The sequence below is a fragment of the Leptonotus elevatus genome, chromosome 2, assembly GCF_054856555.1.
Source record: "Leptonotus elevatus isolate MCC_2025b chromosome 2, RoL_Lele_1.0, whole genome shotgun sequence".
Taxonomy (NCBI): domain Eukaryota; kingdom Metazoa; phylum Chordata; class Actinopteri; order Syngnathiformes; family Syngnathidae; genus Leptonotus; species Leptonotus elevatus.
Window position 1 is genome coordinate 27,725,638 of NC_141240.1, and position 254,661 is coordinate 27,980,298.

Below are 254,661 nucleotides of genomic sequence, written 5' to 3' on the forward strand. Positions count from 1 at the left end.
ATTTCTTGTTTTATAAGTGCTCAATGTGGCCACCACTGACAATATCAAGCCGATATGAGAAATCCTCACAAATGCGCCTCAGGGTGTGATTGCAGCTCGATATTTTGCTGCAAATGCTGGAACATCAACTTTGTCTATATGCCCCACTAGAAAAAGTCAAACCCAGTGAGGTATAATAATCTGGCCGGACAAACGCAGGTAGCCAGGTCTGTAGTAGCCTGGCAAGCCACGCTCACTTTCTTGAAAAAGAAAGTAGGTCTGGACAGGCGTCCACAGACCGCGATTCGGCACCAGCCGAAAACAGTCAATCAAATTTGTCTAATTTCGTGAACATCACTCTTCATTCTTCAAGTTTTTCTCCGCAACAACGACATAAGTCATTCACTACTGTCTCTCTTCGGCTAGAAGCCATGTTGGATCTTTACTCCGTCTTCGCAAAAAAAAACAAAAAAAAACTCTTTGGTTCATTCCACTGTATGTTAGCTCAGGTTTGCCCCGCCTCAGAAATGAGACTGACCAGACTCACTTTCCGGCAAAGCCGCGAGTGAGTCTGGACTTCCAGTCTAGGTCTGTAGCACCTCTCCTACCAATTGAACGACACCGTTAAGAATATGAAACTGCAGCTGTTGAATCCAAAAGTTATTTTTGCAAAAATTGTACAAAATTATAATTATTTGTTTCCGGATTCTTCTTTGTTGTCCAAATGGGTGTTTTCTCTGAGGAAACTGGCAAGTTGATATAGCCATGATGTCACTTCCGTGATTAGTGGCTGACATGGACGTATTTCCATTTGATCCAAAACATTGCCGTAAATGTGCAATAAATCGATATACAGGTGTACCTTTCAGATTGTGGGCACTTTTCCCAGCCAAACTAATTACATAATTACTACCAATCAACCCATGTATGGGGAAAAAAAGTTTTGAAATCCAAACAAATTGGCAAGAGTCCTGAAACAGACTGTAATCAACTTTGGAGGTTCCACTGCACTCTAATTTGATCACCACTTAAAATAAATTCTAAGCACAACTTGGGAGCCCTAAGTGCACCATCTTAAATTTATATGGAGAAGTCATTTGGTGCCTGGGAACAGGTCACATGGGTTAAACTGCACTGTAAATAATTTAGGATTCCATTAACATTTAAATGTGACATTGATTTGACTTCAGCAAAGTTGTGGAGGAAAAGAAGATACGGTTGTATCGATCAGATATAGTGTATTTACTGGTCTTTTTAAGGAAGGGGGTTTGGTAGGTGGGGGTGAGGGGGGTTGGGTGTTCCATGGTAGGCTACAAAGAGGTAAAACACGATCTCCCATATGTGGGCATGAGGATGCTTAAAATCCTTAAGGCTTGTCAGCAACTCAACAGAAATAACCTTTCCAAAGGCCACAGGCAGAGTAACACTAAGTCAAACAGAGTCTATATATGAGTGTGCATGTTTTCAGCAGCTCTGCGGGTCATCACCTACAAACAACCATAACTTTGTAGGCCAGTTCACCTCAGCGCCATATAAGGATCTGTTTGCAGAGACAAGGACCTTTCCATAGGACACGCCTGCCACTTGCATTGAGGTCATCGCATTCACGAGACCTTTGTGGTTCTCATTGTGCACTTACACGAGAACTAGCTCTCAACACTGATGGTCACATTAAGAAGGAAATAATGAAACCTGTAAGGTCAAATGCTACGGAAGGTAGTATAATTCTGAACACATTGGAGATCGAACTGCGGCCCACAATGTATTGTTTTCAACCAACGGCAATAATAATGTGTCAATATCAGCTCTACAAAAAAAAAGCATGCCACTGCCTATTCTGTGATACGATTTAGACCGATCATCTAACAGTTATTTAACTCGTACATTTATCTCGCACAAAGTGATCAAACAGTAAAAAAATAAAAATAAGGCTTTTGGGGCTTGATGATGTGGTGAGTCATCCACCATCTGTTATATTGCTTTCCATTGGGAGGCCAGTCTGACACTTTTTTTTCTTGCACTGACATTTCATCAAAAGCAGATCAGTTTCTTCATTTCTGAGTTATGAAAAATGTTTGTCCAACAGAATCAAAATGATGACTGTGTCGTAGATAACGTTGGGAATTGAGAATTTTATGGGGGAAAAATTACTGGAGATCCTGCAATATGAGACGACTGTGTTACAAAATTAAGCCCACCCGCTCTCTCCGTAATGTTTTTAATTAGTTCCTGTGACTGACTGCTCATTTGCCACCTGATTATCGCCAAACATAGTTTGTTGAAATGTCCTTATGTTCTTTGGTTTTATTGCTGTACCTGCAAAGTTTTGAGACGTTGGATTGCAATATGATAAATACAAAAGCAGCATTTGAGGGTTGCCAAGGGGAAAAAGCTGCATTAATCTAAGACAGAAGAATAGTAGACAGAGATTTAAGGTGTTACTTGTTGCTCGTAATGAAGTATAAATGGTCACATCAATGGCCATATAGCTAGTATAAATATGTAATGAAGATGGGTTAAATACGGCATTTAACATGCAGAAAACCTGTTAGTACACATATGTATGCACAAATATATTACACTTTATATTAAATATTGATTACAAATATGCAACATTTATTCATTATTCCACAGAGCCTCGGAGTATCTTCTTCAATGGGGAATTGTTATATTAAAAATTGAACGGTATTAAAAGTGATGTGAAACGTTGTTTCCGGTAGCAAAGCTGAATAAATCTGTTGCTGCAGAGTCGTGGAAAGGATGTGAACGATTGTCCAAGATGAAGAGATGTTTACTGAGTGATCTGTGCACCCTCACTGATTCAGACGTCTCCATCTTCAGTCCCATGTTGTCACCGGCTTTCTTGATGAGTTTATTGATCCTTTTTTTTTTTATCCCTGGCACTGATGCTGCTTCTCCAGCAGACAAAAGCAAAATAGATGGCACTTGCTAACACAGACTGGTCGAATGTCGCCAACATCTTGCTGCACACAATGAAGGGTCTGAGCTTCCTCGATTCTCAATCATTTCAAGTTTTTAAAAATGTTTTTTCAAGGATTTTAACCTCTAACATTACTAACATTTATAATGAATATCTTTTTTAAGAGACTCAGGGTAGAGCCCGACCGAATTATTAATCAAGCTGATTATAGTGTATTACAGATAAATCAACATTGTCAATATGTAACAAGTGTCAAACACTAACTTAGCTGAGATAAAGTAACTATAGTTCCAGTGGTTTGACTCAACTCATGTTACTGACAAATCAGAAACACTAATATTAGACAACAGAACATGAACCTTGTAAAAAATAAAGTATGTTGTGTGTCTGTGAACAAATAGTAATACAATACCAACTACTTTTATGAACAGTGTGACCACATCTTTTCTGGACATTTATGTCTCTCATGACTCCCATTTCCAACATTGATAAAAGATTACTATACAGCACTTCACTTCCTTAAATAATGCCATGAAGGATTTACCGGGGCTCATCAATTCTTCATTAAAATAATAGAAGGGTGAAAGGGGTCCAACTAATGTTATTTTGTTGTGGTTTTATATGTCACATGTTTCAAAAGCACCTACATTCTCACTTAAACTCTAGTGTACTCGCTTGTCTTAAGTTAACTAGTTGTACATGTTTTGATTATTTCAAATTTTGCTTAGAAGTTGAATCCTTCTTTGTCTTCAACCATGTTTTACTCTCTGTTTGTATGTGTTGCTTTTTTATAATTACCGTAACATCTGTGCTAATTTCCGTCAGCCCGTCTATGATGTTTCACATCAGCATTACACATTACAATAGTGGGCTTTTGTTACATGAGTGAACACTTTGGTGTTTAAATACACAATATTTAATCTATTTTAATCATTTGTCACATTGACAGTAAAATTCACAATATTTGTAGAATTTGAAGATGTGTAAATAAATCAAGTCCATTTTTCTCAGAATAATTCAAATTGATTCATAAATGTTCTGATCTACCAATCAATGATGTCTTGGCGGCATGAAGCAATGTTGTCGTGGTCACAGTTTGCCGGCCATTTTCACAATAACTAGTTCGAATCATATATGGTCCTGAGGGCCAGAAGGAAGGGAACGAGGGAGCAATATTTGGCCCCGGTCCCAGTTGCCCATTCCCACACCTGTAATGGCTTGCACAATAATCATGCCCGTGGCCCCAGTTCCAACAGAGGCGCTCGACCACAGATGGCGCTGACAGGTTCCAGTAATTATATTTGACTCTGCACTAATATCTTGTCGGGGTGTCATAGAGGGCCAAGCGGAGACGTCCTATCTCGCTGAGCACCTGAGCAGCCGAGCTTATTACGGCGCCGAAGACACAGTGTGCAGGAATACCTTCAGCACAGAGAAAAAAAGTGGGTCCCCAGCGGGGGCCGACAGTTGTCATTCCCCATCAACTTGCTCTGTGTTAATGCCATATAAAGCTCCATTTCCGGCAGAACCTGCCGAGGACCTGGGGAGTGGCAATCATCAGTGAGGTCTTCCAATCGGACAGATAGGGTTAATTTACTCTAACCTGAAGGGTGTGCCACGTTCCCTGTTGTCATTTATACAGGAGGCTCCTGGAGCATATGACTACTTCTTGCGGAGGTAAGCTATATTAGAAAATGGACTTCAGGCGTCCCAGTAACCGGGCTTGTCACGCTAACCCAATCGGCGTGTAGATGGCATTAAAGTAATGCCAAGTTTGCGACTGCAATTCTATAAAAGATTTATTATCTTCCCTGTATTAGATAAATCACTGACATTTGGGATTAATGGCTTTGCGGGATGGCCCCGAGCTTTGTTGCTTATCTCAAAGAACAAGATACTTTTACAGCATTTAAAAGAGAAGGGCTTGTGAACTCCTGTTGCGTGGAGCTATAAAATGTCATGACTTCTTCACGTTTAATCCATCAAAACGACTTGACCACTGTTGCTTATCGGAATACTCGTATAGTAATGCTGAACATGCATACAATTGCAGTGTCGTGTGCCGTGACACTTTCAGGATTAGAAAAGTAACAAAGCCAAGGTATGCTCACATGTAAATCATTTTTAATATAGCGGTGAAGATAAAGCAAAACCTCTTTCGTGCCCTTTATGAACTCATCTTTCCGCATTGTTTTATGCATTTGTTAAAAAAATAAAATGATGTGCTTTGCAGTTTTCTCCCCAGAGCTAAAAATAGTGGCATCGAGAGCAGATTCAGCAAATAAAGCAGAAATGTTCCATGCGCCCTGCTGAGAGAATAGCAGCCTCTGAATTTGATTTGTCAATTCATGTAATGCAGTCACTCAGTCAGCAAGCAAGTACAAGAAACAAATAATGCAAATGATGGCTGGCCTGATGTATTCAGTAGCTAGCACCACAATGTGAAAACAGGCAAACGGAATCTTTCAGCATTCCTGTTGTTTTCTTGATCCGCTTTCAACCATGTATTAATATGATATCTGGTGAAATTCGTGTCTCCTTAACATTTGTATCTACTTCATCATAAATCATGTATGATTTATTGAATGCACTAGTGCGCACGGCTTCAGATTCCAAACCACAACTTTTGAAGGCATATGGTGTTATTACTGTAATTATTGCATTATTTTTATAATTTAAATAGTTCATCACTCCTTTTACTTCCTTATCGCATTAATTTTGATTGGCTTTATTATTGCACCAAAGCATCAATGTTTATGTTTCACACATTCTTGGCAAAACAATGTGATTCTGATTGTAATTGGGAGCTACGTGGTTGGTTTTGCATTTCAATGTGAATAAGTTCAGCTCGCAGCTGTGTCTTTGTTGGACTTATTTAGTTTTCAGTGGTGAAGAGAATTACCGATATACTTGGAATAAATATTTAATTGTGACGCACATCTCTTCTGCTTAATATATCATCTCATATTAGTGTTTTGGTATAATATCAACCAAATTACGGTACAATGGAAACCGAATGCCCCTGAGGTTGTACAATTCAGAATTCAAACATAGTTTTGGTGGGGTGCGGGGGTAACACATAATGTGCAATGTTTTTTCAAATGAATCCTGGAACAGATTGTGTTCCGATATAACAGTACGGCCATGTAACAATTTGGAACCGGAAAACACAGATTGATTGATTGATTATGTATTTATTTATTTTGTAGCGGCACATCCATACATCCCAATTGGGAAAATGTGTCAACTATGGAGGTAAATATGGTGCAAAACTAACTTGTGCAAAAAATTTGTACCTGTAGAAAAAAGTCTAAATTTGTATCTGTAAAAGTCGTGATTTGTATCTGTAAAAAAAATGTGTGCCTGTAAAAAAAAAATTGTATCTGTAAAACAAATTTGTATCTGTAAAAACTAGTTTGTATGCTTTGCAAACAGTTAAAATAAAAGGGTCTTACACTTTTAAACATACACATTTGCTTTCAACACTGAAGCCAAATAAAAATAATGCAAATGGGAATGTTTATAAACAATGTCTGTGTCTATCAGTATTACCACTATTTCTGATCTTAAGATGTGACAAAATCTTTGTTTTTTTTCTGGCTAACAAGATAAAGCTAAACATTTAACTGATTACGTATAATGTCAGTGGCTGTGTTTTGATAATGACACAGCTAGGAAGCTATGATTATTTTTTATTGTATGAATATGCTGACCCAATCATTCTATTCGCACAGATGCCAGCATGCAGTCAATCAAAGCTACTTCTTGATCAATCGCTAGACGGCAGCACATGGTGTGACATCAAACCTGCTTCAAAGTGGCTGTGAAGTCCAACAAATGAGAATCCTTGATACACTGGTTACGGTTCTGAGATAATTTCACTGCAAACATCTTTGGGAAAGTGAAGAAATTATGCTTTCTAAATGTCTTCCGATTTTGAGTTTGAAATGTTGCAGGAGTACAATTTAATCCATATTGAGAGTTATTTGAAATAGTCAGATCAAATAACAACATGTATCATTCAATAAACAAGATTGTGCATCATTTGAAATGTTTTATTTGATGTCCAGAAGAGCCGTTTCTGCATCCATCCAAGACGAGAACAGTATTCTTCTCACAAACAGAACAAAAGTTATTGATGGAGCTGTATGAGGAATTCAAGACTCACCAAAAAAGGCAATACTGCTGCTATCACTAAGACGAGGGAAATATGATTGGCAAAAAGAAAAAGAAAAAAGCAGAACGACTAAATATATAAGTTATAATTGTTTCATGTTAGATGTGTATTTCACATTAATCGTGTTATTAATTATTGATTTAATGTAAAGCACCTCGAATTGACCTACATATTCATTCTTCACTGTTACATCTCAACAGTAGCCAAAAGCGATCATGGCAGCAAGTCGGCAAGTAGCCTATAACAATATATATATAAAAAATAAGACTAAATAGGTGTTGAGCTGTAAATATATGTTGCCCATTATTGTAGCCACCAGAAAAAAAGACTGACCACTGCCACAGGTAGATCTGCAAAATAATTTTCCATAATCCAGTTTGATGGAATACCCCCAGGTGTCATCTCCTGTCTCTTGGCTGCTTTCTGATGGAGTGGGTCATCCTTTTCACTGATGCTTCAGCAGTGTCTCCAGCAGTTGTCTCCACCTTTTGAGCAAGATTTTGAAATTTATGAGATTCTCATTTAATTAAAAATAAATAAACTAACATTTGACCTAGTTACTTTTGTTAAAGTAGCTGTGTGACAGTGACACTGCTCACATCTTAGTGATACAGATAGACTGGCATTTCAAAAGCAGAATAGCCAATATTTAAATAAGAGTAATGTTACATTGGAAAATGTAACTCAAGTAGAAATTAAAAGCGCAGAAAAAAATACTTGCACAAATATTTGAGTACTGTGAGTGATGAGTAAACTAAGAGTGTAAGAGCAAAAATACTGACATTTGTCAATAAATTATAATATTTGAAATAAAATGATTAAATACAGAGGATAAAGGGTTGAGGTTGAAATACCTGTAGCGGCTTAAAGATCCACTCACAGTAAAAACATTTTGTTTTCATTTTATTATGATAGTAAGAGTACAGATGCTTGAATATAATGTTAGTCAAATACAAGTAGCTGAGTACTGTCCACTTTTTTTTTACAGGTACAAGAATTTGATCGTATGTTTACACTGGTAGGCTTCAAATCTTGAAATACAAATCGTGACTTCAATGTGTTCAGTTTTCGTGACAACAACATGAGATGAGCTAGCTACCTAGCACCGGATTACGAGCTATGTTCGTACAATAAATCTTACCTTCATACTAAAACTTCTTTCTTTCTGCCCACTTGGAGTGCTCTGCATGTCAACCAACGTTTAAGCTGTTCCACGCGGTGTTCGTATATTGAACCATGTTGAAATGTTCACGCCTGGGACGTCCTCTTCTTCCAAAATGACGCGTAAACTAGTGTGGCTACTCTGTTTGGAATTGCGGACTTATGGGCGTCATTTGAGTTCAACCCACGGTCGTTCGCTCAACCAATGAGGTTGAGCTTTAGCCCGCCCAAATCCTCCAGAGCCCGCCCTCTTCTTCTACGAGTACAAGTCACGGCACTCTACAAGTACAAATCAGTTTTGCACCTTTTGTAGCGAGATAAATGGGGCAAAACTCACGTCACTGGACAGCAGCAGAAAAACCACTTGTGACTCCTAGTGGCGACTTCTTTGACTACAAGTTGTCATTTCTACAGGTACAAATCACAACTTTTACAGATACAAATTTATACAGGTACAAAAAAAATTTTGTACAGGTACAAATCATGACTTTTACAGGTACAAATTTGTTTTTACAGATACAAATTTGTTTTACACATACACATTTTTTTTTTACAGGTACAGATTTATTTTACAGATACAATTTTTTTTTTTACAGGCACACATTTTTTTTACAGATACAAATCACGACTTTTACAGATACAAATTTAGACTTTTTTCTACAGGTACAAATTTTTTGCACAAGTTAGTTTTGCACCAAATTTACCTCCATAGTCAACACCCCCCGTCGTTGATGAATGTTTGCTAGTCCATGAAAAATCTGAATTGCCATGAAATGGGACCAGGTAAAAAAAAAAAAGAAAACGCTTGGGGACTTTTGCACTATAATATACAACATTAGGCTGTATTTCACCTTTCATCTAAAATCACGCTTAGAAGGCATAGGATAGCTTCAGCTCAGCTGTGACAATAATAAGGACTAGCAGTTTTTTTTGGATAGATGGATATAAACAGTTTTACTGTACAGAAATGAAGGATATTTATTTTCATTTTGAAATAGCCATCCTCGTCCTCGTCGATTCAACAGAAGTATTGCTTTATCATAGGACAATTATATTATAAAAGTGGGGAAATGACTGATGGAGAATCGTGGTAGGTGAATGCTGAAAAGCAAAAAGGAAAATGTAAGCATATCTGCACATACTGTATGTTGAAGTTGTGAATGTTGCTTGACTTGTTTGAAAAGTTCTACTCAGCAACTCTGTCAAGTTTTATTTTCCTCATAAAGTGTATTTGGTCCGGCTCATCATCACATCGGAGCACAGCAGACTCAAGCCAACTGCTGATCTCTGCTGGAGCTTTATTGGCTGAAGTACAGTCAGAATTGTCTTGTTTACAGCTTGGGAACCAACATTAAGAACCATCCCTGGCATTGCCCCTGCCAGCCCTACAAGACTCACTGAATAGGAATAACTTTGCATAGCATGACTGTATGAATCACAAGGCAGTGAATATTAGTTCTCAATACATATTCACGTGGACAACCATGTGATGGATGAAAGGCAGCTTTGAAGCTGTGATGTACAATAAAGTCACAGTGACAGCAAGTGGGAGGAGGTTAGCGAAGGGATGCTAATGATGTGGTCATAAGTATACTGTATAATGGGCACTCGGATATGATTAGGGTGGTGATATGATGGGGGATGTCAGTGCCCGGCTTAATGACTAATGCAGTGCGATGGAATTGGAAGAGACAGTGGTGTCAGGCTGAAGTGGAATAATGCCTGCAGCCTCTTTAGTCGCACACATAAGGAACTGTCACAGCAAGTTGCCTCACAAGCACAAATTGTCGCAGCAGCAATTAGCCTATGACAAAAAATTTTTTACACTAAACCGAAACTGAGACTTGAGTCAAATAATTTTCTGGCATGTGGGAAAAGAGAAAAACAAGCATTTACGTAGCACATCACTGTTGTCGTGTCAGATGCGGTGCAAAAACAATCAACAGACTAACTCAACCACAAGTGGTTTGGTGTGCTGCAGAACTAATCTTAAAAGCAGGTAACCACATTATGTACAATACCCAGAGGAAATCTACACGTCGCTCTGCAATTTATTTACTCAAAGGACAAAGATGTCTTACACAAAAAGACAATATAGTATATGAAACCTGAAAAGGGACATATTGTGGAAAATTTACTTTTAAATTGCTTGTATACAGAAAGTTGGGTCTGTGGGATGCCTGCTCACCCATCAAGTGTAAAATAAATCATTTTTTGTTGAGCACTTTAGCCACAATTCACATTCACACATGGTTTTAGTGAGACAATGGACAATATAAGTTATCCAAAATTGACACCCTACTGAAAATGTAACGCCAGGCAAAGGTCAGGTAAAGTTTAGCTCCATATGAATGGCCATGGACAGTGCCTTGGTTCCACTTGATTGCCGCTTGGCCTTTCAGCAAAGCGCCGTTTGCCTCAATCATAACTCTCTGCATACATAAAAAGCAGAATCCGAATCCTCGCGGGAAGCCAGTATTGTTTATGACCACAATATAGATTTTATAAAGCTCCAAGGAAAAAGAGAATTGCACCTTAAATTACGAAGATGCCTCTGTGAGTCGTCACCAGAGAGTTATTCGGGCCCGGGGCTCGAGCAGCTCTGTGGTTGCGGATTGAGGGTTAGGGAGGGACACATGGGAGTCGAAGGATCCAGAATGGCCCTGAGCAGAGAGGGCCATTCATTGAGTATGCTCGGAATTATAGTGTTACCCAATCCAATAAAATATGGCAAAGAATTTTTCCAACCTAAGTCAGTTAAGGTCAAACTGAATATACTGTATTTGTAAATGCAAGATGATGATCAAACCAAATGCCTTTGGAATACAGTCAAAAATGGGCAGAATGGACAAAATTAGGCCAAGCTCTAGACAAAATGTCAAACAAAAACAAAACTACATAGTGGAAACGCTAAGGTCAAACACAAATACATTTTACAGTCATATTTCCCATTAGACAGAGTGTTTTATTTAAATGCATCCATTTTTAAGGTCAAACTACTATCAGCTTGCTGGCAAGGTTAATCCCCAGCTACAGAAGCTGGCTCTTGGGACGTGTCACCTCTCTGACAGGGAAGGAGCCGAAACGGGTGTGTGAGGTCTAGTAGTTCTGACTAGATAGACTCAAATCCACACACAACTTAGGCTTCGGTACCAGTCCTATCGAGAGGGGTTGGACTCTCTTCCACACAGGAGTTGCTTACGGTGAGAGAGACCGAGCAGGTGTGGATATACTTATTGACCCCTCCCGGGGCAGTGCCTGTACATTGGGATTCACCCCCATGCATAACAGAGTAGGATCCCTCTGCTTTCTGGGGAAGCAGGTCCTGACTGCTGTGTGCCAATGCACCAAACAACAGTTCAGAGTCCCCACCCTTTTTGGAGTCTTTGGAGTGTACATTTAACACTGTATTGTGGGCTTGGGGCACTATTGACATTGGAGAGTTATGTGGAGAATATGTCAAAGACCTCTCCAATTCCACTAACGATCCATTTCTATTAGGAAACAGAATGTGGTATCTCTGAGGCAGGTTTTCTGTTTCTGAGGTCGAGGTCATCGAGGTGGTTAAAAAGCTCCTCAGTGGTAAGGCCCCAGGGGTGGATGACATTCACGCAGAGTTGCTAAAGACTCTGGATTTTATGGTTCTGTCCTGGTTGATAAGTCTCTACAACATCACATGGACATCAGTTACAGTGACCGGGGTAGTGGTCACCCTTTTTTGCAGAAAAGGGATCGGTGGGTGTGTTCCAAATACATGGGGATCCCACACCTACTTGGTAAGGTCTATTCAGGGGTGCTAGAGAGGCAGGCTCATCCATAAGTGTACTTTTGAGAAACTGTATCAACTGGATACAGGTTGTGTCATGGTCATTCATGTATTTTGTTGGCCAGTTTCAATGAACCACGTTTACTTTAATAGCCTTCAAAGTTTGTTGCTAGTCAGTGTGCACTAATGGCTTAATTCATTTTATGACACTGACTAATTGTGACTAATGACCAGAAAAGCAGGTGATGCATTATAAACCTTTAACTTTGATGTATTATAAACTTTTAACTTTAAGTTTTAGGACCTACTGTATATGCAGCATGACTTTCCTGTCATGGGTTTTAATCTATTTTCTCATGAACCCTTTGTTGCAGTACTTGACCTGCAAGCTTTCCAACACCAAGTCTCAAAGACAAAGTCATGTGTCAGCTAGCATCAGTGAAGCAAAACAGGGTAGAAGTGTTGCTCGTTGATGCGATGTGGCTGCGTGGCGTGACTCCTGTGGCCGCAGAGCCGGACGCCGGCGGCTCACTGCGCCCCCCTGGCTGGGTAATAAATCACTGGCACGACAGCCATAGTGACCTTTACATTATGGCGCACACCCACGCAACGCATGTACTGTACGTGCACACAATGCACTATGTTTCACAAGCGTTAATGTTGTGGTTGTGAAAAGGTTACTTTATTGATTTAGGCAGCCTCATAATAACTTGCATTTTAATATAAAAGATGTGGCCTGTCAATTACGAAGAAAGAAAAGAAAAGCCTACGCTCGACGTCTTTAAAGTAGCAATATATGGTTGGTGTCAAGATTAATATCATACTCAAAACAAATCAATAAGCCAAAGCATCACATTCCTCAAGACGGCACATCTAATCAGAACTATCAATCCTTCGTGTCTTGCCCGCCTCCTAGTCATTACCAGCCCGCAAAGCCCAAGCCCATTAGCGGCGACGCTGCGTAGCTAGCGGCGTGCAACACCTTGAACGTAAGCGTGGACAGACACCTTCTGCGAAAAAGGGACGAATGACTGGCGAGCGCATGGAGCGTCATCATGCTAATGGGCCGTGGTAAATGGAGCAGCTCTGGGCAGTGAGGGCTGAGTGGTCTGCTCCGTGATCCAGAGGCGTACCCATTTCACGGTGTCTACTCGGGACCTGGCCACACTCACTCACAGTGATGGAGAGCTCCATGCAGTGTCCACATTTAAAGGGTTGGGGGAGGGATGGGAGGTTAGTATGAGGTGCCATCATGGTAGCCGTCTGTAAGCATTAACTTTCAGGGGTCTTGATCCAGCATCATATCACACTCATTTGTGGAACGGCCACCGGCTCTTAGCAACAGATTAAGGACGTGCCAGTACCACAGCAACAAAGGGAATTAAGATCCATCTGCATGCCAATCATGAAAATGGATCCTGGTTGCCAGAATGTGCAGGCGGGAAATCAGCATTTTCTTTGTGTTAGAACAAATTTCACAGTGCCACACTACTGACCTTGACTTGTCAAACAACATGATTCATTTTAACATAAACCTCACAGGTCAATAGATGAAAAAAATGCTGTTAAAAATGATAAGTGTTTGGTTGTAGACAATCCCAATGTATTCCACCAAGCATCAATCAAGTCACCGTTTTGCTATTCTTAGTTAATGTTATAAAGGATGCCAAGCTTTCAGAAGCAGCATGACGCAGCCGATGTCTGCTCTCCCTTGAGGAACATTATCCAATTTGCAGAAAATATAAGGCAGAAGGGTGGGCACTTTGAAGGTTACATTTACCATATCAACTAATTGAAACAATACAGTTTATTATTTAAAAAAAAGTCATTTTTTAATTCATATTCAACACAATTGAGTTAGCCTGTTGGCTCATTTATTTAACACAGTTCCCGAGGGCAGTGTTGTGGTAACCAATCGTCATATGCATCACAGACGGCTTAAAATATGTAGCCGCGGCACATCGAGAGCAAGGAGCCATCTTGTGGAGGGCCCCCTGGTGTTCAGCCGCCGCCGCCGCCGCCACCGCCACCGCCGCCGCCGCCGCCGCCGCCGCCGCCACCCCATGAGTTTAGCCAAGCCAAGACAGCCGCTGCCGCAATGATTGTTCATAGGCTTAAAGATCAACTTCAAAATAAAAGATTAACAGTGGATCGCCTACGATCCGCGGATTGTTTCGTGGGGGGGGGACAACAACAATGGTCACCGTGGACACCATTCAGACATGTCAAGGAAGCTGAAACATACTCAACGTAACACACCGCTTACGCTCAGGCTAACTTCAAAATAAAGTTTGTTTACATTGATGGCAATGCAAATAGCCTTAGTAGACATTTACTTTAAAAGTGGCCCACGTCGTGACATGATGGCTAGCTTGACTTCCCTTTTAGACGTTCGTAGTTTTGATTTACATTAAAGTTGCGACCAACATCAACACAACGCTATCCAAACTCATATTCAATCGCTAATTTAGGACGCTAAGAAACCGCTATTTAATTTTCACCGCCATTGCATGATACAGCCGAAGTCTCTGACGTAAAAGGCTACTGGCTAGCATGCAGCTAGCTGTTAGCATTACCTACGGCTGAATTATTTTTCAATATTCTGGACCAAAGCTACTTTGTAATTCACTCTCCATGTTTAAAGGAAGGGAATGTGCCTTAATTTACATTTTGGGGTATTTTCATTATTTTAACTCTTTGACTGCCAGACGTTTTCAGAAAAGGGATGCCGTCAGTGCCAGCCGATTTAAGGATTTTGACTGATCTTTCAAGGTCCACAGAAAATGTTCTGTTTGGACTATGGAAACACACGTACTACCAAATGAAAGATTGGACTTTCATCTTTCATCAGAAAAAAAAAGTTTGTTTCTACCTTATTCCGTTCTTTAGTAATCAACAATAGCAAAAGACGTTTATTTACATTCAACAGTGTAACAATTTGACAACAATTTGGCAAACTATTTACAAATGTGTGCAACTGTGGTGCTATTTACAAATATGTGGATGTTTCAATGACAGTTTTTTTGTAACACTCTCCTGCGTGCAAGAAGACGCAACAGCATTTGCACAACAGATTGCCTCTTCGCGTGCTCCACTTTCTTGCAGGCCGTTTTTTCCGGGGAATAGCAAGTATATACTGCAGTGTGTGTTGCCATCAAGTCTAATATCAGGATCATGCTACGGTTTCGTTACGTCTCGCTTCCTCGTGTCCTTCAGTTGCTACACCGGGTTGTAAGAGATGTTTTGATCCATTTTATCCACTCCATTCATGGTGGCATCGTAGTCCAGAAACAGTGTCTTCTCCGTGATCAGACTGTACCCGCTCCTCCGATGAATATGCATTGGACTCAGGGTACTCTTCATTGTCCGACAAAATGTCCGCATGTGAAAGCTCCGGCGTTAGCAGCGGTAGCCGCGCTTAGCCGGTGAGGCTTACTACGTGATCATAACAGTCGCGTCAAGGCTTCCAACTTTGGCGTCAAGCTCGGAGTCATCATCATCATCATCATCAATCTGCATTGGTCGATGCCAACTCTCCATCGCCCGATCGAATGTCCGATTGTGTAGAAGTACCCGGTCGGCTATTGTGCGCGTTTTGCGGCCTTAGCAGCGGTAGCCGCGCTAGCCGCGCTTAGCCGGTGAGGCTTACTACGTGATCATAACAGTCGCGTCAAGGCTTCCAACTTTGGCGTCAAGCTCGGAGTCATCATCATCGTCGACATCAATGCGCTTTTTAGTATTGATTGATGCTTTCCGTCTTTGAAAAAAATGCTCAAGCGTGAGCTGCTTGCAACCGGTTGATTGGTCAGCCATTGTGGGCTTCATCAGCCATGTCTCCTCAACACTCTAGCTCCGCCTCACGTCTTCTACTGACGCCCACGGTGGGCGGCCCATCCAACCTTGTGCAAAGAGAGTCATCGCTGCCCTCTAGGGGCCAAAACGAGTCTTTTACTAATCAGATCTGCCTGATACTTTCAGCACAGCTGCCCAAGGCTTTCCTGCACCCGTTTTCAAAAAAAAACAAAAAAAACATAGGGGACGTCTTTTAACGTCCTCGGCGCCCTTCCCTAGGTTTATGCTAAACGTTTTATAACGTTTATGGCGGTCAAAGAGTTAAAAAAAAAAAAAAGGGCGTCAAAATTTTCAACATCCTCATTGTCTACAAACATATTTCTTAACAGTATGTCACTGTCGACTGGTTACACTGATTCGAATTCCTCCCGTGTCGTCGTCAATCGCATCATTTATTTCATAACTACCGCGATTCTGCGTCAACCATAAAAGCTTGAATAATAATAAATAATAATAACAATAATAATGCATTCGATTTATATAGCGCTTTTTGGACACTCAAAGACACTTCACAATGGCTGTATTATTCATGCGCTCACACATTCACACTCACACTTAAATAGCCACAGCTGCTCTGGGGCAGGCTGACGAAAGCATGGCTGCCAGTGTGCGCCTACGGCCTCTCCGACCACCACCAAATATTCGCACCTTCCATACACCAGTGTGAGTGGCACTGGAGGCAATGTGTGTGGAATTTATTTAAATATATATATATTTTTTTTTAATTTTGCTGATCCGGAAAACGATCCGATCCGTGGCTCAAAACCATGATCCGGTCCGAACTGTGACTATTGTGATCCGTTGCACCACTACTATACATAGGAATCAGTGACTTATTTGGGCTTTTATTTCGAAGTTGGCTCTCGGAGGCAATCGTGGCGGCTTGCCTGACCGCAATCAGGCTGACTGTACTGCAATAATATTAGTACGCAAACAGGCATTGATTCTTGTTGAATCTTGCTCGCACATGAATGCTCTCACTATTAATGCGCACCAGCGCACCACTTATGTGCACCCCTGATTATGAAGCCCTTTCAACTCAAATAAGCTAAATGCCTTGGTCATCTTTAACACAAGTCACAACAAGAAAGACAGAAGTTTCAAAAGTAAATGACTAAAAGCTAAGTCATACGATGGCATTAGTGAATCAATGCTGGTTCTGCCAGTCAAAAAATGATTCACCATGTTGCTGCACGATGCTGTTTTAGCCTCACTCAAACCCTCCTACAAGAACAAAAACAAAACAAAAAAAATGAAGTGACACGTCGCCCATAGCAGCGCCTCTGACGATCCAAACAATCTCTGGACACTAACTGAAGCTGACGAGTGCACAAAGATGATCAGGCCTCAACGGGAAGGACAAGCCCTCCTAGTGCTGCATTGCTTCTGCCTTTCAACACAATTCGACTGTTTGGCTGAAATATTGTTTTGAACCAGCGTCAGATGTCATTCAAAATTAACCGGCTTCTTGTCTGTATGTCGGTTGACATTCTTGTCATGTATCAAAGTTAGCAAGTTGACTATTGCTACCTGGCAAAGCACTGACAATGGGTAAAATGTCTGTCAAAAATCCACAGGGTTGTTGTTACGTCACAAAGAAACCGTCCACAAAGCAGGTCGGTGAGAAGTGAGTCTGGTATGAGTGAATATTGAAAAGACCAATGCCAGTATTTATGGGAGGAGTAATCACTGATGTGATGACACACAGCAAGCAACTCTACTTGAAAAGGGAAAAAGCAGCAAGCCTAAGATGGCAGGTAAAACAACATAGCTCAAACACCTGCTCCACGAGGTGATCGTAGGATAATAAATGAGCATTTTGCTTCAAAACCTAATGCTTCAAAAATATACTTCTTAAGTCACAAAACAACTCCGATTGCAGTATAACCTGTGAGAGAGCGATCATACACCATTACTTTTTACATTATTTGCGAGCCTGAGGGACTGTGAGCCAATCAATTTAGGACACAAACAATTAACGCAGCACAGGGGGGTAGGCTGGAATGTGAACCCTGCCACTGACAAATTGTGTTGGGACCATGCATGCGCATTGAAACACTGGATTATTGCACCGTGAAGTGCGTCAATCAATCAATGGGAGGTCAGGGGGCCCCTCGGCAGGCATCCATCACACTAGAGGCACACGAAAAGAAGAAAAAGGCTGAGTGAGCCGCGGACATTTCTCTCAGGTTTGCTTTTAAAACTGATGTACACTGTTGCAGCACACACACAGTATATCAAGACGTTATTATTCAATTTTCTGTAGGCTAAGTTTGATTACTTTTCCCACCAGCTGGGCTTCATTTGTGGTCAGTGAATTGTAACATACAAACATATCGCCTCATTCGGTTTCTTGCACAGCGCTATTGTGTTTTAGATATAAACCATTAGCAAGAAAGTCGTCTGCTTACCAGTCACATCAACTAAGCATCTGTTGCTATTTGTCGATAGGAGATACAACATTCCGTATGCTCACACGAAAGCAATATTTATTACCTTGGTAAGCAATTTACAAATGTCATTGAGAGTGATTTATACAGGGTTCTTTTTGGATCATACGTTCCATTTATCATATTGTCATCAGAAAAAAAAACGGATTAGGATATTAACAAATTTGTGAATGAACAAGGGGAGAGGTTGAACTAAGAAATAGAAATAGTTTGCTGACCAAGCTCATAAAACAGGTGAGCCATGATTGGTCGTTAACTATTTCCTCAGCACAGGTGATGCCATCTTCAGTCGACAGCAAGTGGAAAATTTTGTTTTTAAAGGTATTAATTGTACATGAAAAAATCATAACGTTATCAAATTAACTCTGACAACATATTAACTTTTAACTGTTGAAAATGGCTCAAAGAGTCAAGTCTGGGAATGACTGTTATTGTTCGATTCAAAAGATATCAGAAACTAGGCAAAAATGTTGATCACTTTCCTGAAAGATGATCTCCATAAATGTCTTGATTTGTGTGAAACACAAAGATAATATAGAAAGAAAGAAAATATTCACATTTGGTGGCAAAACAGTTGATGTGGAGTTAAAAAATATATATGCTAAAAAAGGGTTGAAAACATTTTCTCTTCCTTTTCATTTTGTGTGCAGTAATCTCACATTTTTTTTGTGCATTCAGTGTTGCCATGGTACATTTAGTTATCTGGCAACATTTGCTTTACAGTCATTGTATTCTAACTCAATGGAGGCTGTGCAATTTCCACTAATGCATTTTCTCTTTATGAAAATAGTTCAGTAAATTCATTGGAGAGCGGGAGCGTTCTGAATGCGTTGTTGAGATATTTCATTTTTATTACTGCGCTACAGAAAGTGCTTAATTGTTCATTGTCTCATTATACACAGAAAAGAAATCAATAGGATCACACAGTAATTTAGGGCACGTCAAGATTTTCGTAAGGGTGTTTGTCAATGAAAAGAAAAACAGCTCAAGCGAATACATCCACCAACATTTACGAAGTCCAAGAAGTCCGTGAATTTCTTTGTGGTCGCAATGCAAATGTTACATGCACACAGAATGCCAATTAGTGACCATGAAACAAGTATACTGCGTGTATAAATTACCAAATGATGGAATTAATATCGTTCTCATTAACAACTTGAACATTTGAATCATGTGCTCCTCCGCTAGAAATGCGTAGAAGTGTCCTGTTCTCATGAGTAGCCAACAATCAACCTCCAACCTCAACGTGCACCTTACAGTTTCTAGGGAAGGAGCTCTCGCTTTTACACAATTGTCCGGTATGAAGCTGCAGCTACTTCATGGCCACGGACAACTACTTGTACTTACACTGACTTTTTCACTGTCACTAAGTGGGACATGTACCCACATTGAATGTGCAGAAATCAGGCCAGTGGACCACAAAACTAACTAACTTTTTTTGTTTTAATGAGGAGTGCAGTGGCCCCGAACCTGGAAGTTTAGGGGCACACGTAGAAGTTTTAGGGGCACTGTAAATTGATTTGCAAATTAAATATGCATCGCACTCATTTTCACTATGTTACTGAGAAATGGACTGAAGTGTGAAGCAGAAAATTGTCAGACTAGTACTGTATATATATATTTTTTTAAATCAGCAAATTAACTGTTTGCACTAGCCCGAGCAGATGAAAATTTTAGTTGCACCAACACAAATTATTAACTTAAAATTAAATTTCATTATTTAATTAGCGGCAGTCTGGAGAGCTATTCTTTTTCATTCCAATGTGAATTGAAAAAAAATATTTTAAGTGCAAAAAAAATTGTTTGAAACCTTTATTTGTACAAACATTTTGGGATAATAAGCAATATTAGTTGCATCCAGTAATCCCCTACTATTAGCAGGATTGGGGCCGAGCCCTGCCCTGAATAGTGAAAAACGCATACAAAATGTCCTATATGAATAGCTTAAAATGTAAATATAACACAAACTACCCCATATGGTTGAATATCATTTCAAATTCATCTTAAAAAATTTCCCTTAAAAAAAATTGTTTCCACTTGATTTTGAAAAAAAACGCAATGCAACAATCATTTCAATAAACAGCCATACTATGATGATCAACTTGATCAATTCCACCGCTGCTTCCTCATACCATCTTGTGAATGTTTGTGTTCGCTGCCTTATGTTCAAATCCAGTTATTAAACATATGTTTCATTGCCAGAATGAGTTCAAAATGAGTGGAGTACGGAGGAAGGGCTGTTAATAAATGAGCTCCTTGTTTACAAAACAGAAACAATGCAAAACTAATCAAATGTGACTCATATGTTTACTTGTATTATTCCTCCACTATACAGCAGAGTGGTCAAACTACAGTACAATGCCGCAGATCTTGCAGTAGCACAGCTGAATAGAATAAATAATTCAGCATTCTTGTGCAAGACCCGGTAATAAAGGTGACGTCTTTATGTTCCGTGTCTAAGTGAGATGGATGATGTTTAAACTAGTGAAGGCTGAAGTGAATATGACTTTACCAGAAAACTTCATCAATCTACTCCAGGAGCTCGCATAATGATGACTCTTGTTGATTAATTTAATATGAATTCAGTCTATTCCCACTTGACTTTCTATGATAGTGACTACAAACATATGGCTTTATCTAATCTCTGCAAATTCTTACACGCAAGGTTAATTAGCTTCCACTTCCTTGTGCTCAAATCCAATATATATCTTAATATCTCAAGGTGTACCGTACCATCAATTTGTCTTCTGGATTTGCAAGCATTTTGTGTTTAAATGAATGATGAATAAAAGCAGTTAATTAAAATAATCCATCATATTGATTTTGGGGGGTTTTGTTTCATTTTCACAGAACTTTCCACAAATTAAAGCCTGTATCCACTCAGGGGGCAAACATTCGTTGACGCTAGTAAATGTTGATTTCATGTCAGAGTTCGTTTAAGTTCATAAACGTTGGCTAAACGTTTGCCTAGAGTTTTCTTTGGTCTTTTTTGTTGCAAAAGAAAAACCCTTAAGACTTCAAGCAAATGTTTCGCGAACACTGAGCTAACCTTGAACGAACCCCGATGAACTGTGACGGAAGCGCGCATTCAACTACCTTCGCCAACACTTGCCAATGTCACCCCTTAAGAAAACTTCTCACTCTAAAGTTCCTATTTCTTTCTGTTTTGTTTTCTTGCACGTTACACACATTTCATTGCATTTCTCCATCAAAATCAGAATTTTGTCACAGTATAGAATAAAGTGAAAAAGAGCCAAAATGCTTTCATTGGACAAAAAAATATGTTGAAAAAAATTTACTAATCATTTAATATGGATTTATCATTATGATTATTATTTTTTGCATCTTTTTTAATCCACAAGCTGTGTTATTTATATTATTTTATACTGCAGATAGACATACTGTATAGATTATTAAAATAATAATAATAATAATAATAATAATAAAAACAAAGCAGAGCCAGAATTCAAACCAAAAATCTAAGAAATCTGAGATGTGCACTCATTCATGATATACTCAACATATAGAATAGCATATCATGCAGTCGTGGCTATCCCAGTGTAAGAACAGAACTTGCAGAGAAGAACAAGTAGCATCACTCGATCAACATTTTTATAAAAAAGCCGAAATCAAAACAATTTCCCACAAAGCAAGAATTTGGTTCACACGGTGCATTGTGATCCAACCAGCCAGGACTGGTGAATTAGAATGAGAAATCATTCTAAATTCTAGTCAGATGTGTGCAAATAAACCTTGAGCGACTACATGAGATTTAATTCAGTCAGGAACTATGGAAGTCTACAAAGACAAATTTACAGAAAGAAGGTACTTTTCATTTGAAATAGCCCGCAGCAAACTCCTTTGCGAGCGACAAGTGAAGTCTAGCCCCAGGGACAAAATGTCAGAGCCTTGACTTGCTCCATTAGTAGAAGCCTCATTTGATGCCGACAAATGCATGAAAAAGGCTCAGGCAGCATTTTAAAAGCGTAGCGAGCTGACCTTTGGCTGATCGCTGAAGCCAGACAGGTTGGCAATGTCCATCTCTTGCAAGCCGTAACATTTGAAAAGTGATCCGATGGTGCCAGAAACAAATTAGTTTAGGCCGATCAACCCTCAGCACAGAGACGTCTTGACTAATAACTAATCAAAAATAAAACCTGAATTTAATCCATTGGGGGGGGGGGGGGGGGTGATTCGAGATGTGTTATCTTGTTTCAGACCAAAGTGGACAGCAGCATGACAATAATATCCTCCTGAATATTATCTCTCGGGTGGAATACTGAACCAGACACTTATTAACTTAACTTTGAATTAAAGTTGAAAAGAAAACGAATAGTGCATGGGAGATAAAATAGTTTTTTCATCCTATGTGACAGCATGTTAATGTTAAGCACAATGTGGCTGTTAGAGTATATCGATGTTAGTCTAATGGGAACAGCGGACTAAAACTAGAAACATAATCATATTTCCGCATCTAAATATTTTGTGTTTTATTACATTGTAATTTATTTCCAAAAAGTTGAACTACAGCCTGATCAATTCAATTATACAGAGCGCAGCATTTTGCATTCTTACTGAAATAATGTAGGACTAAAAGATAAAGGACTGCAAGAATCACATGCTAGTCAACGTACAAGCTCATAATCATGAATAATTTGAATTAATTGAATTCCTTTTCAAATGAGAAGCAGTAAACTGACAAACAATACAGCACAACAACCCTCGCCAGCTGTGCTGCATTGCCGGTGCTGCCACGCCGTCCACCCAGTCACAGCTCCACGTCAGAACAATACCTTTGTGTCCGTCAGCGGGATATGGCAGTTAATCACAAAAGTCACAATCCCATAACATTCTGGAAGGCGACACGGGCAGGTGTTCGCTTTGGGTGCCATTGCAGGCGCCAAATGCTGGTTAGCTCGCCCGGCGCTGTCATTAGCTTTCAGCCAAGGAGACAGCTTGCCTGATCTGGGCATATTGGTTATCGCCTCACCACACAACAAACGCCACAACTGCCACACTCTAAAGTAGCATCATGCAACTTCAAATTTGAATAACGATATGGTAAATCGAGCGAGCTACTGCACAGCATAAATGGAAGCCTCGGTGGAAATCAAAGAAATGAATGTGACTAAACAAACCACACCAAGGGTGACAATAAAAAGTGCATTTCTTTAAAGTTACAGTGTGAAGGATTTAGTGCCATTTAGTGGTGAAATAGTAATTCATTAATTTTAAAAACCCACTACTAATTGCAATATAACGCAAAACGATATGTTCGATTACACCAATGTACATTATTTTGATATATCGAATAATTGCTAATATTACATACGTCGCATCGCGCCTTACTGGATACGGATACTCGAAATACTGGTGGTGAAGTGTGGTCTCTCTGAGGCAGCGGTGTGCGTGCTTCAGAATCCTTGCATTCTATTAGTTTACCACTAGATGGCAATACATACTACACTCTGTCCCACATATATTACTGAATATCGATCCAATAATCACGAGGGAATTGACCTCCTGAAAATTTGAACAAACTTAGTTTCTATATTTAAAATCTTGTGAGGTTTTTTATATGTAATATTAAAAATTCTTAAGCTGGTGAATTTTGTGTGTTTTCAAAATCATCAAAAATAGGGATGGACGGATACCCAGCCTTATGTTACGGCATTGGTACTCATGATGTGCGGCTAATATCAGTATTGGCAGCCTTCTCGTGGCCATTTTATGATCAGATCTAGAAATGATAAATTAGAAGAATAAAATCTTGCGAATAGATTTAGCTATATTAGGATATACAGGTCTTTCATTTGTCATTGTTTTTTTGGGGCAAATATGTATCAAAAGCACTAGTGGTATTGACACTTGGTATCGGTATTGGTGACTGAGTTGAGCACTCATACGAGTATCGGTCTTAAAAAGGAAGTGGAGCATGTGTAATCAAAACGGCAAAATTAGGCATAATTTTCCTTGCATGTTGAACTTTCTGTTTCTGAAGTGATGTTGCCTGACACGGGTTAGCTGACGGGTTCGGAGGTCTGTACAGGTTACGATCAACACATCACAGACGGCTTGGCACGACAACTCCCTGTCATCCTGTGGCATGTGTTCACGATTAAGGCTTATTTGCAAGATCAGTGCAAAAAATAAAAAAAATGAAGGCCAGTACAGCCCACAGGAAGATCAATTGTACCTTAAAGCGAACCCCTTCCATCTTCAGATGCCACCATGTGAGGGAGGGTGGGCATCCAGCAGGCCATCTGTCGGCGTGTCAGTAGCCATGCGTCAGCACTAAGGAGGCACAATCTGTTCGATGTTACCTGCCAAAAGAAAAGCACCAATAAACATCTGGATGTGTATTTGGATAGTAAATCTAAGACCGCCAGCTCGAGAATGTGGATTTGAGCACAGCACAACAGGAAAGTGCATAATCGGTCTCACACTTTCACCTGGACATGACAGATGCAAGAAGCCTCCCCGAATACAAACATATGGAATGTCAGATTTGTCATTTCCGCTATGAGTTTTCTTTCCCCCAGGCGTTTAGCTGAATGCGATGATGAGTTCCTTTATTACAGGGCAGAGATTCACTTGTGAGGCAAGACAGATGAATACTGAATAGAAAGCAATACACCGAGACTTTGCTGGTCGACTTGAGACGGTACGTTTGGTTGGCTGAAAGTGGCTTACGACAAATCCAGGTGTACCCGACCTCTCGTACCCTAAGTCAGATGGCATCCAGCTCACCCGTGTTCCTAATGAAGATAAGTCATTTTGAAAATGGACGGAGAGATGGATGGATGTCCCGTGGGTCGGTTACTCAATTTGCCAGATAATGCAAAAACACCAAAATTGCGGCATAAAAAAAAGTGCATAAATTTGGAGATGCTAGATGTGACTGACTTATGTTTGCTCTCTTTAATCAGAAGAAAGTCAAAGAGACGTAAGGCACATTAAAAAGTGTGAAATTCCCGCAACAAAATTCTAATGAAAAGTACCGCATTTGCTCTGTAATGACAATTTTGACAAGTTAGTTTTCCCTTCAATTTTAAAATGGCCTCCTTCAATATGTCACAACTCTCTAGGTTATTAGGTGACTGACTCTCTGGACTTTTAACTTTTGTTTGAAAAGTTGCCTTCAGGGTCCTCACAAGGACAACTGGCTTCATGCACCACCTGTCAATAATGTTAACGAGGGCCCGCAGCACCACACTGGCGCGGCCCACTCCAGCGCCGGAGGGCTCGCTGGCAGGATAAGATGCATCTCCCACATGGTGTCCGACTCGCAAGCGCTTGCAGCAGCGCTCGGCCTGCACACAGCTGCAGCAGGCCACACACACACAGCAAAGCAATGACTTGAAAATGGATGCTATTGTTAATCTAAACAAAAATTAGGGATGGGGCTCTCCTGGACTTCAATAAAGCTCGGTGTGAATGGGCCACCAAGCCAATTGTTGTTCAGAACCTCTAAAGTAAAACATTACCCAGTTCATACAATTAGTAATGAAAAATATGATATATAGAGCAAACTGATAACTGCACCTACTAGAAAAAAAATAAACTTTGCTCACACGTAGAGTAAGCTATAAAGTAGGCTATATAGTAACGCAAGAGTGTATTGAGAAGAAATCTAAAGATTACAACAGCTAAAAATTTTAAGCATGTGAGCATTGTTGGATGTTATAGTTGCATGTTACCTTTTTTTTTCTTCACTTTTACATATGACTTTTGATTTGCGTCATATTTGATACAGCCGGTCATAAATTCGTACATTTATAACTGTCAAAAATATTATGATACTCAAACATATTAGTACTTCCAAAAATCAGAAAGAAGATTTCGCACTGTTAATAAGTATAGGTGTCTCTCCTTTCTCAATTGGGGTGATCTTGCAAGGTCGCTGGAAAAAGCCATCCGCTGGGTGATACTGCCATCTAATGGATTATCTGTGCAATGTATGTGTCAGATCATATACGTCAGGGTTTTAATGGGGAAAAATATATTATACTCATGAAATAGAGGGCTCAAAATGTCTTGTATTATTTTGATATATAGTAGTTTTTTTTTCAAATGGCCGCAAAATATGTTAACAAAGTATGTTAGCATTAAGCTAGGTGAATTGTGTCACGCTAATGACAATGGCGATGATGATGTTGAAAGCACTTTGAATGGATATTTACGGTGACAAATAAACAGTTTGAAGAAAAAAACTGTCCAGTATCTGCCTAATGCTACCTGTACATCACTTTGAGAAGATTTGGAAAATACTCTTTTAAAACTAGCATCTCACACTAGCTCACATCTAAAGACAAGTTATATAGTGTTTAGTCTTAGCCTAAAATGAGGCTGCCATAGGTTAAATCTAAAAGGGGAAACGTCATGCCAAATTTCAACAAAAATGTCTGGAGGAAAATAAGCATCTTCTATTACTTACTTAGTAGTTTTATGATGACAACATTTTATTATAACACCGCTATTTCATGCAGCTCTGGTCATTTATTTACAGTCCCTTCTTCAACAAATTTTGCATCGTAAAGAGATCAAATTGTTTGTAAAACTTGGAGGGTTTTCATTGAAATGGAGGGTTGTTCACTTGCACACTCCAAAACCTTAAACAAAAGTGGTATAAATGTTTGTTGTGGACGCGGACCTCCCGTCACATGAGAGCTCATCAGTTTTAATGGATATGTGCACCATAATCACGGCGGCAGCCCACTCATGGGGCACGGGGCTTATTACTCTGGTAAAACATTAATGAGCCTCCAGTAAAAATGTCTCTTGGGGCCTCCCAAGAGAGGTGGGAGCCCACAAATCTTCACTCTGCTGAGGGTGTCCTCTGCAACAACTCCTAAAGACTAAATGGACCAAAGACTTCTGTGATGCTAGTTTTAGAGAGATACATTATTTTTAGAAAGGGATTTGATACATTTATTCCAACGTAAAAAGCATCTATGGTGCTATTGGGCAGACGTCCTCATTTGAAAGGTAAGAGGTCCAGTTCACAAACACATCTTCAGCTGAGCATTATTACTCTGTCCCAAATATTTTGTCATAATCTAATCAGTTTTAATGGATATGTGCACCATAATCACGGCGGCAGCCCACTCATGGGGCACGGGGCTTATTACTCTGGTAAAACATTAATGAGCCTCCAGTAAAAATGTTGTCATCATAAAACTACTAAGTAAGTAATAGAAGATGCTTATTATTACCAATTGATAGCCAAATTACATTTTAAAAAAGAGATGCAATTCTTTAGTATTTTAGTATTACATCCGAACTTTAACAAATGTGATGTCATTTACATTTGTGGTTAAAAACCATTGTCACGGCACTGCTAACAATCCATTAGCACTAAGGTGCCCGTGTCATAAAACCGCGAGGTGATCCAGACGATCATTTGAGAAGAAAGAATGCTGTCTGATGGAGGGATAAATATTTGTAAATGAAAAATTTGGAGGTGTTGGCGATAAAACCGTTTTAACCGTAAAGACAAAAGGATGGGTAAAGTCAGCACTACTTACACCGGGTGAGATGCTTGATCTTAATCTCCCATTATGGTAAATGACACAAAAGTATAATGCTTGTTTACAAAATTGTGTCTCCATGTGCAGGATGCCATCAACACATCATTAAGGCACAGACGACTTCATGATGACGCTGCTAACAGACTGTGACATAAAGGCAGCCATGTTAATAGGACTAGCCGCTTGAAAAACTCATTCAAAGTAGCATCACTCAAGTTTATATATTCAGTAGCTTTTAAACTACTTGTTAATTTAAGTCTAATTAATATTGGGCCGTGTCACGATTGACTTGCAGTTTGAAGCGAAGCCAAAAATGTTAGTAGGATGTTTACTTTTTCTGTGCTGAAGTGCAATCACCTCAGAAACTGCGGACTGGCTGGATGTGGTGTGTGAGCTGTACTTTTACCAGGCCTGACCTATAATAAAGTGGCAAGACATTATGAGTCAACCTTGAGAACGGCACCTTTTAACCGAGCCAACGCAAGCATATGGGACAATTTATCCGCAGTAGGGTCTGAAAATGTATTGTATATACAGCTCAATTAAAAGTCACACAAACTTCTTTTCAAGGATTTACTCCGTTTTTTTGGGGTTTTTTTTTGCTTTTCCTTTCTTTTGTGAATACCAGAAATGGCAAAGAGGAAATGTGGGATTTGTAAAGAATCATAGAAGCTGGGAATCTAACTTAGTGTAAAAGAGGACGGTAGTACACGTATAGTATCTCTGCCCTCACTGCTCAGTACAACATGGCAATAATACCTCAATAATAAAAAGCATGAACATGGGAAAAGCTATTTAAGGTGTTTTCTTTTACGCACACTGATGTTTTTTCCATTTTAAAATGGCCAGTGCCACACGTCATTATTTCAGTTGTGACTGTTATAAATATTGAAGTGTCACTTGAAAAAAAATGCCTGAACAGGTTGTAAAGGTTTTATGATGGATAGCGTTTACAGCTTTTCCCTGGAACAGATTATTTCTTTTATTTGACCTTAGAGCTTTCACACAAAACAATGCAACGTTCAACGTGTTATTCAAGGTTCACAAATTAGTTTGAAATGAAAATTCTCATTGTTTGCTCATTGTTTACTTTCTGGCTTGATATGATGGCTGATGTAGCAAAAAGATTGCACTGATTTGTGCCATTTTCACTGAGCTACATTCTACATCAACAATCGTTTGTGTTCACATGTAATGTTTCCCCGTTCACAATTTAAAGAGATGCGCAGCATTTACTGTGCATATTTGCATGCTTTATTGTAAAATAACGCTAAAACCTGTGAGCCGTGTCAATTTAATTGGGACGTTTAAGCTCAACGTGATGAACACAACGGCTTAGTGAAACTATAGACTTGATGACAGACGGAAGTCATAACAAGCATTATATAAAAGCTTTCTAAGTTTAGCATCATGGCATCGTCGCCTTTATTAAGATGATTTAGTTAATCCATTCTGCTTCTATCCACGACAACCGTGACACTATTGCCACGTCGCGTACTGACAGTTGGAAACGCCAATGTCACGCTACTGGCATGTTTTCAACAGCCATCAAAAAACTAATTGCATTTCAGTAATAAAACATATTCCCTCATACAACAACTATGATGTTGATAAACATCTTGCACCTTGCACAACTTTTGTGATCTGTGGTTCAGTAAACCAATGTATGGCGAGGGGTATGTTACAGATCATTACCAGCAATAAGTTCAGATCACCAAACAGAAAGTCCATACTAATTACAAAATATTTTTTTATGTATTATGCTACATTGACATCAAAACCGAAAAGAAGATCTGGAACGATTTTTTTGGAACGATTGCCGCTCATTCATGCATTCGCGCACACAGGAGAGGAGGAGGCGTGTCCCTTTTGGTGAACAACAACTGTAGAGCACTTTAACGAGTCAACAAAAAGAGAGCACCGCCATTTACTTCTACTTCTTTCCTGGGACTATACAGCTGGGGCACTATTTTCTCTAGCAGAGAGAGCTTTTTGAGGTACGCGATAGCACTTCCGCTTTTTTAGTGGCAATCGGCCGGTCGGCAGTTGCGCTAAGTAACTTTGGCATGCATGATAAACACTGCTGCTACCTCGGTACAGTTCAACAGCAAGTAAATACACTTACCAGCACTTGTATGCTGCGTCCTTGATTACGATTCGGTCCTGGTTGGTCAACAGGCAGGACGCTGTGCGTGACATAGCCAGTACTCGAAGCCGATTGGCTACCGTGAGGCGAAATGGTGTGAATGCAGCTTTAGGCTTCCTACATGGTTTAAACACATTTGAATTTATTAAAACACACTTCTTCTTATTACACTTATATTAATAAATATATAACAGTGACTTGTGACATAGAAGGGGAACATTGGAGTTCCATTTTAACCTGTGCATTTTAACCTCCAACAAAAGAAATATAATGCTGCTTTACATAAGTTTGTTTTTTAAACAAATCACAACCTCAAAAGCAGTGGTTCTTAACATGGGTTCAATCGAACCTCGGGCGTTCGGTGAGTCGGTCTCAGGGGAGGTCAAGACACACACCCAACTCTTTAAAGAAAAGAAAAAGAAAAAAAAGAGAAAAAAAAAAAGACACACACCCAACTCAAATGATGATCTGTGCTGCAGGGAATTTGGTGCACTGTTGTGATGTGACTCCTTCATGTCAAGCAAAAATAAAATAAAATGGTCAGACGAATATGTGCAATATGAATTCAGATGTATAACGGAACATATGGTGTTCCACAGGGTTCAATTCTGGGGCCTGTGCTGTTTTCATTTTATCTGCTGCCCCTGGGTTCCATCTCAAGAAAACAGCGGTGGTTGTTTTAAAGTGCTCTATAAATATAAAGGTGAGTGATATGAATCATTTTCCCAACGGCATGATTTGCCAAGCCAATGAATTCAAGTTAAAAAGAGCAAAATTCAATGAAATGGCTGCTCTCCCTGTTGTATGTGTTTACCACTACACACTTGAATTTGAAAAACAAAAAAAAACATATTTTATTTGAATTTATTGAATGTGCATCATCAGAAACTGGTGGGGTTCAACACCTCCAACAAGATTAAGAACCACTGCTCTAAAGATATAAACAAACACATAACTTTTTGGAAACACTTTTCTGAATATAGAAAACATTGTTTTTTATATTGTGCTTAAATTGTGCCATTTTAAATTCAACCAAGTCTAAAATAGCCATGTCAACAATAATAATAAAAGAAGAAGAACATTCAGAGGCGCAAGCATCCAAGAACTGAACACCCTTATCAAGGAGATTTGTTGCACAATATTTAAAGTGCTGTGTTGTGGGAAAATGTTTGGCCTCATGTGGCGTTCACAGACACGAAGACGAGGCCTCACAGGGCGGTGGGTATTAGCACACTATTTATAAGACTCCTCTTTAATTTCTAGCAGACGGATGTCGTCCCTGATGTGCCTTTTCAGCGGCGGGGAGTCTCGACTTCATGCTAAAGGCCGAGTCGCTCCCAGCAAGACTTCTCGCTTTCCACTGTGTCAGTGTGCAAAAGCCTCTGTGCTTCCTGTCAAACTGTACAAGGTGGAAAAAGTGAATTGATTCACAGCAATTTTCAATGTTCTGAATCCTGAGCATCCCGTGTGTGGAGGGCTTTCCACACGGATACGTGGGACCATCATTATTCCTCGCCGCATGCACTTCCCCTCTGAGCCATCCCTTGATCAATCTGCAATCATGTTATTATTGCCGAGCTATACTTCCAACAATGAAAGTGAGATTGAAGCGCTGCCGACTTTGGAGAATGAAAGCCTAATGGGTAGCTGTAAGAAGCTGCCACAGACACATTAATTAGACCTTTGCCGCTAGATTTCAAGCCTCTCCTCGCCATCTCACTTCTCTGCAACAATACTTATTATCCCTTTAGAGAGCCAACCACTGATATTCTCTGCATGAACAATTAGCTGAAGATTTGAATGCTGCTAACGTTTTTTTTTTTTCTTCTTCTTCTTCTCCACCGCACAGTGATTAATGGAAATCCTGAGAGGTTGCGATTGGGGCGGGTGCGACTCTCAGTAGGAGATCATCAGTCAGGACATTTGCATGGATAGTTTAGTCGCACTACCGCAAAACTGAGACAATAAATCATGGTACTTGTATGTTCTCAATAAATATGCACAGGAAGGGAATCAATTGATCAAATATGGTATTATGATATAGTATCATATAGTATACTAGTATCAGCCCTACTACCACGTCCTTTGTTAAAAAGTGACTTGACCTATTAAGATGTTTTCTATTGTAACCCGGTGGGTAGTAGGTGATGTCAAGTCGGTGCTGGATTTCACTTTCCTGTCTTTTCTATGATCCTTCCTCGGGTCTCCTGACAACCTCACGACTCTAGCTGGATTCTGAAGTATTCGGTTTAGGTGAACGGTATGTGTTTTTTAATAGGTTTTAGGTGAAGTAATGAATACACACTCACACGCACGCACACATGCACACACACATACTCACGCACATCCAAAATAAAAATAAAATACATTTTAAAAAAGAGAGAGAGAGAGAGAAATGATGATGACATGGAGAATCGGTAAAATTACCGAATGAACAATACTGAGCTCTCTCAAAAGAAAAAGAAAAAATAAGAAAAAAATATATGTTTTCTATTGAAGTAGCTTTTGATGTTGAACTCCTAATGCTGCCAAATCAACAAATAAAGAGAGTATTTGCAATTCTTTACAAGCTATAAATTATCTCCAAACTGTGTTTGTGTGTAATAATTTGTCAGTGCTTTAATACTGTTACCATTGAGAGGATTGTTTAATAACATTTGAAATAACATTTGACAACTTTAAAATTATGGAGTGTTATTTTGCATTAGGAAAATCTGAGTCAAATTACATTTGCCTAAAAATTTGGAAAGCGGTGTAGTTGGGTTAAGTTCTTCTGCGCTCCATTCATGAGCGTCAAGAACGAGAGGCTCTTTAGTGTGGCACGGGAGAACCGGAGCAGCCTGACCGTGCCGCATTTTTGAAAAGTTCCTTAAGTTCCTTTTAAAAAAAAAAAAAGGAAAAACGAAAAAAAAGAATCTGCACATCATCATTAAGTTTTCTCCTCTTGTTATTTGAGTGACATGTTTTTGACAGCTGTGGAGTCTTAAGTTTGAGCAGTTGGACAATGGACATTATTGGGATTTTGTGTGTGTGTGCGTGTGTGTGTGCCTTCATTGTTTTCACCATGTACTAATGGTTTAAAAAAACATTTTAAATAAATAACAGAAATAAATTATATATATATATATATATTTGTTTTCCTTTCGTTTATTGAGGTTATTTTTAGGATCTTTTAATTTGTCTTTTATATTTATTGTAATTGTAATATATGAAACTGTTGGCTAGAGGTTTAAAAATTAATCAATTAATAGCTAACTAATCGATTATTAAGCTAACCATTGACTATTTTAATACTTGAGTAATTGTTTAGACTTTAGAGCCATTGTAGAACTTAAAATTGACCAAATTGTCTGATTTCAGCCTTTCATATAAAAATGATTCTATGATTTCTGCAGCCCTTTAATGAAAAAAGAATTTGCAATTGTCTCATGTTTACCGGAAGTTTTTTTTTTTTTAATGACTTAAAAATACCCCAAAAAAAAAATTGTTGGTAATATACAGTGATCAGGAAAAATGGTTTGTAATGCACTGTAATGATAAATACAATTCTATAAGTTTACATACCTCTAGGTTATGAAACGGGCACAACTGGAATTAATGGGTTTGTTTTTCACTTTACAGTACAGTATTGTCGTCTCCGAGTAATATCACTTTTTATGCCTTTTCTAACTTTCCAAATTACAAAATGTGCTTATATTGTATTGGATTGATATTTGTATCGGTCAATACTCAAGGCTGCAACACCTGTATCATATTGGAAGTGAAAAAGTTGTATCGGGACACAGATATTATAAATTCGAAAATGTTCGACAAATGCTTATCTTTTTTATGTTTTACTTCAACTCAAAAGAAAAGAACATTGTGAGATTTTAATTTCGTTAATGTGAAAAAAAGTTGTGCTATAACACAAAAACAGGCGCAAAACTGATTCATGATTTTGGCTGGACGGTAGGGATGTAATGATATCTAAACATCACGATACGATATTATCATGATATGAAGCTCACGATACGATAATTATCACAATATTGTGGGGAGGTTGGCGATATTGAAAAAAGGTCACAATAATGTAAAAAATATATGCTAAAAATAAAATAAAATAAAAAAATGCACAATATTGTGCTTTGTACATAACAGCAATGCATATAAACTGCATACAATCTCTAATAACACTTAATATTGAGGCACGTACTTGTTAATACACGCGCAAATTGAGTTCCTCCACATTTTCACAAGTGTCTTATGTTCCCCTTCATCTGATCATTAGCGTGGATTTTAAACATAGAAGGGCCAAAACATGCCTTGTGAAAATTTAGCTGCACTAAACTAGCCACCAGAGGGTGCTAGAACTGCACAAATGGAAATCAACCTGACTTTTTTAACAGATGTGCTGCTTTTAATATTGTGACATAACGACGGCGACATTGTGGCAGTTTTAATATTGCGATATCACGATATTGCCGTTATCGTTACATCCCCACTAGACAGTAATAAACTATATTCTATTCTAATTTTCTATTATCAGTATGACAAACACTTTTCCCCCCAACATAGCTGCTCTATAATCATGTGGATCTTTCTGTCAAGATTTCCTGTTAGGAGGCACACTGTCATCTTTGTTAATTACTGCTATTCTTCAGTTATTTTATTTAAGACCCAATATGTGTCACCTTTCCGTCTTGTGTGTGAGTAAACATTTAATGAGATTCAGCCAGTCTGGCCGTGGGCAATAAAATAGCAAACTGGCAATATGGCTCCCTGCCAGAGTGGACCAGAAACATCTGTTCACATTATTAATGAATCAATTATATGTCACACATGTGCCAAGCCCGTGGGCCTATACCATTGGAGGCGAGCGAGATATAGGGTAAGGGACTGCAGAGTCGGAATATGCAAAGCTCCCCATGAGGTCACATGGCCTGCAGCCACTGCCGAGCATCAGCCATGACTCATACACAACCTGTCAGGACGTCATGTCAGTCAGTCAGTGGGTCCGTAAACACAATAATCGAGTGGCGGTGGAGTAATAAGGTGAAGGGGTTGTACAAAAGCACAAAGGGACATTACAAAATTACATCAGAATTGGCCAGAATTTTAACAAATTTTACATTTAACCATAACAAAAAGACTGTTTATTCCCTTATTACCATGACTTATTATCACCCTCTAATTTAGCAAAAAAGTTTGGTTTTAATATTTAATTGGTTGGATTATGTAACCCAAGAGTTTAGTAATGAGCATCAGTCAAGATATGTTAGCTTGATGATATTGCTTGAACTGGCAACAAAGTAAGAAGGGGCAAATTGTTTGAAGAGCAAGGACCCTATTTTTATGCCCACGTCACATGCGTGGCCAACTGCATCATCCGAAAGTGCAGATTATCTTGGGGTTCCATGATGATCTTGCGAAACGTACGCGCCAATCTCTGTTTAATTTAAATGGATTAATGAGAGGAGCCGCTTCGATTGGCCAGGAGTCAGCTGCATTCCCTCCCACAATGGCGCACAACAGAGCAAAGGCCCTCTTCTATCTGCGTTGGTCTAGCAACATACCAAAAGAAAGAAAACTCCACCCATGCACACAGTGACACTACCATAACCCTTTCTAATATTTAAGGGTATATTATAAGGCATATTTTTTTCTAATTACTATATTTGGATGAATTCCAAATAGGTTGATATTTGAATATGGATCATGTGCCAAAATATAAAGTGGAAGTGCGGAGATGTGTCATTAGAAGATGCCAAAATTAGCAAAACACAAACTTTGGTCAATAACTTTGGTTATTCCCTTGCTAGACTTTGAGGCAATTTATATGATGTTGTCATGTTCTAAAAACTTCCCATTTCCTGCGTTTGCAGCTGCAGACATAATTGATCAACATTTACACACAAAAAAAGGAACCAACCAATTGCTAGCAGATCAATTTAAAAACCACCCCAAATTGTAAAACACTTTGTCACGGAAGGAGAGCAAATCAAATGAATACGATTCAGGTTATTTAAGAAGCTTTTACCTCAGCCGAGATTTGGATCGCTCAGCGCTTTTTGACAAAAGAACTGTCCGTTTCTATTAAAAATGAGTGACCCTCCTCTGCCATGCAAAGTCCCGCACAGACCTACATTTCTGTGGATGCGCTTAGCTGTGCTTTAGGCAAAATGACAACTTGCTTTTTGACCAGACTTCATGTTTTTTTTTTCCACCGTTTTTGTCCAGACACAAGAGGGAAAATTACTTCCACTTCAGTAGCCATTTGTTGCCCTTCCAGTGATGTGTGACCCTGTTTTATTTGATTTCATTTGTTCACTTTCATCACCGTTTTTCCCTTTGATTCACAGGAATGGCGGCAAAGACAAGTTTGACATCTATTTGGAATGGCATAGAGAAAAGTGCTGTTATCAGAAGAGTTGTGGAGGCATTCCTAAAAGGATGGCAAGCGGGGATTGAGGGAATATAAATTTTTGAATCTGTATGTATAGTGTTATCCTGTAAACCTCCCCTAAATCACCCTCAGCAGACTTTTTCATTTTTGCTTTTAGCCTTTTAATTGATAGGACAGCTGAAGAATTGACAGGAAATGGGAAGAGAGAGGGAATGACCGCACAGTCCAGGAATCGAACCGAGGTCACCTGCTCTTAGAACAAGCCTCTACACATGAAGAGCACACTGAGCTAGCCATCCTCAGCCTCAGCAGACTTAAGATACTGAACCCCCAGTTGCTCCCGATGCTGCATCCTCAGCAGTTGAATGAGGAGTCTGTGTTAAAGCACTTAGAATACCATGCAGGTAGAAAAGCGCTAAACAAGTGAAAGCCCATTTACCCTCTAACACTTGACATGCAAGTAGACTAAGGTCATATCAGAACATACACAGGTAGTCTGAAAAACTGATATTTTCTTTTGGCCTTTTGTTGACATGTAAATGGAGGTTTGGGCTGCCAAATAGAAAACTTTTGTAACACTTTTTGCAAGTCACATTTCAGGATTTACAAAAGGATAGGGAAACTGTGTAGGGTCCTCAAACACATCTCCCCTGAATTCTATTTCAATATGGAAATTGCAAGGGAGGGTGAAGGAAGAGACCTTTATTTATGTGGGTTTTATTATTATTATTATTGTTATTATCATTGTTATTTTTGTCTTGCCCCGTTTAAATAAAAATACTGTTCATAACCACATAAACCTGGACATCTATAAAAATAGATTTGTTTCAATATGGTAACAATTGGGCCTTGGCAGAGCCCTACTGAGTGACATTCTAATTACAGTCATTTCTGGACTACAAGCCGCTACTTTTTTCACTTGCATTCAACCCTGCGGCTAATACAAAGGTGTGGCTTATCCATCAGATCACAAGGGGGTGCATTATAAAGGAAGCGCAAGCGCGTCATGCAGCGCAAAACAAACCAAGTGAGCCCAAATACAGTAGGAGAGACAGAACGCGAGCGAGGCAATTTGTGCCCTCATTATGGAAAATAAAGTAATGGGAATCCGGTGCGGGAACACCTGCGGCTTACAGTCGGGTGCGGCTTATATGTGTAACAAACTCGAGTTTCCCCAAATTTAGCTAGCGCGGCTTAGAGTCAGGTGCACCTTGTAGTCCAGAAATTACTGTACAGTATATCGTACAGCATTGACTAAAACACATAATTGTGTCCTGTGACTTTTGCACAGTATTGTATGTACAGTATATACAATACACTATTCAACATCAATAGTGAATTTATGTGCTAATACGATACAATACGATATACTTTTATTATTATTATTATTATTTATTATTATTTTATACTTTAATAATTAAGGGTGCACCAATCATTTGGTCAGGATCCGTATTGGGGCCAATGTCCTTAATTTTGGGGGATTCGCGATCAAACTGAATATAAAACAAAATCAAGGACACATCTGTCGAGGAAGGACACATCTGTACTTGCTCCTGCACTCGCTCGTGACTTCTAAATATTTTGTTGACATTGGGATTTTTAACTACATTTATGCAATATGCCTCGCGGAAAAAGAGCTGACGAAATTGAGGAGATAAAATCTTCTCTTCAAAGAAATGGTCACCGAAATACTTGAAATGAAAAAGGGCATCGAGCCACTTCTGTAGGAAATTCAGCAGTTGAAGAAAGAGACACAAGAAAAAGATCACCGCATTGTTGCCTTGGAACAAAAACTGGATGATTTGGAACAGAATCTTCGAATCAACGATGTGATAGTTACAGGTATCCGGATTAAACCGCGCCGCGGTCCTCCGGCAAGAGCTGACCAAGCATCAGCGAATGAGACTGTGGAACAGCAAGTAACAACTCGACTCAGAGATTTGGGATTAATTGTGGATCCAGCGCGCATTCAGATGTGCTTTTCGCTTCCAACTGGGAGGACATGAGCACCGGCAGTTCTGATCAGGTTTGTTGACAGGAAGAAAAAGATAGCTCTTTTAAGAGATAACTACAAGCTTAAAGGTGAACATGTCTACGTCAATGAAAATCTCACAAAACGAAATGCTGACATTGCTGGAAGGGCGCGACAATTGAGAAAGAATGGATTTATCGAGAACACATGGACTAAAGACTGTCGGATCTTCATTCAATCAAAAGAAGAGGAAAATACGGATCGTGAAAAGAGTGGAAGAATTGGCGGAGTTTGAGAGGCAATAACTGCAATCATTAACTCACATCAATAAATTGTGGATTATGTTTTACCCAAATGAAATTATTGTAACATATTACTAATTAACCCAAACTGGAATATAGCATATGATTACTTGCTGACACTGCAAAGGTTAACTCTTGTTTATACACCTGCACTGATAACATGTATTGCAGTTCCTGTCAGAATGTAAACATTGTCTGGCTCTATTTCTGTTTGGACATTTGATGCAACTGTTGTGATAAGGTTGTATTGTGACTGCAATGTATCTGCTGTAAATATTTACAATGGGTTGGTAAACATGGTTCCAGGATGGAGCCGGCGGGGCCTACTCAGCTGGTGGGTGGCCTTGGTGGGCTCTAAGGAGTGTCAAGATTAAGCATCAACTGGATGCTGGCAACAGTGGTGGGCCGGTGGCTGAGCTGACCAGAATGGAGTGAACAGGAATGCTGTGGACGCAATGGGCAGAATGCAAGCCGATCTACTCTTCTGGAAGCCACAACATTTATGAAAGCTGATCCAAGGTCAGCGAAGACGCTACTGGTGAATGAGCATTCGCTCGCCTTGGCTGCTCGCCTAGTTGGGTGGGCCTGTTGGTGGCGTCCGGGAACCGATTTACCAATTCCAAATGATCGGTACTAACTGCAACTTACACACGGACATTACTCAAGATAAACTGAGCGGGGAGTGTGCAGACTTAAGTCTGGGATTTATAACGATATGAATCAATGACCATCATAATCAATGTATATGACTGATAAGTATAGTAAGAATCGATGGGGACGGGTTACTAATAAGCCATGGCTTTTACCCGTCAGCCCTTCTATCGGATGTCAATGTTGCAAATTATATTATGTGATCGATGTAACCTATAATAATGTGTCAGAACGGAAAAAATGAATTAAACAAACAACAAACAAACAAAATCGATTTCATCCCCCTCTGTAGAGGTAAAAAAAGTTGTCAACTGTCCTCTTCTGATGAAATGAGGAATAGGCTTTTCATTTTTATTTGCGAGAACTATTTTATGTGCACTTTAAACAACCCAATTACTTCAAGTATTGTTCAATATTTTACAATAAAACAAGATTGGAACATTGAAAAGAAAATCCGTATCGGACAGTCAGGTTTTTTAAAGGTCGGGGATCGGTGCACCTTATTAATAATTGTAGTAGCCTACATAAAGCATATGCTCATATAAATAAGCTAACAGAGGGACTGTATTTCTCCTGTTATTAATAAGTAAGAAAACTATCCAAGCATTGACTACAGTGTAAATATATATAGAAGAAAAGCGGCACCAAGTAATCAGTCTCTGTGTCATTGTGATTAAAAGCTGATAGAGTGTGTGCGAGTGCATGTGTGCACATGTGCTTTGTGTAAAGGGCAGGAGAGCTTGCATGCTTCGCTGACCCACCAGCCAATAAGCACTAGGCAATAATGAGTAATTTAAGTCAGCTGATTGGTTCTGTCAGTGACCTTCACACTCAGGCTGAACATGGAGCAATTAGTGGGCGTCTCATCACCAAAGGAAATGTGGATTAGATGTGGAAGGGGTGCAAATGAGTCACAAGAGACAAGAGTCAAATACAATGACTTGTACAAAATCAGCATCTGCTTTGAAGATATGTGTCACATTTGTACTCTGGACCACTGGTTACTCTTTTTAAATTGCAGCTTGTTTATCTTAAAATTGACATTTTAAGTTCTTCAGGTAAAAGTACATGTGCTTCTCATTGTGTCTACAATATACAACAACACACCCATTTTCAAATGTCATGCTTTTGTAATGAAAAAAAAAAGTAAAAAAAAAAAAAATATATATATATATATATAGGCACCCACACTTTTTCCACCTTTATCGTGAAACATTTGCCTTTGGCTTCTTTGAAATGTTTACATTGTCCCACTATTAAAAAATAAAATAAAAAAGTAGTATGGGGGGATACTTTTGTCTCAATGTTGGGAGGTCTTGAAGATAACTCGCAGCTTGAACCGTTTACATCCACCGACTCTATTAACCTTTGCAAAGAAGGTGCAAAAAGTTATAAAATGTCTACTCACCCCTGTTCAAATGCCAGATTACTGTGAAGAAAAAAAAGGGGCCAATAGAAATTATTTCAAAACTTTGCAACTCAATTGATCTTTCTGAGATGGTAAGAAACACACACGGAGACACACACTGTCTAATAACTGGGATGTTTTTGTGTTCAGAATAAATCACAATAAAAATAAAACTCGTGTTAAATAGGAGTCAGCACACAGTACACACCATTTAAGTGCCACACTCCTCACTCTTCCCTAAATACTTAAAAACCTCACTCTTCCACTTGGGTTCCTCCCATTCACACACAGATACTCCGTCTTGCTACGGCTAACCTTCATTCCCCTCCATTCCAGGGCAAACCTCCACGCCTCTAGCTTTTCCTCCACCTGTACCCTGCTCACTACAGATCATAATGTCATCTGCAAACATCATAGTCCATGGAGATTCCTGTCTAAACTCGTCTGTCATCCTGTCCATTACCATAGCAAACAAGAAGGGGCTCAGAGCTGATCCCTGATGTAGTCCCACCTCCACTTTGAACTCCTCCGTCACACCTACAGCACACCTCACCACTGTCTTGCAGTCCTCATACATGTCCTGCACCACTTGAACATACTTCTCTGCCACTCCAGACTTCCTCATACAAAACCCCAGTTCCTCTCTGGGCACCCTGTCATAATCTTTCTTCAGATCTACAAACACACAATGCAGCTCCTTCTGACCTTCTCTGTACTTCTCGATCAACATCCTCACAGCAAATACTGCATCTGTGGTATTCTTTTTTGGCATGAAACCATACTACTGCTCACAAATGTTCACCTCTGCCCTAAGTCTAGCTTCAACTACTCTTTCCCATAGCTTCATTGTGTGGCTCATCAGCTTTATTCCTCTGTAGTCATTTGTTTGCATTAACTGACCACATGTGATTGCAATATATGTGAACTTGTAGTTGGGAAACATGTCAAAACTGACATGTTGACTGCAAGAAGGTGGAACCGAAAATAAAGAATAAAAAGAAAAGAACACTGGTGGCAAACAAACTTAAACAAAAATATTGAAAACACCACTACTACACCAAATTGCTTCAGAGATAGCATGTCCACTAACAAGCTCAATTTATATACATTTTGCACAGTGAAATGAAACTTGCATTCATTTTTAATAACAACAATCCGTTTTGGAGCAATATGAAAATAACTAATTGAACCTACCCTCTTTTCCATTGCCAAAATCAATGCCTCATGTCTTGGTGAGGTTTCATTTGCAGAACCGGACACCAAATATGTATAGCCGTAGTGGACAATGCAAGTGACAGTATTTACTCATGTTTTACATATAGTTGCTGTCTGGTAGAATCCACTCACCTCCAAAAAGACAAATGAAAAAAAAAATCTTGCTTGCAGACGCCACTTTATTTAAGTTGGTATTAAACTGTACCTTACACTGTATTGCTAACATATTCCATTGCACACTTAGATCAACACAACAGGACCACAAAATTATGTTTAATCACAAGTTTAATACACTAAAAATAGCTAATTAATTATGCTGTCATCGATTAAAAATAAAGTAGTAGAATACGGCACCACCAGCTGCCAGCCATACTCATTACCGTACATATACTGTAAGCTTCATTCACAAGCGCCTGATTGTACAAACAGCCTTAAACATGCATCCATCCATCTCTGCACCGCTGAGAAAGCAAAAGCTTGTTACATCATCTTCCCAAACTATTTTTCAAAACCATGAGCAATACGATGCATACATATAGTACATATATATAAATATATATGTATAGCTCAGTAAAGCTGTGCATTAGGTGGGAATGAATCTGCACACACTTATTACACCGCAGGGCTTTCTTCCACTGAACAAGGAAAATGTGCAATTTTTTTCTCAGACATTTTGAGTGTTCAGGAGCGTTTAAGAGTAAAGTCAATTTTATTTAATCACAAAAGAGTCTCGCAGAGCTTGAGAAATATCAGCCACTGACCTAAATTCCCCAACCGAGCAAGGAAAGAACAACTCCAAAACCCCATAAGGGGGAAGGAGAAGAAACCTTGAGAAGGGACCACAGATGTGGAAATCATCCTTCCTGGATGACCAGTCTGTAAAGGATGCTGAGTGGACAACATTTAACATGATGTAGTTTTCAAAGCGTTTATATATTTGTTCTTAAGCTAATTGCACCACTTTAAATTGGTTAATATTGCAGTAAAAATGACAGACCAAGTGGGGACCGACACACATACTAATGGGCTCGTCATCGCCTCTGACGTCAGCAGACTCATGATTTTCGGCGTACCTTAGTTTAATGTCCAGAACTCTAAAATAAATGACAATATTCGGACCATTAGAAGGGTTTTTGTTAGAGAAAAGTGTTTTGTTTTTTTGTCACTGATGGAGAGGGGCACGTGACCCTCTACGGCTCCCAACTAAGACCATGTTGATCCAACTGTACCAGATGGGAGTGACTTTTCTGCCCGCTGGCCTCTGCCGATCCCGTCACCCGCCGCTACAGGGGTCGAGCAGTGGTGGGGGCAGTCAACCCAAAAGATACTGAGAGATGAGCCGTCAGAGAGGGGGGCTCAAACCTCTGATACCCCGCCCATGCACCTAATATAATGCAAATGTGGAGGTATCTCGCATTGCTGGGGGCATCAACATCTCTAGTTCCACACTAACTGTGCAAAGGTCATCTGATAAAATCATGTTTTTACCGAGCAGTATGTCTCATTTCAGTTTGCACCGAGTGGCCTGGGACAGTTTGCTTGTTTAGTGTCAAACAAGAAACATAGCTGTTTGTAGCTCGTTCATTATATAATTGATTCCAAATGATTGGAATGAACAGTTAATAAACGTGACATAAAAAAACAACAGGGATTATGATGGAGTGATGAAATAGTTGTGTCTTGTTTCTGAATAATGTCAGTACAGAGCATGCATTTATCCGCGTCCGCGTTGATTACCTCGTTGGTATGTCAACGTCACTCGCTGCTATGATGTCATGATATTTATGTCAACAACATAGCTCCACAACCCATGCTGGAAACGCAAGCCTGGTTAGGATTTACTTGTCCAAACCATTCCATGGCAATCCCAATTTCACTGGACTGCTTTGTCAAAACGTGAAATGAGGCATTACCAACCCTTTGCCAAGGTTGAATCGGTCGCCCCTTCTTGGGTATGGATTTAAATATCTTCTCATGCACCAGCACTTGACAGATTCTAAAGTAAAAGCATGCTCATTTGTGATGAAAATGTGCCAGAGGCCATTTCAGCTTCGAGCCAAATAACAATTTGCTACCATGCAGTCGTTTTTCTTGTACACAAAATATGAACAAATGAATCAGACGTAATGCTATAAACCGGGTGTTTGTGACCGGTCCACATTAATTCGGTCTACGAGGTTCCTCAGTGGCAAGCTCATTACAGTACTGTTCATAATTTACAACTGTTGATTTTCTAATGGCTTCTTAAAAGACTTTTACAGAAAGCAATTTTTTATGGCCCATTTGTTTAAGAGAATGGAGTGCCAGCTATAAAATAAGAGCCAAACCACAATGGATGAACTGAAAGGCCAATTCAGTCTTCTCATCCCGACAAACACATATCTCGCAAACTCAAGAGTCCATCGTCCTTTATCCCGAAGTGAAATTATATCAACTGACAGGGCCTTATCCTCAGATATACGCAGGCCCATAGGCACGGCACAATTTTAACCTAGCTTCAGGGGCAAAAGTAGATAGGGTTTTAAATATAATTCTGTGAGTAACTTCAAGCAAAGATTTCAACTGATATAAGATAGCAGAGGAAGATCAAATCAAAGGTCAAGTCACAACTTAAGTCACACTTCAAGGTCTAAAATCTCTATCACATCTTATGTTTGAGTGTTACTATCCACAAGTTGAAATATATAAGGTTCAAGTCCCCTTCGGTGACAGTGTGACTGAATGGAAAGGGTTGTTTGTCCTTTTTTGTCCCTGAACAGAATAAGCAGTCCACAAAATGGATGGATGGATGGATGGATGGATTGGATAAAACCAACCACCCAATTAACAAAAGGGGTCCAACTCGTGTAAACAGCTAATCTTAAGACATTAGTGTAATTGCTCAACTTTTTCTTTGTTTGTGGTTTGATCTGGAGTGTTCAAAATGTAATAATTAATAATTGTGTTTAAAGCGTCGACATGTCAATTAATCTCTGCAATGTGCACATGTGGCATGTAGGCGTATGATTAAATTCCTGCTTCCCATCTACTCAGGTTTTCGACACCGAAGTTCAATCAGTCATTCTCACGGATCTCTGCGGTTGTCGCCAGGAGGCTGGAAAAATTGCGCACAGGAAAAAATAAGAAATGTGCACAAGTCAGCAGTGCCCACAAAGTCCCATATGTTACACTGAAGCGGAAGAAAACAAGCAATTACAGGTAGCCAACACAAATGTCCTTTTTCACACGGCAGTTTGTCAAAACAAGTCCCATTGTGGAAGCACAGCTGCATGTATTCGAATTTATGAAAATGCTTTCAGAAGTCATTAATAATCAAGCTGTTTTCCCTCAAATTTCCATGGCCGGCTAACTAAGAAGCAATGACGAGTGTTGCGTAAGATGCAAAACTGATCACGAAAATCCTAGAAGCACAAACATCTTCAACATATAACACTAAAAGCTCTATGTATTATTCTAATATTTCATGTTTCTAATCTTTACTGATAAATCTTTTGACTGCCAGCTCACAAAAGCTCGAGTTCAAACGACTGAGAGATTGAGTGCATCTTCGGTGAGGAGGTTCACAGGTCAGTTTTTCTTTAGAGACTTCCCATCCACCTCGTGACCTAACATTATTATTTTCATCTTCTCACAAGCTGCAAAGAGACTGCGGATGAATCCAAATCAGCGTGTCAGATGGCAGAGCTGGAATTGGATTGGAACGATGCGCAGGCGGGGGTCCTCATTCTCTCGCCTTGAGGAGATGATCAATTAGAGAGGCTGATTGAGTCTGGAGCCATCTTTCCATTCAATTCCACTTTAATTGGATCTCGAGCCTCTAATTGACTTCCTAATTTTTCAATTAGCAACCAACATTAGAGATTTTTCTTTTTTCTTTTGAAAGACCATAACGCATTAAGAGTTGCTTATCAGTATGACTGTGAGGAGACACAACAAAAACATGTAGAATCCTTTGCCAAATGTGTGATAGCGTAATTAGCAGTCTAACAGCACCATGCCATTTATTACATTCCCATGTAAGTCACTGGCCATGCAGTTAGTATTAGCCGCAAAAAGAACTCTTGAATGTGTCTGGTGAATGACGAGAGCACGGCGTGGGGGAGGGGGACTCTCCCGACCGCATGTCGTTTCTTTAGGAACGCTACGAGGCTTAACTTGCTTTCTTTATAGGCGCCATTCTACATCACTACGCACGGAATGCGTTGCCACGTAAATAAGAATGGCGGCGTACATCCAAATAAAGTTACTACAAAATGGAAACTGGAAATTATTTTTGAAAAATCATAGTTATGTTAGTAACAACCAAATAAATAATATAGAACAAACTTGTCATGACAGTCGGGTTTCCTTTTAACAGTCAAGATGTTTCCAATCTTATCATCTGAAGTTATTTCCACTCTATATCTGATTGGTATTTTCCCAGAAATTATCTTGATAAACAATAATGTTGATTGGGGGTTTAAGAGCAATTACGCACAAAAAAAGGAAATAATACACAACACAGGAAAATCGTGTTGTATGAGATCACGATTTTGATCCCAAAACGACGTTCCGCCCTAAGTGATTCCAACTAACATTTTCAATAAGCAGTATCTTGTAATTATCTTAATTTGACTGCTGGCCACACTTGGTGGTCCCTGCTGAGCACATGATATTTGATGAAGTGGAACCAGAGGGGTCAATGGGTGATCAGAGAGTGGAAGTTCGGGGTCCACAGTATCAGGGGGTGGTCACATGAGGGTCAGAATAAAGTAACCAGCCCCCAAAGGGCACTTGGCTATTGTGCCATTAATTGGATTACTGAACTTTGAAAGGGTTCAAGTAGTGGTGAGATTATTTTTCTTTTTTTTTTAAGTCTTTGCTGAGTCGTCGAGCTGCACTCAAGGACACAAAAAGGGATAGAGGGGAGAAATTATGCTAATATATAGGGCAGAATTTGAGCTGGGCTACATGAGTCATAGGAAAAGGAAGTAGATAAAACCCTCATTAGCGTGTTTGCGTTTGGCCAAGAAGTGTTTGGATAGGACTTAACCCCTCGGGGATAGAAGCGGTACGCAGCAGACTCAGGTAGTTCATCTCCTTGGGGAGATTCTAAAATAACAGTGCAATTGGATGGTTTTGAATGAATGAAATTCCAATATTATAATAATAATTAATATATATAATAAATAATTATCTCATAGTAACCATTAGGCCAGGACTGAAATCCCCGTGGGTAATATGTCCTCACACTGGAAATGAAAGACATTTCCCTTGGGATAGCTAAATTCTCATAGACAATAGATAGAATTCTAGAGATGCCACCATGATTTATCATCAGTTCAACCAAAACCAAGAAAACTTACAGGTGACTTGCAACACAATGCACGAGCTCACACTAGTGGCTTTGTTTGTACTCTGTCCCACCAACTGTTCCCACCTTTTCAGCATTGTTCCATATAAACAACATACATCAAAATTCTGCTCTTGATGGATATGACCAGCCATCAAAACTATTGACTGATGGAAGAATGAAGCATTGTTTATCCTCCAGGGTTGGAGGTAAGTTCAAAATACTTTGCAATTGTACTTAAAGTGCTACTCACACTGGTGTATGGAAGGTGTGAATGTTTGGTGGTGGTCGGGGGGGCCGTAGGCGCACACTGGCATGTGATAGCATGAATAATGTACCCATTCCATTGTAAAGCGTCTTTGAGTGTCTAGAAAAGCGCTATACATATAAATCCGATGCATTATTGTTATTATTATTATTATTAAACAGATTTTTCAGGCACCTGTACTTGACTAAAGTATTTATTTCTCAGATGATTTTTTTTTTACTTTTACTCTCTATGTTTCAACACACTATCTGTACTTTCTACTCCTTACTATGTTCAAATATATATATATATTTCAACCTATGCAGTTGACAACATGACGAAAAAGATGTAAGAGAGATGTACAGTTAACAAATGTTGAGATAGTGTTGATTGATTTAAAGCTCTTGGGAACTTTTAAGGCGGAATAAACATCAAGCAGTGAAATGGAGAAACATGAGCACACAAAGCAGTAATGAGGATGATGCTGATTCAGAGAAGCAAAACATTCCTCATCCGCGCCCTTGTATAAGTGAATTGCTTGATGTTTGCTCAAAGATTGATTGGTGGCTAATGTGTTGTTTTGTGCCAGCTTAAGAACCATCAACTTCAGCCAGAGCTAACATGTCATCCATATACTTGTAGTTATTTGTATGACTCTACTTTCTTCTTTGCCACTTACCTTCATCCCTTATCTTTGTAGTTATTTTACAATACGCAGGGCGACATTGTACGGATGCAGGATGTAGCAATAATTGGGTCGCCGTAATGTTGAACGAATAAGTTAGACGGTACTAAGGGGAGTTGTAATTCCCTCAGTAACCTCGAGGGGCACCACGTTTATTTTTGCTTTGGTTTAGGAGCAAATAATAACCAAAAATCCTATATCAAATGTTGCCGCGCGGGCATGAGGCTATATGAGTATTAAAATATCAATGGCATCTGACTCCCTGAAAAAAAAAAAGGTTTAAGACGTTTACGTGTCAAAATTATGCTGTCATTTTTGACTGTTTTGTGCAGCACGTCATCGCTAACGTGGTGATCGAGCACGGGACAACACGGCCCTGTATTGTGGACTTATTTCCTGGCCTATATTGTGCTATAAAATGCCTATGGCGTCATCAAGTATTGACATAATTTGGATAGCACTCCCGCATTTCAGGAAGCTATTCTTCCTTCAGAAAGAAACGGGGGGGGGGGGGTGTATGTGCGCAACCAGTCCGTTATGGCGGCATTATGAATGAAAAGCATGACTGAATAGATTGTCACCACGAATCTCGCAGGGTTTAATTATTATTATTATTATTATTATTATTATTAATTGTTCACATCGTGATGTCTCGATAAACATTACATCACTTTATGTAAAAAAACAAAAAACACGACTGATTGTCCACAACATTTATGAGTACATGTTTGGAAATAGAACGAAACTCGCAATATTTTGGATGATATTCAAAAGTGTTATGCATTATTATTATTATTATTATTATTATTATTATATGAATGTGCTGCAGCGCTTCTGTCTTAAATATTATCAAAAATATTGCGAGTTTCGCTCTAATATTTTTAGCCTATGATTACCATATGTCTACACATGTAGCCTATGCCCCCATAACACATGGACCGGTGGTTGGCTGTGTCAGTCACTTCTGCAATTACATGTCTTTTTTGTCTTTCTTTCTTGATGAAAGAATATGAAACCGCGGATGGAGTGATATCTAAATTATGGCAATGCTTGACGACGCCATACTAATTTTTATAGCACAAAAATTAGACCAGGAAATAAGTCAAAAATGAACAGGGCTGTGTTGCTTGCACGCAAACGCGTCACAGCAAAGAGTGACTGGACAAAAATGTCAAATAATTACATCTTCTAATAAAAAGAAAACAAAAATAATAATTTTAATCTGTTGTGTGGGTCAATTTATCTCAAATTTTAGGTTAATTTGAGCATTGTCTCAAATGTCGCTTTTACATCGTAAACACGTCGTAGATAAGTGACGTCAAAGTGGTTGACAATTGCCAACAATTATCAGCAGATTTCTTTGTTATCTGGTTTATCTGTTTGACGTCAAATTGGTCGATAATTGCCGATAATTATCGGCCACCGATATTATCATGCATCCCTAAAACATTGAGCTATGTGTTCCCAGTAATCATAATCACTATATGTTTAAACGGCATGTTTTTGTCAGAAAAAATAAACATGTAAAAATGTATGACAAATGGATACTGTCGGTATTGTTTGTTTCTCTCAGCTTTTTAACAATAGGTAGCATTATAAAATAGCATTAATAGACAATGTCATCAAATCATTGCATTACTATTTAACATAGAAATCATCATTTATAACCCGACTAGTTTAGTGAAAATCACGTGTCAATTCAAGATTGAGCAATTTATTCTTTCAAAGCAACGCATTTCGGTTCTTTTCCTGACCAGGCAGTGAGTTTTCACTTGACTTCAACAGTAAAAAGGTGGTGTGGCCTAACGCAAAATTGTGTGTTTTGAAGGACATTGGAGATGCTCTGTCAAAACATGGCATTCTATAACAGGTATTCGTTGACTGTTCAACAGTACACACGAGAACACCGACTACATCGTTATGTTTAAAAAGTTACAATGGCCCTGGAGTCGTCTTACGAGCTTGTCATCGTATAATTGGACATGTTAGCACACTCTTATAAATCTCTGTCTGCCACAAAATCACCCGCAGTATTGTGAACATGTGAGCATTAGAATTGCATCAATCAGCAACTGAAGTGGTGGTCTGATCTGATGCATTATTTTTGCAATACACAATGTGAATGTCCATCTCTTTTGCGAGATAGAGAAAGCAGCAGTGACCTAAAGCTGTTTAAAAAAATTTTTTAAAAAGAGTATCCATATATTTTACAAGGGCACTTCCTCTCTTCAACTGAGAGACAAGCAGAAACTATAAGTGCATAATCCCTTTAGCTGAAGTAATAAAATACTGAATTGTGTTGCATGAATTTAGTTGAGCACTTCGAAAATAAATTCCCAAGCAAAACATATTACAAAGCAGACCATTTTATCAAATACTTTCCAGGATTGAGCAACCTTCAGGGGCCAATATAAAGGCTGCTTCGTTTAGAGGGAGATATTGTGCAACATTATTCATAGGCAATAATTATATCGGAGCGCTGCAAGATGACAGAAATATTGGGAGGAGTGATGGTGATGTGTCCCAGTCATATCCTTCTCTGAAAACATATTCCCACTTGGTCTAGTTAGAGCCGGGACAATTGCAGTGAAATTGTTACCTCATTGCAAATAACAGTAATAAGGGGGTGAGGATGAATAACTGTAGTGGCACTAAAACTTCTAACTGTAAACAAAGCCATATATTACGGTAATGCTACCCGAGTGCCTCACACCCACACAAGATGCCCAAATTGAGGCTGTTCCAAGACGGGTGCTGCATCTCTCTTTAAAGCAGCTATCAAACTTTAAATTTGTAGTAATGCAGTGCACAGGGGCATCTCCCGACCCGTTGCAAAATGATCGGATTCATTTCTGACTCGATTTTTCCCAACTTTGTCTGCACAAATCATGTAAGGGAGGATGTTGTTGCTTAATGCATGGCATTCTCTTTCCTCGGGTTTTGGGGTACAGATCAAAGCACAAGCTGCCAGTGAAGCACATTGTTTTTTTTGTGTTAGCATTGCTTTTAGCATTAGCATTCCAAGTCCAAAAACAGCTGAAAGATTTTAAGAAGAGATTGAATTACAATTTTCCGGCGGACATTGCGATTACGATTCAATTCACAATTTTCTTCATGTCATGTTTCAGTTCAATGTAGTGTAAGTTTTTTTTTTTAATAGTTCAATAACACAAGACCTGCTTGTTATCATATAGATATGCAAGTATGTTATGGAATGTCAAAAAATATGTATTTTTTAAACCCAAATTGTTTTAAATGTAAGGCTGAATGTACTGGTCCTTTGATTTATAGTCGGGTGCGACTTGGACCGGGACCCAAAATCCCCATACCCTACTTGTGTTGACATTTGTTGCATTACCGCCGGTGGCCAGAAGGTGATGCATCTCCAAGGACACACCTTTACTGCACTGCAACCCCTACCTTGGAGGAGACCAGTCTAACAAGGTGGCAAACACGTGCAGCAAGCCTTGCACTACGGAAACCATGGTGCAGGTGCAGTGTCTATGAAAATGTTTGCCCTGGTCCACTCTAAGATGTAGCGTTCTTTCTTTTTCTCTAGCTCACTGTCCTGTGTTAAAGGTACCGGAATGTGACGTGCAAATCATTCATCACACATTTTCCAGCTTCATATGTTATGACTGTGCATTCTTCTGTCTGAAAGGTACAGCTATACTATTACACTTGTGATACGCCAATTCAGTGGAAAGGCAGTGTGAAACCAGTGAAAGGTTACTGAGGGGTTACTAGAGTTCATTGTTGAAAAGCTCAAACCTTGCTGTAAGCCATCTGGCCTTCCGACAGACTTTAGGGAAGCTGCAGGTGCCACAATTCACTTATATGAAGTTCAGAACTGTTGTTCTGCTATGACACTGGCTCCTACTTGGATTAATGCAGAAGAAGAGAAATCATCTGCCTGGAGTGAATCAGACTCATCTTTCTGTCATCCTCAGCTCAGCCCTCCTGCTTGCAAAGTAGGAGGGAGGCGGCACGTGTCTACATGTGTGTGTATGTGTGTTGAAATTAAAGAACAACAAATATTAATGAGGTGCTACACTGAGAAATAATGATGTGTGCACTCCCTGATAGCATCTGTATTTTCTTAATGGCATGCGCAATTACGTGGGCTTCCATTAATATCACAGGCGGGACCTGTCATCGTTAAGGGGCCTCACTTCAATCACTGTGTGCCTCTGTAAGTACATAGAAAAGAAATATACGTGCATGAAATATAACTGCAGTGCTTGTCTATTAAGCCGCATAAACAGCTACTGGTTTGGGGGAGAAGCAATGGATCATAATAGGTGTTTGTCATCGTGAAAATGAAAACTATCCAAACACGGTGAAATATTATAAAATATCTGGGGGGCATAAAAGCCCAGCGCAGGGCATCAATAAAAGTCTTTCTGGGATGAGGAGTTAAGAGATGTGGTATAATAAGCCACGGCTTCAACCCGACAGCCCTTTTTCTTTTTAGATGTAACATGTCCGAAAGGAAAAATAAAAGAGGAAGAAAAAAAAGTACACCTAAATGCACTCTACTCATGTTCTAATGACACTGGTTTAACACAAGCTTGAAATTGATTCATTAACTTTTTCGACCAATATTTAACCTGTGTGACTGTGAAACAAATTGGATACAGGACAGTGCAGGTGAAATGTCTACATTCCTGTTGCTTCTTGTAAATGTGGTATCACACTGAGCGGCAAATGCAGCGAATTATTATTTATTTTTTTATTATAATTTTTTTTTATAAATGAGCTCAGTATTGTTCATTCGGTAATGTCATCATCATTGCTCTTCTTTCTTCTTTTTTTTTATGTGTGTGCGTGTGTGCGTGCGTGTGGGGGTGCGTGCGTGCGAGTGTGTGTGTGTATTCGTTAGTTCACCAAAAACCTATTAAAAAAAATCCCATACCGTTCACCTAAACCGAACACTGCCGTCAGGAAACCCGAGGAAGGACCAAAGAAAAGAAAGGAAAGTGAAATCCAGCACCGACCAGACACCACCCACCGGGCCACCAACCAGAGTCCTTCACCAACCCCAGAAACATCTCAATTCCAACAAATCAGGGAGACCTCAAGAGACCAAAGGAGAGACTGAGGAAAGGAAGGAAGGACAGACGAAGCAGAGTGAGATCCACAGACACCAGAATTTTAGTTTTTCGTCAGGGTTTCATTAAAGGTCGCAAAAGGCTACAAAGACGTTTATTTCTTGGTAACAAGAAAACCTGTTGACAAACGTCTTGCAAATGTCTTTACAACCTTTTGCAACCTTTCACGAACCCTGACAGAAAAACAACATCCGTTACATTCGCAAGCATTCTCACTCGGTGAGATACCACCTTAAGAGAATCAGATTCATTAATTGGTTATTAAAGATTTTCCTGATGTACTTGTACAGTACTGCTTTTCAATTGTTATTGTTATGTATTTTATTTCAGTTATAATTGTACTGGTTAAGCCAGTTTTTCCCTTGAAAATAGCTGTTTAATTGGTTAGAATTATGAGGGGGGGGGGGGGGGTCCTTGAAAAAATGTCTCCACTGTAAGAGGTCCCTGGGCCCAAAAAGTTTGAAATCCCCGTAAGGTCAAATACTGTACCAATGGCTAGAAACAAAGCAGCGTGAGGTTTCTACAAGGAACATCTTGAAGGAATAGTGTTAATAATGCATAGCTAGCTAGTAAACAAGAGAACAAATCTGCTCTTTGTAACCCAACGTGAAGCAACAGCATCCAGTCGTTGATGTTGTGGCTCATCCTGCTCTTTTGTGAAACACCATACCTCCTTGTGATCTGCTTCTGTTCTTTCAAAAGATTTCTTTGATGGCCGCATTTAGTTGCATATTCAGCAACGCTCTAAGCTGTTTGACTTTATACAGTTGTGCTTGAAAGTTAACATACCCTCAAGGTATGTCAAATTATGAGCACAAGTGTAAATGTACAAAAGCTAAACGTCGCTTAATGACATAAAAATACTACGCTACTCATGTCAACTTTAACCTTGAAAATATCAAAACAATTGCCACCGTATTTCGGATTTGACGGGGGCGTTAAGCCTTTTTCTCACCATACAGTGAGCTCATAAGTTTACATACCCCTTGGTTATGTAACCTTACAAGCACAACTGTATATCTTCAAACAATAATCAAAACACTTGACCATCACACTTGATCACTGCTGAGCGATGTGTTAATCACAAATATGTGTCTAAGTTAGCTGCTAGCGAGGAAAGCTAAGCTCACTTGAAAGGCTTCAAAGTAGCCAGAGGTGAGTCATACACATGCATAAAATAAGTTAAATAAAAGCCAAACAAAATTTTAAAGTCTGCCGTGCATAAATTCAATACATTATTTTCTATTGATATAATCGATTGTTTACCTTTCAATGCAGTTTTGAACTGAAATATTATTTCCGAAAGGCAAACTTGCCACACAAAGTTGGATTTTGTTGGATCATAGGAATAGAAATCGTACATCCGTGTAGTGAATGAATGGTCACGCCCTATTCGTTTTTTTACAGCAATGCAAAATCAGGGTTTTAGGTGAAAGTATGTAAACACAAACTAAGATAAATAATGGATACGAATTATTATAATGTTCTTAATTCAACATAATAGTTAAGATTGTTAAAACACACACACACACACAATCAAGTCAATTCGAGGGTGAGTAGCACTGTGACAGTAAGGAACATTGAATGGCACTTAAAACATTGTCTGTTTATTAAGGTATAGCTGGGCCCATTCATTTATTATAATTGCTTTAAAATTAGAACAAGTTAGAGGTTAGTGAGTGTCCCAAAACAGGCTGTGTTCGACTTTACTCTGCTTGCTCAATATTTGCACAGACAAGCATATGGATCCCATGCGAAGTAAAAGGATAAGGCAATCAGTAAGAATCAGTCTCTCATGTCTGCTAAGGTTGTTCAATATTAGATTATAAATAAAATAATCCCTGGTCAATATTTGAGAAAGTTGAGCGCTTCAGATGGTAGAAATCCTCTTATCAAGTAGAACAATATTAACACAGGACTGAGAATAAATATTAGCAAACAAAGAGGTGGCGAGCAAAGATAAATATAGTTGTGTAGGAGGATGAAGACTGAAGAAATACAGAACAGAGCACATTTCCAAGAGTTGTTGTCAGTACAAATGGTTTCATGATGATAAGCAATAATAGAAAGAGGTTTGTCCACTAGTAGAAAGAAATGAACCTTACTGAGCTACATGGCCTAAATTAATTCAATTATTTTAATCAGATTGCACTTATCGTCAAGACAGTAGGGAATCTTTGGAATGAGATAAGTGCATTTTGTACGCTGCTGTAGTCAGCCAAAGTGCCGCTTCACCATTCGAGTGTGTGCTCGTTATGAGCGCCCAGACGCAACCACATCCCTCAACCACCATCTTAATTAGCTTCAACTCTCCGGTGAGGACACCAACTGAATAAATCTCAAGGACAATATGCAGGATTAATGCATTGATTTACCAAGATCGACTGGCAGCCAATCACATTCTGCTAAATCTTTATCTTGCAAATGCATCTTTGCATCCTCTTTGGCCGCTGAGTTTGAAATTATCCCAATTCTTAAGTCCTGGCTTCATCTACAAACTACACCATTAAACTAAATATTGGATTAACCCTCGTGTAAAAACTAAGATGGTCCTCATATAAAAAGAAAAAATGCATGGTTGACTATGTACTGTATCACGATCCCATTGGTCATTCTCCAGCTGTTTATACAGTATATAATTTACAGTTTACTCCCAAACATTGTTTTCCACCAAGTGGTACAGCTCCTCTTGGTTCGTCAATGTGAAGTTTGGACCCGTAAACCACAATGATCATGACACAGTATATGTGTAGCGTGGTGCAGAATACAGTTAGTCGCTACACATTTAATTTAAAAAATAACAAAACAATCAATAAACATAAGCATCCATCAAAATACATTATTCTAGCAACCTTCTCTTACCTGTAAAACACAAAACATAATGCATTTAATGCACAGCGTTCACATACACGGCTGTCTCCACACTGCGTGTGGCTCTTCTTCGCTTTAGAATGCGACGCTCCCCTCTAGGGCATGTACACAAAATAGCGAACACTGCCCTCGGCTGGTCGGTGTTAGTAATTGCAATTGTTTTTTGGTTTTTTTATAGAATACCAAATTTTTCTTCTACTATTAAGCATTCACATAAGATGAGCACTCTCAGAACATGGGCTGCACTATAAATTAATATAAAATACCTGTGGGAACAAAAAATCTAAATACAATACTTTTGAATATAGCTGTGTACCAAATATGCAAGAAACATACTTTCAACATGTGTTCCTACCATTCTGTTTGTCTTTATTACACTGAAGTAATGTCTAGCTTCACCATTTGTATTATTATTTTTTTTTATAAATGAGCTTTTCCTTTATTTTCTTCTTTTTTTTTTTTACAATATCAAGAATTTTCATACAATATGGAGTGCTTTTTTTAATGTGCATATAACGACTGCCCCTTACTTGCAAAGCCTGTATTGGGGAAATTCCAGTCGCAACGCAGCAGACACGTCCACGTCAAAATTTAGCAGTAATAAATTAAATAATAATGCATATGTTTGTGGAGACAACTTGACCCCAATTTCAAAAATGTGCAGAATTTCACAAGTTACTTCATGTTTAAGATTAACCTGGCAATAACCAGATTGATATTGTGACTCACTCAAGGGAGTTCTCCACAATAGCAATCTGGGACCGCTCCACGTTGATTTGCCCGGGAAAGGTGAGACATTCTGTAAAATTCTTTGAGCTGATTAGACAATGCGGCATTGTGTACGTTTGTTTTGACCAATCACGGCCACGGATGAAAATGTTGTCTTCGTTCTTGACGAAGGAGGGCGGGGGAAAGCACGAACATCTTTACCAGCTAAAAATGCACAAAGCGGCTCTCTCAACATTCAACAAGGAAACGGTGAGTAATTCTCCAAGAACAGAATTAATTGCAGCGTCCATTAGTCCATGTTGGGTTTATATTTGACGTTGTATTTTGACTTCATAAAGACTGCATAAAAGACTGTATGTGGCCTGCAGACCCTACTTTACTCAGATGTGCTGTACGTCTGTAAGTTTAAATGCATGAGGTTGGTGGTCCGGGTAAAAAATTTGCACCAAACAACCACCTCTGGTGCTCATTTGAGAACCACACCAAAAATGTTATGTGTACCACATGGTTGTTGTTTATACTCTATCTTCTAGCACTCTAGAAATACAGCTGAGTTGTGAGTAATGGTGCATGTTTTTTTTTTTTTTATAACTGTGACCGCAAGGAACCACCATGGTTCCATGGACTGGGTTTTGACTAAGCTGACAATCATCAATGGACAACCACAAATATTTCAGAATGTGTTAATACACCAATCCTCCCACTGGCTGTGACGATGGTAAAACACCCGTTGGGAGTAAATTAAATAAAGAGCTTTTAAAAAAGAAGTAATTTAATACTCCTTCCAGTTTGTTCCTCACTCACTCCTGTTGCTCGGTGTGGAGGAACATCAGAGTGATGTCGTTTTTTTTTTCTCCCCTGTACGCAGGAAACAGACATGGGCATGATGGAAATTGCCTCCTTCACAGACCCCTGTGAAGAAGAGCATTTTCATATTTCCATGCCTTTATCACTTCCTTTGAAAAGGAGTGGAAGGAGGGGGGTGAGGGGGGTATTTGCAATTCCTGCGTGGCCCGCCGTATTTCATTGCGTTTACCGCGGCGGTTACAGCAGATCAATGGAACAAGACAAGAAAGACGGTGCTTGGCAGTGCAGCGTTTTACCTCAGAGCGAGGTGACAGTTGGGAAGGCCAACGGGACACCAGGCATGCAGGTAGGGGGGTTTACTCACTCCACAAAGTCAGTTATTATCTACACCAACCCGCTCCACTTGATTATTTTTCGCTTTGATTTTGTGTTGGTCACAATCAACAGGGGCACGATTGCACACTGATTTTATCCCCCCCACACACACACACATACTTTTCTCTGAAGTGAGACATGTGAAGTTGCCTTACAACCATGCCTAAGCTTTGATATGTGACAGAAGTTATCACTGTCACTCAGACAATCTTTAGGGGTCATGCAACATGGGAGTGGTTATGTATTATTAATGTCCTCGGCTCGTACTATGCATACATAAAATAAAGAAGGCTTGCGGCAACCTCCTTACTAGAAACAAGTTTATTCATGTATTCTATTAACATATTTACTTTGAATCTGAAATGACCCAGCATGATTAAAAAAGGTATCTTGATCTGTTTAGGCCATTAGTTGTATACCTGGTCCCTCATCCTAAACAACTAAATGAGTATCGTATACTGTACAGACGTATTGTACAAATACAAATAAAATCATTTATACACACTCAAGCATAGACCAGTGGTTCTCAAACATTGTGCCTTTAACATAATGGTCACATTTAAATTACAGTTAGTCTCTGATGACCAATCTTCATTCTTGAACTGCCACACTATTCTTGGTAAAATTGGACAATTGTAGAATTCTTACAAACTGATCACTCGCCGAGTTCACCCAGATAATGATTTAATTTTAAGGTAACTATTATTTCTATTTTTGATGTTTAACATCAAATTTTTCTACACCAGTTCACCGGGAGCTTTTGAGTTGACTTGTACTTTAATGGTAATTTCTAATAAGCTGGACTGTTGTGATGTTTTCCTGATTTGTTTTTATTATTATTTGATCCTATATAATCTTCGCTCTTTCGCCATTTGAACGAATTTCTTTGCTATCTTTGTCATTCTTATCTCGTCCCCCACCCAGACTAGTCAGCCAATGAGAAGCTAGAGCCATTTCATCGGTCACTGTCATATGAACGATCCCATAGAGTATTTAGGCTTATTAGCAATTGTCAACGAGCCCGAATCATCTTGCCAAAGAAAACCTATCTAGACCAATAACAAGAGCCCAAATCTTTTAGTGGGAGAGCTACTGTAACAATATTGTGATCATTCTGGTATATTTTCTCTGCTTTAAGCTCACTCAATAAGGGAACTGTCCAATGTGCTGGAATGAAGTAAGAACGGGCTGACAATGTAAAAGAGGTAGTTAGCAACCTAGGCGAATCTCTCACGACGTTGACTTAATTGGCTTCTGTCCCCTTGTAAGACCACGTTACAGTGGATGAGGGAAACGAGAAACCATAACCCTTTAAAGGGAGAGCCAGCTCACGTACGCGGATTTGCCATTATGTACCGGTATGGTTTTTTTCTACCTAATTATGCTTTTTTTGGGCCTCGTGTGACTTATAATGCGGAGCAATTTATAGTCCGGAAAATACAGTACACAGCTCTGAGTAGTAATAGTAGTAGTACTAGTATCATACATATCATCATTATTATCATTGAGTGTAGTAGTAGCATGCCTTTTATACATTTCCTTTGATCATGCACCTCTCGCCCAAAGTTAGCTGGGATAGGCTCTAGGTCACCAGCAAAATGAAAGTATTTCTAAAGTAGTCTGAGCAAGAGAAACGACAGACTATTAACTAGTGACACTGACTGCTACAGTACGCGAGTCAAATACAACTCGATTGAAAAAAGCCAAATAATGGACATAAAGCCATGACATCACCATTTAGGGGATGAACATGGTCGGTAAACATGAAATGACTAATAAATTACTTTTCACTCCACTCAAAGTAGATGATACAAACTCTCCTGTAGCTAGTCGGGGGGTGGTATGAGAAAGATGAACGCTTTATAGCGGCTGTATAGCAAGAAATCAAATTAGTGCACTCTGATCCTGAAACAAGGATGGCTAAGGACCCAGCGGCAACAGAGATAATTCCTCAATAATAACTAAGCGTCTGCCACCTCTGTGAGATCATTTAAACCACATATAATAATAACAGTGCATTCATTACCTCTGCCAAGGGGGTTATGTTAGCATTTGTTTGTTTATTTGTTGCTTAACGGGATTACATAAAAAGTCCTTCAGCAACTTCCATAAAACTTTGCAAAAGGAAACAATAACATCTTATATGTCTTATGTCTCTTTGTTTTTGTTTTTTTTTTTTTTTTTTTTTCTTTTAAGAGCTCAGTATTGTTCATTCGGAAATGTCATCATCATTGCTCTTTTTTTTTTTTTTTTTTTTTTTTTTTTTAAATATATATATATATATATATACACATATATACATACATATATACATATATACATACACACATACATACATTTTTTTTTGTGTGGGTGAGTATGTGTGTGTGCGTGCGTGCGTGCGTGTGTTTGTTAGCTCACCAGAAAACCTATTAGAAAAAAAAAATATCTCATACCGTTCACCTAAATCGAACACCAGGAGACCCGAGGGGACCGAAGAAAACCAAGGAAGGTGAAATCCAGCACCGACCAGACACCCCCCACCAGAACTCCTCTCCAGCCCAAGAAACATCCAGACCCCAACAAATCCAAAAAACATAAAATCAGGGAGGCCTCAAGAGACCAACGGAGAGACCGAGAAAAGGAAGGAAGGACAGACGAAGCCGCGCCCGCCCCACCCCCCGCCGTGTGGAAGGACGGAACACCGGGGGCAGAAGGGGGAGATGGGGGAGATGGGGGCACCGGAGGGCGGCCGACACCCCCGAACCCCAGGCCCAGCGGGGGAAGGCCCCGGTCGTCACCCCAGCGTTCTTTGTGAAAATTAACCCCTGTTACTGAGTCCGCCAGCTCGCGGACTGGCGAACTCTACCCCTAAACCGTGAATGTGACCCCACCCAGTGTATATACAAGTGTGTGTGTGTGGTGCATTAAAATTAGGAGCAGGTGAACCGGAGCCGATGGAAATGATATTCCCACGCTCCGATCCACCCGCCACCCAAGCATGTTGCTGAGTGTATGTGGTGCATTAAAAAAAAATAGATAGGGTGGGGGGGGGGGGGGGGCGCGGGTGGCGACACGGACAGGGGACCGCAGCACTGCTCTATACTGCGGCCCCCAACCGATGGCACCCCCACAAGCCCCCCCCCCACCCACAAGTTGTGTGGTGTATTAAAATTGGAGGGGAGTTGTAGGGTGAAGACGGTGTTTCCACCCTACCCCACCCCCCAAAGTGTGTTATGTGCCCTATATGTCTATAAAAGTGTATTGTGCAAACCTAGTGTAGTGAGTTAAGAGGTGTGACCAGCGGGGCCCCCCCCAACCGGGCGGGGGCAGGAGGCGCACCGGCCCACCAAGCCCCCACCCACCCCACCAGGACCCCGGCGGGCATATGGGACCCGTCCGGCGGGGCGATAGGGCTCGCCCCCCGGATACTGGGTCCCGCCCGAGGTGTCAGGACGCCCACCGGAGCGGGGCGGGCACGACACCAAACCCCAGCCACCCCCGCCGGCCCCCATAGCACCGAGACCCGGGCCATGGATGGAGCCCCCGGCCCAGGGGAGGGGAAGGAAGGCGTACCGGGGAAGGGGAAGGGAGGAGGGAAGGGGACGACAAGAAGGGCAGGGGGCAGCGGCAGGGACGCAAGGAGAGGGGGAGAGGAGGAGGAAGGGCGATGAGGGAGAGGGGACAGGGAGGCGGAGGACGGGCGGGGAGAGGCGAGGAGGGAGAGGCAGCAAGGGGGAGGAAGGGGGAGGGGAGAGGGAACCACCGGGCACCCCGGCGGCCCACAGGCCCCGAACCGCGTCGCCGGGCCCAGAGCGACGGACCGCGCCGGAACGGCGCCGCCCCCGACACCAGGGAAAGCCCCGCAACGCAGCACCCCCCAAGAGACCCAGGGAACGGCCAAGACGCAGCCGCCACCCAGCAGCCAACAGAGGGGCAGACCCGCCCACTCCCCGTCAGGGGGGACAGCACCCACAGAATTAACCCACTGGCATGCCGTGAATCCGAATATCAACCCCTGGTGCCCATCGGAGGTGAATCCGCTCGATCCCGCTGGCAGCAGCCGGGTTCCTGACTATGGAAACACAACCATTAGTTACAAATTGCCTAATACAGAAACATCAATGCCAGTTATAACGCTGCTGTGGCTCTCGCTAACAGGCAGAATTAAAATCCAAGTTTAGGTTAAAAAATTCTATATACGTAGACCATGTTTCTTTAAATTTTGACATTTGGTTTTTATTTGAGGCAGATATTTTTTCCATTAAAATATGATTTATGAGGAGGTTAGACCATTGGTCGATATTCAAAGTTTGTTTATTTTTCCAGTTAACAAGAATTGTTTTTTTTGCGATAGTAAGGGCTACAAGTATAGATTGAAATTGTTTATGTGGTAAGTCAATTGTTGTTAAGTCACCTAGCAAACACAAGTTTGGAGAGAACGGTATCCTACAGTCCAAGACAGCGGAAAGTTTTTCTAAGACTTTAGTCCAGAAACACATAACCGGAGTACATAACCATAAAGCATGAAAATAAGTGTCTGTAGTGTTTTGTAAACACTGGAGACAAATGTCGGAGTCTGAGAGTCCCATTTTCTTCATCATATATTGAGTAATGTATGTTCTGTGAATAATTTTATATTGGATAAGTTGTAAATTTGTGTGTTTTGTCATTTTAAAAACATTTTCACAAACTTGAATCCAAAAGACAGATTCCGGAGCTATAGACAAGTCTGTTTCCCATTTTGAGATGGGTAAAGACGTTTTATCAGTATATGAAAGTAACTTATATATTTTTGAGAGTTTTTTTGTTGTTGTCGGAGAAAGCTTGGTAATATCTTTAGCTAAAACAGGCGGTTGGAGCGTACCCTGGAGTGTTGGAATTTGTTTCTTTATCATACTTTTAACTTGCAAATAATGTAAAAAGTTTCCGTTTTTTATTTTATATTTTTGGAGCAAGGATGTATATGATATAAACATATTATCTGAGAAGAGATGGTGGAGATGTGTAATTCCTTTCTGCTCCCACACATTCAAATAAAACGATTGGTTGTTAATTTGAAAGTCGGGGTTATGCCATAGGGGAGAAAGCCCGCTGGGCTCCACTTTGGCTTTTGTCATTTCTAGTGCCTTCCACCAGGCAGTCAGGGTGGCGAAAATCATTGGATTTTTAAAGCAGTTATGGCGCTTAATCGATGTTGTAATAAAGAGTAAATCTAGGAGTCTGAGGTTATTACAATCCTTCTGTTCTAGTTCCAGCCAACAGTTAGTATCTCTATTGGGTTGTGCCCATAAAATAATATATTGTAGCTGGTTGGCTATATAATAGTGCATAAAATTTGGTGCCTCTAGACCTCCTTTGGATTTATTTTTCTGAAGAGTAGATAGACTAATCTTTGCTTCTTTTTTTTTTCCAGTAAAATTTTGTAACGGCTGAGTCCAACAACTGGAACCAGTTAGCCGTAGGTTTGAATGGAATCATTGAGAAAAAATAGTTTATTTTGGGTAAAACTTTCATTTTAATAGTGGCTATTCGTCCTATTAGAGAAATAGGAAGATTATTCCAGCGCTCCAAGTCACTATAAATGCTATCCAGAAGTGGAGTGAAATTTAAATGAACTAAATCAGTTAATTTAGGTGAGATTTTTATGCCTAAGTATTTTAAATTACCTATAGGAAATGAGTAGTATGGGTCCTGGCTTGCAGGGTTCCATGAATTTTCTGTAATAGGTAGAAGTGTTGATTTTGTCCAGTTAATAGAATAGTCTGATAACTGTGAGAATTTAGTTATTAAGTTAAATACTTCCCCTAATGAAATAGCAGGCTTTTCTAAATAAAGTAAAATATCATCGGCATATAGATTAATTTTATGTTCTGTTACCCCAGAGTGAATTCCTTGAATCATTCTTTCCTGGCGTATGGCTAATGCAAGCGGTTCAATAAATATTGCAAATAATAAAGGCGACAGTGGGCATCCCTGTCTTGTGCCTCTCTGTAGAGTAAAACTCTTAGATATAATCCCATTAGTAGTAACAGTAGCTTTAGGAGAATCATATAATACTGACACCCAGTGAATAAATGACTTCCCAAAGCCAAATTTATTTAAAACAGCAAAGAGGGAAGGACCAGTTAACTTTATCAAAAGCTTTTTCTGCATCCAATGATATAATAACTGCCTTTTTATCATGCCGCTGTGACATACTAATAAGGTTAAAGAGCCTTCTAATATTATTAGTAGAGTGACGCTCTTTAATAAAGCCTGTTTGGTCGCTATGAATGATTGTCGGGATTACTGTTTCTAATCTAGATGTAAAAGCCTTAGTGATAATTTTAATATCAGTGTTAATTAGTGAAATCGGACGGTAACTTGATGGAAGGGTGGGGTCTTTTTCTGGCTTTAATAAAAGTTTAATTGCTGCTGTATTCATGTGTGGGCGTATGTGACCATTAGTTTTAATTTCTGTTACTACTCTTAAGAATAGTGGAGCAAGCATTGACCAGAAGTGCTTTAGAAATATAGCCGGATAACCATCCGGGCCGGGTGCTTTGCCATTTGGCATACTATCTAGAGCACTGTACAACTCGTTTATAGTAAGTGGTGCATCTAACATATCTTTATATTCAGTAGTTACCTGAGGTATACTTAAGCTACTGAGGAATGCCTCAATATGCTCTGGGTTAGGTTTATTAGTTTCTGTTTATTATGTCTCTTTGTTAGGGTTATGGGTTGGATTATTGACTATAAAATGAATTAGGAATAGGAAGATGTGGCGCGACTTATATTCACATTGTTTCATGATGTGTCCCTATGGGCTGGTTAGTTGACAGTGGGCAACAGGCACACACAAATGATTTATCTATATTACTGTAACTGCATAGCTGGCCTTCTTTGTCATAAGGAGGTTTCATAGTTCATCTTTGTTCATGTGGGAGCAGCAGGGGTGCATGGCCCTTCCGTCCGGCGGTCTCGAGCAAGCTCCTTCAGAAGCTGGAAGCAGCACGGCCAAAGCTTTTCGGGTGAACCGACGATCGGTAGCAGCCAGGAGTCGACAGGGTCCAGGCTGCGCCACAACGGAGTACATCCATGCGTTCGGGAACGAGAAGGGGACGAAGCTTGTTCGAGCGCCCGTTTTCGCTTCACCAGCTTTTTGACTTTGTTTCTTATTAAATGGGAGGTACCATTGTTGTGAGCGTTTTTTTCCCAAGATACAAGCCATCATTTGGGCGATTTGTTTGACTTAAGATATAAAAGAGTGCACTTCAAAAGGCAACTAACTTCAAAACATCTGGCCAACATAATATCACATTGGTTTCCTTGCAATGGAAGAAAAATACCAGTTGGTGGCAGTAATGTGCCATTAAGCTGGTTTGCCAATAGACCCCACAGAAGAAGCAGAAAATGAAGAACAATACATTTGTTATCGTCAAATAGCTTGTGTCCAAATTCACAAGGCTGGGTCCTCCGAAGGCCGAATTTGTCGACGGCATGACGTCACTCCCGGCGTGACACGACAGGATGCACGGACTTACATATGAATGGATTGTCAATGCTGCTTGTCGGTAGCGCATTGACTGACACTCCATTCATGTGTAAGTCTGTGCGTGTTGTCGAGTTGCGCCGGGAGTGACGTCATGCAGCCGACAAATTCGCCAGCCTTGTAAACTTGGACACAGGCATAGTGTGACCAAGTTTTCATTGTTCTGCAGGTTATGTGGGCACTAGACAGCAAATATTATTACTGTGTTTTCTAATACAAAACTTTAGTGCAATTTTTCTTTGTTGATGGGGGAGTTTTCAGAGGCTGGACCAAATTAATTGCATTTCTGAATTAATCTCATTTTTATTCCTTTCAGTGGGGAAAGATGACTTGAAGTATGATTAATTCAAATTGTGTTACAAAGCCATGCTTTTAATAGTTCTTGCACTGCCTCCCAGAATTGTGTTTAAATACATACATAGGTATGGTTTCATGACCAACCAATGAAAGCAAGCAGGTCAAAATGAAGTGGGTAAATTAACCATTAAACTATAAATTGTGATGATTTGTATGTCAAATGCTTGGATTTTGGATTTGTCAAGTGAAGCCACACGTTTTAATTGGGCTTTCATCTTTTACTCAGGTTAATTCCAGTGAGACGTGCCTCATATTTAAAGAGTCATGATGGGATACTTAGATGTGTATCACATTCTTTCTATCTGAATAAGAAAGGGCTCGCTCTTTTGTCCTTCAAGACAACAGTAATTGCATCTGTTTCCAAAGCACATAAGAGATGAAAAGCAAACCCACAGCACAGAAAACACAAAAACAGCAAAATGACCGTACACACACTTTCATCACAGCAACTATGACGTCAGCCACACCAGTTACATGCATGCATACATTTTGTTATGGAGGTAGTATCACATTATGCCAAGGATGAACACTTGCCTGTCTCAACATGTTGTTAAAATTGGATTTGTGTGTACAAAAAAAACGGTGCCAATTTTGTGTGCACACAATGTGTGTTTGATGGTGTAACCAGACACAGGAAGATAGAGCCATTACCTGATCATATCCGTAAAGCCTTACAGGAGTGTGTGTGGAGTATTGGGATAGAATGCCCTTGGATATGGAAATGGAGACTCCTCCACTCATGTAGTACACCTTTCGCTCTAAGTACAGTCCACTGTCTCATCTGTATTGATCGGCACGAGTGTATCCGTTGTATCCATAACATTGTTAACCTCACGATTCGTGCTACATGACCTCCTCGGTCGGAGAGGGAAGGGGTTCAGGTGGAGTGATGTCTTTTTCACAGGAAAATTGAATTAATCCTTCAAGCGGTCAGAAGGTTAAGATATATGTGCCACTGTGACTAATAAGTAAATATGTATGTAAGAGATGAATACATAAAAAGCTTGTACAGTAAATCATCACAGTGTGAACTTTTGACCCGCAGAATGGAATTGGATTATGTCTGATTGATTTTACAGTTCAGAGGATAATCAAGACAAGACAAGCAATAATGACTATTGGCATCCTGAGAAAGTTAACGAGAAGTCAATAGGAGAGGTGCTTGATGTTTAAACAATGGGGGCCTCTCTGGCGCATGATTTATCCTCACATAATTGCTTTAACATGACAACTAAATGGCTCCTCAAACATATTGTAGACCTCTTTTTTGCTAGGGCTGTAGACCAAAACATCATCTAATTGGATGGCATACCTGTATGTAATTGCACTTAACTCATTCACACCCAGCCATTTTCACTGAAGCAACCCCCTTTGCTCTCGGCACTTTTACTGGATTTTGACTGATTTTGCAAGGCCCACAGAATATTGTGTTCTATTGCTAAGAAAGATTAGAGTCTCTTCTTACATCAGGAAAAAATATATTACTATATGTTCCCGTTTCGCAGCAATTAGCATTAGAATATAGCTAAATTTCAGCATTATTTACAAATAAAACTGTGGGGTTAAACAGCTTTTTGCAACATGGCACTGATTGATCTCTTATACTGTGCCACCACCTGCTGGCCGTTTTTGTAATAACTACCATTGCTTCAACCGTTTTCTTTAATTCAGAGGCTGCATCAAAGCCTTCTAGCATAAAAATAAACATAAAAATGTCTAAATAAGTTTTTGGGACACTGGTAATATGTTTTTGGGAGCAAATGAGTTCATCACAAATACCACCGCCATGCCGCACAATATGACATCAAAGCACTTATGATGATTTTTGTGTATTACTCCTACATGGCTACATGCAGTATAGACAACCGACCATTCACGCTCTCATCGATGGACGATTATGAGTGTTTAATAAACCAAACATGCATGTCTTTGGGAAGTGGGAGGAAGCCATAGTACATGGAGAAAACACACAAGGACATAGAAAATTCCATTTTAAAAACATGTGTTTCACCTTTAGTTTTATTTTTGTAGCGTTCTTGTCTTGCACTCATATCAGGATGCCTCATGTTAAATGCTACTCAACATAAAAATAGAAGAACAAACGCAAGAACAGATGGCGTCAAGAGATTTCTCGTGCAATATGTACTGCAGTAATGTCACACACTGCTGCCAGAACTCTGATAGAACTTAACAGGTGCTTTAAAGCTAAGACGTGTCGACAATAATGACAATACTCCGCGTCATTCCCCAGGGTTTTCTTCATCGCAACTGATGGTAAGTAACACGGCTGCCTATGTTAGAACTTATGAGCGTCTTTTCTTTGGTCCTTCCTCGGGTCTCCTGACGGCCTCACGACTCTGGCTGGATTCTGAAGTGTTCGGCTTAGGTAAACGGTATGGGATTTTTTTAATAGGTTTTAGGTGAACTAATGCATACACACTCACGCACGCACACACGCACATGCAGATACACACCCACATACAAAATAAAAATGTATTAAAAAAATATTAGTAAATAAATAAATAAAAATAATAATTAAAAAAAGAGAGCAATGATGATGACATGTCAAATCGGTAAAATTATCGAATGAACTGAGCTCTCTCTCAAAAAAAAAAAAAGAACTCATGAGCGTTGACAGAAATTCCCTGGTAACACAAAATAAGTGATTTTGGAAAAAGCCTGCTACTATATTGATTTAAAAATGTTTTCATAAAGGGAGGTTTGATCTTCAAGTGACTTTGAAATGATTTGCGATTCCACAGCCATAGCTTCACCTGACAGTAACAAGTCCTTGATGGCAAACAAATCTCTGACAAGTCCCTTTTCCTTGGCCAGCCTCTTTTTTTTCTTATAGATAGTCTTAAGACTTTAATCCGGATCCCGTGACAGACTCATCCAGTCAATAGGGTAAAGAGAAGCTCATGTCAGGGATGTGTGTGCTTTTCCAAAGGCAGTCTCCAGAGCACATGCTCCGCATCTCAAATCGGGGCTCACTGCAGATGAAGAGTATTGAAAGATGGATCGATGATTTTTAATAAGTCTCCCTCACGTCTTTCAGTTCTGTAGAACTTTATCTCCATGGATTTCAACCAGAGGGAGGAAAGAGCTCTGAGATTTGTTTATAATTCATGAAATCGACTGCAATTAAAAGATATGTTAAATCGTTTTTATACTTGAAGATTGTGACTGTACTGAACTGAAATCACACTCCGTCTTTGTAACGTAGGCACAGTATCCACTAACATGTCTGACTGATAATGGATCACCAGCACCACCTGCGCCGGACTGTGCAGCTATTTGCAACAATTTGCATACTCTTTATCACAAGTGGCAATTGTGTTTTAGGCATCCTCCACTTTCACTACACATCCGGAATGTGGTGGGGGGGGGGGTGCTTTGGCTGAATTCAATTGCCTGCTATCTGGTTTGACTTAATGGGTGATTAGATTGTTTTGGAATGGATGCAGACGAGCAAAACATGTAAATCACCGTTAACCAGTTTTTTTTTATATCTTATTAGACAACTGCATTCCAGAAGATTCACAGTTTCAATTATCAGCCTAAAAATAAATAATGTGACACAATGTGAATAAGAAAACTTCATAAATCGGATACGGTCAATTTAACTCACAGCCCTCCAGTTGTAACAATGAAAAGAGAGAAACTAAGTTCATCACGCATGGACATACTGTATGTGGCAGCCATGTTGTCAGGGACATTAGCTTAACATCACTACAGCTCAAAAGGAACGTATCTACCTATTCATATTTGTGGTTGTTTAATGGAGCGAGCTCTTACTTTTGTTTCAATTTTGTCAAGCCCTAATGTATGGCCTTGAATCATAACAGGTGAAAAAGGAAGCACGCTAACATCAGATTTTATGAACGTGATTAAATGCATGCCATTACTATAAGCATTACCAAGCATCAGCAAAGTTGGAATAAACTTAAAAAAAGAAATTAAATAAATTACTTGTTTTTACTATTACCAGTCTGCCGTGAGACTAGGAGGTTGCGAGTTTAACCTGTCCCGTGTGTCCCAGGTTGCAGTTTTCCACCGCCTCTCCACCTTCATCCACAAGGCATAAATCCGGATTTATTCTAGACTAGACTTATTCTGTTATACTCGTGGGCCACTCTAATGGGTGTTTTTAGGCCAACAAAAAACTACTTCAATTTAACGGAGAATCGGCTCAAACAAATGGTCTCTCCTCCGATTAGCCTGTTAAAATAACGTTGCACAGTACAGTGAAAATCCGCAATTTAAATAAACTCGCCATGCCTTGCCTCACGTCTTCTAAAAGTAGAGAATATTCACAATCATAAAGTAAACTTAGCAAATGTTGAAGGAAGGCCCCCTGAAAAGCTTGCAAACCAAGCAAGCCCTCTCTTGCAAACAACATGCAGATTACCTGCTTGTCGACCTGTTCCTAATTATTATTCATGTTTACAAACTTGCGTCTCACGGGACGGGCTGCTCGACCAGCCGCATATGAGATGAGCAAACAGAGGAGGTGCCGGCACACAAGAGTGGACATGAATTTATTCATGGCGAAAAAGCGTCTCCACTCTTCCTCCCCAGAGAGGAGACATTTATGAAGACATTCCATCAAAAATCATTACGATTGCATTAACATTCCGAGCAGACGCTACCTGCGTCATAATGTTGCCTGCCCAAGCCTCCGCCCACCCATGACCACCGCTTCCATCCTCGATACGATGGATGGAACAGAGCGAGGTGAGGGTGGGTGCAGTCTGTTTTCCCTCGGGATGCGCTGAGAGGTACTTTGCTGCCGCCGCTGGGAAAATCGTTTGAAAATTGCAAAGCAGTAAAAACATGTACCGATGTGACTTCTGACCCCTGCTCATTGGAGCATATTGGACTGAAAATGAGGAAAAATCACCGGTTATCTTTTTTTGAACAGTGAGAAATGATCCCTGGAAGTTTGAGGATTATAGTCAGTTAATCGACACTGATGAGACTTAAGAAAACAGTTAGACTTACAAACAAATCCAAAACAAAATATACTGATTTGACCCTTGTCCTCAGCTACCTTGATCATCATGTGATTTAAAACCAGCACAAGATCGGGCTTATGATGAAATCATTTGAGCACAGAAAAGAAACCTTTATCGATGCTGCAAATTATAGTCTGCATGATTGCATTGTTCATTGTTTTGCAAGGATAACAAAAAGTTGGTTATCCAAAAGTTTAAATGGATAAAAAGATGAGCAAATCCTAACCACAAATGTCAAGAAACAAGCTTCACAGGCAATCTTCAGTTTTCTGTGGGCTGATGCTTATGCTTCTGCAACACATTTTTTCAAGAGATTATCATTAAAGACATCTTTCTTTGTGTTGCTTTTGATTGTTACGCCTCAGGTGCCTTTGAGTGTGTTCAGCCAAATAAACTTAGACAATGTCGGTGGCTCCAAGAGTGACGGCAGCCTTGCGCGCTGTCAGATTTGTCAGCGGCATCAAAACATGTAGCGTGGTCCACAATTACGGTTCGCTGTCACCGCATGATGAGGCGTTAAAACAACAGAACGAGTTGACAGGTTGGCGCTTACACCGCTACTATATTGTCTACATGACATACATGATGCCTGCTTTTCGCCTCCCACGTCTCGCCGCACACCAGCCTCACATCCTGATTGCAAAAATGTGCCAAACTTGTATCGATGGATTACGCTTGTTTTTTGTTGTTGTTTCGGGGGTTTAGTTGATGCAATCTGCAACATCGATGCAGATTGTTGTTTACAGCACATGGATGGGTGTGGTATGACTTCACCCGAAAAGACCCATTACAAACATGTGCCATGACATTTGCCCCAGCTACTGCAAATCTAACCTTAGTGTCAGATTGCATTGAGTTAACTTAAGCTTTGTGATCCATAATGGGTCAGCTATTTTATACTAACAAAGCCTTAACTTAACAACTTTTTTTTACATCGGTTATTATTTACCATGTAGCCCCCAAAAAAATGCACCCCACCCCACCCCCCAAAACGTTATATGTTAATAGCAAACACTTTGTCATTGACACAAAAGTAACATTATGAAAATGGCAAATGAGCAACCAATTTCTTAATTTGAATGTCTAGCATTGGCTTTGATTTAGGGTGACCAGATTTTCAAAATAAAAACCCGGGAGACTACCACTTAGCTGAAAATCAAATTTAATTGCTCATCAATCTTCGTCAACGTAGAGGGTAAATAGTGGGTGGGAATTCTTTTCATCGACCGGTGGAGGGGAATGGGGAGGGTATTACTTTAGCTCATGCTAAATGCTATCTTGGCTGGCAGTTCAACAGTGCTAAACAATCAGTGCACGAACCATTATCCAACCTTTTTTGCTCAGTCCCGACAGCTAAGTTGGCTGTGCCGTTTACTTCGCATCGGTCCTGCATTGTAATGAGAAATATGCCGCCAGAAAACTAGCTCAGCTTGCGTTGAACAAACTATATTCTTAAATGTCACGTTTAAAAATGCACTTCCATTTGTGAGTGGAAAAACCGAGTGTCATTTTTATGTCAAGCAGGTTGTCAGTACCTATTGTAACTATTAAAGTAACTTGTAATCTAATTTAGTTACTTTTAAAATCAAATCATCCATACAGTAATTAACTTACATTTTAAAGCAAATAATCAGTAAAGTAACTAAGTTACTTTTTCAAGGTAACACAAACACAAAGAAGAAAAAAGGCCGGCTTTGTGCCAAGTGTCTCGAAAGGCGACCGAGCGTTCTAAGCAAGTTAAGTTTATTTATATAGCCCTTAATCACAAAAGAGTCTCAAAAGAGCAGTTTAGTGGATGTGCTGGTTGATTGTACGGCACACATTGAAGGGGAAAACTCGAAGTTTGGAGTTTGGGTTTCTAATAATGTTGTGATAACACTCCTTTTGTGACACACAGTCTAATATGAGCTATTTGCTGCTCTAGTCTCCCAGCTCGACACGTCGGAGGCAAATTACTTTTGTTTGTGCTTCCCTATTCTCATTAGCTAAATGTCTGAGTAATGCGCTAATGAAACATAAAAGATCACTCTGACTACACCAACTCATCAAAGTAATTGCTCTCCATTAAGTCAATCTCTACAGGGCTACAAGCCTTGCTGTTACAACGCCTGACCACCCTCTGCCTTCCCTCCAGTGTGCAGTTGACATCGTCGAGTTGGGGCATCACCAACGGGTTGCTGAGTGCAGCTCAACCCTCATCTTGCGGGTGAAGCATGCGTCTACGAAATAATGCGGTGCCCTGAAAACAAATAGGCACTCATTTCCAGCCGAAATGCGACAAGGATGTACCGCAGGGAAAATAATCAATTCCACCTGACCTTCCAACTTAATCACCATTTGCTTGGCTGCCACTCTGTTGAGACCTGCAGCACGCTGACATGGTGACATGACGCAGGCCTGTGGGAGGAAGCCTTGTGATGCATGATGATAGCCACTTAGTGTTATATTTGAAATGGAACTTATAAAAGAAATACAAGAAAAAAATATGGGACGGCAATTGAAAGCTATGTTGACATTTAGTGGATCTACTTGTGCCTCAAAATTCAAATGTCCTAATTACAATAGTATTAGAAATATAATTCCTTTTTTTTTCTTTCTTTTTTTTTATGACTTTCAATATTACTACAAAAAAAGCTTCAACAAATGGTATAAAAAGGTATTTTGACAATAAAATGACATTTAACAAAGCACTTCCTGCGCAGTTAAAGTAACTATTTCCCTTATTTCCAATGAGAAGATTTGGTATGAAATTTGAGCAAATATGTGGTCGACCCGCATCCTGACATGGACCGATTTCAGCATCATGCACAATATAACTTTTCATGTACAAACAATATGTATGTACATTCTGAATATAACAGCAATATTAGCACATTTTTCACAAGATCACATTTTTTAATTGAGTTTTTACAATTTTAGCCATCTTCAGCTCTGGAATTCCCTCCCAGAGACTCTGAGGGCCCCACAAATTGTGGAGGCCTTTAAAAAAAGACCTAAAGACACACTTATTTCAAAAAGCCTTCTAAAACTTTGTAAGATTTCTATTTTGTTGATGGCGGCATGGTGATTGCTAACTTGCACTTTTTTTTTACGTGTACTTCTTTTTTTTAGCACTTTGTGATTTCTCTTGAAATGTAAAGTGCATCACAAATTAATTTATTATTATTATTGCATCGATATCTTTGAAAATGAAGAGACTTTTTCTACATATTAATCACTTAAATTAAAAGTTGATAATTGATAGAGCATAAATCTATGTATGGGAATGGGCTATAAAATATAATAAGATGGCCAGCAGTTGGTAAAATGCAAAATCAGATTATAAATTGTTGGACCCTAAACAATAGTGTTGTCTGCAGTAAAATAAAGTGATGGTGCATGTTTCAAATTAAATTCAAGCTAATATGTTGCCTTCCAAACATGATATTGACCACTTGGTCCCACTAGACTGTGTGTTTACTCTGGTAAAAGCATCTTCATTCAGCACGGTAGTGGCAGCTGAGGTAATAAGCCGGTGTTTTTGCACACAGCAAGTCTTTGTTTGCACCGGTGCGCAGAGCCATCAGTGTCCCTTGAGAATGAGGAGGAGAAAATTGGAGAAAACAATGTGATAGCTGCCTCTTTATCTCTTTTGTTATTAGGCAGGAAATGAGTCTTCTCCTTTCCATAGCAACATGCGTTTTACCGCTGACAGTCACTCCTACCTGAGTCCGAGCCTATCCAGGTGCTCTCACTGGAGGACACAGAATATTCTCCCACTCTGTTGACTGATAAGCAGATGGACCACCTGAGACCAAAACACACAAGCAACGAGCTGCACTGCAGAAGGTCAGCAGAAGAGGAGGCTGGGTAGCACTCAGCCTGCTTAGAAAATGACAGAATACTGTATGGTCCACAGACCACTAATGTTTATTCATTTGGCTTTATAAAGTTGAGAAAGGATAATAATAATAAAAAAAAATCCATTGCTACTTTTTTCCCAATCATATAGAATTGATAATAAGTAAAGCTTACATTGTGGTGTAATGACTCCATAGGCCTACATTCCCAATCTAAACTTTTGAAACCCTTGCTCATGTTCTTGAATGGAAAAGCGTCTCCAAAGTGTGTGTACCTCTGTCTGGTATTGTGATGAACGCTTGAGCCTACCACCAACACTGCATTTTAATGTTGGTCATGGTAGGCTATTTGGAAAAAAGTCTTGAGAACCACTGCACTGTAGATTAGTCACAAAAGACGCCACACAGAATCATGAAGTGTTTTTTTATGTTTAACTCACACACACATCCTTTTAATTTAACTCCTTCAATTTTCGTGAGGTCTCGACACATTGCAATTGTGAGCAGTAATGAAGACATTCAAACTCAATTTTGCTTTTTATACTCAAATCTGTGTCGGCACTGAGAAGTCAGGAGTTAATCAAGCACACCATTAATAGTACACAATCATAATGAATGAATCTGTTCAGGAATGCAATTACCTTTAATTTTAAATCTTTATCAAAACTCTGCACACAAAGTCCTTTATTTTGTTGTTTTTTTGGTAAAAGGGTATGTTTGGAAATTAATTAACTAATTTGTTCCCCAAAACATATAAATACGTTCTATTTTAAAAGTCCCAAAGACGCTGCTAGAGATGCTAGAGCTTTGATGCAGGCTCTCAACTGCAAAGAACTGTTGAAGAAATTGTAGTTATTAAACAAACGGCCAGCAGGTGGCAGCAGAACATAGGAAATGAACCAGGACCATGTTGAAAAAAAACCTCAATTACTCCGAATTCTAAATAGATTTGTGAATAATGATGAAACTGAGCTATATTCTAATGCTAATTGCTGCAAAACGGAAACAGATAGAAATATACTTTTTTCCTGATGAAAGAAGAGACTTTAATCTTTCTTTTGGTAGATTTCATGTTTTCTAGCAATAGAACACAATATTCTGTGGACCTTGCAAAATCGGTCAAAATCCAGTAAAACAGCCAGGAGTGAAGGGGATTGTTTTACTGAAAATGGCTGTGAGTGAATGAGTTCATGCTAATCATAGTTAGATTTTAGCGTTAAATATATTACCTGGCTTAAAGAATATTGGTGTGTTAACCAGGACATTATTAATGCTGTTAATTAGTGGCACGTGTGACATGAACCTCAAAGTGGTTTGTTAAGGACAGCATATTTGTGTCAAATAAAAAAAGAATAAAAGTTTTTAGTTTTTTTTTTTAAAATATAATACAGGGATACCAAATTTTTACTGTCAGGTAAAAACCTCTTATGTCCAAATGTAGTCAAGTTCAAGTTCAAGTTCAGTAGACTGACATAATGTTGGCAAAATGACCGTGTCTAAGTGTGAATTAACTATGGTATTTTAGGAATAAGTGATTTTCAGATGGACTGGAATTTACGAGACTGCTTTTAAAATTAGTATTCTGACTGGAATTATTTTCTGCCACTTCAACTATTTAGCTTGGAATTAGGGTGTCATTGTGATAGAGAGGCTATTTTTGATATTTTTAGCAAAATGTAAATGCATTGTTAATTCATCGTTGATTTAATGATCAAAGACGTTTTCTTGATTGCCCATTCCGAGAGACTAATAAGAAGACAGTGGAGTTGGTCAAACGTGACACGGGAAATGGAGGCGCTGATTGCCTCAGGAGTTTTGGCCCTGTGGCTTCCCAAGCACATCTCACAGATCAATATTTGCAGGATGTATTGGCTTGAGTAAATACTGCAGTCCACGCACGCCACTCATTCCAGCTGGGAATGACAATCTTCCGCCGGCAGCACAGTACGTGTGCCAGTAATGACGCGGCACAGAGGCAGGCAGCTGGTAATAAAGATTGTCTTTCTGCAGAGATGCTCGAGATACACTCACCCTTAATTTATTCCCTAAGGTGCAATGAGTGATTTTGTCTGTTCTCACCCTCATATTAAACATTGCGCCCCATAAAGCTCTCAATAATCATTTGCTGCAACCCAGGACACAATGATTTCCCAGGACACATAAAAGTGCAATAACGTCAACTCAGAAATAATATTGCCAGCATTTTTTTTCTTTCTGTTTCCCATAGCCAGAAAACCTAGCACAGTGCGTCTCTTCCTTGCTCTCAATGTCAGAAGAGAGTTCGACAAGCCATCTGTAACTTTCAAGAATCACAGAAATTTATTTTTCCTTCACTTATCAAAAATGTCAATGTCTGACTTAAAAAATGTTGCTTTAAAAATAGTTTTTGGAAAAGATCATATTAGCCATCTTACTGCTACCAATAGTAATGACAATATTTTTATTTCCACCAATTACAGGATGAATGAGACAAATTTGAAATTTTCTTGAAAACTTAGTGGGTGGTGGCCAGTTTACTTGGGTGACCCGCCCAAGTATTAACATGGTGTGGGAAACACTGACATATGAATCCTACCTACATGTGCCATCTTTGGTCATTCAACTGTAATTCCTCTTCTAACGCTACATTCACACCAACAGCGGGGGAGGCGTTCTGGAACGCTTCCTCCGCTAGCGTTTCATGGAGTTTTTTGGAACGCATTCCGCTAATTCGAGCATTCGCGCATACCGGAGAGGAGAAGACGTGTCACATGTCACTACTGTAGAGCCCTTTAGCGAGTCAACCAAAGAGAGCACCGCCAAGTAGTTCTACTTCTTTCCTGACGCTCTACAGCCGGGGCACTATTTTCTCCAGCAGTGCGTTTACTTCCGCTTAATGCGGCGGCTGGTGGTAGCGCTAAATAGCTTTAGATAATGCATGCTAAACACTATTGCTACCTCGGTACAGTTCAACAGCAAGTAAATATACTTACCAGCACTCAGTATGCTACTTCCTTCTTCACCATTCGGTCCCGACAGGACGATGTGTGTGACATAGCCCGTACTCGAAGCCGATTGGCTGCCGCGAGGCGAAACTCGAAGAAAGTTCAAATTTTGGGGCAAAAAGGCGAAAGTGCGGAATTTCTCCAAACGCATCATCGCCTCGCCCCACGCCCTTTCGCACCGTTCCGTGCAAAGCACATTGACTACAATGCAATTGCGCCGCCAGAAACGCCTCCCCCGGTGTTGGTGTGAATGTAGCATTAGATTTACAGCGTTAGACTTACAAGGGCAAATGCAGGTACGGCAAAGGCTATCCTGCTAACTTTACTTGGCTTACTTACATGAGAAAAAATTGTCCCCATTCGCCCCAAAAAACAACAAGTGGTTTCAACCAGCGCATTGACATTGAATATGCCGTAGTTCAATGCCGTCAAAAACCGGTGCTCGAGAGCGGGAGTCCTGTATGTTTTCGAGGTTTCCCTTGACCAACACAGCTGATTCAAATGATCAACTAATCAACAAGCTCTGCAGGAACCTGATAATGATCATTGAATTAGGTATGTTGGTCTTATCTTTCCTCAATTTTAATCTATTTGTTTGGAAAAACACTTCATTGTACAATAAAAGAAACCACCACAGGTGTGACATTTTAATTACATTTTGAAACATTTTGATGTTTTATTGTGTTCCCCCCATTATCCATGTGCTTCTCTCCCTTCCTCAGCAGATGGTGCAAAAGCTTGTTTTCTGTGTGTGTGTGTGTGTGTGTGTGTGCGTGCGTGCGTGCGTGTGTCTGCTGACCATGTGGGGAAGCCAGCAAAGTTTTACAATGCATGTCAGGGTCATACAACATTTCTGTGGCCCTGCCGGAACTGCTACTGGCGCTGTATATTCACAAGGCTCGAAATGAGCAGTTTTAGAGTGAATTTGCATTTTGCGCCTCATTAAAACACAATACTGAGAATCAACTGCCAAGACCGTCCCAAAAGCGTTGCTGAGCTGCTTGCACGCGTTTCTCACAACTTGAGAGGTACTGTACACTGGAGGTTTATGACATCAACAGCAAATATAGGAGTGTAGTACTACATGTATACACACATACACGTATACACCCGGTCGAGGGAAGATCGATGCTACTTATGCCGCACCAGCTAGCTAGCAACGCTTTGTTTCGGCTGGCTATTGATAAGAGTTCATTTTAAGCTTCTTCTATTTGTCTTCAAATCTCTAAATGGTCTTGCCCCACCTTACCTTTCTGAGCTCTCCTCCACTCGTACGCACCTGCCTGGTGGCTCAGGTCAGAGCATCAGACACGTACCAAGAACTAATTGTAGGCTCAAATAGCCTTGAGCCGAGTTCAGTTAAGACCATCCCTGGACTCACGGCTGCAGTGCCCTTGAGCAAGACATCGACATCCCGAACTGTTCCCCAGATGCTTAAGCAGCCCCCTGCTCCAGTGGGTGCAACTAAAACAGTGTGTGTTCACTGTGATACACCACCAATTGTGTACGTGACAACAACAAAAAAGATGCTTTCCACTTTTTTGTTTTTCATGTCATTTTCATTTTACAGTAAACTGGCCCAACACAGCCAAAAAGTGGCCTTGGGCCACTTTTAATGTAGAACCCTGCATGTCCTGTGTCACAAGCCTCAGTTTACAATACTACAGGTGGAATTAACCTACACTGCTCAACTTTCATCTTTATGGCCATCAAGTCTACAGCTCATACTGCAACTGACGATGGTCTTAAAGCTTAACTAATCCATAAACGTTTATACATTGTGTAAAATAACAAGAGGCCCTATCGCCGACACTGGGGTGAAACGTTGAGACACCACATAATAAAGAGTCAAGCAAGCACTGCTATCAAAGCTCAAACGCTGTTCTGACAAACGTGGTGACTGACTCGGGTTTCACAGGCAGTAAGGTCTAGTGATTTAAATCAGCACTGATCACAGAGGAGTAGTAAAGGGAGCTCATGTTGCCATGCATGCTTCCAACGTGATGGCATCCTAAATGTATTAGGTGACAACCAGTAATCTGATCTCAAGAAAAATACCTGAAATGACCACAAAGATCTCATCGTAGCCAAACGTGCCTGCGCCCTAACAAAATGTTGTGCGTCTTACCTACACAGATGGGCACCTACAGAACACGTGCCGTCTGTGTGGAACTGTGGATCCAGCTCCGCATCCCAAAAATGACATGTTGTTTTTCTTTAGACTAATGATTTCCACTGCAAGAAACTTACTTGGTCCTAAAATTATTAATTTACTCCAAAAAAACATTCTTGGCTCATTTAGGAGAACTACCAATAGTTGATAGGCAGAACTCTTCCACTAGATGGCATAAGGTACATAATTAACCTGTGTATCCACCTGTTGCTATTCATATAACAGAATGAGTCATGAGAGAGACACACAAATTTGTGGGTAAATTGAGAAGTGATTATTATTATTTCGATATGAATTGCTAGCATCTTCCAAGTTTCCCCGTGCACCTTGGCCTGCCTCACATGCGTAAACAGCCCGCTGGACAAAGCGGACAGAGGAATGTGCCCAAAATTCCCCGGCACGGCAGCCGGCCATTGTCCCGGGGCGAGAAGGCTGTCTCTCTGAAAGTGTGCGCACGCATCACTCGGAAAGAACCAGAGATCTCACACTTAATATGTAGCCGCCACTGACTGTGTTAACGTTTTTCATTTTGCCAGTATACACCACTAACAATGATGTTGAACATGTATCTTAGTTTTAATCACAATTTCATCATTTCTTGAAAGATCAAATACCCGCAGTGTAAGACTCGGTCAGCATTTCACGAATCTGTAGTTGCAAAGCCCCCTTGAAAGACTTGTATGGACATTTTTCAAATCAAATATTACCCGGTAGTGAATATTGTGCTCAATTCATTCATAATCCTGCGTATTCTGTATTCTTTAGCCTGCAGTCAGCATGTTGTGGTAGGGATATCAAAATCGCACTTGTGTTTCAGTGTGTACAGCACATATGTATATATGTATTGTATATCCTGGAATGATGAGTCGTCGTTGCAGTTGAATGACATGTCGCCAAAGTTCTTGCGTGACCGTGTGTGAACCACCATCATTTTGACAACAACAATGGTGGAAAACTAGAGATGGTCAAATGAAGACCAAACCGCAAAGATTGCCAGCCTTCCTGAACCACATTGTTTCAAAATAGTGCTTCGGAGCTTGTATTGTTTTTCTAAAATCCTGTGACCGATTAAGTTCGAACCGTCATACGTCACAATACGTATTTACGGATCAAAATGGTTTGGTGGCTGTCATTGGTTTGACAGGTTGATTTGGTACTAACCTATTAGCAACACACAAAGTCCTTGAAACGATAACAATATTATAAGAGTTCTTGAATTAAAACCTTTGTTTCAAAGTCTATCAAAACTGCATTTGGGCATCACATATTAGGGGGTGTGTACAAAAATAGTCGTTTATATTTTAAAAGCTGAATTTCTGATACAGCTCAGCCTCTGTCACCCTCACACTCTCCCATACGCTCCTTATCCGATTGTTCAAGTGTACCCACGTAGTGGCCAGTGAGTTTGTTTATTTATCTTAGCTTGCTTAATGATGGTCCATCAGCTATATATGTTATTTTCTCAGTTAAAATTGTATGTTTGAATAAAACATTATATTTGTATTGTATTGTATGTATTCTGATGACTTTCATCATCTCCAATCACCACTCCTAAATTGCCTTCAGGGCATTTTGCACAGATGTTAACAGACAACCTAAGACATGCGCCATCTTGTCAGCATTCCGCAAGCCCACAGAAACACTCCTTGAAAATTCCTCCTTGACAATCACACAAGCAGGATATTGGGGTGGGGGTTAATTAACCAAAGGTCTTGAAAAGCTCAAATGAGTGTAAGATGAATATACTGCAGGCTAAAATCCTGATTCGTGAATAAAAAGCTAGCTACAACATGCCACGAGTCGGAACAAATGTGACTTCGTATCGAAGATTGAAGCATTTTAATCACATCCCAAACCAAGTTGTCTGTTCTTATTCACATTTAAAGCAGAAAGTATGCACTCTTGCACCAACAGGTTAAATCCACGCTGTCAGCCTATACATCCTCATTGCCCTCACTGCATCTCCCTGGTGCAGCCCATGTAGAAGAATGGAGTTTTGATGTCAATACATCATTTCCCAGATGTGTCCATTCAACCTTTGCGACCAAATAATATGTCAAATCTGTGGCAGCACCTCGAATTTACCAGTTAGTAATTCATTTTGCTCTTCATGTACTCTTCCCATAAGGAAAGGATGTGCAATCACCAAGACCAGATTGCCGTCTTCATTTCGCGCTAATGACTAAGAAAAAAGGAAATGTGGAATCAATGATGTTCAGTCAATGTTTATCTACAGCAGTGGTGATGTTCCGACAACAAATTAAAACTTGGAATGCATTAGGGCTGCACGATATTGGAAAAAAGTGGCACTGTGGTTTGTTTGTTTTTAAACCCTTCAATATTGCAATATGACAAAATACAAGATGTCATACTTGGTATTTGGCACTCCATTTATATTATGTACTTGTGATGTACAAAAAGCACACATTTCTGATTTATTGTTTGGACAGTTTAAGAATAGTTTCATTCAAAAATGAACTAAGGTAATGAGTCACTTGAGTGTGATTTAGTGTGTGTGTGTGTGTGTGTGTGTGTGTGCGTGCGTGCGTGCGTGCGTGCGTGCGTGAAGTCGACCTGTATTTTAATGCACTATTGTGCTGAGCAGGTAATCATCCTGCCATAATTCAAGTTAAAATAATTAATTTTATTTTCCATTTTTAATATAGTAGATACCGTATTGCCGTTAGCACATTCCTAACATTATTAGTTTTTCATTAAACTGTTACATGTTTCAACATAACATGCTTTTGTGAGGGATATGGGCAACAACAAATCTTGGTATTTTTTCAAAAAACTCACGATAGTTTGACGATATTCCACAAAAAAATATTGTAAATCTGCAGTTGTTTGACAGAACAATAATGAATAGACAGTGTTTCTGGACAACATCTCTTTTTTATTTTTTTTTAAGTTGCTTTATATCTCTTCTGCAAAATATGGCACAATAATATTTACGGAAATATTTAACAATGAAAAAATTCAAATTGTGTCCAAGTTACACAGGATGTTTTCATTAGTTGATGTGAATATTTATCTCACTTAAATGTCACCTAATATTACGTAATGGCAGATATCATCACATCACAGCAATCTATCATGCACCTCTAAATTACATAGTGGTTGACAACCACATAGTGTCCCAATTGACATCTTTAGAACTTTCTCAATGTATGACTGTCTCGCAGAGATATAATTGATTGATTGATTGTATGATTCAGGGGTCAGTGTCACTGTTTAACCATCTTCAATTCTCCAGGATTACTTCACCAAGCCAGTTAAACAAACATACAGATATAGAATGCTATTGAACACAAACAGCCATGGTAGGTACCGGTAAGTGAAATGTAAAATGTGTATGTCAGCATTCTTACAATTGCATTTTTATTACTTACAAATTATTTGCAAAAACTACCTTGTGATTTCCGATTCTCCACGAGACTTTGAACAAGGGTGGGGGGCAAGGGCCTTCCGATGAACCTTGAATATTTTGTGAAAATTTTCTTGAATAACAATAACAGGAAAGGCCGCAGGGCTGTTGTTGCTTTTGTGCTTGTATCACTTCTACATCACATTGTAGCAGAATCGCATTGCTTTTATACACAACAATTTAAACTAAAACACCCAATTGATTACATGCATTTGGAGTACAGTGGTCACCCGCATATTCGCGATTCGGTTTTTGCAGATTAGCATACAGTATTTGCAGATTTATTTATGTATTTATTTTCCCAACCTATTCCCCGTAATTCACAGAGTATTTTATTAGAGTTTGCAGGTTCCGGTGACTGTCGTGACTGGTGATCATCAACACAGAAACATCAAAAAGGCAAAGGAAGAACATAAGTATTTTATTAGATTGTTTGCATGTAAGCTTGTCCCTTATCCGTGCAATGGGCAACAATGATTCAGGGGTCACATTTTGATTACATTTAATCAAGGTCAGGTTATTAAAAGAGCAAAAGTGCACTCCTGTTTTTTGTATGTTGGCAGGCAGGGCAACGTTTATTTAATTTTGACAGAATCACAACATGTACAAAAACATGCTCGCACGTACCAACATCACCACATAACGCTCGTCGTAATCACTGTTTGTGAAAGGTTCCAGCTCTGCAATTGACCCCAGTGCTTTGTGTCGGTTCTTTTGTCTGACCAGGTTAACTAATGGGCTCGCTAATCAGAGGGGGCTAGCTGCATTTGGCACACCCTTTTCAATAAATGAGCCACCTCTTAACTTCACTCTTTGCCTCTGCAGACACCGATGCCTGTGCACTGTGATTCCCAGTAAACCTGCACTAATCAGCATCTCCAACAAGCTGGAATGTGGCCAGTTTCTATAGAGGAAGACGCTTAGTGGAGAAGGAAGCTCAGGTTTTGAGAAGCAGACAAGTCCAGACTCGTTCATTGAGGTTGCAGTGCACCTTCACAAAGAGGAGGAAGTGTTGGAAGTGTGTAGTATTGGTGCAGGTCCTTTAGAATGGTCCATTTGTAAAGCAAATTCAAGCAAATGATAATAGAAGGCTGACCATTTTCCACACCGGGATAGACTTCAGTTGTGCTCTACAAAGAATAAATGGTGCGCAGATGGATATGTTGTTATTCTGTTAGTTAAATCAAACTCCATGACATGTTCACTTGTAAGTTTCTTTTAACCCTCCCTTCACCATTTATTAAAGCTGCTCATAAAATGTAGAAGTCTTGTTTGAAAAGTCTAACCGAGACTAAGCCAGTTATAATAGCAAGCAACTGAAAGTGAACGCTAACGAAAACAGTACGGTCAAACTGACTCACAACTTGACTGCTTACACCGAATGAGCGGGTCGCTGCTTATGTCCAGGAATCACTAAACTGCATTTCAAGCTAGAGCACATTTTCAAAACAAAAAATAAAGGTGAAGACATTTCAGCAATCTGCGGGCAGCAAAGCAACATGGCTCTCTTATTTGTTATGCCAAAAATTCTGAGAGAAAGGGTGCCTTTACCAAATTCTGACTTGTGAGGTTTCGGTGACGTCAGCCATATACTGAAAATAACATTTGACACGGCCCGCATCACTATTTTACTTTTTTCGTAAAACGGGGGTATGAAAAGTATGAGTGTCAATATATGTATATACTGTATATATGTATGTATATATGTGTCGATGTATGCTGTAGAAGCCAATAACATATAGCCAATAACTCTTTGGCTCCTATCACAGGTGATGAGCCCATGGGAAAATTATTCAGTTACGTATTTTAAGTTATTTTGTAGTTCATTACATGATCTGTTTTAGGGTTCATGTTCTCAAAATAAGTTTAAAAAATTAAGACCAGATTATATCGACATATCGAATAAAGATGACATTTTTCAAGGATAGTGCTCTACATGCAATATGTAAGTAATTGTCTGTGTTTGTAAATGGAACTTAATTGGTGTGAAGAAATGAAGGCATGAATGGGCATAGTATTTCCATGCATTTTCATAGTTACATACACAAATATATATATATATAAATATATATATATATATAAAAAGTTAAATAAAATGCTATTTGTATATTATTACATTATGGGATTGGTAACTACATTTGCAAAGATGTGTGTGTGTGTGTGTGTGTGTGTGTGTGTGTGTGTGTGTGTGTGTGTGTGTGTGTGTGTGTGTGTGTGTGTGTGTGTGTGTGTGTGTGTGTGTGTGTGTGTGTGTGTGTGTGTGTGTGTGTGTGTGTGTGTGTGTGTGTGTGTGTGCGTGCGGCGACATATATCTACAATATGTTTTCAAGAATAGTGCGTTCTTGGGCACTTAAACATAGAGGAGAATAATATTGTTTTTATCTGCATTCGTACCTCATCACTTCATAGAGCACATGATAACAAGCAAAGCAAAGAATGGAGATACAGGAAATTTAAATTAACTCATATCCAGTACTGATTAATTTTTGTTTCATACAAAGATAGGGATTCTTGCTAAGACCTAATCACGTTCTATCTTTCGTATTTGTGGAGTGTCCCACGCCTTGGGTATTTTCCGATTGAGGCGCAGACCATTTGTATTCTGGGTGTGTCGCCACAAATCTGTATCCAAATGGATGCTGAAATATTTATGCCTCAAAATGACGATGCTGCTTATTGTCAAATGTGCTTGGGCATAAAAGTGCATTAGCAGCTAGGGTGCATTCCTGCCTGAGCAAGTCGGAACATCAGCCACCATTGAGGTGGTGCGAGGAGGGGAATATCAAGGTAGAGAGAAACACCTCAGGGTGGCTCCAGGCTGCAGAGCCTTAACAAGAGCCTCACACAAAAACATTCAAATTGCTTTAACTGTCACAAGCATCTGAAGCAAATGGTAAAATTTAAAATTTAAAGCATCAACCTGTTATTCAAAGGGAAGTTTAACATGCAATCAATTGGATTTGAAGCCAGGAAGAAGAAAAAGATCTCCATTTGAATTCTACAATAGTTCTTTTGTTTTGTTGTTGATGTTTTATAAGACTTTTTAAAGAAAAGAAAACATTGGCGGTGGTTGGCAAACACACAATAACACTGAAATACTGTTGCTGCCCAATAAAGAGCATGGACCTCCAGTGTGTCTGTATTTTTCTTTGGTGCGATGCTTATCTACATTATTCCTGAGGGGAAGTGGTACCAACTAATATTGCTATTTGTTACAGCGAGTTTTGTGTCACGGAGCGGCTTATTTTAACGTTTTTATTCCCACTTTTCTATACAATCGTAAGCGTTGCATTTGAAAATGCAACACAGGCTTTCCCCCAGCATTTTAGTAGCCTGGTGCCGCACCAGACTTTTTTTGTCCCCCACCTTGCCAGGCAAAGCGTCCCCCCAATGACTAGTAGGCACTGCATGTCCCCAGCCACCGTGTGCTGTGCTAAGGCTCGAAATAAGCCGTTTCGTATTGCAGTTTGCAGGCAAAATTTGCATATTATTGCTCATTAAAACACATTGAATAGCAAAACTGACAATCAACCGCTGAGACGGCCCATAGGCTTGAGTCGCTAGACGCATGCACGTTCAAGTTGAGCAAAACATCAACAGTCGGACTTGGGCTGAGTACTCAAGCAGCCGAACACTCCATGTTGTGGAGTGGCTAACTTGCTTCTCTTACTATGCCACACACAGCGAAGTGAAATAAAAGCAATGTCAAACAATTACATAACGGTCTGTGAGCACCCAGCCAAATAGAAGCTACCGGCGGGAAGAACGGTGAGCATCTGGTGAGTCTTTTGTTTACATTTAGTTTAGCATTTAGCAGCCAAAGTAAGTACTGGACACCAGACTGACTAGCGTTGTTCAAACAGTTTTTTCCTGCCAGATAGGCACTTATCTTCCCCATCCGTCACAACGATTAAGCTACATTCCAATGCTAAGTGCTAAGCTAACCTAACCTGATAGCTGGCACGTTTAACACCGGAAATATTAAGTGACTGAGTGATTGTGTACACTTAGATAGACATCTGGCTGGAATCATGTTAAAGCGTATGTATTTGACAAATTAATAAATGTCTGGATTGTGGAGAGAAAATCTACTAAACTTTTAAACTGAACCGGAAAGTAATTACTGTACGCTGTCAGCCAGATATGACACCAGACGTTAGTTATTTATCTCACCTTTTATTATGAATCACAAACAAGGCTACTGTAGGCCATAGCTGGAGCCGAAATAGAACAGTAGCAGCCTGAGACAAAGAATACGCATACACACGACCGAAGGTCCTCTATCATGTCCGCACTTTCAACTCATCCCCCCTCAGCGAGTCGCTTGATGCATTCAAAGACGCTCGGAATTAGTATCGTTTAACAAAACGGAACATATTGTCTATCAAACAACAACATACATAACCCAAATCGCTGCAGTATATTAGTATAAAATAATTAGAATGTAATAATTTATATTATAATATTATGTCATGTTTTTTTGTTTGTTTTTACAATAGGGCCCTGAATATAGATTTTGACGCTTGAGGTCTGCACAATAAATGTTCTCAGAGTTACATTAATGTAGATCTTATTTTGTTTTAGCACATTTAGTTTTGGTTCTAGACAAGAAAATACAGTTTGTTGCTTTAAACAACAGGAAATGAAGAAATATTACTTGTTCATTATATAAAAATAAAAAACAATTTTTAATTTGCTATTGTTTTTTTTTGTTTTTTGTTTTTTTAGTAAAACCCTTGCATTACGTGCCAGGAATTATCCGTCCGTCCATTATCCGAACCGCTTTTCCTCACGAGGGTTGCGGGCGTGCTGGAGCCTATCCCAGCTGGCTTCAGGCAGTAGGCGGGGTTAGGGTTAGGGCTAGAGCACAAACAGACGAACAAGCATTCACACTCACAATCACACCTAGGGACAATTCATAGTGTTCAATTACCCTACCATGCAAGGAAACCGAGGTACCCAGGAAAAACCCCACACAGGCATGGGGAGACATGACAACTCCCCCCAGGAAAGCCGAAGCCCGGATTCTAACTCACAACCTCTGCACTGGGAGGCGGACGTGCTAAACAGTGAGCCACCGAGCCGCACATCCCTAGAATTAACCAGTTGCAACCCTCCCCCAAAAAATCCTCTACAAAATTAGAAATGTGCTCCTCAAATTATGCCATTTATTCGCAAAACTTCTCCGCAAAGAAAAAATAATAATTCCGAGCCTTGAACGCACTGACTTCCCCTGTCAATGAAAGACGAGTAATAATTGCTGTATGTTGGTAGGTCCTCACCGACACACACTCATTAGTCATCTATCTATCTATTTTTTTTTTTTCACTTTCAAGTATAAACAAATCTAAGGTTGGTCAACATCTTAGGATGGGCTGTGTACACTTAAAAAGGGTCCACTGACATCGCTATGGATAAAGAATACTGAAACATAATAACTGAAGACTCAAGGATGGTTCTTTGATTATCAATAAAACCACACAAGGACGACTGAGCTGGAAAGGCGGCACTCTCTTCAGAGAGATCCCATAAGGTGAGGAATGTGTCCTAACTCTTCTCCCATCCCCCATCTCCTCACCACTACCCCCCCCCCCCAATCCAGCTATTGTGAGTAGAAAGAATGCTTTTCAAAAAGTTGTTCCTTTCACAGTGAGGGATGACCCCATTTTTCACATAAGGCTTGGGGGGTGCGTTTGCCTCGAGGAGAGCAATTTCTTTACTGAGAAATGATCCCCCTCTACCTTTTTTTCACTTCTACATACTTATGTTTAGAGGTACTTAGGTGTACTTGCAATTCAACTAACTGTTAGGATACTGTGTGTAATAGATCTTGGATAGATATAAAGTAAAAATTAAAAATAAAAAAAGTCTACAAATGTTAATGTGAGTCGTTTTACAAGAAAAATCTCACCGTTTTTAAGCAATGAAATAAAGTCATAATATTATGATCATAAGTATGTTAATGATCATAATAGTACTCCTTCTGCCGTAAACTGCAAACTGCTGAGGAACTTATTACATTTTAGCATTCACAAAAAATAAAATAAAATTGTCAATGTTTTGGCCCATTAGTATAACCAATTTAAGAAGTGTTGCCATTATACAGTACTGATCAACAACTTTTATTTTTATTTGTTGTAACCAGAATAGGTTTGAAGGTCCTCTGAAGAAGGCAGGATAGAAATGAGCAATTTACAAAAGGGCTTCATGAAATAATAAGCACAGGGCTTTATTATAGATTAATATTACATGGCTCGTCCTATTTCATTTTGACTTTCCTATGAGTTTTCCGGCAAAACCTCTGAAGTGGAAAACGGCTATTGTGAGCTAATGGGAGCACTAAAACAGGAGATGTTATTAGTTCTTAATACTTGTCACTAAACCCACACGGGCATGGCTGGGTGTGGTTGCTTTTTATGGTTGGGGAAAAGTGTGGGTGGCCCCTGGGTGCTTGCATCCCATTGGTTGGCTCAGATCTCTAAAGCACAGTATACCTGAGTCAGGTAGAGAAAAAGACTGATCGTGCTTTGTTGTCACTTGCATTTGCAATGACTCAGAAAGACCGGTTTGAGGGTTTGCTTCATTTTGGCACATTTGTAAGGGGAGCAGAAAAAGTAAGTATTGCTTTTACAACTAGAAAGTAGCTAAATGTTTCATTGTAACTATGCCTTTGATTTCTTATTTTTTTACTTCTTTAGGATAAACATTCATGCACATTTTTGCTTCAAAGTCAAATTCGGATGCACCGAAAGGCTTCAGGTGAGGGGCTGTGCCTGGTGTCTGGTTGCAAACACTAAATGGGCTCTGACCTGGAGCCAGAGATCCTGGAACCACAGCAAAATGTGGGCCCGGTCTTGCTGAGTTTCATATTTCAAATTTGACAAGATAAGGCTAATATCCAAACTTTTGCTCCACTCACCATCACCACCGCCCGTCGTTTGAGAAACAGCGCCCATCCCTGCAGTCACCACGCCCCAACTGTGGGCTTTCTGGAAGAAGAGGTTTTAAATTAGATTACAAAGTATTTTATTTTAGCATCCACCTCAATAGGTACATTCCATGTGTTCTATCCTTCATTCCACCGGAGTCTGTATCTGTACATAACCAGATTTCAGTGGCGTGAAGTGTACGAGACATGGAGGCTGCACATCGGACCGCCAACTTAAGAAGGTGCTCTTAATTTATTTCTGAACATGTTTTGAGTTGATGTGTTTGGGCTACAAGATGCTTGTCATATGGAATGTCTCCCAATGTCTCTTGTTCTATGTGCTAGCTAAACAAAGTGAAGCAGAATTATGGTGTTACGCTACAAAAACAACGGCTCCTTTGTCTTATAAATAGTAGCTACGCCACCGACGCTCATATTTTCCTTGTATTCAGCCTTCACAATCTCAAATTTAAGGCTGGGCCTGCAGAACCAACCTTTTGCAATTTAGGCAAATGGTGTTTATTAACAATTCAACATGTGCCCTTGCTGCAGCCCTGGCCTGAACAGTGAAGGCATTCAGTTGTGCACCTCTAGGTTGAGGGATGCATCGTGTTGTACTCCGACCTACACAATCCTGCCGTGCTGCTGCGGCAATCTGCTTTGCTGTCAGTGTGTAATAAAAAAAAAAGCATATTTGTGGTTTTGCATTTGAATAAAGCAATATGCTCTCTTTGTGTGAAAAAGGGAGGGGGTAATTGATTAAATTAATTCCGCTACAGTACAGACTTGGCCTCCCTTCATGGAAGAGCCTCATAACAAATTGTATTTATCACACATGCTCACCCTGAAAACTGAATATATAACACTTTGTTGCTACAAGCAGACAAAACCAACAAAGTGCACACATACATAATGTAAATCTTATCAGTGTAATAATGGTTGCATCTATAGCAAGCACTATTCAATTCAATAAAAACCTTCATCAGTTACAACAAGTTTTTCTTTCTTTTCTTCTTGTGTTCTTCATTTGATTAAAGTGCACAGATGAGGGTGGAAATTAAGAAAATAAATGTCCTTGATTGACTATAAGGAAATTATTACTTGATGAAAGTCAAATAAATTAACAACGAAAAACTAAAGTGTATTTAACAATTAAGCTTTAACAGTATATAAGACTATTTACAACATGAATTTCATGCAGCTATATAAGGAATTCAGGTACAGGTACTTACAGTAAATAGTTAAGTGTGATAATTGTTTTTATTATTATTATTAAGTCTAAACAGATAAAACAGATAATTAAAATCCATCCATCCATTTTCTGAAACGCTAATTCCTCACTAAATTTGGGGAAAGGGGGGTGAAATTATTTTTGATACGATGGTTGAACAGAAGAACTGTTGACCATTAGATGCAACAACTTCACAATGAAAAGTACTAATGACTGAGCTGATCATACGTGAATACGTTAAGAATTATTTACGAGCATTAGCATTGTGGTAAATGATTTCCTTATTGAGGATTGCAGTTGACACTCAAGCCATCTCTGAAGCTGACGGCATGTCATTTGAAGCTGACGTCATGTCATTCGGCCCCTCAGCAAACACTTCAAAACACAGCTACGACGCAGCAGGTGAACCAAGTCAAGACGTTTCCTTAATGACGCCAAAATAATGACGACACGGCGGTGATACAACGTAAAGACCATACGTACCCGAATTCACTTAGCGAAAGATGTTAGGAGGACGTCAAACGTCACGTGTCAACCCTTCGCCATAAAGTAGCTTATTAGCTGCAGCGATTTGGCGACACTCTACGGTCGAAAACTTTGCTTTTGTCGCTTAGTCTTGACAGTGTTGGCAATAATAATAATAACAGACTTCAGCTAAATATAGCAAAAGGTTCGGTAACACATGCTATAAATTCGACAGAAGAAGAGTTTCATGGTGAAGAGGAGAAAGTAGTCCAAAAGAGTCGAATGCAGATCTCATGGATGAACAGTGATTGACAGGTGAAAGCAACGTTTTTATCCAATCAAATGGAAGTGCGACTAAAGTTACGCAAAAGTTGTGCCCAATATCTACATTTGATAAGTGTAAAATATTAAGAAATTGGTTATTTTAACAAAATTTTAAGGCCAATAATTAATCGCATAATTTCATAGTCATATTAGAGCTCAAATGATTTAACAAAAACATGAGTTGAATACAGAGCATGTATGTATGTATTTATTTATTTATTTATTTTTACAATAAATCAAATCAATTGAATCAAAATTGAATAATACCGAATTGTTTTTAACTGACCAATTTATGGGGGAAATGCTAAATTAACTCATCTTTATTTATATTGCGCTTTCACAACAGCTGCAGCTCTAACAAAAGCGCTTTACGATAACACATGACATAAAACATGCAAGAATGAATTTTAATAAAAAATGATCATGCAATTTTTTTTATAATTGTATGTAACTAACCAAAAATGTAATTTAAAAAAATTACAATGTTAATTTCACTGATATCTTTATTGTTTTATTTAGGCTACAATAAATAAACATATGATTAAAATTACCCCCAAAATATCATTATACTTAACAACTCAGCTCACAAGTAAACAAATATAGTATCACATGGGCCATAAGTTGGGGTAACTTGCGGTAACTTCATGGGTTCTATGAATTACGACCTCAGTCACTTCACTATCCAAAGATGCTCTAACCTTCTTAATCAAAAATTCTACCACTGCATTTATAGAAATAATGCTAATACACCGTGTTCTTTCATATATGAGGTATATGTTTTATACTAGACGTTTTATTCATTAATTCATTTTTGGTCCTCTTTGGATTCATAGCAACAAAAAATAAATATATAACGTATACATATTAGAATGTCGCCCTACCCAGTTCCCCACAATACCATTTACTTAACCCATAATCCATACAACCAAAGCATTGCAAAGATTAGGTATTGACCTTTTGCATGTGACGTCACAGCCCTCATGGGAACGCCCCCTCCGGGACGCTGGACGACAAAAGAGCCACTTGCCTGTATTGTAATCATTGAATCTCGTACAGCGTAAAGTCCTTTAATCGATTATCTTATAAAATGGTCATATATCTTGCTATGCGGTCGGTTGTACGGACAGAGAAAGGAGTAAACCAAATGTTGCTTTTTATCGCATATCTACTAATGAAGACAAAAGACATCGATTGATAGCAGCAATCAACAGAAAGTGCTGGCAGCCCACAAAATATTCACGGATTTGCAGCGATCATGTTTTGCGAGGTTAGTAGATGTAAATGTTGTAATTAGTAGATAAATGTTCATACATTTTACTAGTAAACGTCCACTCGAACAAAGATTGTAACAGAGGTGTCGCATTGCGTGTTTCAAAATCACATTAATGAGCCAGATAGTTAGCGTCCACTCCAACTGCACGAACACACACCCACCTTAGTTTTAAAATGCACCTTCTTCAAAACTATTAAGTGCATTTGACTGTTTAATAATGGGGGATTTCGTCTTTGTGCTTGGAGTTTTTTACTCTGGAGCCGGAGTCATATTCATGAAATGACTGCATAGCTTGCTACTACGATAGTCATTTGTTCCATGCTAGTAAACATAGTAACATAACATCATCACAGCGTTTCAATATAGAATGGGCTATTTAAAAATAAGTCAGTTAGCATGATAAACAAGTTTTATCTTTTGCATTACGAGGTATATTGTCCCCCAGATGTGAGCGTAGCATCTCGTCCCAGAGACCCAGCCAGCGACAAGCTTTTGAATCAGCCCCGGTGGAAGGAGAACAGACGGCATTGACTACATAATGATATAGGTCGTGCGCTGTGAATTTCGGCGCAGTCAGGGATTTGATTAACTTGGTAAAAACAGCAGGCAGCAGAAGGTAAGGGGCTGTTTTCAAACTAGCGATCTCCACCTTAAGTAAATATCGCGCTCTATGAGTCCCGACTAAATGTGCAACTCCGACTGACAGGCGAACTTCGGTTGAAGGAGTAGATTCTATGGCTCTATGGGCAATAATAACTTTTCATTTGTAAAGTCACTAAGTCGCTCCGGGTCACGTCCACTTCCATTCAACAATCATTTCCTTCCGCCGTCCGTCATAGGGCAGTCACGTGATCACCTGACGTCGGTGCAAATGGTCAATAGACCGATTATCGGAGCCGGTATTTGGCATTTTGAAATATACTGGCATCGGCCGATAAGAGATCAATTTTAAACTGGGTTATTTTGGCAGTGCATCAGAGTCAAATTGCTGGGAACTTCCTGCACTGTTTTTGTTTGAACTGAAAACAAAAATGTGTAAGATTAACATTTTAGTTTTTTATTGTAATTTGGGCAAACTTTATTAACCCTATAGAAAACTTTAGGGAGCTATTTATTAAAGTATTAATTTAATTTACTAAGACAAGCCTGGGACCTCACTGTTATTTTTGTTTGAATTTTAAAACAAATATGTCTATTGTGAAAAAAACCAAAACCAAAAATAAATAAATTGCAAATCTGAAAAGCTTCTGGGCATGGTGGTGCATTGACAGGTTGGGGGGCACGGGTGACCCAAGGCAACTTTTTTTTTGCCGCACTACATTTGTCCTACTAGAATACATTGTAATTGCACATCCACTACAGTAGGTGGCAGTATTAGCTCCTCTGGAGAGGCGTACTTATAACAACTTTAAACGAAAATCATTGAGAAGCACTGACTTAACACGCTTTTAAACAGTGTTGGAATTTATACTATTCCAGGGATAGGCAAGTTCAGTCCTAGAGAGCCGCAGTCCTGCATGTTTTTGGTGTCTCCTGCCTCCAACCCAGGTGTTTCAAATCATCAGCTCATAATTACGTTCTGCGGGAGCCTCTCAGCTGTGTTCGAGGAGGGAGACATCAAAAACATGCAGGACTGCGGCTCTCTAGGACCGAACGGAAAAAAAAACATAAGTCTGTCCTTAGTAAAGAAACATAATAAAATGGAATTACATAAAAATACAAAGAAAATATGATTAAAGAATACTAAAGTAGAACTAATATCAATATTGATTTTACCAAGCCATGTTTTCAATGCATATTTAGCTTACCAGTATTACATTGAGTTAATACAATTAATTTAATAGAGTTGGGTTGACATTTGAGCCCAGGAGAAGAAAAAAAAAAGTACAGATATGTATATTAATTTTGCCATTTTTGATTTCTCAATGAATAATTGTTGAGACAATTTTGTGCTCATGTACTTCATGATTGTTACTGTATGTTTTTTAAATCTCGTGTGTTGGGCAACTTGTTTGTTTGTGGTCGAGATTTTGGGTGCCTTTGAAGTTGTGGGAACTGTGAATCACTGACACTTTTTAAATCATATCCATCACATCTGATCTGATTGTTCTTTCAGCTGCCATGCAAATCTGGACATGTTGTTTATTGCTGCTTTTTGCTCAAAGTTTGGCACTTGAGGAGGAGGAAGAGGAGGACGACGATGACGAGCACGAGGGAGACAAAGGTGAGTGCATGCGAGAAAATGAGCCACTCGCATGCTAATGAGTGGCTTAGAAAAAAATGCTGCATGCTAACTTGCTGAAGTATCGTGCCAATAAGCAGTACATTTGAAATGGTGATAAACTGTATCAATGATCATCTAACAAGTGCACCGTGTTGACTGTTCAGCGGGTGAACACGTTGGTGCCCATCAGCTGGAGCGTCTGGTGGAGCTACTGACGCCTTCAGAGTGCGATGACCTCCTGGTTGCCCTCTCTCAATCTGACAATGTACCCGAAAAGCGTCTTGAAAAACAGCATATTGTCAAGAGACACATCGCTTCACCCGAAGGTCAGCACTCATCCGCTTTGACCATTAATGTGGAGTTTGCGCTTGTTGTGTTTTTTGTGTGTAGTAAGGCTTCCTTTGATGTTCCAAAAACATGGATGTTTGGTTGATGGAATAATATTTATTGCCCCATAGCACTATGGAAAATGGATGGCGGATGTTTCTTCAGAAATATTGCTGTCATCAAACACTAAAATAACAGTTGCTGTTTGTAAAATTAGTTAACCATTTTTCAAGTAAAACATAAAAACAAACCATTCAACGTCAAGATTTTCTAAGTCAAGTTTCACCAAACCTTTTGTAGCCGAGAGCTGCTTCCAGGTTAATTCTGGAATAAGAAATTTGCATCATTTTTTTCTTGTTTCCCTTGTTTTCTTTTTTCTTTTTCCTCTTTTTCCTCTTTTTCTCTTTTTCTTTTTCTTTTTTCTTTGTTTTCTTTTTTCTTGTTTTTGTCTTTTCCGCATTTTCTCCTTTTTGCATGAATTACATTTCAGCATATTATTATTATTATTATATCATCATTATTATTATTATTATTATAGATGTTATTATAAGGGCTGCCCCGCACGCATTGCATGGAGCCATAATGATCAAAACGCCAACTGTGCACCTTAAAGACACTAACAGTGATTCAAGTCGATGAACATGTCATGTTTCGGTTTTGTAGGGTTTAGGTTTTGCTTATTATGGCTGTGTTTGTTGTGTTTATCTGTGTTTCAGTGTTTTGTTGTGTGTTCCTAGTCTCTACCCTTGTCTCGTTATATCTGATTAGGTCCACCAATGTGTTTCTTCCCTTCTCAGTGTGTGTGACCAATCCGTGCCCTCAGCCTATTGTATTGTCTCATTATTGTTGGTGTGTTTAGTCTGTTGTGTTTGTCGATGTCCTGTGCGGCAGTGCGTTTTGTCCTGCCCAGTCTCGGCGACCAGTTTACTCACGTCCCGTCCAGTCACTGTCTCCGCATGCTTCAATAAAGATCCCCATATTGCCCTTCTTTCCTGTCTCGCTGCTGTGTTTCCCTGCATTTGGGTCCACCCTCATCCTCGCACGCCCATTCTTGACAGAACAAAACAATTTCTGCCTCGAAACGTTGACGATTACCCAAGTAACTGATGGAATAATCAATGAGGTTAATCCACTGTCAAAAGATTTGCTCTAGTTGTTATTAAAGGTTAGTCAATTGTAAAAAGATTTGTTATTGACTGCCAAAGTTATTATTAACATTCATTTACGTGAAGACACTGATCATGTTCTTGATATCTCACAATAATTGGAAACAGAAATACCAATATGCTACACTTTATTTATATTACGTGAATCTCTACCATTTCAATTTTCAAATAATCATTTAGCGGTGGCAGTGTTTTTCCTTCCTGGACCTAGATTCTCCACCTCTCACCTATTACAACATTCCTACAAAACCACACTGCCCCATCACTGGTGAACTATTTTGGGGTGATACTCACAAAAGTGTTTTGTTGAGATGTAACAAAACAAAACAAAAATTCCCTATCAGAGTCATTTTTGGGGTTCTTGGTGATTTTATGTTGTTTCGCGACACGAACACTGGGTGGCAGCACTAACCTACAGTGTCAATGGGACCACGTAAGGTACAGCGGAGAAGGGTGGCTCATAATCCAAGTGAATAGAAAAAGAGCAACAAGTGTCCAGCGTTGCTGATTTACGTGTCGTATTTCTGATATTTACAGGATTATGTATATATCTGACAGCGGGCACCCAACTGCGACCCGCTACAAAAGCCTGCGAGCTACATATGTGGAGTCTGTGGACCTGGTGGGCACAAATTGGTGACCCCTGCTCTCATTGTCATCCGCTAACATATTTGTGTAAAAGTGTCAAAAGAATTTAGCTGCAGTTGCTGGACACTGGAATCGTACGGCTTAGAGTTGGCTGATATGATCACACACCTTGTTATGTCCGTCACACGCCATCTTTGTTGTGGCTGGTCCTCATTTTGGAAAAATAGTTGCAAAAAAAGACAAAGAAAAAATAAGACATGGTGCTTGTTGAACTGGGTTCTTGTCTATTATATTACGTTGATGTCTTGTATAATATGTATGATGTCTACTTTTTGGGAAAAAAAACACACAAAAAATCAAAACCCAGATTAGATCTGTTAAAATATGCTGAGATCTTGTGTGACATCAAAATAACGGTGGTTTGAACTCCACTTCAGAAAACCTTAATCAAAATTGAAATTTTTCTTCAGAGGTGCTGTTTCGAAATTCATCCAGTGATCATTATGAATAAGTGTCACATGTTTTTTTTCTTCTACCAGAAAATGAGGCTAAATGCCGTAAGGGGCTGACAGACTGGCTTCAGAAAAACGGCCCAAAGATCTACTACGACCGACTCACTCAGTCCTTGAGGCGCATCAATAGACCAGACATTGCCACTGGTAAGAGTTTAAGTTTACTTAAATTGTCTGGAAAGGATTAATTTATTACAAATATAGCTTTGTTCATTTATTTAAGCCAGCAACGTAATGTGGATCAATGATGGCTGATTATTTCGATTGACTTTTTATTGTCTATCTACTTGTACTGTTGGTCATTCGTTGCCAGGGGAAGGGAGTGCACATGAGTGACATGCACGATTAATATTTATTGACGAGTGGGAGCCCGAAAATTAATCAGCCGTTTGAGAAACTCTTGAAATTCCCGATGGCTTGTCCACTCCTTGTTGTTATCAACCAACCATCTTCAAACTAATTGGTATTGTAAAAATGTTGATTTTATTAAATGATGGTTTTCAAACCAAGTATTGTCTGATAGATACGCAAGATTGCTTTTGAATGACATCTTAACCCCCCAAAATGGATGATAAAATACATAATTCACAGTTAAGCGGATGATTGGCTGCTCGAGGATAGGATCCGAGTCGTAAAATTGTTGCCTTGGGGGCTGCGCATTCTGTTATTCATGAGCGCTTTGCCTCGGTAACATTTCTTAATGTCGTTTTGAATTGCTTTTATGAGGGCCTACTGATGTAATAAGCTTCAAATAAAAAGGTCTGACTTTGTTTGTACAATGCACTGTTGATAACAAACCTCACGAGGGGAAATCACAGCATGTCCCTCGACAAACGCAAATTGGAACAAAGCCTCATCTGGCTGCTCTGCGGTTGTATTTTTACAAGCGCTTCTTTAATCCGGTCGAGAATGCCGTCTTGAAGACTTTAATCAGCGGCATATAATTGCTTCATTATGCTGTGATTGCTTTTAATTGGCGCTTCAAAAGTGGCATATTTTTTGCACGCTGCCAGTTTCCTGGCATGTGTTGTGTGGTCCGGCGTGGCCTAGACGAAGGTGTAAATGATCTGATGGAAGACTCAGTGGAGTTGACACCAGCATCAGAGGAAACCATCTGCTCCTTTCGTCAGTCAAAGGGAGGCGATGACAAGGCGAGGCACGAGGAAGATGGTGGCATCTTTTATGAAAAATGCTGTGTGGATGCAGAACGCACCACTTAGGAAACATCGGCCATTTCTGGTCCAAAGAGATCCTCTCATATTGGCATTCATGCACACTGACCTCGCTTTTGCCAAAACTTGTTACAGTCATGGCAAGAAAACTTCAAACAACATAGCGCTCTATTTTCATAGACAGCACATCTGCGGCAGGGCGCAAATGCCGCTGGGTCCTGACCAGGGCTGGACTGGCTTTTCAATGATTGGCCCACAATTTAGAGCACAGGTGGGCAATCTCGGTCCTCGAGGGCCGGAGTCCTGCAGGTTTTGGAGGTTTCTCACTTCCAACACAAGCTGATTCCAATCAAAAGGATCGTTGTCAGGATTATGCAGAGCTTGCTGATGAGCTGATTATATGTGTTGGAGAACGGAAACATCCAAAACCTGCGGGACTCCGGCCCTCGATGCCCAACTCTGATTTAGAGGGACCTGTCCGTCAATCCATTTTGAATATAGACAGCAAATTGAAACATCATCAGATACATCAGTGGCAGAACTCCCCCATTGGAATGAATGGCGGGCGACCAGGGGTCGAAATCTCCCATTGAAGTGAATGGTGGGCGACCAGGGGTCCAATTCCCCCATTGGACTGAATGGTGGGCAGCGGGCCTAAGTCAAAATGCCAGGGCCGATTTATTTTTTATTTTTTTTGTGGCAGTTCAGCCCTGGTCCTTACTGTCATGCCAGGGCAAGGCTCACTGCGCGTTTGCCAATTTAGGAGACCAATCTCTGCCAAGCTGGGTGTGCCGGTGCATTTGGTCATCTGTGGTGAATGTCAGCTGCATTTCATTCATAATTATCCGAACAGCGGGCATCAATCATGCTGAATCACTAGAAATCAATTGACTGTACATATTATTCTTAATTATGATCTTTTGTTTATTAATCATCTCACTGTCTTGAACACCTATGGAAGGTTGGGGTGGTGGTCTGCGGCACATGAAAATAACTTGAGATGTTTTGGACCCACATGAGGCTGCTTTGCCCATGTCAAACAACATTTCTGCGCTGTGCCATGTTGGCACTCTCAGTGTGAGACTACACCACAATTAAAAGGAATAAGTGTAGCTGCTTGGATTACCCATGATTGAAATCAGCTGTGACTACTCCCTCTCTCAGGTCCGCTGACCTGCTCGCGGCTGTGAAAATACCAACACCGGGTCTAATTCGCTTCTGGCAGGATTTACGCCGTTCACAAAAATAGAACTCTTAAATTACATGAATTACCTTTAGGATGCACGTTTTGCATTTCAATCATGTTTGTTTGTTTGTTTTCCACAGAGCTGGGCAAGAACATCATCCAGGATAAAATTTTAAACCTGAAACGGTACGCTGAAGGCTATCATTACTTTATCAAGTCCTTAAACACAGAAGAGGCCGAACCGGAAACAGACCAAACTAAAAGACAGAAAAGAGGTGAGCGATATTGCATTAATGGAAGTCGGAACACTGCATCGCCAGCAGATGACCATGTTGACTTGAGTGTTGCTTACATTAATCTGCACAAATGCATAAATATTCAGACTTCACCAAATGATCTGACTCCAATCGGATTCCTCAAATACGATTTTTATGGCTGACTGTCCAAGTGTCCAAATCCGATCTGACCCTGTTCAAACTGAGCAACATTATTGACCCATCTGACAGGTTGCTGTAGCAACGATGTCCAACGAAGGCGGCGCCCAGCGCGTGTAGTGCTTGACGTCATGTGACGCTGTTTACCGCTTCGTACTTTCCATTCCTCGCAAGCGCGTTAAGTGGTTTTCTTTTTCTTTGCTTCTTTTTTTTTTAACGACCATATGTCTATGGCTACGGCCGGGCACTAATTCTCTATTTGTCTATCTAACTGTCACTGTATTTCCGGTTGAGCATGAGAGTCATCGATAGGGCAGTGGAGCCGAGTGCCGAGCATGCGAGGAACCAGTCGGGCAGCAAACCCACGAGATATTGACAGCGCGGGCGCATTTGGTTTTTGCACGCGTAGGGTGACGTCACGAATAGTCAAATCCGTTCTGAGTGTTTGAGCTGATCAGACTGAGACGCATCCTGCCCAAATCGTATATTGAACTACCTCCCGCACATGGTTTCAATCGGTCTCACAAAAATCTGATTTCATGTGCTTTGTGACTGTTTAGACTACAAAAGAGCCATGCACTTTCATCTTTCAATTTGGATGGGCTAAAAATCTAATTTGGGCTGGCAGTCTGAACAAGGCCTTATTAAAATTAGGCCAGTTGAATCAAAGGACATTAGCAGGGCAAATGAATCAAGATAGTGACACCTTTTTATTTTTTTTTTTTTATTTTTTTATTTATTTATTTATTTATTTATTTATTTATTTATTTATTTATTTATTTATTTTTTATTATAAACAGCTCAGTATTGTAAAACCTTTTTTTTTAAATGTACAGACAATATACGAGTAAATAGTGCTGGACGATATGGAAAAATTCTACAACATACTATGACTGTTTACGTTTTCTCATTTTATGTTTAAGTGACATTCAACAGATGTGTATCAAATGAGAAATGCATCCATTAGTAGTGCTGCTATATCAAATTATCAAATGCAAACAGAAGAGGCACAGTGACATATTTTTGACAATATTTATTGATCTAAATAAGAGGGAAAAAATAAAATGTTTGGACAGAAATTGATTAAAAAAAATTAAAAAATGATCAGCTCTACTGTGTAATGTAATTTTGAGAACATTTTTTGTGTAGATTTCAAAAGTCAAAATCAAAACTCAGGACTGCATTGTGAAAACAAATAACATTTAGTGATATTAAATGTATTCACTTGACACTAGTATATCCATCCATTTTCTGACTCCTTATCAATATTAATAAGCGTTTAATCCTGCCGGCTGACGTACGTGACGCCGTAACAATCACATCACTTTGTGTTTACAGAAGTGTGTAGCATTAGTTTCTCTCTCCATATAATCATTACATTGCATTCTATTTTCTCGTTCAAAGTTGGACACACTCCACTTTAAAGCGGTTCCGACGAGACTTTTGGGAAAAGTGTCATCAATATCCCAAGCACTTAATGACACATCCGCGATAACATTAGCCGGTTAGCATAGCAATTAGGACAGTCTTTCTCACTTGTTAATCAATCCTCGTAATTACTTCATAAGAATGTCGTTACTTGTAACTTTTATACGCCGCCATGGAGGCTATCATTACTAAATTTAGGAGCGAAAACGCAACGTGTTTATGTGCAGTATTAGCCAGCCCAAGCTTGTTGCTATGCTAGTAGACCCGATCTCGTCTCGACTTGAGTACCCGCTTGTAGGTACGTAATGTAAACATCTCAGCAAAGGGGTTTGGTACAATTCCATTTCCAGCTCTTATTCGTACTGCCTCTCACTGTCTTTCTCTGCTATGTTATGCGTATAACAGCAGAGTAGTATGAAACGATGTGACCAAAAAAAAACGAACAATTATGTTTGAAGAAGCACATTCTTGGTATGTAGGCTGTTTTTTTTTTAACAGAATGAGTCTACCACCTTCCTTCCACTTGTAGGCTCAGTATAGCGTAAAAGCTGCATTAATTAGTTGCACTGTGAACTAAAATTGGTGAATGGAGAACAATGCATCCAAGCATGCACTTTTGGATGTAAAATGGGGACTTTGAAGGTAATCCCCTATTAATAAAAGACAAATGACTGAATGTTTCATTGGTCTCCAAAATGTACTAATTTAAGGCTACAGTCATACTGCAGGTCATGATGTAATTAGGATTTTTTTTTTAAGTTTAAACCTTCTATGTCACAATTTTTTTTTGGGGGGGGGGGCTTAACATATTTTGTCATGTGTGTGTTATTTTTACCAATTATCAGAAATTCTATTGAGGACACGAGATTGACAGGAGTGAGGCTGGAGGAGGTAGAAATGTTACGAAAGATGCCGAGGTTGGATGGGGGGGTCATAATTGTACTGTTGACTCTGCTTGAATGAATCAGATACATGTCAAACGCGGGCAAAAGAAATGTGGATTTGCCTGCAGTGTGAACGTAGCCAATGTGTTTCGATGAGATGCTGGATTAGATTTGGTTGCTGCGGGCAGTTACAAACTCATTACTTGGCCCTTCACTGCAGGATTCCTATTTCCCAGGAATTAAATGATGCAATCATCACCTGTCTATTTCTACAACTCCCCCCGGGAAACAATTTGAGCTTGTTTGTCTTAAGGTGCGCCTCCAAACATCTCACGCATTTGTCCTTAACCAGTCATTATCTTATGTTAGCGTCCGATCTGACTTGGCGTGACCTCGATCTTATTGTGGAGCGGCTTCCTGTCCCTGCGTACTCGAAAAGCCCTTTGGACGTGGCACTCCCTCTTCTGTATGGCATCCTGTTGGGCTTCGGGGGAACGTTGCTGGCTGCCGTCTCCACGTTCTACGCTGTCTTGCGTCTCTCCCGTCGGAGCCAGCAGATACGTCCACCCAATGTTAGTTGTCTCCCCAGTTATGAGTTGATCATTGAAAATTAGTCAAGGCTATTGTTGTGTGACAGGACAAAAATGTAGGTGATATGTACTCAAATACTCAACAAAGCAAATAAAGCAGCTCCAACAGGAATAACGTCATTAGTGAAGCAGTGTTTTTTTCTTTTTCTTCGTACGATGTGTTGCAAGGCTGCAGAGTGTTTGGCTCACCCACGGGCTCACGGGTTGGTGACTTGAGGCTGACAGATGCACTGGAACCAGGCCCTGGCGACAAAGGTTGTTCCGGTGTTACTGTGATGGTGACGCCGGCTTTGTGCCCGTCTGGCATGGAAGAGAACTAATTATGCAGCCGCGGCATCTGCTTTCCGCCAAGCCTGCAGATAGCTACGTGGTCCTTTGAATTGTAAGAGGAAAGAAATTGACACTAGACGTAGAAACTAGATTATGAATTTCATATAAAGAAGTATTGGATTTTATGGACCTTCCCCAAGGCGCGCATTCCTCGACACACTATATTAACTCATTCACTGCCATTGACGATTGTAGACGTCAAAAATTCATGTGAACTATTTCTATTAGTTTAACATTTTTTTCATTTCATTTCATTTTTTATGAAAACCTAGAATTTTTATTGTACATTTATAAGAGATAAAAATGATTGTGCGATTAATTATGATTAAACGCCCCTTATTTTTAATATTTTTTTTAATTAGGCCCGTCAGGGGATTAAAATGTTTAATTGTAATTAATCACATGACTTCACTAGTTAACTCACGATTAATCACAAATGTTATATCTGTTCTAAATTTACAAATGTTCTTGTTAGCAAAAGTGGAAAAAAAATGTTAAACTAATAGAAATAGTTTAAATTAATTTTTGGCGTCTATGGCCGTCAATGGCAGTGAATGAGGTAATTTAAAGTATTATGACCAGACGTATCAAATATGACACAAATCAGAAGTCATATGTGGAAGTTGATTTCCACTCCCCACTCCCCCAAAAAAATGTTTGTTCAAAAGGACCAATAAATACACAATTTCTTGAAAAAAATCTGAATTTTCTGTCATATATTTCATGGTTCAGGCTTTACAGGGTTAATTTTTACTTCCCCTCTTAAATTATTTTTTATTCAGTCCAAAAAATCTTATATTGGAACAGGGGTGTGTAGACTTAGATACGTAATGCATCCTACAGACCATTCCATGAGCAACATACAGTATGTCATGGCAACCTTCGTACATGTGTTCCACAATCCTGTATATCATCCACGAATAAGCCCTATCGCATTTAATGTGTACTGTTGACGGCATTTTGAAGTACAGCACGATTATCAGCGGTATCACTCACAATGTCATGAGCACCGTGGATGGGAAGTGCTATACATCACATTTACCATGGATGTCGAATTCGTCTTGTTTGCCATGGATGACTTGTACGGCAGGTATTTGGAGTACCACATCCATCGTCTGCCAACTGTATTTCATGTGTGCTATGGACGAATGAGACAGTCCTCCAAAAAATATGAACACATGTTTTAGTGTAGCGACCTCTATCGACCATGTTGAATAGCGCAAAAATCCAAAAGCTAAACTCGAACCCGGCCCATCTGGTCAGAAGATGAGTGTTTATCTGACTGAGCTACTTGGCCAGTGATTGTTTTAGTGTTTTGTTCGTGTTTACTACATATTTCGTAGCGGTCTGCAACCTGACTGCCTTTTTCTAACCTCAACCATTAGTGTCCCATGTAAAGACATAACGTGTACTGTACAACCTCACTGAAAGCCTAATAAAGCCAAATTGACATACATGTCAACCCTAAAAAAAGACACTAAAATCATTACCGGCCTGTTAGCTCAGTAAGAGAAAACGCTATTCAACGTGGTCGGTAGGGGTCGCTATACTACAATATGTGACACGGTCGTATTTTGATGCATGGTAAAACAACCAATATGGTCGTTATTGTTGGAGGATTTGTTGGATATGGATGTCTGTCATATGTCTAATGGGCCATTACAAAACAAATAATTACTAAAAATAATAATATTAATAATAATAATAAACAGTCATCCTTGTCACCCAAAAAATATGAGAAAGAAAAACTTGTATTTTTGTGGACACCTGGAGTTGTGATCTAGGGATAAAATCCAAAATATCCAGAGATTGCCAAAAGGCACAGAATTCCTCGCTTCCATTTCCAACATCCTGTCTTTGCGAAGTGGAAATGTCTGCAATGATGGCAACCAAACAAAAAAGGACAGTACATAGACTGGACATAAGTAACACACTTGTTTGATAGGGGCCCATTGACTCAAGATGGAAACAAGCACCAGGCTCTCACTAATTATAGCAACTTGATTGTATTGGAGAGTTGTATTTGTCATAATGCCATGACATCTTTACTACCTGTTGTGGGTTCACCGATGGAGAATAACGAGCTCTATATGCTCCAACGACTGGCTGCCACGCCGTCCTTTCAGATGTCTCAGCAAGGAGTCCGAGTGGCACAAGAGGCGGGCCTTTTGTCCTGCAAAGATGAAGCAGTTGCCGATGTCATGCATGGTCAGAGATCGAACCTGACACTAAATTGACATTTACACTGGCAGGCGGCACGCACGCCTCTCAGTCCCCGTCTATTTGCATGTAAAGCGCTTTTTTAGATTTGCATGCTTATTTGGTTTGGTTATTTAACAGTTGGTGCGGCAGCTGCAACTTATCAAAATGGACTCTGCGGAGGCCGCATCCATCTTTTGTCACTCAAGGAATCTTGTATCTTGATGAAGAATACAGAAAAGCTGCAAGTCCTGGATGTGTACAGACTGAGCGCGCTGCAGCCAAGCCTGAAAGGATGTTTAGTGGAACCGAAGGCTTTATATTTCACACGTCCCTTCTATTTGCATCTTCATCTGCAGGGCCACGGAGGTGCGACAGTCCATGCTCAGCAATCACTCTTCCTTTGCTCAATATATATATGGATCACAGGAAAATAGATCACAACACTTTTAGGACCCCTTTTGCTTTCAAATAGCTTCTGTGGCAGCTTTAAGTTTTGTCTTTTATTATTTCCTTCAGGGTTATAATTAGCATACTTTAATTTCTTAAAGGGCCGCAGTGTCATCTTGTGGTTATGGTTGGTTACTACAGAAAATACAAGTTTAAAGACAACACAATAGATTATATAGAGCGTCTGTGATAATATATGCGGGGGGGGGGGGGGGGGGCTGGGGGGGGGAATAGCCCCAAGGCATAATTTTAGGTTTATTTTCTTATTTTGTGTGTGTGCAGATTTTGAAACATCCACTTTTAATTAAGTCAAAAGCTACGTCAATGTGTTAGATGCCACGGACTTCCGGGTTTCGCACATCAGCGCCGTTTCCCGCCACTGCTGGCCGCGTTCCAACATTCGCACCCCCACCCCTGCGCCCCCCCAACTGTGCGCTCCCGCCCATCGTCTCAGCTCTCTGAAATGAGAGACATAATAATAATAATAATGCATTGGATTTATATAGCGCTTTTCTATCTAATTAGATACTCAGAGACGCTCCACAGTGGTTGCATTGTTCGTGCGCTCACACATTCACACTATGGTGGCGGTAAGCTACTTAAGTAGCCACAGCTGCCCTGGGGCAGGCTGACGGAAGCGTGGCTGCCAGTGTGTGCCTACGGCCCCTCCGACCCCCACCCAACATTCGCACCTCACATACACCAGCGTGAGTAGCACTGGATGCAATGTGTGTGAAGTGCCTTGCCCAAGGACACAACGACACATGACTTGGGGGGGGGAATGGAGATCGAACAGCCGACCTTCTGGTTACTGACCGTCTCTACACCCTGAGCCACAGCCGCCACACAGACACACTACACACTCTCACCCGTCGACGCAAGTAGCGGTACGCGGCCCACACGTCGCAAACAGCAACCGGAAGTCCCGCCTCCTCCGTGGCATATACCCCATAAAGGAGAGACAACAGCTCAAACAACTTGTGATGTTTTCTTCATTGAGTTGACGGGATGATAAAAGCCCACACTAATACTGCAAACAGACTGAAGTCCATTGAACACAATGTATAGCTTCTTCAAAACAAAAATGTATTTTTGTAGACATAAAAGAAATTCCAAACAATGGACAAATCTTACTGACACATGAAAAGATTTGTTTTCCTCAATGACCATGTTTTGTAAACATCCCCAATAAATAACTGAAGAAATAATTAATCTAAAAAATAAATACATAAATACTTCTGATAACGCATTTACGTTTTGTATACTGGACTAAGACAACATAAATCAATACTTGCCAGTGTTATATTGGCGCTCTTAAACAAACCAACATGCTGACACTGCACAATTAAGATTTGTGACCCCGTGGCTTCAAAGTGCTTGCGTACATCACCTCCCACCTCTAAATGTCTGTCCATAAAATGCATGTGCAAAGAATTTAATGCTGCTGCGGCTTTATCAATGTCACACATCTTTATTTAGATTGATGTGCAATTATTTGATGTCCTCATCCCCTCAAGATGAGAAAACAGCCATTCATTTAGTTTCTTGATGGCACTCTGCATTTTAATCTTAACAACAAAATGGTTATAGATATTTCCTGGGCTCGTCATCATGCAAACCACACTGAAACGATAATCCCCCATGACTCAACAAGGAGATAGCCCCTGACATCACACCATTAGTCTCACTAATAGTAGCGAACCACCAGGCGTGTCAGTGAATTGAACACATAAATCTCACGGCTAAAATGACTGAAGGCGACCATGTTAATTAAGCCATTGCATCAATGAATGTGCAAGGGGTGGAAAATATGATGCAGTGAGTCATTTGTGGCATTGTGTATGTACATAGGAGAGGAAATATGTACACTCTCTATAGAGTGCAGACATCAACAAAGGTTAAATTATTTGTGTGATGACGTCAACGATGACTAACCTTAAGATGTATTCTCGTGGTATTTATGAGTTCACAAACTCCCGAGAATCCATCTTGTACCACTCCCATTTATTTCTACCGATACGAACCACTTGTGGTTCGGACCAATCACACAGCGACATTGTATTTGGGGGCGGGATATGCAGCTGTGACGGAAAACAAGAAGCGCCGAAGCCGTGGTAAGAAACAAATATAGTCAAGTGACTTTCACTACAGCGTTACCGTCCCTATATCCTCGTTGTTTCGCGGATTTTTTTAGTGTAATTTTGCATGCACTTATAGTATAGTTGTTGTTTTTAAATTTGTATTTATCAGGGCTTGAAGATTAATTTAATTTCATTAAAGCATTTTTTTTTAAACTCAAGATAACTAATGTGCAGCCAAATTTGCAGTAGTCACTGGCGGGAAGATTAATAAACATGGACTCGATGCTTGTTGAATAACCCAAAAGTAATTTACCCATTTTGCAGAGTCAAATTCAAATAGCATAATAGTTGTACACCTTTGGCGTATAATCTGAGAGCAAAATTCCCTGCTCAAGTTACCTACCTCCGCGGGCCTCGCAAACCAATGCTGCTGGAGTGTGGTGCAAGTGAGCAGAACGAAGTGTGCGTTTAATAATGTTGCTACTTTTCACTGAGCACTCATTGGAGATTGTCATATAAGTAATGAGCGATTTGGGGAGACACAAATTCTAGCTGATGCATGGTCACACGAGCCTTGTAAGCCGTTGTGTAGCCAATTTCCCGCTGAGAAGAAGCGGCAGTGCACAGCAGCAGATGTTGCCAAAATACTTTAAAATGATTCGTTAATAGCCTCATAAATCCACCACCAGCACTCCGGCAAACCCGTTAGCTGGCTGCTCAGCTAAAGCCTTCGTGCCTAAGCTCCCACACGACATAGCTAGAAAAGCACTTCACTAGAGCTGTCAAAATTAATCAATAAGTAATCGATTATCAAATTAATTGACAGCTATTTTAATAATGGAGTAATCGTTTGGAGCCATTTTTTTTATTTCAAATTGTCCAAATCCTCTGATTTGAGAATTGTATTTGATATTTATAAATGATTTGCCAGCTACTTTCTATGTATAACAATTACAACACTGATCCACAGCTCGGCCTTTTTTTTTTATTTATAAAATAAAATCAGTGAACTTGACCATGTGGGCCGAGTTAAATAAAAACACATTCAACTTTGTTTACTTTATTAGTGCGAGACAACATATATGGAAATAATAATGCACTTTTACTTTTGTACTCATTCACAAAAACATTTTAATATATTTTAAAATCATACATCTTCCTGCTCTCATCTTCAGCATAGAGTGACGAATACAAATAGCAGGCAAAACAACAAATACATTGGAAGCCATGTTCGCAAACAATAGCGTCAATATTAAAGTGCATTCAGCATTCATCCAATTCTCTACATGAGAAATGTGAGGGCGCGTCTCCCCCTGGTGGAGCTTAAAAGGAACTTTCACAATGCTGCTCTGGTCACAACACAAAAGAAACAGGAACATGGAAGAATGTTAACAATGGTCACACACAAAACACACACAACACGTATGCATCAAAGTGTATGAAAGATAATCAGGGTCTTGTTTGAATATAAGAAAGGAGCTCAGAGTTTAATAACATTATGTAAAGAATATCAGATATTTGTATAATAATCCAGAACAATAAATATTTGTTATGCTTAAAAACAGAAGGGTTCTTGCAAAGACAATATACTACTTATCTGATTTAGGTTCTGTGTTTAACCTCCACCACCTTCTTGTGTGAGATTACTCAAAATGTGCATGGCTCTTTGCTTTGACATACAGTTGAGCACTGAAAATGTGAGGCGCCACCATTTAGATGAAGCAGAGACAAACGTATGTGTGTCCATGCCAGAACGGTAGTTAACAATGTCACCTTGGAAAGCAAAACTACACACATGCACACCATCTATTTGTGCTTGCATGTCTGATCCAAAAAGATTATTTTGAAAGCCTTTTGTTAGTATATAGGGTAGTTTAAAATGGGAACACGGAAGCGGGGAAAAACAAACAAATAATACAAATATCAAACATTAAATAATTTAGGTGGCCTGGGATGAATCCACAGTCTACCTTCAGCAATTATTTCCCCTGGTTAATGACCAACAAATGTAGCATATTTACACCATACTTAATGATCAGCTTTTGTTTTTTTAAGTGAGCGCATATAGGTCACCAAATGGTTTAAGATACAGCTAACAAGGTATATCCAATATACGTAAAATATCAGATCAGATATTCCCCATTATTGTGGAAAATTTACTGATAAACATGTATGTTTGTCAGCTTTTTTTTAAGAATCTTTGAGGGTTTTTATTTTAAATGCATTTGAATGGGCATCAATTAGACGTGGATTTTCACTTTGCAGGGCAACCCGTGCTTGTGGTGCGCCTCATTGTCATTTTGCTTAACATACTGGCATCATTTTCCATTTTCAGGCAAAACAAAAATAATTTTCTGAAAACAGCACTGTGGAGCAAAGATTTCACTGGATAGATGTTCTGAAGGTTTTGTCAGAGTCGTTTTGTAATACTTGAACATTTCAAGAGGATATATTATGGAAAACTGCTTGCATCCAAATAGTTGGGGCTCTGGGAGGCCTGCCTGTTTGAACTTGTACAGTTCTTTTTCATAGAATGGAGCAATGTATTTATCCGATTAAAAACCAGGTAAGACGGCGATTTAAAAAAATGTAACAGAAAGTAGCTTTGAGGTTGAGACATACACTTGAGAACAAGAAGTGACAGTTACAACATAAATACAATGACATTAGTGCCCCCCCACCCCCCACCCCACCGAGTTCGAAGTCCAAGCGACTATTTCACCTACACAAGTCCTCTTGTTTCCGAAAAGTCTTCAAGGCCCAAGCCGGAGAACCCTCAAAGTCTGTCGCGTCCATCTAAAAATCGCTGAGGATGCTGATGTCTGCGAATTCCTGCCGATATCGATAAGAGTAAAAGACCAAGATGGAGGACCACTTGAGGGTCATAAAGCTCCACACGCTTGACAGATATAGACTCCTTGGATCAGTCAGAGCTGCGACACACAAAGCAAAATATTATTGCTCGGCTTCTTGCCCTTAACGTAAGCCGTGGCGTGGAAAGCGCTTACATTGCTTCTGTGTGATGGCCAGCGTCAAGAAGGTGAAGAAGGCAGCCACAGCAAGGGTACTGAAGAGCAAGCCGACGCAGATGAAGAGCTTGAGGCCTTTGAGCCATGTCCGCCAGTAGTCCTGAAGGTACATGATGTGTGTGACCAAAGCCCAGAGAGCCAGCACACCTGTAAAGCACACAAACAATGCACATTTAATGGTAATACTGGGAAACTGACGTCACATTTAAAAGGTAGATTCTTTTCTGCGATCATTTATGGATTTTTACATGATACAGATGTGTCCGAACCAGGCTTTGCCATTTTAATATTTGTAGTTCTCAGAGAATATATGCCTGTGAGTATATTTGTGCGCTCTTTCTGTAACATCTATGCTAATTTCCTGGTAGGCCGTCTCAAGTGTCTCTCATAGAACCGTTGGTTCGTTAAACAGTTTGGTGTTATAAATAGTGTGTAATTTTCTTCTGTTTAATGTTTTACAGTCATCCTCAAATGGGAGTGACAAACAGAAGCTTTCATGCTCTAGGCTGTCACCCAGTCTTACTTGATTTTTGCCGTTTTTCTAAAAGTCATCTGTATTTCCTTTTGAAGTCCCGTTTCACATTGCATAAACTGCATTGTACTGGTGATTTTTTATTTCCCTATCAAGGGCAGGCCTTTGAACAAAAAATAAAAAAGCTTCCGCCAACCGCTGGAAATTCCAAGTAAACTTCAGTTTTACGATTGCACAAACACTGAATGAGAAAGTATTTTTGAAACTTTAAGATCATTTTAGATGGATTAAATTCAATATATTCTGCATAAACTTTAAAATTCAATGTGCCTGTACCAACAAACCTGCCCAAAAAGCATGATTGTGAGCAAAGTGCAAACCATTATTAACATTATCCTGGCTATTTAAAAAAAATACATATACAATTTCAATACGTATAACCTTTATTATTATTGTACCATTTGTTCTCTTTAGCATGTAGGCTACAGTACTTCCGTGATGGTACATTTTAGAAAGTGGGGTTATAGTTTTGTCTACACTCAGGTCTTGATTCCTTGTTTGATATAAACACAGGAGAAGAAGAAAAGCTAACTGCATTCACGTCTGTCAAATAACATGTTTACGTACCTGACAGGCCTCCCATAGCCGCCGTCCATGGCTGATGATAAACGATATTCCACACCAAAAAAGCCGAAAGTCCAACCAACGCACCAAAACTAGCATAGCCTATGCTGATATAAATCCTTTTGATGGCCATATCGAAGTCGAACGAACCGCCTCGGGCGCGTGTGTTCAAAGAGATAATGCAGTGTTTATTTTTGAAAACACTGTTAAGCCAGCTACATCGGCAACTTACCTTATCACAACATTATATAAATCGATAGCCTAGATGCTAACGACGGGGCTCGTTGAAAAACATTAACACGGCCTTTGGAAAAACAACCGGGGAGAGCAAAATGTTTGTTACGATCAACGAAGACGGCGATCGAATTAAACACCAAGTAAGTGTCTTGGAATTTCGCGAAATAACCTCGAATATGCGCAGAAGGTGAGATAGCAACAACACAGCAGCGACTAGCGAAATGACGTTATTTCCGGTTGCCGCCACAAAGATGACATACTAACAGCAAGAGAAAAATCCTCCCTGTAAGCTTCAGGCGAACTCAACTTTAATTAGTTTTGGCTCATTTATTGAAAAGTTACAGTTCTGCGCAACAATACACAATGCATATATTTCCTAAACTGTTCATCCATGCTTCAAAACTAGATTTCTTAAATTTTACTGTTTAAGGAGTCAGTACCATCAACATTGCAAAAACCATTCTCAATTGCTTTGGCTCATTTGCATTCACTTAGTGTTTTTACCTAAATTACCTGAATGGTTCTTTACAAGTTACCACGGATCACCTGCAAAAGCTCATATCTCTTCCAAAACAGTTTACTCGTGTGTCAAAACTAAATTCCTTTCTCATATAAATAGTAAAGGCCCCCAAAATGCACAGTCCCTTTGTCATAGCATTGCAAGTCAGTTTGCAGGATTAGCAAAACTATGGAAGCATTGTGTTTTGATAGCATAAATAAAAGTTAAGAGAATGCTAGCATGCATCATGTTTCTTCTCAGTACCATCACTATGTAAGTCAGGGGTCACCAATTTATATATTGTGCCCATGGGCACCAGGTCGCCCCAGAAGATCACATGAGTAACCCATGGGCCTGTTATAAAAATAGCATATTGTGCCCATGGGCACCAGGTCGCCCCAGAAGATCACATGAGTAACCCATGGGCCTGTTATAAAAATAGCTCAGTTAGCGGCTACTGAAAATGGAACATTGTGGTTTGCTAGGAATGCTGGAGAAGTGATCATTTGAAAATGTAAACACTTGCCCAGCACTAACCCACCTTGTTAAATCTGTCATTATTTGTGTTTATGACTAGAACATATTTAGTTATATTTCATGCTTTAGTGGAAACACAATTTGACTTGCTGCATGCCCACACACTCACAAGCCTGCAAGACTTTTGCCAATTTGAACCTAACTTCTGCCCCTCTATTGACCGCCTGCCACACTTCCCTTATTTAGGTAGCTCTTTTTGAAATGTATTCCAAAAAATCAGAAGAGTGAATTTTGTGCAACTCAGTGTTTCCCCAAAAGTTGTCCCGTTCTGTATAATGCATATATTTTTTCTTAGCTTGAAATCAAGTTGCATAACAGAAGTCTCTACATGTCGCCACCATGTGAAAGAAAACGCTTCATGCCCCAGAGGCTAACTCTTCATGGCCAATCGGATTGGATGCCGTCTGCAGATACTCTGCTCACAAATCACACAGCCTTGTTTGTCTGTAGAATTATCTTTCTGCCATGTAGGATGGAACGGAGGAGCAGCTGTTAAAAAAACAAGACATGAAAAAAAAAACAAGACAAACATTTTGGAAATCTATGGACGGACTGAAGAATGTCACGAGTCCTCTCACGGTGAGTCACTCGCTCTTTTCATGTCATGCACTGCAGATTTGAGTCTTCATGAGTGTGCCGTTCAAAAAAACTTAATTTGAGTGTACTCAGCCAAGTTTTAGTAAAACAACTCTTGGAATTGACCCTCTTCTCAAGTTAAAATTGAAAAGTTACACCAATTAGGCCTACAATAACTTTAACTCTCCTTTTTAGTTACTTTCATTGGGAACTCAGTTTAATAACACTTTGTATTTGAATTTATTAACATTTTGTGTTGTGTTATTTTAACACCCATGAGGTTAACATTTAAAACACATACACACGTGTTGGCTTTACATTTCTAGTGGGCACATCTCATTGACATTTCCTAGACCCTAACCCTTAACCATTGCAACTGACTGGCTTACCCTAACCCCAACTAAAACCCAATTCAAACATCCAAGTTTTGACCCTCAAAAAGAGGTTTGGACTCATGGGGACCACCAAAATGTCACGTGGTCCCCACAATGATAGTTAAAAACCCAGAAAATGTTCCCCATGGTGTGATTACCCCCCCCCCCCCCCCCGCCCCCCATACACACACACACACACTTGTACTTAAATAATTGTGAGGACATCCATAGACATAATGCATTTCCTAGCCCCTTCACCTAACCCCAACCATTAAAAATTATTGACTACCCCCATTCCTTACCCTAACCTCAACCATAACCCAATTCAAACCTAAACTCTGAAACCAAGTCTTGACCATCAAAAAGAGGTCTAGACTTGTGGGGCCCAGCAAAATGTCCTCAATCTGTTGGTTAAATACGTATTTTGGTCCTCACAATGTAGTATGTACAACCCAAAAATCTTCAGCTTCAGAAACAGTGAACCGTGATTGGCCGTTTCCTGAACTGAGCAACTATGATGTCATTTTCAGACACAGCAAGTGGGAAAATTGCCTCCACAATTGCTATATTAATCAAAATACCGAGTTTACACTAGTCGGGTCGCATAAAATCATTGTAAAGAAAAATGTGGGGTTGACTTCCCCTTCAAAAAAAACCACAAGTACTTCTGGTTATTATAGTACTTTGAAGATTTTTTAACTGTATTCAACAAAAGAATGTTCAATAATGAGCAGCATTTGCACCATATCTAGTCATCACACTCACATTGGGTATCTCCTTTTTGAGTAAACATCTTGAACTACAATTTACAAAAACAATTGGAGGATGTGATAATGCCGTTATATAAATGCATTTTGTTTCTTTCTTTTTTTGTAGACTATTGGTTTATCCTCAGATTACACAAGTGTGTTATGGTCTTATCCTCTTGTCAGCACCTCTTTTGATGCATTTGAATGTCAATATGTGACTTTTTTACTGGAGTCATTATTAGCTGTAAGGTCATACAGTCACAGGCGCACACACACACACACCCACACACACACACACACACACACACACACACACACACACACACACACACACACACACTTCCTTCCTTTCTCCTGACCGGGAGAGGTCAATAGTTTTGTTTAAGGCGAGAGAAGTATAATCCTGAAGATTTTGATGGCTTTAACAAATCTAATGTCTCTACTTAGAGATCTTGACAAATTGTGCCTCAAGACAGACACATTAAAGACAAGTGGACAAAGTACACATTCCATGGGCGTAGATCAGCCGCAGGAAACCCCACTCCCTTCCTCAAAGGATCCAAATTGAAACACGTGTGGATGTAAACAAACACACAGACTTGGACACAAATAGACACTAAATTACATAAGGGGTGGGAATAGATAAGTCATTTTAGTTCTTCCTACACCCTTTTCGAACCGAATCTTGTTTTTTTTTTATGTCATAGCCAAATATATATATATATATATATATATATATATATATATATATATATATATATATATATATATATATATATATATATATATATATATATATATATATATATATATATATATATATATATATATTATGTTGTGCATGTACTATTGTTTTCATATATATGTATGTGTGTATTTCCTTTCTTTTCGAATGAAGTTTGTCAAAAATAATGACCATAAATATCCAACCACGCAGATCACCGTAATGTAGGCTACCGGTAATTAACAATTACAATATGAACTTTTTTTTTTCATGCCTGTATAGCTGGTTGTTTTTAGGCTGGCACAAGACAACGCATTAGCCACGGGACTGTCTTGTTTTTGTCTGCTTTGTAAGTCCTCAACATTTAAGTAGTTCAAGATCCCAACCCCAGTTGACTCTGTGTTGAACACAGTATTGTCATTTGCCGAAGTTGAATTATTTCGGCTAGCCTTGTGCAAAGGAGTACATATTTGTACTTTGAATACAAACCTAATAAAGGTCTTTTTATTTAATTTAGGCTGCTAAGCTGCAAGTTCTGCAATTTCACAGTAGAGGGCAGCAATTGTTTACACGTAAACTGCAAATAGTATAGGCACAGTTAATTGCAACTTCCGATGAAAAATAACTAAAATAATATGATGTCAAATGATTTTATCTCTTCAGTTCTTTTGACCTAATGCCTTGGTGTTCTTTGTGCAACGTAAGGCCTTGAAGCTTTTAAAATGTTCCTTTAGATGTGCAAATTTTGGACATCAAAAACTCAGTGCATGACATCGAGTGCACCTCTTCTCAGCCTGCACGTATGGACTGTATGCACACAGCACTTCCGCATTCGATGCCACCCAACCTTCCGGTGCGGGGAGACTTCAGCGGAGCGAACTGTTGATGATGTCAAACTCTAAGCCTAAATCCTTAACCCACTCGAAAAAAAATAAATAATAATAATAATAATAAAACACGGGCCGCTCCTTGCTTTAATACTATGTAGATTTCCCAGAGCCGCGATTTTGACGGCTCGAGATCTGGTAAGAATAACGTAATTGCTTAAAATTATTTTTTACACTGAAATACAAGCCGTTCGAGTAGCTAGTAAAGCAATTTTGTTACTTTTTATTTTATTTATGGACATTTATGTATTGTAGCTCTTCTCTCGGGAATGCTGGATTAACTGAGATTTAACACAATGTTCCCTCGCCGGCTGCTTCTGTGTTTAAAATAAATTTGTGGTAGCGCACTTGAAATGCTTTTGGTGACACAAAAGGCAGCTTTATGGATCTGCAAAGCTGCAGTCTCAGTTTAATAACCGCAAAGTGCAGACAATCGTGAGAAAAAGTCAACCAAAACTCCTGTGCTTGAGCTTCAACTTTGCCATCACCGCTACCAAAATATTTATCTGACCCGAAGCTGGGACATGATAAGCATGCTGAGTTGCTTCAACAAGCAGCTTCAAGAATAGAAGCATTCCCATTATTTGGGCGGACGTGGTTAGCTCGTCTGCTTGACATTGCTGAGGTTGGGGGTTTGAATCCAGACATGAGGAGTTTTCTTGTTCTCCCTGCAGTGCTTGTGTGGCTTTTCCCTTGGAACTCCGGCTTCCTCTCACATATCCCAAAACATTTTCGGGTTAACAATTACAGTAATTATACAATTCAGAATAAAAATGCGCTTTTTATTCAACTCAACACAACAATGCCATTTTAACATCTATTAACGCATGGCACAGCTGAATGAAACAAAATATAACCCCCTCCCCCCCTCATGAATCCAAAACATATTTATTAGGAAAGGGGTAAGAGCACTTTTCTTACAACTGTAGTGGAGGTATCCTCCTCTGTTGCAAGTTCAGGACACGTGAGGCTGTCTTCATGTCAATATGTCGGTCAGAACACCACTTGAGGCCAGGCTCGGGAAAGATAGTAAATTCAAAGAGTTAGGTAAGTGTGGTTTTCTCTTTTACTCCATTTTTTGAAATAACAATTCCTCCCGTGTGCAAGTTTGTGTACATGTGTGTTTGGTTTCCTAAAACAAAGCAATTTTTTTTTCTAAGAAGTGAAGCCAATCTAATCATTACATTTTTAGGGATGTTCGAGAATACCATTTTCTTTTTCAGCGATAGCAGTACGAGTACTCAACTCTTGAAGAGTCACAGATACCAGACTACCAATACCACTAGTATTTTCGATACATACAATAATTAAAAAAAAACTAATAGATAATTTTAAAGAAAGACTAATGCTGCATTTGAGGATAGTTGGAAGTCGGATTTATCCGAGTTGTTTTTTTCCTAGTTCCGACCTGAAAGTGATGATAGTGATTGTTTTTTTTATTTTGGTCCCCAAAACTCATTTTGACCTCCAGCAAACTTGCCTTCTCGCAATTTTACTTCATTTTTTTTTTTTGAAATCTTACTTTTTCATAAGCATTTCATACAGTTTAGTTGATCACCAAATAACCTATCGTACCGATACCTTGAAATAAGGCCTTATATCAGTACAAGTAGTCCTCTAGTTACGAACATCCGACTTATGAACATTTGCAGATACGAACAAGGGTTGACTGCTCTCTATAAATGCCATATTTCGCTCGTATTCGGCGCACGCACTCTTCATGCACCCAATATTGGCGCTACGCTGTCAGAGGCTCACTTGGAGGATATTCATGAAAAGCACCATTCAGTCATCATCTTTATTACATTATCAATCTGGAACCTCACTCGGCAGATCCGTTCCGGAAAGGAGGGACATTCTGTACAATACTTCGAGCTGATTGAACCATGCGACATCGTGTGCAGGTTTGTTTTGAACAATCATGGCAACGGAAGAAAATGTCGTCTTTGGTCTCGTAGGCACGAACGTCTTTACCAGATAAAAATGCACGAAGCACATCTTGCTGTTCAACATTCAACAATGAACTGGTGAGTAATATTGCGAGAACAGCATCCATTTGTCTGTTAGGTTTGTTTGGTCCCCCCCACCCCGCCATCGGCCTCTTTCGTCCCGCCCTAAAAAACGCCAAAAAAGGTCGGTTGCAAACGTATCAGCTGGAACGGTACAAGATGTATTCTCCTGAGTTTGAACTCACAAATACCGCGAGAATTCAGCTTGTGGCAAGGATGCTTCAGCTTCTAAATCACTTGAATCTGACTACATACGTGCCAATCACATTCATGTGCACTTCACGGACAATCGGAAAACATAATTTCTTGAGAACGTTAGACCCAACAATGCCTTCCTCTTCAGCAGTCTCACATGAACTTAATAACTTCTCCACCATCTATGTACAGTAAGCATGTTTATTTAGTTTTTTATTGCATTTTACTATGAGGAAAAGTGGTTCAAATAATGGATGTATGGATGAACACACAACCAGATGACAAAAATCACATTTTAGCTATAGACAATATTTTTAATAAATAAATAAATTAAAAAGACGTACTGTAATAGAAGAACTCTATAGATAATCCTCACCAGTCTTTTTATTTTATAATTATTATTTTTAAATTGATCAGAGGCCACTGGAGTGTGGGCATAGGCCAAAACTGGCCCGCGGGCCACCCATTGCATATTCCTGGCAAATCAACCTTTTTCTTGCAATTATATTATTCTTGTCATAATAGTACAATCTGACATATTTTTCTTGTAGTATCATGGCTGTCTTAGTTGTAACGTTACTACCATCGTACCGTTTCACATTCCTCGACAAGGAATCCAACCAGAATGATACTAGGACCATCCTGTCCCTCGTCACGTGATACCTGTTGATATCAACATGAAAAAAAACGTCAACCGTCACGCTGCTTGAATCATGAAAACGTAAGTGAGGGAGAGCAGTGGAGGTCACGTGTGTGCCAAAGCGTGCACTCCGTGAGCGCGCGTGCAGGCCACTCCTGTGCAGGATTGTCTCAAAAGTGACGCAGCACGACGACCTCGCCAAAGCACAGCACAGTCGAGTCCGACTCCGGGATGCAGGAGTATATCAACTCCGGGAGCGGTACCAATGTACCATGGTTCCGTTTAGTCTGAATGACGACCCGATGAGGGTGTATGCGCCCTGTACGCAGTTCCCCGATATCCTGGTCGACTGCGGAAGATGCATCTGTTCAGGAGTTACAATTATCAAGTTTACCCGGACCGGGGCTCGGTGGACACGCCGACTATACGCGGCATCAGCTGGGTATGTACATACTTAACACATCTCCTGCACTTGAATGGACGCATTGTTCTTTACTGCACGCGAATTAAAGTGTCAGCTGTATGCAAGTCATCACATAAACTGTCCTTTAATCGAGACTACAGTGTATTCATCTTTTATGCAAAAATAACATTCTTTAACTTTAACCTGGTCCTAGATCATTTTTCCTGCGAGTTTTGATGATGCACTTAAATGTAACTTATTGCATGACAATCTATTAATCGACAATCAACTTCATTAATAATCAGTTCATCGTTAAGAACCACTTTTCAACGTAATTGTCCCCATCATTGGAATTTCAGCCTCACAACAGCAAATATTCTCAGATTGACTGTATTGTCCTCCAGAAAAAAATGTTGTGCTTTGCAATGATTAACATTGGTTGCCTATTTTCTGACATGTAAGGGCTAAACTAATTACTTTCATTATCAATCATTGTTATTGTTGGTGTTTTTTTCGGTGTTTTTTTTCTGCACAGACAATTTGAAATAATGCCTTTTTTAAAGGTCCCTGCTAGCCATCTGTCATTTTGTTGTTTTATGTTTAACATGAAAAAACCCGAAAAGGGACGAAAATAATGCACAGAGGTGGACTTGTGTGGGAAGAAAATAAACAGGAATCATGTTCTATTTGGGGGACAAAGTCGTTGCACTGAGATTGGCCGGCCACAGTTCCACCGACGGCTCACACAGCCAACAGACGGTCACTGTTGTGGCTGATTGCTTGAGTTGCTGATTGCTTGAGTATGAGTTGTGAAACCAGCAAATTCATTACCTCGTATAGTGTGACTGAGACCTAACCAAGACTGCCGATCTGGTGTTTAAGATGCTTCACAAGTTCACAACCATGAAAGAAGTTGGCATGGCAGAATTGATATATTTTTCTCTTCGTGTGACTGTCCTTCGTGGCCCTACTGTCTGTTCCTAGATCTTGACCAATAGATTGACCAGCGTGTTCTTGCTCTTTTATGCCTGCAGGCCTACACACGTTTCCTTGAACTCTTTTCTTTTTTTGTCCTGCCACCCCGGCGATCTGTGCACTTGGCGGCAGCACGCAATGATGGGGCGGGATCTGGTCTTTGAGATTTGTAGTGTGGCCACATCAGAATCGATTTATTACCACGTCGAGTTAACTAGTCTGAGCTCGGCATTACATGCCAGTCAAGTGGCATTGTGGTAATTTCCAACCTAAATTATCTTGCTAGCCTGATACAAGGACATTAAAGACTATATTTAAAAAAAAAAAAAAAAAAAGTGACATGGGACCTGCAATAAAGAGATGGAATATATATATTTTTTAAATCTTTTCAATAATATAATTGCCAGCTCAATCGATTTTTAAAATAATTGTTAGTTGCAGCAGTTTAGATTTTAGCTGATGACATTCCATCGGATTAGAAGACGATCCATGTCTTCAATTTGTTATTGTTGGCAGAGAATGCACAACATTTTTTATAAGAGTGCATACTTACATATTCATGAAACTAGAGATATTTCTGGAAACAGATTTGCGTAGCACTTTGCTGCTGGGTGTATACAGGGAGGCAACCAAAGCAGCAGAGTATTCGATTAAATTCCTGTTATAAATAGAGTATTGTATATTGTTTACCTTCACCACAACTCCCTTTCTTGAAAGAGCCTGTAGAAGTGTGTACAGAAGGAAGAGTGTCATTTCCTGGTCACATGACAACCCAGCATTCAGTTGTCCAACTTGTACTTTTAGACTTCTAGACAATCTCCTTTTCTCCCTTTAGTAACACCTTTTATGTAACAATTTGCTACAAACAGTGTTGATCTGAATAGACGGATGTTGTGTCTCCAAGTTGTCTTACATCATAAATTACATAAGAAAATTCGGAGGCAGTCGTCCCGAGTTGCCCACTGTTCGAAACGGTCCAGTCCAGCCTGAGAAAGCAACATGTGATGTGACAAATAAAAAAGCTGTGAAAAAGACATAAAAAGTTGTAAAAGTCACATTGGTGAACAGTCCAGTCAGTGCAGAATGAGCTCGTAAAAGTAGTCATGTGCTCATGTGAACGTTTCATGTGACATTAATAACTCATTCACTGCCATTGACGGCTATAGACGTCAAAAATTCATTTGAAATATTTCTATTAATTTTCCACTTTTGTTAGAGTATGAAAACCTAAAAATATTATTTATTTATTGTACATTTAGAACAGATATAACATTTGCGATTAATCATGAGTTAATTATTGAAGTCGTGATTAATTACAATTGAAGCGATTTAAAAAAGAAAGAAAAGATAAAAAATTGGGCGTCAGGCGATTACTTTTTTAAAAAATTGTAATTAATCGCATGACTTGACTCGTTAACTCACGATTAATCACAAATGTTATATCTGTTCTAAAAGTACAATAAAAAAAATTCTAGGTTTTCACACGCTTATTAACAAAAGTGGAAAAATATGTTAAACTAATAGAAATAGTTCAAATGAATTTTTGACGTCTATAGCCGTCAATGGCAGTGAATGAGTTTAAAGGAACCGCGACTATAATTAATGACAAGTTTGGTTTACATTATTTATTTGGTTGACTAACACAACTATGAGATTCATTTTTCAAAAATCATTTCCAGTTTAATTCATTTTGTAGAAACCTTATTTGGACGTACGCTGCCATTGTTATTTACGTCACAACACATTCAGTAATAAATGGCGGCTGGCTCTCTGCCGAAAGCAAGGTTAACCTCGTAACGTTCCTAAAGAAACAACATGCGATCAGGAGAGTCACCCTCCCCCACGCCGTGCTCTCGTCATTCACCAGACGCATTCAAGAGTTTTGATCGTCCCTTTAGGAACGCAACAGAGGCTTACCTTGCTTTCTTTATAGATGTTTCACATTGCTTGGCAGAGAGCCAGCCGCCATTCTACGTCACTACCCACTGAATGCGTTGCGACGTACGTCCAAATAAATTTTCTACAAAATTTATTAAACTGGAAATGATTTAGTCATGTTAGTAACAACCAAATAAATAATATAGAGCAAATTTGTCATGACAGTCTTGGTTCCTTTTAAGACACGACTTAACAGCAATGTGAGGACACAAGCAGGCAATGGGCCATTTAAAGACATGTTTGGGGCCCTTATCTTTTGGACAGTGTCTTTCTTGGGTGGAGAGGCGGCTTGTTTGCCATTTGCTCGCTGCGACAAGTCATGCGATGAAATACTTGTGGTAATGCTGTCATTATTGCACAAGTAAATCCTTATTTTCTCTCAATTTGACCCTTTCTGTTATAAGTAAAGGCTAATTAATTCTTGTCTCATGAGTCCATAAAACATTTGTTTCAGAATGTTTTTATTTATCGTATGTAACCTACAAATACCAGTGGCTTTCTTCATTTTTGGGACATTCCAAATGGTATATTGAAGAGCTTGCTGATGAGCTGATCATTTGAATCAGGTGTGTTGGAGAATGGAAACATCCAAAACCTGCAGGACTCTCCATTTTCTCTGCTCTGTGGGAACGACTTACGAGAGTTCAATTGGGAAGCTTCTCTACAACTTCTTCCTCTTTATTTTGCGACATTGATTCCATTAGACGGCAAAACATGGTACTAAATTGGAAGCATTCAACTCTAAATTCGGACTTACAATGGACCACCACTATTCGCGGCGGGTAGTGGCTGAAAATTGAGGGATGGGAGTATCGATACCAAAATAAATAATTTGATCCAGAGTGCTCAAAATGTAAGTAGTGATATTTGCAATTCATTTGTTACATTTTCTTTATCAATGATCTACCAATAGAGGGCAGGGACATGCTACCCTTAAAAACCTCATTCTTCAAAATATTGAAGAAATGTGAAGGAAGGAGATGTTCTGCGCATATGAATATGAATGAAAGAGTGAGAGTGACTGATCAGATTTTGTTGCTGATAGATGTTTTAGTGAGTTTGTAGGTAGTCTGCTTCTTTGCGCGAGTTTTTAAAAGCAGCAGTTTTTCCATTGCTACTCAAGTTTGTCACAAAGATACTTTTTATAGCTTTTGGATACTTGCTGAAGCTCTACATGAGAGATTATGCGGAATGATTGAGATCAGACACGCATGCCATGTGCTATGTGTGAGCATAAAAGACAATTTCATTGATGATGGTGTGTGTGATTGACTGTAAAATTACAACAACGTTGTATTGACTTTTTTTGTTTTGTTTTCTTAAGATCAGGGTGAAGGCCCACATCTCGTAGGCACCGCATGCCACAATTTGAGCTCGCAACCCACCCACCCCCACCCCACCAGCATTAACATTGCATCATCAGAGACAACACTCCAATTTCAGCACTTATGATCGGTCAATAATGTGTAAAAATAACACGCACACATGTGGACTGACCAATAGTATAGATTTGTTGTTGTTTTTTTTAAAAGAAAATTCACTAAATTATGACTTGGGAGATTTTGGCCAGCGGCTTCTTGTATGACATCATTATTACGACGAAGTTTCCTTCCTGCGGCCAATTCCTGTGTACAGCATGCAGGACAAAATACTTAAAATTCCCCATTCTCCTGATTGTGACTGTCCACTGGGTCAAGCCGGTTTTTCCACATTTCCTGGCTGCATATGCCTCACGCACCATTTGATCCAGGTCATAACTAAGAAGACAATGTCCTATACTGTATGTGGTTTATGGCGCCATTAAATGAAAGTGTGCGTTATGTCTTTTCACCACCTCGTCAGACTAAGAAGCTAACAAGTTGAATGTTTTCCAAGCGCAAACAATGAGGAACATTAGTCGGCCGTCCATACTGTCAGGAGACCTTGGCACGACTCATGAGGAAATACTAACGTGTGTATTCAGGAGAGGCGACTTTTTAACAGGTTTTAAGAGTGACTCATCAATCAGTCTGGTGTTGATGTGTACTTGACGTGAAACACGTAGTTAGTCCAGTGCAGTTTTCCAAGTTGAATGATTTTCTTCCTGCTTCCCTTAAGCTTGTTATTTAGATATGCAAACGTTGCTCATCAGTGATAATTTCCCTCTCTTCTAGACTCCACTTCCAGAGACGCTGGACTCAAAGGACACGATGAAACAGGTGTGTATATGAACAGGGTTGGGAGGGGAAGTCATCCATTACAGTTACAAGTTACCTGCTAAAAAATTGAGTTAGTAACGTAATCCAAGTACCATAATATTAAAGTAATGTAACGGGATCATGAAGACAAAATAGAAATAAATATCAACACAATATATATTCTATACAATGTGTCCCTGCTATTTGCGGGTGATAGGGACCCGGGCAGCCTACAATTAGCAAAAATCCTTGTGTAATTAAAAAGCATGTAGGCGATTGATTGATTGATTGATTGATTGATTGATTGATTGATTGATTGATTGAAGGCCACATGCTGTTTTCGAACAGTCACTGAAAGCAACCACACCTCATAGATAGATGGATAGATGATGCGTGACATCAACTGCAAAATGAACTTTTATCCCAGTCACAAGTTTAACCTCGTATATGTTGTGTATGATGTTTAAATAGTGAATTGGTGGGAGGAAGATTTGTTTGGAAGGTGTAACTCACATTATGGTTGTAGGCTAGCGGGCTAGCTAGCAACAAGCTACAACGCCATGCCGCTGGACTTTCAGCTCAAACTTTCGCTCAGAGTAAGTTCCAGTGTATACCAGTCGCTATCTCCTCCTCCCGTCCGTGAAGCTTTTTTAAACTGTCCGCGTGTGGAGGACACGGCTAGTCAGTTCGTTCGTTCCCATCTCCCCGACATGTAGCAACGGTCTCACTCGCACGGGCTCTGTCATTCTCTCTCTCTCTCTCGCACGCTCTGTCTCGCTCTCTTTCGCACTCTCTCTCATTGTAGAAATTGTAATCCCTCAAAGTAATCCCCATTTATAATAAATGTAACTGTAATCTGATTACATGTTTTTCCCTGTAACTGTAAGGGAATACAGTTAAAAAAAATTGCAATCACAAGGAGTTTAAAGACCACTGGAGTGCTCACAGCTAATTGACCACCCCCCCCCCCCCTATGTCAACTTGGGCTAGGCCCATCACATCGCTCTTTATCTCAGCTTGCCTTAACAACGTGGTAAGAGAAGAAGACGCTTTGGCTCTGTGAGAGAAAATATTTGAAGTGAAGACACTGACTCTGAATGACCGCAGAATTCAAGTAATCTGTGTGCGCTATATTCATGACGCCAACATTGCCATTTCATATTTTTTATTTTTTTACCGTTTTTTAAAACTGTTCTGTAATACACCTACTTGCTGTCTTCATGAAATAAGCATTGGCTCCATCTTGTGGCATCTTGGTGTCAAGGAACTATGTTAAAGTGACAGGAGCAGCTTCTGTCAGACAGACCAATGCCCATCAGTGAAAATGAAACTGTAGCAAAAATGAAGTTCTTTAATTAGTTTGAAGTTTGGGGCCTCGCTCGCCTCTTCCTCTGCGCCCATTTTGAAGAGTGGTGGAAGGCCCATTTTGAATGGACAATGTATGGTGCACACTGGTCACCTTCACTTTTTTACTACAAGCTTCACTATTACATCCACATATACTGTACATGCTGTATAGAATTGTAAATATAAGTGTTTTTGCAAAACACAATATACAATATAGCCGCGTTTCCACCGTAGGAACTTCGGGGTAAATTTACAGGGCCAGCCCCGTATGTGTGCGTCTCCACTGCAGGAGCCTTCCCAACGGTTCCACATTTACAGTAAACTTACGGGGACGAGCGGAGGTCCTACTCGAGCGGAGGTACTCCGCCGGCCCGATAAACTCCCGATCGAGCTTTTGTGCTGATTGGCTAAAAATGATTTAGTATAAAAAATTATCTTACCTTCATGCGTGACGATGATGCATTCTTGGTTTAAGTCTCTTCCACCAAAACAATTCTCTTAACAATCCTTTGCCTATTTTCGTTCCACTCTACTGTTAGCCTTTTCAAAATCTTCATCTAGACGCTGTCTCCTCTCACTCAAACCATCCATCCACGCCAAGTACAGAAAAAAAAAGAGAAAAACAGCAACCACATAAAGGTTTTCTCTTTCCTCGTTGTGATTTCCGTCGTGCGGTGCTTGGGTGACGTCACGGGAGAAACCGTTGCATTTACGTGTCGATTGAAACTCGCGGCGTTGTGAAATGGGTCGTACTCCGCAGTGGAGACGCCACAAGCGGGCCGGCTGAGAGGACGGTTCCTGTGAAAGTCCCTACCTTCCTCCCCATACCCGGACGTCCTGCGGTGGAAACGCGGCTTATGTGTACTTTATATAAAGTATTGTACTGTATTTTTATGTCTCGGCTTGGCAGCGCAAACAGCTGGGAAATGGGAGTGTGCTTTGGGGTTTCGACTCATCATATAAAGAAACAGCGAGATCTGCCAGCCAATCAGATGACAGTGATATCACAGCCCTCCTCGGCCTGCGTTCTAGAACCAGATTACAGGAGGTTTTGAGGAACGGTGCCATTGTCACTGCCTGACCTAAAAATAGTGTAATGGAATGGAACCGGTCCAATGCAAAATGTGTACAAGTTTTTACTTAAGCCCAAGGCTCGAAATAAGTGGTTGCGCTTCATAGTTTGCGAGGCAAAATTAGCATTTTGTGCCTCAGCAAAGCACATTGAATAGCAAAACTGAGAATCAACCACCAAAAGAAATTAGAAGAGGAGGAACTCTCGAGATGGTCATGGACGTCATCTACCACAGGTAGTCAGAGCTCGAGGGAAGCTGCCTTTATGCCACAGCAGCTAGCTAGCAGCGAGATTTGGCTAGCTGCAAAAAAAATAGTTGTGGAGCTGTTCCCAAGTTAGTAATTATTTCCTCGGTGGTGGCAAAAAAGCTACATTTCTGACAAGTATCATTCTAACAAAGGGATGACAAGAAAAGTCAGAGAAGCCATGCTAATTGCTACCGAAGATTGACACGGCTATCGCGTTCAACACCGGAATTAAATGCTTGGGTGATCGAGTACGCTTGTCACAGATGTCTGGAACTGCAAAGTAGCAGGCAAATGAATAAGTATCTGGACTCTAGAGCGAAAATCATACTCATATGATTTTGACGTAAAGATGAGTTGCGTTAAACAGAGCCGGAACCGGAAATTTATATTAACTTCCGTTATGGTGTATGTCGGCCAGGACGAATGGCCTGTAAAGTTAAAATCTATTAGTAGTGTTATTTACTTTCACAACAGAGTCCTGGGTTTTGCTTTTGATTTTTGAGGTCTTTTTTATTTATTTATAAAATCCATTAACAGCTTTACTTCAAGACAATAATTTTTTTTTTTAAATAAAAACTGTTGATTTAAAAATAGAAAGGTGATTATTCATTTGTTTTATTGTCATATATTTATAGTTTAATTAAGCTCATGTTTCAGGTCCCTGGGATTATCTTGCAAAAATAAAAAAAATAAAATATATATATTTCAAGCCATGAAGCCACACATTGGAACTGAATTTCCTATCTTCTATTAATGTATTACATAATTCCATGACTGTAACAAAGTGATTACAAAAATGTTGACTTATGATGGCAGTAGATGAAGACCATATGGTGGGATCACACACCTTCCTATAATTGTGTAATGCAGTTATTTTGGTATTAGAGTAATTTCCACTTGTTAAGATGTTTGCATGTGGCGGGTATAAAAAGCTGGGAGTGCCGTAAGGCCGCCAGTTCAACCGTGTCGTTGCCGAGGTGAGTTGGTAGCACTGTGCATTTGCTACTAGCTACCTAGCCAATAATGCCAATTAATAATCAATTTCTCAGTGTGGTGAAACTGCCGATTAGGCCTTGTGGATTGACCAGTACACGTCATGTTTGTTTAGGAAGTAAACGACAAGTCAACCCAAGTTACGTTTCCTGTCATTAATTACACAACAACGCAGAGACCAGGAGATTTGAGCTCCCCGCCATCTAAAAAGGGTTACGGTTGCATTATGATGAAGCATCATTTCAACAGTCTAACACACCGTTGAAAGCAGCTTCTTGGAAAAGTGTGCCTTTCCTGTTTGCAAAGGTCACAATGCCTTCAAATCTCCCCGTCAAATCACACAGTGTTGACTTGGTGGGCGGAGTCATTCTACCCTACAATACTAATGACCCAAGGAATGCACAAAGGCAACATGCTGGTGCCGAAGTGTAGACAATTGCAACCTGGCTATGAAAGACTTTCAAGCATGTGTGATAATGAACGTCTCACTGCACGGTCGTGTTGACATGACAAACCAGTTAAGGTGTTGGAGTAGCAAATCAGGACGGTTCTGAAATCGTTTCACTTGTTGGCTAGAGTCTGTATATGTACTGTAGTCCTCTGAAATGCTAATTGTCAATATGCTATTCATCAGGAGGTGCTTTTCCCGGTTGACTTAGTTCATCACACTAAAACGTGGTTAGTTGCGTGAAGCTTGGTAATACTGGTTGATTTGACAAATTGACAATTGTCCGTATTGGTGAAGATTATAAACCTGAATTTGATTTTTTAATGAGTTTGATTGAGATCAAATGGAGTCTCAACTGGCTGTAGTCTAAGAACAATGTACTGTTTCGAGCTACATCAGACCTTCAGGGCTGCATCAGTTTGTTGCTCAATACTGCACAACACGGGTATCAAAACAGCAGCTCGAAAACAGTCAAACATTCTCACATTCTATTACAATTTTTTTTTTTTAAAATATGACCTTATTAAAAAAATAAAAAGACACCCAAGATAACAATGACTTGGGTCACTCTCCTGACTCGTGAGCAGGCAACATGGGCTCAGATCCCACTCAGTGACAGTGTGAATGTGAATGTGAATGCTTGTGCTTGTCTGTCGCTAACTGTGTGATTGACTCAGCCCGAGGTGTAATATCCCCGCGCTCGCCACAAGTCAGCTGGGATCGTCTCTAACTGGACTGTGATCCTGAATAGGATGAGCAGTACAGAAAAGTGATGGACAATTATCAGATGATTCCTCACAGATACGGATTTCACTTTATTATCTTTGCTTGTGATTCAGTGGACAGTCAATGTCCCTTCCAAAAGCAAATATGACTTTTCATGTGTTTTTGTAATAGCCTGCTTAGGTCATGGAAATGTTGCCGCATGGAAATAATAAATACAAGTAGCTGCCTGAGAATGTCCCAGTGGGGGTCAAAAAGGGAAATGGGCCCCTGGGAAACTCTCAAATGTACCTTGTGCTCATTCATCATTGCAGTTGGGAAGGACAGCACCCAGGGTGGATTTAGTTGGGGGACGGCAGGTCTGGGAACAGGCTGGTTGAAGTGTGTGGAACGGATTTACAGTACGTCACGATCCCTGGTCCAATTGCAGGGCAAAGACAACGGTTTCACTTTTGGGTCAAACAAGGTTGGCAGCTATTCTCTTTATACTTATATATTGTGAGACTCACACTCTTGGACCAGGATGGCAAATGTGCTTTCATTTTCTACAGCACTTTTCTATCTTCAAGGCACTTTTAGGCTGTCTCCTAATTTACCAGCTGTTGATAAAGCCTCAAGGGTAGTTTTTTTATGGTGCTCACGGACACCTCAATTTGGTCATAGGGTTCAGGAGTAAACCCACAACTTTCTGATTGGGAGACAACACCAACTGAGCCAGGGGGCAAGCCAGAGTCTCCTAAATCTCATTAATACATTATTATTGTGTGTGTGAATTCAGACTGCAAGCATGATCTCAATATGAGATGAGCTTGTCATTCATACAGATCATATCTACTGTACTATATGGACATTTCGGTTTTATTGGCATACGTTTTGCTTTTCTGTTAGGAATTAGCATGCACAAAAATGTCTGCGTTGCAGTTATTTCAAGTTGCATTTTTTTCTTTGCCCAAAAATGTATATTCAACACTTTAAATTATCTTCAATGTTATGAAAAAAAATAGAGCAATAGAAAACAAACCTGCATATCAGAGAGTGTATGAAGACTTTAGAATTGCTTTTGGTGTTATGAAAACATTCAGGTGACAGGCGAGTCAATAGAGTTGTTGGTGTTAACAGAAACCTGTCCATCATGTTCATTGAAGACTTTAGTCTGTTTACAAAAACATATAATATACACTGTATAATAGTTTCACTGAAGACTCTAAATTGGCTACACTACTTAACTCATTCACTACCATTGACGACTATAGACGTCATAAATTCATTTGAACTATTTTTATTACTTTAAAAATTTTTCCACTTTTGTTAACAAGAGTATGAAAACCTAGAATTTTTTGGGGGGTACATTTGGAAAAGATATAACATTTGTGATTAATTGTGAGTTAACTAGTAAAGTCATGCGATTAATAACTATTAAAATATTTAATCACCTGACATCCCTCATTTTTAATAATATTTTCTTTAAAAAAAATATTTAAAAAATTATTGTAATAATTTTTAAAATGTTATTATAATCTTTATTTTTTTTTAAAAGAAAGAAAAATATTATTAAAAATTAGGGCCGCCAGGCGATTACCATTTTTAATCGCATGACTTCACTAGTTAACTCACAATTAATCACAAATGTTATATCTGTTCTAATACAATACAAAATGTCTAGGTTTTCATACTCTTATTAACAAAAGTGGGAAAAATGTTAAACTAATAGAAATAGTTCAAATGAATTTTTGACGTCTATAGCCGTGAATGAGTTAAGAAAATGTGTGTCAGGTTTCTAGAGGACTGTTTACAAAAACACCAATGCTATGTTCATTGATGACTCTATGGCTGGATTTAACCTCGTGGTTCACAATGACAATTCCTAGACGAGGCCTCCCAGGGGGGAAAATACCCATACTGGAGTTTCTACACCCTGGTTCTTTTTGTAATAATTGCAGGTGATGTATCAAAATGAATTTCCAATACTCTAAACTAATAGGAAGTACAAAAACTAGTCGAGAGACAGCAGTTCTGGGTTGTACCACCGTCTCCTGTAGAATCAGGAAGTCAGGCGATCCTCCATGCCGTGGGATGATGGGTAATAAATCTGTGCCAATCCCCTCCTTCCCATGAAAAGTTGCCTATTCTAAAACCTACATGCGCATTATTATTGAGAGTCATTAGTGCTATCAAAACCGCTAATATGCGTGCACCACGTGTGTGTACTTTGCTGTCAACGTGTCGTCTTTAAGGGTCGCCACAGCGTGTTATCCTTTTCCATCGTAGCTTATCTTCTGGATCCTGTCTTCCCTCAATACAGCAGCTCCATACTCATCATCCTTGTCTCTCCTAAAACATGTCCTAAAACATGATACGTCTTACCTTAGTTGTCCTTCTGATGACCTCATTTCTAATCGTATCCATCCTGGTGACTCCGAAAGAAACATCTTCATTTCCGCCACTGTTTTAGAAACGTTCCCTTTCATCCTAGCAGAGACCCCTCTATCACATAACACCCCTGACACTTTACTCCACCCGTTCCAACATGCTTGGATCAGTTTTTTTTTACCACCTCACCACGCTCACCGTTGCTCTGGACTGTTGACCCCAAGTATTTAATGTCATGTTATGTCATGGCAGCGCAAATAGAATAAAACACATGGAATCGGACACCTTCATATTAGAATCAGGCCTCTTAGACCTGCAGTGTAAATCCAACCCAAGTGTCTTTAGTGTTTCTGGAAGCAAACAAAAATAAGTGCTTGCCCTTTTACAAACTGTTTCTTTCATCTTCTTTCGTAAGGTTTGTCAAGCAAGGATTTCTGTCCAAAATATTGATGTGGAGAGCAGAGGTGGTAAATTCAGGTCCACAAAGTAAAAACCCTGCCACAGTTTGGCTTAAGCCCCTCGTGCTAGCTAGCTCCCCGGGTGCTTGTTTACCTGCTAGGGAGCTAGCTAGCTAGCACGAGGGGCTAAAGCCAAACTGTGGCAGGGTTTTTACTTTCAGGAAACTGGATTTGCCATCTCTGGTGGCGAGTCAGGTTAGTGAATTTTGGCGCCATTAAAAATATGCACATGCTTTACGCAAGGATTTTCTTGATACTGGTACCACCTTGGACAAACAGCAGGCAGCGCCTGATGGGAAAATCTGCAATACAAACAGACACCCGTCTGAGGCACTTGTAGAATCACAAGGCCGAGCGCAAGGAGCGTGAAGCAAAATGACCGCTTCATTTTGTTGCTGTGCTAACAAGTGTAAAGCATGAAAAACAGGGCAGTCACGTTGACGCACATTCTTGTTACGTAAGACTTTCTGCACCAGTGGATAACGGCTTGGGCCATCCAAGGTCTTTTCAGGATTTGGACCTGCTCGGGTTGCGTGCATGAGAAGTGGAGTGAGGGGGAATTAAATGACAAGTTGAATGGGAACCGAATGACGGTGGTCGGGATGCCTCTCCGTGCCAGACACAGGGTTGTGAGGTTGTGTTATCATGTCGGCTCACACAGTGCGTATGCGCTGAAGTTGAGTACACAAAAACATGCGCGTCCCAGCTTTTTCTCAGCCTATTTCTCCACGTCATAAAACAACCAAATGTCACATTTATGCCCCTGATATAAATATAGTAGTGTGTTTAATGACACACCGCTCCTCTGACGTGTGTTTAAGTTCCTCTCAGATCGTGTGGTGAAGGCCGCAAGGTCGGTGTACAGCGTGATGGTCGTGAGGAAGCCTGGCTTGATCCGAGATAGGAAGTATCACCTCAAAACTCACAGGTAACATGAAGGTTGCTTCCATTTTATCATGTACGACTACTAGGAATGGTCTTTTCGGATTTATTTCACGTTAATGGTCAATTATTGATTTATTAGACTTTTTATATGGTCGAAAATTAATTTTAGATGACTACTAATCCATCCATTATTGTCCTAAATCTCTGCTGTTCTGCTGCTATCTTACAAGCATTACTTTGAGATATAACCTCACTAAACCTAATGTAACATTACACACATTTCTTAAAGTGGAAGTCAACCTTAAACATTTCTTGACAATAATAAGTTATATGTGACCTCACTAGTCTTTATGAAGCAAAATCCATACATTTTTATCCATCTCAGGCGGCGGCCATTTTGCCACTTGCTGTCGACTGAAGATGACAGGCTCAGGCAACAACCAATCAGCGCTCACCTGTTTTCTGAAGCTGTGCTGTGATTGGTTGTTACCTGAGACGGATGGATTTTGCTGCTTAACTCATATTCCACTAACACAATATTAACCAGAATGCCATATTTAAACTAGCGTAGAACAAATTATTGTCAAAAGAATTTTGAGGGGTTGACTTCCCCTCTAACATTTAGACAATCCTTAATTACAAACCAATACATGGCTTTGCGAAATGTTGCCCATACCAAGTGACCGAAATTCAAATGTGTGATTGTTGTCGCAGAAAATGTTGCTCTGGTAAGGAACTTGTCGACTGGCTGATGAGACAAAATGAAGGCCTCCAGTCAAGAAGCCAGGCAGTTGGAATGTGGCAGGTCCTGGTGGACGAAGGAATCTTGGTTCACGGTAGGACATTGAAACATTTCAATGCCTTAAAGCTACTGAACGCAGAAAATTGAATTTGGAATCGCTACTGCCACATGTGGCCAAAACATTCAACTGCATTTTCTCTTCTTCACATACACAATGCGCACAACATGATGTCACATCCGCAGACAGAGGGCGGGAAATTCAAACCCAATCCTATCTGAAAACTATTGGCCATAGACTTGCAGGAGTTTCCATTATGAACAGCTAAGGTGGTAATCTAATTGAAAAATGGTAAAAAAAAAATGCTTTTGTAAAGATATTTTTTGAGCAAATTGTTACAAAGTGCAGCTTTAAGTCTATTGAAAATGAAGAGAACAATGAGGAAAAACTAATTTCAGCTCAGCTACCCCAAATAACCTTGACCAAATATCTACTAAATGTAGCGCTCTTGCTCAGAGAAATAAAAGTTTCAAGAAAATATGATAAGTTGAAAGGTGATTACTAGGAACATTCACTGAAAGAAAAAAAACACTCAATAAAGCAAAAAAAGGTACCATCAAATCATCAAAAACGATCATTTACTGCTATTTATTTTTGACATATTCAGCTAATGACATCTCAGGCAGTACTCAGACATGCTTGAGGAGCTTAAAATGTTGTGACTTGAGTGTTGCACGCACAAAATTCACCAAGTGAAGGATGCACTAGCTACAGGAAAAGGCGCTTTGTCTGCCTGGAAAACAAAAGGCCCAATCAAGCGAAAAACCCTCTATCATCCATCCAAGTGGGTCACTTGGAATACATTTGCACTTATTTTCATTCTGCAATGTCTTAAAGACACTTTGTTTCTAGTGCTTAAACTGAAAACTTCATTTTAAGCACAAGGAACAATTGTTGTTACATATCATGTTAGGATATATATATATTATGGGTGTGAATTGCCTAGTAGCTGGCGATTCGATTCATATCACGATTCGATTCGATTTGATGCCGATTAATCCCGATACGAATCAAAAATTGATTATTGCGATGATTATTTTTTACTCAAATTTTGAAAATACTAATCAGTAAACTTGTACATGTACACTGTAAGATTTAAATGAAAATGTATTTATTTATCTGAAAATTCAGGCTTATAATTGAGTCACTGCATTTTACAAACAGGTTGCAAGTCTGTTTCATGTTTGAACAGCACTGAAATAAAAATATTAAGGCTTAATGTTCCATTAATATAACATTCTTCCATGCTTAATGTGTGAATCCTAACACTAAGTAAGGCGTTTTGTTGAATATTGCCATAAAAAAATTTGTTTAAAAATTTATTCGGCCGCATATCGAATCGATTCGAGAATTGTGCGCTGTAATATCGCAATATATATATATATATATATATATATTAGGGGTGTTAGCAAAAATCGATTCTGCAATATATCGCGATATTACAGCGCACGATTCTCGTATCGATTCAATATGCTACCGAATCAATTTTTAAAGGTCAATTTTTGATGGAAATATTCAACAAAATGTCTTAATTAGGGTTCACATTTTAAGCATGGAAGAACGTTATATTAATGGAACATTAAGCCTTCAAATTTGATTTCAATACTCTTTAAACATGAAACAGATTGCAACCTGTTTGTTAATTACGGTGGACCACAGTTATAAGCCTGCAGTAGATTTTCATACAAATCTTACAGTGTGCATGTACAAGTTTACTGATTAGTATTTAGTAAATTTGAGGTTTTTTTTAAATCGCAATAATTGACTCGTATCGGGATTAATCGGTATTGAATCGAATCGTGACCTATGAATCGTGATACAGATTGAATCGCAAGCTACCACGCAATTCACACCTCTAATATATATATATATATCAAATCAGTTTAGCATTTGTATACTCATATGTACGGCAACGTGGCATTTAAAAGTCACACTATTTCCAGTGTTAACACTTAACATACCAACATGTCTTTCAAAGCATATAAGGAACAATTGTCATTAGTCATATAACACTAGTAAATATTGTACTGTACAAGCGCTAAGCTGAATTCCTAGCGCCTAGCGCATATGCATAAAGGAGAATTAGAACCTTCCAATGTTTACATAGGCCTCTTGAAAATCTCCCAAATAGTCCGTATGTTCATGCTCGTGGTTGTATTTTTTTTTCACCAAGTGAAAGCCTAATAAATTAGCCACATTAATTTTGTTGTGCCGTCTTTGTCTTTGCTACGCCAAGTGAAACATGAGGTGAACTTTCACGACAAGGACACGCAGTTCTACCGCTTCCTGGATTCTGAGTTTGGACTGAACCACCTAACAAAGGACTCGGAGGACGAGCTGCAGGAAAGCCTGTCGCTGCTGTCTCAACTGGGCCCTGACGCCCTGCTCACAATGATCCTACGCAAATGGTCAGTGCGATGCCTCTTCAACAACACGCTAGCGTACACCGGCCGGTCACAACATTCACATCACAAATCATCATGAGAGCCAACAGAACAGGTTGTTAGATGTTAAGTCCAGTTTCAGGAGGGTTGGGCCTGTGTTTGTTTTTCCAATAAAACACGCGAAACTCAATCGCATTGTGATTCCGGGGATTTTGCAGGCCGTGTCAACTTCTCCAACTCTTTATCGGGTTCCTCAAAGCAGCTCTGAAAAACTGGTGTGATAGGAGGTGTAGTTAATGCTTGCTGTATTTTAAATGATGTGTCATTCATTTGACCTTATTTTTAATTTTTATGTATTTAAAAAAAAAATATATATATTTTAATAAAAAATAAAAATAAAAAAAAACATTTGATCTTATTTTAATGGACCATATAACTGATTACACTTTATGAAGTGGTGTGGCCAGGGCAAACATGTTAACCAACATTCAGTGATTTACTATAAGTGAGGATTTTACAAACACAATAAATTGTGTATTCTTTTTATTTTTTATTATTATTTTTTATAATTATTGAAGTAGGATATTCTAGCCCCCATACACACCTTGGTATATTCACATGCACTTATATAAACATTTGACTTTCCATTGACACACACGTATCAATGGTATCTTTAACTTGTTCCGTGACCACGCTCATAACTCAAAACAACAAAAATATGTTATGTGTTTTAATAAGAAAAATAGCAGTATATAATATTGTAATTTATGAGGGGAAAAAAACAGAATGTAAAGAATAAACAATTTTTGCTTCAATTGAACTAATTTGCTCCCAAAAACGTATAAAAACGTTCCATTTTAATTAGTGCTGTGGTCCCAAATACGTATTTACACGTTTAAAGTTTTTTTTTATGCTAGAGCATACAGGAGGCTTTGATGCAGCCTCTGATCTGAAGAGGCAGTTTAAAGCAATGGTAGTTCTTACAAAAAGGCCAGCATGTGGCAGCAGAGCATAAGAGATCAATCAGGGCCATGTTTCAAAAAGCTCTTTTCCCCACTGTTTTAAACAGATTTGTGAACAATTATGAAATTTAGCTATATTCTAATGCTAATTGCTGCAAAACGGAAACAAATAGAAATATACTTTTTTTTTTCCTGATAAAAGAAGAGACTCTAATCTTTCTTTTGGCAATAGAACACAATATTCTGTGGGCCTTGCAAAATCAGTCAAAATCAAGTAAAACAGCCGGGGAGTGAAGGGGCTTGCTTCAATGAAAATGGCTGGGAGTGAATGAGTTAATGGCCATTGAGCTGCTTATTCTGAGTTGACTACAGACACAAAGAAAAAGACACAAAGAAGAGTTTCAAAATGCAGTATTAGTCAGTTCTCGCAAATGATATGTTGTTCCGTTTGTGTTCAAATAGCTGTTACTTAAAATTATAACACCCAGAAACCAATACTTTTTGTTAGCCTAGTTTTGTGTTTGTTGTTAGCATGAGGCTAAATGACTGTCGCAAGTCAGAGCTATGTGATTTTAAAGAAATCATTTTCATTGATTTATGTTTAGTGTTGGCAGTAAACTTCTTTTGGGAATGGTGAAGAAGAATCAAGTCAAGAATTCTTCACTATCTGCCAAACTGCTACTTGTTGTAAAGTGAGTTGAGCTCACTTCCACCATGTAGTGCTCTTATCTCAAATGTTTGCTCACTAGTCAAAGCAAAAAAAAAAGACGATTTTTACACCGATCTGATCAGCTGGATCAGGATTGGTCGATATTTAGCATTTTATGCAAAATCGGTCATCGGCTGTAATGTCTTGATTTGCCTGATCGATCAATTACGCCATTGATCAGATCCACGAAATAAGACATTGCATCTTCTCATCGAATCGGTGATGCCAATTGATTGATTCATCCTAGATGACCTCATGGTGTGTTTCATTTCCAATTCCAAAATGAATCCATTTAGAAAATGACCTGCCGTATGCTTTCTTATGTGTGTCTGTACGACTTGTGTTTAGTCCAAATCAGAGGAGTGCTGAGGACCTGGAGGTCATTTATGAGGAGCTTCTCCATCTCAAGGCCGCCGCTCATCTTTCCACCTCGGTCAGTCACTGTTACGGACACATTATTCCAATAATTGTCATTCCGATTTTTTTTTTTAACCAATCCTTGGATTCCTCATGCAACAATTCTACATGTCACTCTTGTAAGATTTTCTATTAGAAGTAAACAAGCCAACGTTTCATACTTTTATTTTCATTTCTTAAAAGACACTTTTGTCTGCTGTGCCTTTTAGGTGCGGAAAGAGCTGGCAGCTGTGTTGGTGTTTGAATCACATGCTAAGGCCGGTACTGTCTGTAAGTTGGCGTCATTGCGAAAGACCCACTTTTCAGCACAACGCTATGTTTCGATAAAGCGCGTATACAATCGGGGCCGTTCAAGAGCCCTTGCATCATGATAATGTTAAGATTGGGTCACGTATGTGTCGACATAAATGATCATGTGATCTTGAAGCATGTTCACTCAGTGGTTTGTGTTGTTGAAAGTGTTCAGTCAGGGGGACAAAGGCACTTCCTGGTACATCATCTGGAAAGGCTCTGTCAATGTGATCACCCACGGGAAGGTAAGTCGCATTTGTCATGTTGGCTTTGTAAGTTGTGCTAATGATAATGGCAGACTCTCGATTGCATTTTTTTCCGTTTGTTCCGACGTTACATTTTCAATTTCAGCTCAAAAGGTTCCGAATGCTGTTCCATTGCGAAATTGATCTGAATGCATGCAGATTATAATTCAAAAGTTAATCAATTCATGACCGGTAAACACAAACGTGAAGCTACTAGAATCAGGAAACATCTATAAATAAATTCTGGCCGCAGGGCTTAAACTGGGGTTTATAATCCAAATTTTCCGGTTCATTAAGATTGTAAATGGTGAATGCAGCTTGCTCTATTTCTATCCGTATAAAAACAGCATTGACAATATAAGGTGTGTGAATTCAGGGCCTGGTGACTACCCTGCATGAGGGCGAAGATTTCGGGCAGCTGGCCTTGCTGAATGACGCTCCGCGCGCCGCCACAATAATCCTGAGGGAGGATAACTGTCACTTCTTGCGCGTGGACAAGCACGACTTCATTCGAATTCTCAAGGTCGGCTGACTGTATGCTCCGCTGCAATCATATTTTTGTGTCCGTGCGGTCGTATTTATGCATTTCTCTGACTTCAGGATGTAGAGGCGAACACGGTGCGATTGGAGGAGCATGGGAAAACCGTGCTCGTGCTGGAGAAATGTGCCAACCCAGCCGAGCAGGGAGGAGCTGGAAACAAGTAATAGTAGTTTTGATATCAACTTTGTTGTTTTTTGATTATGATGCAAGATTGTAGGTACAGTTCAGAAATCAGAAAAATGTTGTTTAGTGGTTGAAGCTTGTGTATGTTTGAATGATTTCTGTCTTGTGAGAAAATGTAAACCCATTGGGCCGACTTGATGTGAAAAAGTTACTTTACTTAAGTACTTACCCCAAATACAAACTGTCAGTATTAAAGTACTTCATGCTGCTGGATGGATTATTTTAGTTTTTATGGCAGTGTTAATGCATTTTTAAACACATTATTTCTTAAATTTTATTTTATATATATATATTAGAGCTGTCAAACAATATAATTGTTTTATCAGATTAATCACATTTTAGAATTTTGATTAATCATGATTAATTGCTTCATAAAAAAGTATTTTTTTATCAATATTTTTTTCCCGCCAAATTTGAAAAGCACCGGTTTTAATGTTATAAGGACGTCTTCAAAAAAAATTTATCTACTGCACATGCTCATCCTCCTCTTTTTCTAATCAATGAATTACTTGCATAATTTAAAACGGGCAAAAAATGACTGCAATATTTTGACATAAACAAATATTCTAAATGTCGTACACAAACATTTATTAAATGCTTTACTTTAATGCATGTAATTATGTTTATTGCTCAAACAACCTGTAGCCATCCGCTGTCACGCTAAAGGATAATCTAAGGTCAAAATTAATAGTGCGATTAATCTGCGTTAATTCATGATCAATGCGATATTTTTATATATGTGTGTGTATATGAATTGTTAATATTACTTGCTTAAATACCTGAAAACTGTGCATGTTTACTACAGTGTAAATGTCTTGTTGTGTGCAGGTACACGGTAATGTCAGGAGCGCCAGAGAAGATCCTGGAACACCTCCTGGAAACAGTCAAATTGGACTCCAACGGGAACGATTCAATCGGTGAGAGGTTGTCGAGCCTTTTTTCGTTTGTTAGATAAATTGTTCGTCACCTGAGTGTTATGCTTTTCTTTTCTGCCCGCTAGATTCGTACGTGAGTGACTTCCTGCTCACCCACAGAGTCTTCATGCCCTCCAGTCAACTATGTCCTGCACTGCAGCATCAATATCCTCAAGTCATTAGTGTTCAAACCGCTTCTATTTAAGAATTCTATAATTTAAATACCGTAAAATCCGGACTGTAAGCCACAAATACCCCCCCCAGCTTTAACCCCTGCACCTTAAACAGAGATGTTTGCTTGTTTTACCATCAAAGTGTCAACTGTTCACATCAGTGTGTTGCTCTCCAAATGAGAGGATCTACAGTAAGCAACTGATTAGTTATCAACACAAATTTTATTTTACTTTCAACATTAGTTGTCACTTTTTTTTTTATCATGAGCCGAACATAAGTTAGCTAGTTTCTTGCTAACATTGGGAAATGCTACGAAAATTAGCTAACGAAAATTAGCTAACGAAAATTAGCTAACGAAAATTAGCATTGCTATTGCAGTCCTTTCATACCATCAAACAATTGTCACTTTAGCATAAACATGGCAGTAATACTTACAAATACCTCATTCAGAAATACTTTCAGGCATATATTCTTTCTGTTTTATGGAAACAATTACAACGTCGGAAGTTTCACTTTAGCTTTAGAGTAAACCTTCGCTATATCGTCATGATTCCGTTTTTGCAGTCTCACTATAGCGTAGATTTTATTTATGTGAGTGTCATTACTCTATTTTTGTGTTGTCAATTGTACTTACTCCCTCTCAGAATACTATCTATGTGTATAAATGTGTTTGTGTGTGTTTAACGGTACATGCCTCACATGGGGGTGAATTAAAATAATTCTATGTCACGGATTTTCACATATTACGGGGGGTGGACGGGCTGAAACTGAAGGTCCATTATTTGAATCCACTTCATTTTGCACCGCACTACTGACACTATCAGACTTAGGCGTACACAAACCAATGCTGTTTACAGGTAAAAAATAATAATAATAATAATAAAGGAAACTTTTCAATTTAGTGGGTATTGCTTGCATACCAGTAAGTTCACTCCACAGTATTTCATGATTTTGACTTTGTTAACCATCTTTATTTTGGAAAATGGTGTTCCTTGACTGGCGATGCACCTACCAGGCAGAGCTCTCTGAAGGGTCCGAGCAGGAGAGGGCCACCTACATTCTCAACACGAAGCAGAAGGTGGTGAAGCTGGTTGGCCAGTGGGTGGCGTTCTATGGACTTCTGTTGAAAGAAGACCCCATTGCCTTCACGTTTCTGGAGGTAAGGTCTGAGATTAGTTTGACATTTACAGTTGCACAAGGTTCAATTCCAGTGAAGTTGAGGTGTGTAAATTGTAAGACAGAATACAATGATTTGCAAATCCTTTTCAGGTAAGCGTCATGATTGAGGTTTGGCCTGACAGCGCCAGGAGTCCAGACCTTGAAACTGTGTGGTGCATTATGAAGCACACAATATGACAATGGAGACCCGGACTGTTGAGCAACTGTAGTATATCAAACAAGACTGGGAAAGAATTCCACCCAAAGCTTTAACAATACAGTAAATGTCCTCAGTTCCCAAAACGTTTATTGAATGTTGTTCAAAGTAAAGGTGATTTAACACAGTTTTTGGAACGTGTCGCAGGCATGAATTTCAAAATAAGTGAATATTTGCAAAAAACAATTAATCAGTTTGTCAGTTTGGACATTAAATATCTTGTCTTTGTAGTGTATTCGATTGAATAGAGGTTGGAAAGGATTCGCAATTCATTGCATGTTGCTTTTATTTATATTTTGCACAAAGTCCCCTCTTCATTGGAATCAGGGTATTAAAACATGTGTGTGTGTGTACAGTACATTGTTTGTATTCTCAAACAGAAGCTGAAGAAGGACATTGCAGCTAATTTTCGTTTGTATGGCATGCTGAAAGATCAATTCCGGGACAGAAGAAGAACAAAAGTGTACGTGTATTTATTACCTTAAAACATCTTATAACTCCTCAAGACTTGAACTCCAGCTAACGCAGTGTATTGTCATCTTCACCAGGTTGGAGAATGGATACCACTCGTTGGGCAGGGTAAGAGTCATAATTCTTTGTCTATCTATCAAGCCGGTGACACAGTCTATTTTTTTTTTTTAGATAGGATGTGCCCGTTTTTGCCAACATCCGCATTGTGCTTTCGGCTCCATATCCTGTCGCCTTCGTCAAGCTGACATTAAATGTTTATTTTTCCAGGCTTGGTTAGTTGCAGTGCATTTCTCGTGTGGATTCCAGTTTGTACATTCCTGCTTTGCCTTTTCTGAAAATTGTTTTAAACCAGGCTACCTCTCTTATGCTGCTTGGTCAGATCCTAATGTTTGAAAAGGGCGGCAGGAAAAGCACAATTTCGCATTAGCCTTGCTATATGAAGTTTAGCTAAGCTAAGTCATTAACTCTTTGACTGCCAAACATTATCCAAAAAAACACCCCGACAATGGCAGCCGATTTGGAGTATTTTAACTCATCTTTCAAGGCAAACAGAATATTGTGTGTTTTGACCATATAAACATGGTGGGTACCAAATGGAAAATCGCGTTCCATTCTTTCAATAGAAAAAAAAAAAGTATTTTGTACCTTATTCCGTAATCATCATTTGAAAATACCAGTAGGTAATTTGAGTGACATTGAGCGAAAATTGAAAAGATAAGGAGAAAACGAGCTTTTTGTGAAAAGGTACATTTTCTGCACAACGGTCTATTTCATCAGATTTGTCATGTTTCATTGTAATTCCATACACCGGGAGCCCATTGAAAAGAGATACAATGCTGCCATCTGCTGGCCATAGTTAGTGGCTGTTTTGGGATTTTACAACCCCAATGACAAGACAGTGCTGCACAAGACGTTGCACTGCTCACTGAGAAAAAACTAAACGTAGTTGACGTCAATTGACGTTATTGGCGGCGTTCATTAGGATTTTAGCATACGTCATTAAACGTTTTTGGCAGTCAAAGAGTTAAAGAAGTATTTGTACTATAATACGTTCTCCTCTCAAAAGGTTCTGTCTTAAGTGAATTATTTCATTTTTCTTTCAACTCTAACTCCCACGGCTCAAACTTGCTATTAGCATTACTGTACTTTTTGACTCATTTATAACTGAGTAATATATTTAGAAATACTCAAGCCAAAATGCAAAACAGCAATACAAATGTGTTGATTCCCTGTTGTTGCTATATTGCTCAAACAGAACTACTCATTTGACTGGTTCCCTCATAGTGAAGAGCCTGTTGGACGGATACAGCCAATCAGAGCGCAGGATAAAGGTCAGCTGCCAAAACATTCTCATCTAATCAGACAGATTCCGTTTTTGGAAAGCCAAACTGGGCTTTCTTTGGCCTCCGCTGTGGAAAAGTTGCCTTGGCCCGTTGTCGTACCACAACAGCAATGCGCTGCCGTTCTGCTCTGCTGCGCAGTGTTGTACCAGATTTACACGGCAGACCACCAAGCACTCACGCTGATGCTGCCCGTCAACGCATCCGTCCAGGAAGTGATGCTGTCGCTGGTCAAACCTGGAGGAGATCACGTGCTGGTCAAGATGAATTCAGCAGGTGGCGGCAATCACAAATCACAACAAAAGAGCTACTTTTCTTTCTATGCTAACATTTGACACCCTGACAGAAAGAGCTGAGTTGAAATTGGATGCCACCGCCGTGTTCACCGCGCTGGGACTCAACGAGAGACTCTTCATTTGCACCAGCGACCAAGTGGGAAAACTGGTGAGGATACTTTGAATGCGGTTCTAATGCAAAGTTGATTATGGGAGCATTCCCACATATGTTATTGTGATTTTTATTCTCCACACTTTTTTGCCATGTATCAACTCCCACATACTTCCGATTTATACTGTTCAAATTTCAACTTCCTTCAAAAATTCACGCCTCCCGGGGTATGTATCCTCTGATTCCACATTACTTACAGTATTCGTACAAATTAACATTAACTCATTCACTGCCATTGACGGCTATAGACGTCAAAAATTCATTTGAACTATTTCTATTAGTTTCACTTTTTTTTTTTCACTTTTTAATAATTTTTTTATTTTATTTTCTTTTTTCTTTTTGAAAAAAAGATTATTTAAAAAAGAAAAGAAAAGATTATTAAAAATTAGGTCGTCAGGCAATAAAAAAAATGTAATTGAATTTTTTAATAATTTTTTTTTATTTGATCGATTTCTATTAGTTTAAAAAATTTCCCACTTTTAACAATATAAAAACCTAGAAAAAACATGTATTGTATATTTTGAACAGATATAAAATTTGTAATTAATCATGACTTAACTATGGAAGTCATGCGATTAATTACAATTAAAAAACATTTTATCACCTGATGCGATAAAAAAAAAAAGAAAGAAAAGATTATTAAAAATTAGGGGCATCAGGCGATTAAAATGTTTTATTGTAATTAATCGCATGACTTCACTAGTAACCTCACGAATAATCACAAATTTTATATCTGTTCTAAATGTACAAAAAAAAAATCCTAGATTTTCATACTCTTATTAACAAAAGTGGGGAAAAAAAGTTAAACTAATAGAAATTGTTCAAATAAATGTTTGACGTCTATAGCCGTCAATGGCAGCGAATGAGTTAAATATCAACTTTTCCCCATTTATTTTCAATGGCACAGAAATTTTACTTATTCTTAGTATCACAATCCACGCCCACTTCCATACATGTAACTTACTGCTCGGTGGCACAGTTGGTAAAGTGCATTGTGCAGTAATCAGTAGGTCATCATTTAATAATTTATCTCTCAATTGACTTCATAAGCATTCCGCATGCATTCAAATGGTAGCATTCAGCTTTCAGCGTTCCCACAGAATTTCTCCACAAATTGTACTTGTCTAGTTGGACAAGCTGCTGGTAAAACACCTGACCTTCCAACACAGAAAGGATCTTTTTGGGCCGGTTGGTTGTCTGACCACAGTCCTTTCTGACACACCGAATACGGTTCTACCACGCGGTCTGTCTTCACTCAGATGCCCCTGAAAGAGCAGCAGGGTCCCGAACGAGGAAGCGCCAACGCCCTTGAGCACATGGGCTCCAAGGACATTGCCAGCGAGCTCACCAACTACGACTGGGAACTGTTCGCCGCCATGCATGAGGTCAGACATCAGTTTGCATGAATGTTTTGCATATCCAGTTAAAGCATTTTAAAGCAGCAGTGAGATTATTGATGAGATTATTGATCCAGGGATCCCTCTTTGGCCACAGGTGGAAAGAATGTAAATATTGTATTGTTGCCTTAACTCATTCACTGCCATTGACGGCTATAGACGTCAAAAATTAATTTGAACTATTTGTATTAGTTTAAAAAAAAAATCGACTTTTGTTAACAGGAGTATGAAAACCTAGATTTTTTTTTTTGAAATACGGATATAAAATGTGTGATTAATTAATAAATAAATAAATAATATTTATCGTAATTAACTTGACTTCACTAGATCAAACTAATTTTATATCTGTTCTAAATGTACAATAAAAAATATATAGAATTTCATACTTTTGTTAACAAAAGTAGAAAAAAATTTAAACTAATAGAAATAGTTCCAATGAATTTTTGACGTCTATAGCCGTCAATGGCAGTGAATGAGTTTTAATGACCACTTCCTGCTTGTCATGCGAATCCGAAGTCACACATGATGTCGTCACCCGATATCATCTGATGATAATCCTCTACCTCTTGCTCCAGGCCGAGCTTGTCCATTATGTATTTGGACGTCAAAAGTTTCCTGGCGGCGTGACGGCCAACCTGGAGCGTTTTGTGCGCCGCTTCAACGAGGTTCAGTACTGGGTGGTGAGCGAACTCTGCCTCTGCGAAGACCTGGTCAAACGAGCCGTCCTGCTCAAGAAGTTCATCAAGGTCGCTGCAGTGTAAGAGTCTGGTTGGGAAAAATGACGTTTTGAATCTCTTTGCTTTGGGGTTACCATGGCAACATGCAACTGACTTCGTGTCCTTTCAGATTAAAGGATCAAAAGAATCTCAATTCTTTCTTTGCCGTGATGTTCGGTTTGAGCAACAGCGCCGTGCACCGGCTTCACAAGACCTGGGAGGTGACATTTTATTTCATGTGTGACTTTGAGTGTGCGTAATGTCACCATTATTTTTCAGCGTTAGCTTTTCTTTGTTTTTTTGTAGAGAATACCCAGCAAGACGAAAAGAATCTACTGCGCCTACGAAAGGCTGATGGTAAGTCTGACTGAAAACACTTTGTGCCAATGCAGAGTTTCTATATGGACAATAATACAAATGTTTTCATTATTCAAAACAAGTGTCTAAATATCTTATATGTGCCTTTTACTCTTGTAGGCAGCACTTGATACACTTCACTATGTCACATCACCAAACAAACAAACAAAAAAAGTGTGTCACAAATGTGTTAAGTACGGAAGTGTATTGCATTCACTTGAAAAAAAAGTCCTGTTTTTCTGACGAATTTTTGTTTTGTTTTTAAGTTTTTTTTCTGTTTTATTGAACATTTTCCCTTTTTTCTGTTTTAAAAAATACATATTTCCCCTGTTTTTCAGATTTTTTTTCAGTTTTTCTGAGTATTTTTTTCCTGTTGTATAAAATAATTATTTTTGGGTTTTTCTGAATATTTGTTTTCTGTTTTTCTGAATATTTTTTAAAATCAGAGATTAGAGAACAAACACAATATAGTATAAACATTCATTCCTTTATTGAGAGCCAGTAAGTAAACGTGACCATCTTATTGCATATAAAGGTATGCGGGAAAGTGTCCGCTTCCGCTATTAGCGAGTCTGCAACATGTCACTTGGAGTTCAGAGGTAAAAAAAAAATAAAAATAAAATAAAAAATAAAAATTTTCTTTCTGGTTTTTTTCTATTTTTTCTTCCAGTTTTTTTTATTTTTATTTTCCCTGTTTTTTGAATATTTTTTTTCTATTTTTTTTTTATACCCCCCCCCCCCTGTTTTTCTGAATAATAACCCCCCCCACCCCATCTTTCTGTTTTTCGGAGTAATTTTTCCTCCTGTTTTTCTGAAAACTGAAAAAAATATTCTGAAAAACAGAAAACTAAAAAGTATATATACTCAAAAAAACAAAGCTCCCCCCAAAAAATTAGTCAGAAAAACAAAGTACTGGGGAAGTACTGTCATGGTTCTTGAAACTGAAATCTTATATTAGAAAGAAAAATGGTGCCATCTGGTGGCCGCTGCCCTTAATGCAACGTCTGCTGTATGTCGTTCCGGGGCAGGATCCTTCACGTAACCACCGAGCCTACAGGTTGGCTGTAGCCAAGCTCAGCCCCCCTTACATCCCCTTCATGCCTCTCATACTCAAAGGTAACTCAAGGTCACCAGCAGTTAGCATCATTGTGCAGTAACGCTACAGTGCAGTGACATAGTTTAAAAAAAAAAATGACTGGCTGTTGTGTCTTTTGCCAGACATGACGTTCATCCATGAGGGAAATGCCAACTTGGTCGACCGACTGGTGAATTTTGAGAAGATGGTAAGACAGATTTTGGCTTACCGAGTTTCTGAACAAATGATAAGCACTGGGGCGCTTTTTTGTAACCAAAATGTCCTCTGCTCACAAGCGCATGATTGCCAAGACTGTGAAAATGGTGCGAGGTTGCCGGAGCCAGCCTCATGGTGAGTGTCAATATTGCTGTATGGCAACATTTTTCATATGGACAAAAGTATTGGGACACACGCATTAACCCCTTCAGACCTGTATTTTTTTCTGTTGGGCAAATATAATAATAATAATATTTTTTGGTGCTAATTTTGACTCTTTTCCCACATAAGAACAACATGGGGGAAACGTTTGCAGTTATCTCTTGTTTTTATTTGTTATAGTCGACGCCAGGATAATATGGAAGCCTGTAACGTGTTGTAAACTTACTAAGCCATTATGTAACATTTTCACCACGAACATCATGTAAATCAACTTGCGATTGCCAAGCGTTGACATCATCCAAATGATGCGGTTTATGGCTTTAGACGCGCAAATGTCCACAGTCCACTGCAACCGTCTATGGGTCAGAAGGGGTTAACCGGACCGGTGCCGGTCCATGACCCAGTGGTAGGCAAAAGCTGCGTTCGCTGACACCAAGTGACACTTTTCCACTCCCTCTTCTGCAGTGCCTTCGTCGCCACAGAGAGGATTTGCCGATCGAATGTTTCTGGAAGGCCCCGCTGCTCGCATATCGACATGTACGTAAACATTTTGACGTTTGTGTGGAGAAGGTTCTGTTCATTACAACTCACAGCAAGAACAATACCGTCTGTTTTGCCGTCCTCCATCTTGACAGACTCGGACCATGGCCTCCCTCTGCGGACTCCCAGCAACATCCGACTCTACATTCAGAACCTGAATGTGATCGACAGCCAGCGCAAACTAACGCAGCTATCGAGGACACTCGAATGCTAGCGGCAATAAACAAACGGCAAAAACAAATACTCAGCGGCACCTCCAGGGGTCGCCGGTTGTGATGGAGACTGACTCAAGGAATGGAATTGGCTGCTATTTATATAGAGAGAAGACTATGCTGAACCAGAATCAAACTGACGTCTTTCCAACACGCCGTTGGGTTATTTATCGTGTAGAACCGTCACACACAATTTCACAAAATGCCACAGGAACACTTCATTTAGCTTTTCACTATTCAGTCGTGTATGCACAAATGTTTATAAATCAGTACATGCACTGTATAGGCATATTTCATATATTTGTTTTTTATGAATAAATTATTTTCCCAATGATATGCATTCAATGAAACCACGGGGGGGAATTGTGAAAAGGAGAAACCGTTTATTTAATAAAATACAAATCATACAAGGTAGAAATGTAAAAATTTGAACTCATAACAGGAACAAATTGACCTACAAGACCTCCAGCAAAAATAAAACAAATCCCCAATATGGGGTGAGAAAATTCACAAGTTACCATTTGGATTCAGAAATACTCTCCTAGTCATAAATATGTACAACGTCTTTTTTGGAAGAGAAAAAAAAAGAAGGCTCGGACATGCCAAAAATTCCAAATCAAATCAAGGGTACAGTGCCTTCATATGATGTAACCACAGGAGACTATGGAGGTGACACCCTGTTCTTATAAATAATGTCTTGACATGACCAAGAGTTTTGTCGACCATTTGACGAATATTAACTCGCTATTCTATACGTGAGGGCGCTGTTCAATCGGGCCAACCATATTTGTGAGTAGAAAACAGTCATGTTTGGACAGACGCAACCATACAGCGCATTCTTCATCATGTCATCTCTACGAGGTTGGTTGTCTGCATCCGTGCAACAAAGTGGTGACAAATCCATTCAAAGTGTTGGAACCTGAACAATGAAATATGTGCTTATCGCAAACACAAAATCAAACACAGACATGAAAAAAAAAAAAGTGAATATAAATATTGCACATTTAAACATTTTGCTCCCAGCACCTGGTTAGCCTTTTTTGTTTGAAAATGATACTTAAAGCCATAGCATCGTCATTTTTCGACACCAATGACAATATTTTTATCATATCGACATTCTACATCAATGAACATAAAAATGACAATGTCGAGATACTCCATCACTGGCAATGGCAATCAGTAGCCTTAGCCTAATTATGATAATTATGATATAATACTTGGAACATTTTGACAATATCACGAACCTCTCGGACTACCTGTATGGCAAAACATGTTTATTTGGACCCCGATTTGTTATTTCTTGTATCAAGGCTTTGGCTGCAAAATTTGGATGGTGGCGGGAAAACGACGTCAACGCTCAGTGGGGCTAACCAGGACTTTATCGCTGGGAACAGTGGAGGAGTTCATACAATAAAACTAACATTCATAAATATTCCATTCACACAAATGCATGTTTGCCAGCACACTCAAAAGTCAAAGTATTTGCGTGTCAAAGTTCAAGAACAAGACTCAAATTAAAAAATGTCAACAGTCTTTTTATCAAGTTCAGTCCTGCAGTCTTGTGGTAGTGGGCTGATTTTTTTTCTTCCTTTTTTTTTTTTTTTTGTCAATAGGGTCATAAATAGAGTAACGTCACAGTCACAGTAACACCAAGCTGAAAATGTGCGCCTTCCTGACGTGAAGCCTCCGCGTCCAGGCTACAATGCTGCTGATTGTCAGGTTCGAGGTTTGGGTTGGAGGCACGATGACTCTTCAGAGTACAAAAAAAAAAAAACGATCTCTGGTGGAACTTTTAAAGCGAAGGCTTCAAGATGTTCCAGTTCCAGTCCCATCTCGAGCTATTCAGAGGTTTCCGGTGAACGAGCAAAGCGATCAGTAGCAGGCAACTTGAGAACTCGTAACGAGCGCGAATCAGTCTTTGGCGTCTTTGGAAGTGAATCAGTAGATTTTCTTGAGTGCAAAAAAAAAAAAAAAAACTCAACGCAGCCCCGTCCTCCCTCCATCCTGGCCACGGACGAACTCGGCGTCCGCCCCCGGCGGTTGTCTATAACCCGCTGAACCTGTCCCGGGTGCTGGAGATGTTTCCCAGCATGCATCTGGGGACAATCTTGGGAGCATCCTGGACAGGTCAGCTCCATAAACCACCTAAGAATGGATCTGAATCTGTTTTGCCAACCGATCTGCCGGCAAACATAAATACAAAAGAAAACAAAACATTCATTTTGGTTGGGAGCGTGTGTGGAATTGTCTCGTAGTTCCAGTGGTCTCGCTTCTTTGCTGCTTTGCAATCCTCCGCCGTGTGACTCCCTTGCGATCATGTGGCCTGCTTCTGCGGTTCGGCGGCCAATGCTAGCGGGAGCCTCGCGCGGGCCGCTCAGGCCTCCGAGGCGGCCTGCGGTTTGAGTTGGGCTTTCTCCATGGCGGTGCCGTACGGAAGGGATCTCTTGAAGAAGCCGAACTGCGGGACGACGTGGAGCGACAGTTCGGTCATGACAGACTTTAGATTCGGCCCGTCTCGTCTCCCCCTGCGGCGTTACTGACCTTGTACAGGACAAAGATGAGCAAGGCCAGAAGCAGCAAACCTGCCAGAATGGCCAAGATGATGATCCATAGCGGCACCGAGTTCTCAATGTCGGGTTTGTTCCAGACCACTGGGGTCACCACCTGAGGACCACAGGAGCACACTGAGTGGATCATGAACGTAAAAAAAGGTCAAAAATGAATCAAATAAATCATCCTAAATACCTTTTTGTGTCCACTGGGAACGTGTTTGGGCGGGATGGCGTAAGGCATGGTCTTCACACTGTATCTGGCCAAGCACTCCAGCACATATTGCTTATACGCTCTCTGCAGGGGGAAACGTCACGTGTAATGTTACTGTCATACGCTAGGCGGCGACAGAGACCAGGTAACCCCTTTGTGCTCATCTGTTTGAGTGTGCACTTATTAGCATTGTAGTAGTGTTAATTTCGTCAACGAAAATAATTCCACATAACACACATTTTTCACTAGACTAAAACTAGACTAGACTAAAACCCTCATTAATAAACAATAACTGGGACTAAATCAGTATGCATTTTTGTCGACAAATGAAGACAAGATGAAAATGCACTTCACTTAATAGAAATTGGACTAAAATCTATGGACATTTTAGCCTGTGAACAAAAAACGAGACGATTATATGATTTTGTAAAATCTTGCCTCTGCTTATCTGTCACTGTGACACGGTCATGTGACACACAGTGACACACCCCCTTTCAAATCTGCAGCTAGCAAGTGCAACATGCACAAACACGTGGGACAGACAAGAAGTGGATTCACGATGAAAAGTACGGGAAAAAAATAAAGTAAATTAGAGTTATAATTTAACATGAATCCACGGCTATAATGTTCCAACATAATGTTAATCCGACTGCTAACTAATGCTGGCTAACTTACTAGCTCATAGCATGGAACCATAGTAGCCACTTGTTGATATGGTGTAATTGTATGTGAAATTGTTTTTCATCAAAAAGATGAGAGAACATTTTATGTGGAATAGTTTTAGATCCGAAATGTTCAACATAATCTGCTGAAAAAATAAATAAATACAGGGGTAAAATGATTGTTCTGACAGTTTTTGTGACTAAATAAAAACTGGATGAGGTTGACTAATTATGATAAAAACTAACAAGCGTCACATGAAATTGGACTAAAACTGAGACTCACTTTAAAAATGGCGGACAAAATTAACACGACATTGTAGTTGAGGGGTTCGTCAGGGACAGAATTCAGGATTATCTCACAAAATGCTCTCATACTGAAACACTTTTTTTTTTTTTTGCTTACATACACTACTGAACTAAAAGATATTTCAGTACAAGTTTGAGAGCATTTCAGTAATGTAAACAAGTGAGAAAACAATAAATAAATATATAATATACATAATATATTATAAATAAATAAGTTGTCTGTAACAAAAAAATCCTGAAGGATGTCCTTGACAGCCCTGCCCTAACAAGGACCGTAGATAGCGCGCACAACCAAAATGGCCAATCTGATGATAGTTTGGTTCTGCTTGGAAAAAAAGGTCCACAAACCTCCATGAAGGTCTCTGCCCAGACGCGGGAGCGAACTTTGAGGATGGCGGTGGTCCCCTTCTCCAGGAGGCCCACTTGGCACTGCAAGGCCCAGCAGTCCACATTGGAGCACGACTACACAAAACACAGCGCACGCGTGATTGCAACAGTGGTTAATTACACTTTGATGGCAGCTAAAAATGTTTTTAAAACGGGGCTGTGTGATTCTAATCACCGCTTAAGACCTCATTTGAATGCTTACAGTTAGTTGACACAATTTTGTTTTGACACAATTTCCATCAAAAAAAAGTTAATTTGCTACGATAGCAACCACTTGAACCTGGAACAGATTTCAATATACATCCTTTGCTATGAGAAAATCTTCAAAACATATCAGCTGTCAACTCGCACCCTGGAATTCATTACGTTCGACCGACGACTGTAAATTCACTGTACATTCAAGGCCGCCTACAAAATGGTTCTGTCTGCTGACGGGTGAAGGACACAAAAAGGGGAAAGTATTTTTCTTAACTAATCATTCAAGTAAAACAAATGGGAGCCACATTAATGCTGCAGGTCAAATAAATACAAGAGAGTCCAATGTTAAGAACCCTTATCCATGCCTGCTTCAAATTAGATTGGAAGGAATGTCATCTGACTGTAAAAAGAAAAGAAAAATAACCCTTTTCACATCCGGGCCCAACTGCTGAAAGGAGTCTATTTCTCCTCAAGATTGCCTAACGAGGCTCCCACAAATCAGGTCAGTGGCCAACACGTGGGCCCCATGCAATGGAGGCAGACCGCCCCCAGACCGCCTCCAGACCGCCCCCAGACGCAGAGGCTTCAGCGGGTTTCCTGCGGGAGCGCTTTTGGTTCACTTACGAGGCTGACGGAGGGTAAACGCAGCGGGAGGTAAACCTGAAGTGAGACAGACTTATTAAGGCTAATCAAACAGACCGGCCACTTCCTCCTGCTCAAACCTCGTCGTTACCCACGGCAAAAAAGAGAGATCTATGGGAAGGGAATGAGAATTCTTCAGGGCCAAGTCCAACATATTTTCACTTGTGGGCTTCAGTGGTCAGGAAGGGGATGCCCCTTATGCACCAAGTGGACTGCGAGGTAAAATATTTGAACCATTTTTACATTGCGTGCGTACATGCTAGACAAGCATAACTGAAGACATCAGCCGACACTCGCACACGCACACACACACACAAAGATGCCTTTACTTGAGGCAGGTATCCACACATGGAGGCATGCAGCTGGGACTATCAATGGTGCAACTATATGTGAAAGGGGCCCCAACCTAAGGCAGTTATTATTAGTTATGACAAAAAGGACAAATCTGACAATACTTCCCTTTTAACTCATTCACTGCCATTGACGGCTTTAGACGTAAAAAAAAAAAATATTTTTAACTATTTTTATTAGTTTAACATTTTTTCCACTTTTGTTAACAAGAGTATGAAGAAAAACGTTTTTGTTGTACATTTAGACCGGTTATAAAATTTGTGATTAATCATGAGTTAACTATTGAAGTCATGTGATTAATTACAATTAAAACTAAACTAATTAATTGTAATTAATCACATGACTTCAATAGTTAACTCATGATTAATCACAAATTTTCTATCCAGTCTAAATGTACACTATTTTTCCCCCTAGGTTTTCATACTCTTGTTAACAAAAGTGGAAAAAAAATGTTAAACTAATAGAAATAGTTCAAATGAATTTTTGACGTCTATAGCCGTCAATGGTAGTGAATGAGTTAATGTCATTGCAGCAGTATTATAAGGCTGGCTTACAGTCACCAACTTGGATGACAAATAAGATGTGTATTGTGATGAAAACATGTCACAGATGTTAAGACACCTTGGAGTAGTTTTCAATTGCATTGCATAATGTCTCCTTAAAGGGGAAGTGAACTTTACACATTTCTTGACAATAATATTTTATATGTGACCTCATTAGTCTAAAAATTACATTCTGATTAATATTACATTTGTGGAATATGAGTAATGAAGCAAAATACAGCTGAGGAGGCAACCATTTTGCCACTTGCTGTCGACTGAAGATGACATCACAGTTGCTCAGGGCACAGGCAACGACCAATCACAGCTCACCTGTTTTCTGAAGCTGTACTGTGATTGGTTGTTACCTGAGACCTGCGCAACTGTGATGTCATTTTCACTCGACGGCAAGTGACAAAATGGTCGCGCCTTCTGGATTTTACTGCTTAACTCATTCACTCCCAGCCATTCACTGAAGCAACCCCCTTCGTTCCTGGCTGTTTTACTGGATTTTGACTGATTTTACAAGGCCCACAGAAAAAAAATATTTATCTGTTTCCATTTTGCAACAATTAGCATTAGAATTTAGCTAAGTTTCATCATTATTCACAAATCTGCTTAGAACTGTGGGTAAATCAGCTTGTTTTCAACATGGCCCTGGTTGATCGCTTCTACTCTGCTATCACCTGCTGGCCGTTTTTGTAATGACTACCATTGCTTCAACCGTTTTGTGCAGTGGAGAGGCTGCATCAAAGCCTTCTGTATGCTGTAACATTTAAAAAATAAAATAAAAATAAAGAATGTATAAATACGTCTTTGGGACACTTAAAACATTTAAAATAGACCGTATATGTTTTTGGGAGAAAATGAGTTAATTCATATTCCACTAATGCAATATTAACCGGAATACTGTATTTAGACTAGTCGGGCTGCATGGAACATATTGTTGTCAAGAGAATGTTGTCTGGGTTGACTTCCCCTTTGAATAAATGTAAATACTTCCAAAAGCGGGTCTATCTTACCAGGTTAGTCAAGTGCGCAAGCGAGTTCCTGTGCGCGTCTCGCCTTTCCACATGATGCTCGTGGGCCTTCACAGCCAGATGAGGTGGTTCTGTCGCCGTGTGCTTGAGCTGCAAGCGAGAGACAAGCATCACACATTTGCCGACGCCACCCTTTTCTCCCATTTCTGAGGCCCCGATGTCAGCGTGCCATTAATCAGACGCATGGAAGCGTAGCCGGCTCTACCATTCCCTAAAGAGGACACAGATGAGCTCTGCCCAACATCTGTAAACACAAACAACTCCCTTCTATTTGGAGGGAGGGGGCACACCGCTGGCTGCCACTGAGGTGGTTCATCAAAGCGCTGGAGGGGTGACCGTCCCGGGTGGAGCTGGCGGGCTGGTGGACAGTTAATCATACAGCCCAGCCGGTAATCAGCGGGAGGTCTTAAAAAGTTGTGCGAGCCCCTGAGAGGTCAGAATGTGAGCAGATGTGTATCTATGGAGCTTGCACTCACTCTGAGCTGAAGGCGGTTCATGTTGCTGGAGGTGCAGTTGACGGGGCCCTCGGTGGAGAACTCCAGAGGGTAAAGCAGAGCGTGACCCTGAGCCGCGAGGGGGCAGCGTAGCTCCAGCAGGGTGTGGCTAATCCGACTGGGCCCGTTGTTCACCAGCTGGAAAACAACAACCAATGCGGTGTTAGCAGCAAGATCTACAGGATTTTAGCTGATAGTCAGGCTTGGGGAGTAACGGAATACATGTACCGTTGCGTAATCAGATTGCAATTTTTTTTTACTGTATTCCATTACAGTTACAGGAAAAAATATGTAATCAGGGTACAGGTACATTTATTGAAAATGGGGATTACTTCGAGGGATTACAATTACGATGAGAGAGAGTGCGAAAGAGGGCGAGAGAGAGAGAGAGTGCGTGCACGCCCGCGCAAGTGGGATCGTTGCTACATGTCGGGGAGGTGGGAACGAACGAACTGACTAGACGAGTCCTCCACACGCGGGCAGTTTGAAAAAGCTTCACGGACGGGAGGAGGAAATGGCGACCGGTATTCACTGGAATTTACTCAGAGCGAAAGTTTGAGCTTAGAGTCCAGCGGCATGCTACGCGCTGTAGCTTCTCGCTAGCTAGCCTGCTAGCCTACAACCATAATGTGAGTTACACCTTCCAAACAAATCTTCCTCCCACAAATTTACTATTTAAACATCATGCACAACATATACGCGGTTACACGTGACTGGGTTAAAAGATCATTTTGCAGTTGATGTCACACATCGTCATCTTCATTGGATGACTATCTATCCATCTATCTATGAGGTGTGGTTGCTTTCAGTGACAGTTCAAAAACAGCATATGGCCTTCATTCAATCAATCAATCAATAGCCTCCATGCTTTTTAATTACACAAGGATTTTTTTCTATTTGTCGGCTGCCCGGGTCCCTATCACCCGCAAATAGCAGGGACACATTGTATAGAATATATATTGTGGTGATATTTATTTTTATTTTGTCTTCATGAGCATACTCAATATCGGAGTAATCCAAAAGTAATCCAGTTACATTACTTCAATATTATGGTACTCAGATTACGTTACTAGCTACATTTTTTTAGCAGGTAACTTGTAACTGTAATGGATTACATTTTAAAAGTAACCCTCCCAACCCTGATGATAGTATAGTATTGCGTTATGTCTTGGGTCACCACTCGCTTGGATGATGACCTAGTGGATGATTCTGGTGGTAATCAAACAGGAAATGAAATTTGTCATCACGTCGCTGATAAAACAGTGACGCAAAGGGTAGTAACATTTTCCACAGTAAACTAACGTAGCCCAAGCAAACGTGTTTGTCTTTGTTTTCCACATCAATTCCGGTGTGTTTCGTTTCTTATTTCTGCTCATCGAGACCAGCTTAAAAGAGGACAGGGGAACAAACAGTCTTGTCTGGATGTGTCACGGAGGCGGGAAGGGTAAGAAGTGCTTACCTCATAGATGTGTTCCACTGCTGGCCCCACTTCCTGTTCCACTTCGTAGTTCTTGGTCACCTTCCAGTTGGCCGGTGGGAAGAAGACCTTATCTGGGCGAGACACCCTTCAAAAAAAAAGAGAGAGACAGGGAGAGAGAGAGAAGGTGGGATTGAGAACATGCTTGGTGAGTCACCAAAAGACTTTGAGGTCACCAACTCCCTCTCACCCTTGCAGGATGACCTCAGCTTGGACAACCACCTCCAACTTGTAAGGCACCACCTCGCTGTGGGAGTTGTTCTCATTCTTACTGCAGACGCCAAGAGAGAAATTGCGGTAAACTGACCTCAGGAGCAAAAAGAGACATTTGGGACTTTAACTGTTACCTGCGAATCTGCAGCTCAAACTGGACCGTTTTGTGTGTGTCTTTCAACCGAGGCACCGTGAAACGAAGACCTGCCCAAAGCTGAGGAGAAAATTCCATCAGTACCATGAAATCCCATTTTATATGAAAGTGGCACAGTTTATTAGTATAACTCGCTTTTCACAGATTAGTAAGAATATAGAATATAAATGATAGAATAAAGCGAATATAAGCGCTTGTGCTTGTGAATAATTGTCATTTAAAGATAAACCCCTCCTGTGATGGCTAATGCTAATTTTTGCTAGCCACTCAGCGTTTTCCTTTGAATGCTAGCACTAAGATGGTGGTGTAGTTAAAATGAGCTATTTCTTCTATTGAAATATACAATGTGTAACATTACTTTTATCGTGTGTTTATTTTACAGTAAGCTCAGTACAATAAATGTTCATTTGTTGAGTTCAGACTGTGAGAAGTGAAATATTAGTGGTAATAGTAAAAAAAATAAAAATTTATTCCTTTGGTATGGTTTTTTCTTTCTCGCTTTTTTTTCCACGGCTCACCGGTTTTCCGAGTTTGGTCATATGACATTCGCACGCTGAGCAGTGATTGGTTGTTACCTGAGCCCTGAGCAACTGTGATGTCATTTTCAGTCAGAAGCAAGTGGCAAAATGGCCGCCCCTTAAAATGGATTAAAACGGGTTGATTTTGCTGTTTAATTCATATTCCACAAACGCATAAAATCAGAATGTTGCGTTTAGACAAGTAGGGGCATGAAGAACATATTATTGTAAAGAAGTTTTTTGGGTTAATGTCCTCTTTTAGAAAATTGGATAGATCAGTATTGCCAAAAATAAGGTCTTTCTTTTCCTGTGTACCTACTCTGACTTTCTTCCACATTTGAAAACATGCATTTAAATATACTAAAGTCTAACTTGTGCATAAGTGTAAATATGAGTGTGGATGAGTGTTTGTCTATATGTGTCCTGTGATTGGCTGATAACTAGTTTAGCAAAAACCTCAAAGTGGACAAGCGATATAGAAAATAAATGGCTGCTAAATTAGGATTAAGTACAGTCTCGTTACTCATAATGGCAAAAATAATACTGAAACCAAACAAAAGCTTCACTCGGAGTGTGTTACAACATTTCCTAAAACCTGCTGACTGTTCCTATATAGCTTGTCTCTGGATGACACTTTGACTTTTTCCACAAAGGAAAGCAAATACGAGATGTACGTCATTCTTTAATGGCCATAAAACTTGCTCGTTAGAGCAACAGAAGTGCCTAGGGGACGGCGCTCTTACGCTGGTGCCAGACTTCATGGGGTTTCCCAGATCACAGCTGAGGTATCGGGTCTGGTTCTCGGTGTCGTAGCTGCAGGTCAGCTGGGTCAAACTCTGCAGGCCAAACGTGAAGGAAAAAGTGAGAGCGTGTCCAAAAAATTCCTGGAAGTGCTTTTCATTTTATTGGCCAACCAACGCAGCTGTGCTCACCTCGTTATTACGAGCGATGCCGCTGTAGTCGGCCTCGGGTGGCAGCACCACGTAGAGGTCGGCCTCGTACGCGCCGCCCTCACCCTCATTCCTGGCGTTGAAAGTCAAGGTCAGGGCGTTTTCATCTCCCAGGTACACTTCCTTCCTGTCCCTGAGGAGCCAGCAAAGAGGATACATGATTACGAATTGGGGTCAAATGGTGTCGCCGGGACAATAAATGCGTGTGTCATATATAACATGGGTCCATTTTTGGTGGGGGCAAGAGCAGAAAAATATAAAAGTAAAGCATATAAAAAAATATGTCATAATTAACAGCTGAGTACTACAAGGTACCATGACCTTGAAAATCACACTGTGACAACAAAGTGTTAATTTGATCAAACATTTTTAAATTTAGTCTCAGCTTCAGTCCAGTTTCAATCACGCTTGTTAGTTTTAATCAAAGTTAGTCAAACTCATCCCGTTTTTATTTCGTCTACTAGAAATCTAGCATTTTAGTCCAAGATAACATCATTTTTTTCGTCAGTTTTAGTCAACAAAAACTGTCAATGTTTTGGTCTACTTTTAGTCAGGACAACCATTTTACTCCTCTTCTTCTTTTTTTTTTGTCAGGAGGTCATGTTGAGCATTTCGGATCTAAAACTATTTCACATAAAATTTTCTCCCATTTTTTGATGAAAAAACAACTTCACACACTATTACAGTGGCTACTATGGCTCCATGCCACGAGCTAGTAAATTAGCCAGGATTAGTTAGCGGTTGGATTAGCATTATTGTTGGAGCATTATCCGTTTGATTGATGTTACGCTATAACTAGAATCTCCTCAGGTTTTTTTTTTTTAACCTTTCACTGTGAATCCACCTCGTGTTTGTCCCATATGTTTGTGCATGTTGCACTTGCTAGTTGCAGATTTGAAAGGGTGGGGGGGGGGGGTCACTATGTGTGACATAACAGTGCCACAGTGACAGATTAGCAGACACGATTTTACAAAATCATAATATTCATCTCATCTAAAAATAAAATGTCTACAGATTTTTAGTCCTGTTTTTATTAATTGGAATACATTTCATTAGTTGACCAAAATGCATACTGATATAGTGCCAGTTATTGTTTATAAATGAGGGTTTTAGTCCAGTCCAGTCTAGTCTAGTTTTCGTCTGGTGAAAAATGTGTGTTGATGAAAATATTTGTTTAGTTCCCGTTGACCAAATGAACAGTTCAACACATCACAGTACCTTCAAAGGACAGTAAACAAGCTCTCTATCTACGTTGTTGCACACACTACACGCAACGTTGGGACCATAGCACAACAGCGCTCCCATTCTGCTTCCTCCCATTCCCTGGAACAATGCAGAATTCCATAGCGAGGGTCACGCACATGCTTCTAATTAGCGTCTGCTCTCATAAAGGGAGAGCTGGCGAGCAGTCCTCCTGTAAGTCAGCTGTAGTCGCCTTCTAACTGGCGCTGCGCTTTTTTCAAAACTAAACGACTGCAAATGAGTAAAAGGCCACAACACTGTGAAGCCTCCCTGAGGGACCCCTTCCTCCAACAGGTTGTGTGCTTTGGCAGCCCAATGCAAGAAACAACACTGCAGGAATTACTGCCTCTCTTTTTTTTGCATTTGGCTGAATTTGCGCTAAAAATCATGGCCATCACATTAGCCCTTGGCCCAAATATTCGGACATGGTCCTGATTGCGCTAATGGCACTTTTCTGGAGTTGTGCTTTCAATGCACGCGCAGCAGGCTGTTCCATAAGCGAGGGGTCGCCCATATATGCAGATGGCAGATAAATATAGGAATGTGAAATCAAAATGACAGAGCGGAGAAGGGAGCATCAGGGAGGAGGAAAATGCTAACAGATTTCTGCATCAGGCGGGACCTTTGCACCCTTGGCACGCGACACTCACGTTTCCCGACAATTTGCCTGCCTCCTGTTTATCGCAGCACCTGGAGAGCCAAACGCGCTTCCTGTTTTTAACGTCATGCACCCACTGACGTTTGACCTTTCTCTGGTGCGTTTAAGCCAGCAGCGATGCGACAAAAACAGATGCAGTCAGGTCGGAGTGCAAATGGTTGATTTGCATCAAACCTTCAACTAATTGCAAATCCTTTGTAGTTAATTTTCCACCGGACATTTAACGTTGATACTAAAACACAAAAGTTTTGTGTTTCACGTTGAGAGGAACCAGTTGAGGTGGCTGGGGCATCTGGTTCGGATGCCTCCTGGGCGCCTCCCTGGGGAGGTGTTCCGGGCATGTCCTACCGGCAGGAGGCCTCGGGGACGACCCAGGACACGCTGGAGAGACTACGTCTCACGGCTGGCTTGGGAACGCCTTGGGATCCCATCGGAGGAGCTGGCTGAAGTGGCTGAGGAGAGGGAAGTCTGGGCTTCCCTGCTAAAGCTGCTGCCCCCGCGACCCGACCCCGGATAAGCGGAATTGAAGACGGAACGGAACTAAAACACAAAAGTGTTATACTGTATGGCAAAGCGAGTCGCTGTGTCAAATTCTCAGAATGTGGAGAATGCTTTTCTTTTCTTTTCCATAAAATATGGGGAAAGAGCAAGTGTTTGGAATAGGGCATGCACTTTCAAATAAATACTTGGAGGGGAATTGGACCAAGGTTGTGTGTTACATCCATCAGGGGCCAAGAAATATCAACACATACCAGAATAAGTTTACACACTGACCTAGAAAACCGTGTCTTATCTAGAACCATCTTTTGATGACTTTGTTTGCTTGCATAGTACTTCATAATCATTTAAATGTATACCAAGTAGAGCAACTAAATAGTAACGTAGTAAACGTACACTTTCTTTGATAAAATGGGTATTGATAGAATACACTAATAATAATAACACTCACGTATGTATCCACTGAACACTTAAAACGCATGTCCTCTGTTTTCACAGAACACCACTGTCAACGTTTACACACAAACGACAGCAATGTCATTCGCTCTAAGACTGTTTTGCAAATAAAATGCTCTCATCGTGAAAACAAAGAAACACCAAAACACAATGCCAATTTCATAATCTCACGTTTTTAGTCTTTTTTTTAGGTGAACTTGCGATCAGTGAATAGTCAAGTGGAATGATGCGGAGGATTACTGTAGTAAATAAATGTGCTTGGTCCTTAACTCATTCACTGCCATTGACGGCTTTAGACGTCGAAAATTCATTTGAACTATTTCTATTTAATTTATTTATATCTATTTTATTTATTCTATTTAACATTTTTTTTTCACTTTTGTTAACAAGCGTATGAAAACCTAGACGAAATATATTGTACATTTAGAACAAATCTCAATTTTTTTATTAATCGTGAGCTAACTATTGAAATCATGCGATTAATTACTATTACACATTTTAATCGCCTGACGCCCCTAATTATTTTTAATACTCTTCGTTTAAAAAATAAATAAAATAAAATAAAAAAAATATATATTTTTTTAAGTCTAGCTTTTCATATTCTTGTTAACAAAAGTGGGGGGGAAAGTTAAACTAATAGAAATAGTTCAAATTAATTTTTGACGTTTATAGCCGTCAATGGCAGTGAATGAGTTAAGATTTCAAGCAAAATTAAGACTTTATATTTTGGGGAATCTAGCGTATTTCCCCATCAATCATTTATGGATTCCAAGAAATGTGAGAGGAAATGAAAGACTCACCCGTGGACTGCCAGCTTCAAATCAGGGACGCAGATGTTGTCTTCTCCGCAATCCAGCAGAATCTGAGCCTGAAACACACATTTATTTAAAACTTTTTTTTTTAACATAAAGAAGGCACACTTCTTTTGTGAATTGCGTGGATAATAAATCACACGTGTTGAAGGCGGACATGAGGATGAGTGTAGCATGATGCGACATGTGCAATGACTGATGACATTCCGACACACACCTGGATCGCAGGCTCCTCTCTTTTATTTATAGGATTGCAGACGGATGATCCCAAACACTGTAGCGGCTCAATGGGACGACCCGGCGAGCTAATGATAGGAGCAGACGCGCACACACACGCTGCTCAGCCAGCTGTGCCGGCACGCATATGTTTTGCGTTTGCAACGTCACAGGAGGAAACGATGAGTCCGACCGTAAGGGAAGGATACGTTCTCGCAGAACGGAGCATGTGGCTGCAAGCTCACCGATCTCACCACCGACCCACATCACAGCGCTCTGTGGCGGGACACACTTTCCCCACACGCTACGCCACCCCATTGAAACCAAAGAGGCAACGTCGTTAAGCTGTAGAAAGTCTTAAGACGGGCAGAGGCCACATTATTCTAGGACCGTCTTTAAAATACTGACTTCCACTGCATGTGTCAACCGCCTGTTATGTAAATGGAACTATTCAAGTGAAGTTACGATAATGAACAGTTCATGTTGTTGCCAGAGTAGAAAGTACAAAATGTGAAGTCAAAATATGTCATCATGACCCAAGATCGTTTATTGTCATTTTTAGCGGTTCGGTGGTGGCATCTTTTGTTGTAAAAAAAAAGACATTGCGCTGTTTCCGAATGTGCACCCTACTCCCGAGGGTCACGCCATTTTGTAGTGGCGTCTGAATGTCCATGCCCTGAATATAGGGCACTCAAAATTACCCACAATGCACTCTGAAAAGCAGTGAACATCGACGTTCACTCAAACGGGTTGATATACAGCACATGTAGACTGCAATGCATTGCGGGTATGGAAAAAAACATGGCGCGAGGGAAAGCGCGGGAATCAAAGCGATGCATTAAATATATACTACAGAAATAATTTATTCATTTTAGTTGAAAATATGTACAACAGCAAAAATAAAGTACAGTTTTAAAACATTTTCATTCACAATAAATAGCCGGAGATTTATGCGCCGTGCGTCATGAAAAGGTTAAGAACCACTGACCTAGTCGTAAAGGTCAGAAATATTAGATTTCCTAGTTTTCTGCAAACGGACTTCAGGAAAAAAAAGAAGAAGACATTTCTATACGAATTGGAGCTTTTGAGGTGAGAAAGGAACAGAAAGTGCTGCTGCTCGATCAACGTTGTACATGCGGAGAGCTAAATTGCATCAGGCTGCGACTGTCAGTGTCACGATGTTGGTGATGACGGATAATAAATAGAAGGAGGCGATTAGAGAGAGCAATGCGCCCGCCTCCACCCCCCTCTGTTATTACACCAACACCAGGCTCTAATTATGGACACCAAGGGAAGCCGCCATGTTAACTACGCACATGTTTCTTTGGACCTGTGTGGGTCACACATGTGACGCAAGGAGCTTCACAACAACATTTATAGTATAATGATGGCGAACATATTCAGGAGGCCATCATCAGATGAACCGTGGTACACAAAAAAAGAGTATAACGCAAGTCGTTTTATAAGGTTATCACATGATTTCTTCCAGCTAATCACAAGGTGGAGAAAAATACAGTGGAATAAAAGTGATTTTTTTTCCCCCCACCAAACCATTTGAATATAAATTTAAGACAAATGTGTTGACCCTAGTGAGGAAAAGCGGTACAGAGTTCATGTGCTCTCCTTAGTAAGTTCTGGTCCATTATGGTTTCGATATAAAAATTAGGGGTGTAAGGTGATTTAAATTATTAATCGTAATTAATCGCATGACTTCAATAGTTTACTCACGATTAAAAGTTGTCATACTCTTGTAAACATAAAAGCGGGAAAAGACGTTAAACTAATAGAAAGACGGCGGCATCTTTTAGTCACTGATACAGTAATTTCATCATAACTCATAAAATAAGAGTTAAAATTACAAAGACGTACTGTAGGGTAAAAAAGGAGTGTGCTATTGATTTGCGCTGAGGTAATTTTTCTGCTACTAGATGGCATAATTGCATTTATGAGACGCTGGTGACAGCTCAGTGCATTTTTCTTTTCATATTAAGAGCTATCTTACTTGTGAAATTTTGCACATTTTTAAAATTGTAAAATATAACTTGACCTCAGTTTCCACAAATATATGCGTTATTATTAAATGTATTACTGCTAAATTTGGACGTGGACGTTTCTGTTGACTTGCGACTGGAATTCCCCCAGTAAGGAGCGGTCATTAATCGTGGTGTTAAAGGAACTTTAAATTAACGCACAAATTTTGACCCCCCCCTAATAAAAATATCTTCATAATTAATGGAGACTACACTATTCTTAGCACGTGTTAAAATATCAAGTACTAGTAACCTAAAAAATGATAAGTTTCAAATATGACTAGCAGTGGACAAACAACGATCCAGAGTGGATCCATGTGAGATTTACAGTGTAACTATCAGGTCGAACAATTTGGAATCAACTGTATTTGAAAACAAGTGTCCTTCGAAGGGTTCAACCCAGCGAGAGTGCTTCATTAATCAAAGTCACGAAGGACAATGAGGGCCTTGTTGCATACTTTCAAGCTCCGTAGAAGAACAACAGCTGAGATTCATGCAAATTAAGCCAAAATGACGGCCATTAATAGATCCAGCATGAGACCATAAATCCTGCCAGGAACATGCGGAATATGTTAAGGATGAGAGAGCGCGAGTGAGTTTTGAGACACATTCAGACTTGATGAAAAGTTGCTGCCACACAGTCTGACGGAGGCCGGGGCTGCGTTATCACAATAAGCTCTGGCTGTGCGTATGAAATGAAATGAAATATCTTCAACACTACTCCCGCCCCCAATTGACACATGACGATGGTGCATTTCTGGATTATCCAAAAAAGGGGAGCTTTGCCAGATTTAAGTTTGATATTTTAGCTCAAGGTCTTGGTTCTTGGCAGCGCACCACATCTGTGAGAGGCCCACAAGCTTTGATATGTTGAAGGCAGCAGTGCTGATCCAGACAAGGGGGACGCTATACAACGGTGAGAGATGCACAAACTGTATGGCCGCTCACCGGGTCAGAGCGCATCTTTTTTGTTCACATGGGACACTAGTTTGTTTTGGGACTTGTAGAAAACGGTCAAGAATGCTTTGGGGAAGGCTCTTTTTCTTCCTCCTACATCCACATAGGCACGTGTCAATGCGTTTGGCATGGAACAAGCTCCTCAAACACCTTTTGGGACAACTCAACTGGAGATGACGAGCCAGCAGGAATTCTCTCAGGTCTCACATTAGACAACTCAAAAATGAAAAACAGTACGCACAGACACATTCCAAAAGTCATATAGGAAGTCTTTCCAGAAGAGTTCAAATACTTTCTCTAAGTTCATCCTGTAGATGGAATTTTGTCCACATACTGCTTCTCCACATCGAACTTTAGTCCACCTGGGACCGAAAATGTGTCATTTCTTCACATTTTACATGGAAACACCCTTTAACCTATTAAGGCCGAGAGTGCATTTCCGCATTTCTACCACTAGAGCCAGAAGATCTCGAGCGCTCTTCTCCCTTTAAAGCCAGGAGAGAGGATATGTCATTTTGTTTTGTTTAGACCAATTCTTGGTCTCTTATCCGATGAAATGCATCAGAATATACACGAGAGGTTAACATGGGCCTCGTAGCATGTCTTGGAATTTTATTTGAGTATTCGTGGCTGATGTAGATTTGCGATAGTTAGAATTAATTTGGTAATAATTGAAGTCCCGATTAGGACAAGCATTTGTTTTTTGGTACAACACAAGAAAAAGTTTAAACATGTAAAAAAAAATATGAAGACAAATACATTTCTTTGAAACACTATAATTATGCAAGTTCCTTTTGCAACAAACAAGATTTTTTTACATTTTAAAATAAAAACGGTGCAAATATATCAATTTAAACAACTCAAATTTAGTAATAATAATCTTTTATTTTTGTTTACGATTATTCAGATTTTGTAATTGTGGAGTTTAATAATTGAAATTGTAATTGAATTTCGATTAATTGCACAGCCCTACAACGGCGCGGAAGGAATTCAAATCAGTGTAACCAGTCGACAGTGACATATTGTTAAGAAATGTGTTTCGGCGGCTTTGTAACGGAATGGACGGCGAAAAGGTGTAAGCTCTGAAATGTTTTTGGAATTATATTCAGGAGCTGAGATATCAATTATAATAGTAGGCATTGACAATATTGTTGAATTTGATGTGATTCTTAAGTCAGCCATAGTTTTTAGAGGCATGTTTTGGCAGGCGCTTTAAGCCTTGTACTCTGTGATGTAGAATGACAACACATTTTAATCTGAAGTACCTTCTGCTCTATTAAGTTGGGAGATTGATAGTTGAGAATGGGTCGCAGACCGTGCGAGTCCGCAGCGGCGTTGCTATCCAGGGTGAAGTTCAAGGCCACCAAGATGGAGGAGAGTTTATCCCTGAATTCCTTCTCATCCTGCAGCCAAAAAAATAATGAATATGAATTAATGAATAAAACAGATCGGACACAGTAAAGGACCGTAGCGTTATATATTGCTGTGAAATAGGACATACTCTTAGGTAGATCTTGGTGTGGTTACACACACGCTCGCCATGGCGCACTCTTATGTTCCTCTGCAGCAAAGGCTGCTGGGAGTCCAAGAAAAGCGCTCTTTTCACGGCTCCTTTCTGCTTGAACTTCTGACTGTCGAGCTGCACCTCCACCAGGAAATCTGCACAAATGCACATTCAGGACATGACGGATTCACATTGTCAGCAGATGTTCTACATGTCAAATACGACTGATGGTTTTACAAATGCTGGATTTACATGACATGGTTTGAGTGACAAAATTAAGATGGATTTGTTCAATAAATAGCCTAACTGCACGCCAAGGCAGGAGAAAAATGTGGACATTTATGACAGCGAGTATGTGAAATGTTGTCTCACCGAGGACTTCTGGTAGGTGCTTCCCATCAGCGGATATGCAGAAGCTCAAGTTGACACTGTGTTGGATAGAAGTGTAATTATCAATAAAAAGACGACACATAAGTCACAAGTCAATTCCTTACATGTTTCCCATTTCAGTGTAACGTAACAAGTACAATGACTAACATACCGGGAATGTTTGGAAGCCAGCTTTCACCAGGCCGGCTAGTAAATTGATGCATGTAAAGAGGAGTAGCAAAGTTAAGAAGGGTGAAATTGGGCAAGCACTCGGGTTTCAGCACTAAATGCCCAAAGGTTACCCATGGAAGTCGTCTCCCATGACATCAACTGCATAACATGCTGCTGATGTCTCGACAGCCAACCCCCAACTAATCATTTTCGATGCTGCAAAAACCAGGAGAGGATACGGCCATGTATCTTATAACTCTTTTTTGCAGGTAATATGATTTGATTAGCACTTCAGGTGTGTATTCTAAACCTGGATTGCAATATTTGGTCATTTAAATTGACATTGTAACCACAAGATTTCCAATTAGCAAAGAAAGTGTTTAATGTTTACACTTTTGTAGTGTAATGGTACGTGTCATTCAATTTTGTATTCTCGCGAATGTTATTTTAATAAAGAACAATGTCTTCATTCAAATATTAGTCATTTAAATTACACAAAGCGGAACAATTTGATTGCTACTGTATCTTTGTGATATTTTATTTAACATGTATCTAAGTTCAATGTTAACTAATGAAAACATTACTCTCTTCACCTGCACGTGGACCTATTTTTTATTAATAATAGTTTTTATGAGTTGTTCTTCAGTTAGATAAATATAACGGCATATCCTGGGTGACATCAATCAAATATCACACAATCATCTGCAAAATATTCAAATAATCTAATTGTTTTCTAAATCTCCCCTTCATTTCCTTCCCCTATCCAAAAAGAACCGAAAGAGACAAAGTACAAGGACCTCTATTGAGGAGCGCTAATATCTTTACACAAGCTCCTGTGTGTGAACGCTCCAGCACAACTGTGAGTCTACGTGTCCTGATGTTTCCCAGCTGTGTTCCACTACCAAACAATATCGCATTCAAAGCAACTGCAAGGAAAAGGGGAGGGGGAAAAAGCCCCTCCCCTTTCACTCTCCTTGCCATTATCCCCTCTGAAAACTCTTCATCGCCACAGCAACGCGGCAGTGTAATCAAGACACATGTGTATACAAAAGTTTCCTTCATAGAGTGGGGGTAGAGGGGCGCACACATGAGCACAGTGTCAACCATGTTGAAAATCGAGTGACCGCCGTCTGTTTCCTCTCCTCTGGAATGGAATAGTGTGCACGTTTGTAAGAAGCCACAATGGCAACAAAGCTGCTATTGAACATATCGCTTAAATGCACAATACAAAAACATGTGTCACATGAGAGCAGCGCTCGGCTGACGCTGATGGCGCGCATATTCCTTATCACGCAGGAAATAAGTGTTTACAGAAGTAGACTTCTGGTTACTCACCAAGAAACGGAAATGCTTGTGTTCCCGTTGGAGATCATGCAGTTCTTCTCCTCAGGGTTGATCATGGTGGGGTACACGGTCAGTGAGGCGCTGGTGTTGACGATGGGCCGGGATCTGTGAGAGACCACCACAAAGACGGACGGGTCAGCATGCTGAGGTGGCCAGTGAATTTGGTGCTCTCGAAATTCAATTACAATTTCAATTATTACACTCCAGCATTACAAAATGGGCATAATCGTGAACGAAAATAAAAGATTATTAATCCTAATTTTGAGTTGTTTAAATGTATATATTCGTACTTATTTTAAAATAACAAATTTGATCAATCTGGTTTGGTTTGCATAATTAGTGTTTCAAAGAAATTTATTTGTTTTTTACCTTTAAACATTTTCTTGTTTTGTACCAAAAAACAAATGATTGTCCTAATTGCGATTTTAATTATTACCAAATTAATCGTGATTAATATTTTCTTCATAGTCGGGCAGCCCTACTCCCAATACCAACAGTGTTACCTGGCAATAATAGAAAGCATCAAAACTATATATAAACACAATTTAACACCACACAACTATGCCAGTTCATTTCAGAATCAATAAGTATGTAAGAACATGGAATCAAAAGGTCAGCTGAGGAAGTAGTGCCAGTTTGGGTTTTCACAAACACAATGAACACCAATAATGTCAAAATTTCGTTTGGCTTATTTTGACTGAGGCGCATCTGAGTTGGATCAGAAAAATAAGTGTGTCCATTTTCAAATAAACTGACATTGAGAATGCCAGAACAGCAGAGTCTATTTTTTTGTTGATTCACATTTTTTTGGCTTAGGATCGGCAGTTTTAAAAGGACTTGTCCTAAGATTACAGCACCAAAAATACAGGCATTTTGCGAAACTTAAAAAGACAACATGAAAACTCAATCATTTTGAAGATTTTAGCATGAGATCTCCCAGAGCCGTCAAAAAAGGAGTTATTGTTACTCTGTTTACATCGATCAACAGTGATCCTCGCCTTGCAACTTTTCCTCTCTCAGTATGTATATCATTACTGCGCTGCCATTTTATTGCATTAAAAATCAAAAAAATATTTAGGAGTCATTACTACTTTACCTCCGCGACCGTCAATTTGACGGCTCTTTTCATTTCAAATGTACATCGTTCATGTCGCTGGGCTACCGTAGCATCTACCATTCAGCACGGAGGCTTTGGCTTTGGATACAAGCTAGATCACCTTGGCGAATAAAAAATAAAAAATAAAAATACTACAAAGGAGAGTTTATAGCTATATTCTGAGACGAAGCTGACAGAGAGTCTGACGAATCATGATGAGTGGTCCCTGGATCGCTCGGGAGTTGTGATTGCGAGAGCGCAAGCCGTCAAAATGACGGGTCTGGAAGATCTAGTCGTTTTAAAATTTTGTTACTGCTAGTGGGGAGGCGTTAAATCAGAGGTGGGCAATCTCGGTCCTCGAGGGCCGGAGTCCTGCAGGTTTTGGAGGTTTCTCACTTCCAACACAAGCTGATTCCAATCAATAGGATTGTTATCAGGCTTATGCAGAGCTTGCTGGTGAGCTGATCATATATCAGCTGTGTTGGAGAAGGGAAACATCCCAAACCAGCAGGACTGCCCACCTCTGCGTTAAATGAACATACCTGTAGAGAACTGCCTTATCAACTCCAAAAGCACCCACAATAAGATCTGAGAAGATGACGAGGAAATGATCAGAAAATATGCAAAAGCTTAATAAGCACATGTTTGTAATGTAACTGACCTGGATAACCATTCCTATCAAGGTCCTTAGCCCCTCTGAGTGCAAAACCAAAACTGGCGGGGATGGAACCTGCAGCCCACTGGCCTACGATCACCTGGGATGGCTTCTCTCGGAGGCCCTGGGGGAAGCCGTTGAAGATGTAGACCAAGCCCTGCTGCTCCTCCCCACCAAATGGACAGCTCACCGCCACATCTGCCGAGGGTGAGATTATGTTTTGTTTTATTTGTGGGGTGGGGGGAGAGCTTACATTTCACACTGTTACTGGAACCTTGTGTGCAAGCTATGAAAGACAATAAATAGATCATCAAAATAAATCAATTAATGACTACAGAGCTCGCTAATATATAACAGCTTGCCTTAGCAATTTTGCCGTGCAAATATGCCCCCCTAGCAACTGTTCACACAACAGGGATGATATCAGCACAAACTCCTTCGTAAGTGCTTTGAAGAGCAAGCGTGACATTCTATTGTACACCAACTGTATTTTAGTCTACTTTAGCAATGATCTAGATAAGAGGTTTTTGGTTTTTTTTATGATACAAGTCAATATTGGGACTGTCCAACCAGAATAAAATTGCTACCTGCTTTTGTTCTTCATCCTCCAATAATCAGGAAATAAACTGCTAACTAACAAACAAGAATCAGTGGAGGTCTGTTTATATTGTGGCATTTGATTCTAGTAAAAAAATATATATTATTTTCCTGTGACGACTGTCAATGCATGCTAGCTGACTGCGTCAAATGGCAGTAACACTAGAAAAAAAAAAGTTGTGATTATTTTTGTAGGATTGCTGACAGCTTGGGAGATAGCTCAAAAATCTCTGCAGCCAATAGCACATATTACAACACAGTTGCCTCTTTTCACCATTGAATCCATCCTGGTTCAGATCTCCCAACGGCGCAATGGTGCTGCCGAATCTCCCAAACACCTGAGTGCCCGTCAGATGAAGTAGGCTGAGCTCCAGGTTCAAGGGGCCACGCTGCAGGTATACGTAGACTCGGCCCATTTCTTCGAGGCGGCCGTCGGAGCCTCGCGTCATGAACATGGGAGCGCCCACCAGCATGTCGACCATCCTACAGACAAAAAAAAAAGAAAAAGGACATCAATTAAGTCATTTAGGTTCAGACACTTTATAATAATATTTTTGTAATGACTAGTTGGTGGCCTCCAATAGTGTCCGATGGTTATTTTTGGGTGGGAGAAAACTCACCCATCGCTGTTGACGTCAGTAGTGGCCACTGCATAGCCAAAATAGGATCCCATCTGGAGGCAAAGTGTGCAATTGTTTTGTTTAAATGTTATGGATTTCAAACAAAAAATTGTGAAACTTTTATTTTATTTTAATTTATTTTTTGCCACTGTATTTTTCACTGAAAATTGTGGCTGGACCATATTTTTTGCATTAATTTTACTTCTAGAAATGACATTCAAATTACAGATTTACAGATATATGTATATATATATAATTAACATACCGTATCTCTTAATATTTAAACATGGTCCAACTCACCTGCTCGCCTGTGTAGTTAATCATGGTCTTCAAGTCTGTTCCATTCAAAATGGAGACCTGCAATACAGCAAAGACACTCTCGCAACATGATCTTATAAAAGGGTTATCTCCACATTTTCCCTCTTATATTTTACGTTCGTCTTAAAATCCAGACCGTCTTTGAGCACAAAACAAGAGAACAAAAGTAAGGCACTTTCTTACCAAACCATAAAGCATGACTCCTTTTGGAACGCCGGCCACAAAATCTGAGGGAAATAAAGTAGAGATTTACAGAAGGAAGAAATCTAGCAGTCTATTATTTGTATTGAGAATCCATCCAGGTCCAAAATCCTATACGGTTGGGTTAGCTTCATGTTCTCTCTAGTCTACTGCAATTGCATTTGTTGCCAACGACTGGCCTTGCATTAAACATTTAAATGACGTTACCTTCAACTTCATCTCCACTGAACTCGCCCACAGCCACAGAATAACCTTGCGGGGCATAAAAAAGGAAACTTAAATTTCATGGAAAACTAATAATCAAGGGTGGAAGGGTAAATTCGATTTACCTTGATAGCTGTCGTCATGTTTGGCCTGGACTTGTTTTGTCTGGATCTGACCATCCACAGACTGCATAAAGTAGCCCGGGTAGTAGGCCTTAATAATGTCCTCTTTATCTGCGGAGATCACCTGACCTAAGGTATGACCAAATATATATTTTTTTAAATACAGTTAGCTATTTAATTACAAAGAAAGCAGCATTGCATTGGATGATGCGTCAGGCATACCCTGCCAGAAGTAGCTGCCGGGCCCACCCAACACCACTCGACCGTCCTGAAAGAAAAAGAAGAAAAAACTGTGCGTTATTGCACTAACCGAGGAAGGGGACAAACCCTGGTCCTAAACGGGGTGCTTACCGTGGTGAAGTCAGCACTGAATCCTCCTTGGCAGTAGCCTTGTCCTCCCTCATCGCTGATTTCTACATGACACATCCGCATGAGGAGTCAAGACAATGCATCACTAATAAAATACATTCAACAAAAATACATTCAACAAAAAACACTTTAATATTTGCTCCCACTTTCCAGAATGTAAATTGTAAGGAATCAGGGTCGGGTTACTGTGTTTGTACCCATGGATAGGTTTATATCGAAGATTTAGTTTGGAGCCCCTTTATTAAAAAAAATAAAAAATAAAATAAAATAAATGAATTTAAAATAAACAACAATAATACTACTTAAAAATAATACTTATACAACAGTGGCTATTTGTGCTATAATTTTTGTCAAATATTACAACATGAGCGGTGACTGAGACCTGTTCGACACGGAGCGTACTCCACAAATTTGGTGAAATTCTGAACAGAGAGGTAGCAAGTCCCAGTGGCATCAGATCGCGCAACGTCTTTTTCGGTCCGCCACGAGTAGAGAGGTGCGCAGGCCTGTAAGAAATGATGGGAGGAGAGAATGCTGGGGTCAGTATGGAAGAGAAGGGGCGGTGGACGGGTCAAGTGTTTTTAGGTGGGCGATGTTTTTTTCCAGTTGCTACAACAGTGACCTAAGAGGGGGATGCCAATTGAGGGCGTCAGTACATCTGGAGGAGAAAACCACAAAACCCAACCCTGGTCAAGGGGGCTAGGCTCTGACATCACTGGGTGGGGAAGTTGGGGATGAGGGGCATTTCTTTGCAATGTGTTGAGTATAGAAATGACAACAGTTAACAGTATGAATCATATGATCAAAAACAATCACAGTACATAACCTGTGATGGTTAGCAACATATGCTATTGCAATCATTCTTATTTTTCTTAGTTCATAAGCCATTCATGGCCTATGTAAATCACATGAGTAAGAGAACTACATGACCAATGGCAGGAAAATGTTCCACAGTTTATTTAATTGATGGTAATGCAGACATAATGGAATGCTAACATTACCAGCCTGACGAGTCTCAATCCATTCACTTTTCACCAGTATGTGTGTATTTTACTCGGGTAAACTTACCAGAATCGTGTCACCGTGGGAGCGCAGCGTGGCGCCGAACCACTGGTGCGACTTGAACTCGATCTGATGCTCCGTGTTGTTGATTAAAACAACACGGGAACCTGTGACAGACAGACACACAGAGGCTTCATTTCACACCAAGACTGTGTTGATTTAGAAAAAATTAAATAAACATTATATATATATATATATATATATATATATATATATATATATATATATATATATATATTAGAGGTGTTAGAAAAAATTTATTCTGCAATATATCGCGATATTACAGCGCGCAATTCTCGAATCAATTCGATATGCGGCAGAATCGATTTTTAAACATGATTTTTTTAATGGGAATATTCAACAAAACGTCTTAGGGTTAGGATTGACACATTAAGCATGGAAGAATGTTATATTAATAGAACATTAAGCCTTAATATTTGATTTCAGTGCTGTTCAAACATGAAACAGACTGCAACCTGTTTGTTAAATGCAGTGGCTCAGTTATAAGCCGGAAGTTTCAGATAAAGATGACATTTTCATACACATTTTACAGTGTGCATGTACAAGTTTACTGATTAATATTTTCTAAATTTGAGTATAACAAATAAAAAAAATCGCAATAATCAATTTACAGATTCGTATCGGGATGAATCGGTATCTAATCGAATCGTGACCTATGAATCGTGATACAAATTGAATTGCCAGCTACTAGGCAATTCACACCCCTAAAATATATATATATATATATATACACACACACATTCTGTATACTAAGTGTACTCCTTTTTACATTGAAATCAGCATGCAGTCAATGGCTGTGACCTCGCGTCAACAAATTTGGTCTTTGTTCACAAAATGTGAATTGGGACAAAAGGTCAAAATAATTTTTTAACAGCCGGCAATTACTAAGAGGGTGACAATCCAACAGGCTGATGTGCGCCATCCAGAGTAGCAGACCGAGTTTGGCAGGACAGTCCGAGCTTAACCTTAATGACCCTTGGCCATGTTTGACCACCTGGCCACTGGTCTGCCACTTGGACACTCCGCCAGCAAGCAAGCGAGAGATGACAGATGGTCGCCGGAGTCAGGTTTAAACTTTGCAATGCCATTGGCAGACAGATGCTGCATCTGCGCCGCAAGCCGCAAAGCAATGCAAACAAAATTGATTAGGGAGGGAAGAACACATTTTTGAGAACTGATTCTCAAGCTTGTGATCCAAAATCCACTTACTCTCAAAACCTTTACAAAAAAAAAATGGCAGAACCCAGGGCATGTTTCTCATTTTAAGAGAGGGACAGATAATATACTGGAACGACACGTGTGGGTGCAAGCAAAGGATGTTCAAGCCTCCATGTGGAACAGCACAAATACTTCAGTCCAACGAAAATAATCAGTCCTTGGACCGAAGCCCTCATAGCAACATGGTCATCATTCTTTGCTTCGACACACAGTGCTCCGTTTCCACGTCCAACTCAGTTCCATGTCCGTTTGCTACACATTTTCTCACAGGGAACACCGCGATAACCTTAAGCAAAACAATAACATTCATTTACTATCCCATCTGCATTTTTTTCCCCCATGCCTTGCCCAAGTGTTTAGGTTTTAGGTGTTTATGCAATTATAGAACAAAAGCAAAGCTTCAAAAGCCTCTTTGCAAGCATGTTACTTCAGCTAGTAACTATTTGCCGTATTCTCTGACATGAACAAGAGATTTCCACGTCCATTATGGTCATCTCTCCGCAAATGTACGGTATGTGCTGTTATACTCCCATCCACTTCGGGTGCAGTATTGCATTGATTTGTTTGTTGAGACCACATCAGCATGGTTTGTTTTCTCCCATAATTCGATAAAAATATGCCTGATACATTGTCTATGTGACCCTTGAATTTGCATCCAGAGGAAAACAGAGATATTGAGATACTTGTGATAACTCATGACTTGTGATAAATCCTGATTGAAATGGGAACGAAATGTGATTGATTGTCTACTTAGAATGGACATAATAGCCAAAGATGTAAATGCGCTGGCTTGCCTAATGGATTTGAGCTCATTACTGACATTACTCACAGAGGGGACACATTAATGCATCACCATTACCGAACATGAAGGGAGGAAGGGGGAGGTGAGAGATGCTTCTCTTATGAATTGTGATGCTGAATGGCATATATAGAAGCCATGGATTTCATTGGGACAATTCAATAGTGTCACTGTAACCAGCAATGCAAAGTTCTGTTTGTCTTGCGGCGGAAAGCTGGAGTCACGTGGAGCACTAAGAAATGAAAAGAATAGAGATTCCAAAAGGAGATAGCGTCCATTCACAACATGACATGTGACCACAGCACTTCTGGGGGGCTCTCCCAGGACAGGACCTGCCGTGTGGGGGTGTTCACTCGTGCACGCACAGACCAGCTCGTAGCCATTAGACGGGTGTGTAGCCTTCAACTGTGTGAGTGTGTTTGTGTGTCTGTGGGTTAGAAGACAAATGGTCAAATTCACTCATCACGTGCCCTGTGTTTGGAGGGGGCTGCTCCCCCTTTCCTTCCTCCTTCCCTCCCATCCTGAATGGGATCCTCTCGCAGCCTCCTTGGTGCCCTCGCCCTCCACACCTCCTCTCCCATCCATAGTCAGGCTCTTATCTCAATGGGAGAGGAAGTGGATGGGAGGGGGCCACTTTGACCTAATTAGTTTGGCTAATTAAGAGGGTCGGTGGCCTGTGGGTCAGAGCTCAAACTCACCAAGCCTTTAGATACTAACACCGAAGTAGATACACAAAATGTCAGAGCACATTTTAGTCAGGGTATTTTTACATGAGGGATCTCTAGCGACATTTGAGGTAAAACAGCATGCAGTACTCAGAAGCAGCCAGCAGAGGTGCTGTTGATTCAGTCTCGACTAGTTTGCCATCTAAAGCAGTGGTCCCCAACCTTTTTTTTCACCACAGACCGGTTCATACAAGTCCACAACTTTCACGGACCGGCAACCCAGTAGGTGTGTGTGGTGTGTGTGTAGTGTGTGTGTGTGTGTGGGGGGGGGGGGGGGGGGGTGAGGTTTGGGGTGCTTGGCTGTTCAGCGTCTGATTATTAAAAGGCTACAACAAAAAAACACAAATCCACTATGTATTGTTATTAGAGCTGCCAAACGATTACATTTTTTAATCAGATTAATCACATCTTAGAATTTTGATTAATCACGATTGATCACTTAATAAAAAAGTATCTTTTATCCATATTTTTTCCCCGCCAAATTTGAAGAGCACCGGTTATGTGTTAATTATTTTGCCATTTAATGTTATGAGAACGTCTTCAAAAAAATTTGATCCACTGCACACGCTCATCCTCCTCTTTTTCAAATCAATGAATTATTTGCAATATTATGATCATATTTTGACATGAACAAATATTCTAAATTTCATACGCAAACATTTATTAAATGCTTTACTTAAATGCATGAAATTATGTTTATTGCTCAAATAACCTGTGCTACCTTAAACGTAGCCATCCGCTGTCATGCTAAAGAATAATCTATGGTCAAAATTAATAGTGTGTATAATATGCGTTAATTCATGATTAATGCAATATTTTTTGTGATTAATTAATCAGTTAATGCTTTAACTTTGACAGCACACATTTTTATGTACCTGTACTAGCAGCACAAACACCATAACAAGGGTAACAACAACGCTTTAATATGGTGAGGTCACTAAGGTAATGTGAAATGAGAAAAAAGCAGGAGTTCAGAACATTCAGCAAGACATTGTCCCATCCCATTTAAAATCATATTTAAAGGTACAGTGTGTAAAAGTTCACCATTAGATGTCACCAAATAATAGAATACAGCCAAATCACGTGCATTTTGAATCACGCGCACTGCGGTGACTCAGAGACCACACTTTGCAAGTCTACCACCAATTATTATTATTTATTATTATTATTGTGAGCCACGCCGAAAAACAGAGCGAGTTGGATTTAGCCGGAGGAGCTAGCAAGAGCAGATAGTGGGAGTTAGCCTGAGCCATATAGGCTAATAAAGTTATCTTTATTTATATAGCAGTGGGAAAAGCTAGTAAAAGCTTTCGAAAGCAAAGCAGAAGGTGACAAGCGACGGGAGCCCGAATCACGGGACTTAGTGACGACCACCTGCAGGCCCCAGCAGTAGAAGGTAAGCGGCGGTCCGCCCATTGGGCCCGAAACTAGCTGCAAGCAGGGCTAACTATGTTCACGATGTTGGCGGAAGATGGCGGCGAAACATGTCAGCCTCTTGTAAGGTGAGGCTCCAGCCATATAATATAATTACCAATTACTAGACCATTGATTATATATATATTTTTTTTTTAAGTAAGTTGATGTGATAGGACATATTTTTCTGCTTATTATTGAAATCAATAGTGGGTTTTCAAAATGAATGAATTAATAGTTCACCACTAGATGGTGCTAATTATTACAAACTATGCCTTTAAAAAACGAATTGCCTATTTTACCCATAGACGAGAAAGGAAACTTAGTAAAATGCCTATTCTTAGCTGAGAGAATGTGTATTGTTTCAGAATAACCAAGTTGTTAATTGACAACTTATTGGCAACCAGGCAAAAAAAAAAAAAGACAGATTTCAAAAACATCGGCCCCCGATAATTGGCTCGGCCAATGAATTTATCAATGACAAGTGTTCCACGGTAAATTGCTGTGAAAAGACAATCATTTATCAATTTAACTTTTCCTTAATTTAAGTCTGAAAATGGTGCTCCTGCCAAAATGACATCACTTTTAACCATCCTGTTGGAAAAGTCCAGCACCCTAAAAAGATGACTAGGAGAACCCGCCATCGGACATCTGGATCACCTCTCGGCCTGTTGAAGCTGGCACACAAAGCGCGATCACAGCTACAGTAAAAGAATTGCAACACTAAATGTCATCCATGCAACAGCTGCTTGGCGCAGAGTCGCGTGCAGATGTTTTCAGAATTCCTCCACTGGAGCGCAACCCTGCACGTCACAACTGGCTCAGGCCACTGCAACAAGCACCTTCGCACTAAGATTGCCCCTGCGCGGCGGGGGGGACTCGCCATTCGGCATTAGACCTCGCAATGACATCACTCGCAGTGGCCCGCAGCCATACGCCATGGATGTCCAACACGTTTAACACAGGAGGAAAAAGATGGTGCAAAAAGTCTAAAGTCAATAAAAGAGTGTCGTTAAATGGTCTTGTGAAACACTTACTGGAATATTACGCCGATTATTCACAACAGACTATAAAGTCTAGTTGAACCGTGGCGCTCAGACTTGAAAATAACTACTAAGGAGTTTGTGTTCACTCTGACTGCTCCTGTCTTCACTTTGCTGTGTTGTCTGTCATTGAGCAAAAAAAAAGCCTGCCGGGTCTTCTGTCAACCGCTCCCAAAAGAGAAGTCCATTCATTATATCGCCTTATGTCATTCCTATAGCTCACCTGCAGCCCGTTTGTTAAGATTCCTGGTATCATGTTCACCTGTCCTGCAAACACGGCTTTGTTTCACTTATTTGTTGAATCATTTCTTATCTCTCTAAAGCTCCCCCAAACAAGAGCTGGAGGAAGGAAGGAAGAAAAGAGCATCCTTCAAAAGCCTTCCTCAACAAACAATTAGCCTTTTCCAGACATAAACAGGATAAAAATGGCTTGTGTCTTGTTCAGGAACTGACATAACCGAAAAGAATCCAGTGGATTGTATGTTACTATGCTGTTCAGTTAGTAGAGTAGGAGTAATACAATGTTTGGATTTCATTTGGACTACAGTAATTATATGCTTTACAATTCCAGTTGTGGTTGGACTAACCCAATAATCGGATTTGCAATATAAGCAAAAAAATTTTTTTTTCAACTATTATGTTTTATTCTTCTATACTTAATCCAGAGATCTAAGATAGTTGCAGAAATAAACGTGCTTGTCGGTCACAGCGCTTACCTTCTGTGTCAAACTCGATGGTGTGACAATCGGATTGGCCGAGGCTCCACGGACAGTAGGAGACGGCGCCTCCTTCAACAATGTCGATTTGCTTCGTGTGAGCCTTGGGAGCGCCCACCACCACGCTGGCGCTAAACGGGACACAGTGCGATGAAATCAATCAAATGTTAAAAAGTTTACTATCACACAGCATCTTTATGAAGTTGACCTAAAACTTGTTCAGACATATTTTTATTGTTTTATTTGGAACGCTAGATACTTCAGACTGATGTGACATGTTTGGAAATTTATAAGCGTTAGATGGTAATGAATGTTGTACAATAGTCATTTTGGTATGATAGTAACATAGTAACAGTATATCACGCATAATAGAGTTTGCATATAATAACACATAATTCACCACAACTACTACTGTACACAATAAGCATATTTTTTTCCAATGCAATGATGCTTGGTTCAACAGAATAGAAGTTGCAGCTCACAGTTTAACAGCAATATCAATTTATTGCAGCAAAACAATAACAAATTACATACAGCAAGTTGTAGAATGTTAGCAGTAATGGGTTTGGAGGCCACAAGAGGGATGCGGTTGGTTTTAGGGACAATACGGTTGCTGTGGTTTGTCAAAACAATTTTCTCCCACTGATGGAATGGAGTTCACTATTTTGTAAACAAAATAAGACGACACGTTTCATTCTCTTCCTGCGGCTGCTGTTGCTCCCAAAAGTGATGCTCTCTGACTCGTACTGGTTTGTGTGAAATCAGACTCCTAAGGAGAAACCATTGCACGCGGTGGGGAATAGTGGACAGAAAAAAAAAGACAGACGGTCTAAGTGGAGTCACGCTCTTGTTTCCACAGCTGTGACTTTAGTACACTTGCATGAATGAGGGGCATAAAGACTAGCAAGCACTTTTTGGGGCATTCTGGAATTGAATTAGCAGCATGTGTTCTGACAGGAATGGGGCAGTAGATGTCAATGGACAACTGAGTAGAGAACAAGCCCGACTCAATAATACGGTATGAAAACGTGCCACACAATTGGACCGTAACATTTCTGGCCCTGGGGAGGGAGGAATGCCTCCATTGTGGCTCAAAGAATAAAAGGAATAAATACATTTCTCTAACAAAAGATCCATATTTTAATTTTGTTAATCTGTCCATGGCTTTTGATCAACTATGGAGAAAATTAATGCTGCACATCTCGCAATCAGATGACAAAAAGTATATTTGATTTTAGACTTGCAAAAAGCAGGTCGAAATGGTGGCACAGGTGGCGTAATGCAATTATGGTGGATTTGATCAAGGCGCAGGCAAACAGATGCAGCGCTCCGTAGATGTGTGGTGGAAGTCATTCATATTTTGGTTTTCATTCACTAATATGGCAACAGCGTGGGACAATCCATCCGAATTATTTTCGAAATCAATTCATTAAACACATTTTTAAAGCATCCCTGTGACCGCAAGTCACAACAGGATGCATGGGGGGTTGCAAGGCAGGTCTTAGGCTACGTTCACACGGCAGGTCTTAATGCTCCATTACGATTTTTGGGTGAAATCCGATTTTTTTGAGTAAGCGTTCACATTACCTGTTAATTGCGACCTCAGTCTGTCTGCCGTGTGGACGTAATGCGTCCCCAAAGTGACCCGCATGCGCAAAAAAAGATACAACGTCACTCACAACGCTGTGTTTGCGGAAGTACATTTTTACCATCTCATATCTACAGAGGAGTGATGCAGGAGGAGGTAGAAATAATATTTTGTGAAAATAAGTCTGTTCAGCGCCTCATCTCACGGAGACCTCCCCTTTTTTTCTCTCCCCGACGATGACGGCACGTCATTGTCCCGTGTAATAAATGAGCCGTCTGAATGGCTAAATTACTAATATCACCACCATAAATTCAAGTCCAATATAAAGTCACAACATGTTACTCGAAACAACTTTGCCGATTCACGTACGTCTCCTGAGCCGTGCGGACCTCGCGGATGCGTCAAGCATAAATCAAGCTTAACGCGTGGAGCGCATATTGGACTTTTGATGACGTCGAGGTCGGATATACGCAACCTGGCCGTTCAGACTGTGGTCGCATTGCAAAAATTCGGATACGTATCCGATCGAGGACCACATATGAAAGTGACCCAGGTCGGATGTGAAAAAAATCGGAATTGAGCCATTCAGGATGACATAAAAAAGTCTGATACAGGTCGCATTTGGGCATAAAAATCCGATCTGGGTCGCATTTGCCTGCAGTGTGAATGTAGCCTTACAATTGCCTACATCATCTGCAGTTTCCCTACATAACGCACTTTGCGCATGCTAATCTCATACTTCTGCAATGTCAAGCACGCGTGCGCTTTCATCGCCATGATTTTAACGGGAGTGAGAAGAGCCACTTCGACTGGCCGGGAGTCGGCTGCATTCCATCGCACAGCGGCACACAACGGCACAAACGCCTCCTTACTGCCAATTCTACAAGTCTAGGAAAGTCCTAAAATAAAGAAAATGCGTACAGTTAGACTATGCTTTGCGCTAAGCGTGCGCTAGCCACAAAAATAGGACCCATTGTTTTTGTTCAACGCATGCAAAGGTTTTGGAAATCGGTTAACAAAAAAAGCAAGAACACTATATGGAATAAATGTCTACATGTTACTTAGATGACAGTCTTGTGTGTACAATTAGCATGTTAGCGTAGCGAAGCAAATCCGTAGATAATGTCCACTTTCCACAGCCATTACCTCAATGTGAACCCACTTGACCTGACAAGCATCACCAACGTTGAAGCGGTTAAAAGCAGGCATGAGAGCGCTGAGGGCAGACATTTTCTCGGGACCTCCACAACAGGAAAAGTGCAATCTTTCCTGCCACCAAACTTCCATATGTGCACCAGCATTGACATTTTTTGACCAAACGCAGCATTCAGGGCCCCCCCGGAGGCTTCCTCTTCATGCAAGAGTGACCTCGTAATCTCTGCAGATCAGTCCCAATGGGGGACCTCTGTCTTTGTCATATCATAGAGTTTAAAGTCACACTTTTTTTAAAAGGGAGACAGTAGGAAACCCACCAGTTAAAGAAACACAGTCTTATTATTTATGATTTCCTCAGCACCTGTGAGATAATCGACTTCACAGGCACTTCCTGGAGGGCGGCTTTTTTGTCATCCAAACTCACACGGCAATATGCAAGCAGTCAGTATAAATTCAAATCACACACACACATTTGGTCAAGGTTTGTTGGGGACTACAACTGCAGAAGAAGACCACAGCCAAGGACGAAAAATCCAACATTAAATGAGCACCAAATTGCAAAGCCGTCAAATAAATGTTGTCACATTATCCTATTATTTAGCGTGGTGAGTAACATAAATATAATGTATTTTATTGAACGCAAGTTAAAAGTGGGAATGATGTTATTTACATAATTACGAACGGGGGTATTCCAATCGAGCACAAATGAGCATGCAAACGGGAGTAACTCTTTCCGCCACGCATGTAAACCTCGATTGTTTCAGAAACCGGAATTCTGACCGTAACCCGAATATTGACTGCATGTAAACGTAGTCATTGTTTTCAATGATGCTTACTAGAAAACAGCCTGCCCTGCTTGGTGTGGCACAACCAGAAATTTACTAAATGTCCTGTCGGAAAAAAGGCTAGATAACAGCAACAATGTGCTCTTTATTGGGTAGCTGATGGTGTAGTCAGGCGGGTGCTCCCATGCCGGCAGCATTGATTCAGTTCCAACACTAATGAGTGAGAATGGTGATCTTTCTATGCAGGATGCTGACTTTCTCACAATATATTTGTTCCATTAACATTAAATCACCGTATATTAAAAAAACATTCAATTAGTTGCTTGATTTCTGGAGTACTTTTTGTAGGGTCCATCCATCCATCCATCCATGTCTTAGGTCCAGATCATAGAGAACTCACGTCTATCCCAGCTGACTAATGGAGCTAATAGATTTTTTTTCCCTCTGGGGCTCTCCCTGCAGTTGTTAGGCACCATTTAATAACTAATTAAAAATAATACAACCAAAATGTGTACATGTGTACAATACTTTCCTCAATAAAAATTTTTATGGAAATCTGTAAAGTAGGTTCCCTGCTAATCCTACTAGCTACCTAACAAAAACATACTAAAATGAATGCACACATTACTAGTTGTCCTTATCTGTTTTGAGCAGCAAGGGAGCATACTGTAAGCTTGTATAAACCATTTTGTTGACACAGCATCTGTTGCTGAGCAGCTTTTCCAAATAGGAAGAACACCGGAAAGAGCAAGCAATAATCAGCAAGTCAGACACTGAGGGGAAATTTCACACGGGAGTCCAAGCGGCCATTTAGCACAACATGATAGTCATCTAAGAGTACTTAACAGCAAATGAGAATTGAACATTTAATGACTTGTTATCTCCTGGGGATCAGTGTAACTTCAAGGGAGTTCCCGCATTTTCTTTCAATTATCTATTGTTGTCAACAAGTAGAGCCATGCTATGATTAGCATTTAATGTCTGCATCACAAATTCCTTTTGTGCAAGTGAGGGGCGTCGCCACAACTCCTGAGCCACGCCAGTATGCGGCACCCACTGGGGGCCGCTGACCTGACCCACGGCCCTTCGAATGCTCATCAGTGGACGTAGTGGGTCTAGACCAAGGGAGTCGGGATCACGCTTTTATCTCGGCATCGCTGCATTGTTTCATGGCTGCGTCTCCATGAGAGCCATCAAGCTAAAAACAAAGATTTGTTCACAAAGGTTTGTAAAGACAAATGTTGTATTCCCCTTGTAATAAGGAGACACATCAAAAAGAAAGATTGTTGACTGTGTGACTTTTCTTATTTATATTAATTAGCATCTGACATTGTCGCCATGCTAGCATTTGCTTTTTTTACGTAGCCCACACACATACACACAAACGCACATGAGGAGTTGCCCTTACAAAACTGTGGTCAAGTGAACTGGACCATGACATTGCATCATCCCCCCCCAAAATATAATTGTCCCCCACCCGGCTGAAATGCTGACATCACCCTAACCACTTTCAGAGAAGAAGAAAACAAAACACATTAGTGCCCGTTGCAGTCACAAGCAGTTTCTACTTACGAATGCTCTCAGTGAACCATCAACACATGATTTTATACGACTGTTGGCTTACCCAAATTTATTCAAGTTATTTTCTGTAACTCAGCACAAAACACTCTAATTTACACCTGTTCCCAACAGTATGAACAATCGGTTAAAGTGAACATTTGTGATCTTACTAAAAAGGTCCCAATCTCAGTAAATCACGCACACCACAGCCGCCATCAGTGCACACAATGTGTTAGTACAAACAATTTAGCGCTTGCTATTTGGGATCTTGGTCAATCGGGTCCTAAATTGGCCAGCATGTCAAAACGGATTGTGTTCAACTGCACCTGAGAGGAAAAGCAGAGATGGGACAACGGGCAACAAAAGGAGTACGATTCAACTTTGTTCGCCACATGCACGACTTCTTTTTTGTAGCCAAGCAGCGGAACACGCGAGATTCAGCGTGTCCAGTTAAAGACGAATGCCTCCAGTCCTGTCAGGCCAGACAGAAGCTGCTCAAGTCCTCGCGCTGCCATATGGGGACACACAGACACACACATACACGCGTTGTGGCTGATGAGAGTAGCAGTGGCTGCCGGGATGGCGTGTGCAGACTACAGAGAGTCCACTGTGCTGCGCACCAACCACATTTCACTTCTGTCAGATTGACCTGCGATTCGCTGATAAATGACAACTTGGAAATCTTCTTTTAACAATTTTGGACGTCACCACAGATGTGAGGCATACGCCTGACATCTTGATTAGATAAACAGCCCAGTGCGTCGCGGATGGATCTGATCATACTATCCACACAAAACCATTTCCTCTGTGTTCTGTGGTCTGGAAAGAGCCAAAGCATCAAGGCGTTACAGTGGGACCCTGCCTATTCATTGTTAGCCACCAACAAATTGACCTTTTACAGATTGTAACAATTTTTTTTTTCATGACAAAATACTGTTCCTTTATTTCTCTATCCCTCCTTCCATTTTCTTAACCGCTTGTCCTCACAAGGGTCACTTGAGCCTATCCCAGCTGGCTACGGGCAGAAGGCGGGGTATACCCTGAACTGGTTGCCAGCCAATCACAAGGCACACAGAGACGAAAAACCATCCACACTCACTTTCACACCTAGGGACAATTTGGAGTGTTCAATTAACCTGACACGCATGTCTTTGGAATGTGGGAGGAAACCGGAGTACCCGGAGAAAACCCACGCAAGCACGGGGAGAACATGCAAACTCCACCCACGAAGGCCGAAGCCCGGACTCGGTCTCACGTCCTCTGCACTGGGAGGCGGACGTGCTAACCAGTCATCCACCGTCACCAAATATTACCCAATCTATACATAATTAAAGAGAATATTTAATGGCCTTTGAGAAAACATACATATCTCTATTTCTTAAATTTTACCCAAGTGATCTGCTTTTGTGTTGGAGGGTCACATTTGTGGTTGGGCTGGGTCCCAATGACCCGTGAATAGCAGGGGGTCAACTATGCTACACTTTTGGGACACATAAACATAATAGTCTGACTTAGTTGGAACCAGAACAGTATATAATATGTGCTCTATATTTCCTCACCACAAGTTTAGACTGGAAAGAAGACCAAAAGAAGCTGGTATAGAACAAGAAGGACATCTGTTCTTTCCACTTGAACAGATAGTATACATGCCATTGGAAATTGTCAGATGTCTTAAGCACGTACCAAATTCTAAATGTAGCTGTAATACCGCTAGGAGGACGCTTACAGTGTTGTTTATCAATAGGGGCGGCATGGCTCGGTGCTAGCGTGGTCGGATCCCATCTGTGAGGCTGTGGGTTCGATCCTCACCCCTGGTGACCATGTCGAACAGCCAACCACTGGTGTATGAATGTGTGGGTGAATGGGTGAATGTGAGGCTTCAATTGTAAAGCGCTTTGAGCACCCATACGGTGTAGTTAAAGCGCTATATAAAAAAACAATCAATTTACCATTTTATCTATTTTGTAGAGATAGTCCTCCAATAAATACGAGCACGTAGGTCGTTTTGAAAAGGTGCCAAATTACGACCAAGTCTTATGTATTTTTGTTTAGTGACCTCTAGTGGCCATGTTAAATAGCGGGGGGAAAAATGTGAGGCTCGAACCCGGCCCGTCTGGTCGGAAGACTAACTGAGTTATTTGGCCAGTGATTGTTTTAGTGTTGACTAGATGTTTTGCAACGTGGTCTACAACCTTACTAAGCCTTTTCCTAATCTCAACCATTAGTGCCCCAAGTAAAGACGTAACGTGTACTGTACAACCTCAGTAAAGCCTTATGCTAACGCAAATTGACATACATGTCAACACTAATAAAGAACACTAAGATCGTTACCGGCCTGTTAGCTCAGTAAGATAAAAGTTCGTCTTCCGACCAGATAAGCCAGGTTTAAGTCTCACTTTTTGTATTTTTTCGATACAGATAGAGGTCGCTAAACTACTATTTTTGGTAGTACTTTGGTGCATGTAAAAACGACCAATATGGTCGTTATTGTTGGAGGACTTGTTGATTTTGTAACATCTGCAGGTCTGCATGTAAGAATACTGAAAACGGTGTCATTTGGGCTATTTGTAGTTTCAAAATGTTTCAGAGTTTCACAACACAAATATTTGAAATCTCAATGTCGATGTTTTTTAAATTGACAGCTGGATTATGTTGATGTTTACGATGAGTTAAAAAAAATAAAGCTATGCGTAAGTCGTGCCACGCTCATGCTCACACAACTTTTTATAGCATAGCCATTCCACAAAAATGTGACCTTGCAGTAAGTAGTGCATTAATTTAAACCTGGCGGCTGTTTTGTGAAAACCAGCGATTGTGTTAATAAGCGACAAGGGGAAAAACATTGCAATGATTTGTGAGGTTTCCTATGAATGCATAGCAAACTGTTGCCCCTGCCTGCCCCCACCCCTATAAAATACCCCCCACCACCAATTCTTTCACGGGCCCCTAAAATCCTCCTGCCGTGCTGGTAGTTCACACCTCACCACAATGGCCACGTCAGGGGGTCCGAGTCCTCTCACCTCAGCATAGAGAGGCTGTTGTATTAAACAAAGGTGGGGGCGGGGGAAGCAGCTGTAGAAACACCCCCCAACACACACAAACATTCACAGTAATGGCCAGTGGCTCATCTCCATGTCAAATATGGCCAAACTATGGCCATGCCATCTTAATGCTAAATAAAGGACAGCCCATATCAGATTACTAACAATGATGAGTGACTCATGGAGGGGTCTGTGGGGGGCCAAGCCCCTAGCAGCAGCAGATTAAATGTACCGTATAAATTGACGGCCCTCCTGACAAGCAGCCAACTCCCAAAAGCAGACATGACGTCCTGTGGGCATTCCCGAACTCAAACGTGATGGCAGCTCTTTAAAACCTTTTTTTTTTTTTAACACACACACACACACAGTGTCACCGTGCTCACACGTCAAACACAGGCTCGTTCTATCGACAAGACCACTTTCCCCAGTTCATACCATACGACACGACACAGGCACTTTGTGTGTGAAACAAACGCAGCAGTGTGACGGCAGTCACGTCTTTGCCGGTATCGAAAAGCGCTGTAGCTAAGTTTGACATTTAAAGCAGTTTCAGCATTGATTTCAGGAAGAAAAAGTCACGCTGAAAAGTTCCTCCAACAGAAGGCAGTAAAGACAAAGCGCCCATTGTGGGGTGTATGTGTGTGTACGCGCACACGTGCGTGTGTGCATAGCCCAAAAACATAAGCAGGTTTAATTTGCAGACGCACTCACATGGACAAAGTACAGCAGTGATAGCAATCAAGTTCGCAAGAGCGCTCACCCTTGTAGAAAAGGACAACATTGCCATTTCAGTGGGCTAAATGGACCTTGGTCTAATGTCAATATTAGCTTAACTGAACCTGTCTGGCAAAGGTCAATTATGGCAAAGGGGGACCGGGTGGAACTGATGACCTCAATAGGTTTTGGTTAGACATTGGTGACGTGGAAGTGAGGCGCAAAAGTGGGACTTGATGACCTCATGATATAAAAAACGTTGTAGGTTGTCAAAGCATCGATATGGACCTTCGTATCTAAAACTTGCTAACAAACACAAGCATCCTATAGGTACGCTTGCTAGCTGGGTAGCAACGTAACAACAGAGATACACTGTACTGTCCGCTATACCGAGGTGGGCTTTACTGACCGTTGTGCTTAACTGTTAATTGAATGCTGATTAGTTGGCTATTCCCATAATCTAAAATTCAGATTCACTGCTCGTTTTTCCACGCGCACTCAAATCTCAATTTGAATCACTACCATTTGGTGCACAGACTTAGTCTCGTGTAAACGCAGCTACTCAATAGCAACATCAGTTTTCATACACTTGCAGCCGTGTCTGTTATTTCTTTTTACAGCCCCTGACCTCTGCACCCCCCTACAACCACAATCTCAGTATGATGCACTCCATAATTCCCAGTCTGTCACAGATGTAGTAGTACTACAGACTACTTCATACATTGGGTTGGACTAGAGTCCTTTGCTCGCAATTCATTTAGGATCATTTTGCTTCTCGCGTTGTTTGGGAAGGCATTTTCTCTTCCAAAGCAAGGACCTTGCTTGGATGATTTTGGTGTGGAGGAAACAGGTCCATGAAATACTGGAGCAGCCATTATAGATGCAAAGTGTCCAAATGCACTTGTCTATATCGTGTATGTGGGACACACATTTGCCAACTTGTACGTCCCATTCTCTGGATATTATCCCAAGGCCTTCTTCCTTGGTGGGCCGCCTGCCAACCTCCCAGTTTAATTTTATTACGTGAAGCCAGAGGGCACGACAAGCACTGCATACATAAACTTATTGTCAGTCTCAAAGTGGGAGAAAGTACGCCTTTGTGTTTGCAGGCCTGGCGTCCCATTTATGGATGTGGTGGAGTCCAACCACAACAACGCACACATTTGGACACACACATCTGGCAATTTGTCAAACACAGACATATTTTTATTGCCAAGGTTGGAGCCAGAGCCGTTCAACTTATCCCAACAGGGAGAGACTCCTCCACACGTAACCCTCGCATGACCCCGGCCCGGGATTCCTGCGACTCCCCCACTCGCTGTGTCTCCACAGCACTGGTGAGAAAGATGGGGGAAAAAAACTTGATTTCACAAGTCACATGATGTGTTTCGATGTGTCAGCTGCGAAGAAAATGACAATGAAGAGTGGCACAGGAATTTTTCAGGGAGATTGTCATGTTTTCAATAGGAAAACAGGAGAAACAAAAGTTTCTCAATCTTACAGGTCATGATAATCCCCAAAACCCGTTCACTTTTGAACCAAATGTTTTTTTCAAATCTTAATTTTTAAATCCAAAGCCTGGTCACCAGTAAACCTCAGGGAGCATAGAGACAGCTGACCATTCACACTTATGTCACTGAGTGGGACCTGGATACATGTTGCATACACCCAAAGCAGGCGAATGTACCACGACACCACCAGTGAGACTATTTTTGAAGCATGAGAAAACATAAAAAAATGAAAATATGTCTCAAAGAGAAAATTTGTGAAAACGCAATTATGAAAATTGGTGTCTTTAAAAAATGGTCAATGTCGATAGATCCCAACCAAAACAAACTGTGGTGGACCATACTGGTTTTTGATTCAAATTTGTATTCCATAATTTATAACACGACATACCATATCTACACATGTATGAATTTATTAAAACAAGACAATATGCTTTTCCTAAATACATTAAAAATAATATTGATAAAGTCAATTTTTGCTTGCTGGCTTGGCCCTCGGCAAGCGTTGCAGTTTTTCACGTGGCCCTTTTGCTAAACTAATTGCCCACCCCTGATTTTGATTCATAATCAGACATAACATTTCAGGAAAAATATGCTTATAAAGACTCAGTTAATTTCAGAGCAAAAAAAGCTGAATCACATTCAAAGACAAATTTCTTCACTTGTTATCAAAGTTTGGCTGTGACTATTTTCCCCCTTTTTTTTCCATTTTCTATTGACAGTGGGTAACTTCTCATTGTTCATCGTTCAATAGGTTATTTCTATTTTCATTGGTAAAATTGATATCAACCATGCCAACTACCAGCCTGACATGCATGTTCGTTTTTTTTAATGGTCCATTCAGACAGTATGAGATCATTGTCGTCCAAAAAAAATGAACGTTTTCAAGAACAACAACAAAACACAGGGAAAACCTTCCAGTTTTGACTCGCTTGTTGTCATACAAACGTACCCTAATAATCTGCTCACTCAACTCTGGAATAAGCTCTCTAGTAAGCCTCTTTGTTTCATCTTCCCCCTCAGGCGAAGCGTCGCGCTGCATTAAAAGTTCAATCATCAATAAGATGACGTCTCCTCATCCTTAATGAGGTGAAGAGAGATGATGGGGAGGCCAGACAGAGTGTGTGTGTGTGTGTGTGCGTGGGTTGGTGGGGGGGGGAATTAAAAAGCCCTGCCGGATGACATCAGCCTATGAGATCGTAAGGAGGTGGAGGGAGCGGGGAGACGTTGCAGTGAGGCAAGTTTCACGTCTTAAATCATCAAATCTTCCCAGGCAGACTGATAGCGGCGCTTTTAAAGAGACAGCCAGGACCAGGAGATGAGTAGTGGGATGATGGTGGGAGAGGTCTACTAATGTCTGGGTAACCAGGGAAGGATGACAAAGGAGAAATTTAGCTGTTGAACACTTTCAGGCAGGAAGTTAGATTATTCCTGAGTGTAAAATTTTAGGCATTAATGATGATTACAATTGCAGGAGTTTGCATCCAAGGCTCATTTAACTTTACGACCAGAACAGCACACACACACAAAAAGCAAGTCAGCAAATCTGTGAAGCCATTCTTTCCTATATGCGATTTGCAACACCTAATAAAAAAAATGAGACCTAAAAGTGTCAGGCCGTGGAGTCTCTCGACTACACAAAGCTTGAAGAATTCCAACAGAGGGATCAGCTGAGCTGGAGAGCATCACAACCAGGAGCAGCGTACACACTTAACAGGCTTCTCTCAAGATGAAAGTGGCAGTATGAGGGAACAATAGGATTTCTAAATGGATTAAGTTGGGGTTATCTAATTGTTTTAAGGGGGGAACACAATATATCACAATATGGGGTTATAATAGATAGATAGATAGATAGATAGATAGATAGATAGATAGATAGATAGATAGATAGATAGATAGATAGATAGATAGATAGATAGATAGATAGATAGATAGATAGATAGATAGATAGATAGATAGATAGATAGATAGATAGATCACGTAAAAATGATGAGTGGGCAATAATCAACGCTCTTGAAAAACGTGTTGCGGTCTTTTAGAAACTCACCTGGCGGAGTCAGCCAGATAAAAGTCGACGGCGTATCCAAAGTAGCTGCCCTTGTCCCCGCTGTAAACAGACGGGTTTTCCACATCCAGGTTGAAGGCTCCACATCCAGGAGGAGAAACGAGCAGCAGCCCGGTGAGGCACAACAGCGAGCGGGTCACGAGAGCGCCTGTCCCCGGCGTCTCTGAGCGAACTCGCCCCGAGCACATTTTGACCAAAACAAAAAAGAGGGGCAAAGTCCACCGAAGTTGGGTTCCAGTTGCAAAACCGGTGCGCGTATTGTGCTCTTTTAGGTACTTGTGTTGTTTGGGGTGAAAACAAAAAAAAAAAGAAGAAAAAGTTACAACGGCATCCCTGTGACTTGGATCTCAGCAAAGCAGTCGAGTCGTGAACGCACCGTCAGCTCTTGTGCGCGCTCCAGACCCACGCCTCTTCAGGACTGAGCTCCAAGACCCACGCCTCCTTGTCTTCCTCTAATAATCAAACTTACAGCAGGGAGTTCCCACCAAAGTTTGGCAGAAGAGGGGGAGGAGCCTGTGATTCCCTGTGAGAAGAAAAAATAAAACTTTTCACAGTCCATCCACTAATCTTTGTTTGCCTCTGTGCTAAAAATGTGATACCGTTCGCACTTTTGTGGTACACCTATCAGGGATTCGGCAAAGATTAACCAGTTGAACAATACTCCTTTTGATCGCCCTTTGAGACCCAAAGCTTTTATAACATTATATCCACACTACACTACACGTACAATAATGTTTTTTGTTTTTTTAATAATAGTCTTTCTGGCTATCTGTTGTTCTATAGTGGGCGTGGCTGTCCTATGAACTCTGCCTAGCAACAAGTGATTTGTTTCCTCTATACATTTCCTATGAAAGTCCATCAGCCTTTATTCAGCCAATGCACATATTTTACATGCAAACAATTGTACATCACCAAACAAAAATGGCACACAAATTACAAATGGTCGGGCGGAAACATTCTACGTCTAAATTTGGTCAGTTTCATATCATTGTCATCAGATCAAAACCTCCAATTAACAATCTGGTATTATTATTATTTTATTTCTCACAAATGTTTACTAGTGGTCAGGCCACACACGTGGGTGTAATTTAAAGTGTTCAAAATGGCTTGCTCTCTTTGGCGATGCAATGTTAATGGTTGAACAGAGGTACGAGAATTCCACTCGATGGCAGTGATTTTTTTTTTACAATTAATAATATTGATCAGTTGACAATACAATGTTAGTGAGTCAGCATGCCTGCCATTTTTTGTTTTTGCTTGTTTTCCTGAAAATAATGGCACTGGATATATGCGATTCTGCCTGACGCCAGCAATACAGTAAAAATAATAACAATTGATAAAAAAAAATGTTTTTACCCATTTCTAAATATTTAGAATTATGAGTTGAATGTACCACCATATACCTGTAGAGTTCCTATCTGAAGTTTTTGCTCATCAGCCAAAATAATCAAACAAGCCAAACAAAAGTTTATATCTTGAAAAACTCGTAAATCAGATCATTCGTATCTCAAGGCATCAGCATTGTTTATGTTTATTGTTTGTTATTTGGCATGGAGAAATATTAGATGAATTCGATCAAAACCAATAAGAATCACTTTATTTGTATATTCATCCTTCCCTTTTAATTCCCCAAATTGGAATCCTAATCTAGAGTCATGCGTGGAAGATTTGAAGTCATTCCATATTTGTATGATGACCTCATGAACAGAATTGGGACTGATGTGGTCTAATGCGGAGGCGGGGGGCGTTGTTGGACTTCTGGTACTGACTCACACGTAAGACTGGAGGAACACTTTCATGACGTTGTTCGAAACGATTCACGGAAGAGGGACCCTGAACACAGCGCCTGGAATGAGTGACTGTTGCTTCAGCTGATTCACTGGAAGCCTTCAGGGAAAAAACAGAGGGCCCAAATTTGGCCGCGTAGTAGCAGTAACATGAACCCGTCCGTCCATACTTGTATTAATAGCCGCTAGCACCATGACACGGCCAGCGAGCTGATTGACGGCAGTAATCCGCCGTGTCTGGAGGGTCTTTTGCAGCTGTTGGGGCCCCCCCTGAAGGTTCCCTGCATTAATCCTGCACATCAAATGCTTTTCTCAATGAAAAATACGGAGCAACTGCTGTCGTTTAGAACATTTGATTATATGACAACGTTTAAGAACCACAATATTCTCTAAATGTATATGTGAACTTTTTTTAAGTATCACAGGCGTCTGTACCTGCAAAATAGTCACTTTTCAGGCGTCCCCAAAAACGTCATGTTTGTTCAACCGTTACTTGACACATTGAGCCATTTTCAAGCAGTCAAAAGTGTATATTTTGTCCAGAATTAATTCGATAACTTTGTTACTTTTCATGTACAATAAGCACCTTTAAAAACTAATTTTTCCACTTGCTGTCGACTGAGGATGACATCAGGGTTATTATAGTTTTGGAATTTTCATTTTGGTTAGTTTTTATTTCGTTTTGAATTTAATTTTTTTATTTAAGTTTGTTGTAATTAGTTTTCAGGGTGGCTCTGTTAGTTTTTATTAGTTTTAGTTATTTAAAAAATGTTTAGTTTTAATTAGTTCGTTTTTTTAATGTGTATTACTTGTGCGCAGAGGTGACAAATCCAGGTGCAGAGAGTAAAAACCCTGCCACAGTTTGGCTTTAGCCATTGATGCGAGCTAGCTAGCTAGCTCCCTAGCAGGTAAAGGAACACCATGGGAGCTAGCCAGGGAGCTAGCTAGCTAGCTAGCACCTGGGGTTAAAGCCAAACTGTGACAGGGTTTTTAGTTTCTGGACCTGGATTTGGCACCTCTGCTTGTGCGCAATATTTGATAAACACCATGGTAAAATGAGAAATGTAACTCATTTCTTACCTAGCGTTGTATTTGGTTGTCGCCTTGGAGCGACGTCATCTGAAAGTGCTTTTCTATTGGCTGCTGCTAGATGACGTCACTTCTGTGTGACACTTTCAAACGTCCTTATTCCGGTGAAATAAATATACTTAAAATCACATTTAAAATATCCCGAAAGGCTTATACATTAAATGAATTACCAAAGACTAAAACTAAGGACTTTTTTGCTATAATTGTTGTTAGTTTTAGTTATTTTTGTGAACATCAAATGTAGTTTCAGTTAGTTTTAATTTTTTTTAAAGGCATTTTTAATTTCATTTTATTTCGTTAACGAAATTGTTTTTTGAATTTTAGTTTTAGTTTTTTCGTTAACTAAAATAACCTTGCATCACGTGTTGTGGAATTAGGTAATAACAGCCAATCATGACTCATCTGTTTTCTGGATTTGGTCAGCAAACTGAGCCATGATTGGCCGTTACCTACTTCCTCAGCACAGGTGAAGTCATCTTCAGTTGACAGCACGTTTTTAAAGGTATTAATTGTACATGAAAAATAATGAAGTTATCAAATTAACTCTTGGCAAAATCATAACTTTTTACTGCTGAAAATGGCTCAATGAGTCAAGTGTCATTGCATCATCAAAGAGAGTAAGCCATCAATGGCGGAGGCATGTGGTGGCCAGGGGTGACCACTTTTTTAGTGCTATGTTAGCCCATGAAAAAGGCATAATTTACTTGTTTTGGTTATTTATTTGAATGTTTAATGTTCAGTGTTTTGAACAAATAAACGTGTGTAAAATCAACATGTTTTGTAATTTAATATTTAGTCATGAATTTTGCTGTTCGGTTTCCTTTTCTACTTATTGTGTACAAGTCAGTAAGTGACATTTGCATTATAGCGATAGCGGTTAGCACAACTGCCACACAGTCAACCAGTCCAGGGTGTACCCTACCTCTAGCCCAAAAGTCAGCTGTGAAAAGGCCCCAGTGAAAACTTACGACCCGCGCTGTTAAAACTATGGACGAATGGATATTCAAGATAAACCAATTTGCTGACTTTAGCTTGTTAGCTGGCTCACATTAGAATGTGTTGACCTATCTGTAGTAGTTTCTGTTAGCACTCTAGCTGTCACAGTTATTAGGATTTAAAAAAAAGTTTGTGACTAAATTATATCATTTAAAAATGTTATCAAATCTTTGTTTTTTCAGGCTCTAAAATGCTGATTTGACCTCAATTTTGTGTTAACGACCTTGAAGTAAGTAAAACATCCACTTATCTATTTTCTATTACTTTTGTTTAGCACATATAGACAAACACACTTTCTATATTCTTCAGTGCATGTTTTTGGAATGTGGGAGGAAAGACTGGGAGAAAACCGGTGAGAACATGCAAACTCCACATAGGAAGGTCGAACCCCAAACCTCAAATCTGTGAGGCAGAAGTGGGAGTGAAAGGGATTTTTTTCTCTCGAAAATACTCTTCTACATGTTGATGTTTTAAGTAAAGCTGTGTAGGTATCCCGTCATCTCCTCTGTGACCTCAGTCTTAACCAATTATTTTGTTTGTGCTCCTAATTATCTTTCTAAGTGGTGGCCTGCTACTTTACACCTCTTATCTTAACTTTTTGACCTTTTGAAGGGTAAAGACAAATACAGTGGTCGACCATAATCTGCTGCGGGACATAATCCCGCCTCCAATTATTAATGTATTATACTAAATGATGGAAATTTCAAGTAAAAAAAATAAACATTATCTACTCTGTAGGCATGTTATAAAGGAGACATGTTATCCATATATTGTTATTTTTATTAAAATAGTATTTTGTCAAAATACCTCAAGCATCAATCATTTTTAACATATTTCAGAACAACACATGTTCAGATCCAGGAACAAGATTTAATTGCCTGTTTAATTTCACGCAGGCACTCAAGAGATTGAACACAAATCAAAAGTATATTTTGAATACGCAAACTCCTCACAGGGAAGCTGGAGCCAAAATTCATACCCGGTACCTCACAACTGTGAAGCAGACACGCTTACCGCTAGTCCACCATGCTGCCTGTGTTGCTGTCAGTTTGGCATAATTGGCCTTGACTAAGTGAACAGTATTTTCCATCTCGCTCCAAGTGTGATGAAAAAAGGGGTGTGGCTTTATCCTTTGGCATCATCGCTCGGCCACCATGGCGACACAGCTGAAACACATACACACTTGCAGAGCAATTCACACGACTCGACACAGCTGACACAATGATTTAAAAATAGGCCTGGCACTTATATGTATAGAAAGTCATGTCAAGCACGTATTTATTTACAGACTCTTGAAGTGTGATAGAATGTTAGCGATAGAGTCAACATATTAATAGTTCAACAAGTAGGTCGTATCTCCACCAGTGTGATATAAAAGTGTGACTTGACAATAGCATTGAACACATCCAACCTAAAGGTTCAAGGTGGTTCCGACGACCCATCATTTTCATACTTTCTTGGGTTCTTTTCCCTGTACAAGAACAAATACAATGTTGTTTTTTTTGAATGATCTCTGATAGAAATGGACGCCAAGCTATGTGGCGATCGTGTTTCTGAGAATTTTGTTTAGTTTCAAAGTTTTTATTTTAGAGTGGAATGATTGCGGTAACGCATGGTGTACTGTATGTGTGTATGGATGTACATTAGAATGTATATACAGTAGCATATAGACTTGTTTGCTGTTTGGGTGTATGTTAGTTTGGTTTTGGGGATACGCTGCATCAGAATGTACATGGATGTATAATGTTCACCGAAATATGTCCAAAAGTAAACATGGAAAAGTTGATGTATTAAAGTCCTAGCTCAACAAGAAAATAAGAAATCAATATGCTATGCTCAGGTTAAGTCTCAAAGTGGATTTTTTTTTATATACAATAGCATTTTTGTTTCCAAAGGAAAATTTTGAAAAAGAAAAAACAGTCACAGTCCAAACAGAGCTGTTAATAGTATACTTTATGCTTACATTATTTTACAATTTTTTCCCTATTTTCCCAAGTAGTCAACGTAATTTACATTGGTTGAATACAATTTTATGGTAACTAACAATTATTTTGGTTTTACAATAATAAGAATTGTATTTAATAAACATGCCATGCTGACAACAGTATTTATTTGTGGGCAATTTTTTAGGGGAAAAATGCATAGAAAAAAGTTTTTTTTTTCTTTTTTTTAAAATTCAAATTGTAAAAATGAAGCACATCAGTTAAAAAAAAAAAACTATGCCAAGAATGCTGGGGGGCGGGGGGGGCTAAGATATATTTGACTTTTGAGGACAGTAAAAAAAATAAAAAATCTTTTAACTGATCATTGGAGGTATACTGCCATTGTCTACTTTGATAGATAATCATTTTAAGGTTTAAGGATGCTCCACAGGTTCTTAGGAGGGTTGAGGTCAGGTGAAGAGGTGACCATAATGTTTTTTTTTGAGCTTCGATAGTATTTTTTGCAGCTTGGATTATCTTACATAAAATCTGTGGAAAACTTGGTTCTCTTAATACCATGTCAGGAAACAGTCAGCAAAATCATTTTGACACTTTCAATCACCCTCAAGAGGCTTACCATGTCATTCCCTATTATTCCAGCCCAACACCTTAAGACTTTTTCACACTGCACTTAGCAGGGAGCAGTGTGCCATCAAACAAACCCATTCATCGTGTATGTGGTGAGCATACACGGAACGGAGCATTGCTACGACAGAGCGCCTCGAATAAAAAAAAAAAGAGTTTTATTCGAGAGTGGTGGTGCTGTGACGTCAGACAAGAGAGAAGAGAGAAGAGATATAAGATAATAAGAGAGAAGCTGGCAGAGAGATTTTGTGCTATTTTGGCTGACCTATTTACATGTAACGGCATGAAGCCTTAATAGTGTCCCGAGCTTTTGGGATGTATGAGAGTTGACATACAGTGATGTGTTTCAGAAAAAGCTGGTCTCTGCCCAGCCTACCTTGAAGCGGTCATGGTGGAACTGTACCTCACCCCCAAAAAAGTACCATTCCCTATTGTTGCGCCACTGTCTCCTCCTCCTCCTCAAATGAGCAAAGCAAGGGATATCTTTTGCAACAATGAAAGCTACATCTACTTCTCAAACCAGATGCCCAATTCTCTGTGCTTACTTTCTGGTACTATGAGCATGCTGCGAGTGCAGTGTGAAAAGGGGTTTACTCAACTAACTCCTTGTTGATGAGGCTTTGTTGCATGGACATGGTGGCCATCCACCAAAATGACCTAAATGTCAGACTTTTTGACACCTTAGGGCCACAACCTACGCCCACCCTCATTTAACCCTCTTTGGTGGGCTGACTCTGGTGGGGCGGGGGGTCTAGAGACACCCTGAGGCCAGCCATTAGGCAACTGTTAAGTCACAGAATAAACACCATTTTACCACTCGGGTACAGACAGCAAATAAAAACCACAAGAGGTAGCTTAGCGGTTTGTACGCAAGTCGGAACAATCAGAGGATTTAATGTATGTTTGTTCCTTGGGGCCATTTCCCTTCTCCTTTTGAATCCGATGCTCTCAGGTGAGGGCATTTGTTTTAATGGTGGAAAATGTGGTTCTTGGTGGGGGGGAAAACACCCACACCGTTGAGAGAAAGTGAGCTTCTGGTTGAAATGGACTGTTTGGCTCAAGAACGAGCCTGCTCGTGATCCAAACCCGAAGCTTGTCTTCCGTAAAAACACATATTCATTTTCTTTCCTCCTCCTGTTTCCTCATGTCTCTCCTCAGCTGAGCAGCACACATGGAGCAGACAGGAAATTCCTCGGGTGTAAAAGCCCGCTCTGGCTTCCTGTTTCGTTAACTTCTTGTTCTTCGGTCACTCCGGTCCAGGCAATCACTCGATTCCTTTGGTCTCCCACCTCCCCAAAGTGATGCTGATTGTTCCAGACTGTGCGATATGGCACGTTGGATGACAGATGAGTCATGAAGCGGCGGAAGTCATGAGCTGGCTCCAGTTGCAGAGCGGCCCGCCCTTTGTTTTCAACACACGCGCTTAGCAACGGGATTGTTATAGATGAAGAAATCTTCCAGAGGGCTTTTTAGGGGGTAAAGGTTTGTTCGTTGTACTGTCCGCAGTCATCTCTTTCAAATCAACACGTGTTTTTATGTACAAGCGCTCAACAGTATGAAGGGGACATGAGTTTATTATTATGTTTATTATCCTACATGTCGGAACATCCACAAGTAATGTTTGACGACAACATGACATACAGGATGCACAGTATTTTAGTTTAAAACTGGCTTAGCAGAATGTGAACAAATAACATAATAATAAATGTCAATATGAGAAGTCAAACTTCAAAAGTGCAACGTGATTCATTCTAGGATGCATGGTAGAGTTGTTTGAATTTAAAAAATAAAATAAAAATTAAAGCCAGATTTTAAACATCAAGTTGAAAAAAATCAAAACATTGTGTACTTACCATTCAGCGGCGAGAGAAATGGTAGGAAAAAAAACACACACCACGTTAAACACCCAAAGACCTGAAAGCCAACCTGGAACGATCTGGAATCATGGTTTCAAGAAGTACCATACGCCACACACTGAACCAAAAACAGGGTTTCATGGGCGAAGACCATTCCTGAGACAGACATAAAAAAAAAAGAATGGCTAACCTTTGCCAAGAAGTACCTGACAAACCATAATTCTTTTGGGAAAATGTTCTGTGGACGGATGAAACAAAAATAGAGCTTTACGGCAATGCACGGCAACAGTTTTATTGCAATGAAGCTTCCAAGGAAAAGAACAGCCTCCTTAGAGTTAAGCACGGTGGAGGATCCATCATTCTGGGGGGCTGCTTTGCTGCATCTGGCACTGGAGGCCTTAATCAAATCACAGGAATCATGAAATCAGAGAATTATCAAGACATTCTAGGGGGACATGTCCTACCAAGTGTTAGACAACTTGGTTTGAGTCCAAGGTCATGGGTCCTCCAGCAATGACAAAGACCCAAAGCACACATCCAAAAGCACAAAGGAATGGTTACAAAAGGAAAAAAAATACTGTTTTAAAATGGCCAGCAATAACTCCTTATCTCAATCCGAATGAAAATCTTTGATATGAGCAATTTGCAAAGGAAGATTGGGGGGAAATCATGGCGGAGAATGGCAAGAAGCTTAGAGATGGCTATAAAAAAGCGTTTGGAAGCTGTCGTCACTGCCAAAGGGTGTGCAACCAAACATCAAAGAGGGCTCCCATTATTTCCTTTGTGGAATTACATCCAATTAAAAGGTCTTGATGATATAAATTTGGTACATTTTCATTTATTATTATTATTATACAGAGATCATGCAAAAAAAAACGAAGGGGTGCCAATAACAGTGAGCAGGACTGCACATCACAACAAATCCGTCGTGTGGTTGTCATAGCATTATTTGTGTTGACATGTGTAAGCCGTCTTTATTTCTCTGGTGCGTTCCGAGTTCGAACTTGAAATGAGCAGGGAGTCGAACGTGGTCAGCGGAATGCCTTTGTTGAGCCCTCCAAGTCACACTGTGTACAGGAAACAATAATGAGTGTCTATTTGGTTGTGGCTCTCTTCGGCCACATCAGAAGCTTGTGTGGCCGGGCTCGGGCGCGCATCATCGTGTCATCACGTCACCGCTCACCAGAGTGTGCAAACCAGCTCGCGTATTAATAACAGCAATAATAATGGAAGTGTTTTGGTGTCAAGAAGAAAATGTGTCCAGACTTGTTACACATACATTAGACTTATCATTCTGAGCAGCCTGAACAAAAACGTCTACTGAGCAACCTGCACGTGAGCTGGAGTTGATCCCAGCTGACTTTAGGCAAAAATCGAGGCACAATCCTGCATGTTTTTGATGTCTCCCTCCTCAAACACAACTGAGAGGCTCCTGCAGAACGTAATTATGAGCTGATAATTTGAAACACCTGGGTTGCAGGCAGGAGAAACCGAAAACATGCAGGACTGCGGCTCTCGAGGACTGAACTTGCCTATCCCGGCCTTGGACCAAAGCTTTGGAAAAGAAAGCCTGGTCAGTGATATGCACGGGCGCCAGACCCGTCACCAGAGACCAGGCTTAAGGGGGGGCCCAAATAGACTCAGTTTTAGAGTAATATTTACACTTGGAAGAGAGTAAAATAAAGAATTGAAAAATAAATAAATAAAAGTCACTCAAGGGTTGAGGAACTAACTCACGACCTTCAGCTTGGGAGACTCCGTGAGCCACAGAGCTCCTGCTGTGCGCTAGTATATCGCTCGTGTCAGCTGGAATCTTCCTAACTCCAAGACCAAAAACATCTTGGAGCTAAGCAAACAGTAGAAGTGGCGTAGCTCAGGTGGTACTGGGGCCGTCTCCTAACCTGAAGGTTCCTCAACCCTTGAGTGACTCTTTTTTTTTTTTTTTTAATTCTTTATTTTACTCGCGTCCAAGTGTAAATATTATTCTAAAACAAAGTCTATTTGGATTCCACTCAATATAGACTCAAATTTAATCTATTTAGAGTCAAATTTACTCTACGCTGCTCTCTGTTTGGTTTTTATCCACGTCGCAGCGGATATTTTCCCTTGCAATGCAGCGAGGAGAAAAAAAATGGCGTGAATGTCTCAACCATCCTCTCTACACTGATCTACTGCAATATGCTGGAATTTTGACAATTGAACAGATTATTTTGCATATTATGACTTACACACTAAAATCCTGTTGACATGTTTTAGAGAGGACAGCCATTAGACTGAAAAACAACTAATCCAGTTTGATCAGCAAGATCCATTTATTTGGAAAATGTGCTAAATGTGGGCACATTGTGATAACTGTAGGCTAAATCTACACAACCATTAGCACAGATCCACTGAGGCAATTGAGACGTGTACTAAGACATTGGCACTTTGATGAAAGCAAGGAGAAATGCCATTCAGTTGAGACCAATTGTAAGGTAGTTTAGGGGTTTGTCCATGGTATTTTGAAAATGTCATCTCAGTTTCAAGAAATGTGCCAAACCTATGGAGAAAAGGCCTCCAGTGAATACAAGTGCCACATCCAATATGGCGGATGTGCTGACATATCGCTTCGAACGGGCCACCTGCAGCAGAATTAAAAAGAAAAAAGGAAAGTAAAACGGTTCAAACTCAACCTCATTTTAGATGCTCAAACCATATGTGGCTACCGTGGTTTCTTTTTTTCAAGTGGCTCTTCAGTTGCCGACATTAATGTAGTATGTTCCTCCTCACTTGCCGTACGCTGGTCGTGTGCCCCAGTGCCCTCGGAACTATTTACAACTACGTACGTTTTACAAGCATGTCTTGCCACAGTACACAATACCGAACAAAAAAACTTGCTTTGAAAAATATACATGACACTTGCACCAACATTGACATAGCCTATTCGTCGCGTATGCCAGCGTACCTCACATTATTTTCAGTAAGTAACTTTCCTTTTAGTGTCTTTATCAAGCCCAAAGGAAATGCTGGAATAGGCTGCCCCCTGTTGGTTTGGAGTGTGAAGACATCCATTTGCTAGCGCTTTTACACAGCAACTTGAAATTTAACATGAATACATGAAAAACGTGGAAATGCCAGCAGGCCTATCTGACAATAAAACAACAACTAATAAACATGACCAAGCTTGTAAAAGCGAATCAAGACCCTCCCATGACCCTTGCACATCCCCCCACCCAATTTAGCATTCAGCGCGTCATATTTTATTTGGATGGCCTATTTGTCTCTCCACGTAATGATGTAGCCCCATATACCCCCCTCTTGTGTTTTTGTACACGGTCGGCCATTTTATGAAATGTACAGCCTCGGGGTGTGGTTTCAACATTCCCTCCAATTTGCTGCTGCTGCTGTGTTCCCACACCCACTACCCAAATATGTTTGACACAATGCACATGGAAATAGTCGCCCCACTCTCCCTTAAGGTTACACAAACACAAACATGCCTTATATAGCGTTTTCACAAGAGTTGTCCATCTTCATCATTGTTCTTTTTGGTCACATTTAGGTGTCCAGTTAACTCATATCTACCCACAGGAAAGAATTGAAATAGAATGAACTTTTGCAGGGACAACATTTTGGACTAACTTAGTGACATTTTATCAGGTATAACTGTCGTACAAAAGAAGGACTCTCACGGTCTTCTTTTCTTAAAACCCCCTGTTAAGTGTAGCCAAAAGCCAAAGAAGAAGCAAAAGATGTAATCCTTGTTTTCTTGCTGAGCTGACCTATTAGGAGGAACGCTGCAGTTCAAACAGTCTGTTTCTCATATTCTCACTATTTGTGTTGTTCGATTTTGGTCTTCTTCTGAGCTGGTCAAAGTCACATTGGTTCCTCTGCTTCGTATCGAGTCATGTGGTTTCCAATTTGAACTGGCTCTTTCAGGTTACCAAATATGGCTCCTCAGTTCTCACCCAGCAGAAGACCTTTAAGCTTGTGTCAAAGTGACCATATGGGAGCGCCAATAAAAACAGCACTGATGTCATGACTCCGGTGTAATTAATTGGCCGCATGGCAACATGTTTTTCTTCTACCTCTGGAAGTTCCTCAGCGTTGCTGCGCTGTTTACATAAAAATTAACAATGTTGGGGAAATGCCACCCGTGCCTGGGATGTTAGATAGCGCACTACAACAAAAGCCCACCCCTTGCCCGCTGCACTTTTGTCTGCGGCCAGTAGACACCCGTGACATGAAGCGAGACTTCATATTGATTTGCGTTATGCAAGAAAATATGGCCTTCAGAGTCCCCTCATTGAAAATACACAACCACAAATTAAATACTATTGTTCAGCTTTTGTGAAGAAATCATGAAATTCTTGTAATAGCTGAAGAAAAAGAAGAAGCAAAATGATAAAGTGGAACTCAACCGTAAACATTTATTGACAATATGTTATATGTGACCTCACTAGTGTAAAGATGGCATTCTGGTTAATATTGCGTTATGAGAATATGAGTTAGCAAAATCCAGCCGTTTTGTTTATCCATCTGAGGGGGCGGCCATTTTGCCACTTGCTGTCGACTTAGGTCTCAGGTAACAACCAATCACAGCGCAGCTTTCAGAAATCAGGTGAGCTGTGATTGGTTGCTGCCTGAGCCCTGAGCAACAATGATGTCATCTTCAGTCGACAGCAAGTGGCAAAATGGCCGCCCCCTAAAATGGATGAAATCGGCTGGATTTTGCTTCATAACCCAAATTCCATAAAAGTAATATAAATCAGAATGTCACATTTAGACTAGTGAAGTCACATATAACATATTATTGTCAAGACATTTCCACCTTAATTTTGGAACAGATACAGAAAGTACACACTTTATTTGCTTTAATGGGCCACCAAAAATTATGTGGCAGGCCGAATCTCGCCCCCAGGCCTTGAGTCTAACACCTGTGCACATCAGTGCACTATACAGTTGTGTAAAAATGAAAAATAGAAAAACTCAAACATGCTGAACATCGAGTCCACGGTGTTCTGAAATCTCGTCCGAGGACTTCCTGATGTATGTCCCGTCTAGACGACCTTGAGCGGGAAAAGGCGAGCCGCTGTTGAACTCAGCGGAGGTCTCACAAGAATGCCGCATGCTAGCAAGCAATGTCACGTTCAAATAAACGTCATGTGCGGGTTTGGCTTTTACAGTGCGACACCTCCAGGCCTCCTTTTATGCCAGTTGTTTATGTTCACTTGCTGTCCAAGGCACGCTTGCCTTATATAGACGTCATCAGTGGGCGTACGATCAGGCTTACGTCGCCTCGAGGTGAAATCCAGTGCAAGTGGGAGGTCTAGCACAACACAGGGCAAGGACATCAGGGCACCCGAAATGATTGACAGTGCAATGTCAGCAGATTCATTAAGGAGCCTCGGCGAATGTCATGTCCTCGGTCTGGATTGGGTTTCTAGCTAAACAGAGTGAAGCATGAGAACAAGCGAGTCGAAGCAGACGGGAAGTGAGGTGTCTTCTAATGAAAGGCTGCGAGGTCAACGGCGTTATTATAATCGTTCAGACGCAGCTTTTCTGAAATGTGACACATCCTTACGTAGAATCCACACCTGTTCTCTGGTCCCGTTTACCTCTCTGAACCATGCAGTTATTTGTTCAACAGTCTGGTTAATATAAGAGTCCCCTCGGCCCATTTTATAGCGAACCCAAGTGTATGTTTTCAAAACGCAGTGGTTGTGTATAGTGGTTATGTCTGCTTATTCTCTGCATGGTCGCATCAGCAATGGGGTGGTCTGTTCCATTATTAGCCCAGCTGGTCGAGGAAGATTGCCACCACAAATGTTTAAACAGCTACATTTTAATTCCTTCATTGCTCCATCCAGATCACCAAATTCCAAATGGCTTCACACTGTTGATAGTGTATAAAAAGGCTTGTTAAAACAACAAAGCTATGGTAACAATAACAGTAACTTTCTTTAACGCAAAACTCAAAGTTTTCAATTAGTAAAAGTAGAATATGAAAGCACAGCACCCGCCACCCAGATATCGACAAGCTACGCTCCCCGGACTACTCTCTACACTATGCAATCTAGGTCCGCAACAGGTTCTCAGCGCTCCCGGATCCTCTGTTGAAGAGAGTGGTCACATGGTCACAGTTCTCTAGCACCCTCCACACCACTGCCCTCGACGTCCTCGGTCAGAGACGCAGGAAACACAGCCGCTGGATCTCCACGGACTCTCTGGACCTCGTAAAGAGATGTCGCAAAGCTACAGGCTACTAAACGCCGAACGCAGGCGCCACCTCCGTCGCGACAAGGCTGCCTGGCTGAAGGACATCGCCGGGGCAGCTGATGAGGATTTCCGAAGAGGCAACGCAAGTTCTGCCTTCAAGAACATCAAGGTCCTGCGCAGCGCCGGACAGCATCACCAGTCCTCCCTGCTTCTCGGTTTCGACGGCTCCATCATCACAGAGACCCCGGCGAAACTGGAGCGTTGGCGCGCACACTACTCAGCCGCCCTCAACAAGCCCGCGCCCCCCCACTCCGCCGGCCTTCAGCGTTTCGTTGATACAGACTCCATCTCGATCGCTCCTCCCTCAACTTGCCGAAATAGAGTCCACCATCAGGAAGCTTCCCGCGGGCCGTGCCCCAGGAGTGGATGGGATTACAGGCGAAATGCTGCAGTCGTCCCTGACGTCCTCCGCCCCCCGGCTCCTTTAAATCTGCTGCGCCATCTGAGCAGTAGAAAGAGTCCCGCGGAAGTGGAAATCCGGCATTGTGGTGTCATTCTTCAAGAACAAAGGCGACAAGAGAAACCCTGCCAACTACCGCCCCATCACCCTTCTGTCTGTACCATCCAAAGTCATAACTTCCATAACCTTGCAGCGTCTTCAGCCCTACCTTGTCTCTAAGCGCCGCCCACAACAAGCCGGCTTCACCCTAAACCGCTTGACAGCTGAGTCGGATTCTAGCCGAGTAGCGGAGGGAAACCGACAGGCCCTCCTCGTCGCGTACATCGATCTCAAGGCGACGTTCAACTCGCTCGATCGAGGTGTCCTCTGGCTTCTGCTTCAGGGTATTGGCATCCCGCGCAAGTACATCAACATCCTGCGGGATCTGTACACAGATACAACATGGACAGTCCGTGCAGGCTTCTGGTCTCGCAGCCGTTCCGCACCAGCTCGGGCGTATGGCAGAGCTGCGTGGCCGCCCCCAACTTGTTCAATGTTGCCGTTGACTACTGGGTCACCTCGTCCCTCGCCCGTTGCCCAGAGGTGGGTGCTAGTCTCAGACCGACGTGTCTCTTCTGCTGCTCACACACTTGATTACGCCGACGACATCGTACTGCTTGCCACCTTCCTGGACGCGCTCTCGGATGCTCTGCTTATTTTCTCGGAGGAGGCCCTCCCACTTGGACTGGAAATCAACTGGGTCAAGACCAAGTTACAGTTGCTGATGGTCCGACCTCTGGTACCACTTGGTCGTGGTCGAGAGGTGGAGGTCATTGAGGAGTTCATCTACCTTGGGTCAAAGTTTGCCACGAATGGTCCCTGCGATCCCGAGATCCTGCGCCGACTCTAGCTGGCTCGCAGCGCTTTCGGCAGACTCTCCAGGGTTTGGTCGAGCCCCTCTATCAGCTTGGAAAACCAAACTCCGCCTCTTCGACTCCTTCATCATCCAGTCCTACTCTACGCCAGCGAAACATGGACGCTCTCAGCAGTTATGCAACGCCGCCTGGATGCATTCCACAGGCGTTGCTTGAGGAGCATTCTTCATATCCGTTGGTACGACTTTGTCGGCAACGAGGCTATCTACGCCAGGGCAGGAAATCCATCATTGGTCTCCACCCTCATCAAGAAGCGGCGACCATCAGCTCTGTCACGTGGCTCGTCTGGACGACTCAATAACGGCAAAACAACCGATGCATCTCATCCTCCTCCCCGTGGCCGCCGCCAGCCCTCTTTCTGACCTTCTGCTTCGGGCCCAGGACCAAGACGACTTCAGACGACTGGTCGCAACAACCACCTAATTGGCCATGCGACCACTACTACTACTACTACTACATCTATGTTATAATTGGACCTTGAAATAACAGTTTTAAAATGATGTGAATGCTGCTACATTAGCAAGAAATAAAAAGGACCACACAACCACTATTGTTGCCAAGGTGACCAAATATCATCTACTTCATGGACCAGCCAAGATAGATTGCATGTCTTAGTATAAACATTGCTGTTCAGTTGACGTGATAACAGATAAGCAGTGTTAGAATTTAGCATTTACATAATTTGATTTCTTTAACTTTTGACCATGCCATACCATGACTATACCATATGTGTACCGTTTACCCCTAACCAAACGTTAAAGTAGCTTCAACCTCACATGTAGATTTTAATTTTTTTATTTTTGTACTCCTCTGCTCCTTGGTTTGTCCTTCCACAAACTTTGGTGGCGAGACAAGCCAAGGAGTAAAATTCAGGTTTGGAAATTTTCTTTAATTTGGGAGAATTTATTGCGGCAACACAGTGACTTAGTGGTTAATGTGTCTGCCAAGCAGTTGTGAGGTTCGGGATTTTTCCGGATACTCAGGCTTCCTCGCACATTCGCAAAGCATGCATGTTAGGCAAATTGAAAACTCTAAATTGTCCAGTGTAAGTTCACTATATGTTCTGTGCAAGCCTAATTAGGACATGAAAGTGAATGAATGAAGCCCCGGGTCATCGACTAAATCTCAGTAGATAGTGCAGGTACCTAATAAAATGTCTGAGCACATCTTTTTTTAATATAAATGCAAATGCTGTTATAAATCCCTACCTTAAACATGTAGGTTGCTGTCATTACTTAAACTAAAAACAATAGTCTACAGGGAGAAAAAAAAAGGATCCAGTCAGGAATTTTTATTGCAGCTGAATGGAGCTCAAGGATCATCTTGGAAAATCTTTCCAATGAGGCGCTTGGCTTTCGGGACTGTCCTTAATAGTCAATCTGCTGCAGTTTATATGACTGCTCTCCAGGCCGCAAGGAATCCTTTCTTCCAAGAGCCAGTTGTGGACTATAAATAGCTTCAGCATGATACATTTTGTGCTCGCTTGTAAGGTGGGCTGAGCAGGTTTGCGTTCAGCAGACACGGTGTTCTTCGGAGGGCCAAACAATCCCAGAGTTCCTGTGTTTGTGTTTAGGAATGTTGTGTTGTATGCTGCCGATGAAAAGCTCTAACATCGCAAGACAAAACAAATCTTTTACGCAACTTAACAACGGCCGCATGTTGTTGAAATGCGTGTGTGACAGTCACGCCCAATTACGGTCATGGCATGAATTGCATTAAACCCGTTGTGTCATATAAATCAGATTATTAACGGCCTAGTGAGGGATCTCCTTCACTCTGCAGCAACAGGCAGTCCTCTTTTGGGCTTGGGAGAGTGATAAATTACACATTCAACAACAAACCTTTTCTTTCACATTTTCACAAGTGGAACAACCAGCAGGAAGAAATGACCTCACCAGTGGTTACCTTTGTATAAAACTACAACAGAACAGTTTGTGAACAGTGGAGGTTTGTGTCACTAAATCCTGTCGGTGGTTGAAGTGGAGGTGCTACAATAAGCCAAATGTTGTCATGTGACCCCACACTTGCCCGACCAGCTAAAAAAATGGGAACAGGAGAGCTGCAGTTAGCTTTCACTTCCTTCTACCATCATGGCAATCGTAATACGCCCAAATATACAGTTCACATACGGTTAGACACACACGCCACTGTAAGAATGTTTGGCAACTTCACGTGTAAATACTGAAGATTCAACCAAGAGGGCTACCTGTATAATTGTTTTGAGGGCCTTGTAAGGTGGAAAACACTCGTCTACTCATTCACACAGCATCAGGAGCAACTGGGGGGGGGGGGTTCAATATCTTGCTCAAGGATACTTAGTCATGGTCATAATGGCATGATCATTTTGAGGCCTAACTGATACAAAGACACATCTTCCAATGCCATGCATTTATTGTTTTGTATTTACACCGCTATGGTACGTTCCAAATTGTGCCACTTCAGAACAAAACATTGGAATTGTGACATACGAACAATGTTGTAGTCTTAGGCAGCTGTTCTGGTGCTACCATAGCATTGGTGAAGCAGTGATTCTTCTTAATAAAAAGTCAAACTCGCTTTATTTTAAATGCACTTGTTACATGCTGTTGCTTTTTTAGTATTTTCACCTGGTTCCCTACCTACCAAACAATGTCCACTCACCTGTGTCTCTTAGTCTTATTCTACTTCATTCCAGACAATTGAGAAGATGTAAATAAGAAAACATGCAACGAACTGCCCAGAAAGTGAGACTTTCTAGTCTCAAAGTACGAGCAAATTCACCAAGACTTTGGATATAAGAGAGATGACTACTTTCTGTAGTTTCAGAAGAATTTCCAGTTATTTCCAACGATTATTTTTTTTAAACCAAAACGCTTGTGAAGAATTGGGCTGATTGTGCAATCTGGGACACCGAGACATGAAATCAGATGATTCATAGTGCACATTTTTCTGTGATTAAGATGTTTGGAGACTCAGCCAGTCATGTGTGAGACTCTGGGTGAGAGTGAAAAGGAGCTTGGCTTGAGTCTCCTGTTCAACAAGCGCAAACGCTGTGCACAGGAGACGACGCAAGCAACAGAGGAGGCGCGCTTGCCTTATTTAGAGGAACGTTGGGAGACTTGAGCTTGAGTCAGGAGGCGCGGGTGGGGGGGGTGGGGGGGTGGCCATTCATTAGAGGAAATGAATCAGCATGAGAGCGCAAACATCAAGTGTTGGTGTCCATGCTCGACAGGTATTACCATGAATGGTCAGCGCCTCTCACCAGTGAGACATTTCGACTCCAGGTGGCAGAGATGAATCACAATACAAGCTAACGCTCACACTTCCTGAATGAGCACGCTGGGGAAAAGACAGTTAAAAAGCAAAATGTCTTCTTTTTTTTTATGGTAGAAACAAATGATTCAGATGCTGTACCCTGCACCTCACTTAAAATGCCAAGTCAGTATTTTTCCAGAATTACAGGTTTTACAATTTACAAACATTCATTATAGATAGGCCAGCTAGCAAGCTAATATAGGAAGATGTGGATAAACAGGAATGACTCAGCAATCTGACTGCCGGTAATCTCTCCATCATTTCCAAAAAGGTTTGCTATCTCTGAGGCAATTTAGTGACAGCAAGCGGTCTGCTTTTTGTCTTTATGACAGTTTGAACAGTCGTAAAAAGGACGGTCTTCAATGTGTCATACTTAATGGTATCTGGAGTAGCCTCCATCGGCACCATCGCTCTGCCGGCCAGAGTCTAGCCTTTGTTGAGACGTCCAACCTGACCACTGAGTGGAAATTATTTGTCAAGTCTTGCGTAATTCCTCTCAGTTGAAACATTGCGACAATGTGGTGAAACTACCAGTGTGAATTGTGCTTCAGAAGTTGGGCAACTTGACCGCCGCAACATAGATTACATTGCACCAATACTTGCCGCTTTGTTCAAGGTCGTGTGGCGTGGGCAATGTTGCTTTGTTGTTACCGTTGTACAGTAGTAGTTGTGGTAGAGGACATAGAAAAAGCTACGTTAGCTTGATTTAACTGCATTACAGTTGAAAACTCTGCTACTTGACATACCGTGGTGAATGACATGCAAGACACTTTGTACAAACAATCAGCAGAACCAGCTGCTCCTGGATTTGTGCCCGCCAATAATGCAAGCGTTTTAATCAGTTATTGTTGTGTTTCTTGTGACATGAGCCATCCTTTGTTTGACCATATGAATAAAGGGTTTAATTGTGATCGTAGGTATTGAAACATTTACAATTGTTGGCTTTAAACAGAGCTCGAAAAACACTCGGAGCATATCTCACATAATCACTCAGAATTATGCAGCCCAATAACTTATTTTTAAACAAAATTGTCACAAAAAAGTACACGATTGTATAATACAGCTATACTGAAATGATGATGATCTTATCTCAATTTAGTCCGAACATAACTTGGGGCCTGATTAGTTGAACACAAGCTGATATACTTGCAGCAAATGAAGCAAATGTACATTTTATGACCATTTAAGTGAAACTGGATAATTCCCAGATGCATACTTGCGAAGTGGATCACTGTTTTAGAGACACGTGACAACCAAGCCTCTACTGATTTTTATGGGAAGAGAGCACAAATGCTCCAATTCAAACGGTCACCCGTGAGATTGTGCATATGGTCGAGTTCTTCATCTTCTCTCAACTACTTCTTCGCTGTCACCTTTAGAGCATAATCTCATCTGAGTGTGACGTTTCTTCTATTCTGACACCTCTCTTATCGCTCATGTGCTCCTCTTGGTGCATGGGCAAGGCTCAAATTCCCAAAAGGGAGTTAACACTCACTCATCTGCGTGTCAACTTCAGCCTCACTCCTCACACACGTCTGCTTTCTGTTAGCCATTTGGTCCAAGCTTGGGCTTGTCTCCTGCTGTAAATAAATGTTTCCATTTTTACAGTCGCCATCCCCCCACACATTTTTACCATGCATTAGATGTGATAAAATAGTGAGAAATTAGCGAGTTAGAGTTCTCTGGAATTGTTAGCGGTACTGTCATCATTTCAAGGAGGATTTTGTTTACGCACATTTTAAGACCAATTTAGCATTTTCCTTAATATCCAAACTTGCATCTGGTCTCTTCTTCCTTTCCTTTTCCACTCATGACATTCCACAGAAAACTGTACACTCTCAGAAGCCAAGTTAAGATAAGTCAATCAAGAATATTTTAGTCAAGCCCTTGAAAATTTCCCGGGAAGCTCTGGAAGTTATCAATTTAGAAGTTACGGTCCTCCCAGTGATGAGAATAATCCATGTGACGAGCCAAATAACATCCTTTAACTGCGATAGCGAGCCAAATGTGTCATAAAGTTACTTTCCCTCATGTTCCACCACCGTGGCGCAGCATGTTGTCATGTCTGTAATTGCTTCCATGACTCTCAGTTGTGGTGCGGGCCATACTGATGATGTTAGCCACAGGTGGAGGACAGGCCAGGCTCAGCTGGGTGGGGTGCTTTACTGGCTCAGTGGAGTCCGTTAAAGGAGGCGCGGATGCCGATGACATAGCGATGAAATGCTGTGCGCTGCGCTTTCCTTTGCTCTTCAGACGCTTTCGCTTCTTTCTATCTATCTATCTATCTATCTATCTATCTATCTATCTATCTATCTATCTATCTATCTATCTATCTATCTATCTATCTATCTATCTATCTATCTATCTATCTATCTATCTATCTAATTTATTTTTTCAATCAACACAACTGGTAACTATAGTCTCTTTCAATAATTATGGACACTGTTTCTCCCGCACTTTGTCATACAAACACAATCCCGCAACTAAAGACGGTATGTTCAGTATGAGTCTACTGTATCATTGGATTTTCCACTTGGAGCCATAAAAGAGATATAAACCAGTTTACTGCACTCAACTAACGGCTGAACAAAAATATTTTACTGCTGGGAGGTGGCTAGCAAGCTATCTTAGCTAGCTAGCTAAGCTATAGATAGATAGATAGATAGATAGATAGATAGATAGATAGATAGATAGATAGATAGATAGATAGATAGATAGATAGATAGATAGATAGATAGATAGATAGATAGATAGGTAGATAGAACGTGAGAAATCTGTTGACACTATTAACACAAAGCCAAAACGACACACTTTTCGGTTCAAAATGCTGTCATGTAACGGTACACATGCTCGTCTCTCAGCATTCACGTGTAACAAACAGAAGCAGCTGCAGGCCCAACCTCAACATAAAAGGTTCACGTGTGGCTCTAAAGTCATCATCAGCAAATAAACAAAAAAAGGAGACCCTCAGGTGATTCCACAAAGAGCACGTTGATCCACCTGCCGGCTAGGGGGCGGAGCTCAGCAGTTGACTCTGTGATTAGTAGTGTTTAGGGGTTAGAAGGGTGACCTCTCCTTGCTGGGTGAGTGCTCACACTCTGCAGGGGCCTGATGAAGAGGCCCGAGAACGGGGTCACATGCTGACACACTACGGTGCTCTCTAATCTAGTGAGACCAAACACAGGCCGGAGGGCGGTTGGATTTGGTGGACACGAGCAGCCAATTACTTGAAGTATCTCATGTCTAGCTAGATTAGAAACTTGACGTCATCCCAACGTGCAACGTGTTTGATTTCTGTACAATTTCATCACTATTTAAAAGTGTCTTAAGAATTACTGATAACGGAAAAGTCAAAAAATGTCTTTACAATAATTACATCCCTGAACATGCAATTGTTTAGTTTGCCCAAATGAGAGGCAAAATGCTCTTGCTTCAAGGAATTAATTTTAACCCATGATCAATCATTTAAAATACTTTCAACACAGCATCACTATCATTAGTTAGTTAATGGACAGGATGCAGGTTGGCATTGTTCACACCAAAACCAAATCCCACTTCTGTGAGATCCCCGTAGAAGTCTGGTGGGAAAAGCGGCATATGTCACAAAAGCGCTCAACCATAATGTTTTCCCTGGGAGGCAGCTGGAGCGTGGGATGGATCCAGTGTTGACCTCTTGGCTCCTAATGCATAATCTCCATGTCTACCAGTTTGTACTGCCCAGGTAAAAAAAAAAAAGGTGGGGGGGGGGGGGCTAAAAAGTTTTGTGAGTGTACACCTCCCAGGATAAAAACACACAACTGAAAATCAAACTTTTGCACACTTTGATCCCATTTGACTTTCTTGCTCTGATTAAAAAAAATAAAAAAAACACATCATAATTTTCTCACCAGTTACTCGGTTTAAATAGATATATAATTTAGTTTTACCTGAGTCACAGTGGTTTTAATTGAGTAACATTTCGACTACTCTACTTCCCTCCAACCTCTAAAAACCTTGCAACCATGAATATGTAGCTAGCTTCGTTAGCTTTGCTAGCACCACAGATAGCAACTAGGCCACACACGAGCTTTAGGATATCATGCTTAAAACAGCATACCATTGTTCGAGAATAAATCATAGAAATGCATTGCTTACCTTGGCGCAGAATCTGTTGATTTTTTCGAGGGATGTCAAAGACTTATGCTGAACGTCTACGTTTGTTTAGAATACGCATTTATCTGGTGTAATTTTGGGGTTTGGAAACCAAACTGACACACACACACACACACACACACACACACACACACACACACACACACACACACACACACACACACACACACACACACACACACACACACACCCACAAGATCCCTTCAGCTAACCATAATTACATTTTAAAAGTGAAAAATAAATCAAAAACTACACACATAAATACTCCAACATATTACATTCAATGAAGCACGTTAAAAAAAAAAGTTGGACAAAAGTGAATTTGTATCCAATTTTAACAGTCAGTCGCTACAATAGTTAGAAAATAAAAATAGCAAGGAAAGCAGTTCTCCACAACAATAACCATGTACTTCATAGTTTGTTTTACCAGCCGAGCCTCTTCTTTGTTCTTCTACAACTCTTACAGCAGTCTGGATGTCCTGTGGCACCATGCTGCCTCTCACAGGTCAGTCTTGGTACTACATTACACAGATGGTTTTGGGGAGGAGACTCGTGCTAGTCCATATTTATGCGTGTGGTGTGCTGTGTTGGTCATCTCAAGAGCAGTAAGAACATCTATAGCACTGTATCCATCCATTTTCTAATCCTTACAAGGGTTGCAGGTCCACACACATTCTTATTTTCTCCATATCTAGTGTGGGGTAGCTGACATTTGAAAAATGGATGCTAAAAATCTAGAAATATTTAACAGGCTTAAGAAAAGCACATTGTGTGAAGAAAAAAAAAAGTAACTGTACTATGGTTTGGAGGCAGCGTTTTCTATCCTGAAGGTAAAAGTGGAATGACGATGCAGCTGGACAGTGAGAAAAGTGTAAACAGAAACCACTTAAACATTCCAGAGCCTCTTGCTGGAAGCGATCTGTTATCTATTAATGTTTCCAAATATTTACAAACATTGACATCAGCTGAGCTCACAGATGCCGAGCTGCGATGAGCCAAAACGCCCAATGAGGCCAGCAACCCCGATGTGTTGTACATCGGTATTTCCAGTCCTTCACAAGGGAGCGCGAGGGGATCCTCTTTCTGCAAAATCCCTCGAGAACGATCATAAATAACCCTCTCAAGTCATCTGGGATGCGTAATTAATTTCCAGAAGCCGTTCTCCTACGACGGCAGTGTTTTGACCAGGCCTTTCTAAGGCCGTTCACCTGTTGGTCCCACGCTGCGCCCGTTGTCCGAACTGCAACCCGAGCCTGGACCCGAGACTCACTGCCAAAACTGACTGGCAGATGGTAAATATGAGCATTTGACTGAAGTGCGAACGTCCCCTGGTGTGCAACAGAAACCTCTCATTTTGTTCATTCTTCTGACAGGCAGCGCACACTTGATTTGTTGTCTGTATGTATGTTTGTTGACGTGTCCACATGCTTCTGTAGTTTATGTTGTGTTGCTTCCATTGAGTGAAAAGGCTCTTATTGTCTTTTACGAGGCAATAGGATGTGTAAAGTATGCCATAATCCTTGGGATATTTTCACCAAGGCCTGTCACAGACATGTTATTGAGATAGATGGGAAGAAGAAGAAGACGTTTTTGTTGCTGTCAAACACGACACAAGAAAAAGGAAAACACACAAAAAACTAAACAAAAAAACACACGCACACAAAAAATTGGTCTAATCAGACAGTCATTTTTTAAGTTATTAAATACCGACAAGGCTTGCTTTGTCTTAACCCTCCTCAATGTCCTTACAATAAATCAAAAACAAAGGTTGACATTTAATAAATCTATAACTGTGAATAAACTGTTTTGCCATTATTAGCATCATTTCCCTTTTTCTGTCTTGTATTACAATCCCAAACTTAATATTCTTGAAATCCAGCACTGAAATGCTACTCAAAATATCTTGGTGTACACACAAGAAGAAGAAGAAGCTCACCAAAAAGTTTGAATATTTGTTTTGGGCAACATGTTTATTTCTTTTTCTTGTGTCTTGTTTGACAGCACCGTTCTGGGTTTGTGTGCTCCGTTTGAATTGGATGTTGGAGTTTGAATTAACTCATTCGCTGCCAGACACGGCTATAGGCGTCAAAAATTCATTTTAACTATTTATATTAGTTTAACATGTTTTTTTTCCCGGCGGCACGGTGGCTGACTGGTTAGCACGACCGCCTCCCAGTGCAAAGGTTGTGAGATCAAGTATGGGCTTCGGCCTTCCTGGGTGGAGTTTGCATGTTCTCCCCGTGCTTGTGTGGGTTTTCTCCGGGTACTCCGGTTTCCTCCCACATTCCAAAAACATGCATGGCAGGTGAATTGGACACTCCAAATTGTCCATAGGTGTGATTGTGAGTATGGTTGTTCGTCACTGTGTGCCCTGCGATAGGCTGGCAACCAGTTCAGGGTGTACCCCGCCTACTGCCCGAAGCCAGCTGGGATAGGCTCCAGCAACCCCCGCGACCCTTGTGAGGACAAGCGGTACAGAAAATGGATGGATGGATGGATGTTTTTTTCCCCACTTTTGTTAAGAGTATGAAAACCTAGAAAAAAATTAATGTACATTTAGAAGATATAAAATTTGTGATTAAACGTGAGTTAACTAGTGAAGTCATGCAATTAATTACAATTAAAAATTGTAATCGCCTGGCGCCCCTAATTTTTAATAATCTTTTCTTTTTCTTTTTTTATCGCGTCAGGTGATTACATTTTTTTATTGTAATTAATCGCATGACTTCAATAGTTATGTTATGATTAATTACAAATTTTATATCTGTTGAAAATGTACAATAAAACATTTTTCTAGGTTTTTATATTCTTGTTAACAAAAGTGGGAACATTTTTAAACTAATAGAAATATTTCAAATTCATTTTTGACGTCTATAGCAGTCAATGGCAGTGAATGAGTTAATAAAGAAAAAAACATTATTGTTTCCACGACATGGAAACCCTCCCTCCACACCCGCCACAGTGTTGTTTGTTTTTTGCTTTAACTGTTTTTACAGGTACAACAGTGGATCCATGTGTGTAACAGGAAATGAGGTCACTTGAATGGGAATTTTTTTTTGTTTGCACAGCACACTGGGAACATAGCAAGGACTAAACAACATGGATGTCAGAGATATGGTTATTCACCAGGAGTGACGAGGTGGTTAGGGACTTTTTACATGATTGAGTCAAAGTGTGCTTTAGGGAATAAGACACATGGACAGGAAGTCAATCCACATCCTTTCCCAGATTCACAAAAGTGTTTTGTACTACTTGTTCTGGTCTCTTGTGATCAATAGGGTATAATAACAGTAGGGTCAGCTTCCATTTTCAATAGTGCTTGTTGTGCTCATTAGGGTCACAGGTGACACATACAACCATTCACAATCACACCTATGGACAATTTAGAGCCTTAAAAGAACTTGCATTCTTTTTTGGAATGCTTATTTGTCCATATGTGCCCTGTGACTGGCTGGAAACCAGTCAAGCGTGTCACCACCTCTCGCCCAAAATCAACTTGGGCTGCAGTTCATCCGCGACTCTAATGGGAAAAGGATTTCTGGAATATGATATCGCATATTTCTGGAATATGATATCGCAAGGAATATGATATCGCAATTCAACCATTGACCCTTTGAGCCATGTTGAGAGCCATCTGGGAAAATAACTCAAAAGTTAGGGGGGTAAAGTGCCAAAAAAATACACATCAAAGTTTTTCATAATCGAGTGTCCTGAGAGATTCATCAGGAGGAATGCACCAAGAGGTGAAGTCATCTCTTTTTTGTGCACGTTCACATTATGTTGCCCACTGCTGTTAATGCACAGAGGCCTTGCTGTGAGAACATTTCCAATCTATGAAACTTCCACCACGAACAAAGCCGGGCACAGGGCCAGACACTGAGCTAATGGGATGGATTTCATTACAGAGCTAAGCTGGAAACTATTGTTTAAGTTATTCCACTTCTTTTTTTCTTTTTTCTTTTTTAACGGTGAATGGTTATAGTAAAAAACGTATTGATAATAGTGACGGGCCTACTTGACCTCGGTCTGTAAAGATTTCCTGTCAAGCAGTTTACGGGCCATAGTTGTGACATCGCCTGATGAGCATGCAGTGAAGCGATGCTGCCCTCGGCTGGCCATCAAATGTACTGCATTCCAACAGCGGAAACAAATACTTTCGTTAAAATAAAGTTAAAATGCTTTGTGGTGCCCAACCCCTGACAGAAATGAGCAATATCTGAGTATTTGTCAGTTTTGCTTTATTTTACAAAAAAAATTGTCAATATTAATGTTTCAAAAACTCACAAAAATAAGACTTCTTTTTGTGAAAGTATTTGAATAAGAGATCTACTGAAATTCACTATGGATATAAATGATTTCATCATGAAAATTTGGTGATATTACTATTGCAAATGAGTCATGAGTCGTCCCTCACTCTATTGCTTTGTATGAATAAAGGAGAGTAGTCCTTCACTCATGCGTGTTGATTCCACAAAAGTAGAATGGAGCAGATTAGGATGGAACATTTTTATCACATTTCATTAATTAGTTTTCTTTGTTTCTCAAATTAATATGCTATAAGAATATAATAATAAACAAAATAAAATAATAAACCTAATTCTCATAACATTCACCACAAAAACTCTGGAGCTCCTTTGAATAAGTTCCCTGTAAACAACAGGAAGTAACAGCATGAACAGAACACTAAAGAGAATAATTGTACTGTAAAACTATATAGCTATTAAAACAAATACCTTTTTTAAGAAATGGGAAAAAAATATGAACGGATTTAGACCTGGGTATGTTCATGTGTGCAAATAGATTTCAGTTAAATCATTTTATGAATATATCTGCAATTTAAGTATGCAAACAAAGCTATTTTCATGTTAAATATCAAATTACATTTCAGTTATTTTTCCTCATTTATACATTCTGAGGCAATGTGAGAATAGTAATAGTTACTCAATTCTCAAGTTACTTAGGTAACTTTAGAAAAGCCAACATTAACAAACTGACAATCACGAAGCACTGCGAACAAATTAAAAATTGACAACACACATACATCTTTCTTGAATGTGCACTTTATTTTTTATATATATATATAGAAAAAGACCTTGTCCACTTTTAGGGAATGGTTTTCATGTGAGAGGCTCTCGCAGAAATCCAACAATCACACTTATCTTTTGCTCACAGACACATAACTTGTGCAGTGGTCCCAGGCTAAAAGTCATGGCAAACAGCCAAGCGTGACTAAAGGGAGGCCACAAAAACGAGAGTCATCCTCTCGGGAGGGTGAAGACCACTGCTTTGGTGGAGCACACTTGAATTAAGACACCCCCCCCCCCCCAAAAAAGGCAAATAATTACGTTAAAATCTCAGTCAGGATGTCAGCACATCCAAAATAAAAAATGGGTTTAAATGTTGTTTTTTAAACCAAAAAAAAAGAAAGACATTTAAATAGCACAAAAGTTAAAAAGCCACGGACAAAATGCCAACATTAGCACAAGAATGTGTTGCGGTAAAGCAGCAGTCGCCTTCCTTGACCTCCAACATGATGAACTATGGAATCTTGAGAGAAAGCGCAATCAAGTCTGTAACATGAGCGCCTTTTCAAAACATAGTATTTTGTCATTATGCTTCTTAAGCCCCCTAAATACAGTACACCTATGGACATACACACACTTATTAGCAAGCCGCATCGCACAATGTCACATTTTTCTTTAAATGCTCTTTTCTTCATATGACGCATCTCTTGTTCAGAGGCGATGGTGCAAAAATCTCTCGTGACACTAGACAAGTATCGATAGATATACTTCATAACTCATGTGAGGGATATTGAAGCTGTTAAAGCTTTGTAGGACAGGCCATACACTTTGTAACAGGCCTGGTGTTAGCTAGTGTTGTTCCCATACACCCAGTTGTTTTTTTCCCCAACATGAAAAAGCTACCTTGCCATTGGTTCAGAGCATTCAAGGGCCAATAGGATATTTTGCCTCGGCATGCAGTGAACACGTCACACATCAGTGAATGTCGTGCACAAGCAACACAAAAGATGCGGCATCCAAAGTCCTATATTAGCGTCGGAAATAAAAATAAACTTGTTAGTAATGATAACGAAAACTAAACAGAAATAATTTCGTCAACACACATTTTTCACCGGAATAAAACTACAATAGACTAAAACCCTCACTAATAAACAATAACTGGGGCTAAAATCAGTTTTGCATTTTTGTCAAGTAATGAAAATGTAGTCTACTTCACTTAATAACTGGACTAAAATATACGGACATTTTAGTTCATGAACAAGACGAATATTATATGATTTTGTAAAATCTGCAGCTAGCGAGTGCAACATGCACAAACACATGGGACAGACAGGAGGTGGATTGATGGTGAAAGGTAACAAAAAAAAAAAAGAAGTAAATTATAGTTATAAGGTAACATTTAATCCAACATATATAACGTTCCAACAATAATGTTAATCTAACCACTAACTAATGCTGGCTAATTTACTAGCTCGTCGCATGGAGCCATAGTAGCCACTTGTTGATATACTGTACCGGTAATTGTGTGTCAAGTTGTTTTTCATTTTTTAAAAATGAGAGACAATTTGATGTGAAATCGTTTTAGATCTAAAATGTTCAACATTATCTGCTGACAAAAAAATATAAATGGGTAACATGATTGTCCTGACTAAAACGTTGACAGTTTTTGTTGACTAAAACTAGAGAAATAAAATTATGTTGTTATCTTGGACTAAAATAAAGACTAAAATGCTCGATTTATAGTCGACTAAACCTTGACTAAATAATATGGGATGAGGTTGACTAGTTATGTTAAAAACTAAAAAGCATGATTGAAACTGTACTAAAACTGAGACTACATTTTAAAATGTCTGATAAAATGAACACTAATAATGTTAATCCGACTGCTAACTAATGCTGGCTAATTTACTAGCTTGTCGCATGAAGCCACTTGTTGATATAATGTAATGGGCTCTTTGCACAAAATCCACTACTTCTTGAACTCAATACCACTTCTTAATTCCCTGTCTTTCCTGAGTGGACAATCTGATTAAGCCAGGTGTACCTGACCTCAGTAACCATGACGACAATGGCCAGACACACCTGGATTAATCAATTTGTCCAATTCTAAAAGACAAGAAACAAAGCAGTGGTGTTAAATTCAGGAAGTAGTCAAGTGCAAAGAGCCCATTGTGTGTCAAGTTGTTTCTCATCAAAAAGATGAGAGAAAATTTGATGTGAAATCAAAAAAATACACAGCTGTAAAATGATCGTTGACAGTTTTTGTTGACTAAAACTAGACGAATACAATTGTGTTTTCTTGGATTTAAAGCTACTGAATTTAGAATATTCTATTTCAAATCGCTCCTGCCACCTGCTGACAAAAAATGAAACTGCACATGCTGTTCTTCAGATACACACCACGCACATTACGTCACATCCGCAGACAGGGCGCGGGAAATTCTAACCCGATTCCAGTGTGAAAACTTTTGGCCAGAGACTTGCAGGAGTACCCATTGTGAACAGCTAAGGCGTTAATCTACTAATTAGAAGGCATTTCAGTCATAAATGGCCAAATAAAAAGCTTACTGTAAAGTTATCTTTGGGGAAAAAAGTTCCATATTGCAGCTTTAAATAAAGACTAAAATGCTCGATTTATTGTCAGCTATAAAACTTGACTAAATAAAACGGGATGAGGTTGACTGACTATATTGAAAACTAACAAGCGTGATTGAAACTGTACTAAAACTGACAACATTAAAAAATGGCTGATAAAATTAACACTACTCGTTAATCCTGGCTGATGCCACTGTTGTAATGCAGTATCGGAACAACACTAGTGTTAACACTTGAATAGACCTGGCCTGGTACCCTAGAACGGGTTCAAGTTGCCAGAAATGTGGAAATGATAACAGTCACAGGTCCCCCATTTTGAACATATCCAAAGCTACATTGTAGAGCAGGTCGGGGGGAACGTTTCAGAACAAATTAGGTCGTATCAGGTCTGGCGTCAGCAACCAACTGCTCTAACGTTACATTCCCATCCCTGCTCTAGAGCAGGCCCATAGTTACACACCAGAACAAGCCTTGTGTTCAATTATAGGATACGATGTCGGTACCAGATGTGATCGGGCCGCTAGATTGTATCGGGGTCGCCTACAGATGACGTCACGCTTCAGGATTTGCTGGAAATTGTGCGTTTACAATAGTTCAATAAAGTCATATCAAAAGAATTGACAACAAAATATTGGAAATACATTATTGAAGATGTCATTGAAATAACAAAATGTATGGACTGAAATTGTAAAAACGTGAATAAACCTAAGAATATAAAAGCCGATACTTTAAGATTGAAGAAATAATAAAAATAGAATGAAGCGCCTTCGCGCTTGCCGGTGACGTCACTACTGCAGCGCTAACTAAATGCGCAATTGACTTTTTTTTTTTAGCTGTTCACAATCCATCACAAAAACATCTTAATGATAATATATATCGGTTTATTTACGTTTTTACAATTTCAGTCTGTACATTTTGTTGTTTAAATTACATCTTTAATATTTTCTTTCCAATGTTTGACGTCAACTGGATAATTTCCAGCCGATCCTGTAGCGTAACGTGTTCGTTAGTCGACCCCGATACGATCTGGCAGCCCGATCACATCTGGTACCGACAACGGCTGCAGGTTTTGCACGCTCGGGGTTGTTTGAGGACACACTGGAAGAGGTCCAGTCTGAGACCAAGCCTGGCATTGCTCTCTATCGCAGGCCGCAGCTCGCGGTCTAGACCAATCTTTCATTTCCCCTTGCGGAATACAAAGTACAACTATCTGTCTGTGGAAGTGATCCAGAGTGGCTAGCAGTCCGTGACCCAAACGTAAACATTTAAAGATCACCTGGGATTTCAGTAATGCAAAAATCAGCGCAGCTAGCGTCGCCCTTTTTTCCAGCAGCACCTCGTCTACAAGAGATCCATCACACAAAGACGCCATCAAATCACAGGCATCTGCAACTACAACACAAAGATGGCGTTTGTGAAAGACCGGCTCGGCCTCGCGATGGCACAAACGCTTGTACAGTACACAAGAAAACAAGTATTTCCAGGATTATTAGGTCAGTTTACGCCGTCATTTGGCTTGACTGCAGCACACACAAGTCTGCCGCCATACAAAGTGTTAACTATGTCGCTCAGCTTGTCTCTTGGATGCCTCCAAAGTTAGCAAGCAGGACTTTCTCCTGCATTTTTTATTTTTTTTTGCATAAGGCTGTGTTCACCAACTTCAACACAATTCATAATAAAAGTCACGTGACTGCATATACCGTAACATATGCCGTCCTGACCTCCATGTGCTCCGGCCTCCACGACTGCATCTGAGTTTGACGCAAAAATTGTATTACTTCTTCAACGCTATTTGTGCAAAACATCTGCAGAGAAGCTCGGACTAAACATCGGGAGGAAGCGGGTCCGTCGCCACCGCTGCTTCTTCGAGACACTCTTCATGATGGAGGAGCTTCGATTGGTCACTTTGGAACTGGCCAACTAAACACTCGTCCCCTCCGGCCTCTTGAACCCCCACCTCCTCGGTGGGCTCCAGGGCGGCCGGCTCGATGGAGCTGAGTTGGTAGTAGTGGAGGGGGGCGGAGTCTCTGAGAAGCTCTGCGGGACTCTCTTCCTCTTGGTTGATGCACAGCACGGCGGTCCCGGTCGGGAAAGGCCCCTGAAGGAGAACCTCCTCCACCTGCGGGTCTTCTGCCCGCCTCTCCTGTTCCTCGGCGCTCTGCAGGTGCAACACGGCGGTCTCGTTCTCCCGCTCCAGGATGTCCTCCTCCGCCTCAAAGACACATGCCCGCACCCCGCTCTCTTCCAGGGTCGGAGATGCGGGGAAAGCGGGGAACGGGGAGGACACCCGGTCCGACTCGGCGTACGTCTCCCCGGGCACTTGTAGTAGCACCCTCCTCTTCTCCAGGTCCAACTTCATGATGGTGTGCAGGTAGTGCGTTCGGACACGAAGTGGGTTGAACTCGACGCGGCCCGCTAAGTTGCCGCAACCATCTCTGGAGCATCCACAAGGGAAGGACATTCTGTCCACCTGAAGGGGAAAACAGGCCTCACTATTGTCTGTAGTTCTTGACCCCTCTTAACTCATTCACTGCCATAAATTCATAAAAAATAAAAAAGATTATAAATTTTTTTTCAATTGTAAATAATCGTATGACTTCACTAGTTAACTCACGATCAATCGCAAATTTGATATCTGTTCTAAATATACAATGGAAAAAAATTATAGGTTTTCATACTCTTGTTAACAAAAGTGGAAAAAAACTAAAGAAATAGTTCAAATGAATTTTCGACGTTTATAGCAGTCAATGGCAGTGAATGAATAAAAAAAAGGAGAAAAAATTATTACAATTTGGGGGCGTCAGGTGATTAAAATTTTAATCATAATTAATCGCATGACTTCACTTGTTAACTCTCGATTAATTACAAATTTCATATTTGTTCTAAATGTACAATAAAAAAAATTCTAGGTTTTCATACTCTTGTTAACAAAAGAGGAACAAAAATTTAAACTAATAAAAATAGTTACAATGAATATATGACGTCTATAGCTGTCAATGGCAGTGAATGAGTTAAGTTGGACTTAAAGCCGAATTTGCACATGAGTAAGTAAGTAAGTGTCAACAGCGGGCACTAATGACACAAAAGTAAACAATAATTACAGTAATATTTTTTTTACCCAACCATTTTAGCTGTGTTTAAAAAAAATATGTTATACATATCAAATCAAATTTTCCTTTTCAAGCCTGAAATTAAATTAATAAAACTATTAATCTCTTTTTCCCAAAAATTCTTTAAAAAAATAGAATTTTAAAGGCAAATTTTTGGGGTATCCTATTGTTTTCTTACGTTTATGAAAGAGCTGACTTATTACGCTTTTGGACAATTCAGAACCTTTTTAATTTATATTTACAATTATTTAATTAGAATTATGAACATATTTTGATCTCATCCTTGCTGATTTCAATGTTTGTGTTACTTACGTGATTAGAACACGTGTTAAATTGTACTTTGGAATTTAACTCATTCACGGCTATAGATGTCAAAAATTAATTTGAACTATTTCTGAGTTTAATATTTTTTTCCCACTTTTGTTAATAAGAGTATGAAAACTTAAAAAAAAATGTTTAGCATTTAGAACAGATATAAAAAAAATTGCGATTAATCGTAAGTTAATTATTGAAGTCATGTGATTAATTACAATTAAAAATTATCACCTGACGTGATTTAAAAAAAAGAAATGATTACAAATTATGGGCGTCAGGCGATTAAATTTTTTAATTGTAGTTAATCGCATGACTTCACTAGTTAACTCACAATCAATCACACATTTTATATCCGTTCTAAATGTACAATAAAAAAATCTGGGTTTTCACACTCTTGTTAACAAAAGTGGAAAAAATATGTTAAACTAGTAGAAATAGTTGAAATACATTTTTGATGTCTATAGCCGCCAATGGCAGTGAATTAGTTAATTGTGGAGTTTTTATCATGTCCTTGACATTAAAGAAGAATTGACGTTCTATAATTAATCGATATCGGATTGAAGGAAAGTTAATTCGAAACAGAACAAAAAAAAAATCTAAATTGAATCAAACTGAACTCTTGTGAATCGAAATTGAATCGGTTGAGGAAATTAGAATCGATACCTAGCCCTAATGGAAATGTAATGAAACTTCAAAAAGGGGTGGAATATTTTTCTAATTTAGTCATTTCCAACTATAGCTCTAAGTATATCAATAATATACTGTTTACATGGAGTTGTACCTTTTGGCGCTATTGTGGCCGCTTTAAAACATTATTAAATGTTTTTGTTATTTATCCGAATGAATCATACACTGCGGCAAAATGGCAGTTGAGACTCAATACTTGCACTTTTATTTTTTGTCATGTATTTCTACCAGATTACATCAATGACCTATTTTTATAAAAAGCAATTTCATGCAATAGTCTTAGTGCCCCAAAAAAATAGTTTAATGACTGACTGAATTCCAATTGAGCAGAGTGACACAATTTTGAAGTCAACCGATTTTTTTAAATTTACAATCATAATTTTTATGCAGCCCCACTAGTCTAAACACAACATTCTGATTAATATTACATTTGTGGAATGTGAGTTAAGCAGCTAAATCCAGTCATTTTTATCCATCTCAGGGAGCGGCCATTTTGCCACTTGCTGTCGATTGAAAATTACTTTATAGTTGCTGAGGGATCAAGTAACACCCTAATCACGGCTCACCTGCTTTCTGACGCTGAGCAGTGATTGGTCGTTACCTGAGCCCTGAGCAACTATGATGTTATTTTCAATCGACAGCAAGTGGCAAAATGGCCGCCCCAGTGATGGATAAAAACAAGCGGATTTTGATGCTCAACTCATAGTTCTATAAAAGCAATATAAATCAGAATGCCGTGTTTTGACTAGTGGGGGCACATACAACCAGGGTTGGGAGGGTTACTTTTAAAATGTAATCCGTTACAGTTACCTGCTAATTTTTTTTACTTAGTAACGTAATCCAAGTACCATAATATTTAAGTAATGTAACTCACATTATGGTTGTAGGCTAGCGGGCTAGCGAGCAAGAAGCTACAGCGCATAGCATGCCGCTGGACTCTTAGCTCAAACTTTCGCTCTGGGTAAATTCCAGTGAATACCGGTCGCCATTTCCTCCTCCCGTCCGTGAAGCTTTTTCAAACTGCCCGCGTGTGGAGGACACAACCAGTCAGTTCGATCGTTCGTTCCCACCTCCCCGACATGTAGCAATGGTCTCCCTCTCCCTCTCCACCCCCCCCCATTATCTCTCCCTCTCACCCTCTGTCTGTCTGTTTCTCTCTCTCCCTCGCTCGCCCTCTCTCGCCCGCCCCCTCTCTCATTGTAGAAATTGTAATCCCTCAAAGTAATCCCCATTTTTAATAAATGTACCTGTAATCTGATTACATGTTTTTTCCTGTAACTGTAATGGAATAGTTAAATTATTTTTGTAATCTGAATATACATGTATTCCGTTACTCCCCAAGCCTGCAACATATTATTGTCAAGAAAATTTGGGTTTGACTTCCCCTTCCCTGTGGTGACCATGGCAAACAATTACATTTTGATTTAACATGTGGAAGCTTCTTCCCTCTGCTAGTTGGAATCTAAAGGGTTAAAATATGAAAACAAACGGATATATTATGCCAATGACAAGAAATAATGTACTGTGATGTAATCTAATGTACTATGTCCTGATTTTGATTCTAATCTGAAGTTAAACTCCAGTTGTTTTTTCCCCCCTATTTACGCTGCTGTGACGTATATGCCAGTCGCGCTACTTGAGCGGAAAAAAATACTAAATTTGGAAATGCGTCGTTTCAACCATGAAGTGTAAATCCAATGACCCTCCTACCTGGCACTTGATGCCAGCTTGGCTACAGCCACAGTGTCGAGGGTCGCAGTACAGACGGCAGTCGCAGCCACATTCCTCGCGGGAAAGGCGGATGGCTCGGAGCTCCGTTTTCTCCCGGGCGTCGATGCGAGCGATTCCGGAGGCTCGCAGAAGGGCTCTGCGCCGCTTGGTGGGCAGTGGCTGAAGGAAGAAGCAGTCGTCCACCTCCACGGCGTCCACATCCAGGTCCTCGTCCGAAACGTCGTCCAGAGTGAGCAGTTCGGCTTGGGCACACGCCACTGTGCCGTTCCTGGTCAGCTGTGTACGACAACTCGGCTAAAGTAAATAAAGTGTGGAGTAAAAACAAATGCAGATACTGTATACACATTTTTCCGATGTAAAATATGCGCCGTGGCTCAATAAAGACTGTGAAAACACTGCTCTAGTAGAAGTTCTTCCTCCCCCATTTTGAACTCCTTTTGCCAGACTGCAGCCCCTTTGCAAGAAACATAGCTTGTCATAGGATTTTAGACTTTTTTTAGGGATAGACAGATAGTCGTCCAGACCGATTATCCGCGCCGATATTGGGCATTTTGACAAATATCTGTCTTTTTTCAAAATCTGACGACCAATAAAACGGAAAGCCATTTTAATATCAAGGAACTATTTATTGAAAATTTCTGTTAACTTTATGAGAGATGCTGCTAACCCCAGAATCCTTCTGAACCTTTTGTTTTTGTTCGACAATAAAACAAAGGAATGTGAAAGTTGAAGATATCCGGTATTAAATTTTTTTAAGAAAAAATATTTACTGTAGAAAACTGCAAGAACAATGGTATTTATTTGTTTAAGTTTCCACTGTTTAGTACTTTTTAAGATGTACTGATAACCTTGGGAGCTCCCTGAACATTCTTTTATTATTTAGAAATGTAAAATTACGTTTATTGTCTAAGATTAAAAAAACAAAAAAACATCTACATTATGAAAAGCCTGAACAATTTTCAATAAGCTATAATGATTTAAGACATTGCAACAAAGTCAAGATTGGCATTTGTATTTAAAAAAAGGTTATCGCCAATATTCCCCCCCCCCTTTTTTTTTTTACTGAAAATGAATATCGATTTCAAATATCGGTGTTAGTTAGAGCCATAGGAAAAAATATGAATATACGTTTATTTGTGTAACAAACTACTTGACCTATATTTGGTGTAGGGCTGGGCAATAAATCGAATTAATTCGAAACATCGGCATTAAAAAAATCGGATCGTTGAAAATTTTCTAAATCGTACATTTTCTTTTTTTCTTTTAGATTATTAAAAGCTGTTGTTCTTATGTTGTGTTACATTCAAATGTTTTTGAGGCAGAATGCTGGATGGGTGCTTTACAAGACATGTTTACAATAGCTATCAACTACTTAATTGTGACATTTAAGAAAAAACTATGAATGTTAAGTTTATGTCAAAACTAAATTCGAATCAGTATACATTATTGTTGTCTGAACATTTTGCATAGGAATTATTTTTGAATAAATAAAACCTTTAAATAAATGTTTGTGGGGTTTATTAGATTCAAATCGAAAACGTCCTAAATGACTGTAAAAATTTATTTTTTATTTTTTGGCCATAATTGCCCAGCCCTAATTTGGCGTTTTATTTTTGTTATTTTGTTTAATGCTAATTTATTCAGAATATTTGAGTATTTGTGCTCCATTAGTTCGTCCTGCTTGTAGGCTGTCGTAAAGAAAGGGAGCTGACGTAAAAAATATATATATATATATAAAAAAAAAAGGGAATTGGGAAGTAGGGCTTGAAGCAACAACTTATTCTCACTGTTCTGACCGTATATTTTGTTTGCCGCCTTTGTAACCACCCTTTTTTGTGAATAAAAGAACTTATTAAAGTGAAAGCCTGTTTTTGTTTATCCGCAATGGCGTTGTGCATTTGTTGTCGTTGCTGAAGTGAGAAGATCGACTGAGGTTGGTACGCGTACGGAAACTTCATGCCCTGCTTACATAGTGACAAAAGAAAAGGTGCCGCTCCAATCGGTTATTGGCCTCCTTGACTACTAATTATCTCCGTCGACCCTGAAAAAAAACCATTGGTCTTTTTTTTGGGGGGGTCTGTATTGAAGTCTTGCTAAGCCCTCTGACAAGCCGTGGAGGAAGTGGCGCCAAAATCTTACCTTCAGCTTGCGGGCGTTGAGCTTCTCCTGGAGCAGGTGTTGGCGTAAGGTGTGTCGGTGACTGCTCTCCTGCTCCCGTGCAAACTCGCCCAGCGTGTACCGTTGGATGGACGAGTGGTTGTGGGCCATGCCCAGCGAGCTGCCCCCCTGGCTGGGCACACTAGTGAAGCCCTGCCTCCGGGGGAAGTAATACACAGTCACCGCATCGAAACGCACACGCTTGCCTCCAGGTGACAGCTTGTGCTGTCTGAGGATCGAGGTGGCTGGGGGGGAGAAACATTCAGGAATCCAAGTGAATGCTTACTCATGATTTGTGCACGGATTTTATTTATTTTCTTTCGTTCCTTACGTGTGAATTCTGTCCTGGAGGGGGGGTTGAGGCTGTCACAGCTGTCGGCACTGTCGCTGCTAGAGATGTCATCGTCAGAGTCTTTGGGTGTCGAAAAGGGAGAGCAGTTGTCCACCTCTTCATATTGTCGTTTGAGGCTGAGGGATGAACCTGCCTCCATGGAAACTGTGTCTGAGGGCACAGGGCAGCACTCATGAAATCCATGCAGTCCGAGCATAACAAACTGTAGCTGTTGGTGTCTAAACAAGGGAAGGGCCATTCGGGGCCATTGCCATAATCAGAGGTGGCAAATCCAAGTCCAGAAAGTAAAAACCCTGCCACAGTTTGGCTTCAGCCCTCCCATGGTGCTTGTTTACCTGCTCGGGAGCTAGCTAGCTAGCATCAGGGGCTAAACTTTCTAGACCTGGATTTGCCACCTCTGTGAAATTAATCCAGCCATTTGCATTATTAGGATGACAAGTGATCTGAAGCCTATCCTAGGAATCAAACCCACAACCTCAGGGTTGCGAGACAACCACGCTACTACTGATCCACGCCGAACCCAGTAGTCAGAAAGACAGGATAAAAAAATGCAGCTTAGCTTTGTGCTTTGGTTACATTGATTACATTACTTTAGTTTCCAGACAAATTGTGTCTGAAGGTGTCACCATGGCAACGAGCTAAAGCGGAATTACATTTCAACTTAAAGTTACTACATGGACACATTTGTGTTTTCCAAAATAGAAATTAAAAATCCATCTTCAAAGCTTCCAAGATTAGACTCAAGAGCTGAATTGGAGTTAAATCAGTATTATAATGTTACGTAACACAAACGTGACCCATTTAGAGCTCATCTTGCGCTACGACTATGACGAAGCATTTTTAATTAAGCCCAACAGGATTTGAAGATTGACTGTGCATTTTGAACCAGGCCTGGTTCCACATGTCACATGGGCATTTGCTCACACAAGCCTTGAGATGAAGAGAGAAAGCACGACTGTTGTTACCATGGTGACCGAATGCAAGGACGCCAAAGGACCCGCTGCATTATCAGTCCATGAAAACAGGTCATGCTCAGTCAGTCAGAAAAGCAGAGAGTTTTTCTCTCTCTCTTATATTGACCTGAAATGATTTGGTGCAGTGTTCGCAACAAAAAGGTATGGTCACGTAGACAATTATGGTTGTCTGAATTTTTATATTATATATCAAAAAGCCACACCATTTCTCCATTTTCTATACCACGTCCTCATTCGAGTCACGGGTGAGATGGGGTCAATAGCAGCAGTTGTGAGGTGCGTCAGAAAGGAAACTACTGAACTCAACTTTATTGATTGAGCACTTTAGAACAACCACCGCTGCATACAAAGTGCTGTACATGGAGCAAAAAAAAAAAAAAAAAAGGCCATAGAATAAGACAGTTGAGTTGACGCTGCTCAAAGCAGGAAATTGAATTTCGAATAGCTACTGCCACATGTGGGAGAAAAATGAAACTGCACACTCCTTTCTTCACTGCGCGCATGATGTCACATCCGCACACAGAGGGCGGGGAAATTCGAACCTGAATCCTGTCTGAAAACTATTGGCCAGAGCAGCTAAAGTGTTAATCTGCTAATTAGAAGATGTTTGAGTCATAAATGGTCAAATGAAAAGGCTATTGTAAAAATATTTATGTAGTAGAATGCAATTTTTAAATCACAGAGGCTCCAATTTTTTCTTTTTTTTTATCTGCTTAATTCCGGTCTTTCAGCTTTATTTTTTACAATTTTTTTATTTTTAGTTAAATAAATAGCGTAGATAAGTTCAGTGCTGAAGAAGTTCAGTCCACATGTTTACATATCAGTTTCATGAAACATGAGGAGTTTAACGGAAGTGATTAAAAGTCACATAATCGTTTGCATGATTGTTTTCATCTATTCCGACATTACATTTACGCCACACTTGTTTGGTAGAATTTTGTGAACTTGTCATAGTGAGCGCTTAAAAGACTGCAAGTCAAAATGTGTTTCGTAAATCAACAACTCTATGTGAGCGGAAGCCAAAGCTACAAACCCAAAACATTTATATAGAATAAATCTGATATTGTTTATTGTGATACAGACTGAATGTGTTAAAAAAAAAATACATGGGAAGAAGACTTTGAAATCATTCAACCCTATTTTGACAGCTAGGCAGCAGTGAATGCCGACCCATCCACGGAAAATGGCTCCCGCAGACTGCTGCTCTGTTGTTTTCTTCCCTTTTTATTCCAAGTTGTCCTCCCTCGCTCCCTGTGCTCCACGCTAATGCCCCGTGACGTCCCCGTGGTCGCAGCCGACCAACAAGCATTCTGGAGAGGGCTCATTTTGTGCGTGATTGGTCCTCTTTCCCAGGTGGTGTTCTTTCTTTTCTTTTTTAGACATTTAATGTCCTTTGTGGATTGAAGGCCACTAAAATTATAAATGATCCTTGTTTATTAAAGAAAAAACAACCTGTGACATGAGAGAATCAAGGAAAGTTGCTTATTTCCTCATTCTTATTGTGAGCACCTATGGAAAGGTATTTTCAGAGATTGAAGTGGGCATAAGAAGAGATGTTGACATAATTTTGGTGACTATTAGAACTCTGACTCGCGCCCAAAATTACATTCACTATTCTTTACAGAGGTGGCAAATTCAGGTCCAGAAAGTAAAAACCCTGCCACAGTTTGGCTTTAGCCCCAGGTGCTAGCTAGCGAGCTCGCTTGCTAGCTAGCTTCCGGGTGCTCGGTTACCTGCTAGCGAGCTCGCCATCTAGCTCCCCGGGTGCTCGGTTACCTGCTAGCGAGCTCGCCAGCTAGCTCCCCGGGTGCTCGGTTACCTGCTAGCGAGCTCGCCAGCTAGCTCCCCGGGTGCTCGGTTACCTGCTAGCGAGCTCCCCAGCTAGCTCCCCGGGTGCTCGGTTACCTGCTCGCGAGCTCGCCAGCTAGCTCCCCGGGTGCTCGGTTACCTGCTCGCGAGCTCGCCAGCTAGCTCCCCAGGTGCTCGGTTACCTGCTCGCGAGCTCGCCAGCTAGCTCCCCGGGTGCTCGGTTACCTGCTAGCGAGCTCGCTAGTTAGATCCCCGGGTGCTCGGTTACCTGCTAGCGAGCTCGCTAGCTAGCTCCCCGGGTGCTCGGTTACCTGCTAGGGAGCTAGCTCGCTAGCACAAGGGGCTAAACGCAAACTGTGGCAGGGTTTTTACTTTCTGGACCTGGATTGCCACCTCTGATTATTTGACTTTTTAATCAGTGAATGCCAAATCAACTCAAATGAATGTACTTTTCCATAAAAACACATATAGTCCAAAAAGATGAAAAATCTAAATTGACCATAATGGTAAAAGTAAGTGGAGGGCATTTATCTACAAATGTTGTCCAAAGAGCTTTACAAAGCCTCACTTCACTTATTGTAGTGTACCCAAATTGTACGCCACTGAGGCAGGCACTAAATCAGCCGCGTCAACCCAAGTAAAGGTTTTCCTTCTAAGTTTCAAATAACTTTCTTGAACCACCAGGATCCCTCTTATTTTATTTATTTATTTATTAGTTATGTTTCCCCACTTGGGGTAAATTTTTAAATACATCAGTGTTCTGTCGTGCAGTTTCTGGACATTGCAAGTGACGTACGTTAAAAGTTTTAGACTGGATAAATAGTTTCCAATTCCTTCGCTGACATCACACCAAGATAAGGAGGTGTATTAATTTCAATGTCTAAAAATAAGCAATTAATAATTTACAGACCAAAACAGATTGATATTATTAAGAATTCCAGTTTCATTTCCCTGAGAAAGAAAATACAAAAACTGAGCTCGTTTGTAAAATACTTCGATAATTCTCTGCAGCATTTGGCACAATCACTATCATGGTACTAATCGATGCTTAATATTATTTAATGAGCCTCTGCACTTTACTGGCTAAAATGTACACTTTATAATAGTGGCTGGTTTGCTGTAGTACTTGAGGTCTCAAGTTAACTACTGGACACATTTACTGTGTTTTACAAAGATTGTTACACCTTGCTGCTGCTTCACCGTGACAATGCTCACAGTTGTGTGAGCATCCTACAGTTCCTGGCAGAAAACAACACTGGCGTGCTGGTGCAACCTCCTGACTCACCCGACCTGGCTCCATGTAATTTATTTTTTTGCTCAAGGGCTCATCAATAGGAATCAAGATGGCTGTGACAACAGAGCAGCGGAGAATCCTTCCAGGAGTGCATAAAGGTGTGGCAGAGACGACTGGGGGAGTCCGTTAGACCCCGGAGGGATTACTTTTAAGGGGAACGCTTGCAGTAGTCTGGATTTAATATTTTGTCCTGAAATTTTTCTGGCACACCTCATTATAATAACGGTTTTATACTGGCAACAGTTGACCTTAGCGTGGATTGTTTTTCTTTCAGTATTCTGTTCTGTTCGTTATTTTCTATGAGAACAAATCTGAGGTCAAACAGCATTCTGGAACAGACTGAATCCCACTGTAGCACTTCCGGGTATCAAATACAGTATTGCCATAACATCAGTACTAATGTGAATGACAATAAGCACAAATAAATACATTTTATATTTTATATGCAGTCAAAAAACATATAGCGTTTTACCCAATACAAAATTTGGATGCTGGGCCATTAATTTAATGAAGGCTTCTCCACAGCAATGCTGCATCTCCTGAATGATGCTGTCATTTTGAACGAGAGAATCAAATCCGGCACTGTAAAGCAACCTTGTATTGCAGCATTTTTACCGCATTTAACCCCACTGGAGAAGCTGTCAGGAGGTGTGCAGTAATCATTCATCGGATTTCCAAGTGTAATGTCTTCTGGCACCCTTTATCATCCAATCAGAAGCCCTTAAAGTTAAAAACACTATAATTTGGGAACATGGATTGCTTTTTTGTGTGTGTAATTTTGCTTTGTGTGAGTTGTGTGGAGAATAAAGATTAAAATCCAATTAATTAAGGATGAATAGTCCAGATAGAATCTGCTGATGACAGTGCAGTTTACAGAATCTTAAACAGGCACAGCATTGTGCAACTGTAGCTCGAACTGTCAATTGAAATACGAGAGCACTTAGTTATTGTATCTGTATGCAAAATTAGTTTTCACATGCACACTGTAGGGGGGTTAAGCATGCTCACCATGACAAAGAAGCTTCTTTTCTTACCTGGGCCACAAACGGGGAGTTTGAATGCAACCAGCTCGTTGCTCCTTTCTCTTCCTCTCTGTTCATGGATTATGTTAAACACCCTGTGAGACGCCTTTTTGGTGCCTGAAGCAGCAGCGATAGCTTTTAAAGGGATTGTCTCACTTGGCTGGAGGAGGCTACTTGGGTACTATATTCATTGTTCTGAATAGGAGGGGAAAACCGCAGCCCTCATAAGGATGTCGTTTCGGACATCAAATGTGCCGTCACGTTACCAGAGCGTTCTATTTCCGCGCTGTATGAAGATGTGCCTTTATAAATGTTAAGTATTTTCCTGTTCTTGACAGGGGCTTTTAAATGGAGAAACCCGCTGACATCTTTAGTCGTGGTCGTTTTTCGGTTCTCCCCCTCGCTCGCCTCTTCTCCAACACACTCACTGAGCCGAGGACGATCGGTGGGGCCAAGCGTCGTCTTCTCGCTCTTCACGCGGTTCCGGTGTCAATGTCGCAGCCGTCTTTGGGGCGAGAAGACGGTCTACGACCCGGTTTCGCCCCGACCGGCCCCGGTCGCTAGAATTTAACAATGGCAGCTCAAAATTCCTCCCGGCGGACGTATATGTACTCTCCGTGACGTCATATTTATAATCTACGCCAAGGGATGCTGGGAAATTGAGTGTTTGTGGTTATGTCTTTGTTCGGCTGGTATACTTTAAAACTATTATTTCTATTTTAGTTGTCAATCAAAAATATAAACGGAACAAGTGACTGATTATTTTATAACTTTTTTGGGGGGCTCAACTAAAAAATACTACGGTAAAACAGTCCACTGACAATTTCTCCAACTATACCTACAGATACATTTAACAATAACAATGTAGTGCATTTCCTCAAATAGTTTAAAGGATGTTATTGACTCACCTGAACAGTAGATGTGTTTCTTTGAAGGTGTGTTTAAGAGGACATAATTTGTGCCTATTTCATAGTGGTTTGAACACCACCATTACTTTTTTTGAGGGAATCCCTAATGGACCATTCTAATACAGTACTTTCAAACCTAATCTCACACAACACATAGGAACTAACACCAAATTTCCAAAATATTGTCCAAGGGCATTTTTTAAAGCGTGTATATACTACAATAACAGAGAGGTAATTGTATTTTATTTTATAAAAGATGCTGGTATTTCAAAGAGACAACATGGCAAATCTGCAAAAGTACCACATACTATAATAACTGACAAAGGTTTGTGTTTTGTTTTTTAGAAAATATGTTTATTTTGCTGGTATTTTAAAGAGACAACATGGTGAATCGTAGCAAGGTTGCATACGTATCAAGGCTGACAAGATGGGACAGATATGTAAAATGTCTAATTGATCATATTGATCATGAATGCAAGGACAGAACATAAACTCTCACACGCGACTCTGGTGTGCTCCATGTTTCTGTGTTGCAAAAATTTGGATGGTTCCAAATAAAGTCTTAAAAACTCTGAAAATAATGGATGCTTTGTTAGGAAAATACTTTGAAATATGAATCTACTTTAAAGTAATGTTGTCCACGAAAGGCTAATATTTGCACTCAATCATTTGCACACACCAAGTTTTTAGTCGCTATTCAAAGTAACAGAATTAGTGCAACTACTAGCTAGTAGATGCGACAAGTGTTAAAAACGGGATTCTACTTCCCCTTAAAGCCCCTGACGTAATTGGCTGTTCACTGGTCTATTAGCTCAATTCTAGACCAGTATTTTCTTAGCACTGATTAGAGTAATGTTCCTGTTTAGGATTGTTTTTTTGTCAACAAAAAGAAAGCCGCGATTCTGACGTGCCGACCTCTGGCACACCAGATGCAGCGCTCGCACCAGCCAAACTCACTCTGGAGACATAAGCAGAAGAGGAGGAGAACGCAGCCGTGTGGTGGGGAAGGGGGAGAACAACAAGGTGAGAAGGGGCGATAGGCTTCGTCACCGTGGTAACAGAGTCACTCCCTCCAAAAAAGACATGAGGAGGCCAGGTGCTTCGTGTTCCGCCGAGCAGCCTCAAGAGGCTTCCTGCGGCGTCTCCATGAGATCCGGGAAAAGCGAGGAGGGTGAAGCTAGATGGATGAAAGAGACGACTGAATCCGGTTCACTTCAGGATGATGTGGTAGCCGTCATTTGAGTCGTCTGCAACAACAACCGCCGCGGTGAAAATAAGACACGGAATGGAGAAAATGTTGACAGATCATTCGGTCAAATACCTTTCATCGTGTCCAGGACGAAGCAAACTTCATCTTGGAAATTTTGAATCATCTAGGGAGTGGAAGAAGGGAGGATAATGTTCCAAATGCAGAAGGGAAGGCAATTGACTAATGTGTAAGAGCAAGTGGATCAATGCATGCAGGCGGTTGACAAAGGAAAATAATGAATGCAAATGCTTCCAAATGCATACAGCGCCAATGCGCCATCTTCATCAACCATCATTCAGGGTTTTGAATGAGAGCAGACAGAGAGCAAATCAGTAGACGTCTACCGGCTAACCAACTTTCAAATCGACATGTCAAAGAAATGGAACCCTCCGGCTTTGGATTGCATGGCAAGGTAAGGCTAAGGTAGTCAAGGTCAAAGATGAAATGAGTTCATGTCTACTTTGCATCATAGCAGCCCCAAAACCATTGCTCTTTAAAAATACAAGACAGAAGATGACCAAAGATCAAATCTGTACAACGTCAATCTCGCCTCTCTACCGGATCTTCATATATGAAATGATTTCATTCTATATCTACAAGGGGTGTGAATTGCCTATTACCTGGCAATTCGATTCGTATCACGATTCATAGGTCACGATTCGATATCGATGAATCCCGATACGAATCTATAAATTGATTATTACGATTTTTTTTTTACCTCAAATTTACAAAACACTAATCAGTAAACTAGTGCATGTGCACTGTAAGATTTGTATGAAAATGTATTTATTTATCTGAAAATTCAGGCTTATAACTGAGCCACTGCATTTAGCAAACAGCACTGAAATCAAATATTAAGGCTTAATGTTCCAATAATATAACATTCTTCCATGCTTCTTCCATGTGTGAATCCTAACCCCAAGTAAGACGTTTTGTTGAATTTTCCCATAAAAAATGGATGTTTAAAAATCGATTCGGCCGCATATTGAACCGATTCGAGAATTGCGCGCTGTAATATCGCGATATATTGCAGAATCGATTTTTTTCTAACACCCCTAATATCTACAATGCAACACAAGGTGGCCAAGGCAGTTGAGACCAAAGAGCAAATGTGAGTTAGTTGTCATCATCTCTGTAGCCTGATAATTCCATTTAATTACATGCCACATGGTGGAGGACTCGTATCGAAGAGTCGAAAAGCAAGAAGCCTACTTATGTTGCATATCTGACGCGAAGGTGGCTGAGGTAGATAAGTGACGAGATCAAATCTCTTTAGCAGACCTTCAAATGTTGAGGAATTCTTTATTATTATTATTATTATTATATACGTCTAAGCAAGAAATGTGACACATGATGGATGACAGTTGAGATCCAGGAACTCACCTCATCACTGACTAACACGTGGATGCCAGTGGGACCCTGTTTAAAGATTTGGTTGATCTGTCGGGGTGAGATGTTGAAAAGCTGAGCAATCTTCTCTGTCAGCTCGGTAGCAGTCAGCTCCTCCAGGTAGATTGCGTGATATACTGCAAACGGGAAAAACAAACGGCGGCCGTCAATACTTCGGAACAGCAAAAATTATCATTGTGTCTAGAGTTTGGAATGTGTAATTTGGTCTGTACTTTGTGTACAATAACAACAGAAGAGATTCCCTAACAACATCAAATAGTTATCCCTTTATCTCACGGATGAAGGGTGTGGGAGGTGGAGGGGGGGGGGCATACCTGTCTTACCTATGCCATTAACTCATTCACAGTCATAAATTCATTTAAAAAAAGATTATAAAAAATTAGGCTTTTTTTTTTTTTTACCGTAATTAATCGCATGATTTCACTCGTTAACTCACGATTAATCACAAATTTTATGTTTGTTCTAAATGTTCAATAAAAAATTCTAGGAAACAAATTGTTGAACTGATAGAAATAGTTCAAATGATTTTTCGACGTTTATAGCCGTCAATGGCAGTGAATGAATAATAATAATAATAATAATAATAATAATAATAAAAAGATTATAAAAAATTCGGGGAGTAAGGTGAATACATTTTGTAATCGTAATTAATCGCATGACTTCACGAGTTAACTCACGATTAATCACAAATGTTATATCTGTTCTAAATGTACAATAAAAAAAATCTAGGTTTTCATACTCTTGTTAACAGTGAAAAAAAAAAAGCTAAATTTATAGAAATAGTTCAAATAAATTTTTATAGGTGTCAATGGCAGTAAATGAGTAAATGCTCTATTAGGGGAATTGTTGAAATGTCAGTCCTAAGAATACAAAACTTATTGTGGAAATAGAGTGCTGTTTGATATAACAGAAGATAAAATAATAATAATAATAAACTAGGCGGCACGGTGGCTGACTGGTTAGCACGTCCGCCTCCCAGTGCAAAGGTTGTGAGATCAAGTCCGGGCTTCGGCCTTCCTGGGTGGAGTTTGCATGTTCTCCCCGTGCTTGCGTGGGTTTTCTCCGGGTACTCCGGTTTCCTCCCACATTCCAAAAACATGCATGGCAGGTGAATTGGACACTCCAAATTGTCCATAGGTGTGATTGTGAGTATGGTTGTTCGTCTCTGTGTGCCCTGCGATTGGCTGGCAACCAATACAGGGTGTACCCCGCCTACGGCCCGAAGCCAGCTGGGATAGGCTCCAGCAACCCCCGCGACCCTTGTGAGGACAAGCGGTACAGAAAATGGATGGATGGATGGATGGATGGATAATAAACTAAATAATAATCATAGTAAATGATCAATTAATGGTCTCGTAAAACTTCCATTTAAAGATGTAACATTCTTACTTTCCTTTCTTTTCTTTTTCTTTACAGAAAGCAACAATGTAATATGCACTGACTAAAGAAAGTGTTGTTTGCCGCATCTCCGTTCTCATGTTTGGTCTGTTGATCGCGTGCCTGCTGCGACTCCTGGCACACGTAGATGGTTAATCTCGGACGGACCACCCTGTCCGCAACACATGCAGCAGAATAGTTCATTTTTCAGTTACTCCCATTCTACCATTGACCAATCAACAAACTGCAAGGTGTCTACATGCACTCACCGCCCTTTTAGTGCATTGAATAGTCGGATGCCGTCTGCTGGGCCGCAGATCTGAATGACATCCTCCCTGGTCAGCTTCAACAGATCTGCACCTGGGCATCACAGATAAAAACGTAAACAACAACAACAACAAGACAAGTTGCTTTATGTAGACAACACAATTCTTGCTGCGATCTAAAGCAAGGATTGCGTTTTTACCTGAGAAGTTGGTGAAGAGACGAGAGAAGGGCGAGAAGCGGTTGCGGAGAAGCCACTGTTGTGCATCTTGTGGCGTCGCCGCAGGTAACAAATTCTTAAAAGGGAAATAAAAATCGCTTAATTTATATAGAATATTTCATACACAGGGTAGCGCAACATAATATGGGTTCCACTAATTGACCCGAGTCTACAGACCTCAGAGCTTTAATAGGTGGTTATATACTATTAGCATTTGTTCATCTTCAACTCATTTGCTCCCAAAAACGTATACGTTCGAATTTAAATGTTTTACATGTCCCAACGACGTATTTATACGTTTTTAATGGCTTTTTTTTGGGGGGGGGGGCTCTTTTTTTATTTAAAGAGCTCACTATTGTTCATTCGGTAATGTCATCATCATTGCTCTTTTTTTTATTTATATATATATATATATCATTTTTTTTTGTATGTGGGTGAGTATGTGTATGTGCGTGCGTGCGTGCGTGTATTTGTTAGCTCACCAAAAACCTATTAGAAAAAATCCCATACCGTTCACCTAAACCGAACATCGCCGTCAGGAGACCCAAGGGGACCAAAGAAAACCAAGGAAGGTGAAATCCAGCACCGACCAGACACCACCCACCGGGCCACCCACCAGACTTCTTCCCCAACCCAAGAAACATCTAAATTCCAACAAATCCAAAAAAAAAATAAAAAAATCAGGGAGACCTCAAGAGACCGAAGGAGAGACTGAGGAAAGGAAGGAAGGACAGACGAAGCCGAGTGAGATCCACAGACACCAGCCTCCACCGATTCAATGACCTGAGGAGGAAGCAGATTGTGTCTGAGTTTCGATAGATGCTGGTGTGGTGGATCTGGCAGGACAGAGCAAGCGCAACACCTCAGGGCCCCCCAGGCCGCGGCAGCGCCAAAGGACGACCCCCGGGCCCCGCCAGGGCCACCGGCCGGAGAGCAAATCCAGGAGCAGGAGCGCCCCCCACCCCAACACGGCCCGCGCCCCCGACCCAACGCAGCAGGACGGGGCACTGCAGGCCCGCCAGGCACCCCACCGGCCCACAACCCCCGCTCCATGTTTTTATAGCAATAGAACACAATATTCTGTGGGTCTTAAAAATCAGTCAAAATCCAGTAAAACATTTGGGAGTGAAGGGGATTGTTTCTGTGAAAATGGCTGGGAATGAATGAGTTAATGTTAATGTAATCAGGGTCTACATCATTTGGCAATTTAGACCAGCAACAGAGTAACAAGTAGAAGTACTTTTTTTTTTTTGATTCCAACCAAAGAGGTTACTGTATGTCGCCTTATGGGCACTGATCACTTAAATTTATATTTTGTCGAGGTTATTTGACGATGAATGAGGTTATCATTGTATATGTATGCTGCATACCGTCTAAAAACTATTCATATAATTGATCACATTGATTTGTATTGTCATAATAGTATTTTTTTTTTCATGTTATCCAATATTATACTTGATCCAAATTCCTGCACCTTTCTGTATGTGCTACATTTCTAAAATGTATTTCTTACACATATCAAAGTGATGTGTAGTTGTGCTTATTTGAACTCATTCACTGCCATTGACGGCTATAAACGTCAAAAAAAATTTGAACTATTTCTATTAGTTTAACTTCTTTTTTCCCACTTTTGTTAACAAGAGTATAAAATCCTATGTAAAAAAACGTATTGTACATTTAGAACAGATATACAATTTGTAATTAATCGTGAGTTACTAGTGAAGTCATGCGATTAATTACGATTAAAAAATGTAACCGCCTGATGCCCTGAATTTTTTATAATCTTTTCTTTTCTTATTTTTTAATTAATTCACTGCCATTGACGGCTATAAACATCAAAAATTCATTAAAACTATTTCTATTAGTTAATTTTTTTCCCACTTTTGTTAACAAGAGTATGAAAACCTAGATTTTTTTTTTGTACATTTAGAACAGATATAAAATTTGTGATTAATCGTGAGTTAACCAGTGAAGTCATGCGATTAATTACGATAAAAAAAATTAATTGCCCCGATGCCTTGAATTTTTAATAATCTTTTTTTTTTAATGGATTTATGGCAGTGAATGAGTTTTAATGATGTCATAACGACGCGTAGTTTTATACTGGCAATGCTGTAACGTCGCTTGTACTTACATCAGCTACTTGAACAACAGGCTCAGGCTGGTGGTTTGGTGATCCGTTTCTAAAAAGAATGAAAAATTGAATGAGTGCGCAAGCAAGCAGGGAGGAGCCACGAGCACAAGATGGCACCAAGAACGCTTGTTACCCTTCTGCAACTGGGAAGCTGTTCTGCGTGCTGTTGAAGCCCGGTGATGGAGAGTTGTTGACGTAGGTGACCTCGGGCCAGGGGGAACACTGTCAAGAGTCCAAAGGTTCTGTTAATGCATCAAGTGGGCCTGTTGTGCATTGTGATGCCAAGGTTGCTGGTCCCAAAGAACAAGGAAGGTCAAGGAGCCCATTAGGAGTTCTTCCGATTTAGATTTACTGTTCAGAAATGATTTGACAAGAGTGTTATTTTAATGGTCCATTAAGTGCATTTTGGAAATACAGAGCAATTACTGGAATCATTTTGGCAACAAGAATACGCCCGTTACATTTGATAAGGACACATTTCTGCACAGCTCTAAATAAAGCTTTGATTTTTTTTTCATGAACATAAAAGGTGGTTATTAACTCATTCAGTGCCATTGACGGCTATAGACGTCAAAAATTCATTTAAACTATTTCTATTAGTTTAACATTTTTTTTCCACTTTTGTTAACAAGAGTATGAAAAAAATATTGTACATTTAGACCAGATATAAAATTTGTGATTAATCGTGAGTTAACTATTGACGTAATGTGATTAATTCAAATAAAAAATAAATAAACGCCTGACAACCTAATTTATAATAATCTTTTATTATTATTCTTTTTTTTATAATCTTTTTTCAAAAACCAAATTTTTAATAATCTTTTTTTTTGTTTTTAAAATAATCTTTAAAAAAAAAAAGATTATTAAAATTAGGGCGTCAGGCGATACATTTTCCTAGGTCAAATTTTTTTTCCAGGTTTTCATACTCTTGTTAACAAAAGTGGAAAAACTAATAGAAATAGTTCAAATGAATTTTCGACGTTTATAGTTGTCAATGGCAGTGAATGAATAAAATAAAAAAAGAAGAAAAGATTATTAAAATTTGGGGGTGTCAGGTGATTAAAATTTTAATTGTAATTAATCGCATGACTTCAATAGTTAACTCACGATTAATGATAATGTTAAACTAATAGAAATAGTTCAAATGAATTTTTGACGTCTATAGCCGTCAATGGCAAAAAAAATCGATTCGCATAAGAATTGCGATTCTCATTTAGTATGATTCAGAATCGATTTTAAATGTCCTAAAATCGATTATATTTCAATTATTTTATACTGTCTTGCCCTTGTTTGTGTGTGCCTTTATTGGAAGCACTGTTCATGTTGTACACGATTTGGCCCCTTAGGGGCAGTGTGGTTCCGCTCTGATACACTGTTAAGTTGTAGCCACATAGAAGCAAAAAGCAATGATCAAGTTATTCCGATAAAAGTTGTTTTTTGCAGTGTAGGATGTTAAGATTCTTCTCTGTATACATTCCTGAAGCGTTTTGTATGAATAGTCGTTCTTTGAGTGATAAAAGTGCCACGAGTAGCGCGCTAATTAGCATTAGCGAGTCAGACTGGAGTAGATCATGACAATTCTTTGCATATTTATAAATTGAAGCAGAAATTTGTCAATCAAATATTTTTTCATCTAAAATCGATTCTGAATCGAATCGCAGGCCCAAAAATCGGAATTGAATCGTGAGACATTCAGATTCCCAGCACTAGTTTTTAATACACCAACCTCTGTGAGGATTGTAGTTTCATACGATTGCTGATATTTCTCCTTCTCCTGTGGTGCCCTCTTCTCCATCTTCTCCCTGTCAGTCTTCTGCTTTCTGTCCGCGCCTTTAGGCTGAAAGACACGACACGGGGTCACTGACCTGACAGCAACCACCACATACACCAGCAAATGTGACTTTTGACTTGTCAGGGCTCTCATCATTCCGCTCACTTTGAAAACTTTGACCTGGCAGGAAGCGGAGTGGAGGTGCTCGGTGTACTCGCTGCTCTCGTTCTCTTTGAACGTGTCGATTTGGATGCGGAAGGGAACCCCTTTTTCCCCGCCGTGCTTGCGCATGGTAAATTCTGTGCTGATGCAGTGAACCTAAACCATACAGACGATAGAATTGGATACAGAATCGATTCAGAGGCATTACAAATCGATTTTTTAAAGTTTGTTGTCTGCTGCATATTGCACTTTCGAGGTTACGCTAAATCAGATTCATCAGTTTAAATATGTTCTTGTAAATGTATTGTTAAAGGAGAAATTAGACATTTGTTACAGCAAATGTTGTCATTTGAAATTTGTGTTGACACAATTGTAAACCAGGTTGCCTTGCCACTCTGATAAAAGTCAGTGTGAAAGATAAATCCTTGCTCTTCCTTGAGTTCTGCAATTGTTTTATAAAGGTACCAGTGTTTGACATGGACTAAGCCAATGTAGTGATGCATCGGAATTGGAATCGAATCCCTCCGCTAACTGACATACACCAGGAATCTCGAGATGTTAACAAAACATTGTGACTGTTTCGTCCGCTGCATACCAAACAATGCGGCCAATTGTCAAGATGCAACTAAATGATTGCGCACTTCACATCTGCTAAAACTTTCTACTGGGAAGGGGTGTTAGAAAAAATCGATTCGGCAATTTATCGCGATATTAATGCGCGCAATTCTCGAATCGATTCGATATGCGGCCAAATCTATTTTAAGCATCGATTTTTTATGGGAATATTCAACAAAACGTCTTACTTAAGGTTAGGATTCACACATTAAGCATGGAAGAATGTTATATTATTGGAACATTAAGCCTTAATATTTGATTTCAGTGCTGTTCAAACATGAAACAGACTGCAACCTGTTTGTCAAATGCAGTGGCTCAGTTATAAGCCTGAAGTTTCAGATAAATAAATGCATTTTCATACAAATCTTACAGTGTACATGTACAAGTTTACTGATTAGTATTTTCTAAATTTGAGTAAAAAATCAAATAAAATCGCAACAATCAATTTATAGATTTATATCGGGATTAATCGGTATTGAATGGGGGGTGGGGTAGGGTGGAAACACCGTCTTCACCCTACAACTCCCCTCCAATTTTAATACACCACACAACTTGTGGGTGGGGGGGGGGGGCTTGTGGGGGTGCCATCGGTTGGGGGCCGCAGTATAGAGCAGTGCTGCGGTCCCCTGTCCGTGTCGCCCCCCCCCCCCCCCCCCCCCCGCCCTATCTATTTTTTTTAATGCACCACATACACTCAGCAACATGCTTGGGTGGCGGGTGGATCGGAGCGTGGGAATATCATTTCCATCGGCTCCGGTTCACCTGCTCCTAATTTTAATGCACCACACACACACACTTGTATATACACTGGGTGGGGTCACATTCACGGTTTAGGGGTAGAGTTCGCCAGTCCGCGAGCTGGCGGACTCAGTAACAGGGGTTAATTAAAAAAAAAAAAAAAAAAAAAAATCGGTATTGAATTGAATTGTGACCTATGAATCGTGATACGAATCGAATCGCCAGGTACCAAGCAATTCACACCCTTAATACTGAGTAATAAAGGACAGTGTGGATTTTTTGAGGGGGAATTGGCAACGATCGATCGCCCCATTCACTGATTACTTTCTGTGAAACTTTCTAGTTTTAGTTGAGTTCGGTGGGATTTGATACGGTCGCTCTGTGAGCAGATAAAAACAAGACCAACTTTAGCAGTCATGTTGTTTTTTAATTAATTAATTTTTCAATTAATTTATTTTTTATTTTACTTATTGTATTTTATATTTTATTGACAGTTTTTTAATAGCTGGTTTTACTAGATTTGATTTAGATCTCAATGTACAGCACTTGTTTATAAAATGTGCTATAGAAATAAAGTGGATTGGATTTAATTGGATTTTGAGTTGGGTGTCATTAAAAATCAACAAGGTTCTTGCATCTATCGAGGTCAAAAATCACTAGATTTTTTTTTTATGTTTTCGTAAAGAACTCATGATTTACTGATTTGACCGGAATAATATCAGCAAACGTGCACAATGACATCAAGAGGAAGTCAATCAGGAGGATCGAGCTACCTGGATAAAAACGGAGGTTCTTTTTGATGGTTCCCAAAGGAACTCCACAGTGTTAAGCTGAGTAGGGTTAGCCCGTGGGTCGATAATTCCGACTGACATGGGGATATCTGCAAAAGATCAATGCACAACAGGTTGGTAACAAGAAGCAAGGCAATACTGTATTCACTGCTGTTGCAAATACTGGGTGGTGAAAATACATTCTATCAATGTCCTGATTTTTTGTCTCACTGGCTTAAAGCTTTTGTTGTTAATATTTTTTAAACCTTTACCTCATTCACTGCCATTGACGGCTATAGACGTCAAAAATTCATTTGAACTATTTCAATTAGTTTAACATTTTCCCACTTTTGTAAACAAGAGTATGAAAACCTATATATTTTTTTATTGTATTAGAACAGATATAAAATTTGTGATTAATCGTGAGTTAACTCATGCAATCAATTACGATTAAAAATGGTAATTGCCTGACACCCTAATTCTAATTCAAAATATTTTCTTTAAAAAAAAAACGATTATTAAAAATTGGAAAAAAATAATTACAATTATTTTATTTTATTTAAAAAAAGAAAAGAAAAGACTATTAAAAAATAGAGGTGTCAGGTGATTTTTTTTTTATCGTAATTAATTGCATGACTTCACTAGTTAACTCACGGTTAATCACAAATTTTATATCTGGTCTAAATGTACAAAAAAAACAATCTGGGTTTTCATACTCTTGTTAACAAAAGTGGAAAAAATGTTAAACTAATAAAAATTGTTCAAATGAATTTATGACATATATAGCCGTCAATGTCAGTGAATGAGTTAAAATGCTCAAGATTTGTCCTAAAAGTAATCAATGATTTGTTCCAATAACATTGCTGTCATCAAATAAACGAGCGCAATCTGGAACAACAACAGTCATCGAACGGCCCATCTCAGGCACTCACCCAAGTCCAGAATGCGATCTCCGGGCCTGTTCCAGCGCCAGCCCTCCAGCTGCTGGTGCTCTGTGTACTGAAGGCGGCGGTCGTGGAACACCACGCGAATGATGCTCTGCGTATTAGAGACATTTGCATATTACAGAGATTTCTGGTATTGTTACTGAAAAGATGGGAACAATCAAGGGGAAAAGAAATTAATCGATTATGGGAAAGTATTTTGATTTGTAAAGCAATAAAATAATAGGTTTTTTTTAGGCCCAGTTACAATCCAGTAAAATAATGTTTGATCAATTTGGAGGGGGATTGTGACACTTGCATTATGTTGTTTAAAACCAGTCAACAGGATTTCACACCAGCAGTCCTTCAGACCTAATGGTGAGGGTTGTGAACAAACACAAAACCCCGACTACAGTTTTGTTGTCGTGAGAAAGCCACAATCTGCACTGTAACCACAGGACTAAGATTACAAAACCATCAACTGATTTGGACTGAAAAAAGGGGGAGAAAATCCAAATAATGCCACTTTCCATTCAAATAATTTGTCAAGTATATCAATCTATAGTCTGCCTGAAAACAACAGGTTTTTTTTACATTTAGTTATAGTTTAGTTATAGTATAATAGTTCTAATAAACTATTACCACACCCTTCTTGCTGAAATGTAATTTATGCTTAGCAATATGAATGCTACGTTGATCATATTCCGTTATGACCCTTAACATTGTTGGCAATCAATTATAAAAGATCATATTGAAACCATGCCCAATAGCCACCAATAACAAATATAACATGCACAAACATTTGTTTTACAGGCACCTGATAACGCACCTTAACCATTTTACCAGAGATTTCCGGAAGTTCACCAATTTTTCGATTATCAAGCATGATAATTTCATACGGCTGCCCTGTAATGACAAGTGCACAGGAAATAACACACATGGTTAACGTAGAAAACCACTGCACTTTTTCATCTTAACTAATACAGTGGGACATCCAAACAGTCTATTTTCAGATGACTCGACTTCCAAATTACTCTACTTTCAAGAAGATTATTAGGGGTGTGCCAAAAAATCGATTCTCATAAGAATTGCGATTCTCATTTAGTTTAATTCAGAATCGATTTTAAAGGTCCCAAAATCGATTTTATTTCAATTATTTCATGCTGTTTTGCCCTTGTTTGTGTGTACCTTTATTGGGAGCACTGTTCATGTTGTACACAATTTGGCCACTTAGGGGCAGTGTGGTTCCGCTCGTTCTGATACACTGTTAAGTTGTAGCCACATAGAAGCAAAAAGTCATGACCAAGCTATTCCAATAAAAGTTTTTTTTTTTTTTTTTGCAGTGTAGGATGTTAAGATTCTTCTCTGCATACATTCCTGAAGCGTTTTGTATGAATAGTCGTTCTTTTGAGTGATAAAAGTGCCACGAGTAGCGCGCTAATTAGCATTAGCGAGTCAGGCTGGAGTAGATCATGACAATTTTTGCATATCTATAAATTGAAGCAGAAATCATTGTCAATCAAATATTTTTTTTATCTAAAATCGTTCTGAATCGCTTCGCAGACCCAAAAATCGGAATCGAATCAAATCATGAGACAGTCAAAGATTCCCAGCCCTAAAGATTATACAAAGGGGATTAATTTGTTGTTGAAAATTGGTTTACGATTTAAAAGATGGGAGTACATCGGTAAACAAACTAATGAATCAGTTCAAAAAGTTATCAACCGGTATAAATCGCTTTGATGCCGCTTATGATTTGATGTTTCTTTCAATTTAATAACTCCTAACGCACTTAACAAGCGAGTGTACGCGTGGAGATCCTTTACATGTTGCTACATATTAATAAACACGACAAAAGCTACAAATGAACTTCTTCTGCAGTTTTTGAAAAATTATTGGAAGGAAAAGCCACATTTACAGTAATGACAAGTTAATTCATCTTGTAAACTGATTAATTATCACCTTTCAACAAGAAACTCGTTGCATCATCGTACCATCTCGAACTGAGCCGTACCTTATTGAATCAAATTGTAATTCCACTGAATCAAACCAAAGCCAAGTTTCACTTTGAGAAACGTTAGCTCTGAGCTCATCTCACGAGATTTTGTCAAATTCTAAGTTTTGCTCAGCTTTGCACCCCCACCCCCCCTTCCATTTAACTTTGGTTAAAGATTCCACTGTATCAACCATACCACAGCTGTCAGTCACACTTGGTGACGTATCGGCTCACAAATGAGTCACCGTGATATCATATATTAAGTATCATGTCTGGCATCTATGTGCTGACCTTGATTGAGGTAGGTGAGTGTTTCATCATGCAGTTTAACAGCTGGCGAGGTAGCAGCACACAGAACATACTGGAAGGGAAGAATCTTGTTGTCGGTGTCCGGGGGCAAGTTGGACTCCTCCTGTTTGAAGATGGGCAGGGCAAGTACGTCACTGAAAGGTCAGACAAACACAGAGCAACTGTTAGTACATT

General features: G+C 40.1%; 6 protein-coding genes and 1 long non-coding RNA gene across 12 annotated transcripts in view; 2 read left to right on the top strand and 5 right to left on the bottom strand.

Annotated features, from left to right (window-relative positions):
* Window positions 1–83,187: 83,187 nt before the first annotated feature.
* Window positions 83,188–92,318, bottom strand: LOC147179439 (uncharacterized). The gene is made up of 3 exons (XR_015093961.1): window positions 92,046–92,318; window positions 90,323–90,392; window positions 83,188–84,533 (listed from the first exon to the last, which is right to left on the bottom strand). It is a non-coding gene; the product is annotated as an uncharacterized LOC147179439 (long non-coding RNA).
* Window positions 89,924–104,244, top strand: tmdd1 (transmembrane and death domain 1). Of its 4 annotated transcripts, XM_086066859.1 has the most exons (7): window positions 89,924–90,017; window positions 90,102–90,162; window positions 95,741–95,848; window positions 96,013–96,174; window positions 98,469–98,588; window positions 100,940–101,074; window positions 103,915–104,244. In XM_086066859.1, the coding sequence occupies exons 1-7, from the start codon at window positions 89,952–89,954 to the stop codon at window positions 104,157–104,159; spliced, it is 897 nt and encodes a 298-aa protein (XP_085922985.1). In that variant the 5' UTR covers window positions 89,924–89,951; the 3' UTR covers window positions 104,160–104,244. The 4 variants fall into 4 exon arrangements, with proteins under 4 accessions (XP_085922985.1, XP_085922986.1, XP_085922987.1 ...); XM_086066860.1 differs by having other exon boundaries at window positions 89,924–90,162; XM_086066861.1 differs by lacking the exons at window positions 89,924–90,017; window positions 90,102–90,162 and adding an exon at window positions 92,008–92,342.
* A 5,921-nt stretch (window positions 104,245–110,165) lies between these two features.
* On the bottom strand, window positions 110,166–113,788 carry slc48a1a (solute carrier family 48 member 1a). The gene is made up of 3 exons (XM_086070281.1): window positions 113,324–113,788; window positions 112,204–112,371; window positions 110,166–112,128 (listed from the first exon to the last, which is right to left on the bottom strand). Exons 1-3 carry the CDS (start codon window positions 113,451–113,453, stop codon window positions 111,992–111,994), a joined length of 435 nt encoding a protein of 144 aa, XP_085926407.1. The 5' UTR covers window positions 113,454–113,788; the 3' UTR covers window positions 110,166–111,991.
* Window positions 113,789–120,899: 7,111 nt separating this feature from the next.
* On the top strand, window positions 120,900–151,046 carry rapgef3 (Rap guanine nucleotide exchange factor (GEF) 3). Of its 2 annotated transcripts, none has more exons than XM_086067343.1 (27): window positions 120,900–121,189; window positions 126,217–126,261; window positions 134,721–134,827; window positions 135,499–135,620; window positions 137,821–137,992; window positions 139,988–140,072; window positions 140,266–140,326; window positions 140,516–140,592; window positions 140,969–141,115; window positions 141,193–141,293; window positions 142,145–142,233; window positions 142,317–142,395; window positions 143,413–143,563; window positions 144,136–144,242; window positions 144,328–144,358; window positions 145,506–145,581; window positions 145,732–145,866; window positions 145,937–146,034; window positions 147,297–147,422; window positions 148,010–148,191; window positions 148,281–148,371; window positions 148,457–148,507; window positions 149,536–149,623; window positions 149,726–149,790; window positions 149,879–149,933; window positions 150,426–150,497; window positions 150,596–151,046. In XM_086067343.1, exons 1-27 carry the CDS (start codon window positions 121,106–121,108, stop codon window positions 150,712–150,714), a joined length of 2,616 nt encoding a protein of 871 aa, XP_085923469.1. In that variant the 5' UTR covers window positions 120,900–121,105; the 3' UTR covers window positions 150,715–151,046. The 2 variants fall into 2 exon arrangements, with proteins under 2 accessions (XP_085923469.1, XP_085923470.1); XM_086067344.1 differs by having other exon boundaries at window positions 120,901–121,189; window positions 144,160–144,242.
* Window positions 151,047–151,075: 29 nt separating this feature from the next.
* On the bottom strand, window positions 151,076–198,151 carry itga5 (integrin, alpha 5 (fibronectin receptor, alpha polypeptide)). The gene is made up of 31 exons (XM_086067342.1): window positions 198,126–198,151; window positions 195,241–195,781; window positions 182,843–182,973; window positions 176,914–177,014; window positions 176,228–176,351; window positions 175,828–175,889; window positions 175,699–175,744; window positions 175,480–175,605; window positions 175,358–175,402; window positions 175,133–175,176; window positions 174,932–174,988; window positions 174,632–174,684; window positions 174,286–174,494; window positions 173,421–173,612; window positions 173,302–173,347; window positions 171,655–171,768; window positions 170,152–170,207; window positions 169,777–169,934; window positions 169,541–169,678; window positions 165,061–165,128; window positions 161,389–161,539; window positions 161,200–161,292; window positions 159,919–159,998; window positions 159,762–159,842; window positions 159,554–159,659; window positions 158,077–158,232; window positions 157,583–157,690; window positions 154,792–154,905; window positions 153,458–153,559; window positions 153,254–153,376; window positions 151,076–153,170 (listed from the first exon to the last, which is right to left on the bottom strand). Exons 2-31 carry the CDS (start codon window positions 195,444–195,446, stop codon window positions 153,087–153,089), a joined length of 3,174 nt encoding a protein of 1,057 aa, XP_085923468.1. The 5' UTR covers window positions 195,447–195,781; window positions 198,126–198,151; the 3' UTR covers window positions 151,076–153,086.
* Window positions 198,152–223,615: 25,464 nt separating this feature from the next.
* csrnp2 (cysteine-serine-rich nuclear protein 2) lies at window positions 223,616–240,237 on the bottom strand. The gene is made up of 5 exons (XM_086069578.1): window positions 239,654–240,237; window positions 234,522–234,692; window positions 234,173–234,435; window positions 232,013–232,309; window positions 223,616–228,660 (listed from the first exon to the last, which is right to left on the bottom strand). The coding sequence occupies exons 2-5, from the start codon at window positions 234,679–234,681 to the stop codon at window positions 228,013–228,015; spliced, it is 1,368 nt and encodes a 455-aa protein (XP_085925704.1). The 5' UTR covers window positions 234,682–234,692; window positions 239,654–240,237; the 3' UTR covers window positions 223,616–228,012.
* Window positions 240,238–240,875: 638 nt separating this feature from the next.
* The window catches only part of tfcp2 (transcription factor CP2), a 15,168-nt gene continuing 1,382 nt past the window's right edge, over window positions 240,876–254,661 (bottom strand). Inside the window, exons 3-17 of one of the 2 annotated variants that reach the window (XM_086069676.1) lie at window positions 254,470–254,621; window positions 253,012–253,088; window positions 252,192–252,297; window positions 251,263–251,369; window positions 249,140–249,292; window positions 248,930–249,040; window positions 247,337–247,425; window positions 247,204–247,252; window positions 245,760–245,852; window positions 245,052–245,145; window positions 244,855–244,945; window positions 244,651–244,757; window positions 243,182–243,324; window positions 241,871–241,922; window positions 240,876–241,796 (exon numbers count right to left, since the gene is read on the bottom strand). In XM_086069676.1, the coding sequence (XP_085925802.1) occupies window positions 241,759–241,796; window positions 241,871–241,922; window positions 243,182–243,324; window positions 244,651–244,757; window positions 244,855–244,945; window positions 245,052–245,145; window positions 245,760–245,852; window positions 247,204–247,252; window positions 247,337–247,425; window positions 248,930–249,040; window positions 249,140–249,292; window positions 251,263–251,369; window positions 252,192–252,297; window positions 253,012–253,088; window positions 254,470–254,621 (1,462 nt within the window). In that variant the 3' untranslated portion in view covers window positions 240,876–241,758. The remainder of the gene's footprint in view (window positions 241,797–241,870; window positions 241,923–243,181; window positions 243,325–244,650; window positions 244,758–244,854; window positions 244,946–245,051; window positions 245,146–245,759; window positions 245,853–247,203; window positions 247,253–247,336; window positions 247,426–248,929; window positions 249,041–249,139; window positions 249,293–251,262; window positions 251,370–252,191; window positions 252,298–253,011; window positions 253,089–254,469; window positions 254,622–254,661) is intronic. The other variant, XM_086069677.1, reaches the window with a different exon arrangement.

Coding starts and splice junctions, on each gene's coding strand:
- itga5 (XM_086067342.1), bottom strand. CDS start 195,446: ATGTGCTCGGGGCGAGTTCGCTCAGAGACGCCGGGGACAGGCGCTCTC. Junction 171,769..173,301: donor GATAAGGCAGTTCTCTACAG/GTATGTTCATTT, acceptor GGTCTCTCACAG/ATCCCGGCCCATCGTCAACA. Junction 170,208..171,654: donor ACAAGCATTTCCGTTTCTTG/GTGAGTAACCAG, acceptor TATCCAACACAG/TGTCAACTTGAGCTTCTGCA.
- csrnp2 (XM_086069578.1), bottom strand. CDS start 234,681: ATGGAGGCAGGTTCATCCCTCAGCCTCAAACGACAATATGAAGAGGTG. Junction 234,436..234,521: donor CTCCAGGACAGAATTCACAC/GTAAGGAACGAA, acceptor TCTCCCCCCCAG/CCACCTCGATCCTCAGACAG. Junction 228,661..232,012: donor AAGCTGGCATCAAGTGCCAG/GTAGGAGGGTCA, acceptor TTTCCCCTTCAG/GTGGACAGAATGTCCTTCCC.
- slc48a1a (XM_086070281.1), bottom strand. CDS start 113,453: ATGGCCATCAAAAGGATTTATATCAGCATAGGCTATGCTAGTTTTGGT. Junction 112,372..113,323: donor GGCTATGGGAGGCCTGTCAG/GTACGTAAACAT, acceptor TGTGCTTTACAG/GTGTGCTGGCTCTCTGGGCT. Junction 112,129..112,203: donor GGCCATCACACAGAAGCAAT/GTAAGCGCTTTC, acceptor TGTGTGTCGCAG/CTCTGACTGATCCAAGGAGT.
- tmdd1 (XM_086066859.1), top strand. CDS start 89,952: ATGACTCAGAAAGACCGGTTTGAGGGTTTGCTTCATTTTGGCACATTT. Junction 90,018..90,101: donor TTGTAAGGGGAGCAGAAAAA/GTAAGTATTGCT, acceptor TTACTTCTTTAG/GATAAACATTCATGCACATT. Junction 95,849..96,012: donor CGAGCACGAGGGAGACAAAG/GTGAGTGCATGC, acceptor TTGACTGTTCAG/CGGGTGAACACGTTGGTGCC.
- rapgef3 (XM_086067343.1), top strand. CDS start 121,106: ATGCATCTGTTCAGGAGTTACAATTATCAAGTTTACCCGGACCGGGGC. Junction 141,294..142,144: donor CAGGGAGGAGCTGGAAACAA/GTAATAGTAGTT, acceptor TGTTGTGTGCAG/GTACACGGTAATGTCAGGAG. Junction 148,372..148,456: donor GGCTTCACAAGACCTGGGAG/GTGACATTTTAT, acceptor GTTTTTTTGTAG/AGAATACCCAGCAAGACGAA.